This window comes from Phodopus roborovskii, unplaced genomic scaffold, assembly GCF_943737965.1.
Source record: "Phodopus roborovskii unplaced genomic scaffold, PHOROB, whole genome shotgun sequence".
NCBI lineage: Eukaryota > Metazoa > Chordata > Mammalia > Rodentia > Cricetidae > Phodopus > Phodopus roborovskii.
Window position 1 is genome coordinate 21,415,289 of NW_026126517.1, and position 223,225 is coordinate 21,638,513.

At 46.2% G+C, this 223,225-nt stretch overlaps 10 protein-coding genes across 23 annotated transcripts; 5 read left to right on the top strand and 5 right to left on the bottom strand.

The window, feature by feature from the left end:
* Positions 1 to 12,470: 12,470 nt before the first annotated feature.
* On the top strand, positions 12,471 to 41,390 carry Usp2 (ubiquitin specific peptidase 2). Of its 5 annotated transcripts, none has more exons than XM_051197198.1 (13): positions 12,471 to 12,717; positions 20,763 to 21,616; positions 34,768 to 34,818; positions 35,576 to 35,699; positions 36,683 to 36,794; positions 36,896 to 37,006; positions 37,488 to 37,552; positions 37,741 to 37,844; positions 37,929 to 38,009; positions 38,096 to 38,174; positions 38,367 to 38,474; positions 38,840 to 38,960; positions 39,509 to 41,390. In XM_051197198.1, exons 2-13 carry the CDS (start codon positions 20,804 to 20,806, stop codon positions 39,594 to 39,596), a joined length of 1,857 nt encoding a protein of 618 aa, XP_051053155.1. In that variant the 5' UTR covers positions 12,471 to 12,717; positions 20,763 to 20,803; the 3' UTR covers positions 39,597 to 41,390. The 5 variants fall into 5 exon arrangements, with proteins under 5 accessions (XP_051053155.1, XP_051053152.1, XP_051053156.1 ...); XM_051197195.1 differs by having other exon boundaries at positions 12,472 to 12,721; XM_051197199.1 differs by lacking the exon at positions 12,471 to 12,717 and adding an exon at positions 13,720 to 13,812.
* A 7,301-nt stretch (positions 41,391 to 48,691) lies between these two features.
* Mfrp (membrane frizzled-related protein) lies at positions 48,692 to 53,808 on the top strand. Its single transcript, XM_051197365.1, has 13 exons — positions 48,692 to 48,975; positions 49,067 to 49,193; positions 49,279 to 49,392; positions 49,496 to 49,669; positions 49,803 to 50,016; positions 50,536 to 50,666; positions 50,779 to 50,904; positions 51,026 to 51,102; positions 51,955 to 52,103; positions 52,467 to 52,597; positions 52,721 to 52,852; positions 53,371 to 53,498; positions 53,584 to 53,808. Exons 1-13 carry the CDS (start codon positions 48,922 to 48,924, stop codon positions 53,806 to 53,808), a joined length of 1,782 nt encoding a protein of 593 aa, XP_051053322.1. The 5' UTR covers positions 48,692 to 48,921.
* Positions 53,809 to 54,389: 581 nt separating this feature from the next.
* On the top strand, positions 54,390 to 56,435 carry C1qtnf5 (C1q and TNF related 5). 2 transcript variants are annotated; one of them, XM_051197211.1, is made up of 3 exons: positions 54,390 to 54,636; positions 54,992 to 55,252; positions 55,535 to 56,435. In XM_051197211.1, the coding sequence occupies exons 1-3, from the start codon at positions 54,405 to 54,407 to the stop codon at positions 56,050 to 56,052; spliced, it is 1,011 nt and encodes a 336-aa protein (XP_051053168.1). In that variant the 5' UTR covers positions 54,390 to 54,404; the 3' UTR covers positions 56,053 to 56,435. The 2 variants fall into 2 exon arrangements, with proteins under 2 accessions (XP_051053168.1, XP_051053170.1); XM_051197213.1 differs by having other exon boundaries at positions 54,574 to 54,720.
* A 1,668-nt stretch (positions 56,436 to 58,103) lies between these two features.
* On the bottom strand, positions 58,104 to 60,603 carry Rnf26 (ring finger protein 26). The gene has a single exon (XM_051197214.1). It carries the CDS (start codon positions 60,524 to 60,526, stop codon positions 58,958 to 58,960), a length of 1,569 nt encoding a protein of 522 aa, XP_051053171.1. The 5' UTR covers positions 60,527 to 60,603; the 3' UTR covers positions 58,104 to 58,957.
* A 19,320-nt stretch (positions 60,604 to 79,923) lies between these two features.
* Mcam (melanoma cell adhesion molecule) lies at positions 79,924 to 88,258 on the top strand. 2 transcript variants are annotated; one of them, XM_051197216.1, is made up of 16 exons: positions 79,924 to 80,084; positions 81,942 to 82,072; positions 82,160 to 82,370; positions 82,460 to 82,530; positions 82,625 to 82,712; positions 84,327 to 84,506; positions 84,626 to 84,747; positions 84,862 to 85,024; positions 85,109 to 85,227; positions 85,298 to 85,439; positions 85,596 to 85,717; positions 85,822 to 85,963; positions 86,055 to 86,150; positions 86,285 to 86,432; positions 86,700 to 86,817; positions 87,234 to 88,258. In XM_051197216.1, the coding sequence occupies exons 1-16, from the start codon at positions 80,018 to 80,020 to the stop codon at positions 87,261 to 87,263; spliced, it is 1,950 nt and encodes a 649-aa protein (XP_051053173.1). In that variant the 5' UTR covers positions 79,924 to 80,017; the 3' UTR covers positions 87,264 to 88,258. The 2 variants fall into 2 exon arrangements, with proteins under 2 accessions (XP_051053173.1, XP_051053174.1); XM_051197217.1 differs by lacking the exon at positions 86,700 to 86,817.
* Positions 88,259 to 88,508: 250 nt separating this feature from the next.
* Cbl (Cbl proto-oncogene) lies at positions 88,509 to 164,886 on the bottom strand. The gene is made up of 16 exons (XM_051197218.1): positions 164,592 to 164,886; positions 143,886 to 144,133; positions 113,623 to 113,769; positions 111,278 to 111,434; positions 109,996 to 110,117; positions 109,228 to 109,365; positions 107,351 to 107,438; positions 106,688 to 106,819; positions 106,027 to 106,230; positions 104,526 to 104,657; positions 104,061 to 104,438; positions 101,827 to 101,921; positions 99,890 to 100,030; positions 99,428 to 99,525; positions 98,453 to 98,632; positions 88,509 to 97,386 (listed from the first exon to the last, which is right to left on the bottom strand). The coding sequence occupies exons 1-16, from the start codon at positions 164,781 to 164,783 to the stop codon at positions 97,094 to 97,096; spliced, it is 2,745 nt and encodes a 914-aa protein (XP_051053175.1). The 5' UTR covers positions 164,784 to 164,886; the 3' UTR covers positions 88,509 to 97,093.
* Positions 164,887 to 172,719: 7,833 nt separating this feature from the next.
* On the top strand, positions 172,720 to 177,948 carry Ccdc153 (coiled-coil domain containing 153). Of its 2 annotated transcripts, XM_051196884.1 has the most exons (6): positions 172,908 to 173,010; positions 173,540 to 173,605; positions 174,441 to 174,560; positions 174,987 to 175,079; positions 176,810 to 176,940; positions 177,774 to 177,948. In XM_051196884.1, the coding sequence occupies exons 1-6, from the start codon at positions 172,941 to 172,943 to the stop codon at positions 177,900 to 177,902; spliced, it is 609 nt and encodes a 202-aa protein (XP_051052841.1). In that variant the 5' UTR covers positions 172,908 to 172,940; the 3' UTR covers positions 177,903 to 177,948. The 2 variants fall into 2 exon arrangements, with proteins under 2 accessions (XP_051052842.1, XP_051052841.1); XM_051196885.1 differs by lacking the exon at positions 174,987 to 175,079 and having other exon boundaries at positions 172,720 to 173,010.
* Positions 177,949 to 178,757: 809 nt separating this feature from the next.
* Positions 178,758 to 182,497, bottom strand: Nherf4 (NHERF family PDZ scaffold protein 4). Its single transcript, XM_051197219.1, has 10 exons — positions 182,108 to 182,497; positions 181,897 to 181,970; positions 181,358 to 181,569; positions 180,897 to 181,086; positions 180,665 to 180,801; positions 180,278 to 180,482; positions 179,878 to 180,074; positions 179,587 to 179,793; positions 179,272 to 179,472; positions 178,758 to 179,057 (listed from the first exon to the last, which is right to left on the bottom strand). Exons 1-10 carry the CDS (start codon positions 182,245 to 182,247, stop codon positions 179,028 to 179,030), a joined length of 1,593 nt encoding a protein of 530 aa, XP_051053176.1. The 5' UTR covers positions 182,248 to 182,497; the 3' UTR covers positions 178,758 to 179,027.
* A 1,462-nt stretch (positions 182,498 to 183,959) lies between these two features.
* On the bottom strand, positions 183,960 to 198,699 carry Nlrx1 (NLR family member X1). 6 transcript variants are annotated; one of them, XM_051197223.1, is made up of 10 exons: positions 198,641 to 198,699; positions 195,946 to 196,067; positions 195,366 to 195,435; positions 194,913 to 195,001; positions 193,793 to 194,412; positions 192,408 to 193,229; positions 187,803 to 188,398; positions 186,643 to 186,729; positions 185,238 to 185,489; positions 183,960 to 184,801 (listed from the first exon to the last, which is right to left on the bottom strand). In XM_051197223.1, exons 2-10 carry the CDS (start codon positions 196,013 to 196,015, stop codon positions 184,471 to 184,473), a joined length of 2,937 nt encoding a protein of 978 aa, XP_051053180.1. In that variant the 5' UTR covers positions 196,016 to 196,067; positions 198,641 to 198,699; the 3' UTR covers positions 183,960 to 184,470. The 6 variants fall into 6 exon arrangements, with proteins under 6 accessions (XP_051053180.1, XP_051053181.1, XP_051053179.1 ...); XM_051197224.1 differs by lacking the exon at positions 198,641 to 198,699 and adding an exon at positions 198,385 to 198,513; XM_051197222.1 differs by lacking the exon at positions 198,641 to 198,699 and adding an exon at positions 198,320 to 198,510.
* A 5,740-nt stretch (positions 198,700 to 204,439) lies between these two features.
* Positions 204,440 to 217,857, bottom strand: Abcg4 (ATP binding cassette subfamily G member 4). 2 transcript variants are annotated; one of them, XM_051197227.1, is made up of 15 exons: positions 217,498 to 217,857; positions 216,716 to 216,965; positions 212,499 to 212,616; positions 212,254 to 212,386; positions 212,108 to 212,158; positions 211,801 to 211,946; positions 210,328 to 210,451; positions 210,100 to 210,214; positions 209,767 to 209,909; positions 208,978 to 209,076; positions 208,575 to 208,743; positions 208,385 to 208,485; positions 205,701 to 205,859; positions 205,486 to 205,604; positions 204,440 to 205,301 (listed from the first exon to the last, which is right to left on the bottom strand). In XM_051197227.1, exons 2-15 carry the CDS (start codon positions 216,954 to 216,956, stop codon positions 205,076 to 205,078), a joined length of 1,944 nt encoding a protein of 647 aa, XP_051053184.1. In that variant the 5' UTR covers positions 216,957 to 216,965; positions 217,498 to 217,857; the 3' UTR covers positions 204,440 to 205,075. The 2 variants fall into 2 exon arrangements, with proteins under 2 accessions (XP_051053184.1, XP_051053185.1); XM_051197228.1 differs by lacking the exon at positions 217,498 to 217,857 and adding an exon at positions 217,103 to 217,172.
* Positions 217,858 to 223,225: the final 5,368 nt, after the last annotated feature.

Sequence of the window (223,225 nt, forward strand, 5' to 3'; positions counted from 1 at the left end):
AGGTAGAAGCCAGTGGATCAGTTTAAAGTCATCTTCAACTACATAGCAAGTTTAAAGAAAGGAAGAAGGTAAAGAAGGAGGGGAGGAGGGAGGGAGGAGGAGGGAAGGGGAGGGAGGGGCAGAAGGAGGGAGAGAAGGAGGAAGGAAGGAAGGAAGGAAGGAAAGAAAAGGCTAGGTATAGTGTTGCTGTTTCAAGCCAGCTTGGGCTACATAGTGAGACCTTACTCAAAATAAATAAATAAATAAATAAATAAATAAATAAAGTAATATTAGGACCAGGTTGTTGGTGACTAGGGTAGCAATTATTCAACAATAGCTCCTAAATCACCTTGGCTTGTTACTTCAGTTGCATTTGTCATAGTCTGATGTCTCACCTACAGTGTCATACTGCATGCCTTCCAAAGCTGGATCACAAGATGCTTGCAACTCTAGCTGGTTCTCCAGGAATGCTAGCTCCAGGGACATTCCCTCTTGAACACAGTTTCCATTCTGAGAAGCCCAGTCACACAGATGTGCAGACACGCTGGTCATCAGCACCAGCTAAATGAAGCTCCAGCCAGGAGCCACTATCACCTGCCAGCCATTCCTGGGAGTCACCTAGACATCTGGCTCATGAAGGCCCAGCTTCCAAAAACTTGACAGTTTGGCAATCTCCCACCTTGGGAGCTATGGTGGTAGCATCCAGCTTGAAGTCAGTAAGCAAAAGCAGATTGGAGACTGTGCACTTGTTTTCCAGGGAGTGTTTCTGTGACTGCAGTCGGAGGTGGAGTCTGGGGGTCTGGTGTGTTTTAAAGACAGGCAACATGGACCTGGAGAGATGGCTAAATGATTTAGAGTACTCGTTGCTATAGGAGAGGAACACAAATAGTGTCTCATAACCATCTGTAAATCCAGTTCCAGAGGATCAAATGCCCACTTCTCACCTCTGCAAGCACCACCACGTACAGGCATGATACACACACAAATATGCAGCCAGAACACTTACACATAAAATAAAATAAAATAAAATAAAATAAAGCTAATCTTTAAAAAGCAGGCAGTACTACTGGGTGGTGGTGATGCCACCTTGGGAGGCAAAGAAAGACAGATCTCTATGAGTTCAAGGCCATCTTGGTCTACAGGGAGAATACCAAGACATTCGAGGCCACACATACAGAGAAACTCTGACTCAAAATACAAAAGGGAGGGCAATACTACATCATGGTTGTCTATTAATATTCTTGTTCCTGAAGACAGGGAAGACTGAAGAAGAGAAAGTTAAAAAAAAAATGGAGTCTTTGGGAAGGCAAGAGAGGAGGGGAGAAATCTAGAACTACAAATAAAGACAAGGAAGATAGTTATGGGCTGGGTGTGGTCTACATACAATTCCAATACTTGGGATATGGAGGCAGAAAGACGAAGGTGAAGAGTTCAAGAGTCTCATGTAGCCATAGTTAGTTTGGGGACAACCTGGGCTACATGAGACTCAGTCACACACACAAAAGATGGTGCACAAGCATGGGTTTGTGAATTTGAAGGGCCATAACACAATGATTTGAAAATGACCTTCAAAAGTTCATATATTGGAAACAAAATCTCCAAATTCATAAAATTTGGAGGTGAGACCTCTAATGATTAGTTTTAATTATTAACTTGTCACAATCTAGTATCATCTAGGCAAGGAGTCCTGGTGAGGGTCTGTCTAGGTTAGATTAGATTGGTTTGTGAACATGTTCATGCTCATTATCTTCATTGCATTAATTGAGGTAGGAAGACACACCCATTATGGGCAACACCATTCCCTAGGCTTAGGGTCCTGGATGAGAAATAGAAAGCGACTGAGCACTAAGCATGCAGACATCACTCTTCCTCTGTTGTGAACTGTGTATATGATCAGCTGCTTCGAGTTCTTGCTGCCTTGACCTCCAAGTGATGGGCTATAATCTGGAATTGTGTGTTCAAATAAACTTTTCCTCCCCTCCGCTGCTTTTGTCAAGGTACATTGTCCCTAAGACTATACCAAAACTAAGACTGGGCCCCTGTGAGCTAATTAAAGTTAGAGAAGGCCATGAGGATGAGGTTCCCATGATGGCATTGATGCCTTTATTAGAAGAGAAGGGATAAGGTATGTACCAGTGGTAAAGCCCTGGTCTAGCATGCACCAGACCCTGGATTCCATCTCCAGCATCATAAAAAGAAATTAAAAACATGGCAAAGAGACTCTAGCTGGCACATTTGCTCTGTCCTGTCATTAGAGCCTTTTGCCTCATTATGATACAAGAAGGAGGTCCTAGACAAGCATGGTGGCTCATATCTTTAATTCCAGCAGTCATAAGGCAGAGGCAGGCAAATCTCTATGAGTTCGAGGACAGCCTAATCAACAGAGTGAGTTACAGGACATCCAGAGCTACACAATGAGACCCTACCAAAAAAACAAAAACAAAAAAAAAAAAAAAAAACTCCTCACCACCAGATACTGAGTAAATGTCAAGCAGATGCCAATGGTATACTCTTACAGAATTCAGGCTTTAGAACCTTGAACCAGTAAGTTTTCTTTATAAATTGCCCAGCCTCAGAGACTCAATTATAACAACAATGGGGCTTTTCATGCAAGAGGTCTTCTCAAATACAAGGTGTGGTCAATCTGATGAATGCCAAGTAAGTGTGCAGAAGATTTCAGTTCAGTTCCCATCACCTACATCAGATGCTTCACAACTACATATAACTCCAAATCCAGAGGCTCCCACTGGTTCTTCTGACCTTTGAGGGCACCCACACTCACATATTACAGACAGAGAGAGAGACAGAGACAGACAGACAGAGAGAGGCATAGATACAAATAAAAAAAAATAAATAAAACCAGCCAGGTGCCTTTTAATCCCAGCACTAAGGAGTTAGAGGCAGCCAGATCTCTGTGAGTTCAAGGCCAGTCTGGTCTAAAAGTCAAGTTCCAGGACAGCCAAGACAAAACAGAGAAATCCCTGTCTCACAAAAAGGAGGAGGAGGAGGAGGAGAAGAAGGAGAAGCTAAAGCCAAGCATGACAGCTCATGTGTTCAATTCCAGCCCTTGGTGGGCAGATGCAGGCCTGTCTCTGTGAATCTGAGCCTGGTCTACATAGTTATTTCTAGGCTATACTGGGTTATATTCTGAGATCTTGTCAGAAGGAGGGAAGAGGAGGAAGAAAGGAAGTAGGGGTGGGGGTGAGGGAAATGTTAAAAGTTCAGTTGTGGTGCTGGAGAGGTGGCTCAGTTAAAAGCACTGGCTGCTCTTCCAGAGGACCTAGGTTCAATTCCCAGCACCCACATGGCAGCTCACAACTGTCTGTAACTCCTGTTCCAGGGCCTCTGATGCCAGTGTACATAAAGTAAAGTACATAAAGTAAAAAAAAAAAAAAAAAAAAAAAAAAACAGGCAGGGGAGTTCTTAAGAAGTGCAATTGCTCAGTCATACCAGCTACACTCAGGAAAGCAGAAACCATTGCCACCCTGGAGGAGAGTTCCATGGGATGAAGCTGAACTAGACTGTAGATGTGGGTTGTTTGACCTATAGTCCTTACACTAATCCCCAAACTCTGCAAGAGGAGCTAGAATAAGGGGGCTTCCAGAAACCTCTCGGCCCAGCTGCCAGAGGCTGAGATCAGTACCTTCAGCCTAGGAATGCTACAGATCCTCCACCCCAGAGCCCTGAGGCTCTTCCTTGTGCCAGACCGAGGCCCACCACACAGTTCTTGTTTTCCTCCTCAGCACAACTGAGAGTGAAAATGTTCTCGGAGCGCTTCCTGGGATCATAGCTGAGCACAACATAGAGCAGTGAAGCCCCTGACCCTAACAAGCCACCACAACAAGCCCAGGACTCTCCTCTCAGTCTCAGCCCGCCGCATGGGGCCCCAGTCAGCTGGAAGGTGTCTGTCTCCTACCCACTTCCTTCTCTCTGTCAGTTCCTGGATGCAGCAGTCTCCTCTTTCCTAGTCCTTCCTGCTGTTCTTCTTAGTCTCCTGTCTTCCATCTCAGCTGCTATCAGCGCCTGCTGGGCCAAGATTTCTTTTTACATAGTACTGAAAACCCCAAAGAAATGCCTTTTTTCCCATTGCTGTCTAAAAACAAGAAGCTGCAAAAGGATTCCATCCAAACATATTCAACACCATCTCTGGGACCAGGGAGATGACTCAGCAGTGAAGAGCACTTGCTGCTTTCCCAAAGGCTCCAAGTTCAGTTCCCAGCACCTATGCTGAATGGCTCACAACCACCTGAAACCCCACCTCCAAGGGAGCTGATGCTTTCTTCTGGTCTCTGCCGGTGCACGCCTACACACACACACACACACACACACACACAGATAAATAAAATAATAAAAATAAAGCATTCTTGTGGTTAGGATGCAATATGTGAGAGAAGAATAAAAAGAGAGAGAAGTGAAAATAAGAGTGAACCCTGACTCTAAACTTGATGGGACTGTGATATGTCAAAGCAGATGCATTAATGTACCATGGTGGGGTCACCAATAATGGGGAAGTTAGACATGCATGAGACGAGAGACAGATTTTACCTTCTATTTTTCTGTGAATCTAAAATTACTCTTTTAAAAGTTGTTCTTTTTTGTTTGTTTTGTTTTTGCTTCTTGAGACAGGGTTTCTCTGTGTAACAGCTCTGGCTGTCCTGGAACTCATTTTTAAATGGAGGCAAACAATTTGAGTGAGACATTTTTCTGAAGGAGATACACAGTGAGCCAGCTCATGGAAGGATGCTCAGCATCACTAGTCATTGTAGAACTGTCAATCAAAACCACAATGAGATAAGACTTCACACCCTATAGGATGATTATAATCAAAAAGGTAATGCTGACTGGCAAGCAAAGAAGTTGCAGCCCTCATAACTGTTGATGGCGTTGAAAGCACTTCAGCTACTTTGCAAGTAGGTTAGCCGCTCTTAAAACACAAGCTGGTCATGGTGGCTGTAGTCCCAGAAGGTGGAAAAAGAGGCAAGGATCCCTTAAAATTCAAGAACGGACATCCTGAACAATACACCAAAGAGTGGGGGGTGGTCAGGCCAGCAAGGGGTGCATAACAAGATCCTACTTCAAAACACAAAAGCCCAGAAAGGTTAAACAGAATTCTCATGCAACAAATTAAAAACCATAGGATAGGTCCACACTAAACTGTATAGTTGAGAAGTGGAAAAGTTATAGTTTGAATGTGAAAGGTCCTTCCTGAACTCATGACCTGGGGGCTCGGTTGGGAATTAAGAAAAAGAAAAACAAAAGTATTCCTCTCGTGGCAATGCCTTGTACTTAGGAAATAAAAAGCCAGTGCAAAAATTTCCTAAATCACAGAATCAGTATTCCCAAAGTGAATGGAAGTCTCCCTTTCTAGGCACAAATCTACTTGCAGCATTTTTTAAATGTTTTTTATTTTATTTTGTGAGTGTTTTGCTTGCATGTTATGTGTGTATACCACACATGTGCAGTGCCCATAAAGGCCAGAAGAGGGCTTCGGATGCCCTGGAACTGTAGTTGCAGATGGTCACCATATCGGTGCTGGGAAACTGAACTTGGGTTGCCTGGAAGAGTAGTGAGCATTCTTAACCTCTGAATCATCTTTCCAGCCCCATTTGCTACTTTTGTTTTTGTTTTTGTTTTTGTTTTTCAAGTCAGGGTCTCTTTATGTAGCTCTGGCTGTCCTGGAACTCACTCTGTAGACCAGGCTGGCCTCAGACTCACAGAGATCCACCTGCCTCTGTCTCCCGAGTGCTAGGATTAAAGGTGTGCACCACCACTATCTGGCTTCTTTTACTGCTTTTAAGTGATCATTTTTTTTCCTGCTTCCTTTTTCAAGATTTCCAGACCAGAAGGATGAAGCCAGGTTCCTTAAAGCCCATGTCAAGTGCCAGGATGGAGCAATGGAAGGAAATGGCAAATAGAAACTCTGCAATCAGGAAGACAGGCTGGGGATTTGGCTTGGTGGTAAAACATTTGCCTAGAATACACAAGACCCTGGGTTCAATCCCCAGTATAGCCAAAGAATAGGGTGGGGGCCTGCCATAAGGGAACATGAAGCTATCATATGTATCAAAGCAAGCCAGATTCATTGGGCAGGAGAGATGGAGCAGAAGGTGAAAATGGCTGCCAAGCAAGCCTAAAACCTGAGTTTAATTCCCAGAACCCTCTGTGGAAAGAGGGCTGATTCCTGTATGTTGTCCTTTAATTTCCACCCACATTGTAGGAGAGAATCAACTCTGGGAAGTTTCCCTCTGGCTTCTAACATGCTGTGCCAACGTGCACACGTCAGTCACACATACACATCATGCTCACATACAATAAAAAATGTTTGCAAAGATATAGGACTCCAGATCTGCATAACAAGTGAGAACATGAATCAGAGACACCTGAGTCACAACCTGCTGTTCACAATGCCTTTTCATAACCTGCTCCCTGTCCTAGGACAGCCCCAAAATACTCAGACAGCTGACCCCAAGCCAGCAGGTGCTGCAGTAGCCACAAATTCATTGAAAATGCAAACACTCAAGGCCATCTTAGACTCCTGAAGAGAGAGGGTTCTGGTTCAAGATGGAGAACCACTGATCTACATAACTATCTTTAAAAAAGAAACAACAACAACTGGTGTTTGAACCCAGGGCCCCAAGCAAGCACTCTACCACTGAGGTGTATCTCTAGCCCGTTGATATGTACTTTATATTCTTGAGACAATGTCTCACTAGGTTGCCCAGTCTAACCTTGACCTCACTCTGTAGCCTAGGGAAGTCTTAAACTTGCAATCCTCTAGCCTCAGATTCCTGGATATCTGGAATTACAGGTTTGCATCATCACTTCCAACCTAATAATTATTTTCTTCTCACTTCTCTTAATTCAGCAAATGCCTACCTTTCCTCAGCCAGCATCACTGGCTGGCCTCACTTTCTAATTTACTGAAAAAAGGGGCCCTCCAGAATCTCCTCCACAGCCGTCCACAGCCTGTGCCTGTCCCTGGGTTCTATGCCTCTCCCCTCACTTTGGGCGATTCATGCCCCTCATCAAAGCCAGTCCTGCTACCAAACTCAACCTCATTCCTTCATATAATTGGGACACTCTAAATAGTGAATTCAAGGCTAGGTAAGGCTGTATCATGAGATCTTGTCTCAAAAAAAAAAATAAATAGATAAATAAAAGGAGGACCAGACCAGGTGGTGGTGGCCCACACCTTTAGTCCCAGCACTGGGGAGGTAGAGGCATGTGGTGGATCTCTGTGAGTTTGAGGCCAGCCTGGTCTACAAAGTGAGTTCCAGGACAGCCAGGACTTTACAGAGAAACCCTGTCTCATAAAACAAACAAAACAAAAAAATTCATCAGGGGAGCCAAAGAGATGGGGCAATGGGTAAACACACTTGCTGCACAAGCCCAACAGCCGGAGTCCATATCCCTAGAACCAAGTCAGAAGTGGAGGCCACAGGGTTTCAACAGCAAAATAGAAATTGGGCCAGCTGGCTGAGCATGTGCTGAATCAGCAGAAACAAGCAACTCTGCCTCCACACAAGGTGCAAGGGGAGAATTAATTCTCCAAAGTTGTCCTCTGGCCTCCACATAAGCACAGCACATGTGTGGGCCCATATGCCTTTTCATATAACACACATACACAGGCACACACACACAAATATACACACATGTGCACACATACACACACCCTGAAAAGTGACTGCATTTCCATCCCTTAACTCCCACTCCTTGCTGAACTTATCCAAACTCAAATTTTCACCTGACCTCTCTACCAAACTCCACCAAATATGTTCTGGCCAAAGTCATCAATCTTCTAAATGGGTTCTGAAACTCATCTCATTTAACCTATTGACCTTTGACACTTTTGCTCTTCCCCTCCTCCCTCAGCATCCAATAGACTGGTCACTCCAGTTCCACCCATCAGAGAAGCTACTTAACATTGGAAAACTCCAGAATTCAGACCTCACACACTTCTCTGCCTACATCTGCCAGTCTCCTTTCATACCATGGTGTTAAATAACCTGAGGAAGTTTGGTGTTATTACCCCCAGGCCAGATCACACTAGACTGTTCCGGAGAACTCATCAGATACCCAACAGTCACCTCAATGTATGATATAATACCAGGCTAACCTACCTGCTCCTCCCCACCAAAGCCTGCCCCTTCTACAGCTTCCGTATCTCGAGTTCAGAAAAAAATAACTCCTGCCTTTCCCTCTTGCTTCCTAACCCATCACAAACCCCTGTTCATGCTGCAATCAAAGCCTGCACAGGTTACAACCACCTCTCATCAATGCTCTAGCTTCCCCCAAAACCAGTGGGTGCTCCTGTCATTTCTCCCCAGGTGAAATCGCTAACCTTGCTCTGCTCTGGCTCTCCTCCATTTGTTCTCCATTCAGAAATCGGATCCATGTTGCTCTACCCAAAACCTTCCAGGACTCCTGTCTCAGTGTACGGAGACCAACAGAAGGTGGTCCTGGACAGGAGCAAGAGCAAGTGGATCCCCACAGTTTGAGCCAAAAAGAGGGGCATATCATTGGGTCAGGACACATGCTGATTTTCCTGATTTCCCTAAAGGTAATAGCATAGGGAGGCGCACCTCTGGCTGGAGCCAGAGTCTGACTATAAAGCCCCACTTATGACTCTAATGGTTTTATCTTTTTATGGTTTTCTGTGTATTGCTGTGATAAAACACCATGACCTAAAGCAACTTAGGAAGGAAAGGGTTTATTTGGCTTACACTTCCAGATCACTGTTCATCACTGAAGAAAGTCAAGACAGGAACAAAAACAGGGCAGGAACCTGGAGGCAGGAGCTGATGCAGAGGCCATGGAGGAGTGCTGCTTACTGGATTGTTCCTCATTGATCGTTCAACCTGCTTTCTTATAGAGCCCAGTGCCACTGTCCCAGGAATGGCCCCACTCAGAGTGGCCTGGGCCCTCCCCGCATCAATCACTAATTAAGAAACTGCCCTACAGCCAGATCTTATGAAGGCATTTTCTTAATTGAGGTTCCCTCCTTTCAGATAACTCTAGCTTGTGTCAAGTTGAGAAAATTAGCCAGTACACCAAGAGAGTATATAGGAAAAATCAGCTAGACAATTCAGGAAATCACAGTGGCTATGAACCAAGATGACTACAGGCATGGCAAGCTGTATCCATATTCCATTCCAACCACACCCTTCTAGTTTTCCTCAAAAGTAGCAAAGGCTCCAGACCTCAGGATCTTGGCATTTATTGCCCCTTCTGCCTAGAACATTCTTTCCCTACACATGCACACGGCTCACTTCCTGCTACTTGCAGATCACTTGTGTGTTATCTCCTCTTTGGTCATCTCAGAACACAAGTTGCACACTCCCCACCACCCCAGATAACTGGCTCCCGTCACTCCAGGACCACCTCACACACTCTATTTTACACTTTTTGATTATTGTCCCTCCTAAAATGTGAGCCCCTTAAAGAGGGATTGCACCTCCTTTATTCACTGCCCTATCTCCAACATCTAAGTGTCTGATATATCCCACGCCTACCTGTTAAATGAAGTGATGGGGTGAGGGTTGGTAAAAATGTAAGTGTTAGTATTCAGGCATCTGTACTGGCCTGTCCTTAGGGCTCTGACAGGACAAACCCTCAGCTGCAGCCACTAAGAGCATCACCTATGCACATTCACTATGTTCCCTTTAAAAGGGCCCTGACCACCTCCCATCCCTCCCCCCTTCTGTTCCTCTCTCTATCCCTCTTTCCTCTCTCCTGCTGATCCTGTCTCCAGAGGCCTGTCTCCCTGCTCTCCTTTCCCCCTTTTATGATCCCTTTCCCTAATTAAAAAAAAAAAAAAACCCAAAACCCTCTGCTTGAACCCTGTTACATGGCGTCTTTCTCTCCTTCTCTCCAGCATGGCTTTGTTTTTTGTTTTGTTTTGTTTTGTTTTGTTTTTTGGTTTTTAGAGACAGGGTTTCTCTGTGGTTTTGGAGGCTGTCCTGGAACTCACTCTTGTAGACCAGGCTGGTCTCAAAGAACTCACAGAGATCTGCCTGCCTCTGCCTCCTGAGTGCTGAGACTAAAGGCAGGCACCACCTGGCTCAGCACTGCTTTCCTTAAATTGCAACATTAAGTATCCCGCTTCTGGTTGTATCTCAATTCTTTGGGAAATAAAAGAGAATGAGGAACTGGAGACCCAGAGTGGTAATAGTGTGGAAAATGGGAGGAGGAGCCTAGGGCACCTGAAAGAATTAATGATCCAGGCAAAGCTGAAGTCTTGGACATACCTTGGCACCACTCTGCTTAGTTGGGCAGTTTGTAATAACCCGACTTTGGGGAGGGAGGGCTGCAGTTGGATCCAGCCAACTTGTCCAGTTTGTACCCGAGAGGGGGAGTGTGGATTGAAGAATGGTATGCAGGTAGGGATACTAAGGAAAAGATAGAGACTCAGTATGGAGTTGGGAGGGCAATCCAGTGACTACACCATGCCCCAAGTGTTTTTTGTTTGTTTGGTTGGTTTGGTTTGGTTTTTGGTTTTCGAGACAGGACTTCTCTGTATTAATTTGTCGCCTGGCCTGGGAATCGCTCTATAGACCAGGAACTCACAGAGATCTGCCTACCTCTGCCTCCTAAGTGCTGGGATTAAAGATGTGAGCCACCAACGCCTGGCCCCAAGTTTATTCTTTAACATTCTTATATACCCCAACCAAAAAGGGGGAAATGGCAAAAGACAAGGAACAGACTTTCTCCCTTAATTCTCCAAACATTTAGTAACCATGCCTTAGACTAAATCGCTCATCTGGCCTTGAGGGTTAAGAGTAACCACACCTTAGATCAAATCTCTTATCTGGGTTGAGACATTCACACTTCAGACCAAACATCTTTCAGTAGCCACACTTTAGACCTTTAGGTCTTATGACTTTAACCTTAGAAGAGTAAGGATGGTTTTGAGCTCTCTGACTTAGTTAAGATGAAGCAGAAACATTTTTATGGGCCCCAAAAGCAGTTTTCTTCATCAGTTGTAGAAGAAGAGGGGCAATAAAAACCAAGAGGGAGAGCTGGAGAGATGGCTCAGAGGTTAAGAGCACTGGCTGCTCTTCCAGAGGACCTGAGTTCAATCCTTAGTAACCACATGATAGTTCACAACCATCTGTAATGAGATCTGGTGTTCTCTTCTGGCCTATAGGCTTACAAGCAGGCAGAGCACTATGTACATAATAAATAAATAAATCTTTTTAAAAAATCAAGAGGGAGGAAAAATTCAAGATTTGCTTTAGACTTTTCTTCTTTTCTTTAAGAAGAAGCCCAACAAGGTTAGCATTTCATTTTTATTTTGTTTTTACATTTATTTGCTTATGTGTTTGTGTGTCAGAGGACAAATCCATGTGAGTTAGTTCTCTCCTTCCACCTCATGAACTCTGGGAAGCAAACTGAGGTTGTCAGCTTTGGTGGCAATTGCTTTAATCTACTAGCCTTCCTTTATGGCCAGCTTCTGCTTTTCCTTAAGAGTTCAGAAAATTCTTTCCTCTGACTTGATTACCCACTCCAGTCATCATTCACCACTAGCCCTACACAAATAAAAACAACAAGGTGCCTTTAAGAGTGACTGATTAGTTAAGAATGTTATTCAACTAACCAATAAGTAAATAACTTTAAGAAGTCAATTTTCCTGGCCTCTCTTTTTTATTCTAATGCCTCTATTTTTTATTCTAATTTTATTCATAAAATTTATTTATCCTAATTTTATTTATAAAACAGCTATCCTTTCTTGGGGTGAGTCACCTAAATGAACCACCATACAGTGTTTGTAGAAATGCAATGGGCCCTTGACATTTACTACCTCATAACACTGAATCTAGGCTTCAGCTACATCATGCAGCAGATGGCTATAATAGTAGTTCTCATTTTACAGACCACTAAAAAGATTAAATGAGAAAAGAAACACATGCAAAGTATTTAACACAGTGTCTAATAAAGTAATGTACCAAATAAATAGCCCATAGGATGAGTTGTTTGTATAGAAACGTGATAGTATCATGTTGAACAGACATAAACTTCCTTATCTGTTTTTTTATTATTATTGATTTATCTTCTTGATTATTATAATCATTATCTGCTTGATTGGGCTCCGTAAATATTGCTATGAGATGTACTTGGTTGTTCGTTTAAATAAGTGCATTTTTAAATATAAATAAATAAGATAAAAGGGTAGTTGGAAAGAAAAAAGACTGTTGATTAGATCATTCCCGGCCCGGTTGGAAAGCGTAGAGAAACATTAAGCCTTCCCTTAAAATCTGAAAGCTGATAAGCCGCCTTCTTCCGTGACGTGACCGTCTGTCTCAGTTCTTCCAGCTGCCCGGACCTGTTACATTCCAGTCCACTTCTTTTCTTGCGCCATCGGCTCCAAACAGGCGTGCTTTTGCTGCACGTGGTTCTCTGTATATAGTGGTTGCCTGGGAGACCCACGCAGGGCGGGGCTCTATTGACGCCACAATAGGAACAAGCCAATAGCCGTGACGCATATCAGTGATGCGAACGCGGGGTGTGGCTTTCCCGGCCCGGGCGCAATGAGGCGGCTGCCCGCTGGGTGGCGCCGATTTCCCGGGGAGGTCCTTTCTGGGCCCCCGGCGGAGGTGGGGGAGAGGCGGGCAGGCACCGAGCGAGGCCAGGGAGCCCTCTGCGTCAGCCACTGCTCGCTGCGCCGCGCCAGTACCAGCCAGGACTCATCCGCAGCTCCATGCTTGTACCGGGTTCGACTCGTCCATCCTCCGAGAAGAGGCAGGTACGTGCCATCTGTCTCAGATCGGGGAAGGGGAAAGCCGGGGTCGGTGCCAGCTTAGAGGTTCGGAAAGTAGGGTGTCAACGACAGCCTGAGCAGTCTGGACATGAGAAATGTGGGGCGAGGGCCAGCTGTGCGGGGGAACTCCAGCTGTGGGTGCCAGTGTGTGAGAGGGGCTGACAGCTGACAGCTCAGGGTGCCAGAAAGAGCCATCTGTGTGCTGATCAATGTGTTCTGAGGAAACAGTTACCGCGGGTACAGGTCTCCATGCCCTGTGTGGTGTGTGGCCTGAGAATGACGCCGGGACCCTGACACCTCCTCTCCCCAGGCGTTCATGCAGCTAGCTACCTCTCTCACTGTTGTCAAATCTCCTAGGGCTGTCTCTGGTCAGTTTTCCAGAGCGGGGGAAGGGGGTTTAGGGGGAAGCCAGCAGTTAAGCGGAAGGGAAAATTTTCCACCAATCCCAAATCAGAAAGAGGCAACTTTAAAATCCTCACCAATCCCAAAGCAAAAGCAGCCATGCAGTGTTCCAAGACAAGCAGCTTGACAAGCAGAGTCCTGGCCAACCCCCTTCTGAGGAGAGAGAACTCTTAGCTCTTGACCCCAGTGCTTTTGAGAATGAGGTTGCATTGAAGATCTCCGATGGGGGCTGCTTATCGCTCCAAATGTAGGCATAAGCACACACACACACACACACACACACACACACATACACACATACACACACACACACACACACACACACACACACACACACACACTGGTCCGCCCACAAAACAAGAGGCATGGTAGATGAGCTAGGGTGGGGGGTGTCCCCTACTCTTTGATGCTGTAAGTGCCTGCCACTCTGGAATGAGGATTGGAATGAGGGCGTCCTCTGAAGTGCATCGTCAGGACCCAGTCTGAGTCAGTACCCTGTGCTGAGACAGGGTGGAGGCCCCAGCCCCGGGGCCTTCCAGTCTCCAGGGAGAGCCGTCAAGAAACAGAAGAATCATCTTGGGAGCAGACAGGTGCACCAAGACCAGAGAGTCCCTCCTCTAGTAATCCTTGTCCAGCCTGCCTTTGCCGCCCTGGAACCCTGAGCCCTCCAACAGGTAGACTGGAACTGCCCCTCTGGGGCTAAGCATTTTCCTGGCAGCCCAGGCAAGCTGCACTTGCTTTTATTTTTTTTTTTTTTTTTTTTATTTTTTTTCCTGAGCAAAGGGGAAAAGAGCACAAGTAGACTTGGCCTTTTGCCTTGAGAAGGTGGCAAGATTGGTCTGCCCTTTCCATTTTGAGGACTGGACCAGTTCAGAAAACCACAAGGCTGGTCTCTGGCATCAGAGCAATCCCCTGAGGGGGTGCCCTGAGGCCTTTTTCTTCTAGGAAGGGTCACCTTCTAGGAAAGGTGCTACTTCCCTGCTACTACTAATGTTAGTAGTAGTTAGATAAGAATGGAAGTAATAACATTGTCATTTATTGAACTCTTACTATGTTCAAAGAAGTTTAAAACCATGATTTGTCCTTATCACTGTGAGGCATGCCATAATCATTACTGTTGTTATTATTTATGGGGTTTTGTTTGTTTGTGCATTCATTTGGGTTTTTGTTTGGTTGGTTTTTGGTTTTTCAAGACAGGGTTTTCCTGGGTATCCTTGGCTGTCTGCTTGCTTAGTAGGCTGGTTGTCCTTAAAATTCACAGATTCTCCTGCCTCTGCCTCCCACTGGGATTAAAGACCTCTGTGCCATCAACCCTGGCTCTATTGTTCAGGTTTTTACAAATTGCATATCTAAGATTGAGAGAGCTATCTTAGAGCCAATAAAGGGAAGAATGGGAATTCAACCTGAGTGCTGGTCCCAAGCACATCCTTGCCCATGTGTTCTGGAGACAGATCCTCCCCATCTAAGAATCCCTGCATCTGGACTAGAAGTTTGGCCTGTTCCTGTTGGTTCAATCTGTGACTGACAGCTCTAGAGAATCCACCTTCCCCATATTTGGGACTCCAATTCAACCCCAGCCCTCTGCTCTATTCCCTCTTGGTCCTTCCTGTTTTAGTTCCAAATATCCCCTCCCAGGATTCTAGCTAGTGCTCTTCAGCTCTAACACTGGCCATCAGGTGGAAGGTGGGCATGTCACTGCCCCTTTAATTCTCCTGGGGCTTGGAATGCAAGTGAGTTGCCATCTCCGTGAGGTCAGATAAGATACTATATATATCTAGCTAGTAACCTGAGCTCCGGATTACCCAGCCCCAGTTAGACTCCAGCTTCTGGACTCTACACTGCGGCCCCATCCCTGCTGGGGAAGAAGCCCCCAGCTCCCATCCAGTGCTCCTGGACACAGGTCAGTACCTCTCTCTTTGGTCTCTGAGTTTCAAGGGCAACTAAGTGACCCAAGTAAGCCCTGAGTGAGTTTGGAGGAGCATGGCTGATGCCACCCACTGGCCTGGTGAGTGTGAGTGCTGTAACCAAGCCCAAATGCTCAAGACTTGGGAACAGAGGACAGCTGATGCCCTAATGGGAGAGAGATGGCATTCTCTCCAGAGAAGGGGGCACTGAGGGGGTACCTGAGCATAGGAGGATGAGAAAGAGAATTGAAAGGTATCTCTGCTTCCAGGAAACCTCTTTCTTTGCCTTTTCTTAGACTTACAGAGATAGTCACCCTTCCCAACTGCAAATCCAAAAACACCCTATAGCAATGCCCCTGGGCCTATGCACTTCTCCACAAGTCAGGGTGGCTGTTGTCATCTCTTCCATCTCTGATCTCTATCTTACCTCCTCCTCTCCCATACCCCCTCCCACTTTGAGGTACCTCCTAAAATCAGAAATAGAGACTGACACAAATTCCTTTGCATGACCCCCCAAAAGGCAAAAGGATCCTGTGATAAGAGGGTGGGCTGCTAACAACAGGTCAGAGGTCAGAGGTCAGCTGGGGCTCAAGGGGCTGAGAGGAACAGATGGTATAACGAGTAAAGGTATGCCACCCCCATCTTCCTGCTGTTTCCTCACATCTGCCCGAGTGGACACTTGTGGCCCAAAAGAGCAGCCAAGGATTCAGGCTGCCAGGAAGGTCACAGACGATGACAGGGCCCCTGTCACCTATCTTACCCCTCAGGTCAGCACATTCTGATGTAGTTAGCAAGCAGCTTTGGGAAGCTCTGAGGTCACCATTGTGGAGGTTCCCAAGCACCTAGTGAGATGGACTAGGACTCCCCACTGACCTGCCCTGAACATCTGGGTAGGAGGAAAGGAACTCAGTGCTGTCTGGGTATGTCTGTGAAGTTTGTCTTGTGGAGAATAGGAGGCTTCTGTCAGACAGTAGCAAAGCCACAGATGTGGCTATGCCTTTTCCTCAGAAAGATGAGCACATGCAGACAAAGGGACATGGAGTCTGTTGCCATATGGGGCATCACCCACCCCTGCCTCCAGGGCCAGGAGTGCCTGGGATTCTTGAGGTTTAAGCCCCTCCCCTAGCTGGGCAGGTTAGGGAGCCCTTCACGTGAGCTACAGGAAATGACAGAGACTGATGACAGTGACTTGATGCCAGGAGCTTGGCTGCCTCAAGGGAACAGGGTTCGTTTTAACCCCTGACTCACCTAGTGTGGGTACCATGGGAGCAGGCTAAGCAGCAGCCAGGGGAGGAAAGCTCAAGGCTGGGACCCAGGAACCCCAGCATGGGGTAGATAACAGTACCAGGGGACACACAGAGCTTGGCACAGCAGGTGAAATGGAGGCCTCTCTCACCATCTCATGGCCGATCAGTATTGTGCTGCAGCTCAGGTTACACCAGGCTTCACTTTCATTCACCTACTGAGGAAAATCCAGGAGCTGCTCCTTCAGGAAGAAGTCTCTCCTAGCTAGATAAATGGATATCTACATCCTGGAGGGGTCCTCTCTCGACTCCATGGGCCCACAGTTCTGCTTCAGGGACTGGGGATAGCTTCAGAGTGTAGAGGACAGCATGGTCCCATCCAGCTCCAGTAGTTCGGAAACTCATTGGGAGAAACAATTATTTCCTTGTCTGCAAGTAGACATATTGTTAGCATCCAGTACTTAAGGTTGCCAGGAGAACTGAGTTAATACACTATAGCCCAAGTCAATGCAGTTTTAAATATTAAAACCTCTAGAAATATGAATGATAAAAACTTCATATGAGTGTTGGTCAGTGGTGGTGCGTGTCTTTAACCCCAGCAGATATCTGAGTTTGAAGCCAACCTGATCTACAGAGTGAGTTCTAAGACAGGCTCCAAAACTAAAGAGAAACCTTGTCTCAAAACAAATAAAACAACTTCATTTGAAAGTTTCACTATTAGGTGGGTATGGTGGCTCATATTCATAATCCCAGCACTTGAGACATGAGACAAGATAAAAAGTTTGAGGCCTGCCTAGGCTACAAAGTAAGACCTGTCCCAAAAATTCACTATTTAAATTTTTTGTCCATTCAAAATTATGGATATCCTTTTCATTTTAATTTAATGTAAGCAATATAACCTTTGTGATTATGTTTATAAGCCTGAGTATGTACTTATCTGAAAAAGTTCAAACTTGCATCTATACGGAGACTTTTAGGATTCCACATCTGAGCACACTGCCAAGAAGGCTAGGGAGGGCCATGTGCATATGGTATGAGGCTGCCCGGCAGATAAAATCAGAAGCTGCATATAAGATCCTCAGTCAGGTTGGTGCCTGGTCTATAGGTGGGTAGGACCTGGGAGCTACAGCTGCAAAACTCCTGTGTCCCCACAGGAAGCTGAATGCATCTATGCAAACAATGCCAGCATGCCAATTTCTGAGGGAATTTTTGCAAAATCTCAGAAGGGAGGCAGCAACAGCTCTGTAAAGATGGCATGAAGGAGCATGGGTTGGGACTACTCCCGTTGTCCAAGGTGGCAGGCACCTGGGGATACACAGCCAGGAGCCACATGCCTGAACTTGCCAGTTGTGGATAAACAGTGAAAGGAGCCAGGCAGCAGGGGCCCCACACTGGACAGGGAGGAGTATGGGGGATCCCAGCCAATAGGCTGGCCTCCCAGTGCCCCATGAAAGAGCCATTCAGTCCCCAGCCGTTCCTGTGGCAACAGGGAGACTCGAAGCTATGTGAGTGCTGCCCTTCCTGTCCCTGTCTTGCGCAGCAAGGCCACAGCCAGATCCCCAACTGAAGCTCCTGCCCATGGTGCATTCTGTAGCCTCCAGGGACAGCAGTACCAGGTAATGCCAAGAGATACCAACTTAAACTGTCTCTCACCTAGAAGGTGTTGGGACTCCTCCCTTCCCCCCACCCCTTAGGAGTAGGGTTGTGGGGCAGCAGGGGGAGATGTGCAAGGGAACCCTCTTAGACCGAACCCTGGGAACTGTGAGGCAGACATCAGAGCTGAGTGACAATTTCCGGGACTGTGATGGAGTAACTAGTAGGTCTGGGGGAAGGGGAGAAGAGAGGCTTGGCAGTTCCCTGCCAGATTGGAGCAGACAAGAGAGCTGGGATTGGGGAGACTTTTCCAGGGCCCTGAGAGCTAGAAAATGTGGTTCCAGGTCCAGGGCCTTAACCGTGCCAACACTGTCTGTCCCTGTGGCTGTTTCGTGTTTAGCCTGGGCACCTGTGCGTCATCCTTAGGGCTAAGAGAGGTCACAGGCTTGGGGCACTGCCCGCAGAATACCAATTCCCTAGGAGCCTCAGTCTGGGAGAAGGGAGGGAGAGTCATGGGGAGGAGCCATGAGCTCATGCAGGCCAATCTGATTGGCTGCTGTATGTCCCAGAGCCCAGCTCCTGAGACCTGTAGTCTCTTTGACTTTGCATTATTGATGGAGTTCTCCAAAGTGAAATAGAGTAGGACAGGTCTCCTACCCCCACCTCTAAGCCTCTGCCTGTCCTCCCCATCCCATGGTTTCCCTCTATCCCTCTTCAGATCCTCCCCCAGTTACTATTTCCCTGAGCAGTGTGGAAGTTGCTTGGGAGGAGGGAACATAATGGACAAGGAAGTGTACACACAGGGCTTCGGGGTCCCTGGAGCCAGGCAAGAAAAGGACAGACAGTAGAGATAGACAGCCTTTCTGATGCCAGCCAGGATTGAACATTGCTGGAGGGCTGTGGCACAGTTAAGGACCACTGTCCTGTGGCCACATGCTTACCTCCCAACTCTACATCTATCCCAAGCCTAGAGCAGCTTGAGCTTCTATAGCCTTCTGCCAAGCTCTCAGCATTTGGGGCTTGGCACACACCCCTCTCTGCCCTAAGAAGCTGGGCTGGGGGCCTAGGAGAGCTGTGGGCTGCTTGAGCTGTGTCTGCTGAATGGCTAGATTTCTACTCACTGCCCACTTAACTCACTGGGGGTGGCAGGGGGGAAGCCTGGCGCCCAAGCTGAGGTTGAGCCAGCCAAGCCAGAAGATGACCAGCCCTGCCATTATTATAGACTACAAAGGGAGGAGCCGGGCCGCCTGGCTGGGGTTACGGAGGAGATAATAACTACTCATTGTTAAGTGCTTTCACGTGTTATTATCTCACTTATTCCTCACAAAAACAAGATAGGAATCCTGATCATTATTATACTCATTTACACAGGAGGAAATTGGGGCTCAAAGAAGTTAAATAACTAGTGTAATTTTGCTCAGCTAGTCTGTCACAGGGAAGCCAAAACCAACCCTGGGACCAGAGAGATGGCTCAGCAAGTAAAAAAGCACTTGTCATCATACTTGACGACCCACATTGGAACCCCAAAACTACATGGTGGAAAGATAGAACTGACTCCCACAAGTTGCCCTCTGACTTTCATGTATGCTACATACAAAAGCACACACAAACGGGAGTGAGGGAGAGAAAGAAAAGGGGGAGGGTTTAAATCAGACGCCACTCTGCGAGCCCCCGACTCGAGTCCCTGAAGTAAGGAGCCTAATGCTCCTTGCTCCTTTCGGAAAGCACCTTCTCTACTCCTACCCAGACCAGTCTAACTGTGATGAGGAACAATAAAAGCAAGGCTGAGGGGAAGGAGTCCTGGCCCACAACCCGGGTTCCAAGCCTGACTCTGGATAGCGTGTGAATTTAGGCAAACGGGCACCACTTTTCCTATCTGTACCATAGAGAGGTTAAAAATGCCTGACCCTTAGGGCTGTCCAACCTCCACATTCAGGGATCAATCCTAAAAATCCTTCAATCTGGGAGACTCTGCAGTGCAGGGTCTTGTCTCTAGGGGGCACCTCTTGCACAAGTAAATAACTCCAGGTGCAGTTTGGCACCTGCATCGATAAGGAAACCTCGTAGGAGGCCACTTAGACTAGGCCGGACTCCGGGAAGACAATAGATAGGTTCCATGTCGCCAGCGTTCCCCTCAATGTGTGACCAAACAGGTGCCTGTGTCCAAGGAAGAGACTGAGGTAGGTCTGGTCCAGCCCCTCTGCTGGACACTCCCTCTCCACCTCCCTAGCTCACGTCCTCTCCCGAGAGCTTTTTCCTCATGAGGACTCTGTCCTTATAGCTGTCAGGACATTTCCAGGGGCAGTCTATGCCTGAAGGAGTATTGCTTGTCAAAGGTAGGGAAGCAGTTATAACTCAAAATGCTCCTTGTCGGCCAGGCGGTGGTAGCACAGGCCTTTAGTCCCAGCACTCAGAGGCAGGCGGATCTCTGTGAGTTTGAGGCCAACCTGGTCTACAGGACAGGCTCCAAAGCTACACAGAGAAACCCTGTTTCAAAAAAATAACACAAATGCCCCTTGTCCTCAGTCCATGCAATGAGGGTGGTGGGGTCCCCCCAACCCCCCACCAGCTCTGAAGTTCCTGCCAAGACTTACAAGAAGATCTAGAAATTCTCTGTGACATAGAGGTCTGGGGAATAGGAGAAGCTAGGCCTCTTGCATGTTTGGGTCTTGGAAGACTCAAATGATGCTAATTTTTCCTGTGTGTTCATGGGTACACGTACATACCTGTCTGCATGTGTGTTGCTCTGAAGCTAAGCAGCCTCTTGTGGGCAGGCCTAGAGTGGCCCCTGTTGGACCTTAAGGTCTAGGCCACAAGAGCAAACACAGAGTGGGTCTAGTACCTTGCAGGACCCTTTTGACAACTGTTTTCCTTGTCTTTCAGCCCATGAGGCTCCCAGTACCCACTGAGTGCCACCCTGAAGGATGTCCCAGCTCTCCTCCACCCTGAAGCGCTATACAGAATCGTCCCGCTACACAGATGCCCCTTATGCCAAATCGGGCTATGGCACCTACACCCCCTCTTCCTATGGGGCCAACCTGGCCGCCTCCTTCCTGGAGAAGGAAAAACTTGGTTTCAAGCCGGTCTCCCCCACCAGTTTCCTCCCACGACCCCGAACCTATGGCCCCTCCTCCATCCTGGACTATGACAGGGGCCGCCCCCTGCTGAGACCTGACATCATTGGGGGTAGTAAGCGGGCTGAGAGCCAGACCCGGGGCAACGAAAGGCCTTCAGGCAGTGGACTCAACGGAGGCAGTGGATTCCCATATGGAGTGACCAGCAACTCACTCAGCTACCTGCCCATGAATGCCCGAGACCAGGGGGTGACCCTGAGCCAGAAGAAATCGAACAGCCAATCAGACCTGGCCCGGGATTTCTCCAGCCTCCGGACCTCAGATAGCTACCGGACTTCAGATGGCTACCGGACCTCAGATGGCTACCGGATAGACCCTGGGAACTTGGGCCGCAGCCCCATGCTGGCCCGCACTCGTAAAGAGCTCTGTGCCCTGCAGGGCCTCTACCAAGCAGCCAGCCGCTCTGAGTACCTAACTGACTACCTGGAGAACTATGGTCGCAAGGGCAGTGCGCCACAGGTGCTCACACAAGCCCCTCCCTCCCGAGTCCCTGAAGTCCTCAGTCCCACCTACCGACCAAGTGGCCGCTATACACTGTGGGAGAAGGGCAAGGGCCAGGCTTCTGGGCCCAGCCGCTCCAGTTCCCCAGGGCGAGACACCATGGTGAGTTTACTCTTGGGGATCCTATAATGAATGGGCTGGGGAGACAACCAGTGTTATAAAGGGCCAGGCTAGGAACAGAACTCTCAACCTGACTGATGATCGATAGCAGCACTATTACTAGTGCTAGAAAAGCAAGAGAGGTCATCCCTGCAGGACTGGTGGCCCCATGGCTCATAGCTGAGGGGAAGGGCTGAGCCGTGCTCCAAATATTCTCACTTGGGAATGGTGCAAAGATGCTCTAGAATGTTTGGACACCCCTATCTGCATTGCTCTACTTGCCCTGTACTTTCCCATCGAAAATGTCAGGGTTCCGTGTAGGTCCTGGTCCATCCACAGCTGGATGCCAGAGTGGCAGTGACCACAGTGCTCTCTGTGTGAAGAGAGCCATCCTCCCACCCATCCCTGCTCTGGATGTTTCTCCTCCTGTCCAGGCATGAGCTATCAAGAGTAATAAGACTCTTGCCCTGATGACGGCAGCTCACATCCAGGGTATCTGGATAGTATCTTTGGAGAAAATAGTGCAGAGTCTTTTGTCTGGGAATAGAGATGATCTAATACCTCAGTACTCCAGCCCTGACTGGGTTGGAATGAGGGAAGAGGTTCTGCTGGAGAATGACCAAGGGCTGGCATCGCCTCCCTCACATTTAATCCCCAAACACACCTCCCCTCCGGCAATGACTACATTCCACCTTTCCTGTAGTTGCTGGTGCGTCCATTAGATGGCGAGCGCTCAGAGATTTAAAGCGATCCTATCTCTACCTCCCTCCCCAGGGCCTCTGGCAACTCAGAGCTCAGCTGACCTGCTGATTGCATGGATGGATGGATGAGTGACTAGACTGGAGGGAGGGAGAGCTGGGGGAAGGCAGCGAGGTGTGGGTAGTTGGATTAGTGGGCAGAAGAACGCATAAGCAGGCAAGCATGTGGACAAGAGGGTTGGGTGCTGTGTTCTCTGTTTCCTTATGGACCCCTCCTCATTGAACATATGTCCTTTGTAAAAGAGCTATGCCACAGCCAGAAATGATGCTTCAGAGGATTTTGTTCAGGCAAACAGAGGAGGTATTCTGGACGTGGGGTCATAGTTGGATCATAAACTATAAAGTGTGTCATGATGAAAGGTCTTGGGGCAACTTGGTAATCGTCCTTAAAGTGTTTCAGCCTTGCTGGGCCATCTGGGAAGTACGGTAGATCCAAAATCTGTGTCTCCCAGGACATTCCCACTCCAACAGTTAGGGTTGCCTATAGGCATGGGATGGAGTAGAATCCCCTTGGAACATGTCCAGCATTGTCCACCGGGGCAAGGGGCAATGAAAACACTCCTCTCGGTGGAGGGAGCCTCTGCTGGCTTTCCCTTGGTTCAAAAGAAAGGAACTTTTCGGGTATATGCATGTTTCTCCATGGGGTCTGCTGGTAACTTGCATCAGAATCCTTTAACAGTTCACCAGACCCCCTGAAGCGAACACTCTCAGTATAGTGCCTCAAAATCTGCCCTGTCAGAAGCTTTTCGGGTTGTATAAGCACACCAAGGCTGAAGCCTTCATGGCCAAAGGCTGAACTACAGACTCCCACCATCTGCTGTCATGAGAGTGTGGTCTGGTTTCTGGGAGTCAGATCCCTCACCACCTAAGTACAACTCCTCCTGGAGTCTGCTGCCCCCTTTCCCACTGCTCTCCCGGGAACACTTGGCCCTACCTCACTCCAGGGCCAGAGAGAGTTGTTTTCAGAAAGGACCCCAAAGGTGTAACACATGCCCTGAGCAAGCTCAGTTCCTGGCCTCTCCATCCCTCCCACCCAGTACTGTGAGGTGGTCAAGAATGTCCTAAAGCTGAGCTAGCACTTCATCCTGATACCACGAGCCAGGAGAGACCTCCAAGAGCTCCCTGATCTATGATCAGCACTTAACCTCAGCCTGCTTGTGTTCCCTTCCTCACCCTGAGGAGTGAGAGCAAATGCCTTGACATCTGCCCCATCACACGCTTTGCAGTAACCTCTGTTCCTCAAAGCTGACTTCTTTCTAAAACAAGGCTTTGTCACAGCGTTCTGCTTTCTAGCTCTGTACTCTGCACCCAGCCCTGAGTACTCTGGGCCTAGCACTGAGGTCTCTGCATCTGGCACTTGGCTTTCTCAGGCAATTTCCTTCACTTCAAAGCTTGTTTGCTCTTCTGTAAAATGGAAAGCACTCAGTTCCCATTACACAAAATACCGTGAAAGAGCCCAACCAACACATAGTAGGTGCTCAGAAAAGGTCAGTCATGCTGTGCTGTGGTGATGCACAACTCTAGTCCCAGCAGTCAGGAGGCAGGAGTATCTCTGTGAGTTCAAGGCCAGCCTTGTCTACATAGTGAGTTCCAGGATCCTGTCTCAAACAGAAAAAGTCAGTCATCTTTGCCAGGGGTTTTAGGAGACGAGAATGTACGAGCCAGTTCAGTTCACTTCAGGAAATCCATTCTTACCTGATTACAACAGGAGACAGGCTTGAGTGTTTGTGTCATCAGCAGCAGAGAAGAAAGAGGTCATCTGAGGACAAACCAGACTGTCAGAGACCTCTGAAAGACACAGTCTGACCCTTTAACCTTGGATGCCTATCTGCTCAGATGTATTTCCTCCTCTATAAAAGAATGATCACACCTACCCTGCCCCCCTCATAAGGATGCCACAGGGCTCAAAGCAAACAGTGAGTGTGGAGACATCTCAAGCCACTAAAACAGTAAATGGCCAACCTGAACTTGGAGCATCACAGGCTCCAACGAGTAGAGAACTGTGTGAGGAGGGATGTAGGCACCGTCAACATGCCAGTAAGTGAAGATGCAGCTCAGCCCTGGGACTGTGAGGGTCTCCCCTGAGGTTCCATTTTCACTAAACAGGCAGAATGATAAGCCAGGAGCCACCAAGGTATGAGGAATAAGCTCACTGTCCCAGTGACGGTGGCGATTGCAAGCCAGCCCAGGTGGTTCAGCCCTGCTGCATCTAGAGCCAGAGAGCACCAACCCGTCAGTCCCCCTCCGCCCCACCTCTTCTGTTCCCGGGGCCTATGGAAGGACAAGCTGTTCCCTCTGAGCACTGCCAGGCCTGTGCTTTAACCCCTACAATCCTTTCTAATCCTCCTATGATCCACCCCCCCAGCTGCTCCCTGGCCAGCCCTGGCACCGTGCCTGCTGGCCTTGGGCCTTGCACTTGCCCCGCCCAGGCCTCACCTCCTCTCCCCAAGAAGGGCCAGGGTTGGCCCAGAGCCCTTTCCAAGCACAGTCAGCAGGCTAGGTACCTGCCTCCTCCACACAGAACAAGGAACTGAGGGGCCCAGGTCTGGCCTAGGCTGTCCTCTGACACGCACAATCTGCATGCCCCCTTCTCTCCCTGCTCAGGAACCTGTTTCTAGAAGTGATGGAATCTGAGTCTCCTGGTCCTGTTTGACACTGGGGCTGCTGACTCATCTTCTGAAGTCTTGGGTTCCAGCTGTTCAGTGACAGGCAGATTATATAAGCCAGGGTCATGTGACCCACCTCTCTGGTGGGACTCTGAACTATAATGGTGCCCCACAGTGAGAACAAGTGGAGGATGGCAGTGATAGCCCAAGAACTCCAGGATAAAAAGTGGACCTTCCTCCTGTCTCCTGCCCTCTCTGTTGACTCAGCCACACTGGACCGTACCTGGGCTCACTCTTTTTGTCCAGCTGGGCAGCCTGAGACCCTAGGGCCTGTCCTCGCCTGGCCCACCCCAGCCAGGCTCAGACACCCTGAGGAGGCCCAGCTTCCTGAGGGTGTCAGTCTGTGCTGAGTGAGAAGGTCACTCAGAGGAGACATTAAGTAAGAGCCCCCAAGGCCAGGACAAGTCCTATCTACTTAACAGGAAGGGCAGCAGGTTTGGGGTTGACTATTAAAATCAGTGCTAATGTCTCCATCCCACTAAGACTTGCTACGGGCTATGATCTGGTACCACTCTCGGCACTACTTTAACCAGCTCCATTTCTCAACCAGTGTCCAGAACCCTCCATCCATCCTGCCTTCCCTTGAACACCGCCTCCCCACACACACACAACACACACACAAACTCCAGGATGTCGCCATAAGTTAATACAGTGCTGGGGTGGGGTAAAGCAACACAAGTTAATCCAAGCCTAGCAAAATGTTCCCTGCCCCTGGGGGACCCGCTCCACTGACCATCAGCCTCAGAAACAAACATCATGTTCAGAGCTCAGAGCTGCACACGTGGTCCCTTGTCCCTTCTTACCTCAATGGATACATAAAACTGGCACCCGAGACAGAACTATAAGCAAGAGAAGGAAGTGTGTGGGCTTCCAGAATTTGGCTGGTTCAAGCCAGATTTCCTGGGCCTTGAAGGAGCACAGAACATTTGACCTGTGGGGGTCTAATTCGTACAAGGAAGTAGAGTTTCCTGCAGCTGATGGGAAGGGTAAACTGACCCAAGGTACACTGCGGGCTGGAAGTCCAGCCCCTCCCCAAAGCTCAGGGCCCCTGCTTTTTCATGACCCAGTCAAGCCTGCTGTCTGTTTCTGTGACAACGACCGACACTCGCAATGATTGGGGCCACTAGCCTTGAAATATCTTCCAAGCCCAGGCAGTGTCACCTGGACAGAGCTGCCCACTTGGATGTGAGAGCAGCAGCATGGTTTCAGTCCCTGACCTTGTAGAGCTAACCCTGACTGAGGTAAAGAAAATGGCCTGCCCTGCACCAGAGAAATGGCAGTCTTGGGGCTGCAGGACTAGCCCGCATGGCTCTGAATATTTCAGACTCAAGAGTCACTGAGCCTCAGCCAGATTTAGACCCCCAAAGGACTACCTCCTTTTTACCCAACCACTTCAGGAAATGGCTCTGAAGAGAAGGGGGTCTCCCAGAAATTTGGCTAGTTGAGAAGTAAGCTATAGATCTTTGTTGGCTGCATTTTGCAGCAGCCAGACCTGCCGGACAAGACTGGACACTGTGTGAATCTGTTTCCCTCACCCTAGATTTCTCAAAATACTCCCATGCAACAGCTTTCCCCATCTGTCCCTCCCTGCTCCCAGAAACACCCACACCTCCCCTGCAACCTCCTGCATCCCAGGAAAGAGGGAGAGCATGCTGGCACAGCACCAAGATGGGAGTGCACATGTAATTAAGTCTAAGTCCTGGGGGCAGAGGCCGAATGCTCCAGTGGGTGAGCATCTCTTGGCAGCACCCCCACCCACAGCACACTTGCTTGGCATGGAAGACTGGACACACCCCTTCCCCTTAAGGAAAACTGCAACTTGTAGGGTTCCCAGAAGAGCTTGGTCTGGCCCTCTTCATTAAGAGCTCATTAAGGGGCCTCCAACCTTGCCCTAGAGGAGGTTCCAGGGTGCTGCAGCAACCAAAAACAGCCACACACCATCTGAGTCCATTTGCAAGTTGTACAGTTATAAAACAAAGATAAACATATTCAGATACATTAACAGCGTGCAAATTGAGGGGATGAAGTAATGAGTACTTAGAACTGGGTGGAATTAATTTGGGAAGGCTTTATAGAAGGCTCAAGGTTGCTGTTTTGTTTGCTGCAGTTCTGGAGGTCAAGTTCAAGGCCTAACTCTACCAATGAACTATATCTCCCTCCCCCACAAACCCAAGCAATTGATTTGCTCTGGTTTTCATGGTCCAAGGAATCAAACCCAGGAGCTTCCATCTGCTCAGAGAACTGGTTGATTGATTGGTTAGTTTGTTTTTGAAGACATGGTCTTACTATGTAACCCAGACTGGCTTCAAATTTACAATCCTCCTGCCTCTGCATCCCAAGTGCTGGGATCACAGATGTGCACCACCACACCTGTCAAAACTGGAGATTTTAGAATTTAAATGTAGGCAGAGAAAAGGAGACCATCCTAGAGTTTCTAAGTACTTGTTGAAAGTGTGAGTTTGGCTGTAAGACTGCCTGGGTTCAAAGCCCTGCACAGTCTTTTATTAGCTTTGCATCCTATTAAGCACTGACTGGCCCCTCTGGGCAATAAGGTCCTTCATCTATAAACTGGAAGTGATAGTTACAGCTTCATGGTGTGATTATGGAAAGTAACTAGGGTAATATATATAAACCCATAGACCAGTGCTTGGTCTTTCAAGGGACTTAGTAGCAGCAGCTTTGGAGTGTGTGTGTATGTGTGTGTGTGTTAGGCCTTTTCCTCAACTAGTTATATAGCTAAGGATAACCTGGAACTTCTCATATATATATATATATATATATATATATATGTGTGTGTGTGTGTGTGTGTGTGTGTGTGTGTGTGTGTTTATGCAGTGGTGGGGATTGAATCCAGGGCTTTGTGCATGCTAGGCAAACACTCTAACATGAACTGCATCCCATCGTGAGTGTTTTTATTCATTCGTTTATTTATTGTGTGTGGTCACATCCTGGTTTCAGCAGATGGGTGGAAGGCAGAGTGTAAGTTACCAAATTCACTTCTCTCCTTATACCACATGGAACCTAGCACTGAAACTCAGGTTGCCAGGCTTGGTGGCAATCACCTATACCAGATGAGCTACCTTACTATATGTTTTCTGTTAACATATGTAATTATGCACATTAATGGATACATCTTAACATATTTTGATCATACTCCCTAATCCCCCCATGTCCCTCTCATCACTTCTGCTGACCTCCTTCATCTTCCCAAGCAGCCCCTCTTCAACTACTCCCCCTTTTTTTGGTGACCCATTAAGTTTCCTTAGAGTTGCTTATAGAAACATGGATAAAAGGTCACTTCCAGGAATATGGTACCTTACCAACTATACTGCTGGAGAAAATATTAAAATTGAATCTTGATAAGGAGCCCAAGCTGGCCTTAAACTAGCAATCCTCCTGCCTCAGCCTTCTAAATGCTAGAATTATAGGGTGCCATGCTCAGCTAGTTCTGTTGTGGGATTTGTTGTTGTTTTCTCATTTGTTTGGTTGGGTTTTGTTTGTTTGGTTAGTTGGTTGGTTGGTTAGTTGATTGATTGGTTTTTTGTTTGGTTGGTTGGTTGTTTCTTTGTTGCTTTTGAGACAAGGTTTTCTGTGTAGCCCTGGCTGTCCTGGAACTCATTCTGTAGACCAGGCTGGCCTCAGAGATCCACCTGCCTCTGGTTCCTGAGTGCTGGGATTAAAGACAAGTGCCACCATCTGGCCTAGTAGTGTGTGTGAGTTTGTGTGTGTGTGTGTGCGCGCGCGCGTGTGTGTTTTGTTGTTGTTTTGTTTTGTTTTTTTAAGGCATGGTAGTGCATGCCTTCAGTCACATTCAGGAGCCAGAGGCAGTAGAATCTCTATGAGGCTACATAGCAAGTTCCTGGCCAGTCAGGGCTACCTAGTTAGACCCTGTCACAAAATAAAATTATTGTATTTATTTTGTAAGCCTAGAGGTTAGAGAACAACTTGTTGGATGGTGGTTCTCTTTGCCCATGAGATTCCTGGGAATCAAACTCAGGTAATCAGTCTTGGAGGCAAGCACGTTTACCCACACTGGGCCATCTGTGCAGCCCTAGCCCTGTTTCTTAAGAGCAGAACAGGAGCAAGGTAGTTGGTGGCAGGAATCAGAGAACCACGAGGGTGATGATCATGGAAAGAGGCTACAGGCGACAGCTTTACAGCCTCCTGGACCACGTGCACGATGCTCTAGTTATCTCACAGCAGTGCTGTGATCAAATGCGTGCATTATGCACCCAGGGTAGGACCTGCCCCCTGGAAAAGGGTGTAGCTGAAAAGACTGAAGCTTGGAGGAAAGGGCTGTTGCAGAGCGTTCAGGGTCCAGATTGGGTCAAAGTCTGAAACCATGCCTCCAACCGTGACCGCCCAGTGACTCCTGCTCCCGCCTCCTTCACTGATGAGGACATGATGGTGAGAGACTTGTCCGAACCCCCCACCTATTGGCACCAAATTCCTATTTTGTGGGTGACCTAGGGTACAACCCACACATGCATCTCGGACGCAATCCCCATGTGGCTGTGGTCGTGTGCGCGGTACGCGTGTACATGTGGGGATGCGCATGCCAGGAGGAACAGAAGCAGCCCACAGATGAGTAACAGCGCACACTGCTGCCTCTCCGAGTATTTTTAAACGCTAAAAATACTGGCTAAAAATAGCCTGCAAGCTCCAAACAAGATACTTTCTCTTGGCAGATTCCTGCGCTTCCCTGTTAGGTGAGGGGGCGGAGCATCAGAAACAAACCCATCTCCCTAGACCCCTTGTCTTTAATCATTGCCCACGTTGAGGCCAGAGACCACCTCCACATGAGACCACCCCCAACACGCATGACGAGAGTCTTCATCTCATCCTCTTATAAAAGTTAAATTTGAGATTCTAGAAGAAATGGAGTTGGGTAATAGGTTAGGATGTTCAGAAATTATTCTTTCCTGGAGCCAAAAGGGCAAGTGACCTATTGTACCTTATAAAATGAGCACCGCCTCTCGATAATGGGCTAGGCTATGTCTAAAGGAGGAGCGGAAAGCCTTCCTAGCCTGGGTTCCTCAACCCCTGCTGACTATGAGGAGGCTGGACATCACGAAGTCCTAGATTCCCCGCACGATGGGTGAAAGTGTGCGCCTATGCATTTTGCTCTGAAAAATAGTGAACCGTCGCTAGGGTCTCAAAGGGGTCTGCAACTCCTAAGTTAACAACTGTCTGCTGCGTGGGCGGAGGCGCGCCAAGCTGACACTTGATCTTAAGGGGACGTTCCCCAAATACCCCAAAAATTGTACAGTTCAACTCCTAGGCCTGCCAGTGACAGCGTGCCCCCACTTTGCCCCGATAGAATTCCACGTATCTGTGGCTTGGGGTCAGCGGCTTTGGGGAGGGCCCTGCAACCTCGCCGGAATCCGCGTGCGGGCTCCCGGGGCGGGGCGGGGCGGGGTGGAGGCGGGGCGGGGCGTGGTCCTGGGCTCGGCCCCGCCCCGGCGCTGACGTCGCGCGGCTGGAGGCTCGGCGGATCGGCCAGTCCGCCGGAGCGCGAGCGCCGGGCCCGGTCGGTCGGTTGGCTGCGCGCGGTGGGGAGGTTGAGGCGGAGGAGCGCGTGCTGGGCCCTGCAGTAGCGGTTACTGCTCCGCGTCACCGGCGGGGTCCTGTGGGATCTCCCGCTGGCTTCGGTGTCCCGGTTGTGGCACGACGCGGGGACTCCCCGTAACCCCGTGGTCAGCCGCTTCGGTTTGGGGGCATAGCCCACCGCCCATCCCGCAGCATGCGTACCTCCTACACCGTGACCCTGCCCGAGGAGCCCCCCGCCGCCCCCTTTCCCTCCCTCGCCAAGGAGCTGCGGCCGCGCTCCCCTCTGTCCCCGTCCCTGCTGCTCTCCACCTTCGTGGGGCTTCTGCTCAACAAAGCCAAGGTACGCGGGGACCTTTTCTGGGACCTCCCATGCCGAAGGTCTGGGGTCCTGCTTGCTCCCGGGACCGACCCCAGCCCACCACGAGTCCCTAAACCCCAGGACGTTCTTTCCCCTCTTTTCCGAGGGTCTCCTGGCAAGGGATGCTCCCTTCCTGGAAATCGCAGGCTTGCTCTGGACTCTTCCTGTCTTGATATCCAAGCCCCTAAGGCCCGCAGACCCCCTCCCTGGGTGACCCGGGCACCTGGTGGCTCTTTGCCTCTTTATTCCAGTCACCTATCAAGACAGGTGCAGGCGAGAGTAACCTTGACTAGGGCTGGTGTGTGACTAGAGGGAACAAAACAGCACGCCGGACTTGGGAGTGACTCCTCCTAGGCCAAACTCCAACAAGGAAGGTGGATCAAAGGGGTGCCTCCCTTTCTGTGTTCCCAAACAGGCGCTCTCCCAGGGGTCAGTTGCCAGGGTGCTTTGACCCTGTGAAGGGCAGAGATTGTAGTCAGGTGAGAGAATGATCTCTTCTCTTCCTGGCCCTCTTCGGTTGTGTGGAGTGGGCAGTGGATTCCTTGATTGAAGCAGCTCGTGGAGATTGTTGGGGCTAAAGCTGGGCACTGTCCCTTTGGGAAAGAGAAGGGGCCTGAGCTTGACAGGTCTTATGTAACAGGCACCAGCTCCCGTGTTGGCAGTGCGTGCCCTGCCCCGTGCCAGGGCTACTCCGGGCTTCTTGGCTTCAGCCAGGACACATGGCTGACCCTCACCATGCAGATAAAGCAAGAATGCCCCTTAGATGGGGTCTCCAGTGTGAAGTCACAATCTCAGTCCACCTTTCTTCCAGGCACATCCCCAGATGCCAGCCCTCATTACCCAGTGGCAAGCGGTTTGAACCCCTGCTCCTGCCCTAGCAGAGGAGTGCTGTTTACTATGGAAGTGGCATCGGCTCTGTAGAACAGTGCTTGCTATTGAGTCAAAGCTAGGTTTGCTGATGGCTGCGTGTAAGGAAGCGCCTAAGGAAGCACCAGGTCCAAACTTTCTGCACGCTGCACCTGAGCCCCAGCTGGAATCATTTCCTTGTGCTGTCATTGTGAGAAGCTGGCTCCGCAGGGTGTCTGTCCCACCTTTTCAGTGCTAGCCTCTCTTTCCCTGCCAGCCCTGAGGTAGGATTGTTTGCCCTGTGAGAAAGGTCACTCGCTCCTGGGACATTTTGTTCCTTTCTGGAATGGAAAGTCCTGACTTTCCCTGGAGCTCCTGATTTCCTATTCATGGCAGAAGAGTATCTGGCCTGGCGTAGAGCAGCCCTGCTCCCCCATCCACTCCCAAGCCCTGTAAACCCCCACCTTCTACACAGAGCACTCAGAAGTTGGCAAGTGGAGTCAGGCATGGTGGTGAATGCCTATAATCTCATCCCTTGGGAGGCAGAGGCAGGAGGATAGCTTTGAGTTTGAGACCAATCTGGTCTACATAGTGAATTTCAGTCCAGCCAGTGCTATATAATGAGACCCTGTGTCTAAGAAAGGGAAAAAGAACTTTGCTCGAGTGTTTGGGGTTTCAGGAAACCCCACACATACACACACACACAAATTAGTCATAGGGTTCTAATGGTGATTTAGGGGAGCCTCTCCCTTCCCACCCCCAAGCCAAGAGAAGCGTTGGGGCCCAGAATACTAACCATGGAGGACGAAATGCGATTCTCACCTTCCAGCTGTCCTGGGGAGCCTGAAAACAGGTGTGCTGCTATGGACTGGTGACGCCAACCTCCCTTTCCACACCCTCACTAGTGCTGGGGTAGGTGCCTCAGCTGAGAGCCCGCCTTGTAGATGTGGACATGGTCACCAGGGATAGGATGCTTTGCATCTCTACAGCCTGTTTAGACCGATGTCGTCTCAGGCACAGGGGGTAAGGACAAGTAGAGAGCTACCAAAAGCAGATGTGAGTGGGCATCACGTGTGGGCACTCCTCGGTGGGTGCCTCCAAGCAGGCAACATGGAGATCGCAGCCACGCTTTCTTGTTGGGCTCTGGGGAAGAGGGAGTTGTGTTTTAACCACTTTATCCTAAGCTCTGATAAGATCTTTGTCTGCAGGGATTGTCTCTGTGGTAGCCCGCTTACAGGGCCCACTGCTGTCAGCAAGCCAGAATTCCCATTTTGCCACCTCCAGGGGTTGAACCTAGGATCTTACAAATGCGAGGCAAGCCCAGTCAACCACGACACCCAGTGGTGGGATTCACATTTTATTTGGGGGCACCTAGGGTTAGCACTACAGTCCAAGGCAGTCAGTAGAGGATGCTATACACCCTACCTGCTGCCAGCAGGCGGTTCCTTCAGCTGAAGGTTTAAGCCATGTCTCCCTTCTGGGTGTACTTTCTTCTCTACCTGCTAGGGCTGGACCTGACAACTGACCGCGGGAGGGATCCTCCTACTTGTAGGATGGACCTGGTGTGTGCTCCTTGAGAAAAGCCCTCCCTTGGCCTGCTCCTCCCTCCCCCCTTTCAAGCTGACAGTCTCATGGGCTTTGAGCCGCTGACAGCCTCCTAGGCTGTCAGCACACAGCATGAGTAATTTTAGCTGAGTTATTTCAGGCTCCTGTTCTGATGAGGGTTGAGCTGGCCCCACGCATGCCCCAGCCAGTGTTGCTCCAGAGTTGCCTGCTCCAAGGCCCCTTCCTAAGAGAGGGGGTGGCAGACTCATCCACAAACTCATCCACTGTTTTTTTAACCCTTTGAGCCTGAAGGTTTTCTGAGTCCCAGGTGGTGTGCCCAGGGTTAGCTCAGAGACCTTGACAAATAGCGCTCAGAGCCTGCAATCTCGCACCTGTTCTCTCTCCTGCCCCTCACCAGCCTCCACAGCAGAGACTAGAGTGGCACCTTCAGCCAGCACTTCCTCGGTATGGCGGCACATGCCGTGGCAAGTGCTTCCAGCCAGTGGCTAGTTGGGATATCGAAACCTGAGGCGGGCGGGCGGGCGGGGAGGATCCTCCTACCTTGGCTCAGCCCTTAGAAGCTGAGTTCAGCTGGAAGGAATTCCACCTGTCTCTGGCAACTCGGAATGGCAGGCAGCTTGAGTTTTTCCCAGCTGAAGATCGAAACTCAATTAGAATGGTTTGTCGTTTAACCTTTCTCAACCCCCTTAAAGTGCCAATTATGATGATTCCTTCGTACTTTGAACGTCTAGTACAAATATAGGTCATATGAAGTAGAACCTGGATTTGAGATATGAAACCTCTTCTTGTTGTTTCATATAGCTCAGACTAGAATCCCTAATCCTCCTGCCTCCACTTACCGAGTGCTGGAATTGCAGGCATTCCCCACCATGCCTGACCTATACTTTCAGTTTCTCACAGCAAGAAATTTATATCCCTAGATTTATGAATACCTAGCCTCTAGTTTTAATATCTAGTCTCCACTGTAGCAGAGTAAAGAGAAGCCAGGTGTAGTAGCTCACACCTGCAATTCCAGCACTCAGGAGCTGAGCAGGAGGGTTGCCACAGTTCACTATGCTACCCAGTGAGACCATAAAAAAGCAAAGCCCTGAAGAATAGTTTGTGTGTTGAAAGTAGATATTCCTCCATCCTCTTTTCTCCAAGATGCATAGACCAAGGTTGGAAAGAGAATAGTCTACCAGGCAGTGGTGGCACACCTTTAATTCCAGCACTCAGGAGCCAGAGGCAGGAGGATCTCTGTGAGTTCAAGGCCAGCCTGGTCTACAGAGTGAGTTTCCAGGACAGCCAGAGCTACATAGAGAAACCCTGTCTCAAAGAAGAAGAAAAGAGCACTCCAGTGGTGAGGAGAAGGGTGTTGAATAGACATCAGACTCTGAGCCTCTTCATATGACACATATTCTTTGCTTACAGAATTCAAAGAGTGCCCAGGGTCTGGCTGGTCTTCGAAACCTTGGGAACACGGTAAGTTCCTCCCAACTCACTTTTTTTTCCAGGAGAATAGGGGCTATGCCTTACTCTCCTGGTTGGGATAATCCAATAGAGTCCCCTTCTGGCTGCAGCTAACCTATCCTATAGAGCAGTCAGCACCTGCCTTCCTGGCTAGTGTTTGAGTGAATTGCTGGGCTCTGTCTCACCCACCCCCAGCAGGAAGCACTAAAAGGAAGTTGCCCTTGTCACTGCCAGCCTGCTGCTCTCCTGGACCTTCCTCCTGGTTCCCATCATTTCCCACCCACTTTCTGACCAGTGCGCCCACACCCATTTGTGTACACCTCAATAGGAAATAACCAATTATATGGCCTTTCCCCATAGTGGGGACTTGCCTCGCTCCTCCCTGCCTCCACTCAGGAAAGAGGAACTTTTTTGAGTAGATGAAACAGAGAGCCTCTGATTGCAAGTAACAGAAGTGTTGGGTAAGGTTCTTAACTCTATTACCATGTTAGTCAGCTTTCTGTCCCTATGACAGATACACCAGATAAATCAACTTAAAATGACAGTAAGTTTATTGGGCTGTTTTAGTTCATGGCTGACTCACTGGCTTTGTTGCTTTGGGCTTGTGACAAGGTAGTACATGTAAAACCATTCACTTCATGGCCAGGATACCTGAAGGTCTCCCACTGGATCCCATCTCTTCAAGTTGCTACCATTAGCTGGGAATGCACAGCTTGTAGAAAAGTTAGAACTACGAACATCCACTGATTGCCCAGATTGTCTCTTGTAGTGCTTCATGAACTCAATTCTTCAGTGCCTGAGCAACACCCGAGAGTTGAGAGATTACTGCCTTCAAAGGCTATACATGCGGGACCTGGGCCACACCAGCAGTGCACACACAGCCCTCATGGAAGGTGAGGAGTCCCGTGTGAGTGTGACCATGCGTCCATTCCCAGCTCTGTTCTGTTCTACTATGCTGGACTGAGAACTGTGTTTTGGATACACTCCACTCCTCTGTTTTTCTTTCTTTGCCTGTTGTTCATTGGGATTCTTTCCAGAATCTATTCTTTGAGACATGGCCGTGCTCTGTAACCCTGGTTGGACCCAAGCACTTGATTCTCCTTCAGCCTCCCAAGTGTTGGGATTACAGGTGTACAATGCCATGCCTCATTCCAGTTTCAGGATTCCATCTTGTTTGTTCATCGGTTGGTTGATCCACGGGTTGGCTGGATGGTTGTCTTGTGTTTTTGTGACAAGGTCTCATGTAGCCCAAGGTGGCCTTGAACTCCTTATCCTTCTACCTTAACTTGGGATCATGGGTATACACTACCACACCTAGCTCAAAGTTTTACACACACACACACACACACACACACACACATACATACCTGGGTCTGGAAAGATGGATTGGTGATTGAGATAGCCATCTGCTCTTCAGAGAACCAGATTTGGTTCCCGGAACCCATGTCTAGCAGCTCACAACAACCTTTAACTCTTAGTTTCAGGGGATCCAACACCTTCTTCTGGCCTACATGGGGCATTCACAAGCATACACACACACACACACACACTTTAAAATAAAATCACTTTTTACAAAAGAAAATATCTCAGGCTGAAGAGATGGCTCAGTGGTTAAGAGCACTGACTGCTCTTCCAAAGGACCAGGGTTCAGTTCCCAGCACCCACAAGGCAGCTCACAACTGTCTGTAACTCCAGTTCTGGGGGACCTGACTGATACCTTTACACAGGTATACATGCAGGCAAAACACTAATGCACATAAAATAAAAATAAATGAATTATTTATTAATAAATGAATTATTTATTAATAAATGAATTTATTTATTAATAAATGTCTCACCTTTCCTCCACCCTCTCTCTGGTTGTTCCTTTCAACAGAATTTGCAAAACTAATCCAGACCATATGGACATCATCCCCCAATGATGTGGTGAGCCCATCTGAGTTCAAGACCCAGATTCAGAGATATGCACCACGCTTTGTTGGCTATAAGTAAGGGCCTCGAATGCATGTCCTCCCTCAAAGGGGAGGCAGGGGGCATGGCACAAGCAGGGTATTGGTAGATGCTGCTCACTCACTTTCTTTGGGTTCAGTCAGCAGGATGCTCAAGAGTTCCTTCGGTTCCTTCTGGACGGGCTCCACAATGAGGTGAACCGGGTGACTGTGAGGCCCAAGCCCAACCCTGAGAACCTTGATCACCTCCCGTAAGTGAAAGGAGAACGATGCTGAGAAGTGATGTCTTTGTGAACTTGAGATTCATACCACTTCTTTGAGAGTAATGATCTGGGCAGAATCAAATTTGCTTTGTTGTTTTTAAACAGGAGCTTTTTTTTATTTTGGTGACAGTAGTGTGTGTGTGTGTGTGTGTGTGTGTGTGTGTTACTGGAGATTGTACCTAGGGCCTTGTTAGTGATGGGCAAGCACTCTGCCACTAAGATTAAAAGGTTGAAGCCAGGCATGGTGATACACACTAGATTTCAAAAGGCTGAGGTAGGAGACCAGCCTGGGCTAACCATGGCTTAGGAGGTAAAGCTCAGTGGGCTGTTTAAAGATCATGATCAAGGCCTGGGGTTCTATGCCCAGCACCACAAAAAACATAATGCATATAAATACATTCTAGTCAATAGCACCTAAGCACCAGGGTTTGAACTCTAACCCAGCTGTCTTCCTGTCTGTGGTTCCCAGTGATGATGAAAAAGGGCGACAGATGTGGAGGAAGTATCTAGAGAGGGAAGACAGTCGGATTGGGGGTAAGTATACAGACAAGAAAATACCTGTTCTGCTGCTGTCCCCCTACTTTGCTTGAGAAGCCCTGAGGATCATTTTTCCCAGGGAACCCTGCTTCTGCCTGTGGCTCTCAAAACCAAGGCAAGAGCAGGGAGAAAAGGAAGAAAAGGTACTCAGTATGTTCACCACACCCTGGCTTTCTCGTCCCCAGATCTCTTCGTTGGGCAGCTAAAGAGCTCCCTGACGTGCACCGACTGTGGCTATTGCTCTACTGTCTTCGATCCCTTCTGGGACCTCTCGTTGCCCATTGCAAAGGTATGTGCCTGCTGTGGCCCGGTGTCAGCTTCCCTCGGGCTTTGCAAGGTTGTGAACAGCTGATCTGGACTTTTTTCTCTCCAGAGAGGCTATCCTGAGGTAACATTAATGGATTGCATGAGGCTCTTCACCAAAGAGGATGTGCTGGATGGGGACGAAAAGCCAGTAAGTACTCCTCAGTGACAGAAGCTGTCCACAGTGGATTATTGGGAAGGACTGCCTGGGTCTAGCCCCTGTTGTCTGTCTTTCAGACATGCTGCCGCTGCCGAGCCAGAAAACGATGTATAAAGAAATTCTCCGTGCAGAGGTTCCCAAAGATCTTGGTGCTCCGTATCCTTAACAACCCCCCAGGGTTGAGACCTGACTTTTTGGGGTGACTAATGACAAGGGACCAGAAGGGGAGGGAAGCAGAGTAGGGGATAAAACAGTGTAGGTTTCTGTGTTTGCCCTCTGTTTCCTGAGATGAGCCACTCCTTCAAGGACTCTTCTGGCTTTGTGTCCTTGACTCAATGACAATCACAGACCTGAAGCGGTTCTCAGAATCCAGGATACGAACCAGCAAGCTCACAACATTTGTGAATTTTCCACTAAGAGACCTGGACTTGAGAGAATTTGCTTCAGAAAACACCAGTGAGTATATACTTCAACAGGATGAAACCTGAAGCTGAGAGGCAGAGGTGGGAAGAAGCTAGTGAAGTAGGAAAAGACTCTGGGAAGTAAGGAGCCTGTGAGATACAGGTAAAAGTGCTGATGACCTAACCCTGGCCCCCAAAACCACACAGAAGGAGCCAATTGAATATTGACTCCTTCAAAGTTTTCCCTCTGACCTACATAACACACAATGAGTAACTGAAATTAATTTCAACTTTTTTTTTTTAAGTAGAAGCTATGGTTTCTTTAAGGGAAAAAAAAAGATAGGGAAATAAAATGGAGGTAGGGAAGGAACATGGAGGCAGGAATGCCTCCAGAGCTTTACACCTGTGTTTCCTCCTCAGACCATGCTGTTTACAACCTTTACGCTGTGTCCAATCACTCCGGAACCACCATGGGAGGCCATTATACAGCCTACTGTCGAAGTCCAGTAACGGGCGAATGGCACACTTTCAATGACTCCAGGTGAGAGATGGGCTTCAGACAGGGCTCCTGGACAGCAGGCCACCTCATATGGCTTTCATCTTGAATGGACAAAGTGGAGGCCAAGTCTACATCATACACAAAAGGCTATGGTCCCCTTTCTGGAGCTGTCCAAAATGGTCATGGTGGCTTACAACTGTAACCAAACATCTGAGAGGTAAAGGCAAGGTGATCAGGATTTAAGGTCATCCTCAGCTACATAGCGAGTTTGAAGTCAGCCTGGGCTGTGTGAGACCCTGTCTCCAAAAAAGTGGTGAAAATGAAGAAATAGCTCAGTGGTTAAGAGCTGTCACTGCTATTGCTGAGGACAAGAGTTTATTGCCATTAGCCATGACGGGCAAGTACACTCAGCAAGTACCCACACACATACCACATAAACATATTTAAAACAAAAAACCAAAAACTCTCTAAGGACAGAGGCAGAGCTTAGGTTGTCAGAAGTTTGAGACATTTGTCCAACCTCAGCCACTCAGCTGTGTCTCAGGTGGCCTTCCTTGACAGGCTCTGACTTTAACCTGATCTTTCCACAGTGTCACACCCATGTCCTCCAGCCAAGTGCGCACCAGCGACGCCTATTTGCTCTTCTATGAACTGGCCAGTCCACCCTCCCGTATGTAGCATTGAGGAGCTACAGCCCTTCCCTCTTCCCTGTGGCAGCCCCGCGTCCTAAGTTTTTTAAAAATTCAGAAAAAAAACACAAAAAAAAAAAACAACAAAATCCTGACAAGTAAGAGAAAAATAAAGTAAAATAAAGCTGCCGAGCAGAAGTTGAAACGGCCTGGTCGGGGTCTGGAGCAAGGAGCCCGGTGCCCCTGAGCCACGGCCCGTCAGGGGAGACGGACTGATGCAGAGACAAGTCAGCAGCGTTCCTCAGCTCCTCGGCTTCTCTTGTTTGCATTTTTAAGCTTGTGGTTTTTCCTGTGTGTAATAAACAACAGTGGTCCGTGGGGAGAAGATAGATCCTCAGTCCACCTGCTGCCCTCTCCTGCCCTACACCTTCTGGGAGGACAGCGCCCTCTGGAGCCTGCTGGGAGCATCGCTACTGGATGGAGCTAGGGAGGAGCCTGCACGGAGTCCCCCACCCTGGACCTGCTCACCAGCCCAGAAAGGAAACACCCATGAGCCAAGAGCCCTCTTAAAGCTGCTAAGTCCAGGGGTACAGATGAGGGGGACATCTTTGAAAAAAGCTGGTTTGGGTTTTCAAAAGCCCACTTTTTTTAAAAAAAATTAACTGTAACGAACATGTTCCGACTGGAGATGCTGTCCTTCACACCTCTTCTCAGCTGGGACATTGGGCTGGCCCTCTGGTTTTTTTTTTTTGTTTTGTTTTGTTTTTTTTGTTTTTGTTTTTTTTTTTTTGTTTTTGTTTTTGTTTTGTTTTGTTTTTGAGTTTGTTTTCTCTCTCCCTCCCCCCCCTCCAAATACAATTTCCCTAATGGAACACCACATTTCCCTGTGGTGTTAGGTGTCGGCCAGGCCCAAGAATAGTCACAGTAGACCTGAGATCTAAATAAGTTTTCTGTTTTGAAGGTTTTTTTTTTTTAATTACTTTCTTTTTTCTTTTTCTTTTTTAATGTTTTGGATGGAATCTAGTTGCCTCCAAGAATTGTGCCTTAATAGCATTTGGGGACCAGGGGGTAACTTCCCCTTCCTGAGATATCCCTCACCTGTTTCCCTTTATCCCAATGCCATGTTCAAAGCCTCCTGGGGAAATGAGGTGCTGCCTTTAGCCCCTGGCTAGTTGTGCATTGCAGTGGGGTTAAGAGGGAAGTGGATAAAGGATGTTTAAGATAGTGTATCAAGTTCTTCCTGTCGTCCTCTCTCCTACCCTTGGTCTACTCCCCAGCTGTTTGAAGGACAGCACAGGCCCCTTGTCCCTAGAGCTTCGCCTTTAATTTATTCTCTTCCTAATGCCCCTGTACCCCAAGCTTCCTGCCACCTGTCCCTTTCTCAGAGTCTCCTGGACAAAGGCCCTCTGGACTGAGCTTCTCAGGGACACCCATGCCACCCTTTACCCCTCTTGGCATCAGTCTTTGGTCCTGCCCTGGGAGCTTGAGCCTGGATGTCTGGGGATGTCTTGTATGATTCTTTCCCATGGACTTGATTTGGCCCTCAGTCATTAGGCAAAACTCCATGCTGTCCCAAGAGCCAAGCTATTCAGCACTAAGGCATTTTGCACACCCCCACAGGTGGGCCTGGCTTATGCCCTCAGAACCTGGAGTGCTTGAGTGTTCCCAGGATGAGGCACTGGAGAAAGACACCCTGAGTTTACCTGGCCTGATACCCTTCTCTGGGGAAGACTGTGAACCTGAGCCCAAGGGCTGGTGTACACTTGTTTACTATGTAAGCAAGAGTAGAATGTCTAATTACAGTGGAGCCTTGTACAGAATAAATAGTAGCTTTGAGAAAGAAGCTGCTGGTGTGACAGTCTTGATTTGGGAGGGGCTTAAATCTGGGGAGTGCTCCAGACAGTGAGGGCCACACACACAGTTCACCACTTCCATGTCTGTGAGCACTGCATTCTAGAAACTTACCCACCTGTTTCTCTCTTTCTCTTTGGTTTTTAGAGACATGATTTCTCTGTATAGCTCTGGCCATCCTGGAACTAGATGGCATGGAACTCAAGAGATTATCCTGCTTCTGCCTCCGGAGTGCTGGGATTAAAGGCGTGTGCTACCACCACCCAGCATTCAATTCTTTTTTTTTTTCTTTAAGTTTAAATAGTATGTATTTCAGATGTCATATTCCACATCTGGATTCCCAAACTGTTTGTCCTTGTGTTTATATGTATTTTATTTTGACTAAAATGTTTATGATGACATCAGTATCATCTTTCCAAGGACATCATCCTGTAGGACACTATCTAAACACCTGGGAGAGCAGACACATCTGATGGGTTTGCTTTTGCAAGACAGGGTTTCTCTGTGTAGCTCTGTAGATCAGGCTGGCCTTGAAGTCACAGAGATCCACTTGCCTCTGCCTCCTGGGTGCTGGGACTAAAGTCAGGTGCCACTTAGTGTGTGGAGGGTGCATACCTGTGGGAGTCAGAGAAAAACATGCAAGGGTCAGTTCTCTTCTACCATGTGGGTCCCAGAGGTCAGAACAGCCACCAGGTTTGGTACAAGTGCTTTTACGTGCTAAGCCACTTTGACAAACAACCCACACACACACCCTTTAAAATAGAGGAGCTCTGTAGCCCAGGCTGGCCTTGAACTCACAATAGTCCTTCTGCTCTAACCTACAAAGTATCAAGATTAGAGACATGAGCTGCCACACCTGGCTCACATTTCTGTTTAAAAAAAAAGAAAAAAAAAACTGATCTGTGTAGACCAGGCCCCTGCTACGGGCCTCCCCAACAGATGCTAGACACAGTGTCACTTGTCTTAGAGAAAACCGTCATAACTAGGACCCTCCTCCACTCCCACTAAGACTTAGAAATGGCTACCTCTGTATTAAAGTGTTATCCCCTGTCTTAGGGCTTTCCGTTCTGTGAAGACACACCATGGCCACAGCAACTCTTATAAAGAAAAGCATTTAATTGGGGCTGGGTTACAGTTCAGTCCATTATGATCACAGTGGGAAGCATGTCGGCATGGGGACAAGACACAGTACTGGAGAGGTAGCTGAGAGTTCTACATCCCAGCCCGAAGGCAGCAGGAAGAGAGTGACCCTGGGCTTGGCCTCAGCATCTGAGACCTCACATCCAACCCCAGTGACACACTTCAACAAAGCCACACCTACTCCAACAAGGCCACACTTCCAAATAGTGCCGCTCCCAGTGGGCTTGTGGCCCACATATCCCGTAAGGAGGCTTAGCTTTGTTTGTTGTAGGGTGTTGGGGATTAAACACAGGGCCTGTGCATGTTAAACAGGTGTTACACTAAGTATACTGAGTTACACTCCCACTTCTAAAGAACTTCCATCAAAATTTGAGAGGCAGATGTAGCGGCACAAGCCTCTAACGCCAGTCCTTGGAGGAGCAGGGCTAGAAGTGAGAAGTTTAAAGTCATACCCAGATACATAGCAACCTGAAGGTCAGCCTGTGCTAGATAAGAGCTCCTGTTTCAAAAAGAAGAGGGACTGGGGAGATGGCTCAATGATTAAAGATACTGGCTGCTCTTCCAGAAGACCTCAGTTCAATTCCTAGAGAAAACAAATCAGTCCACAACTGCAGTCTGTGACTCCGGCCCTCTTCTGACCTAGGGGGCACTGTATGCACATAGTGCACATACATGCATTCAGGAAAACACCCATACACACTTAAAAAAAGGCCAGGTGTGGGGGCATTCCTTTAATGCCAGCACTTGGGAGGCAGAGGCAGGTGGATCTCTGAGTCTGAGGCCAGCCTGGTCCATAAGTGAACTCTAGGACAGTCAAACCTACATAGTAAGACCCTGTCTTTAAAAAAAAAAAAAAAAAAAAAAAAAAAAGAGCTCTTTAGGGCTTCAGGGCACACAGTGGCATTGTCTTTGAGGGGGAGGGGTATCACATCACTGTATTGCTTGCCTTTTCCATTTCTTCAGCTACTTCGCACTGAAGCTCTTCCCACTCCCATTAGGCTTCTTTCTTTGCTCTAGACACTAGGGGGGGAAGTCTGTCCAGACATCTCTGCTGTGGCACAGGTACCTGTTGTCACTTGGGACCAGTGTACTATTGTGTGTACCTCATGAAGGAAGACAGCTTGTTTGTTTTGGTTTTGGAGACAGGGTTCCCTGTGTAACAGCCCTGGCTGTCCTGAACCTCACTCTGTAGACCAGGCTGGCCTCGAGCTCACACAGATCTGCATGCCTCTGCCTCCTGAGTGCTGAGAATAATGGGAATAAAGGTGTGTGCCACCAGGCCCAACTCAAAAGACAGCTTTCTAATCTGGGAATTTCACAGCAGTGAGAAAAAGTTTTGACTTTTATTCTGAGACAAGCTCTCATATAGCCCAGGTGGCTCTTGGGCCGCCTATGTCTGGCCCATCCAGCTTCTACTTCTGCATGGGCTAGAATTCCATTACAGGCCTGTGTGCCTTCATCATCCCATTTTAGTTGATATTAGGAATTGAACCCAAGGTTTTTGGTACGCTAGGCTGGAGCTCTAGCCAACCCCCCCCCAACCACACTAGCCGCATAAAGAAGGTTTAAATAAACTTTGTTGCTTCTTTCTGAGGGACTTAGACGTCCCTATCCCCCCAGGAAGGTCAGGACCCAGGATGACATGTGTAAAATCAATGCTTCTCCTAGTCAGCCACAGGTAAACAGTGTTCACAGAAAGTGGCTCCCAGCCAAGTGACTGTGCCTGGTTTCTCAGGGGTGGTAGAAGCTGCCCTGTGCATTGTGTTCTCCACAGGACAGACCAAAACAAAGTAGGGACTCAAGCTCTTGCCCTTGCTCCCAGCTTTCCTTCTCAGCAGCCTGTGGTGCCATCTCATCCCCATGGCAACAGTCCCTAGGACTGCACCAAACTCCAAACACAAGCAGGTCTGTCACTGCATTTCTTTGTGATCTGCTTTGCCTCCTAGCAACTTGGATTATTTCTCTCATTCTTGACCAGTGTTCCTGTAGGCCCTGACTGAGAGGAGGTGCTGCCTCTGCAGTTGCTTTTGTGACCTTGATCAAGACCCTCCCCCTCTGTAGGCCTCCAAGTCTCATGGGAATGGAAGGTCTCTGCTGAGGGGTTTTCATGCTAAGTCACATTTCCTCCAAATACACACTTAAATTGGGACTTATACACCCAAGGTTCCCTGGCCCAGTTTATAAGTTTGCTTGCTTGCCTTACATTTACCTATTCTAAGAGGACAGCTTGTGCATACCGTGGCATATGTATGGAACTTTGAAGAGTCAGTCGTCTTCTTCCACCATGTCAGTTTCGGGGATCAAATTCAAGCCAGCAGGTTTTGCAGCAAGTGCCCTTACCAAAGCAGACAACAAGGAAACACAGGGGCTTGTTCTGGTATTGTCATTTCTCCAGCCCCAGAGTGAATTTTTGATTGCTCAATGCTCAACCCAATTCATATTTTATGGGTCTTTAGAGTTGGGAAACTTAGAAGTCACCTGACATTTTGACAGTGTACTAGGGGCTCAAGACCTGTCAAAGGCCACACCACCTGGCCATGACAGAAGCAAGCTGGAGCTCACCTAGTTCTTGCTCCGCCTGAAGCCTTTTGGTTGCATCGGGGACAGCATTTGCCAGGACTCTCAGCGGAATTTTCCTACCTTATTAGGAAGTGAACTGAACAGCCATGTAGCATGCACATGTACCCAGCAGCAAAGCCAGCATGAGCTAGATGAGCCCTGCTCGGTCTGTTTGAGCTGGACACTTCTAAGGGTCCCTACACTTGAACTCTCATGGGCACAAACAACCACCTGTGTGGGTTGCAGAGGGCAGGAAGAAGTGGCCAGCAATCATAGCCCAAGATGACATAACCTCTCTGAGCCCGGTTTCTTCATCTATAAGCTGAGTATGGTAATACCAACAGACTTATGAGGCTGATTAGAAAAAGCATGGCACACTGTAGGCACTCAATGCAGGGAGCAATCTTCTCATCACTACAACCAAACACCTAAGAAGAAGCAACTTATGGCCAGAGAGCTACCCAGTGGGTCCCGAAAAGCACTTACCACATGAGCTATGGACCTGAGTTCAAGCCCCACAGTGGAAGCCTGTGAGTTAGTTCTGAGTGAGCTGGCTCCCCAAAGTTGACCCATGACCTCCACATTCATACCCGTATGGGTACTCATGTGCAGAGACACAGACATCTTTTACTAGATAACATTACTACAGAATTATGCGTTATTAGATAATTGCAGTCTTTTATTAGAACTGGGTTGGCAAGATAGTTCAGTAAGTAAAGACCCATGCCATCAAGCCTGGTAACTTAAATTCAATCCCTGGAACTCATGTGGTAGAAGGAGAGAGTCACTCCTGACCTCTGTAGACATCAGCATACATGTGGTACAGGCATACACACATATACATAAATAAAAATAAATCTTGGGAGCAAAAAAAAAAAAAAAATGTCTCAAGCTGGGCGGTGGTGGCACATTCCTTTAATCCCAGCACTCAGGAGGCATAGGCAGGCAAATCTCTATGAGTTCGAGACCAGCCTGTTCTATAAGAGCTAGTTCCAGGACAGCCTCCAAAGCCACAGAGAAATCCTGTCTTGAAAAACAAAACAAAATAAAACAAAACAAAACAAAACAAAAACATGATGCAATGGCTGGGTAGCAGCCTGAGTTGCCCTCAGAACCTTGAAGATGATTTTCTGGTGGTCTTCATGCCTCATGGCAATGCTGTCCCTAACCTGGGCTCCAGGCAGGTATGTGGATGCCTTTGGGAAGCCCACAGCAGTGGCCAGGGTTCACATTGGCCATATCATTTTACCAACCCACATTAATCTGTAGAAAAAACACCGAGTTACTGAGCCCCTGTATAGAGATATGTTTAACTCCCCTGGCTGCCAGAAGGTTCATACCCTCAAGAAGTGGGGCTTCAGTAAGTGGCAGCTGAGACATGGCTCATCCCTGATGGCTGTGGGGACAAGCGATGAGCTCAGTACACAGAGGTTTCCCACTGTGCTGGAGCTCTGTTGGTGGAGTGCTGACCCAGAGTGCACAAAGGTTCAACACACCCCTGCCCCTTCCCCCCACCATGTGGTGGGACACACACAGCCCTGGGGAACAAAGACAGGAGGCTCAGAAGCTCCAGGTCCTTTTGAGGAAATGGTTAGCAGGTAAAGCACCTGCCACTCACGGAAAGGCTGTGAGAGCCAGTGAGGCACAGTAACCCTGTCTGTGATTCCTGGATAGTCTGGCTGACTAGACAAGCAGAATCAAGCAAGCTCTGGGTTCAAGTGAGAGACATTGCCTCTCTAGATAATCTCATATAAGTGTGTGTGTGTGTGTGTGTGTGTGTGTGTGTGTGTGTGTGATCAAGGAAGACACTGATATCAACTTCTAGCCTCCATACACACATGCATGAGCATAACTAACACACACACACACACCAAAAAGTGTTCACAATTATCCTTACCTACATAAAGAGTTTAAAGCCAACCCAGGCAATATGAGACCACCTCACAAGTGTCTTGAAGGTAACCTTTGGCCACAAGTGTTTGCTCATTCTGGTTGGACCACACTGAGCCATATCCCTAGCCACAGAAAGAGTTTGGAATAGCCAAGTATGGTGGCTCATACCTTTAATCCCAGCATGCAGGAGGTGGTGCATGCTTTTAGTCCCAGCCCTTGAGGGTGGGGATGGGTGATAGAGGAAGGCAGATCTCTGAGTTTGAGGTCAATCTAGTCTACAGCAAGAGTTCCAGGACAGCCAGGATTATTTTAAAAAAAAGGGGGGGGGGGACTGGAGAGAGGGCTCCGTGGTAAAGAGCACTAGCTGCTCTTCCAGAATTTCTGAGTTCAATTCCCAGCAACCACATGACGGCTCACAACCATTCATAGTGAGATCTGGTGCCCTCTTCTGGCCTTCAGGCATACATTCAGGCAGAGCACTGTATCTATAATAAACAAATAAATGTTTTTTTCTAAAAAAAAAAAAAAGAAGGACTGGAGAGATGGCTCAGTGGTTTAAGATCACTGGCTGCTCTTCCAGAGGTCCTGAGTTCAATTCCCAGCCACCACATAATGGCTCACAACCATCCATAATGAGATCTGGTGCCCTCTTCTGACCTGCAGGTGTACATGCAGACAGAACACTGTATACATAATAAATAAATCTTTATAAAGGTGGGGAGGGGAACCAGAAAGACAAATAGCCCACAGAATCAGCTGATCCGAGCTAGTGAGAGATCACTGGACTCAAGTCAGACAAAGGGGGAATCTGCATAAGAACAATGGTGTGATTGGGACAATACATGAGGCCACTGGCAGTGGGTCCAAGACCTAACACTAATGCACAGACTGACTTAGAGGAGCCCATTCTATATGGAGACATACCTTGCTCAGCCTAGACACAGGAGTGTGGGGGGTGGAGAGGTGCCTTGGTCCTGCCTCAATGAGATGATGGGACAGACTTAGCAGATTTCCTAGGGGAGGCCTTACCCTCTCCAAGGAGTAGATGGGAGTTGGGGGATCGGGAGGAGAAAAGGGAGGGGAACTGGGATTGGAATGTCAAAAAATAAATTAATGAAAATAAAAGAAATACCAAAAGGGGGCTGGAGAGATGGCTCAGTGATGGCTCATCACTGACTGCTCTTCCACAGGACCTGGGTTCAGTTCCCAGCACCCACATGTTAACTGTATGTATGAAGGGATCTGACACCTTCATACCAATGCACATGAAATAAAGTTAAATACTTTTTTTTGAAAAGAAAGACAAAAAGTTGGGGTGGAAGAACAGCTTCTTCCAAAGGCTCAGGGTTAGCCAGTAACTCTGCCACTCAGATGGGGCAAAGTAGTGGGTTGCTGGCTTTGTCTGTGACCCTTAGAAGGCTGCCCACCTCTACCCCAGGGATTGCTTCCTGTCTCTGTCTCTCTTTACCTAGGGCTCCCATGCTTACATGGCAGTCATGTTCTCCAGCCCCCAGCTCCCTGGGAGTTTCCACAACACCCTGGGGGAGGGGAGGGGCCTGGTGACTCCCCTAGTCACATCCCACAGAATACCCAGCTTTCTCTGTTGGTGTTCACAACCACTGCGCCTTTAAGGCCTGCTGCTCAGTGCCAGGGTCTTGACCCCAGCATCCTCAGCTGAGTTGGATTAAGGACCATTCCGTGCCTTTGGTGAATTCCTTCTCGCATCAGTTCCCTCCCCCACATGAAGACAGAGTAGCCTGGAGCCCTAACCATTCTGCCAAAGGCAACCAGAGAACTGGTCTCTCCTGACAGCCTGGTCCCTCCCAGAGTAAAAGTTGCTTCTTTGGTAGGTGGCTTGTGACCAGGGAGTGGATCCTCAGGGGTCTTGGGCTATCACAGGATCTCCAGAACGCCATGCAGAATCTTAAGCCATGAAGGACTATTCCGATGTCATCCTCTGTCCAGAGGAAACTGAGTTGAGCAAGGTAAGACTCACATTAAAAACCCCCTCCCAATATCCCATGTCCCCAGTGAACATGCCTGTCCCAGCCCATAAGCCTCTGCCTTCCATTTCAGACAGAGTTCTGCAATCCTGCTTTCGATCCTGAAGCAGGGCCTTCTTGCCCCCCACCAGCCTTACAGAAAGATGCCAGCAGCAGCCTCAAATCTCCCTGGCATGGTAGCTATCCCAGGGCTTGCTCAGGTACAGAAGAGAGCCCAAAAACTAAGGTGTGAGGGATATCTTGTATAGAGGTGCCTCTACACAGCCCACTGTGTCCTCCCCTCAGCCCAGCATCTCCGAAGGCTACAACCAGACTGCCGTTTCTCTTGGCTCTGTATCCTGCTGCTCAGTGGCCTTCTGGTCCTGCTGCTGGGGCTACTGGTGGCTATCATCCTGGCTCGTAAGTACTTGGGAGGGCTTTATATGGAGAGTTCATGAACTGTTCTATCAGCCTCCAGACACCTGCTCCTCTAAATAACACTCTTCCATCCTCCTGCCCCAAGAATTGCAGGCTACATCCCTCCCCAGGACAACCCAGAGCCCACTGCCCACCCGAGGCCTCCCCACCAAGGGCGGCATTCCTAGCTCCACCCCTAACACCAGCACTACCACCACCAGCACCTCTCCAGCAGCCACAGGGCAGCAGGAGGTAGCCATGAGCCCTACACATCAGAGCAGTGAGTTCTAAGGGTTTTCTTCTGGAGAAGGCCTAAGGTGGCAGCCGGGAGGAAAAGCCTGGAAGTGGAACCTTGGCGGTGGGGGAGACCTCTCTCCTATTGACCTCTGAATCCTATCCTCCATCATCTGCAGACTGCGGAGGCCTCCTTCCTGGTCCAAGGGGTTTCTTCAGCAGCCCCAACTACCCAGACCTTTACCCACCCCACAGCCACTGTGTCTGGCATATCCAGGTAGCCACAGGCCAAACAATACAGCTCAAGATTCAAGCCCTCAGCATAGAAGGTGTGCTCGCCTGTGTTTTTGATCGCTTGGAAATTGTCCCAGAGCCTTCAGGCCCTCTTCTCAGGTGGGTCCCTTTGCTCCCAGGGGATCCCAGTTGTCTGAAGGGTGGAGAAAGAGAAAGCTCTAGATGGAAATCATCAGAACTGATCTCTGGCCCCTTCCTGCCAGCACCCTGTTGTCCTGTGGCCTAGGGAAAGTCACTCCCCCTCTCTGATTCCTCTGATTCCTTCTTCTTTTCTTTTCTTTCTTTCTTTCTTTTTTTTTTTTTTTTTTTTTTTTTTTTTTTTTTTTTTTGGGAGGGAGGGGGTGGGGGAAATGTCCGAGACAAGGTTTCTCTATGCAACAGTCCTGGCTGTCCTACAACTCACTTTGTAGACCAGGCTGGCCTTGAATGCACTAAGATTCACCTGCCTCTGCCTCTGCCTCTGCCTCTGCCTCTGCCTCTGCCTCTGCCTCTGCCTCTGCCTCTGCCTCTGCCTCCCCAGTGCTGGGATTAAAGGTGTGCACCACCACCACTAGACTCTAATCCATTTCTTACCTGAGTTCAGAGCCTGCATCACTCCCAACCTGGCTTTTTTTACAGGGTGTGTGGTAAGACACCTCCTGCCACACTAAACACCAATACCAGCCACCTCCGTGTATCCTTTGTCTCTGATGACGATGTGGAAGGGTCTGGTTTCCAGGCCTGGTACCAAGCTGTGGCCCCTGGGCATTGTGAGTGACTTCCCATCTTGTCCCCAGCACCTCCCTGTCAGCTTTCCCAGCATTGGCAAAGGGACGAAACTCTGGGGGACTGTGACTCCAGACGGTTTGTGTCCTTCTCCAGGGAGCTGTGCCCATAATGAGTTCCGCTGTGACGAGCTCCTCTGTCTGAAGCATGACTTAGTATGTGATGGCATTACCAACTGTGCCGACGGCAGAGATGAGGCCAACTGCAGTGCCAAGACTTTGGGTACGAGCCCAGCCAGGAACAGGGCAGGCACATCTTCAGGCTTCTGTCCCAGGCTGAGCTCCCCTGCTCTGACCCAGAATTTTCTTGCTGGCCACTCATGTGCCATTTGGCTTCTTTCCAGGGTGTGGAGGGAATCTGACTGGGCTCCATGGGCTGTTCTCTACTCCCAACTACCCACAGCACTACCCTCACCAACAGGTAAGTGCAGTGCCCTTCGGGAACTGGCATAGCACTCAAGAGACACCACGGTTCCTAGGTTTGTGTGCCTAGGAACAATATGCCTCGGTAAAATCAGTTCGTGCTCATCAGAAGAAAACATTGTTAAGCACCAACTGTATACCCAGATATTTCCATGCTGGGTAAACATATCTATCTCTGAGATCAGACGATTTGAAGGAGCATTTACTTATCTAAAGACAAGGTCTCACTCTGTAACTCATGCTGATTTTGTAACTGGTGAGAATCCTCCTACCCCAGCCCTCCCAAGTGTTTGGATTATAGGTATGAGCCACCATGCCAGGCCTGGCATTTTGTTTGTTTTGAGACAGGATCTCACTATGTAGCCCTGGCTAGGCTGGAACCCACAGAGATCCACCTGCCTCTACGTGGCAATAATGATGTACACACACACACACACACACACACACACACACACGTGCCTCCACCCCCCCACCCCCCACACCTACTGGATTGTTTTTTGTTTTTCCATGCTGAGGAGCAACCCCAGGATCTTGTGCGTGCCAGACAAGTTCTTTACCACTGAGCTATATCCCTGTTCCTTGGCTTTTTGAGACACTCTCTGTATGAGCTTAGGAGGCTGCTTTGGAACTTGACATATAGCTGGGGCTGGCCTTGAACTCTGCTCCCAAGCACTGGAGTTATAGGTGTAAGCCACCATGTCTGATTGGCTGCCTATTTTAAGAGGCACCAATGATGGAATGTGAGGTGGACAACAGTCACTCACACCCGCCTAGTCTGCTCTGGACATAGAAGACTGGACTTAGGCAGGAGGAGGTTCCTGTGACTTATCTCACGTGTACCCTCCCCCAGCTTTGCACCTGGTACATCTCAGTGCCCGTGGGGTATGGCATAGGACTACAATTCCACAACTTCAGCCTGGAAGCACAGGCTGAGTGCAAGTTTGACTACGTGGAGGTGTATGAGGCCAGCAGTTCCAGGGCCTTCAGTTTCCTGGGCAGGTACCAATCAGGGCAACCCAGGCCCCATCTGGCAGGCTGGGCTCCCTACAGGAGGCTCAAGTGAGTCCCCAGCTTCGCTGGCTATAAACTAAAGGTCTCTTTACCGGCACCCCGAAACAGCCTGTGCTCTCCTGAGAAGGCCTTCACTTCAGTAGTCACTTAGCCCTACTCACCTCCCCTATCTCGCCTGACTCTCCCCATCTCATACTTTCTATAACAAATAGTGTGTCTCCTTCCCCAGACCCTAAGCTCCATTAATCAGCAATCTTGTTCCCCATCACCCCTGGCATGGCCAAGCGCCCAGCTCAGAACCCCCAGGGCTGGCCGGTGGCCTGTGCCAGGATGTGTTTCTGCTCTGGGCAGGTTCTGTGGTGCTGAGCTGCCAGCCCCCCTCATCTCCTCACAGCACCAGCTGGCTGTAATCTTTAAGACAGATCTTGGTATCAGCAGCGGGGGCTTCTTAGCCACCTACCAGGCCATCAATACTACAGGGAGTAAGTGCCCCTGGGCAGGTGGGTGTGGGCAACAGAGGCTTGTCCACGGAACAGCAAAGGGTGCCCTGGAGGGCAGTGGATACAGGCATGTCCTAGGGCACTATCATACCCCTATGCCCACAGACCCTTGTGGGCCCAGAGAGTTCTGCCAGGACAGAGGATGTAGAGATCTGCAATGGATGTGTGACTTATGGAAAGACTGTGCAAATGACAGCAACAACAACAATTGCAGTGGTCACCTGTTCCCACAACAAGGTAAGGAGCCTTACCCTGAGCAAGCCCTGCTGCCCACAGCAGGCTGGGTACCTACCATACCCTCCTCGCTTCCCTTTCCTTCCCCCTTGATAAGTTCATGCCTGGGCCCCTTTCTCCTCACCCTGGGACTGCTTTACAGAGTCTTCGTGGGACTCTCGGCCCGTGTTGGCATTGTACACTATGTCACCTGAAAGGGACATGGGAATGTAGGAGTCAGAGGTGGGGTGTTGAGACTAATTTACCTTGTCACTCACAGTCCCTCTCCACAGCCTGATTCACAGATCACATGACAGAAGTGGGTACCCCACATTCCCTCAGAACAGAGGAGCCTACGTGATGTACAGGCTGGCAAGTGCAGGCTCTGGAAAACAGAAGGGCTTGTTGGAGTGTGTGAAACAGCTCTGTGGTGCCCCTTGAGATATCCAGCAGAAGTCCATATATATGACCCATGTGGGAATAAGGGCCCAGAACCAAGCAACATGTCGTTCCCCACAGTGACCCAGCCCTCCCCTTTACAGAGCTGGCCTGTGAACCTGTCCAAGTGGAGATGTGCCTTGAACTAAGCTACAACACCACAGCTTTCCCCAACATCTGGGTGGGCCTGGGCACCCAGTCGGAGGTGGTAGACATCCTCAGAGGCTACAAGGTGCTGGGACACAGAGGAGGGAGGTCATAGGAAGGGGTGGACACATGGGGACTGCACATCTGAGGTCTGTCTCTCCCTCCCACAGAGTCTGACAAGTCTACCCTGCTACCAGAATTTCCGGAGGTTTCTTTGCGGGTTGCTTGTACCTCACTGTACCCCACTGGGCACTGTCCTACCCCCTTGCCGCTCTATCTGCCAGGAGGCAGAGCAACAGTGCCAATCGAGTCTGGCACTGCTGGGCACCCCCTGGCCCTTCAACTGCAACAGGCTGCCTGAGGCAGCTAGCCTGGAAGCTTGTTCCCAACCATGACCTGAAGCCAGTCCCTACCTCTGCGTGCCCACCCTCCTCTATCTCTATGGGTGGGCAGGGCAGGCAGAAAACAAGGGAAGTGACCTGGGCATGGAACTCTACCCGTCCTCTCTGGTGCTCCCCAAGGAGAACTAGTTCCAATGCTAATCCAGCCCAGGACTAACCCATCTTCCCTGTGCCTTCCTGCACTCTTATTTACCACAATAGCCCTAGGCAGTGGCCAGGCCCCAAATAGTGCCATTGGACAGCCCAGAGATTTCCTATCCAAGTCTCTGACCCTAACTCCCTATATTCTGCCTCCCTACTTTCCATTTGAGTATTTAAGATCACCAGACCTTCAGCTTTTCCATTTAGTCAACGAAACTGTACTGAGTGTCTACTGGTGTGGTGGGACCCTATTCTATGTCTGGGGGTCCCACTGGCTCTCTACTTTTGGAATCCTTCACCCTGGGCTCTACTGATCCAGTTCTCCACCCCACAACCACACCCACACACTAGTCTTGACTTTGGCCTCTGTCACTACCCGGTTCCTCCCTCCCTCCAGCTCTTGGGAACTGGAGCTGCATCTGTCTGTCTGACAGTTCAACCTCTGTGTAATGCAGGCTCAAGACTCTCTCCTCCTCCCTTCTCCACACCCCCTACACCCCCACAACTTTGGCCGGCTGCCGGGCGACACCACGAGTTATTTCCCTGCTATTTCCCAGCCCCGGAGCTCTTGGCCCCTGAACAACTGGTTTCCTCTAGGAGTTTGGGAGGAGCGCTGTGGAGCCGGCAAGGAGCAACCAGAAGCTGGGATCAGTCAGCAAGGGCAAGGGCTGCCTGGTTGGGGTAGGAGTGGGAGCAGGGCCAGCTGGAGGGTCTGAGGAAGCCTTTCAGAGAGAGCTGCTGGGGGAGCTGGAGAGCGGGGAGGGGGTGAGTCTGGCAGAGGAGGAGGGTGGGTGGGGGAAGGGATTGTGGGAAAGCCTGGGCGCCAGCTAGGGGACTGGGTAGGGAGGGCTCGTCTTTCCTTTCCTTTCCTATGCCCTCCCAGTTCTTGGTCTGGGGCACCCTCCTCTGCATCCATGCCATCACACTATGCTCAGCCCCAAAGGCTTGTTTATGGAGCGGGGACCTGCTGGGTTCCACCTGGGTGGGGCGTGAGGTGGGTCCCAAGATTCTGGGTTCCGACTCTCGTCCTGCCCAGCCCACAGACTACAAGAGGATCCTGGCTTCTGGGCCTCTGGGGTCACCATGAGGCCACTTCTTGCCCTGCTGCTTCTGAGGCTGGTGTCAGGCTCTCCTCCACTGGATGACAACAAGATCCCCAGCCTGTGTCCCGGGCAGCCTGGCCTTCCAGGCACACCAGGTCACCACGGCAGCCAAGGCCTGCCTGGCCGCGACGGCCGTGATGGCCGCGACGGTGCGCCCGGAGCTCCGGGCGAGAAAGGCGAGGGCGGGAGGCCGGGTAAGAAGTCGTCTTCATCGCAGCCCACAGGGACATGTCTCGTGGATCCTCTGGGGTCCAAGGGTCCCTCCAGGGGGCGCTACTCCCCCTCCATTTTCGCCGGCTCGGGTGGGGCGAGGTGGGCTGTGGTTGGAGGGGGTGAGTCAACCCCAGGGAGTCAGAAATCCTAGATTCCCTCTGCTCAGCATCTGCCCCCTGCAGGAGACAATAGCCAGGAAGGCTGGGAGCCTCCTGTGCTCCTCTGCGGCTCCTAATTTCTCCCCTTCGCCCCTCCACCCCCAGGACTGCCTGGGCCGCGTGGGGAGCCCGGGCCGCGTGGAGAAGCAGGTCCCATGGGGGCTACCGGACCTGCTGGGGAGTGCTCCGTGCCCCCGCGATCAGCCTTCAGTGCCAAGCGCTCCGAGAGCCGAGTGCCTCCACCAGCAGATGCACCCCTACCCTTCGACCGCGTGCTGCTGAATGAGCAGGGACACTACGATGCCACTACGGGCAAGTTCACCTGCCAAGTGCCTGGTGTATACTACTTCGCTGTCCACGCCACCGTCTACCGAGCCAGCTTGCAGTTTGATCTTGTCAAAAATGGCGAGTCAATCGCCTCTTTCTTTCAGTTTTTCGGGGGGTGGCCCAAGCCAGCCTCACTCTCGGGGGGTGCTATGGTAAGGCTGGAACCTGAGGACCAGGTGTGGGTGCAGGTGGGTGTGGGTGATTACATTGGCATCTATGCCAGCATCAAGACAGACAGCACCTTCTCTGGATTTCTCGTCTATTCTGACTGGCACAGCTCCCCAGTCTTTGCCTAATGTACAGTGAACCAGGAGCTGGCACTCGCACCTAGAGGAGGGTGTGACGCTCACAGGCGCATACCAGGAGGGCTGGCCCCCTGGAATATTGTGAATGACTAGGGAAGAGAGCCACCTCCTATCCCATTGCTGGCAAGGAATGGAGACAGAGGCTGTCTGAGGTCAAGACAGACATCCTGGAACAGTGGCTGGGTTACTGCCCAGGACTTTAGAGTTGTGCTGTGCTGTGCTGGCAACGGTGGGTCCTGGTTGCCCTAGCCCAGGACTCCAAGGTGGGATGCTCCTTCCTAGCCCTGTGCCCCCTCTAGGTCCTTGATGCCATCTCTCCTGCTCCTAGAGCTGGCCTTTTTCTCAGAGGTCACTCAATAAACCTCAAAAACCTCCCACTGGCTTCTGCCTTTCTTCAGAGATCCACAGCAGGAAGGCTTCCTGAGTGAAATGGAGCCATGAGGCAGAGATACAGCAAGCAGACCTAGAATAATCAACTCCACAGAGCTGCCACCTAGTTATGTAGATGGTGAATGGGATTGCCTGACCAGGGGATTGCCCACCTGATTTGGGCTATGGCCACCCAAGAAAAGGAACACATTTTTCTAATTCAGACATGCCAAACCAAGTGGGAGCTGCCACTGTCTGGTTTAAAAATAAAAACTCGGGGACTTTCAATCACTGATGCGCTTGCTGTGAGCCAGATAACGGTAAAGATACCAGCTTTCTTGGTTAACTGAAAAGCTATTGCTGTCACCTCCACCCAGGGATAAGTAGTTTCTGGGATGACCACAAGGGGGCAACCAAGCACCAGACTGCAACAATGATCTAAGGTTTAGACTTCTAAGGTAGTTTGGGGGAAAAAAAGGGTACTAAGGTCTGCAGAAAGAATTTCAGATGGGGGTGAAAGAAAAGGAGGCCCTTGCCCCCCCCCAGCTCAGGAAGTTTATCTTCCCTAATAAAATGTTTATCCTCCACATTAAACAGAGACTGGAAGGAGCCAGGCTTCTCATTGCTCAGCAGGGGGTGAGGGGAAGCTAGAGGGGGATGCATAGGGGGAGGGGCAGTTCAAGCCCTGCCACAGGCCTTCAGTTCAGGGGTGGAGATGGAGAACTGTCTCCACTGCGCTGGGCACAGCCTGGGTGGGCCAAGCCATTAAATTGAAGCTGGCCACAGGCCCCCTGAGGGCTCACCTCCTGTGACAGTTTAACTAGGCTCAGCCTAATGACTAGTAAAGATCCAGGGTTTGCTAATCCCAATTGCTCAACCTCTCCTTGCAGAGTAGAGGGACCCAGCATCTCCCCCACTTCAGAAGACATTGTGCTTCTAGAGTAACACAAAATTACAGGGGAGTGTCCCTAATTGCCTGCTGGCCCTGGGAGGGCAGCTGTAGCAAAGAGCCCTAAGTTTCCTATGTCTTCCAGACAGGCCTGTAGGCCTCTGGGCCCCAACTCACACCTCTAAGCAAAAAACCCCACACTCAAAACTCATCACACTACCAGGCCCTGTACCAAGACACAAAAAAGACAAGCACCATACTGGGCATGGTGGCACACGCCTGTAATCCCAGCACTCAGGATCTCTGAGTTCAAGGCCAGCCTAGTCTACACAGTGAATTCCAGGACAGCCAGGGCTACACAGAAAAACCCTGTCCTGAAAAACAAAACAAACAAAACAGATAAGCAGCAGCTCCTCCAAGAATTGGAGGGAGGACTGGCCTCCAGGTAGCACTGTGCCCTCCCAGAAAGAGTGGCCCCACCAGGCGCACAGGAAGGGCAGGATACAAAGGCAATGAGTTCACAAGTTCACTCACAAGGACTTAATGCAGTACAAAGGAAGGCTGTTCCAGAGCTGCACGTGGCAGGTCAGTCAGATCGGAAGGGGTAAACATGAAGCAGCCATGCTTGGTGTGGGCTTTCCCCTTGACACAACCCTGCCACCCTATCTCCTTGTCCCCGCCCCCAAGCTGGGCAATCCAGATGCTCACTTCTTACTCTAGCCAGCCTGAGAGACCAGGGGCTACACTGGCTGACCACCGGCTGGCAGCTGCAAGGACCACACTGTTAGAGCTGTCAACAGAACTTTATTCATAGAAACTGTGTGGGCAGACCTAATGGAGCTGCGAGCCCCGAGGCCTCGCCCCTTGTTTGGACCCTAGTGAAATGTGCAGAATGCCCTCCCCAACGCCAGAGAGACCAGGAGGAATGACATGTTCTACGACACATGGGGCGTGAGAGGAATGAGCAGAAATCTAGTTATTCCTTCTGAGGCTCCTCCTGGAGCTGGGATGCCTGAGAGTAAATGGTCCCAAAGCCAAGTTTAGCTGCACTCCTGTACCCAGGGATAAACTCCTGACCCCAGGTTCTGAGTCAAGTTGGGAGTCTTTAAAAGACAATGACAGGCAGAAGTGGCTCTAAGGGCACCTACGGGATTCTACTCCCAGACCCATCAGGGCAGAGGCTCTGGCTGAGTATAAAGATTCAAGATCATTCCAAAACAAGAAAAACCAAAAAAATAGAAAAATTAAGATCACTCCAAGGCCCAAGAGTTGCCAAAATCCTCACATGACACTGATGTGTGGCCTTAGGGGAAAAGGACTGAAAACCCCAACAGAAAAGCCAGAAGCAATGAAGGTATCTAGATGGGCCCTGGGCAGGACTGAGGAAGACCCACCATAGTCTCAGGGCCCTTGCATAGTGACATACTCACCACCCTCGACAACATAGGGCCCCCATGCAGGGTTCAGAGAAATTGTTACCCTGCCCCACCCAGAATATTCCAGCTACATGTCCTGGGTATATGGCTTGAGGCTTGACAGAGTCGCCATCATGTTGGGGCAAAGAAGACTCGTGCCAAAACCCAGAGGCAAAATGTTGATGCTGTCCTAATCTGTGGAGCACAGGCAGGGAGGGGGTCATCAGAGGTAAACATTGAGGGTCTGCAAGATGCCTCGGCGGCAGAGTGGGCAGTTGCGGTGGTAGACAGGGTGGCGCATGAGGATCTCAGTGCAGGCCTGGCACAGGCACAGGTGCCGGCAGGGCAGAAGCAGGACAGTCTTGCTTTGGTCCTGGCAAATAACACACTTCTTCCTCTCCTCTTGTTCCTTCAGCAACTTCCATGGGTCTTGCCCAGCTGTGGGCTCATCCTCATTGAGTCTCTCTCGGCCTCTAGCAGGGGCTGCTCTGGTGGGCCTAGCATCCTCCTCTTCTGCTTCAGGAAGAGTGTCTTGTCCCTGGATCCTGGCTGAGAACAACCTCCTGGGGCCACCTTGGGGAGCTCCTGGTGCTGCTCCCCGATTTGGCCAGCTGGCCAGCTGTAGACTTCGGCTCCAGACTCTGCGCCAGGCCTCCAGACCCAGTGCAAGACGAGATACCCGCACAACATCCTCTCGAAGTCGGTGGTAGGACTGCCGGGCATGGAGCTGACGGAGGGCTCGGGCGGCCAGCCTCAAGGTAAAGTCTGGGTGCAACACAGCCAAGGTCACTGCCAGCACACAGGCCAACAACACCAAACCAGTGAGGTGGAAGAGAACAAAGCTGGCCAGGAAGCGGACAGCTGAGGCCAGCAGCTCCAGTACTAGTTGACAGGGGGTCCACAGGAGAATGGCCATGGCCACTGCACTGCTGGAAATGTGAGCAAGGAAAGCAGCCAGCACGTCTGTCATCCTCCACAGAGGTCCCACCACGGCATCCCATAGGGCCAACACCAGGGAGAAGAGGTTCTGAGTGCCAATGAGGCAGATGTTGACCAGACTGTTGATCACATAGGCCACCAGGCTCATGGCGATGGCACAGATGTCACAGGCCTGGCGCAGCAAAGCATGGCCATTGGAGACCATGTTCAGGATGCCCCTGTTCAGTAGTTCCCGGCTCCTCAGAGCTCCATGAGAGGCCAAGTGCCCTAGTAGTTTTAAGCTCTCCAAGCCAGAGTAGCAGCTATAAAGGAAAGTACACACGGCCTGCAATCCCCCAAAGGTAAATCGGACCAACGCTTCAACCAAGGCCAACAAAGAAAGCAGCACTCCTCTACCCAAGTGCAGAAGACTAGTCAGTACCGTGTGTGGCAGGTTGTAGATGAAGGCCAAAAGCCAGGCCAAGGTAGCCAAGAGGGAAGACACCAGCAGGAAGTTGAGATCCAACATCAAGATCAGCAAGTCCAGCACCAGGCCCACTGCGTTCACCACCAGGAACACAGCCTCCATGATAGGGCTGTGGAGTTCGGGATAAAAGGAGGGCTGGCTCTTCAGGGAAGGCGGTGCGAAGGTTGCCAATATTAGGAAAGTCGGGGTTAATTTGGAAGGGATGTGAACGCCTAACCAAGGGAGAACCAAGGTCTGAAGTGGGTTGGAGGGAAGACTCTGGGTAGAGGGGAAGGAGTCGCACTTTGGAAGGTGGGCTGTTCGGGAGCGAGGAAGCAGAACATCTCTAAAGTGACAGTGAGCCGGGACTGGAGGGAATCCTTCAGCTTTGGAAGCTTGGAGCTGCATACAAGGCCAGGCAACCGGTCAGACCGGGAGGAGACCCGCAAGGATGGGACGAGATCAGGAAGGTCCGGGCCGGGGCCGGGTGGGACGGCGCAGGCTGGGCGCGGGCTCGCAGTCCAGCCATGCAGGTGCCCCTGTCCCCGCCCGGCCCCTATCCCCGCTCGCGGCGACTGGCACCCGAAGGGAGAGAGGGAACGGGAGTCAGACGCGGCAAAGCCCAAGCGCGGCCTCCACTCCACTGGGCGCCGCCATCTTGTGTGCGAAGGGGAGGGGCAAGAGGGAAGGCGGGGCGGTGGCCTATGGCCAATCAGTGAGGGGCAATGGCAGGAATGTCGACAAATCATTGGTCTTTTCGAACGGCGCCCAGAGGACTTAGTTTCCAAGAAGAGGGGTGGAAAAACATGTATAAAGCCCCTCCTCTTTGAAGCAGTGATTGGCCCGTTCGCACGTCGGTGTAACCTCCCTCTCCCGCCTCTAAAAGAGCCAGAGCCAGACTTTGTTGAGGCCTCCTTTGAGAGTTATCACCCTGCCCCTCCCCCCAAGCCCACTCCCGGTCCTGGAGCGTGCGCTGTTTAAGCTCTGGGCTGGACTCTGGGCTAATACCGCCTCCGTGTCCCGCTGGGACCCGCTGCTTTTTTCATCTTCTCATTCATCATTTTTTTTTTTTTATCATTTATTAAGCACCTACCATGCTTTGAAACAAAACCCTTTTTAAGACACCGTCTGTTCTCAAACTATTCACAAAAAGAAAAAGATTGTTACAGGAGTCTCCCAAACTGCTCTTCCACACACCTCAGCAGATTTTTGCAGCATCCTGAGGAGACAGTTCTTTGTCATTGAGAAAAGGAGCTACAGACTGAAGGAGCTCGGCTTCCTACCTTGGCCCCCACTTTAGCTTGCAGGTCATCTGTGCCCCACACAACATTTTAGCTTGTAGGTCATCTGTGCCCCACACATCAAGAGTCCTGGTGTTTTCTACTTACTCGGAAATCTCTTGGGTGACTATCGTCCTTGTTAGTCTTAATTGTCAATTTTGCAAAGCCCTGGAATCATCTGAAAGAAACCTCAATTTAAGGACTTGCCTAGGTCGGGTGGCAACGTTGGGGTGGGGGCGGGCTGTCCTGGACTGTATAAAAAAAATTGGCTGAGAGCGAACCAGTGACTGAACCAGCTAGCAAGCAGCATCCCCTATGGTTCCTACTGTTCTTCCAGCGCTCTGAGTGAATTCCAAGGTTGGAGGTAATATGATTGCCTTAAGGCTCCTGCCTTGACTTTTTGTCCCGACTTCCCTCGAAGATGGACTGTGTGACCTGGCAGTGCAAGATAAACCTTTTCCTCTCCTAAGTTGCTTTTGGTCAGAGTGTTTTTATCACGGTGACAGAAAGTAAACAAGGACACTCACCCTTTCCCCTGGTCACCACTGTTTGTTTTAATTTCCTACTTGTTTTGAATTCAAACTCTCTGTTTCAGCTCAGATCCGACCCTGAACACTACCTACCTAAGCCCTTCATTTTCTCCGGGCACCAGCCGTGAAGGAGATATAGCATAGTCAGCGAGTGCTCACCTAGCATGCCTGAAGTCCTTCCTGCATAAATCCCAGCATTACATAAAGGAGGCTTTGTGGGGCACTTGAGAGGTGCAGACAGGAAGGTCAGCTTCTGTGATAGAGTGGGTTTAAAGACAGACAGTCTTGCTTACATAAAATCCTATCTTTAAAACCAAATAAACAAAGCACAGCTAGTTAGCTCATACCTTTAACCTCAGCATCCAGGAGGCAGAGGCAGGCAGATCTGTGAATTGGAAGTCAGCCTGGGCTATATGTCAAGTTTCAAGGCCAGAGCTCCACAGAGACCCTGACTTAGGAAGGAAGGAAGGAAGGAAGGAGGGAGGGAGGGAGGGAGGGAGGAGGGAGGGAGGGAGGGAAGGAAGGAAAAAAGGAAGGAAGGAAAAAGGGAAGGAAGGAAGAAGGAGAAAATGACCAGAGAGATGGCTGAGCAGGTTGTCAGGTCCAAAATAGCTGGTGACACTCTCCTAAACCTGTGGTTCTTAACCTTCCTAATGCTGTGATCCTTTAATACAGTTCCTCGTGTCCATGTCATGGTGACCCCCAACCATAAAATTATTTCATTGCTACTTTATAACTGTAATTTTACTACTATTATGAATCATAATATCTGATATGCAGGATATTTAATATGTAATCCCAAAGAGGTCAAGCCTCACAGGCTAAGAACCACTGTCCTAAACAGGACTCTGGCTGGGTTAACAGAAAGATTGTTACTTCGTAAACAAGCCTAAAGGTTTCTATTTATAGACAAATCTCTCTTGGAACATGCCTTTACTCCCAGAATTTGGGAGGCAGAGGCAGGCTGATCTTTGAGTTTGAGGCCAGCCTGGTCTACAAAATGAGTTCCAGGACAGCCAGTACTGTTATGCAGAGAAACCCTGTCTCAGAAAAAGAGACAGGGAGAGCAAGAATCTGTGTGTTTTGTTTCTTGAGACAGGGTCTCTCTCTCTCCCCGTGTAGCTCTAGCTGTCCTGGAACTCTCTCTGTAGACCAGACTGGCCTCCAACACAGAGATCAGCTTGTCTCTAGGATTAAAGGCACATGCCACCACTTCCTGGCTGGAAATCAGATCTCTGAAAATGGTTTCTGCTCACCAGGAAATTCTCTTAAAGTCCCTGAGATCAACTCCCTCTGCTAAGGGCACCTAGTTCTAGTTCAGATCAATCTGATACAGGCCTGTGTCAGCTGGGATGCCCAACCCCTGCTGGCTGTCACATACAATCTGCTTGCTTTTCCACCATTTTGCATGTCTCTCTGCCCTCCCCACCGCACACACATTGAGAGATAGTCTTGGCAGTTTGATCCCCAATAAAATCTATCTGTTCAGGGAGCAATCTAAGTCAGTGGTTTCCCTGCACCATCACCTACACTGGTAAAAGCACTTGCTGTGACCTGAACCCAACCCCCAACCCCACCCCACCCCCCACCCCATGTAGAGACCCGATTCCACAGATACATGCATGGGCATACATTTGGAGGCCAGAGGAGGATGCTGGGTGTCTTCTATTCCTTTTCCACCTTACTTTGTTTTATTTTGACTGGGTTCTCTGGCCACTAAGTGAGTTCCAGGGATCTCTCTATCTCTGTATACTCCAATTACAGGGGTATTCACCCACGCCGAGCTTTCTGTTGGGGCTGGAGATTCAAACTCGGCTCTTCTTGCTGGCACATATAATAAGTTCTCTGGGCCATCTCCCCAGGCCTATCATGCTGCGCCTGCTGCTGCTTTTTAAATCTGTCTTCAGCTTGCAGAGTTAGACAGTCCCTGGGACCCACACAAGAGGAACGAATTGGCTCTCCCAAAAGTTGTCCTTTGACTTCTGTGCACAAATTGGAACACACACACCACCACCACCCCAAATAATAACACAACAAAGCACCCAGCTTCCCACAGCCAGAAGTGAGGGAAGCCTTCTCAGAGCTGCCATAGTCCCTGAAGGCAGTTCCTGTTTGCCTGATGTGAGGCCTGCTACTCCAAAGCCAATTTTGGGTTGCCCCCCCCCTTTGGTTGGTTGGTTTGTTTATTTTTCAAGACAAGGTTTCTCCGGTAACAGCTCTGACTGTCCTGGAACTCTGTAGACCAAACTGGCCTTGAACTAACAGAGATCCTCCTGCCTCTGCTTCCCACAAGTGCTGGGGTAAAAGGTGTGAGCCACAGCCCTTGATCCAAGAATCCCAACTGTGGACAATGGCAAAGGCTCAGCCAATTTGGTGGAGGAAATTTAAGTTGTTTTCCATACAATATGGGGGGAGGGTATGACCCAGCTCTGAAGAAAACTGCATGCCTAGAGGCTCTGTCCTTGCAGAACTGGTAAGAGAAAATGCTAAGGAGGAACTGAAACCCTCCAGGGCTACTCTAGCAGCCAAGGGTGTCTTCCCTGGTGGGAGCCAGCTTTTCTTCTGCTTGGTAAGAGAAAGCCCAGCAGGACAAGAGCTCAGAGGTAACAGGGAGTTTGTGGCTGGGGGTTAAGGGACTGAATGAGAGACCAAGAGAGTGTCCAATTCTGGAGATAGTTCTGTGTGCTCCTTCATCTCCTTCACAAACGTTCAGTAAAATATAGGTTGAGCTGGTAATGGTGGTGGTGGTGGCAGTGACCCATCCCTTTAATCTCAGCACTTCAGAGGAAGAGGCAGCTAGATCATTGTGAGTTCATGGCCAGCCTGGTCTACAGAGTTAGTTCCAGGAGTTAAAGAGACCCTATCCCCCCTCCAAAAAAAAAAAACAAAACCAAATGAACAAGCAAGATATAGGTTACTTGTCAAGTTTTTTTAGAGTTGAAGGTTTTCTTTTCAATTTATTTAATTTTATTTTTAAATTATGCAAATTTAGGTTAGGGTGTAGCTCAGTGGTAGAGCATTTGCCTGGCATGGGCAAAGCCTTAGGTGTTGTGGGGCGGGGGTGCTCTCAAACACAAGGAAATTATTTAGAGGGTCTCAAAGTCAAAACTATATTAAAATGGGGCTGGGGATAACTCAGGGGTAGAGCACTTTCCTGGCTTGTACAAAGCCCCAATTCAATCACCTGCACTAGGTAGGGGACAACTATATGAAAAGGTAGATTCTGAACCAAGCTTGTTGGGTCATACCTACAATCCCAGCACTTGGGAAGCTAAGGCAGAAAGATCAACATGGATCTGAGGCTAGCCTGGTGTCTCAAATATAGAAAAATAAAGAAAAAGGTCCATTCACTGAGGACCTGCTTCTCACTTCTGTCCTTTCCACTCAGGTCCGCCTTCCAGCAGCATACAGGGTTTAGAGGTCACACATACGATGTAAAAGAACTCAGGAGAGGATGAGGCCACTTGTCCCTTCACAGCTGCACTCAGCCCACTGAGGAGCTGTCATGAGCAAGGCCCACTTTCCCAAGCTGAATTTATGCACAAGAAGTTATGGGTGAGGGCTAGAGAGACAGCTCAGTGGTTAAGAGCACTGGCTGCTCTTTTAGAGGTCCCAGGTTCAATTCCCTGCACCCACATGGCAGCTCACAACTGTCTGTAACTCTAGTTCCAGGAGATCCAACATTCTCACACAGCTATACATGCAAGCAAAAGTACCAATAAAATAAATACTTTTTAAAAGGAAGTTATGGTTGAATCGAGTGATGGCAGACACATCCGTGGAACAGTGCCAGCTGCCATCCCTTTGTGACTTCTGCTATGGATGAGGATGAAGAGGGATCAGGTGCTGGGCAACAGAACAACACTGAGGACATGTTCACACAAAGGACATGTCTCACTGTGTCATAAAGTTGGGTCATATAGGGCTGGTGAGATGGCTCCATGGTTAAGAGCACTGGCTACTCTGCCAGAAGGCTGGTTCTTTCTGTTCCCAACCCCCACTTGGCAGCTCACAGACACTGGGTCACTCCAGTTCTAGGGATTCCATATTCTCCTCTGGTTTCCAAAGGACACAGCACATGAGTAGTGCCCAGACGTACATGAAGGCAAAACACTCATATATAAAAAATAATCAACTAAAAACTGTTTTAAATCATGTCATCTGCATTCTAATTTGAGTTTTTTAAAGATTTATTTATTTGTTTGTTTGTTTATTTTATGTGCATAGGTCCTTTGTCCGAATGTGTGTATATGCTCCATGTGCTTGCCTGGCACCCAGGGAAGCCACAAACATGGATTTGATTCCCTAGGACTGGAGTTACAGACAGTTGTTAGCTATATCACAGCTGCCATGTGGGTCTTTTGCAAAAGCAGCCAGTGCTTTTAACCACTGAGCCATCTCTCCAGACTCCTGAAGTTTTTTGACAAAGTTTTAGTTTTGTAAAACTAAAACAAAAAATTGCTTGGATACATGTTAATTCCTCTTTCAACCAGGTAGAACCATTAACCCTAACATCCTCTCTGGAAATAGCAGGCTCCTGGACCAGAGAACTATTCCTATTGCTGGAACTGGGGGTCCTACTACCTCTTTAAAACCTTTTCTATGTTATATGTGTGTGTTTCCCTGAAAGATGTCTTTGTACCACATGCATGCAGTTCCCAAGGCGGCCAGAAGATGGCATCAGGTCCCATGGGACTGGAGTTAACAAATGGCAGTGAGCAGCCCTGTGGGTGCAGGGAATTGAACCTAGGGTCCTCTAGAAGAGGAGCCAGGACTCTTAACTGCTGAGCCATCTCATCAGCCCCTCTACAACTTCTTTATTTCCTGAAACAGGGAGGAAGCTGGGAGTGGCGGTGCACACCTCTAACCTAAGCACAGGGGAAGCTGAGGGAGAGGACCAGGAACTCTAGGACAGCCTGGGGTACATAAAATCCTGAGTCAAAGAAACAAGAGCAAAACATAAAATTTGAAACTGGCTTTGCCCTTGAACTCAAGGCAAACCCCTGCCTCAGTTCCCCACTGTGTGCATGCTTGATTGAGGAGACGCTCTTTATGCTAGTCTGGGTCTCAGGAAAATGATCTAAACTGTCGCAAAACCTCATTTTCAAAACAGCAAGAAAGAGCCCTCGGGGTTTTTAAGTATGGTGGGTGAAAATCTGAGCAGAATAGTCTTGCACTGGGGAATGATATGGGTTTTTTTTTGTATGTGTGTGCCTTTTTTTTTTTTTTTTTAAGATAAGCCCAATTTTGCAAACATAAAAGAGGTTACTAGGATGGGGAGGGTCATCTATGTCTTGTTTTTGGAGACAGGGTTTCACTGTGTAGCCCAGGCTGTCCTGGAACTCACTCTGTAGACCAGACTGGCCTCTGTGTGAAAAGCAGATGGAGTGTGACAGATTAGAGGAAGGGAGTGTAGGAAGATGACAGGTCTGTTTAAGATGTGGCAGGTCAAAGCCCTCTCAACAGGAAGCCGAACTGTTTTCCTTCGGGGCAGGCAGTTTGTGGCTGGCTTCACATCCCCTGGCCTGCCTAAGGGTTAGCTGAACACCACCATAAACTCCTGTTCTCCATCCCTCTACCTGGTGTTGAGTCTTAGAACCCACATCCTCAAAAAATGAAGTCACTGTATACAAAAGCCATAAGGTCTGTGTTTGTGGGCCGGAGAGAAACACTAGGATGCTCAAGCCATTTTCGTTGGCAGTTCCAGAGGTACAAGAAGCAGAGTGCCAATAAGCCCATATAGGAAATGACTACCTAAACCGGGCCAGCAATCTGAGAAGAAAGGGTTAACATCTTAGAGAGCAAGCCAGAAGATTAGGACACCCTTCACCCCAGTACTGGAGAGGCAGAGGCAAGCAGATTGGGGGCCAAACTGTGGTCAGTATGTAAAATAAATGGGGAAAAAAAGTTATTTAAATAAAAGAAAAGGGAAGAAAAAAAATGTAGTGATTCGCCTTCGCTCTCATCTCCAGCTAGCAAATGTTAGAGGATATGAGAACAAAGTCAGTATCTCATGGTTTAGTCTCCCCTCCAGGTCTCCAGGTCAGGTGCCAGCTGGTCTCTGAGGTTGGAAGTGTTGACAGTTCTCATCCTGCCTCTCTCTCCCAGTGCACCTGGGTGTGCACACACCCAAGGGGGCTGGAGCTGGGACTCCTTCTCCTGCACCTTCACATGGTCTAGAGGATAGCTCAAGGCTTAACAGGTAAATCATTGTTGGTGTCCCCATTGAGCCATTTGCAAAGTGTACCTGCAGATACTGTTCTACAATGGGAAATATGAATGTGCCCTCAAAGAATATGAAAGTGTCCCCATCTGTCCTTCTTGCCCCCTCTCAGAAGCATTCACTCTGGAGCCTGAGGCAGGAATTTTGGTGCCAGCCTGGTTATACACATACATGTGTACACACACACACACACAAATGAAGATGTGTATTTTTTTTTTCTTTTTAAAATGTACTTTCAGATTTTTAATTGTATTTTCCTTTTAAGAGAGGGTCTCACTGTGTAGCCCTGGCTGACCTGGCACTATGGAGCTTCCTGGCCTGGCCTCTTGAGTGTTGGGATTACTGATCCCTTACTCTGCCTAGAACAATATACAAACTTTAAGAGAAATATGTATTGATGTTACAAATTGTCCCTCAGACATCACTGAAAACACTACTGGTTTTTGGGCATTTTGTCCTTGTGACAGGGTATCACTCTGTAACCCAGACTGGCTTCACATTTGAGGCAATCCTCCTGCTGTAGCCCCCCAAGTAAGTACTTCTGATAGGGTATTGGTGCCTCTCTCTACCCATGAAGCCATTTTGCTAGCCCTCAAAAAACTCTTATGGGGCAGAGGTGGCACACACCTTTGATCCCAGCACTCCGGAGGCAGAAGCAGGAGGATCTCTGTGAGTTCAAGACCACCCTGGTCTACAGAGTGAGTTCCAGAACAGCCAGTACTGTTACACAGAGAAACCCTGTCTCAAAGCTACAGAGAGACTTCTAAGACATTTAGGGCTACACAAAGAAACTCTGTCTTGAAACACCATCACTGCCCACCCCCCAATCTTAAACTTGGCTTGGTGGCACTTGCCTATAATCTCAGCACTCAGGAGATGGAAGCTGGAGACCATAGGGTTCATCCTTGACTACATGAGAAGGTTAACACCTGTCTCAAACAATAAAGGGCACCTATATGCTCACAACCATCTGTAACTCCAGTGCCAAGGGATCCAACACCCTCTTCTGACCTCTTCAGGCACCAGGCATGAAGATGGTACATACATATCCATGCAGGTAAAGCACACAGTGAGTGCTGGGACAACCAGAGCTACATAGTGAGACCCTGTCTCAAGATAATAACAATAAACACATTCTAAAAAATATTTTAAAGGCTGGGCATTGGTGGTGCACGACTTTAGTTCCAGCACTCGGGAGGCAGAGTTCCAGGACAGGCTCCAAAGCTACAGAGAAACCCTGTCAAAAAACCAAATATGTGTGTGTGTGTGTGTATGCATATATATATGATATATGTATATATATATATTAAAGGCCATAAAAAAGCAAAACAAACTCTTAAGTTCTGTTAAACTTATATGTTAATATTCATTATTACTAAAAGAGACCCATAATTTACATTGGGATTTATCCATTCATCCAATCCCATTGTGTCATACATTCTAAAGGTCTTGATAATTCCTATTGACATTTAACACTGGCACTTACCTCTTTCTGGGGCAACAAGCAGGTGGTGAAGTCTAAATCTGTTAAAAGTCACCATTAGTGTTAATAAATTCTTTCTGTTTATATTGTGAACACCCCCACTCATATCATTTCCCTGTAAATAAGCAAAGACATCAGGCTTGTGACAGTTTGCATAACTAGCAGCTCACTGACTCTCCCCGACTCCCCTGAGTGAAAGGACTGCACAGCGGATCCCACACAGCGGATCCCACAGCGGATCAGCCTATTCCGGGCCAGCATCAGTAGTCCAGAGCCCTCCACAGACACCTTGAGATAACTACGCAGACTGCAGCTAATTTTGACACAGCTCCTGAAGGTACCAGAATTCTCACTATACCAAGCCTTGATGAACTCTAGGTGACCCTGTGACTGTTTCCACCTTAGTCTGGAGGAAAGACTTCTGGTGGTGGTTTAGCAGAGGGATTCCATCATGCTAAGGAGCAAGGCTGTGAATGGTCCAAACACTGAGCTCATACACAGGCTGACTCGCCCACTCTGAGTTGACTGAGATGGGCTTGTGTCTCCCTACAAGTTGTCAGAGGACAGCTTTTGGGAGTTGGTTCTCTCCTTCTACCATGTGGGTTCTGGAGACTGAATTCAAGTCTTCCTGCTTGGCAGCAAGTGCCCTAACCTACTACACTATCTCCCCAGCCCTATAACCACCTTTGTAATAGAAAACTATATTCTAGGCCAGGCATGGTGGCACAAGCTTGTAATTCTAGAATTTAGGAGGCCAGGCCAGAAGCATCTTCATGGACTACATAGCAAGTTCCAGGTGAGTACAGACTACACAAAGAGGAAGAAAAAAGGCAAGAAAGGAAGGAGGAGAGGAGAAGAAAAATGAAGATAAAAAGTGCAGGGAGAAGGGAGAGAAGTCTATTTTGTCTATGGCTGTAGTGAACTTGCTCTTTAACAGCTGCCTTGTCCTCCCCTCCATGGAATAACACTGCTCTTTAAGGCCTTGGCCAAGGGTTGTATCTTCCTATTTGGATGTGGGAAGCAGAAGAGGCTGCCAAGAAAAACTCAGTCCCATGTAGGGGACAAATGGCTAAAATAAGACCACACCCTATATGTTGTTGGAGACTGCCTCCTTAGGGGGGAAAATTAGATATTTCCAGTCTCCACCATCTAAGGGAGACAAGGGACTTTGAAAGGAAATGGAATCTTGGAAAGCAAGGCCTTCTTTGGTTCTGGCCCTCTGGGGCCTGAACTTATTTAATGGATTTAAAGTAGTTTGGGATTGTTGCCTTCCTTAAAACCATGGTGTACACCCTGCTGCTGTTAATAATTTATCACAATTTACAAATCGTCTGTAATCTAGCCTCATCCTCAGTAGCCTCCCTCCTCCTTCGCAGGATGCAGAGGGCCAAGAGTTCCTTGCACAGAGTGTGCCTCCCCACCCTCTAGACACCAGCACACCCCACATCCAATCACCTGGTACCCTAGATCTCGACCCTCAGAATGAGGCTAGGTGGCACTGTTCCAGGAAGCTGCCCTTGACACACACAGCTGTCATCAGCAGCTGTTCCATGCATGTGTTTGTTTCCCAGTGCTTGGCACATTTTATTATAACTGCTCGTATGCTTGCCTACTTCATTATGAACCCACGCTTCCAAAATACAGGGACTTTGTCTTTGGGTCACCCACTCAGCTTAGTTGCACCCTAATGGACTCCATTCCAAAGACACAGGTGTTAGAATAGGGAGAGAAGGGGGAATTGTCACTCCCTCTCCTTACCCAGGGCCTTCTCTGCTACTTCATTTTTCCAAGGTGCTTTGTCATCTCTCAGAATAAAAAGGAATCAGGCATGGGAAGACTGCATTTCTGTAACTCTGAAATCTTGCAATTCCAGGCCTGAATCCTCACACCTACTTGGTAAAACGAGGGAACAATACAAGTGAAAAACACCAGGGGGCGCTCTTGGGCCAAGAAGACATCAAGAAACCAATGTAAAGTCAAATTCCTGTTTCATCACATCATTCTGCCATCGCTCTGTGGTGGCTTCCCATTGCCTAACTTATCTTGAAATCCAAGATGTTTCCCCATAACCTAATCCTGCCTCATCTGAATATATCCTCTACCCTGGTGAATTTTTAGTTAGCCCTGTAACACACTCTTTACTAAATACCTGTTCACCAAGGCTTGGTAGTATAGCCCAAAGTTTCTCCTGAAGTAAACATGTAGTGGGGATGATTATAGGCCTGCTATGAAAATATAACCACAAGACAGGTCACCAAGACCTCTCACCTGCTTTCTAGCCAGATAGTTGCCTGGAAACTTTGTATCAGAACCCCAGACCTTAGTAGACCCCCAGACCTTAACACAACTGATTCCACTATGGAAGTACCATTCAGGCTGTAAAATTCAGCATGTAGACAGCACCACCTGCCATAAATAAGAATAATGACCTAACCCATCAAAGTCCACAGTTCTGGGAAAGTCTCTAAATGTACTAACCTTGCTTGTTGGGTTCTGTAGTTCTGCCTCTGGCTAACTGTTCTTGTTAACTGGACATGGATTTTGTGCTTTAAAAGCTCACCCTGAGAAAGGCTTGGGGCTAAACTGAGTGTTCAGGATCCAAGTGTAGCCATCAGCTGGCTAGTAAATACTTTCTGTTGGCTTAAACCCATGTCTGGTCAGTGTTCCCTGGTGACTACCCCACGACAAACTTCCTATACAGAACTGCAGCTGGCACTCAATGTGGCTTCTCCCTGCCCCTCCCTTTCTCTCTCTTGAATTTTTGTTTGTTTGGTTGTTTGGTTGGTTTTTAAGACAAGAGTCTCACTATGTTCTCTGACTGGCCTACAACTCAGAGATCCACCTGCTTCTGCCTACGTTCTGGGATTAAAGACAGGCGTGCACCATGCCAGGCCATATTGTTTTTTTGAGACAGGTTTTCATGTAGCCTAGGGTAGACTTGAAACCCTGATCTTTCTGCCTCTGCTTCTTAAGTGTTGAGGGATTACAAGTGTGTATAATCCTGCCTGGCTTCCTCTCCCTTCCCCCTCCCTCTCTTTGTTGGTGCCATTTCCCCTGCCTGGAATGGCCAGCTCCCCCCTCTCCCGCTTTTTTTTTTTTTAGACAGGATCTTGTTATATAGACTAGGCTGGCTTCCAACTTGCAACAGCAACACAGCAATCCTCCTGCTTCTGTCCTCAAGTATTAAGGATGCACATCACCACACCCCACTGACCTTGCTCCCTTCTGTAGTTGGTCTTTCACTAGCACATCTAGATTTCCAGAAAGACTTTCCCGGCTGGCAGAGGCCCAAGGACAAGGCTCTGACATGCCCTGTTCTAAATACTTGTTCCATCTCCTTTTAGTTTCACAGGGTTCAGCCTTTAATTCAGGTCTCCTCCTTACTGCTGGGGTTCAGAGGTCGAGGAGCTAGATAAATCTTCCTTCAACTCCTCACTGCTTACTGGGAATGTAGCTCATCGGTAGAGTGCTGGCCCAGCATGCACGAAATCCTGGGTTTGATCAAACAGGGCATTGTATCAAACAGGCAAGGTGGCACATGCCTATAATACCAGGGTATCAGGGCTGGAAGACCAGAAGTTCAAAGTCATCCTTGGCTACATAGAGAGTTCAAAGTCAGCCTAGAATACACCAAGGCCCTATCTGAGAAACAAACAAACAACACAAACCAGTTGGTGGTGGCACCTTTGATCTCAGCACTCCAGAGGCAGAGGCAGGAAGATCTCTGAGTTTGAGGCCAGCCTGGTCTTCAAAGCTACACAGAGAAACCCTGTCTCAAAAAACCAAACAAGCAAGCAAAACTTTTTTCAGTTTCTTAGGCTAATTTAAAAGTTCTAACAGATAACAAAAGTATTGCGATTGTGGCTGAAGAAATGCCACTGTCCCCCTCCATGTGTTGTCCCTCGCCATCTTTAGATCTGTACCCTTTTCCTCCTGGATGACAGGACTGGTTGCTAAGTAACTTTATGACAAGGGAACAAAACTACTTCAAGCGGTGGTGGGCTTCCCAGGGAATGTCACCTCCATCCCAAGAAAACCAAAGCCTGTGACGGCGAGGTTATACCCCCAGGACAAGCAACCACCTCATGGGACCCAGACTGCTCCCTTTGATCAACTGTGAGATGCCAACTTCTCCTAACCCCACCCCCACCCTCACGCCCACTGAAGCAGCACTCAGATCATAACCTACCAAGCCCCACTGGCCTAATGAAGACCACCTGGACAGACAGCCATCTACCCATGGGCTATTATTGTATTTTCCTAAAAAAAAAAAAAAAACCTCAAAGTTCTCCATCAGTCTTTTGAGACATGCGATACTCTCAGATGTGGCTACCTTGACTAAAATCTTTCTCTTTGTCTTTCCCACTCTCATTTTCTCTTCTTTTAGTGTTTTACTATGTAGCCCAGACTTACCCCTAATGTGAAATCATCCTCCTGCCTCAGTATCCCAAGTGTGGGGATTGCAGACATGTACCACCACACCCAGCTCCGCTCATCACTTTAGTTGGTGTTCTACTATTCCCAGAGTGGGGCTTTTGCCAGAAAACTCTTGTAACACTGAAATATTCACTTTTAAATGCCTAAATAACTTTATATTATGTGCTTTTTTGTTGTTGTTGTTGTGTTTTGTTTTTGAGACAGGGACTTGGTATCCCAGCTGATTTCAAATTCAGCTTCTGGCTGAGGATGGTCTTAAACTTCCTGCTCCTCTTGTGTCTGCCTTCTAAGTTCTGGGATCACACATAGGAGCTTTTATTACATTATATGCATTTTAACAGAGTTTAAAAACTGATTCCATCAGTCACCAGCTATGTCACTTTAGGTCATGTTACTCTCGTTGTTTGAGTTGAGACAGGGTCGTGAAATCTTGCCCAAGCTAGCCTCAGTCCGCCATCTCAGCCTCCCAAGTAACAGGAAAGCATATGCTTCCTCTGGAAGCTTTTTTTTTTTTTTTTTTTCTGAGACAGGGTTTCTCTCTGCAGTCCTTGCTGTTCTGGAACTCTCTATCTGTAGACCAGGATGGCCCCTGCCTCTGCCTCCCTAGTGCTGGGATTAAAGGTGTGAGCCATCACTGCCAGGCCTAAAGCTATTATTCTAAGGCCTCACTAAATAAATACAGGCTGACCTCAAACTCAGGATCCTCTTATCTCCACTTCCTAAATGCTGGGGCTACAAGTCTGTTCAAGCAACCATGCATCCACCTTTTGTCATTTTCTGTAGTAAAGATCAAGATAAACACGGGCCACCACAGTGGCCCTGAAGTGAAAGTCCTAAGCTGTAAAGTCCCGTGTAAATAGAGGTAGCACAGCGTTTCCTTCCCTCAGAGTCCTGTCTTCTCTCCTTGTTGAAGGAGAGAAGACAGGACTAAATAGATAGGAAACTGGTCTCAAGGCCACCAGTTCCTTTGCAGTGAGACCTCACTGTTTCCAGGGCGACAGGCACACGCAGGAAAAGCGGCACCTTCTGAACTAGTTTGGATCCAAATCCCGTGATCTCTACTTTTGGAGTTCCCTTGATGGCCCAAGCCGGCAGGGTGTGTGGTCTGGACCTTTCTTCTCAGGCCTGCTACCTTAAGATCCCAGTCCTGTGCCATCCCTGTCTGGGAGCTGACTGAAAGCCTTAAGGAGGGTGTACCCGTGTCCTTCCGAGAACACAGTGGCCAGTAGACCCAGAACGTGATGCAACCCTATTTTCCGTAAGCTCCCCAACAGTGGACCAGCTGGTCTTTGCCTCCGGGACAACGCATTCAAACTTGAGCAGCCCTCTGGGGTCATTCCTCCCCCTGGGTGGTAGTGTTTGGGAGAGCGGATGTGAAACTCCCTGAGAGGGTAGGTGTAAATTCCCAGCATCCGGCTTGGGCCCCAGTATTCTTTTTTCCCCAGATCTTTGCTGGGGACAGGGAAGTGGGATGAAGACGTGAGCCCAGAAGCCGCGGACCTAGGACTCCACCGGCGACCAGACGCAGAGCTGCAGAGCGCTCACCACTGGGACACGGGTACATGGGCCGAATCCTCGGCCCTGGACCCTAGGGCACAGCCGCACCGCACCTCCGTTCTCCCCTGAGATCTGCCCCTGCAGAGGGGTGACCGGACCGACTGAATCACTGCCGAGGGCCGCTCTGGGAAAGATTCTGAGACCGGATTCGGGGTTTCCGGAGTGTTCCATGGTCCCCCTCCCAACTCGACCGAGCCGCCTGAGCATTTTTGGTAATGTTTGGGTTGATGAGCACGGCCGGATGCCCCGCCTTCCCCTCGGCATCCCCTGGGCAGGAACGCTGAGCCCCCAGCTGCTGCAGCGCCTTCCCGCCTCAGCTGCTTCTGTGAGAGTAAAGACCTAGGTGCGGCGAAGCGGGCAGGTAGACTGTTCCACGAGGACAGACCCCCTAGGGTCAGGGGCGACAAGAGGGTCAGTCTATGGTCTAAATATTCACAAGGGCAGGGAGCAAGGATGGAAGGCCATGACCTCTGTCAAAAAACCCCATTCACTACAGCCTTGTTGGTTTTAAGGGTTCCTAGTCTATAGGGAGTATCCTAATTCGTTCACATTCACGCCATCCCCACCCCCAGCTCTACCGCACGGAAGGGGCCAAGAGAAGAGGCCCAAAGCTCCCAGGGGAGTCTTGGAATGTTGGGATCCTGGGAACAGACCCAGCCGTCCATGGGAAAGCCAGGCGGTGGGGATCCCACCATCCAGCCCCCTCCCCAGGATGAACCACCGGATACTGCAGACCCCAGTTCCCCAACAGCGGGGTTTATGCCTATGGAAGTCCCCACCCTAGCCTTAGTCTGGAGCAACCCTAAGGTTCAGTAGGCCAGCTGTGACGCCAACGCCCCTCCTCCACCCTGTTCCAACATAATCCTCCCCTTTGTGTCACTCCCCCCCTTCCCTGGCTCCCCCTTCTCCGACCCCTGCACAATAGAGCCTTTGCTGCCTCCAGGGTGGAGATGAACTCACGGTTTTTCCAAGTTTAAAAATAGCTCCTCCCATCCCCCCAAAGCCACCCTCCCCCTCTCCCGTGTTACTACTGCTCATGTGCACCCCAAAACAGTCTGCAGCACCTCCCTCCTCCTGTCCTGGGTCAGGTGCGAAGGACATGAATGAGACTTCGTGTCCGGCCTGCGTAGAGACTGCTTCCCTCCATTCAATTTCTTCCCCCACATCTTCCACCCACCCGCTAGTATCCGGTTTCCTGGTTTGATAATGTCCTCCACAGCAATTGACCCCCATCTCCACCCTGGTTTTCACTCTGTGGTGCCCTCCCAGAGCAGATCCCCCTACTCTGCAATCCTGCCACCCCTCCAGGATTCAGTTTTCTGGCCAGGTCAGGGAGGGGTTCCCCAGCCTCTATAGATGCCAAGATGCCCACCCCCAATCTCCTCATCACAGCTGCAAGCACGTCTTTATCCATTTCCTTCCTCGGCCCAGCCCACCCTTCCCAGCAACGAGGTGGGGCATCCTTGTCTTATTACCTCCAACTCTACTGACTTCCCCAACTTTTCTTACTTTTTCAACTACTTGCTTTTCTGTATCTCTCCCCCACTTTAACAAGGAATGGAAAGCCCCAAACACAAGGAAGACTGTAGCTGACAGGACATAGGATGGGGACCACGACCCCATCCAGCCTCTGCCCACTGTAAGATACTCACCTCCCTGTTCCACTGTCATCTGCTGGTTTCACTCCTGTTTACTGGAAGGCCTGATGATGTGGGTGGGAACTGTTCTCTGGTGTCTCAGATGAGCTGAAGGCCCTACATCCACCCACACGAGGCTCTCTACTCTCCCTTCTGGTTCATAGTTCTCTGAGTCCTCTCCAGGGTCCTGACCCGTCTTTGCTTTAGAATTTCAAAATGCCCCTTCCTAAAAACCATCACTAAGCTTTGTGTCCCCTGATCTTTCCCTATCAGCTTGTGGTTACTGGTGGCTTCTTCTCCTTTTCTTTCTCCTTCTCTCCCATTTTAAAAAGAATTATTATTCTTTTTCTTCTCTTTTAATCTTTAAAAAAATATCTTATTGGGCTCATTTTGATAAAACCAGGTGCTTTAAGGCAATATATGTGTTGAGTAAATGTCTTGTGGGTTGGAAGTGGGGTGTGCTCTCCCAATGTTGTTCAAATCACTCTTGAACTCTGGCTGAGTCTGGGGGTAACTGACTGCAGCTCAGGTACCCACCAGCCAGGTATCTACCAGCCAGGTTTTCTCCTTTTTGTTTTTTCTTACAAGCTGACAGCTGCTGGCATCCCTGCCACCTGAGAACTAAAATTCTCAGGACCTGCCAAACTTTGGATAGAGGTCATCCTTTGTGGCTCCCAAATTCACAGCAAGCAGGAAAAGGGCTTTCTACCCTGGACAGACAGAGGATGAAAGTGTAGGCACACCCTAGCTAGGCACTGCGATTCTACCATAGGCTTCCCATCCTCAGGTTAGTGCAGGGTCCAGGAGAAGGGATGCCTGTCCCTGCATGGTCTTCAGAGCTCACCTTTGCACCAGTGGGTGTCTTCAAACCCCTCACAGTAAACGAGACACAGAAACAATGCTGAGAGCTCTGGACCACTAATCTCTCAGAACCTAAGTTAGTGCCTAGTCTGGCCACAGGGGCCAGGCTTCTTAAAGTGCAGTCTGTTTGTTTGTGTTGGTCTTGTACACCCAGGAGGGACAGGGTGTCACCCTGGGCTCTAATCTTATTTCTCTTTCACTGCAGAAAAGACTCCTTCAACCCCCACCTGGCATCAATCATCAAGGAAGTATTCAGAATTGACTGTCCTTGGTGGTTAGCTGGCTTTGTTTCCAGGCTGCCAGAAAAGAAAATGATAAGTTAATGGTGTTAAATGAAGATAATAGGGCGGGTGGGGGGGCAGCACTTGCCCTGCCTAACAAAACGACATCCTTTAACCATTTCTGCAGAGAAAGGTGCTTATCTTCCTGTTTTGCTCTGGGCCAGGGGCCAGTGCCCATCACTTCACTCTGGAGGGTAGAGGAGGCAGGACCCTTATTCTCTCCCCTTAAAGACCTAAGCCAACAGCCTGGCACGCTCCCAGTGGCTCTGGCTGGACACTAATGGACAGGGAGGAGGGGTCAATGAGGATCTGAAAGATGAGGTTGATGTGGTTTGCCAGTCATCTCTGAGTCATCAGAAAGCAACCTAGAGCATTCTCCCAAGTCACCTGGCCATCTCTGGTGCTTTCTGTCTCGCTCTCCTCTCTCAGGCAGCTGCAGAAAGGCTGCTGCCTGTAGGGGGACAGACCACTGCCCTAAATCCAGACCCCTCTAACTCTCCCGGCGGAGAATCTCAGCCAGTGTGAAACCCTTCCTGAAGCTATGGTCCTGGGGTCTTTTTTGAGTCAGTTCTAGAGTCCAGAAGACCCAGGTAGAAGTTGGGGTTTGGAAAGGGGAGAATAGAGTTCCTGACAGTGTGGGAGACTGTGATCAGGATCTGCAGCTGATCCATGTGGCTTTGACTCATCTGCCAGTGAGCCAGGACCAGCAGTGTGAGAGCTGAGGGATGCGTACAGCAGTGGAGCTGGGGTAGCTTTCAAGCATTAGGAGGCGCAATAGTTCCCAGGGCTCAATCCGGGGGAGTCCACATCCATCAATACTAACCTTCCCTCATTTGGGTGAGGGGACACTGAGCCAGAGACCAGGAAAGCCTAAAGAGTGTTGGAACAGAATTATCTGGGCCTGGGGGTGTGGGCCGCGGGCTTGTGAATTCCCTTGCTCCCTTCTCTAGTGTAAGAGAGACTTTGCAGGAAGTTGAATATCAAAGGACGAACTTAAAAGGCACCGTTTCCAACTCCCCTACCCCTTTGACGGCACCTCTAGGTCTGTGGGACCTGGCACGTTCTTCCCCAGGGCTGCCAAACAGCGGAGACTCTGGGGCTGTGCCAAGCCGGCAGCCGCTGCAGTGAAGCAGTCGTTCCAGGAGGCGACCAGGGCCAGCTCCGTGCGTCCAAAGCAAGACAGAGGAGTCTTATTGGGAGGCCCCCATTAGGGATACCGCTCTCCGGTTTCTCTGCTTTAGGGTTTGACCCTCTAGCTGATAGTGGTCAAACCTGAGTGAGTGCTGCTATTGCGTCCAGGGCGGCTCTAAGGCGACCGGACCAGCTTCTTCTGCCGCCTTGGCCAGTCATTTGAGCCCAAGGACACCTGTCATTGCTCTCTCAACCTTTGTAAGCCAGGACGCTGGGAAGCAGGAGTTGGCTTCCAGGCCGGGAACGGGGCGCAGCTCCCAGCCGGCGTGTCGGGCCCGCCCCCTAGGGCGCGGGGCGGGGGCGGGGGGCTGCGCGGGGCGGGGCCGGGCGGCGCCCGGGGTCCCCTCCCCCGCCCCCCTGACGTCAGCCCCGGACAGCCGCGAGCTCCTCACTTAGCTCTCTCCCTCCGTCGGAGAAGTATGGGGCTACCCAGGCTCGTCTGCGCCTTCTTGTTCGCCGCCTGCTGCTGTTGTCGCCGCGCCATGGGTGAGTTGTGTGTGTGTGTGTGTGTGTGTGTGTGTGTGTGTGTGTGTGTGTGTGTGTGTGTGTAGGGGGTAAGGGGGCGAACCGACGTGTGTGTGTGTGTGTGTGTGTGTGTGTGTGTGTGTGTGTGTGTGTATAGGGGAGAGGGGGGCGAACCGACGTGCGTCCCGCAGGGCCCAGGCGTTGGGAGTTGGGGGATGTCTTCGACGGAGCCGGAATGTGCTGGAAATCAGAGCTGGCAGCAAAGCAGAGGCCAGGTCTCTGCACCCAAGCAGGCGCTTCTAGTCAGAGTCCCCGATTCCCAGGCGCTCCGCGTGCGTGCAAGTTCTTTGCAGTGGGTTTACAGCTTAGGTTCTAGGATATTCTGGTAACGGACCCAGCCAGGAGACTGCCGCGGCGAGCGGGAAGGGGTGGGGCTGAGCTTCTGCAGGACTGTGGGGCTGGCCTCCTGCAGGTGCTTGCTCTGGGTGCGGGCGGCTGGAGCCGTGACAGAGGCGTGGCTGGGGCGCATCCCCAACCCGTGCATCCCGTGCCCTCCTGTTGCTGGAAAAAGCTGTTTCCCTTGTTGGAGGGGGGGGGCGCCGACCCCTCCCCCTCCTCCTGGGCCTCACGCCAGCTTGGAGGTGAGCGAGGGAGGAGGGACGGTGGCTTCTGCTCGCTTCTGCTCGGCTGGGCGTTGGCAAGGGCAGCAGCGGGTGGTGTGGTTCGCTTCGCACCTTTCCGTGTGATGGGATCACGGAACAGACGATGAATGAAGAAGTTCTAAAATGTAAATGGCTTATTTTAGGGACTAGAGTCCAATGGAGAGCGCCTGGGCACCTCGGAGTTTTTCCTTGAGCCATCCTGGGTCCCGGCTTCCCTTGCATGGCCTGCAGCAGTGTTGCGTGTTATTCTTGGCTCCTTATCCTGTCCCAGCTACTGGTCGGGCTGGGGAAGGGAAGGACTGGGCATTACCCACATCGCTGGCCTCTTGCCCAGTGCCAGCCTCGTCCCTGGGGTACTCCAGTCTAGTGCCTCCCAGACTGACCATATTTCTGGGGAAAGGGCTAAGCCAGCTAGGCAGCCCCAGTGTAGCAAACTCAGCCTCACTCTGCCCTGCTCTTCCGGCTCTTAGAAAACAGCCAGAGACCCAAGATTCCTGTCTTGGTTAAAGACCACCCCACCTGCCCTCCAGTCTGGAAGCCACACAATCCAGGCATCCCAGTGTCCAGCCAGATTGTGTCCAGTGACATCAGCTTCTCAAAGGGCTGGCAGCATGCTGGCAGCACTGATGTCACGCCTGTCACTCTTTGATCCTTGACTTAACCCCTGGGGGAGATTCTGACCCCTCTATACTTGGATAGGGTCTTCAGATTGTATTGCAGTGTTCCTTAACATGCTGCTTCTGGAGTATGAATTATAGCCTCTGGTCAGAGTTGCCCCACTGTGTCTTCTAGAGGATTTGGGGGGCAGAGGGTAGAACAGTGACGTCTTCCCCGTCTTCCCCGGGGAGGTGGGGACACAAAGGGGCCTGTTGTGCCCCAGCCTGGCACATGCCTTGCATTCTCATAGTCTGAGCTCATCAGGACTAGGAAGGGGCCCAGGAGCAAAGGGGCCTTCCTCTTGGCCCAGAGCCCATGTTCCCCTTATCTGTGTCCTCACCAGTTTCTCTTAAGGGATATCCAGTCTATGTTTCAGTCCATATTCCACTGACTCAGGTTGGGGTGTGGGCATGGTGAAGTTAAGGGTAAAGAGAGGACAGGGCCCTCTCCAGACCCTTAGAGTAGACAGCTGCAGTGAGACACCAGTGGAGAGGGGACAGGACAGGAGGAGCAGCTGGAGCTGACACAGCTGCCTGGGCATGCTCCTCCGCTTCCCCAGGTGTGCCGGGAGAGGAGAAACAGCCTGCACCCACCCCAGACCTGGTGGAGGCGGAAGTGGGCAGCACAGCCCTTCTGAAGTGTGGCTCCTCACATTCGTCCCTCAACTTCAGCCATGTGGACTGGTTTTTGGTGAGTGCCTGGGCTTTGGAGGACAGTAGTTGGTGGGAAGCCCTGTCCCTCGGGTAGATAGCTCATCTCTCTGCTCCTTGCCCTCAGATTCACAAGGAGAAGCAGATACCCATTTTCCGTGTGCGCCAGGGCCAAGGCCAGAATGAACCTGGGGAATATGAACACCGTCTTAGACTCCAGGGGGGGTTGGGAGGTACTCTGGCCCTGAGTCAAGTCACTCCCCATGATGAGCGAGTGTTCCTGTGTAAGAGCAAGCGGCCACGGCTCCAGGATCACTACATTGAGCTTCAAGTCTACAGTGAGTGCCCCCTCCTTCCTGCCTTCAGGGTAGTGTGGACCATGTAAAGATGGGTTTCCATATCTCTGCTCATTTCCCTTCTGTTGTAGAAGCTCCAGAAGAGCCAACCATCCAGGCCAATGTCGTGGGCATCCATGTGGACAGGCAAGAGCTTAGGGAGGTGAGATATAGTAGGTCAAGTGATGGTGAACAGGGGCTAAGCTGGGCAGAGGGGCTTGTCAGAAGCAAGGAGACTCCCATCCTATCCTCTTTAGGTTGCTACCTGTGTGGGGAGGAATGGGTACCCCATTCCTCAAGTCATCTGGTACAAGAATGGTCGGCCCCTGCAAGAGGAGGAGAACCGTGAGTAGTCCCTTACTGCATAGGCTCTGGAGGACCATTTAGTGTGTGCTTTTAGAAATTTTACTGAAACAAACCAAAATAACATGCAGGTGATGTTGAATAATTCACACTGGAGAGTTGGCTTAGTTAAGAACACTGGTTGTTATTACAAAGGACCTAGGTCTCAGAACCATCCACAACTCCAGTTCAGGGGACCGATGCCTTCTTTTGACTTCCAAGGGCAGAAGACATGCATGTGGTACATGTATACACATTCAGGCAAAACATTCATACACATGAAAAATCGTTCCATAAAGGTATTTACTTTTTTATTTATTTACTTATGTTTTATCTCTACATGCATACCTGTATGCTAGAAGAAGGCATCAATCAGATCCTATTATAGATGTGAGCTACCATGTGGTTGCTGGGACTCTAACTCAGGACCTCTGGAAGAGCAGCCAGTGCTCTTAAACCCTGAGCCATCTCTTCAGCCCCACAAAAATTTTTTTAAAGGAAAAATTTGGGCTTTAAAAAAGTTAGAAATTCCTTTCTGGTGGACTCCTCTCAGAAGTCACTTCTGCTATCGACTGTTATTTTCTTTCATTCCTCTTTCTGTGTCTGTCACAAGCAAATGCTTGTTGCAGAGTAGAGATTTGTGTGTGATGTTTTGAGACAGGAACTCATGCGACTCAGGCTGGCTTTTAATTGCTCATTCTCTGCCTGTCACTCAAGTGCTGGGATCCATGCATGTACCACCTCTCCTGGTTCAAGGCTTATATTTTGTATTAGTTTGGTTTTTCAAGACAGGGTTTCTCTGTGTAGCCCTGACTGCCCTGACACTCTTTGTAGACCAGGCTGGCCTTGATTTTTAGAGATCTGCTTGCTTCTGCATCCTGAGTGATGGAATTAAAGGTGTGCACCACCACCACCCGGCAAGGCTTGTGTTTTTTTACTGTTTCAACTAGGGGTGATTTTGCAAGCATACCAGCCTGGGGGGATACTTGGCAGTGTCTGGGGGCATTAGGTGTTGTCACAAACACAGAGACCGCTATTGGCATCTGGTAGGTAGAGGTCAAAAATGTAGCTCAGCATCCTACAATGTACAAGGTGGCCCCACCACAATGAATTAATTCTGGTCCAAAACATCAATAGTGCTGAACTTGAGAAGCCCTGTCTAAGTGGTAACGTGGGCACACATCCCTTTTTGTAATGTTTCCAAGTTAGTTTGTTCAGATACACCTGTTTTGCCTCCCGTTGTCATACTGAATATGATGTGGTTGTTACGATTCTCCTTTTAGCACTTAATGTCTCCGTTTTTCATCACTTTGTTCTTTTGTTTTGGATTCTGATGATTGAACCTAAGGTCTTACACATGCTGAGAACATGCTCTACCACTAAGCCTTTCACCTAACTCCTTCTCCCCTTGTCTCTGGGGCAATCCTGGCACATACCCTTGCATATGTGCTAAGGTGTAAATGTCTTTTTAGGGTAGTTACCAAGCAATAATGGTTGAAGGGTTACCAGTTTGTATTTGACATGGGCCTTTCCCTTAGATTTCTCCCTGCTAATTCCCAGGAGAAGCAGGGGTTGGGGAGTGCTGAGGCCACGCTTTGCTTCCCTCCTTCTGCCCAGGTGTTCAAATTCAATCATCACAGATTGTGGAGTCCAATGGCTTATATACGTTGCAGAGTATTCTGAACGCACGGCTAGTTAAGGAGGACAAAGATGCCCAGTTTTACTGTGAACTCAGCTACCGGCTACCCAGTGGGTACCGCATGAAGGAATCTAGGGAGGTCACTGTCCCTGTTTTCTGTGAGTGTTGACTTGCTCCTCAGTTTTGGGGGTTGGCCTGGTGGGAACTTCTGGTAGACCCTCTGCATTGAATTCAGGGCCAATTCTTGGGCTGAGAGACTCCCCCTTTGCTCATGCAGACCCTGCAGAAAAAGTATGGGTGGAGGTAGAGCCTGTGGGGCTGCTGAAGGAAGGGGATCATGTGAAAATCAGATGTCAGACTGACGGCAACCCTCAACCCCACTTCATTATCAACAAGCAGGTTCGGAGGGCTCCATGCTGGGTGTATGGACGGGGATGCACAAGAGTACAGGCAAGGAGGCAGACAGCAGCTGGAGGGGTGTCAGCTCACCCTCACTCTTTTGTATTCTCCCAGAACTCCAGCACTGGGGAGATGGAGGAGAAGGCCACTGATGAAAATGGGATTCTGTTCTTGGAGCCTGCACAGAAGCAACATAGTGGGCTGTACCAATGTCAGACTTTGGACTTGGAAACTATGACCACACTGTCAAGTGACCGCCAGGAGCTGCTAGTGAACTGTGAGGCACTAGGACAGAGGTTCAGCCTGAGGCAAGAGGGAGCTGGCTGTCCTGCCCAGGCTGACACTTTTGTTATGCCTCTAGATGTGTCTGATGTTCAAGTGAACCCAGCCGCTCCTGAAGCCCAGGAAGGCGATAGCCTTACACTGACCTGTGAGGCAGAGAGCAACCAGGACCTTGAGCTCAAGTGGCTGAGAGACAAGGTACCCAGATGGGACTATGGGTGAGAGCCTGCTCCTTCTCAGAACCCCCTGACCCATATCTCACCCCTAGACAGGCCAGCTGCTGGGAAAGGGGCCTGTCCTCCAGCTAAACAACTTGAAACGGGAAGCAGGGGGACGATATCTCTGCATGGCATCAGTTCCTAATGTTCCTGGCTTGAACCGTACACAGCTGGTCAGCGTGGGCATTTTTGGTGAGGCCCTTTGTACAGTGATTGGGTCACCAGAGTTGGGTAGTGTTGAGCTGTTGAAGGTCAAAAATGTCAGCCGGCACCCTGAGAGATGTGGTGGGAAGTAGAAGGTGGCTATCGGGGGTGGGGTGGGGGTGTCTAATGCTTCCTTCCCTCAAGGGTCACCGTGGATGGCACTAAAGGAGAGGAAGATGTGGGTACAAGAGAATGCCATGCTGAATCTGTCTTGCGAGGCTTCAGGACATCCTCAGCCCACCATCTCCTGGAATGTCAATGGCTCAGTGAGAAGGCTTCATTTATCTTCCCCGTTCTCTTAATCCCTGCCTCGGCTTTGAGGCCATGGCCGGAGGTCCACCCACTCTTTGAGTTGCTCATTTACTTTTAGGTTACTGAATGGAACCCAGATCCACAGACAGTAGTGAGCACCCTGAATGTCCTTGTGACCCCGGAGCTGCTGGAGACAGGTGCAGAATGTACAGCCACCAACTCCCTGGGCTCAAACACCACCATCATCCTCCTAAAGCTGGGTGAGCTGCCTCCCTGCAGAGCATGGCAGGGGCATGCCCAGGCACAGGCATTAACGTGCGCTTCTACTAACCCCCTCCCTCTGCCTCCTAGTCACTTTAACCACCCTCACACCTGACTTCAGCCAAACCACTGGCCTCAGCACCTCCACAGTCAGCCCTCACATCAGAGCCAACAGCACCTCCACAGGTAAGCCAGGGCCTGGCAAAGAACAGGCCTGTGCCAGGGTGCCCATATGTCACCCTGGGCTGGATAGGGTGGGGCAGCAACAGCAATGTGGCAGGCCAGGGCAAGGAGTGACTAGAAGTGTCTTTGTCTGACAGAGAAAAAACTGCGGCAGCCAGAGAGCAAAGGTGTGGTCATTGTGGCTGTGATTGTGTGTATCTTGGTCCTTGCTGTACTGGGTGCTACCCTCTATTTCTTCTACAAGAAGGGCAAACTACCATGTGGACGCTCAGGAAAACAAGAGATGTAAGCCAGGCTCATGGCCTTCATTCCCTCCCCATTTTCAGCTGCCCAGCTTGCTACCTCATAAGGGACCTACCTCCCTTGCCTACCCAGTGCCCACTTAGCCCCTGTGAGCAGAAATTTGGACTTTCTTTTTAACTGCCTAACTTCTATCAACCACACTTCCCTGAAGTCTCCCTTCCTGAGCTGGCCCAAAAGACCAGAGTCCATAGAGTATCCATCCCCTTCCCTTGCCCCCCAGTTGCCAACCTCTCACCTCCCTCCTCCCAGCACGATGCCCCCGACTCGTAAGAGTGACTTTGTAGTTGAAGTTAAGTCAGATAAGCTCCCAGAAGAGATGGCTCTCCTACAGGGCAGCAACGGAGACAAGAGGGCTCCAGGAGACCAGGTAGGAGGCAGTTCCCGAGGCCAGGGTCTGACCCCCACCCCTCTTCAGGAACTTGGGGCAGTGGGCTAATGGTACTTGTTCCTGAACACTAACTCTTTCTGTTCTTCCTCCTTGGTTGGAGACGGGGAGCAGTCCATCCTGCCTTACATTACTAGCCATGGCAGGGCAAGGCAAGTGGTGGCGGGACCCTGGAAACAGCAGAGCCCTACCCCACCTTCTGCTAAAAATGTAGCCCCTTCCCCCACTGCAGAGACTTAGCTGGGGGACTTGTATCTTTTCTTGTCTCCTTCCCCCATTTCTGCTGCTTGTCTCAAGGCTACCTCAAATTCATCAGCTTCTGCTTCAGTCCCCTTTTGGTGCTCATGCTGTGAACCCTGCTAGCTCTTCATGTTTTGGTTACTTTTCTCTCTCTCCAGGGAGAGAAATACATCGATCTGAGGAATTAGTCGACTCACCAATGTTCCCAGCTCCCTGCTCAGTCTTCACCCCAAGTGAAAGCCTCCAGATGGACAGCAGGGAAGACCCCCCCACTCAGGTTTCCTACAGACCAGGTCCAGAGAGCCAAGAGCTAGAACAAGAGCCATTTGAGGACCTATCTCACTTGGCTATGGAGGCCTGGTTTTAGATACCAAGTCCTGTGTGTCCATTGAGTGACACTTATCCCAAGTGACTGGGGCCTCAGTCTCCCAGGAATGTGGAGGGTTTTTTTTTTTTTTTTTCCTTACACAGCCCATGGTTGCAAATCCATCTCCTGCCATCAGCTGAGTGGGCTTGCCCCTCTGAGCAAGTGTTCTCCCCTCACAGGCTATCTTCGTGCTAGTTGTATCACATAAGGGACCTGGGCATGTGGTCACATACACTGTTCACACTGGTCCTTGAGACAACCCCATAGCCCAGAGGCAGCTGCTTCTGGATCTTCCTGCCTGCTGCTCTTTCAGGGTCTTTTGGGATGTTTCCCCTTTAGGCAGAAGTCAGGGACTGGTGGTAATCCTTTAGATACATCCCTGAGTAAGGAAGCCAAGCTGTTCTGTCTGTCTCTTTTGGAGTGAAGGCTACTGAGCCTGCACTTCCTGCATTCCCTCAGTGGATAATGGGAGACTGAAAGAGAAGAGATGGGACAGAGAGGATGTCTACTGTTCATGGGGATTAAGCTTATATGTATGTGTGTGTTAGCACCACATTTCTACATGTGAGCTTATAGGCCCAGATCCCAAGAGAGTCCAAGTGGGAGAATGGTACTTAGAGATGAAAACTTGGCCTGGCAAGAGGTTTTGGGGTATGTGTGCATCTGTGAGTGTGTATGTGTAACACATACATACATAATACACACACACACACACACACACACACACATATATATATGGTTTTTCTGTAAATTTGCAAATTGTTTCCTTTTATATATTATGTGTTAGAAAAATAAAGTGTTATTGTCCCAAAAACATGATGCCACTTTCCATTCATCATGGATGATCGACCTGGAGTTTCCAGAATCATTAAGTGTCCTCACAGAAGGGACAGGCTCCCAGAAGATTGTTCCTTTACCTCTACAGCATCCAGAGCCGAGCAGCATGCTACATGCTAACTGCTGCTATGGCCCCTCCTGTGTACCCCTACTGCCTGCACCACTGCCATTAGTCTCAAGGCTACCCTGTGTATTACCCCTCAGCCCCAGATGAGCCAGAACTCAAATGTGCTACAACAAAAGAAATTTTATTTAAAAATATTTTTTTACAGACATGGGTGCTTGAAAAAGCTCTTTAGTTAACTGTATGGAAATGAAAAAAATTAATAAATAACATTAGTATAACAGACCTCTAATTAGTATAACAGACCTCTACACATAAGTACACTGGCAAAACAACATGGACTTGAGAGATCGAGTCTTAAAGCTCTGCTACTCTGCAGGAGTATTTACCTCTGTCTGCTCTTTATAGGAGAGTGATTAAATACTGCTAATAGAAATCTTTTTATATTAATGACATTTAAAAAATAGTCCACAAGAATCTCACCTAAGTGTGTTTTGTTTTCTTAACACTGATATACAAATTGGGACTCTATTCTGGGGAAAATATCAAGTTCTCTCTTGCCCCACCCAAGTCAAGAATTTTAAAATCTTGAATGAGGAGGGCTTTTAAAAGAACTATTTCTACCCCCTCCCCCATACTCTTTGTTAGCTACAGGCAGGGGAGAAACAGGAAAAGGGAGGGTAAGAAAACTTGTGGTTGAAACCTATGACAGTGTGAGTGACAGGCTTCTGGGTTCTACTGCCCTTGCCAGGGTGCAAGCAGACCCTGTGGAGGGTACCAGCCACTTAATGCTTTAAGGTTGAAGCCTTCAAATGAAAGGAAAACCAAGTCTGAGGAGAGGCAGGAGGTTGAAGCTGGTTCAAGATCCAGCAAAACGGAAAGACAACAAAAAATCATCTGTCCCCTTCCTAGGAGAGTTACACTATAGCCCCACTGGGCAGGGCACTGCTACCCAGAGGCTGCACGAGTGGGGCATTAGAGCAGTGGAACACTAACCCTGCCTGGAACAACTAATGGATGCCAGGATAAAATGCTGCTCTTTTCCAATGAAGTCTCATGGCACAGAAAGGAGACTATAGGCACCTATGTGCCACCTCTCCAGCCAGACATCCTTGTCCCCCAGACTCTAGGGCTAAAGATATTCAAGGTAGAGGAGCTCAGACTCTGGTATTTCCATATTAAGTCCTAAAATGCAGCCTGGGTTACAGCGCTGCCTTAGAAAGGCACAAAACATTTGGCTTTTTTTTTTTCAGTGTGCTAAAAATTGTTTTGTTTTGAATAAAGGAAAAAGATATATAAGGTTAAAAATCCCAAGTCACCACAGCCAGAAAGCAGATGTAGGAGGTACCTCACAGCTGCCATGCCCAGCATGTCTCAGCAGAGGTCAGACTTCCCACTTAAGGGTGTTGACGAGGAGGCCAGGAGGCGGTGGTTTCTCTTGTGTGTGCACTGCAGGGAGGGCTCAACTAGCCCAGAGAGCAGGGGAGAGGCTCTTACCACTTCAAGCCAGCCAAAACATGATCACCCTCTCCACTACTGGGCAAGAGGTAGTGGGGAAGGAGCAACACAGGCACCACACACCCCAATTCTGGGCCCATGTGGGGAGCCAATGTGAGCCTGAGGAGCTGTACACTGCATGCACTGAGCAATCCCCTCCTCTGGCCTCCATTCTGTTTTAGAGGGCAGGAAAATTGGACACAATGTGGAGGTCTGCCTCTCACATTCAGTTGTGGGACTCAATCAGGACTGCAGGGCAAGGTGATCACAACTCTTGGTTGATTTGATTTGTTTAGCTGCCAGATCAGTAGATGTGAGGCTGGCGCTCAGCCTGGGCTCTGTACAACACAAGGAATGGTCAGCTACATTTTTCTCAAGCACTAAAACAGGGACGAGGCTACAAGATCTCCAAGCAGCTGTTGGTAGGCAACTGGCCCCTCCCCATGGTGCTCTTCATCAGGCACAAAACCATGCATAGGGCCCTCCCTGCCTCCTTTTCTCCATCTCTTAAGTCTTGTGCTACTTACTAGAACCAAGAAATACTGGTACTTTCCCTTGCAACCAACCAGATTTCCTGGGACACTGAAGGCACATGGCACTACTGTCCCTCTGCTCCTTCATTCAGAAGCCTAGGTGAGACATCAAATGCAAAATCTGATGACCAGCTCTTGTCCTTCCTATGTGCCTCAATGTGTATCTTTGGATTAGTAGGTTACTCCTGTGTATACCAAATGACTGAAATATTTATTTATAAGTTAAAAGCAGGGTAGTATGTATGATATGCCTTAAAATGCAGGGCAGGCTCTAAGATGGGATACCAAAGATCCAGGCAAGCAGAAGCATAGTTTTACTTTCCCCACCTCCACCCCTAAAAAAAAAAAAAGACAAAACAACAAACAAAACAAAACAAACAAACAAAAACCACCACACTTATTACAGAACTAGAGAAGAACCAAGGAGATAGGGAAGATAAAGGTAGCTTGTCTAAGGAGCTTACAGAAAAAGCTCTATTCAACACTGAAAATACCTGTATCCTGGTAAAAATCCAATGGTGCCTGTTAAGCAGAACTAAGAACATTATTGTAGGTTCCCTCACAGAAAGGCAAATGAAGAGGATGGGGATGCAGGAAACTGGTCAAGAGCCCACAGAATGCACAGGTGTTCAGCATTAAAACCAGAAGACAGTCCAGCCTAAAGGTAGTAGTTACAGTTGAAACTAGGATCTACACTCTAAGCAACATTCAGGGAGACCCAAAGTTGAACGGAGGCTAAGAAATGCCACTCAAGAACAGACTAGAGGGCTTCATGAGTGGAGAAAGCAATCGTGGGTGCCAAGACTCTAAGGAGAACACAGGAAGAAACGAAGAAGCAAAGACGATAGTGATGCTGAGTAAGTTAGGGATTTCCAGTCAGGCAGTGGTGATGCACGCCTTTAATCCCAGCACTCAGGAGGCAGAGGCAGGCATATGTATGGATATCTGTGAGTTCAAGGTCAGCCTGATCACCAGAGCAAGTTCTAGGACATCTAAGGGCTACACAGAGAAACCCTGAACTACAACAGAGAAAAAAAAAAAAAAAAAAAAAAAAAAAAAAAGGATTTCTTCAACTTCCCAGATGAATAGGAATAGCAGAACAGCAACTATGCTTCCAGCATGGAAGTCCCTTTGCATATCTGCATATCTCTCCTTGAAAGCTCTCAACCTGCCACAATCTGTTCTCTCTGTAAGGCCCAGTGGGGGTATGAACCCTCAAATCAATATTCTCGCTCTGAGTGTACTCTTTCTTAAGAATATAACCTAAGTGTCATTGTCTTCTGCTCCTTGACTGCTGGCACAATGTGACTAGACTAGCTACCTCATGTTCCTGCCTACACAACTTTTCCACAATGAAAGACTGCACCTTCAACCATCAGACATAAAGGAAACTACAGCGAAGAACCAAAGGCCCACTGGAGGTGAAGCTACTCCATCAGCAATTCACATTTAAAGAGAGCATCTCCACTCATGCACCAAACGTTAATGCTGCTTTCCCTGTTGCTGGAAATGAAGAGAAGAAAATAGTCTCCATGAACATGCAAGACATTCATAGAGCCCAGTCTGGTCTTCACCTTGCAATTAATGTATCTAAGGCTGGCCTAAAATTCCTAATTCTCCTACTTCTACCTCCCAAGAGCTGAAAGACAGGCGTGCTCCATGAGTTCCAGCTTGGTGAACAGATCCCCTCAAGAGATATAGCCCAGCAAAGACTCCCTCACAGGGTGCCTGGTCTGGCCCATATAATCAGTAGACAGGTTTGATAGTCTCCTGTTCTTTCCAAGAATTATTGAGTTTTTCTAAAGAATCCCATTCATTTTAAGAAGATCAAGTGAACTCAAGGACAAGGGTACCTGTTTTGGAGTCATGTATATTAATCCACTCTGAAGTAGGAGGAGGGACCAAGTCTAAAGTTTCCAGTCCAGTAATATACCAGAACCAAGCCTCTCATGCATTAAATAGCTTTGTGCATTCCAACAGAAGGACTGCCCATGTGTGACTGAGATCACAGTTGAATCCAGATGCTCTGTGTAGTGCCTGAGTACTTCAGTTGAATTTTGAAGCTTCAAGTGCCAGATGATAACGTTGGCAGGAAGGCTCTGGTACTTCTAATAAGCTGCCTGCTTTGGGAAGGCTACTGTGGACAGAATCCAGCCTCAGTTCCTGACCAGCTCCTACAAGGCCAGACTGAGAATCGGGTCCTCACCCTTTCTCCTTTCCACCTCTCTTAAGACAGAATTAGCTACAAAGTTTGTTGGAGAATGGAAAAAGAGAAACTTCAAGTTGTAAGGTGACAGGTGCCATAAGGGTAAAACAAAACCTTTCCAACAAGGAGGACAGGGGGCAAAAGCAGCTCAGTAAAAAGATAAAGAAGGCACTGGATTGGAAAGCAGACTGCAGCAAAAGCTTTGCTTAAACATTTAGTGCTCTACTGTACAACTCGCACTCAGTGGACCCACAACCCACTGAAGAGATTATGAAATTTGAAGCAAAATAGGATAATCTATGAGGTATACACAACAGAATCTCCCAAATATTATCAAGCTACAGGAAGATAACAGGGGTTAATGGGAAAGTCTTGGGCCAATTTTAAACAGAACAGCTCTATAAGGAAAGGTTATTCTGTATAAAAGAGTTGTGAATAAACATATATATGGTCAAAAGCACAGAGTTAAGGACAGCCCATGCTTAACTTTCCAACACCAGTAAACCACCATGAGGTGGCAGGGAAAAATACATAGTAATCACTCCAATATTTGCAGAAATTAGCAAACTGTTATAGCCAGGACAGTGGTTAGAATACTCTATTCAGTGGAGTGGTCATTCTAGAGTCAGAAAGGCCAACAGAAAGAAGGAAAGTCTGAAAAGGCCAATAGCCTTCTGATTCTCATGATGTGAGGTAGGAGAACATTCAGCATCAACACCATTGCTGATCATCACAGAAAGGCTAAATCCTGTTAATAGTGCCATAAAAGGAATACACAGCTGGTCCCTGGTTTGGTCTGCAAGCAAGTTATATTACAAAAATTAACTGGACCATAAAACTCATTTTCTTTCCCACAGGAAATAAATATTTTAAATATGAAGAAGTGACTCCTACCTATCCCAGACCCCTTCCCCAGTTTTAAAAATAAAAACAAAACCAACAGAACAGCTGTACTACTATCACATACTATGGTCCAGTGGTAGGTCTGAGAATTGAAAGAGAAAGACAAAAGGGCAGAGTATGCAGGGAGGGGCTGGAAGAGGAAGAGGGGAGTAAGTTAAGGAAAATGGTCAGCCAGGGTCAATTCACTGCTTAAATAAATACTAACATACAAAGGCTGAGGTCATGAGCTGCCCAGTCTGTTAACTAGGAGGTATAGGTCAGAACCTGCAGGTTTTAAAAAACATTTTAAGAACTTTTCACTTTAAAAGGACAGTGGGAGGGCAGCTAGAGAAGTCTAATCCTAGGACTGGACTAGAAAAATCTTGCCTTGAGTCTTGGCAAGATAGTGACCCATCAAAAAGGTGGCATGTAAAGCAACCTACAAAGACACAGAAAGAGCAGTGGACTCTGTTGAATAAAACCAGCCTAATGAACTTGAGGAAAAGGAAAATGTTAAAGCTGTTTTCTTAATTGTAACACAGAGCAGGGAAAAGGGATGGGCTTGCCAAAAAAAGAGCAAAACTCAAAGCTTCTTTATGAAAGGGCAATTTTAGGTAAACTCAGAGGAAGAGCCAAGGAATAAAATTTACCATACAAATGGAAAATGAAGAATGGATTACTGGTGCCTTCAAAGGAAAAAGAAATTCAAATTTGGAGACTATCTTCAAAATGAGTGGCATGAAATCTCCTAAGGTTGCCTAAGAATATCAGGCACGGGCCCCAGCAAGTCCTGGAAGCAAAGGAAAGGCCTACACACAATAATCTTAAACCATGATGCCTGCAGATTTACATCTGATAAACCAACACCCAAACTAATCAAAGATGTGCCTGTCCAACATAGGGACTGAACACCTCACCCCCGACCACTTCAGAGCTCACATGGGTACTCAACAGAAGACAGGACAAAACTGTCATTTCCCTAGATAGTAAGGGCAGTAATTGCCACAGATTTGGTTTTTGTTTTCTTTTGGAGGCAGGGTCTCATGTAGCCCAGGCTAGCTTCAAACTTGCTACGTAGGCAAGAGTGGCTTTGAGCTTCGAATACCTGTCTCTGCCTCCTGAGTACTAGTAATTAGAGATGTGCCTCAGCACAATTTGTTCTACAGAGTGTGGGATTGAACCATGGCTTTGTGAATGCTAGACAAGCACTCTACCAACTGAACTATATCCTTAGCCCTCTACAGAAGACTTGGATACACAGAAAAGGCAAAACTAATGTAGCCAATGATTTATTTTCTTGATAGATCTCCAGACAGTGGATAATGTCTGTAGGGAAAGAAAACACTGCAATATAGACAAAATAAGCCTATAGCCTTTTCCTAGTTCTCTGTCTTCAATTTTTTGTTTTGTTTTTTTATACTTTTTTTTAACATTTATTTAATTTTATGTATATGAATGTTCAGTCTGCGTATATATGTATGTATGCATACCAGGAGTGTGCCCGGTGCCCACAGAGGTCAGAAGAGGGCATCAGATCCCTCTATATCTGTAGTTACAGATGGTCATGAGCTGCCATGTGGACGCTAGGAACCAAACCTGGGTCCTCTGCAGGAACAATCATTCTTAACAGAAGAGCCATCTCTTCAACCCCTGTTGCTTGTTCTGAGACAAAAGTTGAGCTAACACTGAACTTCTCATCTTCTTGCAACCTTCTCCCAAGTGCTGAGATTACAGGGACATGTCACCAAGATTGGCTAAGGTTTTCAATATTCAAAGGAACACAAAATTGGATGTCGAAAGCTTTTTGAGGTGGGTAAGCTATTGTTTCCTACTCACTGCTACATTAGAAGAGACACTAGGTAACCATGGCAAGTCAATATAAAATACTGTAATGCCTGCCCCGGGAACAGAAACAGTTCTGAGGCAAGAGGAGAAAATCTGAAGACCTTGAAGCATCCAGAAACCAAGGGAGTTTAAAAGGTTTTAGTTGCAAAGATGTTAAGACTGGAAAGAAAGTGTAACTTTAGTGGGTCACTTCTGTCTGGACTTAAAGAATCGAGTGGAATCATTTGAAAACCAGTTTACATGTGACAAGAGAAAGGGCAATGCTACCGAGGGGGGGGGGGTGCAGCAAGTCCCCAGTCAGAGAACTAACTGAACCCAAGGGGTCATAACAGGGACTGAGAAGCAGATCTCCAAACTGACTCCAAATCTTGATGAACTTGTGAATACAAACTATACACTGTCCCAAGTTGTCTTTGACTAAAAGATTTCAATGAATGCTGGAATACTGTGTATAATGCAGTGATTATATCCAGAACCTAATAAAGGGACAAGGAAGGAGAAAGAGAAACCATTCCCAAAGCCCTAGGCACATGAGCAACCAAGTCACTGGGTGGCACCAAAGCAGGAAAGGCGCTAGTCATCAGCAAATGCTGTAAGGTAGTTAGGGTTATCCCTAAAGAGATCATTTTTGAAAGGTTAACCTTGCTCCTATTCAAGGGAGAAATCCCTAAGCTGAAATTAACCACTGGCAAGAAAGACTGAATAGGTAAATCCTTACTGGTTTATTTTGTAAATCTAAGTAGTATGTGACTGAAGCTTCCTAAAAACTCCATGGTAATTGGCCTGGAAAGCCACCTTGGAAGCAAATGTTCTTCTTACTGTTCCTATTAGGTAGAAAGACTCATGATCTATATCAGAAACACATACCTGACACCAAGGCAACAGACTCCCACAGACTAATTCCTGGGGAAGACACGGAATGCACATAAAGGCCTCTATCTCAAACCAGTCATTAGGTAATTAGGAGAATTCAAACATCTTATTTTAACAAATTCAACATTCCTATAGAAATAGCACTTTGGAGTGACCAGTGTTAGCTGTTAGCATCAATCATAACTAAACCACAGAACTGTACTTTCCTTCCCACCTATTCTACCAAACAAACTAACACCATCAGACACCACAAAGAACATCCTGTAAGCTGCCTGGCTTCAGATCACTGTAAGCCTACAGACACCAATGAGGAGGGGTAGAGTTAGGAGTCTCCAGGGGAAAGGGAAGAAGGTATTCGGACACTAAAAGACTTAGCTAAGCTCATGATAATCTAAGCCAAAGGGGAGTGTTGAGGTTATAACATCCAGCAGGGTTAGGTGCAATACCACAGTAGATGGGAGTCTTCAGAGATTCCTTCCTGAAGCTCTTGTGCTAACTCCCTGCCTGGATTCACACACAGCAGGATAATCTTATAATCATAGGACACACAGACAGACAGACAGACAGACACACCCTTAACAGGAAAGTCTTAAGTCCTTAGCTAGGGCTACAGCACAGCACTTCTACTGCTTCCTGTGCTATTCCAGGGGTAGGTTACCATTTAATAAAAACCCATTCTCTCCTAATGGGGACCGAAGAACAACAAACACACTCAAGACCAATACAACAGTGAACACACTAGCTGCTCCATTTTCATTCCACTGCTTTGAAATCTTGGAACCATGGGTGTCGATACCCACAGAAAAGGCAGGACCTCACTGTGACGCCCCAAAAGAAGCCACTGCTTTCCTAGGTGCTCCTTAAGTAAAAGCCGGGCTCATGGGTCCTCCGAAGCCATGGCAGGAAGAGATGTGCTAGGTAGCTACGTGGGCAGGAGAAGAAATAGAAACAAATTCCCGGAGGATGTTTTTGGCCATTTCAATGTTGTTGTGGGCAATGACCAAAGCTTTTTGAATGTCCTGGTAGGAGTAGCCCTGACTCATGAGACGCTCAATCTCACTCGAGAGCTGTGGTGAGGGGGTGCTGGCAGCAGGGTTAGCAGTGGCACCTCCACCTTGCTGACAACTACTTGCTTTTCGTTCAGAGTTGATTCTCCGAGGGAATGGTTTAGGGGGCCGCTCAGGAACTTGGGAATTCTCATTGAAGTCTAAAAGAGAAAGGGAAGAGAATATTTGTAAATCTCGGGAAGCTCAAATTTTGGCAATAATAGTAACAATGTGCTAATAATGTGCTCTCCTGTCACAGCCTACAGAGTTCTGATTTTTGTTTTAAACAGTAGTTCATGCTATAGCCCAGACTGGACTCGGACTCACAGCTGTGCTCCCACTTCAGTCTCCCGAGTGTTGAGATTACAACTGTGAGCTACCATATCTGGCACAAGTCTGGGTTTATTTATCTGCAGTGCTGGCCTGAACCCAGAGCTACATACATGGTAGGTAAAGTGTTCTGCTGCTGAGCTAGATCAAAAAGCTAGGCTTTAGATCTTATCACAGAGTGAAGAACCTTCTAAATATACCACACACCCATTCTGGTAACAGTAATTGTGGCTTTGAGAAGCACATATAATACCTACACTGTGTTATACTTAGCAACAAGTATACACAAATCTCAACCTCTTACAAAGAAGGTGACAATACAGCCTAAACTGCAAAGAAGCAGTAAGTCAGATTGGGTGGGGATCCTACTCAGATGGGCAACTAGATACTAGATCTCTTCCATCAGCTGTTCTGAAAATTGTCTTCAATTTCCAAAGTGACAGCTATTCTGGCTGCTTCCTTACCAGGTGGCCACAGGTGCAAATAGCAGTCCTGGATACCAGAGACCAATGAGTATGTGTGTGGGGGGGGAGCACACAGTGGCATAAAATATGTGCTTGAGAGCAGCACACTTCTTCCCAGTGGGACAGGACTTAGGAAAAAAAAAAAAAAAAAACTCACTTCCATCAAGCCTAATTCCCAAAATTATACAAATACTTACAAGAGCTAGAAGCCCTGCCCTCCCTCCTCTACAGGAGGACCTGTGGCTTAAGTACCAGCTGCCGAGTTTCACTTCCTAATGTAGGACATAGGACCAGCTTTCCAACATTTAGATAACAGTGCACAGTCTGCTATGACCACTCCACTGACTTACTGCCACCAGAAGGTCATGACTTTCCGTTATAAATCAGAGGTCAGACAGCAATACAGGACAGGCAAGGCAGCCTGCAGACTCACTTGTAGGATCACCATCCAGAGATAACCAGCCAAAGGAGGAGCTGGCATTAGAGATGTCAGACAGAGTTCGGCGAGCCAGTACAGCTGGCACAGGAGGCTTAGGTACATCATAGCCATCATCCTCATTTTCTGATTCCTCAGGGCCAGTATTGGTGTGGGCTGTAGCCAAATTCCCTTCCCCTGTAAGAAAGTTGGTAAAAGTTATTGTCCTCTCCTGACATACTTCATTTGCTGACAAACTTCTATCAAGAGGTATCCATTCATTCACCCATGAGTACAACCATTTATTTCATTCAACAGTGATTCAAATGCCTACTGTGGGCAAATACCATCTGAGGAAATGGAGATAAAATAAACCTGCACCAGCTTTCTTGTTGAACATGTCAACAGTCACTCTTGCAAGGTTAATAGCTACAGATGACCACAGACTCACATGCTATTTGAGAGCCTTCTATCTGCATTTCACCTGCGAAAAACAGCCAACGGGCTGTGTGTGCAGACTTCTTGAACTTTCACCTTGATAAACTGTTTAACATGGAAATTGACTATTTACCCCCCCCCACACACACACACACAAGAATTCCATCAATGTAATGGGAATAAGAGAGCTACTAGTACTGAGATCCAGGCCATGTAACACAGATGTCTCCAGGCCTGGGAGGAAGAGAAACAGTTAGGATCTAGGGTTTAAAGAGTAAATAAAAGGTAAGTGGGATCCATTCTGTACATAAACCAAACAATTTTTGCAAAGAGTACTGAGAATCATTTTCTCTTTGGGTAAGCTACCTAAGCCAAATGTTACAGAGTCTCCTTAGGGCTTTCTTTTCTTCTTATTCTTGAGACAGGGTCTCAGCTATGGAGGTATACTGGCCTCAAACTTGAAATCCTTTGCCTCAGACTCCCAAGCATTAAAATTACAGACAGGTGCTGCCCCACATGACCTATCAATTTTTAAGTAGAAGACAGGCTACTCACCAAAGGTACTGTTTTCTGTTACAGACAGTGCTTGGGACTGAATGTTATACATTGCTTCATATGTGCAGCTGTCAATCTGCTGGTCACAGTCACATGCTCTGAACCACAAACAAAATTCTGTTATTTGCAAACTTAAGAAGACTAAGCTGTTTCTAACTGTCCTAGACCCTAATTCTTTCAAAACAACCCATACTCTTTATACCAGTATCATTAATAAATACCATGCGGCTGACTCATGGTAAGCTAAGGGTGTACATGTTCTGGAGGTCACTGTGCCACCATGGAACCAATGCAACTGCTTATCAATATTAGAGATGTAAACCTGAGGATCTAGATTTCCCTTTCTGCTTTACTTCTCACTAGATAATGGTATGTGCAATAAGAAAGTGAGCAGGTAAAAGATAGCAAATGAATTATCCAAGTAAATACAACAGGCTCCAACTGGGATTATTGTGAACATACCGTGAACTCTGGGTTGCCTCTAAAGTCCATTTGGGCTCTGGCTTCTGAGCCCCTACAGGCCTAGATGTGGGAGTCATATACTCTGTGTCCTCTTCACTCTCCCCTTGCTCCCCAGGTGGCAGTTTTGGCACAGGAAGAGGCCTGGAAAAATTTTAAAAAAGAAAAAAAAGTTGGAAAACTTTCAAGTATGAAATACATTTAGAACTGATACAACTCAATTTGATAAAACAAAATATATAGTACCTAGGGAATGATCATTTCCACTGACCATGGCAAGTACTTAGGAAAACATGCCCCAACTACAAATTTTACTTTCAGTTGATCCAAATGATAAGCTGGGATGGGCAGTTAGTTCCAGTTATCCTCAACTCACAAGTACATTTTGTTACAGTAATCCTGTTAGCATTCTTTTTCTTTTACAAGGCATAAAATAAGAAACAGCAGGTGGCTTTGTAACAGAATGCTAGAAGTATACAGCTATCTATGATAGTAAGATTATATAGCTTGTCAAAAGTATTACTCGAAAACATTATCACTTTTTCTCTTCAATAATTCCTACCAGAAAAATCTAAAATAAGTAACCTGGTCATTAACTTCCTAGATTAGGTCCTAGATTTCTGACTCTTGACCATCTCTCTCTCTTCTTTTGGCAGTGCAGGTATCAAACACAGGACCTTGCACATGCTAGACTGACTACATCACTATGCCTTTAATTCAGAGATCTTGCTTGCTATTCCAGCATATACTACGTAATTCTCACTCAGCTTTCTGCAATACAACTTCTCAGGGGCTAGAGAGATGGCTCAGTAGTTAAGAGCACTGGCTATTCTTCCAGAGGTTCAGAGTCCTATTCCCAGCATCCACACCTTTGCATATCTCCTATGTTTGCACATAGGGCACAGGCATATACATTCAGGCATCCACATAAAATAAAAAAAAACTTAAAAAGAAACAAAAACTTCTGCTGTCCCACCTTATTAAAGGAGATGAAGACAAAATAACAGTTCGGAAGAAACATGACCTCATCTCATGCTTCTTGGAATAATTATAACCAACAAGAAACACTTGCATTTATTTGCCTCTCAGTATTTACATAATGTTTTCCTGATTATAAAAGTAGTACACATTTTTGCTTGTTTGTTGTTTTGTTTTTTGTTTGTTTTTCGAGACAAGGTCTCTCTGTAACCCTGGCTGTCCTGGAACTCACACTATATACCAGGCTGTCCTCAAACTCAGAGATCTGCCTGCTTCTGTCTCCAGAGTGCTGAAATTAAGGGCATCTGTCACCACACCTGGCCAAAGCACACATTTAAAAATCATGCCACAGAAACATAACAAAACCAAATTAATTCTTTAAAAAGGTTAATAAAAATGACAAGACTCAGTAAGATGACCTACACACATGTGCAAAAAAAAAAAAAAAAGAATGAAAAGAAAAGTATTTCAAAACACAAAAATCACAGCACTCAAAGAAAGGGCTAGAAGACTTATGAGATGACTTTTTGTCTAAGATCATCTTTATTCCTTTTAGTAATAATAAAACATGAAACACCTGAGTGTCTACAAATGGGCAGGAGGGCAGGTGCCCAAGGAGGACAAAGGCACTGGATCCCCTGGAGGCAAAGTTATAGATGGTTGTGAGCCTCCATGTGGGTGCTGGGAATTTAATTCAGGTCCTCTGGAAGAGCAGCAAGTATCTGAATAACTGAGTCACTGTCTAGACACTTGTGTGTTTTGAGAAGGAGTTTTGCTAGCTTGTAAACTTGTAGCAATTTTACTGCCTTAGCATCTCAAGTGCAGGATACCTGCATGTACCAACCACACCATCTTAGGATTCTGAGTTTGAGGCCATCATTGTCTAACTAGGGAGACCTTGTCTCATGAAAAAGAAAGAAATATCCACTGCATGGAATGAAATACAGATTTAATATGCTTACCTGGCAGCCAGAGAGTAAATGGCGTTGGCAGATGAAGAAGGCTTGATTTTTGGGTGCTCACTCTCTGGACCTGCTATCGGGCTGCTATTCATATTCTGCAAAGTAAGAAAAGGTCTGAAAAGAACCTCTCTTTCCCAATTACAGCTAAGTATCTCATCTTATTGAACCTACTTGGGGGGGTGGGTGGGAATAAATCACAAGAGTATTAACAAAGACACAGACCTCACAAAACCCAAGGGTTATCACATCTGACAAAAAACAAAACAAAACAAAAAGCTTATGGATTCTGATTCTGAAAGAATGTCAAATTTATTTATTCTAATTCTAAAAATAAAGTTAGTTGTCTACAGAAATATCACTTCTAAAATAATTAAGTCTACATCTAAACTCAAAATGGTCAGCCTCCTTGATACTACTCCACAGTGCCACATTTGGTGCCGCTCCAAATGTTAATCTTTTCTGTGAAACCAAGAAACGGTCATCCGAGTGTCATTACAGTACTCAACTGTATTCTTCCCATTCTACCTCCTCCTTAGATTTCCAACATTCTTTTCAATTCACCTATTAAAGTTCATTACAAATATGATGTCTGTTGGTCAGGGTCAAATCATCAGTTTACAAGAGAATTCATATCTTTCGTCTTTTCACCTACTGACAGCTTCCAAGCCTTTGTAAATTCTTTTCATGAACTCTAAAGGGTCCACCTAATCCAACTATTCCCTTTTGGTAAAACACTCCCAGTCGGTCACTGGCATCCACTACACCTCCCTCCCTCTCCCCCCCCCCTCATTTTTGTTTCTTTGAGACAGGGTTTCTCTATATAACAGCCCTGGATGTCCTGGAACTCTATAAACCAGGCTGTCTTCAAACTCACAAAGATTCATCTGCCTCTGCCTCCCAAGTGCTGGAATCAAAGGCATGTACCACCACCACCAGTGTATGTGGTGTGTGTGTATTTTTTCTGAAGACTTTAATAATGTGTTTGAGTGTTTTGCTTATGTGTGTGTGTGTATGTGAGAACCACATGTGCTTTGTCCCCTTAGGAGTCAGAAAACAGCATTAGATCTACTAGAACTGGTTATAGTAATTTGTAGGGTACCATGTGGGTTCTTGGAATTGAACCCAGGTCCTCTGCAGGAGCAGCAAGTATTCTTACATGCTGTCCTTCTCTCTAGCCCCCTTGTTTCTTTAAAACTTAAAAAAAAAAAAAAAAAAAAAAAAAAACAAACAAAAAACAAAACAAAACATTTATTTATGGCCGGGTCGTAGTGGTGCATGTCTTTGATCCCAGCACTTGGGAGGCAGAGGCAGGCAGATCTATGAATTTGAGGCCAGTCTGGTCTACAGACTGAGTTTAAGGATAGCCAGGGCTGTTACACAAAGCAGCCTTGTTTTAAAACAAAACAAACACAACAAACAAACAAAAAAAATCCACATTTATTTTGTGTGTGTTAAAGTCACAAGATAATTTTCAGGTTCTCTTCTCCCCTTTTATTACATGTGTCCCAGGGATCACATTTGGGTCATCAGGCTTACCAACAAGTGTCTTTACCTACTGAGTCATAGTATCAGCTCTTGGGTCTTTCTCTTCTTTCTTTGAGACAGAGTCTAATTGTGTAATCCTAACTGGTCTAGAATTTATTATGTAGACCAGGCTGGTCTTGAACTCAAAAGATCTAACCCCAGGGTCACAGGTGTGTGCCTGGTTCCTCAGGTATTTCTTAAGCAGACTCCTTTCCAAATTCACCTCTTTCTACTTCATTCTAGGGATCAAACTCAGATTGGAAGTGTCTTTATGCTGAACCATGTCATCAGCCCTTGGTTTACATACTTCTCATAATTAGGAATTACACTATCTCTGAATTCTATTCAAAATCGATCAACTTTAACCTAAAAATTAGGTACAGTTGTACATATTTGTAAACTCAGCTACTTAGGAAGCTGAGGCAAAAAGAATTTGAGGCCAGACTGGAATACAAACCAAAACTATGTCAACAAAACAAAATGCCCCCTGCCCCTAGTCTCTCTATGTAGCCCTGGTTGTCCTGGAATTTGCTCTGTAGACCAGGCTGGAATTGAACTCAGAGGTTAAAATGCCTCTGCCTCCCAAGTGCTGGGATCAAAGGTATTTGCCACCATACCTAGTTTAAAAAAAAAAAAAAAAATTTTTTTTTGACCATAAAATGCCACCCACAGATTATATTAGGTTAAATGGTTTAAAATATAGGACTCACCATGGAAGTATCCAGACTAAATGTGCTTCCAAGCCTAGGAACATCTACTCTGGGTTCTATTTGTGAGGGCAATGAAAATGGAAGTGAGTGTCGATTGGTCAGTTCTCTTCCATTCCAAGGATCATTAGGGCTTGGGGTAGCTACTGGTACTTTAGGGATTGGCCGAGGCAACCATGAGTCCCCTGGGCGGCTAGAGGGGACAGGGGGTAGTTTGTCTCTAGATGGACAATCGCCTGGTGTACAAGGCAGGGGGCGTCTCTGAGGCCGTGTTTCTGTCCCAACAGAGTAAGGCCGGTCTGGAGGAGGTGGTGGTGGAAGATCTCGAAGTGTGGGAGGTATTGGTAATGGTTTGTCTTTATGAAGAGAGCTAGAAGCAGCCTATGAAAATAAGATGGAAACAAATCAATCAAAACCACTTTTATACAAGAAAGGCCCAGCAAGATATAGAAATGGATAATGCTTTGCCTTAGAAGTCGTCCCCAGAACTGAAGAGCCAGCAGGGACAGATGCTCGCTGTTGTAGAAGATCAAGTCTTGGTGGCACTGGAGGAAGGGAAGCTTGTGGAGCCATGGAGAATGGAGAGGAAGGCCTTTCCACCTAGGACAGATGAGATATTAACAGGTTACTCTTGTTTAGGGAACAGCATCTTTCAATCCTAAAGCTACAGACAGAAGATACCGTGATCATAGAAGAATAGCATATGCTCTAAACCATTGAGCCACCTCTCCAGGATCCCAGAAAGGTATTTTAAGGGCATACTTCCCTCAAAAAAGGAAAAAGAAAGCATCAGATGCAAGAAATAAGCCTGTGAACAGAGGAGAGGCACTCATGTCCCATGGGAGGAAAGGAAAGGCCTCAGGATGACAGGAACGCAGTACACTTAGAGAATGAGACACCAGATGGAGGGAGCACAGATGACCCTGAGTATCACAACACTGTATTATATGTTATCTACTACACTGTACAACTTGCTGATAGCATTTATTTCCTTTTTTTGAGACAGGGTTTCCCTGTGTAGTCTTGGATGTCCTAGAACTCCCTGTGAAGACCAGGCTGGCCTCGAACTCACAGAGATTTACCAGCCTCTGCCTCTCAAATGCTGGGATTAAAGATGTGCATCACTACTGCCTGGCTTAGCATTTATTTCTTAATGCAGCCTCCTAGATGCTTGAGAACATGGTTTATTTGGTAGTGACAGATGCAAACTGAAAACTAGAGAAATAATTATTTCAGGGAAAAAAAACCCCAGGAATTTAGGTTAAAAAAAAATCACTTTATACAACACACACACAGACACACACACCTCAGATCAATGATGTGGGTCAGTGGTAGTAGTCAAGTGCCTATAGCTCAAGTTCAAGGTACAGGTCAGAGAAAGAAACAAAACATGCAACAAGCTGGGGAGTGGTTGGTGTACTTTTAATTCCAGCACTCCAAGAGACAAAGACAGGCAGATCCCACTGAGTTCGAGGCCAGTCTGGTCTACAAAGCAAGTTCTAGGACAGCCTCCAAAGCTACACAGAGAAATCCTGCCTCAAAAAACAAAACAAACAAAAAATACAACAACAAATGACAGCTACATGGGTGTAAAGAACCAGGCAATCTTCCATTTTCATACACCTTTATGGTTGGGGGGGGGCAAATTTTAAAAGTTAAAATATAATAAACCGAAAGTTATAAAGAATAAGAAAATACTACTCATCTGCCATTCAGTGAAGAAATGAAATAATACTATTTTTACAGAATTCTCATGCATCCCCCTTCCCTTAATCCTTAGTTCTAACATATGTCTTGTTTGTTTTTAAAGAAAGGCTTCCCTGATGATGAACTACAAGCTATAGACCCTTTCCTCCCAAATTGCTTTTGGTCATTATTTTATCATTATTTTATCATGGTAACAGAAACGCTGACCAAGACACCTGTCTAACACCAGCTATATCTTCAAGCCCCAAAATTCCAGTCTTACCTTGGCACCTGCCAACTCCTTCATCATGAAGAGAGAATCATCAGCTCGTTCATCATCGTCATCATCATAATTTGGGGAAGGAGCTCCTTCTGCTCCTTGTCTTAACAGACTGCCACTGCCTCTGGGGTCAAATGGATCCACCACGATAGGCTCAGTACCTTTGATTTCACATCGGCAAAAAGGACAGCCCTGACCTTCTGATTCCTGCAAAAGCAGATAAGAGTAACAGATACTCTCAAAGAATTTTACATATTCATCTACTAGTAAATATACTTCCTAGAGATAGAATTAATGAAGAATATAACTCAGAGGCAGTGTGTGCTTAGCAGGCCATGGAATCATTCCTCAGTGCCCAAAAGAAGACAGAGAAAAGGAGAAAAGTTAGGCATTGTAGCCCACCCTTGTAATGCCAATATTTGGGAGGTTAAAGCAGAAGGCCCAGGAATTTGAAGTCACCTTCCAAAATTGATTTGGAGGCCAGCACTGGTTAAATGAGGCCTTACCTTAAACATCCTAAAGGGGGGGGGGGGGAAGCAAGCAAGTAAGAGGGAGAAGGAGATTTAAAAATTAAACTTACCCCATTCTTTCCATGTATAAATCACATATAATACATGATTCTCAGAGTAATCACATAGAAAAAACAGAGTTTGGATATCCATACCTGCCATGATGTAAGGCAGGATGTGCACATGAGGTGACCACAGGGCTCAATCTTTACATCCTTATCATTTTCAGCGCATATTTTACATAGTTGAAATGTGGAGCCCATCTCACAGTATAATTCATATTGTTCCTGAGATGAAAAAAATTGAGAGATGTGTTGAATGAAAGACACTAAATATTAGCAACATGAAAACCAAAAGACTGTCAAGTAATAAAATAGATATGTCACAACAGGTTGCTGAGGAAATGGCTGTCAGGCATGAGGACCTGAGTGCAGATCCCCAGGACTACTAGAGCCAGATGTGGTGATCCACATCTGTAACCCTAGTGCTAAGGGACAGAGACAGAGGGATCCAGGGGCTCGATGCCCAGCCACCCAAGCCAATCAGTCAGCTCCAGGTTCAACAAGAAACTGTTTCAAAAAACCAGAATGAAGAGTGGCTAAAAGATCCCAGTGTTGACACTGGTTAGGCCTCCAAATGCACATGCACCACAACACCACACACACACACACACACACACACACACACACACACACACACACACTCTGTAATCAAAGGTCTAAAATCTAACTGTTACAATACCTAGACTATATATTGAGTTCTGAGAGCACATCTGAAAGCTTGGCTTCAGTGATATATACTTATAAAACAAAACTTACCTGGGTTACTTTGATATGATCTTGTGGAGTTGGTTCACATAAACCTGTCAGGTCGGGATTTTGATTTCGTCCATCAGGAAATAAATAGCTAAAAGGAGATTAATAATCCTTGGGGTTTCACCTAGGTCAATTTATCAGTGCAAACTAAAACAGACAAATGAGATCTACCACATCTTAAAAACAAGTAACAACAGGCTGGAGAGATGGCTCTTTCTAATATTAAGAGCACTGACTACTCTTCTGGAGGATCCAGGGTTTTTTTTGTTGTGTTTTGTTTTTATTTTGAGACAGGGTCTCTCTATGTAGCCCTTGCTGTCCTGGAACTCACTATGTAGATCAGGCTGTCCTTGAACTCAAGAGACCAAACTTCCTCTGCCTCCACAGTATTGGGATTAAAGGTCTGCACCACCACAGCCAAGAGGATCCAGGTTTTATTACTAGCACCCACTTGGAGGCTCACACCATCTGTAACTCTAGTTCCAGGATTATGATGCCCTATTCTGGTCTCATGTAACAGGCATGCAAGTGGTGCCTACAGAGGCATGCACACAGGCAAAACACCCATACACATTAAAACAAGTAACAAGCCATGTGTGGTGGTGGTGGTGCATACCTTTAATTCCAGCACTTGGGAAGCAGAGACAGCAGGATTCTGTGAATTGGAGGCAAGCCTGGCTGACAAAATGAGTTTTAGGCCAGCTAGCCAGTGCTACCTAGTGAGACTCTATCTCAAAAAATCAAAACAAGGCCAAGTGGTGGTAGCAAACTCCTTTAATCCCAGCACTCAAGAGGCATAGACAAATGGATCTCTGTGAGTTCAAGGCCAATCTGATCTACAGAGTGAGTTTCAGGACAGGCTCCAAAAGCTACACAGAGAAACCCTGTCTCTAAAACAAACAACACTTCCCCCCCCCCCAAAAAAAAAAAAACAAATCCCCAAACAACCACCACCTTGGTCTGCAGGCTGTATCCCTATCTTCAATGAATGGCCAGGAGGGATAAATATTGTTTTCTTTTGTTTTTGATTGTTGAGGGAGGGCTTTGTTATATAGCTTAGGCTGGCCTCAAACTCATGATTCTTGGTCCAGTTCTTGGAGTGCTGGGGTTATGGGTGCATGCCCTACATTTGCTTTTGACTAGACTTTAAATAGACTCCCCCCCCACTCCAATGAGCCACTGAGATCATCTACCAGTGGCTTCTAGAACCAGACTGCTCAGATGTTAGGAGAAGCACCTCTTCTTGCCTCAATACTAATGCAAAGATGATACATAATTGAACAAGGTATTTTCCTAGTAACTTTAGAACACAGTCGCTATTCTGATATGCACTCAACAGTATCTTCAATGTTTACTGACTGGAAATGAACTTAAATCCCAAAGGAATGGTAATTCAGGAGTAAGAATTTAGCCATAAATATTAGCATACATCACAAAAGCTCAAGGTCTGAAGAAGAAAAAAAAAAAAACTGCTGAATCAGACTAAAACTAGGCTGAAAGTCACTGAGGTCTGTTGTCATTGGAACATCTAATCACCCTCACAATGACTAGTTAAATAAGCAGCAGACTGTCCTCATCCTTGCACAGCTTTTTATTCTAATTTGGCTTTAAAACTAAGTTATTTGGAAAAAGAGATAAAGTTATTTGTGGTAATAACTAAAACAAACAAACAAACAAACCAACAACAAAGAAAGCCAGTCTCACTTAGGAAACCCTTAAGAGCAAAGTTGCTCCAACCTCAAGGTAGGACAAGGCGACAAGTTAACAATTCCTGAAATTTTAGTCTGCAGAGAAAATATGCAATAGAAGCCATTAATGAAGAGGCACTGGTGTTTGAAGCTCCTAGATGCTAAGAGACAACAGAAAGCTGTGATACTCACAAGCCTTCCCTGAAGCCATCAATCAGTGCTTGGAAGAGCGGTTTATTGTGTGGGATTGTCTGCAGAATGTTCCCATCAGCAGTTACGTAGCCAATAGCCCACTGACCCAGACGAGTACAGCTCAGCCGGAATATGTAACTGAGGACAGAGATTATCAGAAGTTTCAATATACATGCTGGTATCAGATAGAAGGCCAAAATAAGAGACAAAATATAATAACATCAACAAAACCATTAAGAATAACTTCTTTAGGAAGAAAGGATGAATATGAATAAAAACAAAGTATATATGAAAAAGTAAATAATAGAACTAATTTTTTTTTGTATGCTTACTTGAATTTAAAGTAATTTTTTCAAGGGACAGGGACATAGCTTAGGGGAAGAATGAATACTTAGTGTGCCTGCAGGCCAGCCTGGTTCAATTTCCAACTTAAAAAACAAAAACAAAAAAACTCCTCTAATGATTCCAGAACAGAAGCAAAATACATCTAGACTTCATTGCACTATTTATTGGAGATAGGGTTTTGCTATATTTTTCAGACTGGTTTCAAACCATCCTCCTGCTTTAGCTTTCCAAGCTCCTGCGTACTAGGACTCCAAGCACCCAGCATAAACTTCATTCTAAATTGGCTTTAAAACATTTACTAAATCACAGGAGTTGATGTCAATCCTATCCCCAAATCTGGGCCACCAGGGATCCAATAAAAGATAATGTTCCTTCAACTCTAACAAAAATTACAAGAAAGTGAAACTGCTTTAATATACTCACCTGCCAGGTTTGTGAATGAACTTCTGGAGCCGTGCTTTCACTTCATCATATGTCAAGAAAGCCATGTAACCAGGGTGAGTTACAGCAAGGCTGTTCCAATTTCTGAGCAAAGAGGACCAAGGCTAAAGAAATGAAAATCAATCACAGACCATTTGGTTCAGACATACAAGCCTCACAACAATGAAGAACAAAAGAAAAAACTTCAACTCTCAGCTATAAATTCTGGCTTGTCACAAACTCTCTATTGTCATTCTTTGGAAAGACAGGTTATGTTTGGGAAAGTAGAAATTTTGAGAGCTAAGAATTATGAGCTGCCTTGTATAGGGAAACAACTACATATACAAAATTTGCTCAGCAGCTCTTACCAGTATTAAGGACAAACAATGACAAGACCCAGAAAAACAGAATAGGGCCTATATGTGCAATTATTAAGCTCTTAATGGATGTTTATTCAAGGTGGCACATGCACATATTGAAGTACCAATGCATTTTAGATTGAAGCCAGGTATGGTGGCACATACTATAACCCCAGTGCTTTGGAGGTAGAAGAAACAGGTGGATCAGGAGTTCAAGGCTAGCCTTGGGCTACATAAGATTTTGTTTTCAAAATAACGGACAAAGAATTGAACAACAAAGGAATAAGAAATGAACTTAGGACCTTTCCTAACTCCTAATCATGGGAATGCCTTTCCCTGTCTCTCTTAATAAACTGTCTCTATTTCTCTCACTTCCATAATTCTAAAATTAATAATAATATTAGAGTTCATTTCGATCTTTCTTTTGCTTACAAGTTTCTAAAATGAATCAAAATACTTTTAGATTGTATTTTTCATCTTATGCGTAGGAATATTTTGCTTGCAAGTATGTATGCACCTTATATGCATATTGTATGATGCCCACAGAAGTCAGGATTAGATCACCTAGAACTAGGGTTACAGATAGTTGCAAGTCACCATGAGAATTGAACCAGGGTCACCTGAAAGAGCAGAAAGTGCTGTAAACTGTTGAGCCATCTCTCCAGCCCTTAATCAGAATACTTTTATGATAGACAAAATCCTTAATGCTACTTTTCTTTTTTCCTAGCTGAGACACAGCTAGGCCATGCTTGCCGCTAACTCACTCTGTGGCCCAGGCTGGCCTTGAACTCCGCAATCATCCTGCCTCAACACCCTAAGTGGTAGGATTATAATCGCAAGCCACTATTCTCAGCTTTATCTTTTTTAAAAAGAGTTTTCTCTTCAGAAAAACAGCACCAGGTTAGTCAATGACTTTAGAATCCTACCTGAAACAGTCGTGTAAAGATATCAAATTCAAAAACAGATATATAATCATTGCAAGTCAGATCAATAGTGGACTTCAGAGCCATGGCCTCCAGGCCAGAACTGATAGGGTGCACTTCATGAAGGGCCTGTCGGAAGCTCTTCCAAGGAACTATTGTCCTGGGATGAAGTGGGATGAGAGAAGACACAATGAGATAACAGGCAACTACAGACACTACTATCACTGAGGAAAGGCAAGCAAGCCACATTAAGCTCCCAATATTAAAAGCAATTCTCTCACAGAAGCCAAGTTATATTCAGAATAAGAACAGAAAGAAGGAAAGGGAGGGAGAGGGAGAGGGAGAAGGAGGGAGGAAAAAGGAAAATCACAACCAGCCCATATTTTATGTAATATAATTTTATTTTTATTTTTGTGATGCTTGGAATTAAACCAAGGCCTTAACATGTCAGATAAGCAGTATAATCTCCATAATTCTAGCTCAAACATTAATGGTTTTTGTTTATTGGGGGTTTTTGTTTGCTTGTTTTTTGTTTTGTTTTGTTTTTTTTTTTGAGAAAAAAACAAAACTTGGGGTAGGAACCTTTGTATTACTGCCTGGCCTCAAAGTCTTGCTTCTGTCTCCCAAGCGCTGGAATTATAGGTGTGCACCACCACACCTTGAGAAGCATTAGCATTTTTTATTAGTATACTTTCACTTCAAGAAGTTGAAAACAGGACTTGGATCATTCTAAGCAATTGCTGTATTGCATTATAACTCAAACCCTGGAACTCTTACTAGCACTCAGAAGGCAGAGGCAGAGAGATCTCTTGAGTTCAAGGCCAGTTTGGTCTACCAAGAGCATTCCAGAACAGCCAGGGTTACACAAAGAAATCCTATCTCAAAAAACAACAATAAATAAATAAGAAAGAATGCAACCCATACAAACCATTTTTGAAAGCAATTAGGCAATACTCAGTAGAGGGGAAAAAAAGTGAAACTCCGTGACTTACCAGTAACATTCTTAGCTATGTAATTGAGAAATTCTAGTTTATGAAAATAACTATGACACCATTCACTTAAACACTGTTTGAAACAGCAAATAATTTGAAATGTGGGGCTGAAGAGGTGGCTCAGTGTTAACATTAGGTATCACTCTTCCACAAGACCCAAGTTCAATTATAGCACCACGTCCAACAGCTCACAACTACTATAACTTCAGCTCCAGATGTGACACCCTCTTCTGGCTTCTATACTGCATTCACATGTATAAATACATACATATATACAGTTTTAAAAAACTTAAACCAATAATCTGAAATGTAAATGCCCACTAGCAGAACAGACAGGGAGAAAAGAGGAAGAATATTCATTCAATCAAAGAATACAGACTTCATCTAAGTTTTATTTCTTTAAAGATTAGAAAAAGCTGGGAGTAGTGGCAAATGCCTTTAATCCCAGCACTCAGGAGGTAGAGGCAAAGGCAGGCAGATTTTTGAGTTAGAGGCCAGTCTGGTAACAGAGTGAGTTCCAGGACAGCCAGGGCTACACAGAGAAAACCCTGTCTCAAAAAGATGGGAGAAAAAATGTTTCTAGCAAAGCTAGCAAAGCTAGGAAGTAGGCACATGATTATTTTCCCAAAGTTTGTCTGAGTTTTGTTCTTTGAGACAGGGTTCCTCTATGTAGTCTTGACTAGCTGTCCTCAAACTCTCTGTAGATCAGCTGGCCTCAAATTTAGAGATCTGCCCTACCTCCCAAATGCTGGGATTAAAGTGTGCACCAGCAGCTTTTCAGTAACCTAAATATTTTGTTTTCTGAGAGGGTGTCATGTTGCCCAGGCTAGTCCATGCTCATCTTCCTGCTTTCATCTCTCTAGCACTGGAATTATAGCCACAAATCACCATTCCTGATTAAAAAAAAAAAAAAATTAGCAGGGTGTGGGTGTGCATGTCCTTAATCCCAGCACTTGACAGGCAGAGGCAAGTAGATCTCTGAGTTCCAGGATAGCAAAGGCTGTCACACAGAGAAGTCTTGTCTTTAAAAACCAAACTAATAGTAATACTAATAACAATTAAACAAAAAAATTTTTTTTAAAAAAATGTTATTGTTATTGGTGGTTGTGTACGTTTCTATGTGAGCGCAGAGTGCCATGGTGCACATGTAAAAATCAGAGGAAAACTGTGGAGTCAGTCCTCTCCTTCCATCTTTACATAGGTTCCAGGGATCAAACTCAGAGTGTCAGGTTTGTGTGTCAGGTACTTAACCTGCTGAGCCATCTTGCTGACCCACTCTGTTTTAAAAATCTAAACAAATATCTCCTAACATAAGCTTTAGTTTTTCATAGTTAGGTTCATCATTTAGAGACTTACTTTTCCCCAAAAGCTTTTCTCCAAAATTCTGCAGCGTCTGCTTTAGTAATCCGAAAAGTGTCTCCTTGGAAGAGTCCACTTGGAAAGATACCTTTCAGTTCTGCCAGCATGTGGCTGAAGATCAGGGATAGTTTGGTTAGGTTTCGCCTACAAAGACCAAAGTACAACAATTAAAACATAAATTACTGATTTTCTGTTGTTTTGTTGAGACAGGGTTTCTCTGTGTAGCTCTGGCCATCCTGGAACTCTCTCTCTAAAGACAGGCATGCCTCTAACTCTTGCCTCCCAATAGCTAGGATTAAAAGCATACACCACCACCCAGCAAATGACTGACATTTTAAGTGTACTGAATTCACCATACAAAGTAGTTTAACATGAACATGAAAAGAAGTTTATAGTTTCTGATCAATAATACTAAAAAGCATGGCAAACTATGAGAGGAAGGAATGTGTGACAATAGCTACGACTTCAGGAATTATTTTGCTCTACCAACAAAGGAAAACCAAAATCTAACGTATCCCATCTCTCTCCCTACTCAAATAAATGTCGTATAGTAAATAAGAAAAAGACCCAAAGTCAAATATTTGAGCTTAATTAAGCTAACAGGAACAAATTTACTTTATAATGACAAAGAACACATCAAACAAATCCAAAAACTTTTCACATTTCACAGCCAGAGCCACACAATCATAAAAGAAAGGCAGCGGCAAAATGTTGGATTTACTGTTCTTCAGAAACCTTCTTTAAAATAAAAAAAAAAAAAAAAAAAAAGCATATATGGTAATATATATGGTAATTCATCCAAGAAGATACCAATAATAACTATTGAAATGTCCAGGCCTAACAAATATTTTCACTAAGTCAGACTTGGTAAAAACTGTATTAAAATTCCTAAATTGTAGTAAACCACTATTTCTTTTTACAAAAAAATGAAATGTTAACATTCAAAGCAAATATGTACATATACTACCACTGATCTTAACAATCAATCAACTTTATCCTAGTATCCTATACTTAATGGATGTGATTTGCCAGGAAGTACCAATTTAACCCAGGTGATGCCTCTAATTTGATCAGACTGTCCTCATTATCTTTAAAATCAGTACCACACAGAACAGGACATAGATGTTTTAGATACTATTAAATATCAAACCAACTACCAATTCGACATATTTCCCTTATCCTAATAATATTCTATTTATGTATTCAAAACTCTATATTATTGCTGACTGACTACAAAATCTCAAACCATGATCAATCAATTATTGATGTCCTATAAAAAGCATCTTTAAAAGACATTTTCGCTGGCCGTTGGTGGCACACGCCTTTAGTTCCAGGACTTGGGAGGCAAAGGCAGGTGGATCACTGTGAGTTTGAGGCTAGCCTGGCCTACAAAGCAAGTCCCAGGACAGGTTCCAAAGATACAAAGAGAAACCCTGTCTTGGGGGAAAAAAAAAAAAAAAGACATTTTCATCTGTTATATTAGAGTGCCACCATCAGGTGCCTTTTGTCTTTCCAAAGCAAAATAAATGAAGCACAAATCAACTCTGACTTTTGCAAACTGCTGCTGGGACATTTCTAATCAGCTTTTCAACATATAAGCTTCTTTTTACCCTGAAGTGTTCTTCCTTGCACTATGAGATCATCTGATTATTCCTGTTTAGGTCTTTTACTGTTGACGAAAATAGAACCTAATCCAAGATTAAGAACTCATCATACCTAGCCACATAACCTTCAATCTACAATTTGTTCTGCCTACAAGATATGCTGGAATAAAGGTGGTGCAGAAATTATGGGAATGGCCAACCCCCGAGTCCCATGCCACAAGAGGAAATCCACCACTGATACTACCTCAACCACCAGGACCTAGAGGCTAGATAGCACAGAGATCTAGGAAAGAACCAAACACAACTGGGGGAAAAAAAAAGGAATGGTGCCTAATGATATTGTGCTAATATTGTGCTATACTCATAGATTGATGCCTGACCCAACTGTCATCAGAGAGCCTTCATCCAGCAACCAATAGAAACAGATGCAGAGATGCAAGGCCAAGCATTAGGCAGAGCTGTGAAGAAGGGGAGGAAGGGTTGTAGGAGCCGCATCAATCAAGGACACCACAAGAAAACCCACAGAATCAACTAACGTGGAATTTTAGGGGCTCACAGAGACTAAACTGACATCTAGGGAACCTGCATGGGACTGACCTAGGCTCTCTGCATATTTGTTACAGTTATGTCTACTAATGGGACTCCTAATAGTGGGAGGAGATGCCTTTGACATTTTTATGTGTGTGTTTCAAGGAAGGGTTTCACTGTGTAGACTACCTGTCTAGGAACTCACAGAGAGGTCTACTTGTCTCTGCCACCCAAGTGCTAGGATTAAGAGTGTGTACCATCATCTCTCAGATCTTTCTCTGACTCTGTTGCTGGCTTTTGGGACCTAGACTTCATGCAGTCTTAATGAGGGGAGATGCCTAGTTAATTCCTTTATTAGCTTTAAAAAACAAACAAACAAACGTTTTATTTTATGTGCACTGGTAAAGGTGTCGGATCCCCTGAAACTGGAATTACAGACAGTTGTGAGCTGCCATGTGAGTGCTGGAAACTGAATCTGGGTACTCTGGAAGAGCAGCCAGTGATCTTACCAATGAGTTATCTCCCCCCTCCCCCCTGAAGAGCTTAGTCATACAGCAACTTGATATGCCATGTTTGGTTGATACCCATGGGAGGGCCACCTTTTTCTGAACAGAAATGGAGGAGGAGGAGGGAGGGCACATGGGAGGTTGAGGGGAGGGAATGGGAGGAGAGGAGGGAGAGCAAACTGTGGTAGGGTTTTAAAGTAATAATAATATTTTTTTTTAAAGAACTCATCAGGGGCGGGAGAGATGGCTCAGAGGTTTAGAGTACTGACTGCTCTTCCAGAAGTCCTGAGTTCAATTTCCAGAAACCACATGGTGGCTTATAACCATCTGTAATGAGCTCTGGTGCCCTCCTCTGGCCTACAGGCATGCATGCAGGCAGAACACTGTATACATAATAAATAAATCTTAAAAAAAAAGAAGAAGAAGAAGAAGAAGAAGAAGAAGAAGGAAGAAGAAGAAGAAGGAAGAAGGAAGAAGAAGAAGAAGAAGAAGAAGAAGAAGAAGAAGAAGAAGAAGAAGAAGAAGAAGAAGAAGAAGAAGAAGAAGGAAGAAGAAGAAGAAGAAGAAGAAGAAGAAGAAGAAGAAGAAGAAGAAGAAGAAGAAGAAGAAGAAGAAGAAGAAGAAGAAGAAAGAACCTCATCATAGGGCTGGCTATCACTCACTAGTACAAAACTGCCTCAACTAGAAACCCCAGGTTCAATTCAGGGTCGGTAGGAGATTATATTCTAAGTAGTATATGAAGCAGAACTTTTAGTAGAACACTAAACTGCCTAACAGGAACCAAGTATTATAGAACATTATGCTAAATGTTAACTTGTGAAGGCAGGGAGAGTCTATGATTCCCTAAGATATACCAAACTATTGGAAACTTAGGATGTGTAAAGGACACTGCTACAGGACCAGTGACAAGACATTTGAGAGTAAAAATAATTGCTGCCAAGCCTGATACCGAGTTCCACATTCCAGAGCCCACGTGGTAGAAAGGCACAATGATTCCCACAAGCTGTCCTATGACATCCATACATGTGCAGTGACAAATTTTTAAACAAAAACTGTGTTAAAAAGAGAGATAGGTGGTCCTAGAGAGATGACTCAGTGGTCAAAACACTGGCTTCAAGTTTTAGGCCAGTCATTAGTTGTCCACTCATACAAGTTCTGAGCCACCATTGTCCCCTACACATCTTGAATGCAGGATAGGTTGTAGGTAGAAGGTTTGGCTGAGTTGGTAGCCCATGACCACCACTGGTCTAACTTGATGCCCACACCACAAGAGGGAGCCTATGTCCTACTGCCTGCATAGCCCGAGACCTAGGGTAGAACCAAATACAACTGCCCCCGCCCCAAAGTCAATGAAATGATTCTGCTATACACATAGATTGGAGCCTAGCCCAATAGTCATCAGAGAGGCTTTCTCTGGCAGCTGATGGGAACAGATGCAGAAACTGAGAGCCAAACATTAGGCAGAGCTCAGGGAATCCCACAGAAGAGGGGAGCCAGTGGAGTCGAGGACACCATGAGAACATAGCACACAGAAATCAACTAAGCAGAGCTTATAGGGGCTCACAGAGACAGAAACTGCAACCACAGAACCTGCAAGGGTCTGCACTAGGTTCTCTGCAGATGTTATGGTTGTTTAGCTTGGGATTTTTGTGGGACTCCTGGGAGAGGGTGTGTCTCTGACTCTTTTGCCTGCTCCTGGAACCCTTTTCTTACTACTGGGTTGCCCCGTCCAAGCCTTGATAAGGGTTTATGCCTAGTCTTAATTGCATCTTGTTATGCTATGTTCAGTTGATATTCCTGGGAGGTGTACTCTTTTCTGAAGGGAAACAGAGAGCAGTTGATCTGAGGGAGATGGGAGGTGTGTGGGGAGGAACTAAGAGGAATGGAGGGAGGGGAAACTGTGGTTGAGCTATATTGTAAGAAAGAAAACCCAGGTTCAGCACCTAAACATGACAGCTAACAACTGTCTTAATTTTAGGGGATGTTATATCCTCTTCTGATTTCCATGGGTGCCAGGCACACATGTGGTGCATACTTATTCATGCAGGCAAAACATTTACACACATTTAAAAAAAAAGTATAATTGTGTTTTAAAAAGTATACAGTAGAGGGCTGGAGAGATGGCTCAGAGGTTAAGAGTGCTGACTGCTCTTCCAGAGGTCGTGAGTTCAATTCCCAACAACCACATGGTGGTTCACAACTATCTATCATGAGATCTAGTGCCCTCTTTCAGTGTGCAGGCAGATATGCAAACAGAATACTGTATATGTAATAAAAATAAGAAAATAAAAAACAAAAAACATTGTTTAAAAAAGTACACAGTAGTACACAAGTAGGTCATGTGCAAATCTTTGGCCATCCTATGCATCTCACTTCTTTCTGAAAACAAACCTTGATTCTCCAATATTTGTTCCTGTTCTTTAGCATTTGTTCCAAACCCTTTGAGATATTTCCCAAGTATTTGCTCTTTGCTGTTTTCCATTCTTTTTAGTTCTTCTCTTCCTTTGTAATACCAGGACTTTAAAAACTACCCTGAATAAAGCTGGAGAGATGGCTAAGCACTTAAGAACACATACTGCTCACATACAGAACAGAAGCTTGGATCCCAACACCCACACCAGGCAGCTTACAACCACCTGTATGTAATTCTTCTTAAAGGAAATCCTCTAGCAAATCCATGCCTGTAGCCTCCACAGGCACTGGCTCTCATGTATATACACACACATGCATGCACATGAACACCCCACACACTACATATCCCTTATCTTGGGCTTCTATAGCTTTCTAACTGTTCACCTTACTTCTCCATCAACAGGAGCACTTGAAAACAATACCATTAGAATTAACATTTGTTCTCAAATCTGCTTTCTTCATAACTCTACTCTATATTAATGATGGCATCTCTTATTTTCCACAAACTCAAAATTTTTGACTTTTTCAATTTCCCTTATTTTCATATTTGATTTGTCAAGTCTGAAGACAATGTGTTATCGGTTCTCCTTTGAATTATATTATTATTCTAATACAAATTCCCTACTACTTTAGTCCTATGCAGGTCCAATCTTACCTTTCTAAAACATTTCATTTTTATTTAATTTAAACAAAAAAATGTGTGTGTGTGTGTGTGGTTTTCAAGACAGGGTTTCTCTGTGTAGCTCTGGCAGTCCTACAACTTGCTCTGTAGTTCAGGGTGGCCTCAGAGATCTGCCTGCCCCTAATTCCAGAGTGCTGGGATCAAACACATGTGCTACATAATGACGAATTCATTATATTTTATTTAATTATATGTAGGCTGTTCAACAAAGATGGTCTCAAAGGCCTCTTTAAATGGTGACCTTTAAACTGAACCTGAAGGAAGATAAAAAGACTCATGTTGATATCTTCTACTCATCAAATATTTTTCCACTAAAAATCTAGCAGGTATAGTGCTGTGTGGAATAAAAACCAAAAATGCATGCCAAAATAATAATGGACAGAAGAAAGCTTTTATAAATCTATGAAGTAAGAGCCACACAAGAAAGGAAAGCTATTGACCGCAAAGATGTAATGGCACTGGCTACCTAAGATGAGTTGGAAGTGCTGACTGAAATAGTTACTGAAAAATCAATTTAACACATTTTCCATCTCGAAGAAACAGCTCCTCTCCCCTAAGCCAGCAGACATTTCTTAAAACCACCAGATGTGCACCACAACCACACTTCTCAAGAGGAAAAGAGTAAGTCTCTAAAAACCCATAGGTCAGAGTTTTCTAAGAGATCTGAGTTGGAACTTTGCCCAGTACCACTTCAAGGCTTTGGACATGGTTCAGTGTCTGCAGTGTTATTAGCAGAATCTGTCATAACATGGAAACAGCCAATGAAGCATGATGGCTTATTTGGGTGTATGGCTAGGTAGGTAGTACTTGTCAAAGCAGTTATCAGTTCTCACACTCTAGCATCCTCCAAGGACCAATGGAGAACACAACCACTCCATCTTTTGCAATGTGCTGAAGACAGAACTTTTCTCTACAAACTCCCAATAGCTGCAAGTACAATTTTTTCCATAACTATTAGAAGAAGGTCATTCTGTACTTCTTTTAGCTCTAACCACCCACATCTAAGGAACTGCAAACTGACTTTATAGCCTTTAACTTCTCCTTCCCTTCTTACAACTTCCCCATGATCAACTGCTGATTCTATGTGCAAAGTCAGATTTGTGTTTTCAGTGCTAGGAATCAAACCCCAGGGCCTTGTTTCTCTTGGGAAGCACCCTGCTGCTGAACTACATGCCCAACACATTGTCAGTACTTTTTGCAGGGTGGTTGTGAGACAAGGTCTTGGCTGTCTGGTCAGGTATTCACTATGTATGTAGTACAAGCTGGTCCTTTGTGTGTTTTTTGTTTTGTTTTGCTTTTTGAGACAGGGACTCTCTACATAACCCTGGCTGTCCTGGAATGCAGAGATCCACTTGGGATTAAAGGCAGCCATGTACCACTACCCAGGCAGATCTTAAATGCAGCCTCCCAAATGCTGTGATTACAGACCTGCCATGCCAGCTTCAGTCTTCTTTAAAAAGTCAAGATTAATTTGTCTCAGCACTAGGAGGCAGTTCTCTATGAGTTGGAGGCAAAAGTATGATCTGCACAGCAAGTTCCAGGCCAGGCAAGGCTACACAATAAGAACCAGTCTCAAAACAAACCAAAATTAAAAACAAATAAAACAACAACTACAAAAAACCCCCACCATGATTATTTGATTATTCCTATTCTGCCTACATTAAGTTTGAAGTAACAATTAGACTGTGTATAATTTCATCTAAGATTTGTACATTGCTAATAAATACAAAAATACATTAAAAGATTATTAGATGGGTAATTATTGTTCTTGTTTTATCTTTGAAAGTAAAAACATAGGGCTAGGGAGATGGTTCAGGAGGTTAAGAGCACTTGTCTTGCAAGCATGAAGACCTGAGTTCAAATCCCCTGATCCCATGTAAAACTGAACATGACAGTACACAGGTCTAACACTAGCACTGTGGGACAGAGCAGAGATAGGAAGTTTGCTGGCCACCAGTCTCGTTTAAGCTCAGTGAGAAGTCTGTCTCAAGGGAGTGGGGTACAGAGTGCTAAGAGTAGGCACTCCTCAAAGAGTGTGTTGGGCTGGCATAGTGGTATGTGCCTTTAATCCCAGCACTCAGGACACAAAGGCAAGTGGATCTCTGACTTTGAGGCCAGCCAGATCTGTAAGGGGTTCCAGGCCAGCCACTGCTACACTGAGAAACTCTATCCTGAAAAGTAAAAAAAAAAATAAAAAATAAAAAAGTAAAATATGAAAATAAAAATAAATAAGTAGTAAACAGGCAAAAGCAGGTAGATCTCTGTAAGCTCAAGACCTGCCTCCCCCCAAAAATGAGTAATAACACTCTTTTTTGTGTTAGTGAGAATGCCTTATCCCTCTGAAATTGTATTATGTTCAAGAAGAAAGACAGATGGCTGTAAGGTAAGCATTAAGAGAGGGAGATCCTGGGCAGTGGTGGCTCACACCTTTAATCCCAGCACTTGGGAGGCAGAGGCAGGTGGATTGATGTTGAGTTCAAGGCCAGCCTGGTCTACAGAGCAAGTTCCAGAACAGCTGGAGCTGATACACAAAACCCTGTCTCAAAAAACAAAACAAAAAGAGAGATAGAGATCCACCACAGAAAGCAATGTGATGAAATCTAAGATGTGAAAGCAGGACAGTCATGTGGAGAGTAAAGGGTACAGTTCTATGAAACTCCTTTGGTAATGATAAAGTTTAGACTGACAAGACCTCATTTATATTAACAGTCAAGAAGAAGCCCAGGATCAAACTGTATTTTCTGTCCTATCAACATGCAATGTACTTGGCAGTTATTTAATCTCTGTGGGCCTCTACCATATCCAATGTGCCCCATCTATAAAACAGTATGGATTTATGCTATTCCATTCATGTTCAAAGTGGGAAAGAAATCTGAACTTTAGCAGTTTTAATTTCCTAAGACTGGAGAGAAAACAAAAAGATCACCAGTGCTTATATGTCTGAGGACTAGAAGCTACATCAAGAAATAATGATGTAGGGTTGGGAAGATGTGTAAAGGATAAAGCACTTTCTGTGTAAGAGTAAGGAACTGAGGTTTTAACCCACAAAACCCTGAGCTGAGCACTGTCATACTTATTTGTAATCTCATTGCTCCTACACAAGATTGGGGGTGGGGCAGGAGAATTGGGGTGGGGCAGGAGAATTCCTAGAGACTCCAGGCCAGCAGTGGCAAACAAGAAAGACCCTGTTTTAAACAAATGGAAGGTAAGGACAGATCTCCATGCCACCCACCCACCCACCCACCCACACACACACACACACACACACACACACACACACACCATTTATTATTTGTAAAAGTGTATTTCCTTTCTGCCTGTCAACAATGCAAATGAACTAATATCTTGTGCTGTTTATATAAATAATCAGTTACATGGAGCCTACCCAAGCCAGAAAAATGGATTTAATTTTTTAAAGTACTGTTATCTATACTAGGGATTTGCTAAATCCAAGAACTAAGAAGTAGCATTCATAAAAAATTTTACAGTTGCGCACTGGTGGCACATACCTTTGATCCCAGCACTTGGGAGGCAGAGGCAGGAAGATCTCTGTGAGTTTGAGGTCAGCCTGGTCTACAGAGCTACAGAGAAACCCTGTTTAAAAACAAAACAAAACAAAAAACAAACAAACGGAAGGAGGGAGAGAAAGAAGGGAATTTCTAAAGAAATAACAGACATTAAAAAAAAAGTCACCTTAGTTATTTCAAATTAAACTCATCCTAAATGGTTAAAAAATTTAAAGAGGTTTAATTTTTTTTTAAGAAAAAAACTTATTTTCAAAAGCAGTAGTTTGGGCTGGTAAGCTAGCTCAGTAGGTAAAGGAAAGTATTCCCCTCCAAGTGTGATGAACTGAGTTCCATCTCTGGGACCCACATAGTGGAGGGATGGAAGGTTGTCCTTTGACCTAACATCATGGCTCTAGCAACCACATGTAAAGTAAATAAGTAAAATGTAGTTTAAAAAATTAAAGTATGGGCCAGATGTGGTAATATACACCTACAATCCTAATATTCAGAAAGCAGAGTAGAGGATCATGAATTCAAGGCCAGCAGCCTGGACCGTATAGCAAGACCCTATCTCAAAATTTGTTTTTTTTTAGTGTAGTTAGAAAACACAAAATATCTCAAGAATCATGATGAGCCAGCTGCTAATTGGCTCATTAGTCCTTGTACTGTCATTAGTCTCTTAAGGAGTCCAGGACTTATCTGCGGCTGAGAACCTATTAGCCCACAGTATCAGTATTTTCCTGTACTAGCTCCTATAAACTAGCAGCAACAAGTCTCTAAAACCTATCATAACTTTGTTCAACAAGGGACAAACAAGGAAGTATCTTTTAAGGCTACTAATGGTAAACACTTAAAAATAAAATAAAAAAATTACACTGAACAGGAGACAGTTCTAATATAATCTAATCCAGTTATGATTATTTAGCTCTGAGTACATAACACATTAAACATCAATTTCTATTTAAATGCATGGTTTCCCTGAACAAATACATAATTAACTACTGCTACCAAGTTTTGCTGTTCTCAAAGATTGGGAAACTATGAAAATTTTTTACATCAGTCTAAATTTATCAATATGAATCAAAGTGAAGGAATTTTCATCATCAAGGCCATCTCGTCAATTTAGAGTAATGGACCATACAGACTCAAACGAATGGATGGGATTTCTACATACAGTATAGGAAAGGAGTCTAAATGAAGCAAATACTCCATATTTCAGCAGACCACGGAGGACTGGGTAGCATAATCATGGCAGCATATTAAAACTGAAAACTAAAAGAGTAAAGGATTTTACAAATGTAACAGGGTGTTATTAATGGTTGGGAACTGGGAAGATCTGCTTTAAGGGTATAAATGGCAGCCATTTGCAAGATAAAGAGATTACAAAAGCAGAGAGATGACTTGGTAGAGTACTGCCAAAGAAAGATATGGCATCCTGGTCATAAAAGAAACAGGAGCTATACAGTAAGACACTGCAGAAACCAAGATATGACCCTAAAACTGAGCCTGTGCAACTGAAGAGGGTATCCCTAATAACAATTAGAACTACTCCATCTTTTTTCCCCAGGTCAGGGATCACAGACATAGCTTCTTGGCATGCTAGACAAGTATTCTACCACTATGCTACCTACCCAGGCAAAAACTGATTATTTTTAAGATTTATTTTAAAGAGTATGTGTGTGAGAGTATAGGCCATGTGTGTTCAGGTGCTCACAGGGATGAGAATATGAAGTAGTTGTGATCAGCCAGAGAAGGGTGCTGGGGACAGAGCTCAGGTCCTCTGGAAGGGTTGGAAGCACTAACAGCTAATACTTTTTAAGGGCTTATTAGGTTCCAAAAACTTACACTGGATTTTTATTGCCTTATTATAGATTAAAAAAAGAAAAGGCCAGTGTTAGTGACACACACCTTTAATCTCAGCACTAGGATAGGGGTGGGGGGCAGAGGCAGGTGGATCTCTGTGAGTTCAAGGCGAGCCTGGTCTACAGAGCAAGTTCCAGGACAGACTCTCAAGCAATATAGAGAAACCCTGTCTCGAAAAACCAAAAACCAACCAACCAACCAACCAACCAACCAACCAAACAAACAAACAAGCCCAAACAATAACAACAAAAAACAGGCAAAAAGAAGTTCAAAGCAAGAGTCAACTTCAACAGATCATTACCACTGCATTACACTAACACAATTAAGGAAGGAATAGTATGTCCATAGGAATTAGTGTGCAAATAGAGGAGACCCTATATCCAAAGGTGCTGACTGTCAAAGATTTCAAATGTGTCAACATGGCAATAAACCACATGAAAACTTGGAATGAGTTAACAGGGAGAAAAACAAATTTATGAATGATGTGTTTAAGATTATGGTACTGATAGGAATAGTCTGGTCAGTCCATCTGCTAGTTCTCTCACATAAGACAAACTGAAATGGGTGTTTCTCCTTTTGTGAGGAATACCAGAGTAGGTGAGATGGGATAAGAAATTAGAAAAGAACAGTATGGGGCTAGGGAGGATGGCTCAGTTGGTAAATTGCTTCATATGAAAGCATTAAGACTTGAGTTTGGGAACCCTAGCATCCTTGTAAAAAGCCTTTAAACTCCAAATAAATCAATGACCACTAAATATAGTTACTAAAACCCATTTACCATCCTTCATACACAGCTTCATATATGTGTGTGTGCAAGCACAAACATCACTATTGACAGGTTTTATTTATTTATTTGTTTTGGGACACAGTTTCTCTATATAGTCCTGGCTATCCTGGAACTCAAACTCAGAGATTCCCCCTCTGCCTCCCAAGTGTTGGGATTAAAGGCGTTAGTTACAAAAGTATTTTTATTGGATGTTCCTTGCAAAACCTTATTTTAATTTTTAAATTTTATACCCATGGGTGTTTTCCTGCATATATATCTGCATATCATGTGCATGCTAGGTGCTTGAGGAATCCAGAAAAGGGTGTCAGATCTTCTGAAACTAGAGTTACAATATAGGTGTTTGTGAGCCACAATATTCATGCTGAAAATTGAACCCAGTTCTTCTGGAAGAGCAGCCAGTGTTCTTAATTGCTGAGCCATCTCTCCAGCCCCCACAAGCTTATTTTTATCTTGCATAAAATTTATTCACAAACACAAAATTTCATTGTATTACTTACACAGCATAATCAGACAAAGTATATGAAATAAAAACATTTTTTTCAGGGGCTAGTGGGATAGCTCAGTGGTTAAGAGCCCTGGCTACTCTTCCAGAGGACCTGGGTTCAGTTTACACACACACACACACACACACACACACACACACACACACACACACACACACACACCAGCTCGTAACGGTCTGTAATTCCAGGTCCAGGGGATCAAAATCTGTCTTCTGGCCCGTTTTCACTGTATGTGCATGGTGCACTTATATACATGTAGGAAAGATACTCATTTACATAAAAAAGATTTAAATGCCATAAGGAAAACTAATTCTTTGAAAGGTAATAAAACACATTTCTTAAAATGTTATTTTCATCTATACATAAAACTTTTTAAAAATTTCTAAATGATTATAGGCACTGTGGAGGTAGTATGGAAGTAGAGCAGTTGTCTAGCATGTATGAGGCTTTAGGTTAGATCCCTAGCACTGCCTAAAACCCTAGAAAATCTAAATGACTATTAATCACTAAACTAGTTAAGTAGTAAAATATACATATTTTTTATGTGTGAATGTGCTTGTATGAAGGCCAGAGGTCAACCACAAGTGTTGTTCCTCAGGGGCTGTTCATCTGTTTGAGACAGGGTTTTTCATTGGGACCTTATGCTTACCAATTCTGGCTTAGGCTAGTATCCTCAGTACTGTGATACAAACATAAGCTACCACACTGGCTTTTTATGTGCGTGCTAGATCAAACTCTGATCCTCACTGCTTATGTGCCAAGTAATCTACTGACTACTTTCTCTAGTATGAACACATGTACACATGCATGTCACAAATACACACACATCACATACATACACGCCAATATCACAAGATATATAATTATAAGCTAGGGTTATGCAACAAGTTTTTTTTTTTTTAGGTTTATGTGTAATTTAATTTATTTCTATATTAAGATAGCCTGAAACTTCCTATGTAGCAAAAGATGATCTTGAACTCTGATCAGATAAGTACCTTTCCATACTTGTTTTTGTTTTCAGATCATCAAACCTAGGGCTTTATGTATGCTACCTAGGCATTGCACCACTAAGCTATAACCCAGCCCCCCGGACATTGTAGCTTTACAAACCTACTAAGGTAATTTGCTGCAACAACAAACTATAGCAGAAACGATGATCATCTCTTGGTACAACATCTTCATCTTAGTCCATTATTAACCTGGTATAGCTCACCACAATCTATCTCTTTTTGATTTCTAAATCTGATGAAATGATCTTGTGATTTCTATGTTGCTTGGCAATAAGTTACCTGGGACCCAGGATATCCCAGATGCCCCCTCCCACATACACACCAGAAGGAAGAATTCCTCCTCAATACCTTCCCAAAGATCCCCACAGACTCTAGGTACATGGTAGAGGACTCCTGGGCAATCCAGCTTCACTGATCTTACTTTACACTGCCTTTTACTCTTTCTAATCTGTCACTGTGACCCTGAGTAAAAAGTACTGAAACTATGAAACGGGGCCTACCAGGAAGACAAATCTACAAACTCTTGACTGACTAAAAATTAAATAGTTATTATAGTTATAAAGGCCAAAGGTTAATGACAAGAGAACTAAGGCTACCGTTACCAAAAACAATGGAAGGCTCTCTTTCGTAAGGGGCTATTCAATGACGCTCACTGAAGTTAAGAGTAGAAGAGGAACCGCATCATTATTATCCAGTCCAACTTACAGAGAAAATAGAAAACTTAACTATTTTCTATGTAAATAATCAGAGAAAATATCATTAAAAATTAACTATGATACAAGCTAAGGAACACAGGTCCAAATACTGACATTTCAACCAGGAAGATACATTTTTGTCAGGCTGGATGACTGTTTTGCATATCAAAAGAATGGAGCAAAGTTTACCAAAAGAGGAAAGAAAAAACACCAATGAAAGCTTTTTATTCAATTTCTTTAACAGTTTAATACACTGGCTTAAACTTTCTGGAAAAATTTCAAATTCTGTGCACAGCATATAGAAGTGAAAAGGTAGGAGGCAATGCCGCTAACTTCTCTACTATTAGTAGGCACCCCCACTTTGTATACCTCCTGGCTGGCAAGGACATCCTGTGGCCAGCTTCTGAGCTGGTTCTTTAAGACTCATTTAAATGCAGTTGTAGACCTCACAGGCATTATGGTTTTGGAGCAACTCTTAGCTGGCACTAGTAGAGCAAAACGATCAGAGAAGCCTTTGCATATTCAACTTGGCATTCGCCACTTGCTTCTCTATAACACTCTGGCTTTATAAAGTATCACTGGTGCTTGGGGGAACAGAACATAGTGTCTTCACAGTCTGTCTTTCTACATGCATTATCAAGTCTATATTCTAACCAGAAGTACCTCAACTGGAAATGCTATGTGACTGTACATTCCTGTGGTAAATCACACTGCTGAATATACTTATGCTCAGCAGACATGCCTAAAAACAGTCTATTAAAGCACGTTTTAACTTCTCTCTGTTTGTGTAGTCTTAGTATTTAATCAAACAAATGCTTCAAAGATGTGGCCTTGCTGAAGGTGGCAGGTGCCTTTCATCTCCGCATTCAGGAGAGAGAGGCAGGCAGAACTCTCAAGTTTGAAAGGAGTCTGGTCTGGTCTATATAGCAAGTTCCAGGTTACATAGAGAAATCCTGTCTCAAAAAAAAAAAAAAAAAGAGAGAGGGGGGGGAAAGGAAAAATGAATTAAAAAGAGAAACGGTTATCTGATATCAAAATGAACATGGCGGTTCTGGCATTAACTGGCTACAATGACTTGGGTAAACTGGTTCAGCGTCTACATTTGAAAAGTAGTGCCTTCTACAGACTACAGCTAGGATATCTGAATTTTCTTTGAATCCCCCAAGACAGCGCCCCTTACCAGCAGGAAGTAGTTTGGAAAGAACGACACCCAAATTCCCAAATATTGTGTATAAATGTTTGTTTTCATTTAATTGGACTTTGTTATATAAAATTAAATAAAAAAATTATATATATATAAAAAAAGAAAAGTACTGCCTTTACATAAAGGCAAAATGAATATAATATGCTAGCTACAGACAAAGTGCTTCACTGCTACATGAAGACTGGAGACCACAGTGAGTTTTAAATATATGCACTAAGCAAGCACTAGCTAACCATTCATTGTATCTGAACTTGGAAATGTCCCAAATTAAGTTTTATGTTGACTTCTGCTTTCATAGTAACTGTAGGGACTGGATTTACACCTCCACCCAAGAAAGAACTTAAACACTGGATCAAATATATGGAACAATAATTTTTAGATATGGTATAACAGAGGAAGAGACTATTGAAGAGGGACAAGTGAAAGCTCTAAGAGCCCAGGCAACCTTGGATTCTGTAGACACAGAGAAAAGACTGAGTCTAAGGAAGCAAAAGAAATGAATGGTATGCACAAGGCAGAGTATCAGAGAGGCCAGAGCTCTATACAAATCAAATGCATTACCCACTGTACCCAGAACCAGGTAAGAGAGATTATACATACTGACAGGCACAGAAAAGTATCAGAGGCTGAAGAAGGATCACACTTGAAAAGAAAATAAATACCAGCCCCTAGTTCTCATGGAAAATCTTGTTAATTCAATAGGCATGGAGGAACTGTCGTAAATTAAAAGGCTGTTTTGGTACTGCCTAAGAAATGTTAAATGAATCAAAGTACTCAAGTTACAGCACTATTCTAGAACAAGGCTATAGACTATTTATAAAAAATACAAAAGTATCTATTCTCCCACAAGGAAAAATTAACAGTCCAGCATCCAATCAAAAGTTACCAAGCAAAGCCAAGTATGGTGGCACCAACCTTTAATCCCAGCACTTGGGAGGCAGATTTCTGTGAATCTGAGGCCAGCCTGGTCTACATAGGGAGTTCCAGGATGGCCAGGGCTGTTACACAGAAAAATTATGTCTTGAAAACCACCGCTCCCACCCCACCCCCCAAAAAGTTAGCAAACATACAATGAAGCAGGGAAATAGGACTCAGCCAGGATAAAAACAAATGAATAGATTTAATTCCATGAGTGACACAAAAGACAGAATTAACAGATGAAGATATAAAAATAGTCATTCTAACTATATTCCTTGTATAAAAAGTTAGGGCAAGGCCCAATATGGTGACACATGATTTTAATCCCTGTGCTTGGGAGGCAGAAACAAATGGATCCTTGTGAGTTCCAGGACAGCTTAGTGTATATACTAAGTTCCAGGAGAGCTAAGGCTATGTAGAAAGACCTCAAAAAGAAAGGGGGAAAAAAAGCCTGGCAGAGGTAGTGTACACCTTTAGTCCCAGTACTCGGGAGGTGGATCTCTGAGTTGGCCAACCTGGTCTAGAGAGTTTCAGGAGAGCCAGGCAGGGTTACACAGAGAAACTTTGTCTCGAATACAAAACAAAAACAAACACACACAAACACACACACACACACACACACACACACACACACACACACAAAAGGGAGCTGGAAAGATGGCTCAGTGGTTAAAAGCACTGTCTGCTCTTCCAGAGGACCCAGGTTTAATTCCCAGCACCCATGTAGCAGTTCACAGCTGTCTCTATCTCCAGTTACAAGGGATCTGATATCCTCACAAAGACATGAATGCAGGCAAACACCAATGCACATAAAATAAAGAGTCAAATCCAGGGCCTGGAAACATGGCTCAGCAGGGAAAGACATTGCTGTGAAAGCCTGGCAACCTGAATTCAATCTTGTTTAACAGTGGAAGGGAAAAAGCAAGTCCACAAAGTTGTCCCCTAAACTCTCACTAGTGTCAAAGCAAGACCTTCATACTGTGCACATGCAGTAATAATAATAAATACAAATTTAAAAAAATCTAAAATCATCTTCAAGAGTTGAATTTTTGTTGTAGGATTTCTATCATCACATTTATGTTATTTTTCTCATGAGAAGACACTAAAATTTATTATTTATTTTAATGTGTATGGGTATTTTGCCTACATGTACTTACATGAACCACGTATATACCTGGTACCCACAGAGGTCAGAAGAAGGTGTCAGATCCTCTGAGGCTGGAGTTATAGGCAGTTGTAAGCTTCTATATGGGTGCTGGGAATTGAACCCATGTCCTCTGGAAGAACAGCCACTGAACACTTTTATTCATTTATTATTTTATGTGTATGGATGTTTAGACTGAATGTATGTCTGTCACTGTATGCACAACTCGTCCCCCTCAGAGGCCAGAAGAATGCATTGGATTCCCTGGAATTAGTGTTGCAGACAGTTGTGGGCCACCATGTGTGTACTGGGAACCAAATCCAGGCCCTCTAAGAGCTGTGCTTTTAAATCATTAAGCCATGTCTCCAGCCCCAGAAATTAAAATTTCAATAACAGGATTAACAGCTGATACTTTAGATCAGTAATTCTCAACCATCCTAATGCTGCGACCCTTTAAAACAATTCCTCATGTTCTGGTGATCCCCAACCATAACATTATTTTGTTGCTACTTCATAACAGTAATTTTGCTACTGTTATGAATTGTAATGTAAATATCTAGTATGTAGGATATCTGAAATTTGACCATTATGAAAGCGTCAAAAACCACAAGTTGAGAACTGCTGTTTTAGAAGAAAAGTAACAATAAGCTAAATAGAGTAAAAGAAACTTTCCAAAACAAAATAGTGGGAAGAGGATGAACACTAAGCAGCCAAATATTCATACAGGCAATCTCCTGATGAAGAAATGGGAGAGACAGAGAAAACAGCTTTCCCAATATAATCTGCACTTTAAGCAGCTACCACGGAACATTAACACTATTAAAAAAAAAAAATCTATGCTTGTGGGAAATCACTGGGTAATATAGCACTTGCCACCAAGCCTAACCAACTTAGACCCACATGCTGGGAGGACAAAACTGACTCCTTCAAACTGCCCCTCTCACTTTCATGTGTGCCATGACATGCATATGCATACATACAATAAATAAATTCAGTTTTTAGAAGTATATGAATATATTAGTTCTCAAGATCCTTTCAGATAATCTGAAATATTAAAATTAACCCCATATTAATGTTATACATCACATGACTGGCCTTTTCTACTGTAGTGACATTTGCATTCATAGCACCCAGAAAACAAAAGATAAGACTGCTAGTTCCAGAGACTGAACTGAGACAAAAGCACCAAACTATGTATGCAATCAGCAGCTGTGTTCTTTACGATGACTTACAATTAAACCAAGTATTTCTTGCTTGCACTAAGAATTTCTTTAACAGGAAAGATAATAACAAGATGGCTCAGTGCTTGTCTCAAACCTTGATAACTGGAGTTCAATCCCATGAACCATGGCACATGTACTACACACACACACACACACACACACACACACACACACACACACACAGTTTTAAAATTTCCTCAGTGTAGAAGCCCTTAATAATTCTCTTATTAAATATACAATGTGACACAATATTCTATGTGACAAAATAAGAACGGGAAGTACTTTTGTTGCAATATGGTTGACCTTAGGAAAAGCACTTATGCAATGATAACATTAATGCAAGCTTTTTTCATAAGCTACTTTTTCTTTAAAACCATTTAAGCCATTTCCAGTGTACAATTCAAAAACACATCAACAATGTCATATAACCATCACCACTATCCATTTCCAGATTTGTTTGTTTCCCTTCCTCCCTTTGTCCCTTTTTCTTTTATAGTGTTTATTCTTTGATAATTTTATACATGTATATATGCATTTGTTCTTCCTTACCATTATATTTTTTAGATAGAACACTATGTAATTATGAATCCCAGACCAGCCTAAAATTTGCTATTTAGCAGGGAATGACCTTCAATTTCTCTGGTCCTACTAGACTGCAGATGGGTGCTACCATGCTGGTAATAATTTGTTTGTTAAGACAGGTCCTAGCCTTGCATTACATACTGACTTTGAACTTTCAATGATATTCTTGCTTCAGTATACTAAGTGCTAGAATTTAAGGAAATGTGCCTCCATACCCCCATTTCCAGAACTTTTCACTTATCCTAACTCTATAACTATTAAGCAGTAATCATTATTTTCCCTCCTTTCATTTCCCAGTAACTCTATGTACCTGTCTTTATAAATTTGCATATTCTAAATATCCTTTTGTGTCTGTCTTATTTCAATCAGCAAAATGTCTTCATGGTTAACCTGTGTTGTAGCTTGTATAAAAAGTCCACTCCTTTCTGTGGGTGAGCATTTGAACTTTCTAGGCCAATGAGATGGTGTGGAAAGAGGTGCATGTGCATAAGACCTGAGTTTGATCTCAGGTCTCTGGATCCCACAAAGTGACAACATAAAACCAACTGCTGAGTAGTGTGTGTGTGTTTGCACACACACAGAGTAACACAAATTTAAATTTTCTTAAAGTTCTATATAGTATGTTAAACAGCCAGGTGGTGATGGCACACACCTTTAACCTTTAAAAAAAAAAAAAAAAAAAAACATGATAAGCAAAGCCCCCTAATCATTCCTCATTTCCCTCCCCACACTAGTAGTTCCCACCATTCCCCTAGATAGTCTCACTTCTTCCTTTCTTTTTTTTTTTTTTTTCCCCTGGTTTTTCGAGACAGGGTTTCTCTGTGTAGCTTTGGAGACTGTCCTGGAACTAGCTCTGTAGACCAGGTTGGACTCACAGAGATCCACCTGCCTCTGCTTCCCATGTGCTGGGACTAAAGGCATGCGCCACCAACACCCGGCCTCACTTCTTTCATTTAATATCTACATATACAACTTTATGTGACTGTAGAAAATCTAGGAACTACAAATGAGAGAAAACAATCATATTTTGGATTTCTACGATATGCTTAACTCACCTATTAATATTGTCTCTAGTTGCATCCATTTTTCTTGAAATGACATAGCTTCATTCTTTATAGCTGAAAATGTTCCACTGTGCAAATGGTGCATTTTCGTTATTTCCTGTTGTAGGACACCTAGGCTGACTCCATAACTTAGCTATAGTATACTACTGCAGTGAAGACTATGCTCAAGAATCTGTGACATGCCTACCTCAGAAGTCTTTGGGTAAACACCCAAGAATAGAGTAACTTGTACACCAACATTTCAATTGTCCATTTATCTGTTGGTAAAAGTTGGACTGTTCCCACCTTTGCTTGCCATGAGTACTGCTATAATGAACACAGATGTACAAATCCCTGACCAAGTTCCTACTTTCAATTCTTAGAAGTGTATGTCTCAACTTTTTGAGGAAATGCCAAACTTTTCTATACGATCGCTTGGTTTTTCATACCCATTAGTGAAGCATGATTCCATCCTCTACATCCTCACCAATATTTACTACTTTACTTTTCGATGATATCCTAATAGTTGTGAAGTGAGACCTTACTAGGTTTTGATTTACATTTCCCTAATGTTGATTATAACATCTATCTTTTCATGAGCTTACTGGCCATATCTTTGAATATAGGTATATATAATATATATTCTTGTGTGTGTGTGTGTGTGTGTGTGTGTGGAGACAAGGTCTCACTATGTAGCCCAGGCTAGTCTCCAACTCACAGAGATCTTCTGCCTCATGAATTTGTGATTAAAGTTACCCAACACCAGGCCCATCCAGCTCACCAGGCTCTGAATGGCTCCACTTTGCCAGCCCTAGAATTTTTTTCATGGCCTTACCCATAGGTAATGAGGACTGAACTTGACCAAGTTCAATCCTCAGAAGATACTTACTCCCATGGCTTTGTTTTGTGTATTAAGATTTATTTATTTTATGTATGAGTGCTCATACATCTTTATGTTAGAAGAAGTGTGAGTGACCATGTGGTGGCTGGGAATTGAACTCAGGACCTGTGAAAGAGCAGCTAGTACTCATAACCACTGGGCCATCATCTCTCCAGTCCCATACTCCCAGGACTTTAAAGACCACCCTGAACCCAATTTTTTTCTCTATTCTAAATCTCCCCACTCTGAGCCCCAACTCCCAATCAGATTGCCAACTGCTCACTAACTTTTCTTTAAAGGCTCATAATTTCAAATTTGACCCAGTGTGATAGTGCACATCTTTAATCCCAGCTCCTAGGAAGCAAAGGCAAGATCTTTGTGAATTCCAGGCCAGCTAATACTACACAGTGAGACTATGCCTCACAAATAAACTTGAAACTCACACATCCCAAATGAAACTCTTGCTTCTTCCCATATTTATAGCCTAAATTCACTGCTATAATAAATATGACACCATCAGCAGAGTAACAAAACTAGAAACCATTCTCAATTTTCTGTCATATTTTTGTACACTGCACTTGTCTAATCTGCCAACAAGTCTTAACTAATTTTAGCTCTTAATCCACTTCTTACCTATTTTTCTTTCAACTTCCTCCTCCCTTGTCTATTTCCATTATTACTGCCACAAGCTTTTATCTCTTTTACAGACAGCAACTTTTACAACCAGGTAAAATACCAACCAGGTCACATGTCTTGCCCCTGTTTAAAACCTTTCAGTAGCTTCCCACTGTCCTATCAACTTGTTCTAACTTAGAAATCTATCCAATACACTAGCCCTGGTGTGCTACCTTTAAAACAACAGATTTTGCCCACTTACTTGTTACTATCTCTCACCCACTAAAAGCTGGTCATAATCACCTCTCTCTGAGGTTGAAAAGAAACAGGCACATGTTTGCACCCCCTTTCCAAAAATGCAAGAAAAATACTCCCAATCTAATTAGAAATCATTTCCCATCAAACCCAAACTTTTAAACACAGAGATAGTTGTTGTTCATTATCTATCAGCAGCATTTAGCACATGTTCTGAAGGGTGCTAGGAAAGGACTATAAGTATACAAACACTGTTCAGTTTGTGAAATACCACAATTCCTCTGGAGGAAAATGTCAAGGGTGGAATAAGGAATATTCTTTGAGCCAGGTGTGGTGGCACACTCCTTTAATCCCAACACTCAGAGGCAAATCTCTGTGAGTTCCAGGCCATTTAAGGGGGAGGGACTTAAAGTTAACAAGCTTCTTGAGGGAAGGGCCTTTATGTTGCTCCCTGCTCTATCTTGTTCCTGGAGCAGCTCTTACTACAAAGCACTCAATACTACTGAGTACTTAGCAGGTGAGTGTTTAGTTAGGTCTGAATTTTTCCAAATTATAAAAGGTAAGCAAAATTTTAATAACTTATGTGTAACTAAAAAGGTAGGATAATTTAAAAGTATAATCTGCAATGAATATGAGCTAGTTTAAAAAAATTCAATTTCACTCTATAGCCAGCCCCTTTCAACTTTTATTCAAGCATAATCAATTATTCTATACTTCACCAAAATCAAAACCATACGGGTGCTGCTGACACAGCACGATGAGAAAGCACTTCTCTGGAAAAGCAAACCGCTCAAGCAGCAGCTCTAAAGAAAGAGAATTCAGGTTTTCTGCAATGTGGATCTAACTAATTTGCACTGAGGGAGTGGAAGTCACACAAAGAAAGTTCTGGCTAAGAGATGAGGCCCTGGCAACATTCCAGTCCTGCAGTTAGCTGTACACAAGGTTTACACCTTTCCAAGACTCTACAAGGAAACAAATTCCTACCTTGGTGTAAATTATTCAAACTAGTTTTTTAAATTATAATTCTTTTATAGCATTTCACTTAACTAGAACTCTCCTACCCCTTAAAGAAAACCAAGGAAGGATATTAAAACAAAACAAACTAACAACAGCAACAAAAACAAAAAACAAAAAAACCTCAACAAACCAGATGCAGAGGAAAACTTCCCCAACCTAATAAAAATCATCTCCAAGAATCCAGTGTATTACGTAACTGGTGAAAAACTACAGAGGTGCCTCCAAAAACCAGGAACAAGTCTTGCTACTTCTACTCAACACAGGTTCCAGCTGACATAAATCCTGCCAGCATAATTAGGCAAGAAAAATAAATAAACTATGCAAGGAAAAAGAAGTAAAACTATCTGTTTGCACATGGCATGATCTCTTTTGCTAAGAAAGCCCAAGAAACCCATTGTATAACTGCTAGCTCTTCAATGTTGCACAGCACAAGAATCATGTATAAGCACCAGTTTCACTTCCATGTATGAGTAATGAACTGTCTAAAACTGGAGTCATCAATGAATTGAACCAAGGTTAAAAGATGTGACAACTGTTAGTATTTAGATGAGAGACTGCCTGGGAATACCCAGTATGTAAGATTAAAAAACCAGCCAACAAACACAAAAAATAGATTTGATGTGAACAATGAAAACTACAGAAACACCACTGGAGAAAGAGATATAAGCAAAAGGTACAGTACCCACAAACTAAGCTACACATTATATACAACACCTATCACACTTCTATATATCTTTTCATTACAAATCTGATGGCCTCATCCTAGATTACAGATGAAGTCCATGTTCTTTGAATATTCTTCCTTTTCTCTCCCTATCTATTCTGTTAATAGGCATTTACAATTCAAATTATTGGCTTAAAATATTTTAACTATGTGTATATGGATATGTTCACACATGTGAGTGCTCAGTCCAGAAAGGCGTCAGATACCCTGAATCTGGAGTTAGAAGTAGTGGTGAGCCACCCAACATGGGTGCTGGGAACCTAACCCTGGTCCTTTTGAAGAGCAATATGGGCTCTATCAGCTGAGTCATCTTTCCAGCCACAACTCACATTTGGTGATTTCAAACTCCTACAAAGGCACAATAACATATAAGCTACTGTCACACCAGCATCAGGACAAGTAATATGGTTACAGAATTCAAAGTCTAGACATAAAGCCTTACATTTTGGTCAATTTTCTTTTGACAAGAACATTCCAACAAATGGCATTTTGATAAAGGAGTGTGTATATATATATATATGTGTGTGTGTGTGTATGTATGTATGTATGTATGTATCTATGTCAAGGAATGAATCTGGACCTTTACTTCATAGAGGAAAACATACAATAAATAAATAAACTCATAAACAAAGAACTAAACACAAGAGCTAAAATATATGGGAAAAAACCAACCAATATGGGGAAAAGGGAGTTTGGAGACAGCCTGTAGCCCAGGTGGTCCTAGAATTTACCATGCAGTCCAGTTTGGTCTTGAATTCACGCAAACCCCATTAAGGCTTCCAGAATGCTGGGGTTAGAAGCATGAAACCATTACATTTGCTTGGCTTACACCATGGTTTCTTAAAAGTACAGTCTGGCAATGGTGTGTCTGGGACAATATATGAGGCCAATGGAGTAGGTCCAAGATCTAACACTAATGTACAAACTGACTTAGTGGAGCCCATTCTACTTGGAGAGATTCCTTGCTCAGCCTAGACAAAGAGATGTGGGGGGTGGAGAGATGCCTTGGTCTTGCCTCAACTAGATTTAGCAAACTTCCTAAGGGAGGCCTTACCTTCTCTATGGAGCAGTTGGGAGGAGGTGGGGAGTGAAGGGAGTAAGAGGAGGGAGGGGGAACTAGGATTAGAATGTAAAAAATAAAAGTACAAAGTACTAGTAGAGTTCATCAAAGTTTAAATCTTTCATTTCAAAAAATATTATTAAAGTGAAAAGACATACAGAATGGGAGTAATTTTACAAATCATTTTTTCCATCATATGTGATATGATACTAGTTTAGTAGCCAGACTCTACGTGAAGAATTTTTACAATTCAATAGTAAAATGAGAACACATTTTAAAATGAGCAAAAGGAGTAAGAACTATGGAGTCTCCAGTACTGCAAAAAGTAAAAACAAAAAGGCAAGGTCAAGCATGTGGTAGCTCACATCTTTATAACAGTACTCAGTCCAGCCTCGCCTACATAAGAGCCAGAAACTTTTTTTTTTTTTTTTTTTTTTTTTTTTTTGGAGGGCAAAATGGTGCATGCCTCTAACTGTAGAACCTGGGAGGTAGAGGCAGGAAGATGGGTAGTTCAAGATCATCTTCAGCTACATAGCAAGTTCTAGGGATATCGCAAAAAACGCACAACAAAAACAGGGAGCAGGACAGCTCCTTGGTTAAGGGTACTTTTTGTTCCTCTGGAGAACCTGAGTTTGGCCAGCCATATCAAGGTGGCTCACAACTACTTGTAACTCTAGCTCTAGGGGATAAATAAAAACAAAATAAAACTTAAATTTTAAAAAAGAGCAAAGGATTTAAACAGACATATCTTCAAAGAAGATACACAGGTACATGAAGACTATTCACTAGGGAAGTGTATTTGAAAACTTCCCAGATACTGCTTCACACCCTGCAGGATGGCTACAAGTACCAAGTGCTGGTGAGAAGTTAGGACCTTATTCCAATGCTAGAGAGTGTAGAACACTTTGTAAACAGTCTGGAGCTTCCTCAAAAAGTAAAAAAGCAATTGCTCTACAACTTAGCAATTCCCCTCCTACTATGTTCACAGCAATATTACTTATAATAACTAAAAAGTATAAACTCAAATATCTATAAACAAGATGTTTCAAACACAGAGAAATCAACTATCAAAAAGAATGAAATAGCTGGGAAGTGGTAAAGAATGCTTTTAATCCCAGCACACAGGAGGCAGAGGCAGGTGGATCTTCTCTGTGTCTCCAAAACAAAACAAACAAACAAACAAAAAGATATAGTGGGTATAGTGGTTCACACCTGTAGTCCCACCACTCAAGAGGCTGGGACTTGAGCATTCAAGGCCAATCTGAGTTACATGTCGCAATCTGGGACAGCCTAGGCTACAGTGTGCACCTCTCTCCGCTAGTTTCTCCCCTCCTAAGAATAAATGTATGGATACATGCTATAAATATGGACAAATAGTAAAATCATGCTAAATTAAAGAAAACAGACACTAAGTAAAGGTAATACATATTATATGGCTCCACTTATATGAAATGCATGCTATATAAAATGTTCTGATCAGGCAAACCTACAGATATAGAAAGTAAATATAAAAATAAAGTAAAATAGAAAGCTTGACAAAGTGGTTGCTAATGGCTATAGGAATTCCTGTTGGAGAAATGAAAATGTTCCAAAATTGAGTTGTGGCAACTTCGTAAATACAGCAAAATGGAAATGTATACTTTAAAAGAGTTTGTCCTGGTTTGCTTTCTACTGTTGGGAAGATAAAAAAGGAAATGAAAAAAAAAGCAGGCATAACAGCAAACACCTCTGATATCAGCATGAAGAGGCAGAAACAGGAGCCTGTGGAGGAAAGTATTTATTTCACCTTATAGTCAACCCGTGGGTCTCCACCCTTTTGGCAAGCCTCTATCTACAAAAATATTTAATTACTATTCATAATTGTAGCAAAATTATAGTTATGAGGTAGCAACCAAAGAATTTTATGGCCGGGGGTCACAACAACATGAAGAACTCTAATAAAGGGCTGCAGCATTAGTAAGGTTGAAAACAACAGGAACTCAAGGCAGGAACTGCAAGACAATGGCAGAGTACAGCTTAATGGCTTGCTCAGCTTGCTTTTTTATTTGTTTGTTTTTCAAGACAGGGTTTCTCTGTGTGGCCGTGGCTGTCCTGGAACTTGACCTATAGACCAGGCTGGCCTTGGAAGAGATTCACCTGCCTGTGTCTCCTGAGTGCTGGAACTAAAGGCATGCACCATAAACAACCAGCTTAAGCTTGCTTTTCTATACAATTCAGGACCATCTACCAAGGGTGGGACTGACCATAGTAGTCTGGGCCTTCCCACATCAACCATTAATCAAGAAAATGCCCCAGAGACTTTCCTACAGCCAGCCAATCTGATACAGACATTTTCCCAACTGAGGTTTCCTCATTCCAGATGACTTTAGCTTGTGTCAGTCAGGTTGATTAAAAATTAACCAACACAGAGCCCTGTAGTATATGAATCAATTTTAAAAAAGAAAAATTTCGGGGGCTAGAGATAGCTTAGAAGTTAAGAGCATTGGCAGCTTTTCCAGAGGCCATGGGTCCAATTCCCAGCACCCAAATGGTGGCTTTCAATTATAGCTCTAGTTCCAGAGGGGGGGTCCAACATCCTCTTCTGGTCTCTGTGGGCACTGTATGCCTACGGTGTATAGATATATATGCAGATAAAACACCATACACATAAAGTAAAAAATAAAAACAACCCCCAAAAAGCCTGTAAGCAACCAAAATGTAAGCCAGAAATCCATTCTTCATATTTAGGAAGTAAAATTGAGAGAGACAGGAATTGATAGAATCAGTGAAGTTTAAAACAGAGGCAAAGGTACTTACTTATAAAAATAGTCTAATTTTGGTATGAACAAATTACATATTTTGTTATATATAGTATATAATTACATTTAGTCATTGTGAATGCATATGAAAAGTACTTATTTTAGCCAGGTCAAATTACATGATTGATGTGGTGCTGTACATTAACGATATACAATCTGCTATAATATCTATGTTTACTACACAATAAAAACCCAATTAAGATAATAAAAGCTGGGGCTGAGCATGTAGATCCTTGGTAGAGTGCTTGCCCAGCATGCACAAAGCCCTTAGCTAAATCCTCAGCATCACATTAACTTGGCATGCCTGCGATCCCAGAACTCAGGAGGTGGAGACAGAAGGATCAGAGAATTTCAAGTTCATTCTCCAATATGTGGTGAGTTTAAGGATGCAAGGGACCCTTCTCCAAAATGAAGAAGAACACAACTCCCAACAACCCAAAACGAAAGCATAATTATATCATTTTTCTGAATGAGGAAATAAAGATCACATAGTTAAAAAAAAAAAAAAAAAGGCTAAGAAAAGATTAAAACCTTCAAGTTAGCTTCAGAATTTATCTACTTAGCCAGTGTACTATAATGGCCTTCAGGGATAAACCTTCAATCATTAAAAGAAGCACATCAAATGCTGTTCAGTATGCTCTAAGAAGATAGGAAGAGTTTCCATTTCACTATGAAAATGTTCTTAGGATTGACAAGACTGCATGCTTGCTGTTTAGCCTGATAACCTGAGTTCAATCCCTGGAACCCATGTGGTAAAGGAGAGAGCCTTCCCTCTCCCTCTCTCTCTGCCATGTCTGTTTGCATGTGCACCTGCACACACAAAAATAATTTTTAAAATTTACTAAAGTGAATACAGAAGCATGCTACTATTTTCAGTTTCTAGGGGAGGGGAAACAGAAGGACCCCTTGAGCCCCAGAGTTTGGAGCAGTCTGAACAATATAGCAAGAACCTACCTCTGAGATAATACCAACCCCCAAATATAAAAAATATTTTAATGCTCTTTTAAAAAAGAAATTGTTCTAGACAACTGATTATCTGGAAGAGACAGTCTAGAGTCATAACCAATCCTTACAGCCTGACTCCAACTGGACTTCCACTCATCCAACTCTAGTAATTCTAGACAAACCAGACTTCCCACATTCCTTAAACATAGTCCACAGGTTCTTGCTACTGTGTTAAAGGCTGACTTCTCTACCTAGAAACAACCTTCCTAATACTGCAACAGCTTGAATACAGTTTCTCATGTTGTGGTGACCCCCCAACCATAAAATTATCTCATTGCTACTTCTTAACTGTAATTTTACTATGTTATGAGTCATAAAATAAATATCTGATATATAGGATATCTGATATGTGCCCCTGTGAAGGAGTCATTTGATCCCAGAGTTGTGATCCACAGGTTGAGAACCACTGGCCTATACTATTCTATTCATCCTTCAGAATCTAGTTCAGCTCAAACATTTCTTGTGTCACCTTTGATACCATCTGATAGGCAAAACTGCATTCTCACAGCAATGTGTATATAGCTCTATTAAATCCTTGACAGATTACATATTTCAATATCTCTTCTCATCCCTAAAATTAGAGAGAACCTTGCTTATAATAACTGGCAAGTGCATTTTAAAGTTTTGTTCCTTATTGACTTAAATTGTTTAATAAAAGCAAATTGCAATATTTTAATCCCTCATATGTCAAAAACAAATAAAAAACAATATAAAATGATTAATTTGAGATTGGACCCAAAGCCTTGTGCATGCTATGAGTGTTCTACCACTCAAGTCTCTTTTTTTTTTTTTTATGTGTGTGCACATTATATCCATGTGTGTTCAGGCCTGTTCACTAGTGTGTGTGTCTCAGGTTCTGTCTCTGAATCTGGAGCTCACCACCTTTAAACTGGACAGGCTATGAGCTCCTAAATTCTCTCTACCCCCACCACCCTTTAGCACTAAAGATTTTACCCAACTCCAGGGGAAGGCAGGTATTATACATTTGTCTCTATTTATTCTAGCTAAAACTTGCTCTTATACATAAAGAAAATTCCAGTACAACTTGCTTTATTAAAAAAAAAAAAAAAAAAAAAAAAAAAGTTGAAGGAATGGTTCAGCAGGTAAAAGTGTTTGCTGACAAGTGATCTGCGTTCAATACCCAAAAATTCACATGGTGGAGGGTGAGAAAGAACCCTTACCTATACATTGTAAAAGGTATTTTTAAAAATTAAAAAATGCTGGATGTAGTGGCCCACACCTTTAATCCCAGCACTAGAGAGGCAGAGGCAGGCAGATCTCAGCCTGGTCTACAGAATGAGTTCCAGGACAGCCAGGACTATAGAGAAAACCCCTGTCTCAAAAGATTAAATACATAAAATTGAAATAAAAAACAAAAACCAATTTCAAGCACTATCTTCTTTGCCCTTATCTGACTGTGATTTATCAATCTGCTTCAGCTTCTGCTAACCTCAGCTCAACCTCAACCCTCTTTCAAACTCTGATCTACACACAAATGTCTGCATCTCCAAGAATCCAAAGGCTCTACTGCCTGCAACCTTTTTCTTTCATAGATAAATCTATTTCACCCAACAATGACCAAATGCTTACCATTTACATCAAATGTGAGCTTTCTACTCCCATTAAAATAAAATTCAAAGCAATCATCTGGCAGTCACAGACCTGAATTAATATTTGTGCAGTATTTCTCCATTACCTAGGCTGAGAATTCTCCTCATACATTCTTTCTTTTCCCTCCTTGAAGAGGCTTATAGTCTGCTTAGTTTTCTTCATCAAATTCTCCATGAACACCCTAAAATATTCATTTTCTCCAAGTGTCTCCATCTTCCCCTCGTATCTCGACAAGACAGTGCGGAGATGCTGGTAGGTGTCAGGTAGCAGGTCTAAGATATAAGGTGGGCTGTTCTTGAGTGCCAGCTTTGGGTTTTGACACAACCGCACCACCTGCAACAAAGGGAAAAAAAGGGCTATTACTCAGAGGACCTTAAAGGACAGCTTTCCTTTTTAAGTTACAAGCTATGAAGTATGTGCTTTGCATAAATATGAAAGATACATGAGGATAATAAATTATGTGTAACCCAATGCCATAGACAACCACTCTATACTAATGACCCTCCTACACAAATAGGTTTTTTTCTGAATTACGTAAGTTACATCTTTGTGTGTACATGTATTGGGGCATGTGCATGTGAGTGCAGGTACCATAGAATCCAAAAGAAAATCAGATCCCTTGGAACTAGAGTAACAAGCACTTAGTTATAAGCCACCATGCTAAACCAAATTTAGGTCTTCTGCAAGAGCAGTATGCGATCTTAACCCCCTAAGCCATCTGTCCAGCCCCAAGACATCTCTTCAAACTATGTGAGCTCAGTGGCAGAGCGCTGCCTACCATATACATACTTGGGGTCAAACCAGAACCTGGGGCAATAGAAGACTCTGAAAGACTAATAGTATAGACAACACAAGCAGGGATGGGGGTGGAATCTCCCACAAATGCCTGAAAATATGAAAGATGAAATAAAATATCAAGCAAGGCATGGTAACATACACTTTAATCCCAGCACTAGGGAGACAGAGGCAGGTAAATCTCTGTGAGTTCAAGACCAGACTGGTCTACATAGAGTGTTCCAAGCCAAACAAGGCTACATAGTGACTGTCTTTAAAAAAAAAAAAGCTCCAGACAGTTAATCCCAGCACTTGGGAGGCAGAGGCAAGCAGATCTCTGTGAGTATGAGGCCAGCCTGGTACACAGAAAGAGTTCCAGGACAGCCAGGGCTACACAAAGAAACCCTGTCACGAAAAACAAAACAAAAAAGCAAGAGCTGGACATGGTGGCACACAAATTAATCTCAGCACTTGGAGGCAGAGGCAGGCAGATTTGTTTAAGACAAAAGAAAATCCCCAGAAGTCCAGGGGCAGATAGAAAGAACATGACCATCCTGGAAGACAAATCTAAAATCTCTGCTCTGGTCCAGTATGTTGCCTGCACATATGCCTGCAGCGCAGGCCTGAAGAGGGCCCTGAAGTGAATTATAGATGGTTGTGGGCCACCATGTGGTTGCTGGGACCTCTGGAAAAAGCAACCAGTGCTCTTAACCTCTGAGCCATCTTTCCAGTGCCCTCCCCCCATCATCTATTTATTACAAAAACTGGTAATTTGTATTTATTCCTATTGTCTAATTTGTGCTATTTACAGTAATTACTCCTATGTTGGGACAAGACATTACTAGACAAAAAGTCCAGAAACAAACCACACAGACACAGATCTTGTATTTGTGGCAAGGAAGTGGTATTTCTCAAAAAAAAAAAAAAAAGTTAGAATAACTGAGTATCCATAGTGGGATTAAAAAAGAACTAAACCATCATATTAGTCTATGCATACATTCTCTGTGGATTACAGACCTAAATGTGGAAGGCAAGTCTAGAGAGCTTTATATTACACAAAAACTGCATCACTTCATAAACAGTACTATGAAAATGACAAACCATAACAGAAAACACTATTTAAATTCTACTACTGAAAAAGTAGGGAGAAGCAAAGAAAAATAAATAAGAAATAACTTCTGTTTAACAAGATATCATAAAAAGCCAGAACATGGTAGTACATGTCTGTAAACCCCAGCACCTAGGGGTTTTATTAGTATAGAAGACTTACAAGCTCAAGGCAGCCTGGGCTCCATAGGAAGACCCTATCTAAAAAAATAAAAATTAAAAGCAAAAGAAACACAACAGTCAAACAGTAACAACATTTACAAGTCAGAAGACACCAGCAGCATATTCCTATCTAGAGCATATGTCCAAACAAATATATGCAGGATGCATAAACAACACCTATAAGTCACTAAGAAAGATAAACTGTCAAGACTTAACAGGATCCTTACAAAAGATGGTGCCCAACCTCATTACTCCATTCTAGACTGAAAACCCTACAAAATCACAACCAGACAAATAACAAATTGGCCACACCAACCAATGGCAAGGAAATGAAGCAAAAGCACATTCAAATACTGCCGAAAACAACCAAAACTGACACAACCAACTTGTAAACAGATCAACAATACTGTCTGGTTAAAAATCTATACTCCGTGAACTGGGCGTGGTTGGGCACTTTAATCCCATCACCTAGGAGGGAGAGGCGGGTAGACCTCTCTGAGTTCAGGGCAGCCTGGTTTACATACTGGGTTCCAGAACAGCCAAGGAAAGACCCTGCCTCAAAAAAAGGTCAAAATTAAAAAAAAAAAAAAAAAAAAAAAAAAAAAAAAAAAAATTTGCCAGGCAGTGGTGGTTGCACGCCTCTATTCCCAACACTTGGGAGGCAGAGGCAGGCAAGTCTCTGTGAGTTTGAGGCCAGCCTAATCTACAAAGAGTGTTCCAGACAGTCTCTAAAACCTACAGAGAAAAAAACCCTGTCTTGGGTGGGGGGGAGGGAAGGAAGAAAAGAAAGAAAAAAAAAACAATTTTTTTCCTGCCTATTCTTTCTCAGAACTCTTCTAGAATTGAATTATGAATACTTATGACTATATTCAATCTTTTTGTCTGAACATCTCAGTATGGAATTTTCCTCTAGCATTCTACTTCACTAATTCTTTCTTCAGCCTAATTTATGCTCTAAAATCTACCCCTACATAAACCAATCTATTTCTGTTTCATTCTTATTCCTAAAACTCTGGGCTTGTGGAAGTCAACCCAACTGTTTCCCAGGGCCCCTTTCCTGTGTTTTGTCCTTCTTCACATGAATAATTTGGCTGTCATCCAAAACTAGTAATTTTAAAGTTTGAGACTACCTCAAACGTCAGTCAGTTCTTAAAGCTTGATTCATCTTTCAAAACCTGACCTCAAAATGTCTCACTGCCTAGAACAGTAGTGCTCCACCTTCTTCATGTTGTTGTGACCTCCAACCATAAAATTATTTCATTGCTACTTCATAACTGTAATTTTGCTACTGTTATGAAAAATGTGACCCCAAAAAGGCATTACCCATAGGGTGAGAACCACTGGCCTATATAAATGCTCTGTGTCCTCTAACTTTGTTAACTATTGGTGTCTTTGGTTAGAAACAGACAAGTTAAGCTAAGTATGGCAGTAGGGTATATCTTTAATTTCAGAGCAGGAATCTGTTGCAGGAGTGCCTCAAGCTCAAGGACCACCTGGATTAGAAAGCATAGTTTTAAGAAAAAAAAAAAAATCCAAAAATCAAAGAGATGGGGACTTCAGATATGCACAAAGATACCAGACTCCACAAAGCTGTCTGGACCAGAAGGAATGATAATGTCCCATCCTGTCTCCAAATGTGGTTGTCCAAAAAACATAATGAGGATGAAGATTTACTCAGCAAGATCTATATACCTGGTTAACCTACATTCCTGTTACCACTAAAACACAAAACAACAACAATAAAACAAACTACAATCAGTACAGAGAACAAACTACAGGATGTCGAAACTATAAAATGCAAAAGGAAAATTTTAAATAGTAAGTAACTGGATTAGCTGGGTATAGTGGCACACTCCTGTAAATCCAGTACTCAAAAAGTAGAGGTAGGTAGATCAGAGTTCAAGGCCAGTCTAGGATATACCAAGAAACAAAAAGAAAGGGGAAAAGAAGAATAAGGAATAAAGAAAGAAGGGAAGAAAATAAAGCACCAAGCAAAGGCATAGTTTAAGATTACTAGCAGATGGGGCTGGAGAGATGGCTCAGCAGTTAAAGGTACTGACTGCTATTCCAGGGGACCTGGGTTCAAATCCCAGCACCCACATGCAACTCAACACTGTAACTCCAAGATCTGACACTCTTCACACAAACCTAACTACAGGTAAAACACCAATGCATTTAAAATAAAAAGCAAGTAAGTGTTTTAAAAATTACTGTCAGAGTACTTGCAGATAGACCTTCTTATATCCCCAAAAGCATATTATAAACTCTTTTGTGATGTCTAAATTACTCATTCAATAAATATATCTTAGCTATCTTTCCTTACTATTTGAATTATGCTGTTTTCAACTCTTCATGAAGAATATCATGGTGAGTGAGACACATGCTTAGGCATGTTTACTTAAATGGATCCCAGCTGCCAGGTGTGAAGGCACACACCTATAATATTCCCAATATAATGTCAATACTCAGAGGCAGGAGCAAGTAGATCTATGCCAGCAACTAACCATTTTATTCTCGGCAGATCATTTTTGGTACACTTGGAAAATAGCCCTAGGTAAGGCTAGCAAATAAAGACAAGTTACCTAATCAAAAATACTTGATGTATAAATATTTTAGCATTACTTTAGGAAGCTACTCATTCCATGAAGTACTAAGAAAGGAACAACTTAACCAAGAAGAAAGGCACCATTCAGAAGACCATTATATTCTAAACTGGACAGTTAAAACTTTATATTAATAAAACAAATGGTTCTCAATTTGCATTACATTCCAAATCTCATTGTAATTTGATGCCACAGCTCAGAAGAAGAATGATAATGAACTCCTGGTAAAACAATAGGAAATGAAACTTGAAATGCAGGTCAGAAGGACCACACCAACTAAATAGACTCCTAAAACTAGAAGAAAGGGGACCAAAATGGGTTTAGACAGCAACAAATACATAGATAAGGAGGAGGCAGTTAAATGAAGCCTCATGACTTCATTCTTTCTCATTATACATGTCAATTGCTAGGAAATAAAGTGAAAAGACAAGGTCCCTGAATTTGACAGAGGTTATCAAGCAAAAAAAAAAAAAAAAAAAAAAAGGAAGAAATCAACAAAGAAAGGAAGTATCAGTCTCAGTCTCTGCAGAGAAAGTAGGATAATAAAAAAGTGCTGGGTGACTGCTTTAAAACAACAGACAGGTTTCTATGAGGTGGTATTTACACTAAGAGCTGAAATCACAGAAAGAGTCCAGAGAGTCCAGTCTGTACAAATAGTGTAAGAGGAGCCACAAGACACCTACCTCAGCGGTCCTAAGGTGCCACAGTGTTGAGTTTAACCTGAGGACTATGAAGGATGCAAAGGTCAATTAGACTAAAGTGCAGCCACCAAGGCACTAAATGTGACTAAGAGATTTAAGGGTCAGTTAAGAGATACTACAAATATCAAATTTAAGTTTTCAATTAACATTTAAAAGAACTAAATCATACTTTAATATTTGTAAGACTGTACCAACCAAATATAAAAATGTTCAGCCTCAGTCATTTACCTTAAAAAAAACTTAACCTGAGCCTCAATACACTTACCTATAGAGATAAAATCTATCTCATAAAATGTGGGTAAAAGGGCCAATGAAGTAGTCATCCAATATATATAGTCCCCTCCCATTTCCATACAACTTGATCAGCAGAATTGAGAGGAAGAAATAATGATAGCTATGGCATCAATCTGCAGGTCCAGTGGTACACATCCAGAAAAGCAAGAGAATCAGGAGTTCAAGGCCAGCTTAGGCTATATAACTAGATCCTGTCTCAAAACAAAATAAGAATAACACACATGCACACACACTCCCATGTCCTTACTTCTCTGCTGATCAGCATTAAAACTGCACCAGTGAACTGAGGCTGCATTCCAAGTTAAGTAACATACTAAAACCTTTTAGTCTCTACTTGGGGCACATTTCTGAGTTTGCATGTACTCAAGAGTTTAACAGTTTGTGCATCAAAATAAAAATACAGGAGAGAACAGAATGGTAGACCTCACATTACCTTTTGCTGACTCCCAGAAGCCAGTAATATTCCTACCACCCTGGGCCATGCCAGTTTCTTTCCCAGTCCTATAGTAGTCAGAAATCAAGAAAGAGGTAAAATGCAGCAAGTAAAAAAAGAATAGAAAAATCAATCCCCCACAATAGTTTTTACCCCTTCAAAGACAGAAGCCAAAATATGCAAGGTGGCTAATGGCTTTAATTCCAGAGACAGGCAGATCTTCATGAGTTCGAGGTCACCCTGATATACACGGCAAGTTCCAAGATAGTCAGGGCTAAAAAGTGAGACCGTCCATCTCTCAAAAAACCAGAAGAGCCAGGCAGTGGTGGCATACACCTTTAATCCCAGCAGCACTTGGGAGACAGAAGCAGACAGATCTCTAAATTTGAGGCCTGGTTTACAGAGGGAGGTCCAGGACAGCCAAGTCTACACTGAGAAACCTTGTCTTGAAAAACCAAAGCCAGACCCATGCAATGTACTTCTCACAAATGGTATTTGTACTTTGTTAAAACATGATCTTATAATCCCAACACCCAAAAGGCAGAGGCAGGCACATCTCTGTGAATTTGAGGCTATGCTGGTCTGTAGAGAGAATTCCAGGGCAGCTGTGCTACACAGAGAAACCCTGCCTCAAAAAAAAAAAAAAAAAAAAAAAAAAAAAGCAAAATCAAAGGCTTAAAAGAGATTAAATGTCTGCTTTTTCCAAAAGATTTTTTCAAATGAATCACTGCACCAACAGGGAAATCAGCATTCCACTAACTCCAAGTCCTCACCTATGGAACATTAACACTGACCATAAAGAAAATACAGAGGTAAGTGTACTCTTAATATTAATATATTCTCTAAGGAAGAATTCTCTAAGGCTTAAGCATTTGTAGCCTTTTAAAAGGCATTCCAAAGGGCCCTCTGCGAATAATTCAAGTGAAGAGTTAACACACATCAAAAACCATTATGATTTAGAGATTTTTACACTGGCAGCCAGTTAATCTCCTAGGCATAAATGCATACTGCTGAACTTTAAAATCAAGCCCAACATGGTGGCCTTAAATCCCAGCACTCAGGAGACAGAGGCAGGAGGATCTGAGATCAGCCTACTCTACATAGCAAGTTCCAAGACAGTAAGAACTATAGAGACCCTATCTCTAGATAGATAGATAGATAGATAGATAGATAGATAGATAGACAGACAGACAGATAATTCATCAAAAAGTTTCAGAAATAAAAAGAATTTTGTTTTTTCCAAAAGCACTGGGTGTTGGTGGTACATTCCTGTAAACCCAGAACATGAGAGGCTGAAGAAGGACAATTCTGGTAAGTTTGAGGCCAGCTTGAGCTACATAGTGAGTACCAAGTAAGTCAAGGATAAATAGCAAGACCCTGTCTTAAAAAAAAAAAAAAAAAAAAAAAAAAAAGGAAAGAAAAGAAAAAGAAAACTAAACTTAAAGGATAAAAAACTGTTCTTAGTCTTATCCTCTAGTTTGGCAAACTTTATTTTATATGTCTTTCAAAAGTGGCTGCTTTTTATTTATTTCTAGCTATATATTTACAGAATCCCTCAGAACAATGTCAAAAAGACATGTGCTTAGCTCTGGGAAACTAACAGTGTCCTTGTACAGCTGCCACATGTCCATTCGTGATAGTTTCTCACTGGCTTGACTTCTCCCTTTGCTTCTGCCAAGGCTCACTGGTCAATAGACAAAAAGAAAAGCAAAAGACACAAAAACCCAAGATTGGAAACTGCTATGTTCACAATGAAGAGAAGTAAAACCATGTTTAAATACTGCTACACTGGGGGGGGGGGGGGACAGTGATATGGCTTAACTGGGAAAGAAACTTGACTCCAGACCTGACAACCTTGGTTTACTTTCAGAACCCATATGGAGGGAGAAGCTGTCACCTGACCTCCACATGTCTATCATAGTATGCATGTACATACACAACACACATACACACACACACACACACACACAGAGAGTTTAAAAAAAAATCACTGAATTTTTATAAAGTGAAAACCACAGAAATCAGTGTCTAGACCTACTTCTGTTCAAAATACAGATTTTTTTTCAACCAGTCAGGAATTTGCATATCCAAATAGGCAGAAAAGGTATATCTAAGCCTGTTTTCTAAGGGCAAGAACTTGTCTCTGGTCTCAGAACAAAAATGTAGCACTCAATAAATAATCTGCAAATATTCTGTGTCATGACACTTAATTTTTTAAATAAATGCTTTTGTCTCCAGAGTTCAGCCTATCCGTAGCAGTGTTTTTTAACTTAAGCATGATATATGTGCATGCCCATGTGGGGTCTGGACAACCTCAGGTGCCGTCATTCTTTGAGACGGTCTCTCACTCACTAGCATGGCTCTCAACAAGTAAGCAGGGCTGGCTGGCAATGCATTTCAGAGATCCTCCTGTCCTCACCCCAGCCAGTACTGGCATCACAAGCATGACATTGCCCAGTTTCTGACATAGTGCCGGGACTCAGATTCTGGTTCTCACGCTAGTGAGCAAAGCACTTCACCACTGAACCATCTCCTCAGCTCCCAATGACACACACTCTTCATTTTACACATTGTTCTTTACAAGGAATAAAAATTGCAGGCCAGAAAAATGCCTCAGCAGATAAAATTGCTAGTCACACATGTGGGACAACCTGAGTTCCATCCCTAGAACCAACGTGAAAGGCTAGGCCCACTGCTGCACATCTGTAATCCTACTGTTCTTATAGCAAGCAAGATGGGAAGTGGAGGACTGCCCAAAGCTCCAGAGCCAGCTGGTCTGGAGTTCACAGCACAGCAGAAATGGGAGGAGAGTCTGTCTCACAGGGAAGAAACCCAAACCCAACTCCCAAAAGCAGCCCTGACCTCCATTGCATGAACAAACATAACACATCCACACACACCCTCAAAACCCTCTCAAAACACACACACACACACACACACACACACAACACACACACACACACACTTTAAAGAAACAAATTGCTACGCTACTAAAACTAACATTTGCCAAGTGGAGCTATACATAAAAGAGAATGTAAAACTTGACTACAATTTTGAAACCAGAAATATTGTTCACAAGCATAGGAAACATAGTAGGAAAGGTCAGAGACCCAGGGTCTGGGTCTACTCTGGTGGCTTTAGACATTAACTACATAATCATGAGTATGGGCAATTACTCATTTTTCTGAACTTCAATTTTGTCTGTAAATTTAAGCATCAGGTCAATTTCTTTCTAAAGCATCTTAAAATTTCAGGGTTAGCCAGGCTGGGTTGCACACACTTGACCTGTAATCCCAGCACTTGAAGAGGTAAAGGAAGATGGAGATTTCAAGGCTGCCTGAGCCTCAAGATACTGTCTCACAAATAAAGAAGGAAGGGAGGGAGGGAGGGAGGGAGGGAGGGAGGGAGGGAGGAAGGGTTATGAGTAGTTTTCCCTGCCATTCAGATCCCACCGCCATGCCAGCCCTAAATAACACACACAGACGCTGCTGTAGGCCAGTTACTTGTTTCTTATTGGCTAGCTCTCTCTTAAATATTAACCCATTTCTATTAATCTAAGTACTTCCACGTGGTCTTATCTTACCGGAGAGAGGGGCTGGCATTCTACCCTGTAGTCCTCCATCCTGGATCTCCCTCCTACTTCCTCTCTCCTCCTAGTTTCCTAGCCCTGCCTCTCTTGCTTTCCTATTGGCCAACAGTGCTTTATTCATTAACCAATATAAGAAACATATTTACAGAATGACATCTCCCATCAAAAAAGGAAGGGAGAAAGGAAGAAAGAAAGAACGAACGAATGAAAGAAAGAGCGAGCCAGGGAGCTGTCTCAGTGGTGAAGAGCTCTTACTGTTTTTGTAGAGGACAGGAGTTCAATTCCAAGCATCCATATTAGATGGCTCACAACTACCTGTAACTTCGTTGCATGGGAATCCTACTCACCTGTACTTGCATACATGTAACTAAAAATACATCTCTTTTTTTTTTTTTTTTTAACCAAAATAAATAAATAAATAAATCCCGCAGAAACTTCAGATGAAACTCCAAGCTTGGTGTGAAGGAGCACAACCTATGATCCTAGCACTAGGCAGGTAAGAAGAGGCTTACAGTGTGTTTGGACCTGTCTCAAAATCCCAACTCCACCATCTCAGAACCTAAAGACAGCTAATGGTTTTGCAAGTGTAATACTCAGGGAAACTTTTAAACAAAAAGAAGTGATAACTGTTTTCCACAAACAAATCTGCAACCTATACTTTTCAAAGAAACTTACTGTCACTAATAATTTAGGGCCCAAAGGAAAAAGCCTCTTTCTTCTAACTACTCTCCAATATTGATTTATCAAAACTCCATTCAGGTTCTTGAATTATACTGTTATGAAGTGCTACCCAACAGCATGTCACAAATACAATGCCACTTAAAACTCATTACCAATCTCATTACTTTCATTTATCACACCAGTTGAAAAACAAAATACATTCAATATAAAATGACATGTTCTGACAACCATTCTTCATGGTTAAGCTTTTATACATACTCTATTTCTAAAGAGAAAAACATAACTATCTAGAATTAATCAGTTTAACTTCAAACCAAATGGTAACATGAATGAGAAACATTAGAAAAAACTTGTGGATGCCATCACACTACAATTTCAGATTAAGGCATTACAGAAGTTCCTGCTTAAGCAAAAGTCCCTCCCTTTTCCCAATCCTTAAATCTCCTCGTGGGATTAATCAGCAGCCTGGCTCAAAATCTCTAAGAAAGTCCTCAGAGCCCTTTCTATACTTACAATGTATCACAGATTGTGGGTTTTGTTTCTTGGGTTTCTCTGCCTAGCTTTGGAGCCTGTCCTGGAACATTCTTTGTAGACTAGGTTGGCCTTGAACTAGCAGAGACCCACCTGCCTCTGCCTCACAAGTGCTGGGATTAAAGGAATGTGCTACCACCGCCCTGCCAAATTTTTTAAAGCAAAAAAATTCTCACTCCCCCCCCACACACCTGAGACAGTTTCTCTATGTAACTTTAGCTGTCATGGAACATGCTCTGTAGACCATGCTGACCTTGAACTCACAAAGATCTGCCTGCCTCTGACTCCCAAGGGCTAGAATTAAAGGCATGTGATACCAAAGCCCAGAAGAAGAAAAAAAAAAAAATCTCACTGAGCTGGGCACTGGTGGCTCATACTTTTAATCCCAGCACTTGGGAGGCAGAGGCAAGTTGATCTTCGTAAATTTGAGGTCAGCCTGCCTACAAAGGGAGTTCTAAGACTGGTAGGACTACACAAGAAACACTTAGTCTAAAAAAGAAAGAAAGAAAGAAAGAAAGAAAGAAAGAAAGAAAGAAAGAAAGAAAGGAAGGAAGGAAGAAAGAAAGAAAAAAAGAAGGAAGAAAGAAAGCAAGCTCACTGTATATTTTAAGAATGTATTACTTCCACCTGGCCCACACCTTTAGTCCCAGCACTTGGGAGGCAGAGGCAGATGGATTTCAGTGAGTTCCAGACTAGCCTGGTCTACAAGAGCTAGTTCCAGGACAGGCTCCAAAGCTACACAGGGAAACCCTGTCTTGAAAAACCATACACACACCAAAAAAAGTACTACTTTCATAATTTAAGATACTACATAGCCATTTCTTTAACAGAAAAGTCCAGCTTTTCTAAATAATAGCAACTGTGGTATATTGCCTTGCTATATCAAGTGTGCTCCTAAGACCAGGTGGACTATCTCCTGGATGATGGTCAGGAATGCAGAGTCCTAGGCCCCACCCCAGACCTACCAGTTTCTCACATTCAACAGGCCCTCCCTCCAGGTGATCTGAACTCATGTTAAACTTTAAGGATCACTAGTTCACCAGTTCAAGAGCCACTTGAAGAAAGGGAAGGAGATGAAAAAACAGCTCAGTTGAAAAAGCATTTATCTTGCAAGCATGAAGACCTGAATTCAACCCCCAAAATCACATTGACAGCATCAAATAACAACAAAAACAGGTGTAGTGTCACTTAGGTCCCAGCACTGGGCAGGGAGAAACAGGCAAATCCCTGGGGCTAGCTGGGATTATGTAATGTAGCTAGCCTGGCCTACTAGCCAGTTCCAAAATGAAAAGGTGGAAGGTGTCTTGAGGAATGACAAGCACGCACGCGCGCACGCACGCGCACACACACAGTAACTTGTAAATTTTTCTTAATGTACATTAAGACATTAAATACAGTATTTTGAGATTTCTTGAGCTATAAAGAGATGTGAAATTATAAACTGTTCCAAGATATAAAGAATGACTAATTACTGATCCTTGGTTATGTTGGTCTGGAGTAAATGTTTAGCTAGACAGGATTTAAACAGTATTCTCAAGAGTTTCACCTACAGTACCAGAAGAGGGGAGAAAAGTAAAAGAGACCAATGCTAAAAACTTAACAACCTACTAGTCAATAATGCAGTAAATGACTCAAAAATAATGCTCTCCATTCCATTCTTAACCTCTGAGCTATCACTCCAGCCCCTCCCTCTCCATTCCATTCTTACAGCCACTCAGGAAATGGGACATGGGGTGGAGGAAGGGACTCTAGATACTTCTGGAGAGGGTATTCATTTGGAGTATGAGAGTAAACGTGGACTTCTACATTGTCCTACATATTTTATGATTTTTTTTTTCTTTCTCTCAACAAAGTGCTACAAATCCATACAGCTCTTCAAAACAGATCTAAAGAAAAATGGGGTCTTGAGAATGGTACCTGGATGCCTATGACCCTAACACTTAAGAGGCTAAAAAAGAGGACTTCAAAAAAAAAAAAAAAAAAAAAGTTCAGCTTGGGCTACACAGTAAGGTCCTATCTACAAAACAAAACAAAACTACTCTAAACTATCTAATGAAGCACCAAAGAATTCACCAGAAAGGTAGCATGCAAGCAGTCAGTAGTAAGTTAAGGTACTGTGGCATCAGACTTAACTAAGCACTTCTTACCCACTACTCATTCCAAAAGATACAGAGAAAAAAGATCGAGTCATTACTGAGTCCCTGTGTCATCAGTGCTGTCATGTCCTGTCCTCACCCCACCACCGCAGTCCCTCGTGGACCCCAGAACCTTTTGCACAGCTAACAAGCACACTGCCACTGAGCTACAGTCCCAGCACATCATTGTGGATTTCTGATGGCTATGGTTATGTCTAAGTAGTGAACCATTTCTTTCACCAGTACCTGGATCTCCAGGGACATGTACCACCAATGTCATTATTAGAACCCTTTCCCCCTTCTGGAAGCTATTGTAGGAAGGCACATTGTGGGGGACAGCACAAGGCTGCTTTCCAGTACTGACTACTCCCACCTGTTTCCTTCCAGCACAAAATGTGCTAAACACAAAAACACTTACAATGGCTTGCTTGTTACAATCCCCCTTATTACAAACCTAATGTATATCAGAATTAGCAAGTCCTTTGTAAACTGTGATTAAAATTTAGGCTGTTTTCAAACTAAAACTTACTCCACTTTTTTTTAATGTTCCAGGTTAATCATTACAGAAATGATTTTTTTCACAGTATTATATATGTTTGCATACAGCATGAATTCTACTAAGAGGGAAGAATCAGAGACCAATTTGATCAATTATCAGTTTTATTATGTGTAAACTACGAGCTAATAAGAGCAAACAAAAAGTTTAGCCTTGATTTAATCCTACCTTAAAAATATTTTTTATTGCTGGGCAGTAGTGGTACTTGCCTTTAGTCACAGCACTTGGGAGGAAGAGGCAGCCAGATTCTGAGTTCTGAGTTCACGGCCAACCTGGTCTACGGAGCAAGTTCCAGGATAGCCAGGGCTACACCGAGAAACCTTGACTGAAAATACTAAATAAATAAATAGAAAAACAGACAAATTTTTTGTGAGTACAAACATTTTGCCTGCATGTTCACCAGTGTACTGTGTCCATCCCTGGTGCCATGGTAGCCATAAGAGGACATCAGATCCCTTAGAACTAGAGGTAAAAAAGGCTATGAGTTGCCGGGAGGTGGTGGCACACGCCTTTAATCCCTGCACTCGGGAGGCAGAGGCAGGTGAATCTCTGTAAGTTCCAGATCAGCCTGGTCTACAAGAGCTAGTTCCAAAAACCACAGAGAAACCCTGTCTCAAGGGGAAAAAAAGAAAAAGGAAAAAGAAAAAGAAAAAAAAAGTGGCTATGAGCTGCCATGTGTGTAATGGGAACCCCTGTCCTCTAGGCCCTTAATCCTATTTTTAACCTTTCAACCTTGAACACTGGTCACACAAAACAGTTAATTGCCTCAAATTTCACACATATGGAGTTAATTAAGAATTTTATATCCTCTGGGGGAGTCCAAAAATACACAAAACAACACATTTTCCAGGCATACTGGTAAATACCCAAAACCCCAGCACTTGAGAGGCAAAAGCACGAAGATTAGAAGGTTCAAGGCCAATCTGAGCTACAGTAGAACCTCTCTTAAAAAACCAAAAATATCAAAGACAAAAGTTATATGCCAAGCATGGTAGTGCTCCCAGATCTCTGGAGGCCGAAGCAGCCAGATCTCTGAGTTTGAAGTCAGCCTGATAGAGAAAGCAAGTTCTAGGACAGACAGAGGTACACAGAGAAACCTTTCCTCTAAAAACAAAACCAATTAAAAAAGTAAAAGTAAAAATGGTAAAAGTGCTGGGTGGGGTTGTATTGTGATCCTAGTACCTGGAAAGGGGCAGGAGGTAGTTTGATGAAAAAGACCACTGATTTCAGTGTCAGTCTAGGAAGCAGAGTCTTTGTCTCGTCTCTTCCCCAAATGCCAACTTAGACAACATTAATTAAAATAAGAAAATAACGTGTACACTCATCCATGTTCACCACACAAAATAACCAATACATATAATTTGAAGAACCACTAACTCAGAAGTCAGGCATAGTAGCACATGCCTGCAATCCTAGCACTTGGGAGGCTAAGATTAAGAGGATTGAATGTTCAAGGTCAGCCTCAACTACAATGAGTTCCAGACCAGCCAAAGTAATAGAATGAGCCTGTCCTGGGGAGGAGTAGCCAACAATCATTTCACTGAATGGTACTAGTTAAACATTACCTTAATACCATTTGAGACAATGATGGTGTCACACCAAACAAATGAGGGTAAGAAAGAATCACACTGAGAACCTACATAGGCCACTCTCTACAATCATTGATCCTCTTAGAAATACATCTTTAGGCAATTACCACTCTTTGAACATCACAGTGTACTTACACAAATACGGATGACATAGTTAGTCATGATGCTCACTCTGTATTACAGTAAAAGCTGCTGTAAATAGATATCTAAAATGCTGCTTCCAGCTTAACACTGCATACTATATTCATATTTCATACTACAACATTTCAGTGTTGACTTTTTACTAGAACACATACACTAAAATGAAAAAGTATAATCTAATAAACGTTATACATAAACTACTAACAGCCGTTTGTCATCATTACCAAGTATTACATACTGTAGTAATTGCATGAGCCATAACTGTGACTGGCCTCACAGAGGAATTTATACCAGCACCATCAAATATGACAACAGTGTGTTGTCCTATGAAGTTTAGTAAGGGCTCCATTATTATCTTGTGAGACCAGCATCATCTATGTGGTCTGTGAAATATCCATTTCAAAACTACTGTGAATGGCTTCTGTAACTGAGACTTTGTTGTACACCTGAGAAGGAAGTACATAGAATAACTTATGAAGCCTGAGGAAGTAGGTTAATCCTGGATTCCAAGTCAGAAAATTACTTAACCTCTGATCCTAACTACTTTCACCTATAAAACAAGGATGATACCAATAAATAGCTACAGCAAGAAATAAATTTGTGGCTAAATTAAATTCTTCCACAACAAATCAGAAACAGTAAGTTAGCTAATTAATTTCCACCCACACACCTTTTCCTTCCAGCTAATTTCTTTGGGGCACATAAGCAATTTAATTTAGCAAAACACCTATATACTACCTACTATTGTATAGGATTCCTGAATGGACAGTATAACAGACAAGTAGCTTACATAGCTTACAGCTGCTTTCCTTATGGAGTTTACAAACTTTAGAGGTTGTCTGGAATGGTGCCCTATGGCTATACACCAACAGTCAAGAGGCTGACCTTGGAGAATCACAGAAAGTTGGAGGCCAATCCAGTATACAAACAAAAAAGTCCATGGTGGGGTTCAAGAGAAGAAACAACAAGAAAAGGCTAGGTGTGGTGGTACTTCTTTAATTCCAGTACTTGGTAAACAGAGACAGGCAGATCTATATGAGTTCCAGGTCACAGTGAGAGCCCATCTAAGAGAAAAAGAGAGAGAGAGAGAGAGAGAGAGAGAGAGAGAGAGAGAGAGAGAGAGTGTGTGTGTGTGTGTGTGTGTGTGTGTTGGGGGGGTGCGGGGGGGGGGGGAACGACAAGCAGGAGAGGTTAAGATAAACCCAGAACAAGTATGTCTTGTGTTTAAACCTAAAAGATCCCAGAATACTTTGGACATACTTCAGTAGTCACTTATCATTACAAATCACATATCTCCTAGAGTGTATGAACTTAACACCTAGCATGTGCCTGGAACACAGTATACAAATCAAATGTTAAGAAAGAAAACTTTAAGGAAAGAGGAAAGTAGGAAAGAGCCAGAAGTTCAATGAAACATATGAGCTTAAAATCCAACTAAAGACATTTTACTTTCAAAACAAACTAATTTACCCAATGTTTTTGGGGAGCAGGTATGACCAAAGAAAGATAACCTAAAAAAAGAAAATAATCACATTTTTCTTAACTTTCATTAATTTATTTAGTGTGTGCACACGTGTGCCTGTATACGTCCCATGTTTAGAGGACAACTTGCAGAACTTGGTTCTCTCCTTCCACTTCGTGGGTCCTGAGGCTCAAAACTAAGGTTATCAGACTAACTTGGCAGCAAGTATCTTTACCTGCTAAGCCATCTCACTGGCCCAAAATAATCTGTTCATGAAAATACTTCTTTTAAACTCAAAAACTGAAAGCTTGTGTGGTGATGACTGCCTATAATCCAGGAGGATTGCTATTAGTTCAAGGCCAGATTAAGCTACATAATGGGTTCTAAGACAACCTAGACTATAGTGATCCTACCAACTCTACCACTTCAAAGGAAGAAAATTATGGCCTGCAAGACTATATATCCCCCAGAATCTGAAAGCTAAGAATAATTTTTATAGTTTTAAAACATTAAATGGGATTAAGCATGTAACCAGAAAGACCAAAACATTTACTATCCTTCCCTTTACCAGAAATAATTGCCAACCCCTGCTGTACTTTATAAAGGCATTTTACATCTCACTAAATTAAATATCTTACTGATTTAAAATTTACATGAAGCCAGGTGGTGGTGGTTCACACCTTTAATCCTAGCACTTGGGATGAAGAAGCAGGAAGATCTCTAAATTTGAGGCTAGCTTGGTCTACAGAGTGAGTTCCAGGACAGCCAAGGCTACACTGAAAAACCTTATCTCAAACAACTCCCCAACCACCAAAAAATGTACACGTTAAGGCCACTTATGAGATTTTCCATATCTCTTCCCTGCCTAGTCTTTAACATACTAGCAAGTTTCTTTACAGAGAAATAATTGTGTAAATATTACAATATCCTGGTAAGACAAAAAAATTGGTTACGTTACGTCTATTTTAAAGGTTAAATGTTCTAACACGAGCATTTTTTTCTAACAAGCTTAAATCCCACATGGCCGAGCAAACTGAGCCTATGTTAAGCAAAGGCCACAACTTACATCAGCTGGAAAGAGACCAGCAATACCTAGGGCTAACTTGGTAAACTCACTAGTAGCAGGCTGGACTAACACACATCTAACTTTTACAAGAGCAAAACAGGTATGAAATGATGACTCAGGACTCACTACTTAATTTCACATATCTGAAAGATGCAGTGAGGAGCTGGAGACCTGGATCAATGGTTAAGAGCACTGCTGCCCTTGCAGAAGACTAAGGTTCAATTCCCCAAACCTGCATGGAAGTTCACAACAGTCTGTTACTCCATTTCCAGGTGATCAGACTCCTTCTTCTGGCCCTCTCACAAGGACCAGGCATACATGGAATAAAAATACACTCATACATATAAAATACACTCATACATATAAAATAAAAATAAAATGGTATAATGACCCCATTTAAAGACTTCAAAAGGGGGAACAGCAAGATGGTAAAGATACACTGGGACTCATTTGATGGAAGGAGCAAACCAACTCCCACACGTCTTTCTCTGATCTCCACACTTGAGCTATGGCATGCATAAAAACATCCAAACATATACACACAAAGCAAATAATGTATATTTTTTAAAAAGACCTTTAAAAAATGAAGTAAAAAGAAACCCCAAAACTCCAAGGGCAAAGGAGATGGTACAACCTAGCAAGTATTAGATAAGTACTAAGTAATAACTTAATGCAGGAAAAACTGAGAAAATCTGCAAGTCTGAGAGGTGGCACAAACCTGCAGGCCTAACACAGAAAGGACCAAGCTTTCACTTTGCCACAATTAGTAGCATGTCACGGGACACAATGCCAAAACTATCTTCAGAGACAATCAGTAAACAACAAAACACCCTGCCTTCCTCAACTGAAATGCAAAAGCTGGAAGCTGACTGTACTTGAAATGACCAAAACTTAAACGTAGTTTCACTCAAAACTGTAAGAGACTGTAAGTAATTAAATGTATCTAGAAAAAACTCAGAATCTAATACTCTCAAGTGATGAAAGCGGAAGACATCATAAAATAAAGGAGGGTTTGCATAGATCACCATGGAGAATATTACTAGCTATAATCTATCTTTCACTGGCAGAAACACCATTTCAAAAACTTCATCATTTTAAGGAAGTCACTCCCACTTCCTATATGGGAAACTAACTAGAAATGAAAACTATTTTTCTATACCATGAGTTCCCAACAGTTAAGTTCCCAAAATATAAACCTATAAACTTCAGATTGTAAAGACATTCAATATTTTTTAAATTGTCAACACATGGATCTAGGCAGCACTTGACAGGCTGAGGCAGAAGGATTGCTGTGAGTTCCAGACTGGCATGAGATACAGTGAAAGCTTGACCCAAGAAACAAACAAGGATTCATTAATTCCCCAGCATCTCCAGACAGCCACAGTTATATTGGGGCTGGAGAGTTGGTGCAGTGGCTAAGAGCAGTTGTTCATACAGAAGACCCAGGTTCAATTTCCAAAACCCATATGGTGGCTCACAAGCATCCATAACTCTAGTTCCAGGAGAGTTATGGCCTCAAGGGCACTGGATGCATGGTGCACAGCCATATATGCACACAACATATCCATACACAAAATAAAAATCTAAGTTAAAAAAAGAAACAAAATTTCAGCACATCCCTGTAGTGGTTTTATAATTTCCAATAATAAAGTTAGTTCCATATCAAAATAATCACCACACAAGTACTTATATCATTAATTACAATGCCAGTTGAGACAGGAGAGGGAGGCTCCCACAACTCAAATTACTTAAGGTAGGGAAAAATCAGCCCTGGAAAAGTGGCTCTGAAACCACTGGTATGCACTGCATGAGTGTTAATTCTCACACAGGACTTGTTAAGCATTTATATAGCAGTTACATTTGCCAAGTGCTTCATAATAATTTTATTGGCTGTTTCTAGTCCAAAACAACCCATGGAGAACTTTACAGAAGAGGAACCCGGGCCCAGAGAGGAACCAAAGCAAACAAAGTTTACCCTGGAGGAAATAACACCATTTGCTTACACGCCAGATCCTCCTAATCACATTTATCTGCAATAGGGATTTTGAAAAACTAATGAATATGATAAGAATCAAAGAAACAGCTCGTTGACTTTGAACAAAATGTTGAGATTGCGTGTACACTTTTAAGTAGTTGAGCCAACTGCAAGACTACATTATACAGACACAACTATAAGGAAGTAAGAGTCTCCCGAATGACAGGCTTAAAGAGCTAAACATAAAGTGTTAACCCCACCCTGTAACTGATTTTAAAATGGCTATCAAAGGGGTTCACGAAACAAGCTCAAAGTCAGGTTCTGAAAAAAATGGGGAGATAGGCCCGTTACAAAAATCAAACACTACAGCCCAGCTAAAAGCACTGCGTGCAAGAGGAAGTTCTGTACAAGTCTGACTGCAATTTGGCACGCTCAGTCAGTCCACCTTTCGAAAGATAATGGCTCTAACCAAAACTTGTGGTTTAACCAGTGCCTATCTCAGCCCCAGCAATGGATTACATCCAGCACTTCGCAAGACAACAACAACAAAAAAAAACTTAAGCCATCCTTAGCAGTGAAGGGAAGTTCCTTCCCTGGCCCCATTTAAACCCACCTCGTTCTTTGATCTTCGTGTTACATCTTAATGAGAAAAAAACTATAACCTCACCCAGACCGCAGTCAGCCCTGCCGTCCCGTCCCCTGACCCAGGACGACTCCTCTTCCAAGCTCTCAAATCCAACACTCATGCCTCAGGCCCACCTCCCAGGGCCCACTCGGCGACCCACATCCCCAAGCTCCGCACCCCCATCGCACTTCCGCCCGGGTGGCGCGGTGACCAGCCCTCCCCCAGCCCCCACCCCATCTTTGTCTGGCTCCCCCACACCTCAACGTTCGCAACTGCCAACGGCAGCCCTCCCTCCCTCCCTCCCCACCGCCCACGCCCACCCGGCGCGGCGCGCGCCCGCCCGCCCGCCGGCCCGCAGGCCGCTCACCTTGTCCATGAGCTTCCAGCACTTCTCCACCATCTTCTTGTCCACCGTGCCGGGAGGGTGCGGGCTGAGGTGGTGGTGGTGGTGGTGGTGCGGCTGGAAGGCGTCCTTCATGAGCCCGATGAGGCCGCCGGCTCCCGAGCCCCCCGAGCCGCTGCCGCCGGCTCCCGAGCTCTTCTTCACGTTGCCGGCCATGGCCAGCGAAGGGTCGGGAGCCCGCTCGGCCGCGAGCGAGAGAAATGAGCGGGCCGAGAAGGAGGGGCCTCTCCTCCGGCAGCCACCGCCGGCGCTCGCAGCCCAGGGAGTGAGAGGGAGGCGCCCGCCCGGAGGCGCGCCCCTGTGCGAGCGCGAGCACAGCCTGCGCCGCGGGGGCGCGCGCCGCAGACCGGCCAGCCGCGGACGCCGCAGCGACCCCCAACTCGCGCGCGAGCTCACGAGCACCCGCGTGCCCAGCAGCTCCCGGAAAGCCTTGACCAAGTTTCCGCGCCCACGGCTCCCTCCCCTTACCCTCAGGGATGGGGCGGGGCGGGGCCACCCGGGGCGGGGCCCAGAGGAGACTCGGTGCCTGCGCCCCCTGCTGGAGAAGCGAGGAATGGAAGGAAAGAGGTGGGGTCCAAGGTAGAACCTGCGCACTAGGCAGAAGCCTTGCCGTCCATGTTCTTTGTGGACTGGGCTAGGTGCCTCCGGGAGTGAGTCATAGCTATGATCCGAGTAAGACAGGTAGGGATGCAAGGAGTCTTAACGTCAAGTCTTTTACCCACTCCCGACAAATGTGGAGGTTGACTTTAGAGTTATGTATTCATCTTGTAGGAAAATGGAGAAGACCAAAAGTTCTTTCTCCACTCGCTTGGAATTGAACCTGTCACCTAACACATCCTAGACAAGCATCCCACCCACCTTGAGCTATATCTCTACTCCACCATCTTGTTTCACCGTGTATCCCTGGCTGCCTTGGAATTTGTGTTGTAGACCAGGGAGGCCTCGAACTCACAGAGATTCACAAGTCTCTACCTCCTGAGTGCTGGGTATTTATAACCGGCAGCGAATGGGAATTAGGATACTGCAGCTTTTTGCGGACTGGTTAAGCCCCAGAAAAGGCTTGGGACACTTAAATCTCAAGCTCTTTCAGGCCCTTTTTTTTTTTTTTTTTTTTTTTTTTTTTTTTTACAAGTAACTTTCTTTTAAGTAACTTTTAAGTTTTTAAGTAAACTTTCTTTCTGTAGAGCAGTTCCGTTTCTGGGAACTGAATATGTATTTAAAGATTCTACTGCTCAGCGGAATGCACTGCCAACACGAGGCCCCGCCCACAAAGCCTCTGAGGCAGCTGAGAGCGCTGGTCAGAGGGGTTCTTGTATACAGGGAACAGAAATTCAGCTCCCAGTCGCTTCCGCTTCCTTAATCTTAAGGCTTCATTGGAAGAACTTTGAAAATAGGAACTTCTTTTCCAAAGACAGAAGTGCCCTGCCTTGATTTGCCAATCAATTTTTTTTTTTTTTAGCTTCAAAGGACTTACTTGCCATTAAGTACTCAGCTCCTCCCTTCCACCAAGCCCTTGACTAGCTTGTTGAGCTTATCCAGCACTTCAAGAGAGGAAAATGTCTATGAGCTCCAGAGCTATTCAGTCTCACAACTTTGGTTTGCAAATCACTCTTTTCTTCCTTCCTTCCTCTCTTTGTTGTTTATTTGTTTTTGTTTGTTTTGAGTTTGGGGGGTTGTTGTCGTTTTTTGTTTTTTCCAAGACAAGGTCTCACTCTGTAGCTCTGGCTCTCCTGGAACTCACTATGTAGACCAGGCTAACCTCCAACTCACAGAGATCCTCCTGCCTCTGCCTCCCTGATGCTGGGATTAAAGGCATAAAGCCTTTTAACATTTTCTACCTAGAAAAAAAAAATAGACGAATCTATCAAAGAAAAATCTAGGCAATGCCCTAAAATTATTGTCACAACTTTGTAAGGCCTGTGCCCCAACCTAGTTGCTGACCTTCCTTTTGACTCTCTGTAATGTTAAAACCTTCCTCACTAACACTGTCAGTTCATCTTGTCACTGACAGAAGCACACACACTCACAAACTAAACTTTTAAACCCTCCCCGTTGTTGCATCTGTAATGAAATTAGGAGTCACAATCTTAAAGTTGTATACTACTCCAAGATACACTGATCCTATCCTGGATAGCTCTCCAAGTCACAAAACACAATAGTTACATTTTTGTCACCATCACTGAGTGTATTCTCTCTGCTTAGAGTGTGCATCTAAGATCCAAATCAGTTGGGCAGGGCAAGCTGGTGCAAGCCTGCAGTCTGGGAACTTGGGAGGCTGAAGTTTAGACAGAAGAGAGGAGATCCTATCTCAAAACAAAGGGAAGACACTAGCTCAAGCGTCACACAGAGAAAGCTAGTTCTTCACATTTCTAATTGCCTCTTGTTTCTTCTGGGGATTGAAACCCAGGCCTCATATATACTAGGCAGGTACCAGTCCACTAAGCTGTATCACCTGCCCCATTTGTCTGGCTTTGTGAGAGAGTGTCACTGTGCATCCCAGGCAGACCTCATCTCATTACAGAAATCCTCTTGCCTCAGCCTCCTGAGTACTAGGATTACAAGTATGTACCAGTGTGCCTGGCTAATACTTCTCTCATTAGTCATATCATGACATGCTATAAACTATCTTGCCAATATAGGATCTGCTATAGTACTTGGCATTATATGGGTACACCAGGGTATTTTTCAGTCCCAGATTCAATGCAGTACACAATATTTACCTATGGAATTCTCTCTCTCTCTCTCTCTCTCTCTCTCTCTCTCTCTCTCTCTGTGTGTGTGTGTGTGTGTGTGTGTGTGTGTGTGTGTGTGTGTGTGTGTGTCCATGTCCTATGGGCTCACGAGCTTTTCTAAATGTAAAATCCATATCTCCAGATTTGTTAAGATTTCCAATCTAGAGAGGGTGGTTTTGCCTTTAATCCCAGCACTGCGGAGGCAGAGGCAGGCATATCTCTGTGAATTTAAGGCCAGCCTGGTCTACAGAGTAAGTTTTAGGCCAGCCAGGGGTACACAGAGAAACCCTGCCTTGAAAATAATGAAAGAATAATAATAATATTTTCTGTCTGAAGCTGGGAATAGTGATATAGTCCTTTAATCCCAGTTCTTGGGTGGCAGATGCTCTAAGTTCAAAATGCTCTATATAGTGAGTTCCAGGACAGGCAGGGTTACAGGGAGACCTTTTCTCAAAGAAAAAAAAACATTTCTGGGGCTGAAGAGGCTGGAGAGATGGCTCAGCAGTTAAGAGCACTACTGGCTGCTCTTCCAGAGGACCTGAGTTCAATTCCCAGCACCCACATAAAAGCTCACAACTGTCTGTAACTCCAGTTCCAGGGGATCTGGCACCCTCACACAGACACACGTGCAGGCAAAACACCAATGCACATAAAAATAAATCTTTTTAAAAAAAGGTGGAAAACAATTGAAGATATTTGATGTTGATCTCCACACACCCACATGCATGCATTCCTGAATGCACATTTGCACACACCCCCACACACAGAAGACCACATACACACACACACACACACAAACGACCACACACACACAAGACCACATATACACACCACACACACACACAAGACCACATATACACACCACATACACACATATACACAAGACCACGTATACACACTACACACACACATGACCACATACACACACATACACACAAGACCACATACACACACCACACACATACACAAGACCACACATACACACAAGACCACATACATACACACATACACACAAGACACACATACACACCACACACACACACAAGACCACGTACACACCCACACACCCACACATACACACAAGATTTCCAATCTGTATTGTCCTCAGAAAGACTACATGGCATGGAATTATATAGCATACAGTTTGTTTCTGCTGCAACAGGCCACATTTCTTTCTTTTTGGTTTGTTTGCTGTATTTCATACAACAGTGTTAGAGTTCATTGATACTGAAGCTACAGCACTGAATCATTAGGAGGACACAATTTTTGAAATTCTAGCAAAACTCTGATTTGTGTTTGATACATGCTTGTTAGAATTTCCTGTATGCACAGTGTCACCAAGGGCTGCATTTGACCTCCATGCTCTGTCTGCCCCATATGTACAGTATCACCAAGAGCTACATTTGACCCCTATGGTCTATCTGTCCTAGAACTGTCACTGCTGGCTTATATGAAAGCTGCCAACTTTCCCCGAACCATGGGAAAGGTGGAGAATTTGCCAGAAACCTGAGTATCCATCATGATACTGTGACCTTGACCCTTCCTGCCAATTTTCTGGTAAAAGCATAGTAGCTATCACAGGAACAAAAGACAGTGACCCAACACTGGATGCCTATACCATCCCCCAGGGTTAGCAGTGACATCCTTGTCTTCAGAGCCGGATACTGCTAACCTCTCGTGTGTCTATCAGAGAAGTGGCCAAGAGCCCAGGAGCTCTTCCCCCAGAGGGAAGCAGAGAGAGGAAATGAAAAACCATACTATGTTTTACACTTTTTAATAGCTCGAAATCCAGCCCAGATAAGATGGACACAATTTTCTAGTTTTAGAGATTGGAAAGCCATACACCTCCAGGCCTTTGCAAAATTGTCTACCATGTCCAGAAGAACGCACACACCATCCCTCCCTCCCACCCCAACCCCCACCCCTGCCCACTCTCTCCGATGCCCAAATTCCTACCTGCTCCTACTAACCCTACCAGACCAATTCCTCTCAGCCAGCAAGTCCTTCAAGTTTATCAGTCACCCTTCTTGACCCTTCTAGGCATCAGGAATAGGCAGGCTCTCCACTTCCTGGTGGTAGCTGCCTTGCCCTGGATTGCAAGTAGCTTTTGCTGCCCTCCTAAACTTACCTAGGAGATAAGCCTCAGACCAGGTCCTGGAGTCTCACACATACTTGTTTAATCATATAAAAATCAAAAAAAGGATGCATGGGTCACATCCAAACAGATTTTCTCCCGTGTTAGTTGTGATGCTCTTTCTGTGCAGAGACATCTGCACTGCAACCAAGAAAAATGTTTATTATCCCTCCATCCTAAGCAACTGTTGCTTTCTTTTTCCCTCCCCCACCCCTGTTTTGTCCTTTTGGTGACAGGTCTCATTTTGTTTCCCAGGCTGATACTGAATACCTGGGCCAAAGAGTCCTCCCAGGTAGCTAGGACTATACAAGTGTGTCATTCTGCCCAGCTCACAGTTCCTGTAGGCAAGTGGCTCTCAACTTGTGGGTGAAGACCTCTCTGGGGGTTGAAGGACCCTTTCCAAGGGGGTCTCCTAAGACCATCTGAAAATATAGATATTTATATTACAAGTTATAACAGTAGCAAAATTACAGGTATGAAGTAGTAACGAAAATGATTTTATGGTTGAAGGTTACCATAACATGAAGAATTGCATTCAAGGGTCTCAGCATTAGGAAGGGTAGGAAAAAACTGCTGTGGACCAAGGCCATTGGGTCTCTGATCAAGCCATATTTCTTTTAATATATAAATAACCAATCTATATTTAAGAAAAACAAGTGACCTTCCTCTCTATCATCTCCTCAAAGCTCTTGTCTAGATCAGGATGTAGTGGTGCCTTCCTTTAATTCCAACCCTCAAGAGGCAGAGGTAGTTTGAGGCCAACCTAATGTACATAGTGAGCTCCAGACCAGCCAGGCTAAACAGTAAGCTTGCCTTTAGTTCCAGCACTTGGGAGGCAGAGGCAGGGAGATCTCTATAAGTTTAAGGCCAGCCTGGTTTACAGAGGGAATTCCAGGACAGGCTCCAAAGCAATACAGAGAAACCTGTCTCAAAAAACAAAAATATTTGTGTTTATTAATTTAAATAATCTGCCTAAGTGTGTGCACATGAGTGAGTCTCCTGGAAGAGCAGCTAGTGTCCTTAAATTCTGAGCCATCTCTCCAGTTCCCACAAAAATTTTAACAGAAAAGAGATAGGTCTACTAAAATTATCTTTCTATTTCTTGATTCTATGCTGAAGTCAATAAAAAAAGGAGGACCTTTTACTCACAGTTTTATTTGTAAATATTTATTTTTATTTTATTTATTTTCTGAATATGTTCTAGCAATGGGGGTGGAATGCTGAACACAATGCCATCCCTATTCTGGGTTACGTTGGGGCCAGTTCATCACATGACAGGTGGCACTCTCTTTTACTTCACTTCACCTTGACCTCAAACCACATCCTGACTCTGCACCTGAAAGTCAGTTGACTGAACATATCTGTAAGACAAATGCTCTCGTAAAGCCTGAGGTATTGCTTGTACTCCGTCACTTCTGTCCTCAATGTGTCGTTCCAATCACCAACATGAGTGACACAGTGACCCAGTGGAAGAAGTCCCAAACACACTCCTGAAGCAAAGGGAAGGGCAGGAGCTCCCATGCATGCTAGCACAGGGAGAGGAATAAATGAAAACATGGTGGGAAATGAGAAGAAAGAGTCCGGGAAGGAAGTGTGCACAAGGCTCACCAGCCCCAAGTTCCATGGGTTGCAATCACCACAGAGACCAGTCTGACCCCTCTCTTTCCTCTATGAAATGTGCAGTGATGTCTGGAGACGTGGTTCCATGTGAAGAGCAAGTACTGCTCATGCAGAGCCCCTCAGTTTGGTTCCTAGCACCAACCACACTGATGGGCTGCCCACAAGAGCCTAACTCCAACTCTAGGCTCTCCAATGCTCTCTTCTAGCTTCTTTGGGTACTGCACTCACATGCACAAACCCACACAAATATAGCATAGTTAAAAATTAAAAATCTTTTCTAAGATATCTGCCATGGGGTTACATAGACCTTCTGCTTGTTCCTCACGGGTGAGACATTTTCCTCCCACATCTTGTACCTGTTTCTGCAGATTTGCTTCCAATAATATGCAGTTGACCAAAATTTAAGGGACTAGAATAGACAGAAGTGCCTAAAAGGAGTCTGTAGATCCTACGGGGAGGAAGGCTTGCTGTTTCATTCTATGTATGGTGCCCTTGTGATGCCCAGTGATGGCATGGTTCCAAGATGGAGCCCTCCCAGATGGAGGAGGCAATAGCAAGCTACCCATCATACTCTATGCCCACAATCAATTTTTTAAAATCACACACAAGATGCTAGAAAGCATCCCCCAAAGAGAATCTTCCCCAATATTGTTTAAGAAATAATAAACTGCAAAATTTAGGAGACTCCGGTCAAAGCAAGTCCACTAGAGGGAGTGCTAACCAACTCTATGCTTCAGGGACTTGGGGGGCCTCTAAACACCTGTCTGCAGATTAACCCCATAAAGAAATGGGGGAGTGAGACAATAGTTAACTGGGAGAGAAAGAAGACCTGGGAACACACCACCGAGGTCTAGGGCTTTCAGGAACTACAAAACTTATACACCAAGAAATCCAAGCTGAGCAAAATCAAATACTTCAATTCCTGACTCTGCCTTATGTGTGGCTCCACCTCTTTCTTCTCTGTTCTCATTTCTCTTAAGTGGAAAACTCTCTCAACTACCTGTGCCAGCATGAGTTTCCTACACAAAGCCACAGATAGCCTTTCTGAAGCAGATCTCAAGTTCCAAAGTAAATCATGTCACTGTGTCCATGAGACAATGGGATGTAAAGTGCCTGTGATGGCTACTCTCCCTGCCTTTCCTCTACATCTGGGAAGCACTAGATTTCTAGGCTGCAAAGTATCCAGATGATAGGCAGGGCCTGTGTAGACATGAATAATAGCTATGCAGCTCCAAGGCCTTTTCTTTAGGGTCTTTTCTTTGGGGGTAAGAGGAGAATCTACCTAAAGGAACTTTGTGTGAGCCAGTTTGGCCTATCCTACCTGCCTATGAACACAGTGTTTCATGGTTGCCTGGACAGCAGGCAGTCTCCAGAAATCCATCATCCCAGTTCTTGCTCCTGCCTCTTGGGGAAGCTTCTCCACCCTCGATTGGCTCTCAGGACCCAGGCTCCTCCCTAGGTTCAGTCTGCTTGGGACACTCTTTACCTTCCCCCATGGAGTGTCATTCCCCAGGGAGACAGCACACAAGCAAGAGAAGGTCCTCCAGGTAGGAAAGGGAGAGTAAGCATGCTGGGGAGAGAGAAGGGACCAGGTCTAGAGATTTATGTTCTCTAAGAGGGCTGACACTGCTGCCCATAGAATTGTTCTACCTCCCAGCCCTGCCTGGGGTTCCCAGGAGACCAAGAACCAAAGCTTCTATAAAGTGTGAGATCACTGGGAGATTAGCATTCTGACTGTCCTGAGACTCCTACCTCTGTCAGGAGCCAGGAGAGCATCTCTGTATGCAGACCTGCACAGAAAGTCTTCCCTCCCCCAGGACAGCAAGGATGCCGCCTAAAACCAAAGGAAAGGGGAGGAAAACTGGGGCACAAAAGAAGAAAAAAAATTCCAGTCCTGGTGAGTCACGGGGTGTACCTGAGACATAAAGGTCCTCGGAAGGAACCCAGCCCTCTGGGCAACAACATGGAGTGGATTTGTTTTGGTTTTGTCTTTTGTTCTTTTGACACAGGGTCACTATGGGACCCAGGCTGGCCTCAAACATATCCTCTGCCCCAGTCTTCTTAGTGACGGGATTACAGGCGTTGCCACCACACTTGGCTAGGGTGAAGTGTCCTTGCCCTTCTCTTCAGAGCCTTGAGACCAGATTCCATGGGGCCTAGGAAATGGGGAATGCCTCTCTCCCAAATTCCCCCTGGAGCCCCATCTAGCTCTTTGCCCTCGACATACTTTTCATCCTTATTTTGAGCACCCACCATTCACATGGCAGTGAAGACTCAGCCACTCAACTGTAAATTTACCAGATTTGCCATTGGGCATCCCTCATCCAGCGACCTTCCTCCATGACGCAAGAAGAAGTGCAGGTGGTAGGAACACTGGGGTGGGACCAAGATAAGGATAACCTAAGACTATCATCTTGCCAGGACAGATGCAGAGTCTGAGGCCAAGCATAGGCTGGTCCTGCTGGAGAAGGAGCTGCTTCAGGACCACTTAGGTAAGAAGTTTGAAGCCTCAGGAGACCGCAGAGATAAAATGTTCTTGTTAGGGTTGTCGTTACTGTGATGAAACATCATGACCAAATCAACTTGGGGAGGAAAGGGTTTATTTGGCTTATGCTTTCAAATCACTGTTTATTATTGAAGTCAGGATAGGAATCAAACAGGGCAGGAACTTGGAAGCAAGAACTGATGCAGTGGTCATGGAGGATGCTGCTTACTGGCTTGCTCAGCCTGCTTTCTTATAGAATGCAGGACCACCAGCTCAGGGGTGGCACCATCCACAGTGGGCAGGCCCTCCCCATTAATCACTAATTAAGAAAATGCCGTAAAGGCTTGCCTACAGCCCGATTTTATGGAGACATTTTCTCAGTTGAGGCTCCCTCTTCTCTGATGGCTCTAGCTTATGTCAAGTTGACAATAAACTAGCCACCCAATGGATGGCACATAGGACCTTTCTGGGTTCTTGGGGAACTGGAAGTTTGAACTGTGTGCAGGGCTAAATCGAGCTAGCCATTGCCTGTTCACAAGATTGTGAGGAAGGGCTAGGCAGTGAAGATCAATGAAAGAAGCTATCCTCCCCTCCACCTCCAGCATTGGGAGTGGAATCACAACTTGGGAAAGCCATTGTCTTTTAGTGGCCAGAACAAAGAGGAAATAGTGAGTTAGGAATGAAAACCCTATGGGTTTTGGATAGGGCAACTAATAAAGAGTATAAGAAATTGACACCTGTCACTAAGTTCCCAGAGGTAAGCATAGCTCACAGAGGCTACAGTGATTGGTTCTGTGGGACCCACAGTCCAGACCTGAGCATGGCTCTGACACTGCCCACAGCTCTCCAGAGGGATGAGACCCGCAGAGCCAAGGCTTCTGAAGACAGGCTGAAGCAGAGGTTGCAAGGGCTGGAAGCTGAACTGGAACGGGCCCAAAGCGAAGGGAAGGCTGTATATGCAGGTATGATTTGTCTGGCCCTGTGGGCAGGACACAGGGGCATAGAAGAGGGCAACCAAGGAAGTTGGGCAATTCAAGGAAGAGAAATGAAGAGGAATTCTAACTGCCATACCCTACTCCGCTGTCCCTGAATAGGCAGGGTCCTGAGAACCAAAGACAGATCCCTGGTAGAATGCGGATTACCACATTCTAGAGTGTCTAATGCTGCATGCTTGCTATCTGTGTGAAACATAATGCAGCCACTGCCCTTTATCTTTATTTTTGGGAGTGAGTGCTGGTGTGGAGGGTAGGGGGGAAGGGTGTGGTTTCCGATCTCCCAAACCTTAAGGTCTCCCAAGTTTCTTAGTTCTGTTCCTTGAGTGAGACTCTCCCCCACATTCAACCTCATTTCCTTTCTTCATGCCTCCATCCCTATGGCTCATACCTCAGAGATGAGCCGCCAGCGTCGGGCCCTGCAAGAGGAGTTGAGGACCCAAAGCAAGCAGCTGGAGGAGAAAGTGAGAGGCCTACAGGAACAGCTAGGTAGTCCCCGTTGCTCACCCCTTTTCCCCAGGCTCATGAACAATCATGGAAGAGTGGACTTGGGAGGTCCTTCACTAGATGTCTACAATTACAATCTTCTGGTTGAATTTTAACTAGGGTCACCTTCACCCTAGCCTTCCTCTGAACTTAGAGTTCAGTGGCACAAACCCCTATGCCAGGGGCTGGACTTGGCTTCTCAGGGAGTTGGCTCAGCAGTTAAGAGCACTTGTTCTTACAGAGAACCTGAGCCAGCACCCTCATAGTGGCTCACAAACCATCTGTAACCCAATCCCTAGGAGATCTAATGCTCTTTTCTGATCTCCACAGACATCCACATGGTGCAGGCAAAGCACTCATACACATAAAATAACAAAATAAATAACTCTTCAAAAAAAATTTTTAAAAAGCCATCTAAGATAGAAGTAAAGAAAAGGTAGGACTATCATCCCCTTCCCCCCTTTGCACATCAGTTACCCCTTCACTGACTTGTCTGTCTTAAACAAAACACATTTCTTATTAGTTTAGCTGACTTTTGCAACCAAACTACAGAAAGCAGTAGACTTAATTTACTTCAGTATCTTTAAAGCTGGGCACCTGGTAGAAGGCCTTAAATTACTACTTGTTAAATCGGTGAATAGGCCATTCATATAGGAAGACAGGTCAGAAGAGGGCATCAGATCCCCTGGAACTGGAGTTAAGGATGATTCTGAGTCACTGGGAACGAAAACTGGGTCCTCTGCAAGAGCTGCCGCCAGAGCTCTTAACAACTGAGCATTGCTCCTGCCGCCTCCTGAAGTCTTCTTCCTCAAAAAGCCCAAGGTAGACTTGAACTCACAGTGATCCTCCAGCCTCAGTCTCCTGAGTTGTGGGATTACAGGTGTGAGCTATCACATCCAAAATATCTTCAGTTTTTCTATAAATATTCATGAGCTGCTTATACAGGCCAGGGCTTCATCTCTAACCCAACTCTAGCCTTCTTTCAGACTAAAACTCAACATTTACTGCACCCCCGCCACATTAGGTGCTATGTCATCCATTTTCACATTTTAGGGTCACAGCAAACAAGAGGAGCCTAAATCACTTTCTCTCCAAAGGTAAAGCAGGGAGGGGCTAGAGAAGGTTTAACCATTACAAACACTGGCTGCCCTTCCTGAGTGTCTGGCTTTGATTCCCAGCACCCACATGGTGACTCAGAACCGTTATAATTCCAGTTTCTGAGGATCCGATATAATTCCCTCTTCTGCTCTCCACAGGCACCTGCATACAGGTACACACATAGACACATGGGGGGACGTGGATAAAATTATTTTTCAGAGATTTATTTATTTATTATGTATGGAGTTCTGCCCATGTATGCCTGCACACCAGAAGAGGGCACCAGATCTCATTATAGATGGTTGTGAACCACCATGACGTTGCTAGGAGTTGATCTCAGGACCTTTGGAAAAGTAGTCAGTGTTCTGAGACATCTCTCCAGCCCAATAAAGTTATTTTTAAAACCCAGATATAAAATTAAATAAAAAGATGTATAGAGAAACTGCACCATGTTAGTTGGCACAAGTCTATAATCTTAACCCTGGGAGATAGAGAAGATCTGTCTTGCAATGTTTTATAGAGACTTTGGAAAGTTGGTGACCCTGGAAGTCTGTAACGACCCTGCCAAAGTTGGTTAGTGCTCCTAGTGTAGAGACACCATCCTGTCTTCTTTATCACTCTGCCCTGCTCCCTAGAAACATGCCAAAGGGAGGCTAAGGCAGCAAGGGAAGAGACTGAGCAAGCCCTCAGAGAGCAAGATGAAACCCTGGCTCAGCTTCGTGCCCACGTGGCAAACATGGAGGCCGAATATGAGGAAATCTTGCATGTAAGCACTACTCCCTGGAAGCCATCTTCTCAGAATCCCATAACCCTCCACCCCTATGCTCCCAACTAGTGTGATGACCCACAACCTAAGGGAGCCATGTTCTATTCTAAGTGTAAAAGGAAGATGCAACCATTGACAGAGCCAGTGACTTACCCAGTACTTTGGTGGCTAAGGCAGGAAGATTTTGAGTTCAAGGTCAACATTGGCCACAATGTACTTCGTAGCTGTTGCGTAGTGAGAATCAGATCAAAATAATCAGGGGCTGTAGGGATAGGGCAATAGTAGAGCTCTAGCCTAGTATGCATGGGTTCAACCACCCCAACAAAGGTTGGGGGGACAGGAAGAGGAGTGCGGAGAAGAAGGAGCAGGGAAAGAAAGGAATGGCACAAGTTTGCAATGGTACTATTCAGGAAGCTGAGACAGGAGGATCATAGGTCCAAGGCCAAGCTAGGTACAGAGTTCAAGGCCAGCAAAGGCAGTATAGTAAAAGACTCTGCCTCAAAATAAAAGGTAAAAAGAGGGATTGATGAACAGCTCAGTGGACAGGGTGCTTGTCTAGCATGTGTGAGGCCTTAGTTACATCCTGAGTGCTGAAGAGAGAGAGAACAATGGGAAGCCAGGAATGGTTGCAATTCAGCACTTGGGAAGCTAAAGCAGGAGATCTGAGTACAAAGCCAGCCAGGACTACAAAGCAAGGGTGCCTTACAGAAGAAAGGAAGGAAGAAAAGAAAAGGAGGCCATTGTCAAATAACTATTCCTAACCAAGCTGGGCAACCTAATGCAACATTGGCCCTTCCCTCTTTTCCTGGGAGCTGAGAGTTTTGTGTTCACAGGGCAGCCTGGACTGTCTCTTGGCCAAGCTGAGAGCCACCAAGCCTCAGTGGGATGCAGCTGTGCTGAGACTTCACACCAGGCACAAGGAGCAGCTACGTCAATTTGCCCTCAACCCCCTGGAACTTTGAGGCCATTGCCCTCTAATCTCTGAGGCCTAGCAATAAAGCAACTTGGTGTAGAATTCAACAGAAGTGTGGGTTGTGTCCTTTGGCAATGAGGAATGGCTCTCGTGGGGACATCTATATTGTGGGTTAACCCATTGTCTTAGTGTCCTAAACACTGAACAATAAGAAATAGACAAGGTTCTAATCCCTCTCCTACAGAAACTAGATCCCATCCCCTTAAGCCTGGAGCACCTTTGGTTCCTTTAAACTACCATGGCTTATCCTCACCAACAAAAACACAAAGCCAGATGTCTATGGAAAGACTATATTTACTTATTTATTTGGACAGTGGCATACTAAGTTGTTCATATAGAGGCTAGAGGACAACTTCCAGGAATTGGTTCTCTTCTTCTACTACAGGGTTCTGAGGATTGAACTAAGATTGTCAGGCTTAGCAGCAAGCACCTTTACCACCTGAGCCATCTCACTGGCCCACTGGGAAAGGTTATAATGGGACATTACAGTGGCCTGGAACCAGCTCCCAACTTTCCCAACTTTCTTTCTTCCTTCCTCTTTCCTTTCTTTTTGGTTTTATAAATCAGGGTTTTTCTGTAGCTTTGGAGCCTGTCCTAGAACTTGCTCTTGTAGACCAGGCTGACCTTGAAGTCACAAAGATCCACTTGCCTCTGCCTCCCGAGTGGTAGGATTAAAGGCATGTTTCACCAACGCCCAGCTCCAAGTTTCTAAGGTGTCCACAGAAGGGAAATATGGCTGATCTCCAAATCCTCATGCCATAAAATTCTGGAATCACAGTTAGCTTAAGTTCTCAATGGCTTCAATCCTAAATATCTCCACAGCATCACCTCTTTGGGCAGAAGAAATTCATCTTTGTAACACAGGTCCTCAGAACGTCTACAGAACATCCTGTGTAGACTTGGGGTCCCTCATGGGGCCTCTGTCCTCACCCCTCTGCTGGAGGTAGGCTTGTGAGAAGGGAAGAAGGTCCCTGGCAGTCATGTGGTCATTGGTGTCTGAATCTTCCAGCTCCCACTTCCAGTTTGGAGACACCATTCCTAGCTCCCTCCACCTCAGGGTGCAGGAGCAAGGGCAGGAAAACCACTAGGCAAGTCTGTGCCAAACAGGTGTATCCTATAGCAACTCTGAGGCCAGGGTCCAGCCCTACACGGAGAGAAGGACAGAGTCAGTTTGGAACCAGAAGATTTCATTTTCCTGCTCCAACATGTTCTGACTGCCCAGGAATGGGACTTGTTTGATGGGTCCTCCGTCCCCACCTCCTATGACCTACAGTTCCCCCATACACATCCCACACAGCTCTACCCAACAACCCTCCTCTCTGTCCTTTTCATAACTCCATCTATTTGTTTGACTTCACCTTTCCAGACTCCGAGGAAATCCAGGCTTCTAAGCCCTGTGGATTCCTAGCTGCCAGCTTCAAGCAGAGGGGTGGCTCGGCCTCAGCCAGCTGCTGAAGCCTGTTCAGGTCAGTGTCACCACCCACAGGATATCCGTTCACCTCCAAAACTGCATCTCCCATTTGTAGCCCTGCTCGGGCAGCTGAGCCTCCTGGGGTCACCTGGCAGTACAGGGAAGACACACAGAAACACTGGTCAAATGTTCTAAGGCTGGTGGGCAGTGGAAGGTAGGGATAAATGATGGAAAGAAGCCAAGGTGTGTGGGCATCAGTCACCTGGGAGATGAAGAGACGAGGCTCACTGGCCACACAACAGAGTCTGAATCCATAGCCACCTCCGGGCCCAGGGTACAAGAAGCATTGGCGGGAGTCAACAGTGCCAGAAGGTTCAATTGCATCTTCAACTGGAAGATCCTTGGTTTCTGCCAGAGGGGAGGCAGCCATCTCTGTGTTCTCCAAGAATAGGAGGGGAGACAGCCGTACCTGGGTGTGGGGCAGAGAGAGCAAAGCTGAGGCACCTGAGCCCTGCTCCATTCCTACCCCTCCCTAACCCTGTCACTTGCGCACCATGCTGAAGAAGCGGTCAGCCTCAGGATCGACGACAATGAGGGAGACGAAAGAGCCCTGTGCTCGGATCCTGGACACGGTTTCCTCATGGCCCAACCCGTCCACGCTCTCCCCAGCCACAGCCACCAGGCGGTCCCCAGCCTTCATCCCAGCCTTGTCAGCTGGCAGTCCTGGATCCACTTCCCACAAGAACTGCCCTGGGACATAGACACATTTACTTCTCCTCCCTGACTTACCCCCATGCTCTCCCAGGGACTAACCCTGCAGTACATGGGGGGATGCTCAAGAGCTGTAGCTCAGACTGGAGCACCTCCCATGGACACTGAGAAGCATGCAACTGGATGTGTATGACCATCCTAAGGCCCACTTCCTACCCCTGCCCTCTGGGGCTGCCACTCACCAAGGCGACCATCCAAGCCCTTCTCCTCCCGGAGCAGGAACCCAAAGCCTTGAGGCCCTTTCTCTATGTTTAGACAGCGGGGCTTGGCAGGCAGTGCCCAGCCCTCTGCCAGGGGTGCAGCAAGAGGCATTCCCAGTTGATGACACTGTTCCTCTACCTCCGGCCCTGCCACCAGCAGAGTCACCTGATCTCCACTCTGCAAAAGCTGTGGGGACCCAGCAAGTATATAAGCATGAACCATCCATGTGGGGATGGAGAGGCAGATATCTCCTCAATACCTCCCCCCAGGCCCACACAAACTGTAGAGAATAAAAAAGAAGGGTGACATACACAGACCCTCAGATCCGGAGGCAGGGTTCACATAGCAGCCACCACAGGAAGCCTTACCTTCCTACTGAGCTGGCTGGAAGTGAACTTCTCCACACAGACCCCATTCACTTCTAGCAGCCGGGCCCCAGGGGGCACCCCTGCCCTCTCAGCAGCTCCTCCAGCACTGAGCACAAGCCAGAAAGGACCCCGATTTCCTAAAGGCAGACAAAGTAACTCCCAGTCTGCTCCTTGCCTAGAACAGAGGCTGAGTCCCCATCCCTGACCACCCCACCTCAGGCCCTAAGCTCACCATGGGTGATGCTGAAACCAAAGCCACCTTCGTCTTTCACTACGTGGCACAACCGGGGCCTGACCTCAGAGCCTAGGGACGGACAACAGAGGACATCGCTCCCCTGCTGAGCACGCACCACATCATGCACTTGTTGTGCTAGGACAGTCAGCAACACCCGGGGGCCGCTGGCCCGGATGTAGCGCACTACCTATAAAAGGATGGGGGGGAAGCAAAAGAGGTTGGCCTCCTGGTGGAGTCCCAGGACCCCTTATAACTTGCATTGTCACTGTAGAAACCAGTTCTATAGGTGCCTTTATCAAGTCACTCTCTAGCTGGGTACCTCCAAATCATGGGTTCTAGGGAGAGTGAGGCATGGCCGATGCATCAGAGTGCCTAGGCTAGTTAGTGTTGGCTCCTCTTCCTATGGAAGTGCTATGGGATGTTCCTTTTGTATACAAGGAGTCCCAGCTCAGCCTCACCATTGCATAGTCCTCATGTTCCACATTGTTATTGTTCACCGCTAGGATCCGGTCTCCTACCCGGAGACCATGGCGCTGGGCAGAAGTGCCTGGATCTACCCTGCACACCACATAGTCAGCCTTGCCCAGCTGCTGCTGCAGATGGAACCCAAAACTCGTTTTCTCCTCTTTGCTCAGCAGACAGAAGCGAGGCCGCTGCAGGTTCCAGGGATCTGGAGGAGAAGATAGTTCGGAAAAAAAAAAAAAAAAAAAAAAAAAGAGGGGCACACAGTCCAAGTATGGGACCATCAGATGACTGGTAGCCCCACCTCCTGTCAGAGCACTGGGCAGCTTCCAACCAGTGAGAAGGTGGGCTTTAGAGCCAAATGGATACTTCATGGACCGGGTGGCTAACACAAAGGGTGAGCTGCCTCCCTCTACCTCTGCTTAGTTACTGATATCAGAGGGAGGCAGTTAGTGGTTACCAAGGTGATAGGAGGCTGTGTGGTGCTGTACTATCTCTAGGGAAAGGTAATGGTTGCCAGGGGTGAGGGGGTTACCAGATTGGTCCTGGTCTTCAGCCAGGGAGAGAACGGGATTGTCAATGCCCAGCCTTGGATTAAACTTAAACTTCCTGTAAGGAGGCAGCAGAGAGAGGCAAGTAAGAGAAGTATGTAGCTAGACTGGGGGTCCCAGGTCCTACTTGAGGTGCTGATGAGAGCTGAGAGCTCCACCCCCAACCTTCGATCTTCTTCAACCCTCATAACTTACAGAGTTAACGAGGCTGTGTCTCGAGTATCTGCTGGACAAGAGAGAGTTAGAATAGAGACGCACTCCTCCCCGAGATGGGACTTCCATAGTAAAAACCTGAAAGGGCTCAGGAACCCTAGACCCCTCCCATTCTGCTCCATTATCTTCACACGCAGGAATGTTGACTCCCCTTTATTTCCCTTCCCCAGTTCTGTGGCACATAAATCTGAGACTATCCGCGCAGGGTGTGGACCAGGAAGATAGGCGCACACACTCACCTCACTCCCGTTTAGCGCTATCTATTGCCTCAGACCTACAAGCCCTAATATCAAGTGTGTTCTAGACCCAAAGATTCCAAATCTGTCCCCTCTGCTGCTGCCCAAAGTCCCCTTTCAAGGATATCTCCCCACCTCCTACCTGCAGTTGCCTCCATAGTTGGATCAGTGACCCAGGACTTAGAGTAGGGACAAGGTTCATTATAACCAGCTGACCCTCCCACCTGCCCCCTCCCGAGTCACGCCTCCTTGAAAACCTGCAAGGAAGCAATAGGGTAATGGTTAACAGCAATGGGACTTATTCTCTGGAAAGTGTATGTCTATGTTCCCTCTGCTCTAAATCCTGGGCCCTATCTTTCTCAAGAGAGCCTCTAATGATCCCAACTGTTCTTGTGCCCAGAAAAAAGTAGATCACTGGTCATTGGAATTCCAAGCTGGGGACAGTAAGTATGAAAAGGGGGACAGGAATTCTAAGGCCCAGCATGGACAACCTCATCCCAGGGTCTTACATGCAGCCCCTCCAGCAACAAAATTATCTAAAGATATTTGTGCCTCTCCCTTTGGCTATCAGACTATTCAAACAATGAATCCCAAAGAATCGGAATTTCTCCAGGAATCTTAAACTGAAAAACAGAAAAAAGATAAAGCTCTCCTTGGTGCCAGCCAGAATTTGTCTTCTAAGAAGAGATGTCACAGAGTTCTGATAATTTGTCAGATCACTTCAAGGGACAGACTGGAACAGAGTCAATGAACATTGGTTCGAGACCACACCGTGACAGGACTGCTTAGTAGGCATACCTCTTACCTTCTACTCTATTTAAATCTAACCCCAGGTCAGGACCCTGAAAGATGAGCTGGGGGTGAGGGGTCACTGGACCTCTCCCTGATGAGCCACCTCAGACAAATCTCCTTTCTCCACTTTGCTAAGTTAAAAAAAATTATTCATTTATAGCCTGGAGGTGGTGGTACACACCTTTAATCCCAGCACTTGGGAGACAGAGGCAGGCAGATTTCTGTGGGTTTGAGACCAGCCTGGTCTACAGAGCAAGTGCCAGGACAGTCAGGGTTAAATTTTTTTTTTTTTTTTTTTTTTGAAGGTCAGGGAATGGAGAGAGTGAGAGAGGAAAGTGTGTGTGTGTGTGTGTGTGTGTGTGTGTGTGTGTGTGTGTGTGTGTGAGTCACCCACAGAGGCCAGGAGAGGATGCTGAATCCCCTGGAGCTGGAGTTACAAGTGGTTGTGAGTTCCCCCACCATGTGGTTGCTGGGAATTCAACTCCTGTCCTCTGGAAGAGCAGCGAGAGTTCTGAACCTGTTTGCTGAACCATCTCTCCAGCCTTTCTCTGCGTTTGCATTATTCTTTTTAAATAGCTTATCGAGGATTAGTGAGTGACAGAGCTCAGCTTGTTAGGGCTGCCAGAGCCCAGGCATAGAGGTACTAGAACTCCAGCAATACTGCTGCCTCTGAGTCTAGTGGCCAGGAGCTATCCTCAATAGAAGGTAAACCAGACTAACCCTCTCTTGGGATCACCAAGCAAGGAAGAAGAGACCACAGGGAGTGGAAGATGCATAGCTTTTTAATAGCAGCAAGGTGGGCACACTTGTCCTTAGTGGCTTGAGCCATTGATACTTGTGTAGTTGAGGGGACATGAGGCTAGGGAAAGCACCACTGGGAAGACATTTTGCATTCAGAGGTAAGCATAAGGCAGGAATGGGAAGCCATCCAGTACAGCTGCTAGATGGCAGAACCCCCAGCATGGCAAACATGAGAGGTGTGCCACTTGGTAACACATTCAGAGGAGGGAGAGGCAAGAGCGATGGTTAGGCCACAAGGCAATTTGACCACTCATGTGTCATATCCTTAGTACTTCTAGACAAAAAAAAAAAAAAAAGGTGACATGCTCAGTATCCAAGTTCAAGCATCAATTCATCATATTCGACCTTGTGAAGTCTAGCTTGAGGTCCCAGCTGGACTTGTGGGTTGGGGCAGCACAGTTATGGGCATTGCTTTGCCTGCAGATCTTTCTGAAAGGAGTTGTGAATACCAGGAAACCATAGAGGGAAAGGTTTGGGGACAAATGATCCCACAGCTAGGTTGCAGCTGTCACTGTCTCAGCATCCAGAGCCTCCCAGCTGCTCCAGAAGGGTCTTGACCTCGCTCTCCACTCGAAGCAGCTGAGCCTTGCGCCAAGGATTAAGGGTGGCGCCTCGGCTATCTTCCAGATCCCGAAGCAACAGCTTGAGATGGCTCTGGACCCGGGCCGGGTCCCAGCTGTTGAGGTTGCGCTGAACTTCACTAAGGATCACTGACCAGTACTCAGAGACTGCTGTTCCTTCTGTCAGCGAGGCCACAACCCGTGCACCACCTTCGCCAGAGTCGCCAGAGTCCCCCAAGTCCCGCAGGACCTGGCGGCCCTCTGAACTCAGCTCATTGAAGTAGAGGCTGGCAGGGAAGAGATGGAAGGATGTTATTCACTGGAGTTTTGAGAAGGCCCAAGGTGGATAGACAGCCCTTCAGGCTGCTGAGTGGGAGGGACCAAGCTTCTGAAATAAGAGCTGGAGATGTAGCTCGGGTACTAGAGTGCTTAGTACACACAGAGCCCTAGATTCACTCCCTAGCATCACAAAAAGAATCTGCAATAAGGCAGGGACAGAGGTAGAAGCCGATGGAAACATTTAGAAATGGTGGCAGGGAATTGGAGCAGGTTAAGGGACAATCACAGCGGACTTGGGTGAGCTCAGCTCTGTGTAAACCAGGTTAAGAAAGGGAACATAGACAGCAGGCTCAAGTCCAGAGCAACCCCTCGGTAGGAAGAACATAGTGAAGAGAGGGAAAAGCCAGGGTTGGGCATGGGGCATGAGACCAGCCCAGGACTTACTGCAGCAGCTCCAGAGAAGGGTGCTCCCGAGCAGCCTTAGCCAAGGCCAGGGCTGCTGCATCACCAGCACCATTGTAGGCCACGTTCAGTTCCTGCAACTGCTTGTTGCGGTCCAGCTGGGCAGCCAGCAGCTCCAGCCCCTTGTCTCCAAGGTCAGTGTGCAGCAAGGACAGGTGTGTCAGCGAGGTGTTTCCTGCCAGCCCCTCCATCAGTAAGGCAACTCCTGCTGCTGTCAGTGGGTTGTTGGACAGCCTAAGGGCCATAAGCAAGGCAAGGGTCGGGGGCATTACAGATGTCCAAGCTGGGTGTTAGGATTTTGGCCAAAGGGGGCACACCTGGGTTGGAGGCCAGCCTGGACCCAGAATTGAGGTCCAGGAGAAGGGACAGTGAAATGAGAGCGGTTCCTGCCCAGGAGGGGAGTGAGGGAAAGCAGTGTCTCCTCATCTCCTTTCCATTTCTCTTGCTTCCTGACCCCCCACCCCGTTTCTCATTAGTCCCCTTCTTACACCTTCCTTTACTGCCTCCCCAGTCTCTGGTCCTCCATGCTCTCTAATTCCACCACCTTTCTGCGCCCTGCCCCCACCCCCGTTTTTATTAAAAAAAAGAAAATTACTTATTTTGTGCATGTGTGCCTGTAGTTGTGAGGTGAGGGAAGAGGCTATGGAGATCAGAGGACAACTTGTGAGAATCAGTCTTTCCTTCCAACTAACTTGTAGGTTCTGGGGATCAAACTCAGTTTGTCAGGCTTGGCAGCAACCCCCTTTACCTTCTGAGCCACCTCACCAGGAGCCCCCTCCAGCCCTCCTTTCTTCTTCCTCATTCAACTTTCCTGATTCTCATCAGAAACCAGGACCCCCAGGCATCTGGGTTCCTAGGAAATCAGCCAACATCTTGTGAGCAGCTAGAGAGTATCCAGCATGATGGTGAGTCTGCAGGGAACAGTGACTCTGTTGCCAGGCAACTGGCCCAGGAATTACTGCAGCTTTCCTGTCCCCCAGGCTAATATTAGCCAGGAGAAAGGCTTTCTTATCACCCACCCCTGGTGTCTTCCTTGCTACTTTCTTTATATTTGTTTGTTTGTTTGGGTGAAACAGAGTTTGTCTGTGTAGCCCCGACTGTCCTGTAGATCCTGCAGAAAATGCTCCATAGACCAAGCTAGCCTTGAACTCAGAGATCTGCCTGTCTGCCTCCTGAGTGCTGGGGTTAAGGACATGGGCCAACAGTACCTTGTTCCTTTCTGATGCTTGTAATAGACCTGGACAGGGAGCTAGCCAGGACCCAGACCACCCATTTTCTGGAGCCAGGGTAGGCCTGTGCCAGCCATGTTGTAAGGCAGGGTGCTCTCCATGTCCGAGGCCAACAGAAGAGCCAGACCCTCCCATCAGGCCCCTGCTAGGACGCTCACCGCAGAGTGGTGATCTGGCACTGGCTGTGTAGCAACAGGTCTCGAAGGTTCCTGCAGGCCTCAGGGCCCAGGCTGTTGAGTTGCAACCTGGAAGAGAAGGTAGCCAGAGGAGAGGCAAGAGAACGAGAATGCCATTTAGCACGGGGTCCTCCTAAGGACTGTGCCCATCCCTCGCCAGCCTGCTTCCTGCCATCAATACTTGTCTTCCCTCATGCTGCTCCTGTCACCTCTGCCCACACCGTCTCTATCCCACCCTGCTGGGGTCTGCTAAGTCAAGGGACATGAGTTGGAGGTTGGTGGTTGTATTGAAGGAAGGAAGAGCCTTGAGAGAGGGAGCCTGTTCTGAGGAGCAGGAAGGGGATCTGCTCTTGGAGTGGATTAGCCACACTTGGAGGGTGCTGGTTCCCATCACAGAGGGTTGTTGTCCAGCAAGCCTTCTCCGTGTGCCTGGCCTTATCTACACACAGCTGTTTCCTTCTCTGTTCCTCTGCCATGTTGAAATGCAGCCTCAGGCGTCTTTACCAGAAGATGAACCCATGCATAGCCTTTCAGCCTCCAAAACTATAAACTCCTCTCTCCTTCTCCTTCTTGAGACAAAGTCTTTTTATTTTAAAGATTTATTTATTTATTTTATGTATATATGAGTGCTCTGTCTTCACATATGCCTTTATGCCTGAAGAGGACCACCACCATGTGGGTGCTGGGAACTGAACTCAGGACCTCTAGAGCCTTTATGTCTGAAGAGGACCACCATGTGGGTGCTGGGAACTGAACTCAGGACCTCTAGAGCCTTTATGTCTGAAGAGGACCACCATGTGGGTGCTGGGAACTGAACTCAGGACCTCTAGAAGAGCAGTCAGTGCTCTTAACTACTGAGTCATCTCTCCAGCTCCAAGAGACAGGGTCTTATGTAGACCTGGCTGGCCTGGAACTCACAGTGTAGCTCAAGCTGAACTCAAACTCACAGCACTCCTCCTGTCCCAGTTTTTTGAATGCCAGGGCTTAGGCCTAGCTTTAGGTACTCTTATAGCAACAGAAAGCAGATTCATACACATCCCCTGCCCTTCTTCATTCCTTTGGCCTCCCTAGCACCTAGGCTTCCCGGCTTCCTATCCAAGCTCCTCTTCCCTTCCTTCCTGTACTTGAGGATTAGTCCTCACCCCAGTTTCCGAGCACGCAGGAAGACAGGCATGAGAGTGTGTAGCCCAGCAGGATCCAGCTGGCAGGAAGCCAAGTTCACCTCATCCAGAGGGTGCTTTCCGCTTCCTAGTACGGTGGCCACCACTGTGCACTTGAGGGGTGTCATGCGCACACCTGCTAAATTGAGCTGGCGCAGGGAGCGGAGCACCTCGGCCGAGAAGCGCTGGTTCTGGAACTCATAGTGGAAGAAAAGATGGTCAAGAAGCTCTGAAGGGGGCAGCACCTGCCGACCCAGCTTTCCCAGTTTCTTCTTGATAGCCTGGGCATTCTCGAGGGCATCCAGGTTCTTGATGGGGCAGCCAAGCTGAGCCAGCACTGCCCGGTTGTGGGCCGAGAGAAGTCCCCCCATGAACATGGGGAAGAGCTCAAAGACCTCATCCTCAGGGGGTTCATCTGGGTGGCGCCGGGGGCCCTCCACACCCAGGATGCTGGCACCCATCTGATCCAGAACATCGTCATTGTAGTAGTCCTCCTCCCGGAACATCTCCAGCACCATGGCCTGGGCAACTGCCTCGCGACTCTTACTCACCATGCGCCCAAACACCCGGGGAACCACCTGGAAGAGAAGCATGGGAGGGGCACAGCCTTCTACACATCCAATCAGCCTTCAAGGCTCACTTCAAGATAGACACGCTCCCTCCAACTGTTCTAACCTTGGGATCTCCCCTTGAACCCACACACCATTGGCCAGATCACACTACTCCTCCTTGATGTGACACCCCCACGGCTACCCACTGCTTGCGAGGCAAACTCCAAAGATTTATCCTGAAATAGGAAACTTGCCATAATCTGGCCCTAACTTGACTTTTCTAGGGTCACCTCTCAAACACTTGTTTCATGCACTCCAGACGTTAGAGACCTGTTTCTTTTCCCCAAGTGACCATTCATTTCCCAGTCCAGGAGGTGGTGGAGAAGAAGGAAGACATACAGTTATCCCTCCACAGGGGGTCAGGTCTGGATCCCTTGTGGATATCGAACATGCCTGGATGCTCAAGTCCTTTATGTAAAATGAGTATTTGTATATAGTCTATGCACTCCTTACTGTATATTAAATAATCTCTGGACTACTTAAAAATTTAGTACTAATGTAACACTTAATATAAACAGTTATATGGTAATTATTTATGCTAGATAAACAGGACTATATTGTGTTGAAAAAGACCTATATATGTTTAATACAGATACTTTTGTGTGGGCAGTGCTGAGGGTTGAGCCCAAGGCTTCACACATGTTAAGCATGTGCTTAATTATGAAGCCATACCCTCCAGCTGCATTTTTTAAATTATTTTATTTTTTATTTTATGTGCATTAGTGTTTTGTCTGCAGGTATGTATGTGCACCATGTGCATGTATGATGCCCGTGGAGGTCAGAAAAGGACATTGAATCCTCTGAAACTAGAGTTATGGATGGTTGTGAGGTACCATGCAGGTGCTGGAAATAGACCCAGGTCCTCTGCAAGAACAAGGCTCTTAACCACTGAGCCATCTGCTATCCCCTTGCATTTCTTTTGAAGATTTGTTTTATTTTTAAATATATATACATATGCATAATACATACATACACACATACACACATACATACATACATACATATATATGCATGTAGGTATGTGCACATGGATGCAGGTACCTGAAGAGGCAAGAAAGGGTTGGGCCTCCCCAGAAATGGAGTTACAGATGGTTGTGAGCCACTAAACATGGGTGCTGGGAACTGAACTCAGGTCCTCTGCAGGGGTAAAAGGATCTCTTAACTCCTGAGTCATCTCTCTAGGTCTCTACAATCTTTCTTCAAATGTTTTCCTTATCTTCTTTTTTTTTTTTTTTAAGACAGGCTCTTGCCAGGTGGTGGTGGCACATACCTTTAATCCCAGCACTCAGAAAACAGAGGCAGGCAGACCTCTGAGTTGAGGCCAGTCTGGTCTACAGAGTAAGTTCCAGGAGAGTCAGGACTACATAGAGAAATACTGCCTCAAAACAAAACAGAAATCAAAACAGGCTTATTATTGGAGTCCACATAGCCTAGACTTCAAGGTCTTCCTACTTTAGATTCCAGAGTACTGGGATTAGAAGAAGGTGCCACTGGGCCCTGGTAGTCAAATATGTTCTTGCTCTTTTCCCTCCTCTTCCTCGTCTTCTTGACTTCTTCTTGAAATGGGGTCTGTGTCCCAGGCTTGACCTGGAATGTCTAGATAGCTGGAGATGACATTGAATTCCTGATCCTCCTGTCTCTGCCTCCCAAGCACTGGGATTACAAACACATGCCACTGTATCTGGTTCAAACATTTGAAGTCTACAGTAGGATGCATGTTCAGACAGCAGATGCAAGAGTCTGACTTTCAGCCACTCGGTTGGAAACCAGGCTGGGTGTTATAAATATATCAACACTTTCATCATCCTGGTCATCCCAGCTACCACAATTGATGTGGCTCCTGCTGCTTCAAGGTGCTGCGTGATAGGCCCTGCCAACCTCAGTGCCCTCATCCCAAGCCTACACCCCTGCTCCCCATATTTCCTTCCTTTCAACTTTCCTTGCCTTCCTTGGGGCTGAGGCTTCCCCCTTTTTCAGAGCCTACATACTGATGCCACCCCAACTGTCCTCTTGGCTAATCCTTCAGAAATCAGTTTAAATGTTCTTCCATGAGGCTTTCCTGACTGCTCAAACCCAGGTACGTATATCTCTCTTAGAACATCAGAACTTTTCTTACAGGCATTTATCATTTTTCATTGTGTAGGTATGTTGACTTTTGTGTTTGGTCTGTAAAATCAGAAAAGGCAGGAACCTGCAGACATTAATTGGTTTCTCCCACAAACCTAACACATTGCCCAGTGCACAAGAAGTACTGAAATATTTGACAGAGAATGAGTTACAGGCGGGGAGGTTTGCTAGGTCACCTCCCATCCTTGCAAAGAAACAAGAGGTTGTTTTATAGCACCTCCTCTGATGCCTCCATTATTGTTCATGTTCCTTTCTCTCCTTTCTTTCTCTCTTTTCTTTTCTTTTCTTTTCTTTTCAGGGTTTCCCTGTGTAGTCCTGGCTCTCCTGGAACTTGCTTTATAGACCAGGCTGACCTCAAACTCAGAGATCTGCCTGCCTCTGCCTCCCAAGTGCTGTGATTAAAGGTGCATGCTACCACTGGCCAGCTTATTGTTCATTTTTCAAATGTGAGGTTCTTGCCACAGAAATGATAGTACTCAATATTAATCTGGGGAAAAGACCAGAAAATAAAATTTGTGACAATGAGTTAATATGATTATCATGAAGGCTAAGGATGTAGGGATATAGCTGAGTGGCAGAGTGTTGCCAGACATGTGTAGGACCCTGGACCCAATTCCCAGGTCAGAAAGAAGAGGAGCAGTGTGAGGGTGCATGTGTGTGTGTGTGTATGTGGATACCCTAGACTGATCCCAGGAGTCGTCCTCAATGACCCTTTCATCTTATTCTTTGGGCAGGGTCTGTCAATCAGATGAGAGCTCACTATCCAGCTTGCTCAAGGAATCCTATGTCTTAGCCTTTTGAGGTGAATTATTCAGCATTTTCATGGGTTCTGGAGATCCAAGCCAAATCCTCCTGCTCGCGCTGCAAGCATTCTAACCATTGAACCATTTTCTTCAAGATATGAAAAGAGATTGGAGCAGTAATTCATCTCCAGAGCTCGGCTCATTTGCAAACAAAGGAAGATGCAGTGCAGCATCTGGCAGACATCAGCAAGACTGGCCCCTCCATCCCCCAGGAACATCCCATATCCTCCTGGCCTGCCCAGGCCTGTTGGGTGGTTTCTAGAGTGGACCTGCACCCAGGATGGACTGTCCTAAACCAATTACCTATGTCATTCATCCTCCCAGAAAAGATGAATAAATGGCATCTGCTTTATAAACCTGTCTCCAGTGATTGAGTTAGGATGAATCATTGCTCCTGAGGCCCAGACTCCTCTAAAGGAGCAGACACAATTGAGTTTCTGGGCCTGGGGTTACTGGGGATATAGCTCAGAGGCAGAACATTTGCCTAGCAGGTACAAAGCCCTGGGTTCAATCTCCAGCACCACAAAAAGAAAATGAAAAAAAGTTTCTGGGCCTGCAAACTAGACTGCACTGCAATGACCCAGTCTATCTCCCAGCAGCAGAAAAGAAAAGAGAAAGAGAGAGAGGGAGAAAGAGGAAGAGAGACAGTGAGAGAGAGAGAGAGAGAGAGAGAGAGAGAGAGAGAGAGAGAGAGAGGGAGGGAGGGAGGGAGGGAGGGAGGGAGGGAGGGAGGAAAAGAAATCCTTGTTAGGAATCCATTTGGAATTGTTTTAAAAGTCCCTGAAACCTCAATTTCCCTTTTATCCCCCAAGCCTCCCTGTGGATTCCTTCTCTCCATTCCTCAGACCTCAATTCCACTAAAAGCCAAATTTCTAGATTTCCATGCATGCAAGAAGCAGTCTCTCCCCACTGGGAGAAGACAAGAAATGCATACAGATTATGAGGCAGTCTGGAATCCTGGGAAGAAGGAACACGGAGTGTGTGTATGTGTGTGTGTGTGAGTATGTGTGTGTATGTGTGTGTGTATTAGGGGCAGGGGTCTTTACCTTGAGCAAGTTGAAAAGGAGAGGCAGAATCCGCAGGGGCAGCAGCTTGGCCACGATGCTCAGTACCAGGCTGACATCCTCCCCAACACGGCCCACAAACTCAACCACGTCTTTACCCACTCGCTGCAGGGCTGTCTTGCGTAAACCCAGAACAATGTAGAGGGCAGCCAGGTATTCCTGCATAGCAGGCACGGTGAATACAAAAGTACCCAGGTGTCCTGATTCCACACACGGGGCCAGGAAAAACCTCAGGGCATCCCGTCGGAAGATTTGCAGTAGCTGAAATTCTTCCTCTGTCTTGATGCCAGCTTCCAGGCAGCCACGGACATCCTCTTCAGAGAAATAGGTCTTGCGGGATGACACCCCCTCATAGGCCAGCTTGCCCATGGTTCGGGCTGCATAGGCCATCAGAGATAAATTGGAGGGATGGGTGCTATCCAGTGTTTCACCGCTAAAGTTCAGGCGCAGGAAGCTGGTATAGATGCTTGTGAGGGTCTGGCCAGCAGGGGTAGGAGCATGCAGGAAGTGCAAGGTAGCACAGACAAGCCAGCAATAGGAGGGCAGGAAGCAGGCAGCAGCAATCTGATGGTGCCCCTCCAGGTTTCGGGACAGCATCTGAATCAGGTTGTCCCGCTGAGCTGGTGTGGCTGAGACACCTGAACCCCCTGCACCGTATCCACAGTCAGGCTGGTTAAGGCGGAGCTGGAAGTAGAGCTTCTGCAGGTTGGTATCAGAGAAGCCACATATCTCACCATAGCGACCCACATACTTGCTAGGGATACAGCCAATGGCAGAGGGCCGGGTGGTTACCAGAATGCTGGCCTGGGAAGGATATGGTTAAAGGTTAAGAGAAAAACTTCTGTGTCTCAAGAAACCTGTCTCAAGCCCCTAAAGATGTGGGGGGAGGTGGTCCAAGAATGAAGGGAACCATGGTTATCAACATTATCACTAACAGCACTGTGCATGGCAGCACATGCCTTTGATCCCAGCACTCAGGAGGCAGAAACAGGTAGATCTCAGTAAGTTCACAGTCAGCTTGGTATAGATAGTGAGCTCCAGGACAGCCTGAAATACACAGTGAGAACCTTTCCAAAAAAATTATCAACATCAATTACTGATTATCTACTAGGGCCTTGGCATAGAGCTAAGCACTTTACATATGGTATCTCACTTAACCCATACAGAACAAGGACAGAAGGACGAAAAAGTTTGAGAAGGTAAATAAATGGCTTGCTCAGGGTCACACATTTAGGAAGTGGAGGGGACAGGGATTGAACTAACCTAGGTACTGGCCTGCACAGCAACCACGCAGGCCAAGAACATAATATTCCCGATGGAGCAGGTTAAGGGGCAGCAGTGGCAGGGTGTAGAAAAGAGCAACCCACCTCAGGAAGCATGTATTTGCGTAGCAGGTTGACCATGATGGCAGCTGGTGCCCTGGGTTCCTCTGGGTCACTGCAAAGCCCCGTCCCTGCCAGCTGGAAGTCAAGGTTGAGACGCTCCAAGCCATGGAGCACAAAGAGCAGGCGAGATCCGGCAGCAGTCATCAGGGGCAACACCTCCTTCAGGGGTGTGTAACGCTGGGTCACAAGTTGGCACAAGGAAGCCGGGGTAGAGCCCAGGGATGACAAGTCCTCACAGGAGAAGGGGATGAGCAGCTCAAAGGCGGGCAGCCTCCCGTAACACCAGTCCAGGACCATCTTGCGTACCAAGGTGCTCTTGCCAGTACCCACGGTCCCATACAGCACCACTGTCTGCACGCGGCGCCCACAGGCATCTGGGTCAAAGAGCTGAGACAGAGCCAATGGGGGCAGCCCAGCATGGGTTCGCTGATGCCCTGTGGCCAGCTCTGTGGATGGGCGAAGCAGCTCATCTGGCGTGCTCTCGCGGATCACAGGATCAACATGGACTGTGTCTAGAGCAAAGGTTGGTCCAAACTGACGTTCCTCTCTAGGCAGCCGGCTAAACCACTCTGTGAGGTTCCGGCGATGCCTTTGGATGGCTTCTGGATGAGAAAGCAAAAAGCAAAAAACAAGGATCAAGGCAAGGGACTAGAGATGCTTGCTCTTCCGGCCAGCCAGGGTGGCTGTAGGTCAAGGTAGGGAGTCAACACAGAGAACTCAAAGATACAGGAACCCATTGCAGTGTGGGCACATAGAATTCCCTTTAACCAACAGATTACTCGTTAGGTTTAGAAGCCCTCTGACAGAATACAGCCAGAATATCTATGAACAAAACCTGGGCTGACTGGTTTCCTGACTTTCTATATGTATAGTCTTAACTAGTATTAACCTAGCTACTGGAAGGTTGGCTGAAGGTAGGGAGAGACTGTCTCCATTAGTGCTTTGTGTATGTTCCGTGTGCACAGCACCAGTAATGCAAGGATGATGCGAGGAAGAGAGACAGGGAAGAAGGACCACTAGTAGATGACAGCAGTGATTCTCTATGCCTCCCTCATCCTTCCTCTCCTTCCAGGCCCCTCTCCTTTCCATACCCCTCCTTTACCAGTAGCAGAGATGCTCCTGAACAGCTGTCCATGCCTCCCTGGTCGGGGATCACTGTCTGCTGAGTTTCCATGGTGACGGATAAAGGCCCTGTGAGAAAAGACACAGGATGATCTGGGGTTTAGAACAGAACTTAACCCTGGCACAGGCTCAGTCTAATCCAGTCTGTACTTTCTAAGATGAGACCCAAACTCCTACCCTTCCCAAGGATCGAGGGCAGGCCCCTCCAGTCCTAATTACTGCCCGCCTGGGTCTCAGACTGGCCTCTGCCCAATCTGTCCCACTCCCCATCATCATGTGTACCTACATGATCTAAGCCAGCTTCCTCTAGATTCCAGGAAGTTGTCTCTGTACCCATCCTCACAAGTCTCCCAGGGGATCATGATAGCACATTCTGACCATCTCCTGAGCTTTGTTTATCTATGGTCTGAGTCATGACACACCCAGGTCTCACCTAGGGGACCCAAGGGGAGGCACCCCTTTAAATGGCCAACTCCGGTGGGTCAGGAAGGAGATATGCTCATCTACAGAGAGAAGAAAGAGGCAACATCTGTAGATCCCATTCACATCTCCCCATCAATGCACATCCCAACACTGATATCAAATCCCCCTCCTATTTGCACTTATAGTAGCATGTGCTGTTCCTAAATAGCAGTTATTACATAAGCTTCTATTTGTCCATATGATTATTTGATTATCATCCATTTCCCCTCCATGAGTGCAGGGCTCACATCTGGTTTTATTCACAATTACATATCAAGAACCCAACCCACGATCTGGTACACAGCCAACACACAGCTAATGTCTTGGATGAAAAATCAGATTGATACTGCTAGAAGGAGCTTGCTCAGCTCCCTTGTCTGAAGATGGGAAAAGGCTCTGGGAGGTGAGGTGGCATGCCCAAGGACACCAGCTATATACCACACAGCTGGGACTAGTGCACCTCCTGTCTGGATCCCTGCTTTTCTAGAAGCACCATTTGGACTCTAAAAGCAGAAAGGAGGGGTCAAAACAAACCCAAGCTTCCTGCTTACCTGATGATTGGGGTGTTCTTCCTACACCCGAGCCCCAAGAGGTCCTGGGCAAATGGCAGCCCCACCTCATCCTAGGAAAGTCAGAGCCTGCAACAATTAGGACCCCCTTCTTTCTTGTTCCCCTGCAAAAAGAATAGTGTGAATGGGGCTGACAGGATGGTTCATGAGTAAAGTTTCCCACTACCAAGCCTGGAACCTGAGTTCAATTCCAGGAACCCGCTGGCTAGAAAGAGAGAACTATTCCCACAATAAACAAACAAATAAATTTATAAAAGAAAAACTTGCCAGGCCGTGGTGGCACATGCCTTTAATCCTAGCACTAGGGAAGCAGAAGCAGGAGGATCTCTGTCTACCACCTGCTTTACAGAGTGAGTTCCAGGACAGCCAGATTTACACAGAGACACCCAGTCTTGAAAAACCAAAAGGAAGGGGGGTGGAGAAAAGAAGAAAGAAAGGTTTAAAAAGGCTTAAAAAATGTAATTGAAAAACAAACGATAGTATGAATATATGGCCCTTCAAACATCCCACATCTCTCTCTCACCTCACACACATACACACACACACACACACACACACACACACACACACACACACTTCTCCAACCCTTACTCCTAGCATCCAAGGAGGGACCATCTCCCAAGGGAGGCTGAGCCAGTCCTCAGACTTCAGATGTCAGCCTGTTTGAAGCACTGGCCTGGCTTATAGCTCTGCTCAGCAAGGATAATCCCAGCCTCAATGATTCCATCTTATCTCCTACCAATGCCTGCCTCCCCGCTGGGTTTCACAGCTGCCTTTGTGTAGAGTTCCAGCCCAATCATCTGCTTTTAGATTTTATTTTGCTTGACTGCTAGCAAGCTCAGCCACTTCCAGTGCCTTTTCTGAGCCTAGATATTCCCTCAATCCAGTCTTCATTATTATTCATTATTGTGTCCCAGCCATGAGATCCTTTTAGTTGAGTTTTAATAGTTTTATCACTTTATCTTCTGACTTTTATGTAAGCTACCTTTAAAGCTGGCATAAATAATACATGAATGTGTGAATGAACTTCCTGCTTGACATAGGATATGCTGCCTCTGCCTCACACTTCACCCAGGGCCAGCCTGGCCTCATCAGCGCCCCTCCCCACATCCCAAAATCTGGTTACTTTACTAAAGAACTGTTCCAAACCCTGGATTCACGCTGTATTTCTTGGCTTTTTTTTTTTTTTTTTTTAATCCTTCTTTCCCTTTAGATAGTGAAGACAGTCCTACAGATCCCTCCCTACTGCTGTGTGCCAACCCTTTCAAAACTTGATCATCTGAGAACTTGTTCAGATCCCTCCAGACCTCACAGGACCCCACTTCCTTGGGTTCTCTGTGCCTTCACCCTTGGCCTATTCCAATTCCTCATCCCCTGTAGAGATCAACTCCCTAAAGTTACACTACTTAACAGCTACAAGCCCCACGTCCACACAAGCTATTTTTCTAGGTTTGCCCCAGCCCACTCCTCTTCCTTCAAGACTGCTGGATTGTGGCTCTCACCTTCCTAACTTAGTTCATACACTTTGCTTAGCATCTGCTTTATCAGAATCCCAGACACTCTTCAAAGAGTCTGCTCAAGGTACACTCTCCCGAGTTTTGCTGGCCCCCTCTGCTCCTTGGCATGCCTGTGCCCCTGTATTGCCATGGCCTCCCTCACTGACACTGGCCCTAAAAGAGGGGCAAACTTGGGGAGTGCTTTAGCAGTGCAGCCAGAGCAGGAGCTGGCAAGGGTGTTGACTAGGCTGGGAACAGAAGTCCCAGGGGCTAGAGAATGGTCCTGAAAACCTGGCAAAACTCAGAATTGGCATGAGCTCCAGGTCCACTGAGTCAAGATAAGACACACAGAGTTTAGGATAATTCTCTAATCAAATAGTTGTCATGGCACTAATCAAAAGAAGGGGTGCAGCAAGAATGTGCAGGGCACTAATCAAAAGAAGGGGTGCAGCAAGAATGTGCAGAGCTCCCCTACCAACAGCTCTCCCACTTCCACTTGGCTTCAGGGAGCAAAGTGAATCTGCCAGCAGGCCCACAATCAGCGCCCAAGCTCCAGCAGAACTCCCAACGCCACTTGCCCGCTCCCGCCACCCAGCAGCCTGACTCTTGCTTCCAGGGCTCATCGCAGCCGTCCAGCCGGGGACCGGAGGAGCGATCGAGCCAGCTAGGCCTTTACCCAGGCTGCCCAGGCCCTGGTGCCCGTCGCTGCGGCCTGGAGGGGTGGAAGCCGGCGCCTCTCGCTGGCTCCCAGCATCCCCGGCTCGCTCGGCACAGCGCGTCTAGCACGCCTCCACCAGTCAGGCAGCGCGCGGCCCGGCCCACTCTGGCACCCCGCCCGGCCTGGGCACCAAAGCGCTCACAGAGCGGAGACCGGCTGAAGGGGGCCCGATGAGTCCGCGGCGCGGGATTAGGACTTCAGCCCCACCCGGCCCTCCTAGGACCCGGGTTCCGGTACTGCCCCCTGCAGGTTCCCAAGCGTCAGGCCCAGCCGATGACCTCATGTGCGCCTCCCAGTCTGGATTTGTTGATAACGCCCATTTTACAGATGAAAATTCAGATGAAGCGCAGAAGCATGAAATGACTGGCTCAGGTTGCCCCAACTGGAAGCAGATGAGAAAGAGCAAAAGCGCCAGGTTTAAACCTTTCTCAGACTGAGATAGTCATCCCCAGGGCCTACTGACCTCTCTTCCTGGTCCTCCTGTTCCTTCTTGGTCCTCCAGGGACAAGACTAAGCCCTTCTGTGTCATTCAGCCCCAAAACCTCTAGGGGGGCCTCTGTTCACTTTGGCCAGGAAGGAAGACTGGGGACTGATTAACAGTTCCTTCTCCAACCTGCTCTTCCTGTCTGACATCCAGTCATGGTTTAGCCCTGGGACTTCCGGGTCCTAAAAACCCCCACCCTTATTCCTTCCATTGAAGGAACACCCAAGGTTCACGTAACTGGGATGGCAGAGCCACCCATCCCCTTTAGCCAAGGAACGCCTCCACATGCAAACATGGGTGTGCGATGTTCAGGGAACAGACATGAAATACAGAATTCAAGAGAGAGGCTCCTCGGGGCAGGGCTGGGAAGAGACTTCTGTGGTCTGTCCTCCATTGGAACAGAAGACAATGGGGATTATCTCATCTAGGCGAATGTCCATTCATTCCATGTATGGTGTTGGGCCAGTTCTGGACACTCATCCTGGGCTGCCAACCAGACAACCAGAACAAGTCGTGCAGGGACCCATCATGTTGACAGTGAATGCTCTTCAAAGGCAGAAAGCCTACCTGCTTCTAGCAGAGACTGTGACATTTGAACTGGACGATAAAAAGTCAGTCAGAAAGGCATGCTGGGCAGCATGGAAAATGGCATATTTGCATTTGAAAAGCAGTCCATCAAGGTTGGAGAGATGGCTCAACAGTTAAGAGCACTGACTGCTCTTACAGCGGACCTGGGTTCAATTCCCATCAACTACAAGGCAGCTCAAACAGGCTTTAACTCCAGTCTCAATGGGTCTGATGCCCTCTTTTGGCCTCTTTGAGCACTGCATGTTTGTGGTACACAGATATACATACAAACAAAACACTCACACACATATTTAATATTAAAAAATAAATAAAAGAAGTTCTTCCAGAGGAGTTGAATGAGGATGAAGCTTCTTCATGGTTATAGCCTCAGGGGCAACATTTAGGGTCTAAGAGCCTCCTCTAGTTTTACTCTACTTACCTAGCCATGGGAAGCCAACTGTCACCTGGCCACAATTATTGGGCATTGCTTAGAACAAGCCATTCCCCTCCCCTCTGTGACAACTGTGGGTTTTATTAATAACATATAATTCAACTGGCTTCTGCAGACAGAAGGCCTGTGAGTCATGCTGTGGGCATGTCCTCTGTTGTCTGGCCTCCAAGAGCCATGGCACAGATGACCATCTGATCACCTCTGTCCTCTAGCCCTTTGCACAGGCCCTGCCACAGAGAGGTCGAATGGGGAGAACACAGTCGGAGCCCTAGCAGGCGGGCACAGCAGAGAGGACCCATTTCCAGACATACCTGGATGGGCAGGTTGCTGGAAGTAGGGGGAGACAGAACAGGTGGGTGACAGTGTCTGGAGAGCTTGTCTGTAGCTTCAGCCTGCTTCATGTTCCTTTGCTGAAGACAGAGGTGGCTGCACTGCTCTTAACCCCATCTTGGGGTTACTGTTGGAATCAAACGAACTCTCTTTGTGAATTTGTGAACCATTCTACAAATATTCTCAGTGCCTGGCAGGTGATGCGGCTTCAGAAGGGCTGTTTGCCCTCTCTGGTCTCTGTGGAACTGCAAATCAAAGGTGTTTAATTATTTCAGAACTATTTGCATTTGGGGCTGGGAGTGTTAGCTCAGTAAGAGTGAGTATGTTTAGTATGGGATGGAAGAAGGGTCTACTTTTTTTTTTTTTTTTTTTTTTTTTTTTTTTTCCTTTTGGTTTTTCAAGACAGAATTCCCCTGGCTGTTCTGGAACTCACTCTGTAGACCAGGTTGGCCTCAGACTCACAGAGATCCACCTGCCTCTGCCTTCTGAGTGCTGGTGTTAAAGGGGTACACCACCACCACTGTTGTGAGATATGTGTATATTGTTCCAGGATGTATTTGCTATGATTGGTGTAATAAAAAGCTGAAGGCCCAATAGAGAGGCAGGAGGCATAGGCAGAATTTCCAGGAAGAGAAAGGAAGAGGAGGAGGACTCAAGGAACACAAGAGAAGTCAGGAGAAACATAGAGGAAACAGAAGGTGCAAGATGGAAGAGAGGTAAGGCCATGTGATAGAACATAAATGGGATAGTTTAAGTTATAAGAGAGCTACAGGCTGAGGTTTCATAATCAATAACAAGTCTCCGTGTCATTATTCAGGAGCTGGCTGGCTGAACAAAAAAAGACTCCTCACACAGCACCTGGTGAAGAGTTTACATTTGGAGGCCAAGGCCTGTAATTGCAGCTATTTAGGAGGCTGAGAAAGGAGAGCTAAAATCTGAGGCTACAGACTAAGTTTAAAGCCAACCTAGGTAAAGTGAGAATTTGTCTAAAAGTTTAAAACAATTTAAAAAGGCTTGGGGATGTGCAGGATCTTAGATTCAACCTGCAGCTGAATAACTAAACAAATAAAAAAAAAATAAAGCAGTAAAGGAAGAATCTGGAAAAAAAAAAAAAAACTGGTGGCAGCTCATTCCTGTAATTCCAGCACTTAGGAGGCTGAGGGCAACAGAGTTGCTTTGATCTCAAGGGAAACCTGGGCTACATGGTTAGGAAGGAGCTGGGAGATGTAGCCAGATTGGTACACTGCTTGCCTAGTACACATGAAGCCCAGGGCTTGATTTGCAACACAATGCATGAAATAGATGTACATGCCTGTAAGTGTAGTATTTGAGAGGTAGAGGCAAGAGATCAGAAATTCTAGGCCAGCTCTGAAGTGCCATAGTAAGTTCAAGGCCAGCCTGGGCTACAAGAGACTCTGTAGAAAAATAAACAAATTGGGCTGGAGAGAGGTTCAGTGGTTAAGAGCACTGGCTGCTCTTCCAGAGACCTAGGTTCAATTCCCAGCACCCACATGACTCCTCACAACTGTCTATAACTCCAGATCTGGTTCCCTCTTCCAGTCTCTGTGAGACACATACACATATATAAACATAAGTTTTTTAAAAAGGATAAGTAGATAAATTAGTAAGCCTGCCAAGATATATAGGTAATGGAAGTTAATATTAGAGAAAAATAAAAACAGCTGTGTATGGTGGCATGCATCTCTAATCCTAGTAGTAGTACTCAGGAGGCCAAAATAGGCAGATCCCTGAGTTTGAAGCCAGCCTGGTCTACATAGCAAGCCAGGATTACATAGTGATCCCCTGTCTCAAAGATATAAGCAAAGAAAAGAAAAGACCCAGGTGCTGGGTCCCAGCATTCAGGAGGCAGAGGCAGGTGGATGGATGTCTATGAGTTTGAAGCCAGCCTGATCTACAGAGTGAGTTCCAGGACAGAGAAACCCTGACTTAAAAGGAAAGAAGGAAGGAAAGGTAGGAGGGAGGAAGAGAGGGAGGGAAGGAAGAAGGGAGGGAGGGGAAGGAAGGAAGGAGGAAGAGAGGCAGGAAAACTACCTGATAGAGGAACTTGTGAGGAACCATTTATCAGCATCACCCCAAGATGAAAAAGGTCCCTAAACACCCCCTAAAACAACCCAGAAGTCAGATTCTCCCTACCTCTCCCTCTCACTCCAAATGTTCATAAGAAGCAAAGTTCATCTGTCTACAGTTGAGTGCCTAACCAGTCATATCTGGACCCTAGTCCAGACCAGGACACTTCCTCTATCTGTGGCACAAATGTGTTATCCCAGACAGCCAACAGGGCTGGTGTCAGTCCCTTCCTTCAATCACCAAGCCTCAGGCCCAAAAGAGAAGAGGATAAATCAACACACAGCTTCTTGGGCCATCTGCCACCAGCCCTCAGGACCCTCAGAACACTTGTCCACTATGGTGCTGACTGCTGATGGCTCGGCCCCAGTATATGTGGTTCAGTAGGAAAGAAGAGGGAAAGGAAAAGAGAAAAATAGAGTTAAGTCCAATGAGGCCCCTGCTTCTTGCCACCCCCATCCTGGAGGCAGGTAAGGCTCTAAGGCAGTGGTTCTCAACCTGTGGGTTACGACCCCTTTGGGATTGCATATCAGATATTAACATTACTGTGTATAACAGTAGCAAAATTACAGTTATGAGGTAGCAAGGAAATAAGTCTATGGTTGGGGTCACCAGAGCATGAGGAACTGTATTACAGAGTTACAGCATTAGGACCTTTGAGACCCACTTGGTTAGGGTCTCTTTTTTCTGTTTTCACTGCCCTTGCTGAAAGCCACTGACTGGCATTCCCCCTCCCCTCTGTGCACTATCAGGGCTCCCTGAGCCCTGGAAAGAGTCGTGGGTCATTTTGGCAATAGATCTATGCAACAGGCATGAGTTCCCACACACACACACCTTGTAGACCCAACTGTGATCAAGAGCCCTGACCAATGCCGAGAATGGAGTCTCCAGGTTCCACTCCTCACCCCATTCCCCTTTAGGAAGGGTCTCGTGTTGCCCAGGCTGGCCTTGAACTTCCTAGGTAACTGAGAATGACTCTGAACTTCCAATCCTGCAATGTCCATCTCCCAAGTGCTAGGATAACATGTGACTTGTATGCCACTACATCTGGATAATGCAGTGCTGGGGACTGGACCTAGTCTTCATGCGTGCTAGGCAAGCACTCTATCAACTGAGCTACACCCCCATCCCTCAAGGTTCCATTTCTACTGTTTTTTCCTACTATTTAAGGGCCCAACACACCTTTTTCTCAACTGAAAAAAATGGGCTGCGTGGGGTTGCCACTGAAGTTTTGGTCAGGTAGGAAGCATGACACAAATAATTAACAAGCTATACATTCATGCTGGGCATTGGTAGCACATGCCTTTAGTCCCAGCACTTAGGAGGCAGAGGCAGACAGAGCTAGTTTCAGGACAGGCTCCAAAGCAATACAGAGAAACCCTGTCTCAAAAAAACAAAAACAAGAGATATACATTCACTATTTGACACATGTCTGAGACTTAACACCCCTGTCACAGGACCCCCGAAGCTGGCAGACATCTTGCCAAGTGATTTGAAGACTCCCTCACACATCCTGTGGTAGTACGTGGCAGACCCTTATTCACACACAGCATACTGTATAAATATAGGTTTTATTAATAATGATGGAAATCCCACAAATACAACTGGCATCTGTGTAATGAGAAGAACCTGGGGCAAGTACAGAGGAGTGAGCGAAGGGACTGGGGAAAGGGTTCTGGGGTAGGGGAAATCAGATGTAGGAAGATCCTAGACCCACCAAGAAAACAGACATGTTCCAGGTGTGTCTGCCACCTTGGCGTCCAGGCCCTGCTGCTCTGATGTCCAGGGACCAGCTGACTAGAAGAGGGAGATATGTGAACAGAAGTTTGAATGAGCAGCAGGCAGCTGGAGAAGGGGCAGAAGGGTGAGTGTCACCTTAGAGCACAAAAGGAGGGCCTTGGGGGAGCAGCGGCTGAAGCCAGCTATGCCCATTCTTGTGCTTGTTGGGCCCTGACCTCCAGGAGGCAGATCCTCAGTGCCACCCCGGCTCAGGATGGAGGGAAGGCTGGGATAGAGAAACCTGAAGAGCCCAGAGCCATGCTGGGTCACACCAGCCTCATTCTTAGCCTCCAAAGCAGGATTTCCTCCTGCCACCACCATCACTCTTCCTCCAAGCTGTCAGGGGTGGCGCATGTGTGGGGCTGAGATGGCCTGATTGTTCATGTGCCTGTGACTCTGGAGAGGAAAGGAGCCTGTGGAACTGAGCCTCGGGAGGATCGAGGCTTCCCCGGCTCTCCCCCCAGAATAAAGTGCATTCTCCAGTTCCAGTGGCAGGTGGGCAAATGACACAGACATTATTGCAGAGGTGCCATTGAGACCTACCCTGACTGAAGGTTTAGGGAAGGGAGTAGGACATCCCATAGTCTCATAGTCTCTCCAATCTCCAGGATTGGGAGTGGTGACCCAGACAGAAAACCCAGCTTCTGTCCCAACAGATTGTCCAAATTAGCCAAAGTGGGTGTGAGGAGGAAGGGGGAGGAGGAGGAAGAGACTTCCAGAGTCCCTCCTTGCTCCATCCAATGTCCATGATGGGACTCCCTGGAGACCCCACAGGGCCCAGCCCCGGAACTTCAACCTTATAGCAACCCAGTTTATGAACACTAGTGTGGTGGGGACCCCCAGAAGGGGCACTTTGATCACTTGTAAGTCAAAGCCTAGAGAACATGGGGCTCCCCAGGCAAACAGCATAGGAGGGTGCTTTGGGCAGAGAGGAGGGTGGCAACCTCCCAATGGTCTTTGCATGCAGACATTGGACAGAGTAGGGAGGAAGCTACAAACTGCATCAATTTGGGAAGACTCCTGGGCTTAATAGGGAGGGCTGAGCCCTACCTCCAGGGCTTAGGCTGGGAGCCAGCCTGTGGAGCAGCTGAGGGAGAGGAGGGCGGCTGCACCAGCAACCAATGCCCAAGTCTACACATTTAAAACAGTCCCAAAGGGCTGGAGCTGGGGACTTCCTGCCCAAAAGAGATGGGAGCAAGGCTCTATCTCTCAGACTTGACCCGGTACCGGAGCACAAGGTATGCTAGCAGTCGCAGGGCAAGGAAGAAAACACCCAAGACCAGGAAGTCCATGTACAGTTTAGCCTCCTCCACATCCAGCTCTTGCAAGATGATCTGTGGATCCTGGAATGGGCATTTTTTATCTGCGCAGTCCAGGTGTCCTCGCTCCATGCCATAAATGGTCAGGATCAGACCCTCAAAGCCATACCTAGACAAATAGTGGCATCAGAGCAAGACACAGAGCACAGGACCCCTGTCCCTCAGCAAATCCCCAGAGCCCAGCCACAGTGATCTCATACTCAGGTGCCAGAAAGGATGCAGGGGCAGACATCAGACATGGCATATCTCTCTTTAGTGCTGACAGGCCACCAAGGGGAGGGAGACACACTGACCTGACATAGGAAAGGTAGGAGCTCCACTGCAGGTAAGTGGGGATGGTCTTGAAACTGACAAAGAAGCCAGAGAACAAGAGGACAGGGATGGCAGTGACTGGGCCCACAAAGGTGGCCACCTGGAGAAGAGGGGAGATGGTGTCAAAGGGTGACCACAGTTCCACCCACCCCTTGATGGCTCCCATGAGATCCCACCTGTGCGACAACTTTCCCACCTGCAGGGAGTTGGAGGCAGCGCCAATCAACAGTCCCAAGGACTGGGCTACTAAGGCGGTGGCTATGGCCAAGGCTGAGAAGAGCAGAAAGCGGCCAGTCTCAGCTGGCTGGCCTGTCATCCAGTACACGATGCTGCAGTATGCAACTGGGCATACCACCTGGGGAGCAGCCACAGAAGAGGTTAGGGACTCTCAAGCCAAGGGCAAGGGATCTAATTCCTCCCACCACTTCACTGGAGAATGAGTATTCCAAAGGCTCCTTGGTTCTACACTGCTCCACACTTGTCCATGCTGCTCTTAGACTGACATATGTCCCCTTCCTCCAGACCACATTTTTTTTTTTTTCTTTTTTTGAGACAGGGTTTCTCTGTGTAGCGATGCTGTCCTGGAACTTGCTCTGTAGACCAGAGTAGCCTCAAATACATTGAGCTCCGCCTGCCTCTGCCTCTCAAGTACTAGGATTAAAAACCACCACCACCACCTTTGGGCAACTATATTTTACATAACTTTGTTTTGATGCTCTGACAGGTTCAGGCTCAGGCATGGTGACTCCTTCCACCTCTAAGTACCTATAGTCCTTCCCATCAAAACTAGGGTGTGTGTGTGTTAAGCTGTCTGATATGGGTGCTGGTAACTGAACTGAAGCCTTCTGCAAAAGCAACAAATACCTCTAACCACTGAGCCATCTCTACAGCCATATACATACACATATAATGTGTGTATGAATATCACATATATATTTAAGACTTGCTTTTATTTATGTGTATATGTGCGTGTCTCTTTATATGTATGCCATGGAGGCCAGAAGAGGGTGTTGTATGTCCCCTGCAGCTGAGGTTACAGGTAGGTAGTGAGTGCTTGATGTAGGTGTTGGAAGAGCAGCAAGCACGTTTTAACCTTTAATCGCTGAGTCAGCTCTCTGGTCTCCTTATAGTATTAAACAATTAACTCTCAGTAGGGGAGAGCTCTGGCTCCCTTGAGGCTGCCACCTTTTGGCTACAAAGAAGCAGACTGGGGGCTGGGCAAATCTAGAGATCTGAAGTACACCACAGAGAATCTAGTTACACACACACACACACACACACACACACGATGCTCTTGTCAAAAATTAAGATGATGGGTTTATTAATTTGCTTCATTTTGCTTACTATACCTAACCCTTAAAATCAGTTGTAAACCTCAATAGAAGTGATAAAGTTCTTAGCACTTGGGAGGTTGAGACAGGGGAATTGCCACAAGTTCAAGGTCAACCTGGTCTAGATAGTCTGTTCCAGTACAGCCTGGACTTATAGATTGAGGCCCCATTTCTGAAACCCTAAATAAATAGAATAAAATAAATGGTATTTTTCCTCGGTGGTGCTGGGAATGGAACCCCAGCCATCATGCATGAATGGCAAGTGCTCTAGTCCCATCCTTCCATCCCCTGTGCTACCAAGTGAGAGCTTGTCTCATAACAAAACACAAACCCACCCCAACCCCAGCACACACACTTCCCAAACAAGCCCTTGGGAAGTAGGGACTTCGCTCACTAGTTATAGTTGTACAGGTTGTTTCCTGTACAAAGGCTCCCAGCTCCCAGACAGAGACAACCAGAGACCAAGATCTAGCTTGTATTTCTCTCATTAAACTCTGCACACAGCACATGACAGAGTCTACCTCCTCTTTTGCTGTTTGTTTGTTTGTTTGTTTGAAACAGATGTCTCATGTAATTCATTCTGACCTCAAGCTGTGGATGACCTTGAATTCCTAATCATCCTTCCACGTGATTACATTGTGTGCCTGACCACACCTTAGCTAAGAGACACTTTTCTGTAATTTGCACAAAGGTACTCTATGGATTATTTGTGGCCCTGAAGCTTAGAACAAGGTGGTAATGGGATTAACAAATGCCATCTGGTATTTTTGGGGCATTTAGAATGTGTTAGCAAGATGGCTCAGTTGGTAAAGGTACTTGCATGCCAAGCCTGACAGAGTTCAGTCTCTAGAAGCTACATATTGTAGGAAGAGAGCGGCATCCTGTAAGCTGTCCTGTGACCTCCCCACATATACTGCACACAGAAGATAAATAAATAGATGTGAAAATAATGCTGGGCACAGTGGCAAACGCCTTTAATCCCAGCACTCGGGAGGCAGAGGCAGGCGGATCTCTGTGAGTTTAAGGCCAGCCTGGTCTACGCAGTAAATTCTGGGACAGCCAGAGCTATGTAGAGAGATCCTGTCTTTAAAAATTAAACTTTATATACATTCACTCACTTAATTCCAAAGCATGGCTCTGAGAAAGACGCTGTTGTCATTCTATTCTACGGGTGGGGGCACTACTAACACAAAGAGAAACCGGGAGGTTGCACAGTGTCTTACAGCTTGAAAGTAAGTAAGGGCCCAGAACCTATGAGCTCTCTGCTGCCTATAAAAGACAGAGACCTTTGATATTCTGCTATTATGGTCACCTTTTATTTATTTATTAATTTTGGGATAGGGAGCCACACTGCAGCTCTGGGTGGACTTGAATTCATGGCGATTCTCCCGCCTCAGCCTCCCTCCACCACTGCCAAGTGTTAGAATGAGGTGACCCATTCCACCTGGCTATGGTTTCCATTCCTAGCTTGTCAGTTTTCCCATTAGACCACACATTCCATGACATCACCTATGAATCTGCTCGAGGCAAGGGTCAGGAAAAGACTCACCTGAAAGGGCACATCAGCCATTGTCTTGGCCAGGTAATAGGCTTTGAGACTGTACCAATAGTTCAAGTGCTCCCTCATGAAGACCGCCATCTCTAAGGGAACTGAGGGGGGCATGAGTAGGTCAGGCCAAGCCTTGGCCCCTGCCTGGTGCCCAGCACTCCCGCCCCACCCGCCAGGGAGATTAGCTCACAAGTGAGCACCGTTGGCATGAGAGCTGCGAACATGATGAATAGCATGGAGAAGAAGAGGAAGCCGGTGTTGTTGAAAACCTTGTTGGCGTCATTGCCGATGTGCAGGTAGAGGAGGCCAATGAGCACGCCAATCAACACATGTGACATAAACCGCAAGTGGGTCAGGACCTACGGCACAGGTCATCAAGAGAAGAGGTATGTGTTCCAGGACAAGGGAGTGGGGGTGGGGGACAAAGGGAAGGCCATGCTAGAATAGGGACTCGGGGTGCCCTGCAGGTACATCCAAGGTACATCACAGGGGAGGGCAGTGTACCAGTTTCCATCCCAGATGCTGAGAGTATATAGCCCAAGAGGCTATATCCAGCCTACACCTCCTGCCCCTCCCTCAGCTTGACATCTCACCGTGTCCCTGAGGATGGACAAGAAAGTCCTCCTGAAGAGGATGCAGAACTGGGTGAGGGTGCTGGTGGCAAAAGTGTGGCTTTCAATAGGATCCACTTCCTAGAGAGAAGAATTGGGACCTGGTGAGTGTACCCTACCCACCCACTGCCATCCAGCTCAGTAGATGGGAGAGTCCCAAGCTCTTCCCAGGACAAGGTCTAGGCCTGCAGAAAGAGGAGCCTTTGCCCCTGAGCTGTTCATCCTGAAGCTGCTTTACAGGTGAAAACCTCAGGGAGACCGAGGAAGGAAGAGAAGCTGATAAAGGTACTTGGGTGGCAGGAGACAAGAAGGCATCAAGGATCCCTCTTGGTCATCTGGCTCCTTCTTCACTTCATTACCACTAACTCAAAGGCCATAATTGTGTCATCAGGCCACTGGATCTCCCATTGATTCACAATGATGACAGTGATAATAGCCAAGCCTCTCGCTTTCAGGAATGATGGCATCTCACCTAAGGAAGGGATCTGGCACTGGGTGGACCCTGGCTGCCCCAGTGGCCCTGCTCAGAGCCTGTGTGATTTGCTAACTAGTGTGGTCACCTCTGGGTAAGAGATAACATCAGACCATCCTGGCCCCAAGGTCAACAATTGCATTTGCCGTGCTTTCCAGATGGTCCCTAAGCAGGCGCTGAGGGCAGCGCACCAGTGATGCTCATAGGAGCTCTAGAGGAATGAGTGGATGAGGATGGGCAAGGTCATTGGCTACGGTCCCATCTCCCCTCCCCCATTCTGCCCTCTCCACTCCACTCACCGGAGGGCAAGTGGGGCAGTGGGCAGGGACCTCGTTCTTCTCGGGGCTGCTCTTCTTCTCGGCCATGGTGCAAAGGCCATTCTGCACAGCCCTGAACAGCATGGGGTTCAGGTCTCCATACTCGCCAGAGGCCACCTCAATGACTAAGGGGACACAGAGCAGAATGTGCTCAGCTGGGCTTCACCCTCAGTTCCCAAGGGCAGGTCAGTCCCTCTTTGGTATATGAGGAAAGCAAGTGGCAATGAGCTATCTGTCCCCAAGAGGCCTCCATGACCCAAACCCAAAGTTTGGCCCTCTTCTGTCTCCCACCTCTTCACAGGAGCCCCCACTTACTGAAGTCAGCAGGGTTGTGGTAGGTGGGGCAGTGCAAGCCAAGCCCCTTCAGATAGGGAATCAGGTTGGTGACCACACCCTTGAAGATGCATTGTCCTTGGCTCAGGATGTAGAGCTGAGGCGGAAAGCAACACATGAGGAAAATATGACCAGTGGACTGGGGGAGCCCACGGACACTTCTGCCCCTCTCTCACAGGCCATTCTTCTTGGAGACTCGGGGGTACTGACCTTGTCAAACATTTCAAAGAGCTTGGCACTGGGCTGGTGGATGGTACAGATGACAGTTCGGCCCCCGTGGGCCAGGGACTTCATGAGGGACACCACTTGGAAACAAGAAGCGCTGTCTAGACCGCTGTCCAGAGAGAGGCCACCAGGAACCAGTGAGGTGGGTGGGGCTAAGGGGTGGTGAGTAAGGTGGGGCAGTTTCTGTGAACCGGGTGGGTCTAGTGGAAAGGCAACCTCTGGCCACCCCTGGCTGGTTAGATTTTGTCAGTTGACACAAACTGGAGTCATTTGGGAAGAGGGGACATTCATAGAGAAGATGCCTCCATCAGAGTGGCCTGTGGGGACATTTTCCTGATTAGTGATTGATGTGGGAGGGCGTGGTCCGGTATGTGTGGTGCCACTCCATCAGGTGAGCTTAGAAAACAAGCTAGTAAACAGCATTCCTCCGTGAGACCTGCCTGGCCCCTGCTTGAATTCCTGCCCTCAGGTGCCTCAGTGACATGAGGGCCAAAGAAACCCTTTCCTTCCCATGTTGCTTTTGGCTATGGCCCTTATTACAGCAACAGAAAGCAAACTCCCAGATCCTGCACACCTTGTATGGCTCAGAGATTTGCAAGCCCAGAGCACTGCTCAGTTTGAAAAACCATATGCCAAGCACCTTTTGCATAAAAGGCACTGAAATGACAGGAGCTTATGTTGGACTGGTCTACTGAGAGCTCATTGTTGACTTGAGGAGATGTGGAAAGCGTAATAGCAACACAAGTGAAAGACTGGCAGGGGGTCAGCCATGCCATAAACTTAGCAGGGGGTGGAGGATGGCTAGGGAAGGTTCCTGAGTCTAGAAGAGGAAGAAGAGCTTGTGAAAGAACAAAAAGCGAGCCATGATGAAGGGCACGCCATGCAGAAGACACAGCAAGCATCATGCTGAGGGGCATGGAACACAGGGTTTGATGGGAATTGCAGGCAGCTCAGCATTATTAGAACATAAGATATGAAAGATGGGAGAAGAAGCCACCTGACTATTTTGATGGCAAATGCAACTCATTGTGTGGTCTGAAGCAGGAGAGTGGAACTTTCTAGACCTGTTTAGAAAGACCATTCTGGCCACAGGTTCGAGAAAGGTGCCTGGGAGCCTGAAGGCAGGGAGATCAGTCTTGATGATGTCCTGAGCTCAAGCACTAGGGATGGGGCTGGGCAAATGTGGGAGCTACCCAACGGAGGATCTGATGACTAATGCTGCTGGGGAGAGAAGAAGGAGATGTCAATCAGGGAGGGGTAGGAGGGTACATCCAGATCTCTACCTGGATGAAAGACAGGGTAACTTGGCTCCAACTGGATTAGCAAGGATGGAGTTCCCAGAAGGCTGCGAGCAGCAGATCTGGTCTCCAGCCAGGGAGCCATGAACCAGAAACCACATCCAGACCTGGCTTAGGGCTGAAAAGAGGAAAACCCAGGTCAGGATTAGCAGGGAGATACCTGGTAGGCTCATCAAAGAACATGACAGGTGGATTGTTGACCAGTTCCAGGGCAATGGCCAGGCGCTTCCTCTGCCCTCCAGAGAGCAGGGCTGTCCTCGTGTGAGAGCAGGACATCAGACCCAGGGCTGTCAGGATCTCTGTCACCTGCGGACACCCCACCCAGCCCCAGTCAGCCTTAGTAGCTCCGCTTCCCCTAAGCAGCACCCCACTTTCACAAAGTGTGGCCCTTGTTCCCCACCCAACTTGGGACCTAAAACTCATAACCCTCAGAATGGCTCCATCCCTTACACCCCTACCCCACTCACCAGTTCCTTCTTCACCTCTTGCTTCTCGCTCAGTTTCAGGTTGGCAGAGACCTAAAAAAATGATAAACAAGTAAGGGAGGCATGTGTGTCAGGCCCTGCCCAGCCCCTTCAGCTGGTGGAGGAGGGCAAGGCCACCCTCTCCTCACCATCATGGCTTCCAGCACTGTGAGGTGTGGCAGAAGCATGTCGTCCTGCATGATGTAACAGGACATCTTGCGGAAGGTCCTCAGATCTCGTGGCCTCCCATTAACCAGGATCTGCCCCTTCATCCCAGACTCCCTGCAGGGAGAATGGTTGGTGATGAGCACCAAAGCCTCTTTAGAACACCTTCCGCACTCCCTCAAGAGGTCCCCCTTGTGAGTTCTGCCCTGCTTCCCTTCTTCATGCTCACCTATACCCTGCCAAGATGTTCATGAGCGTGGACTTGCCAGCCCCGGAGGGGCCCATGATGCCAATCAGGTCTCGGCGGCAGAACTTACCAGACAGGCACTTGAGGAGGGTCTTGTAACCTGCAGCAAGGACAGGAGTAGTCACTGGTGAGGGCTAATGATCAGAGGCATCCTCAAAACTCTTAAAGAGGGGAGCCTGGGGAGACAGCTCAGTCAGTGAAATGTTTGCCACACAAGTACAAGGAAGGACCCTAGTTCCATCCCCAGAACTCACTTAAAGTGCCTGGCTCAACTTGTGCATAGTAATTCCTACCTATAACCCCAGGGCTTGGGAAGCTGGGACAAGGAGATTGTTGTGAATTCAAAGCCAGTCTGGACTAGAGTCTGAAACCCTGTCTAGAACAAAACAAATAAACAAACAAGCAAAAGGGCAGGAGATATGGCAGGAGTTAAGAGTGAGCACGGCTCACACAGAGGACCTGAGCTCTGTGCCCGGCACCCACTCTCAGTGGCTCACAGCCACCTATAACTCAGGCTCCAGGGGATATGATGCCCTCTTCTGGACTCTGCAGGCCCCTACACTCACATACTAGCACCCTAACACACTCGCACGCGCGCACTCACACACAAGCACTCATGGTTTTGTGGAAGAGCATGCTCTTCTTAGAAGAAGGTTAATCATAGGTGAGATAGCTGTTGCTGAGTGGAATTGGTAGGGTGGGCACGCAGCCCTCTTGTCCTGTCCCCCTAGGAATGACTGCCACCAGGGTTAGAACGCAAGGCCGTGGGAAAGCTGATGCCTCTTCTGAGTGGCTGTAGCAAGAGGACTGAGGTCCTGGGAAGCCAGGCTCTCTCTCCTCAGCATAGTGCTTGCCGTCTCGCATACTCCGAGGACACCCCACCAGGCCACCCACGCTGGCTGCCTGTCCTGTGTTCCTGCAGCATTTTTCAGCCGCCAGCCAGCACGTTTGTGCCTGTGCTCATGCCCTTCCCCCAACCTCTTAGTCAGGGAACATCTTGGGGGAAGGGTCTGTGTTTTATTCATCTTTCTTGTCTCTCTGGAATGTCATAGATGCTCAGTAAGTGTGTTTTCACAGAGCTTTTGCTCTATTCTGGGGAGAAAAAAAAAATGCCTTCCTTCTTTGTGTCTTCTCTGCCCTACAAGATTGTCTCTCCAGCCCCAAACACAGCCAGTGAAATCTCACCTGCCATTCACTGTTGAAAAGCAACATGTGCATAAAGTACAGCCATATGGAATCAGGTGGATCTGGTTCAAACTCTGGACCCACATTACCAGCTGTGTGACCTGAGGCAAGTGACTTAACCTCTCTGAGCTCCAGGTTCCTCGTCTGTAAAATGAGGATGATGGTGCCTACCTCATAGGGCTGTTGTAAAAAGTCAATGAGCTAACATATGTAAAGCATATGGCTCAATGGTTGGCACATGCAGTGCATTTCACAAGGCATATTGCATTACAATTCTATTTGACAAATGCTTATTAAGATCTACTGTGTACTAAGCTCTGTACCAGCAGGAGGCAAAAAAAGAAAATGAGGAAGGCCATGGTTTCTGCATTCAAATAAGTCACAGACTAGGTAAGATAAATGGACAAAAAAAAAAAAGAAAAACACCTCTGGTGTGAATGGAAGAGAGAAGAGCAGTCAGCGGGCATGGGGCTACAGCTATTCACCCTCAGAGGGTAGAAATCAAGGGTGACTTCATGGAAGAGGTGGCACCGACCCTAAGGAGGAGCAACAGAAGCCCCAGGCTTTAGGAGAGAAGACACACTGTAGCACAATCCAGGGATCAGAGACTGTACTGAAGCAGCTGATGAGCAGGCAGGGTGGAGATGGGGTGGAGTGGGGTGGGGTGGAGGTGGGGTGAGGCCAAGGGCCAGGGCCTTGCCCGCTAAGCTTGCAGACCTGCTGTGGTGAGGAGAACTCAAGCCTTCATCCCTCACCTAGTCCACAACCTACTCCTCAGCAGAGACAAGGAAAGTTTAGCTCATGTAACAGCTGTCCATGCCACCCAGGACCATGCCCACTGTCAGACTGGACCACACCAACTGCCTGCTCAGAGCCTATTCCCTCTCAGCTGTTCCTCCTAAGGCCACACAGCCAGGTAGGCAGGGAGGTGCTGGGTCTTAGACCTCCTCTAGCCTCTCCTCATGGTCAATCAGAAAGGCCCTGGCAGCACTCTCCAGTGTACATTCTACAGAGCCGCTCATAGGAAGGACCTTCCCCTTGTCTGATGCCAGAGCCGATGCCAGTCAAAGGCAAGGCCTAGCACAAATATCATCTTACACTCGCTTGCCTTTCACAAGGCACTTTCAAGATACCAACTCAGCTGAGTTCCCCAAGATGCCCATGAGGAAACTCAGGCCAAGAAAGGACACTCGGCCTTCCAAGGCCACACAGCTTTCCCTAGGCTGAAAACATTTGTCTCCTAACTCCCCTTCATCACTACTGTTTGGCGCATGAGGGACCTGCAGACCTCCCACTGGGGAGACATCAATGCTTTAGTCTTGCTTCAGTCAATAGCTCTGTAATTTTTTCAAATCATTAAATCTTTTAATTTATTTATTTAGGTTTCTGGAGATGAGGTCTTCCTATGTACTCCAGGCTAGTCTTGAACTTACAACCATCCTGCCTCAACTTTCACTGTTCTGAGATTATAGGTGTATGCCATTATGACTGCCAAGTCACTTAATCATTAGGGTTTGCGATTCCTCATCTATAAAAGAACAAGAGTTGGCTGGCATGTAGCTCAGTGGTACAATGCTCGCCGAGCATAAGGAAAGCCCTGGCTTCCATTCCCAACACCATTAAGAAAAAGACAGTGGTATTCCCTCCCAAAGACTTAATGGTGTTCTTATGTTTTTAAGTGGGATCACTAATAATTAATTGAATGTGTTTGAAAAAATAAATGTCACATACAGTCAGAGGAGACTGGTGACAGATCCTCACCCAGGGAAGGCCGGGTTCTCCTCCAGATCCCTTACACTTCCCCTCTCTGCCACCCTTAGTCGTGTTCTGTCCTCTCTAGAGAGGAGAAGGAGCCAAAGAACAAAGAAGCCAGGCAAAGGAGGGCAGAGGGCAGAAAGGGGGCCAGCACTAGGAGAGAGCAAAATGGAAAAGAGGGTAGATGAGGCTGGCAAGGTCAAAAGGGAGGAGTTCCTAGCCGGGGCACCCACCACCCTGATAAGGAGAAGTACCTAATCTAGCCACATTTCTTTTTACCATAAAGTTCTGAAGGCCAAGGAAATAACATTTCATCCAGGGTGGTCTGAGAACTGAAGAGACTGCTTAGTGCTAGGATATTGAATAGGGAGTCCAGACACCTCAGGGTCCCATGACCTTTTGGTCACCTATGGAAGTGAGCAAACATGTAAAGACAGCTCACACTGAGCCCTGTTCTGAAGCACCCCAAAGCCATTACACTGTCTCAGCTCCACCCCTAGCCCACACCCAGCTCTGGGAAACAAACCCAGACTCTAGGTTCCCAGCCCAGCTAGGACAGGCCAGGGCTCTGGGAACCCTGTCCTGATGGGGAGGAGAGAGGTGGAACTGTGGTGCTAGGCTTTGGGCCATGCCCTGCTTCTTACTAACAGGGGGACACTGGTCAGGTTATTCAACATCCCCAAGCCTCCATTCCCTTATCGGTAACATCTCATCTGTCTAACCTCCACCCTTCCTGCTTTCAGGGACTTTGGCAAGATGTGAATGGAGTAAGATGGCAGGAATGAGACCATCTTAAAAATAGGTGTAAGGATACTGTTGGACATTGAAGAGAGCCTCCACAGACCAAGCATGCCCCTTCCCCAAACCAAACTTCTTAGGTACAGGTACGAATACAGAGAGGGAAAGACACACACACACACACACACACACACACACACACACACACACAGAGAGAGAGAGAGAGAGAGAGAGAGAGAGAGAGAGAGAGAGAGAGAGGGAAGGAGAGAGAGACTTAAAGAGACTGACAGACTAACTCAAGGACCAGAGAGGTCTATTTAGAGGGGAAAACTTCAGTAGCCAATTGGAACTTAGCTTTCTAGTGCTGCAGATGTGGGGAGCAAGGATCTTGTACCCCAACTGCATGCAGTGAGTGAGGGTCAGGGCCTACAAAGCTCACAGAGTGGGATACCCCCAGGCTGTGTGCTACTGAAGAGGCAACTCAGGGAGAATCCTTTGATCCCCACGGGGCTACCACGTACCCCGTTTTCGCCAGCAGGGCCCCTCCCGCACGGAGTAGGACAGTTCCACAAACTCGATGTCCACAGAAGAGCGCTTGGGCAGGTGAGAGAAGCGCTGTGCTTCTGTAATATGGTTCTCCACCTTCTTTAGATGCGTGGTCAGCACAGGGGGATCTGCCCCGTCCTCCAGAGCCACAGCCATGGCCGCAGCCCCGGGCCCCAGTCCACAGCCCACGGCCTCCAGTGCCTTCTCCGCCATCATATAGCAGGCCTGCAGGAAGAGGGCCTGCTTAGCTCCGGGCAGACCCTCTAGCCCTTGCTCCAAGAGCCATAGCTTTCCAATGCTGCCCCGCCTCCACTCCACCTAACCGTGCTTCCTTCTTAGGGCAGATCCCCAGATGTCAGCACCTCTCTTCCTGCCGGGTCTTTTGCACACTCCCAGGGCAGTGACACTAAGTCGCGACCTCTCCTCGGTCCTGGGCAGTTCCAGCCTGGCCTTGTCTTGCCCGCTCCTCCCTCCCCGTTGCGGCCTTAATCTCCTTACCCCGCAGGCCAGCAGTCCCTGGGGGACGGGCGAGGCGGCCACTCGCTCGGAGGTCGGGGCAGTGGGACTGCCTGCACAGGGTGGGCCCGGGAAGGTTCTGGCCTTGGCTCCAAGCCCCAACTCTGCACGGACTGGCGCCACTCCTCGGCCGGCCTCCCCATCCCGCGCTGGAGGCCATGCGCCCCGGGACTGTCCCCAGAGACAGCCACAGACCCCAGACCCTCCACGCCAACCCTCTGTCCCCTACTCGCCTGGTCACCTTGACGCGCCTCCGGCCTGCGAGACGCAAGGATGCACAGCAGAGATGCTTAACCGAGATGCTCGACTCGGATGCTCAGCGCTGCAGCGCGAGAGGTGGACACTCCCGGCCCTCCTCACCTGCCTCCGAGGCTGCACCGGTGCCCGGGCTCCCTGTCCGGGTGGCCCGGGCCGGGCCGGGGCGGGGCCAGGCCGGGGCGGGCAGTAGAGAAAGGCCGGGCTCGGGTCAGAAAGGATGACACAGTGGCAAGAGGAATAGTTGAGATGTGGCCCCGACTTCACTTGGATGAACCCACCAGGTTCTCGTAGTCTAGTCCCAAGCGCTTGTCCTCTGGAGCTAGTCTGGCGACAGCGTTCTCTTCCAAGCTTCTGCTCGCCAATGCTGCTGTTCTTAAAGGGCCCGTGCCTCCCCACACCCGGCGGGTGGTAAGGATGGGGGTGTCAAGAGCAACGCCTGCAGCGTGGGGGCCAGAAGGGGCGCTTTTATGAACCCAGGACCGAGAGTTAGCGGCATAAGGTCAACCCCGAGGTAGCTAAGGGAAGGAGACTTGAGGGGCAGATCCTTGGGCAATAGGGTGCAGGTTCCATCGTGCCCAGTGGGTTGGGAAGCTGTCAGTCTATCTCCACACACAAACCCCTCATTGCTTATCTCCTCCAGTTCAGCTTTGAAGCTCAACCCCACCCAGCCCTAAAGTACAAAGGACTTCACTGTGTAATTTTGAGGGTATAATTCTTGGGACTTTGAGACAGCCTTTTCCACACCTATTCTAAGGGCTCAAGAGGACGCTAGTTATGAAGGGAATAGTAGTTATGACAAAACTTGCAGGCAGCTCCAAGGTTACCCTGGGACCGAGTCACAGCCTACTTTGACCGTAAAAAACCTTTATTCTACCATCCAGATACAGGTCTCTAGGAGCACGCATAGGGCTCTTCAGACACTGCCTTGGACGTCTGTTTATGCGCATGTATGTACCTTCTTTCTCTCATCATACAAGCTTGGGCTCTGAGTCCTCCGAGAGTGCTTACACAGACACCCCACCACCACCACCACCACACACACACACACACACACACACACACACACACACACACACACCTTATTTTGGCCCTTTCTCAAACAATTACCCTTAGCCCCTGCCTGTCCTATCCTCTGTGTCTTCCAGGGGTAAGTAGGCTAGCCAGTCAAGACACGTGACTTGAGCTTTTTAGTTCCCACCTGTCATATTGAGTGACCCATAGGAGGGAGGCTGCTTAGACTGCTGCCACTGCTGAGGCTTCTACTGAAGCAGCAGGGAGGTTACTAGCAGTCAAACACCTGTCCCCTCCCCCCCCATCCTAAGCCTCTCTGCAGCCTGGAAAACTAGCGACCTCTACAGGGCATGCCCATGCGCCACCCTGTAACTAAGAGGTTCATGGGGTGAGGGGTTGGAATTCAGTCTTTCCTAACTTCCCTTCATCCCCTATGTATGCCTTTGCTTGGGATCAACCTTTCCATTTTCCAGATAGACCCTCCACACTTCAAATTAATCTCCAATTGCTCATGACAGACTCAATTCCCCAATGATTGCAATGTGTGTGTGTCTCTCTGTGTGAGATAGGGTCTCACAAGTGTGTGTGTGTGTGTGTGTATGTACGTGTGTGTGTGTTTATGTACGTGTGTGTGTTTGAGATAGGGTTTCAGGCTGTTGCTAAGGCTGGCTTTGACCAGTCCTTATGCCACCACCCCTTGAATGCAGTTATTACACACATATGTCACCAGGTTTAACAATTACATTTACTGAACAACTACGATTAACCAGACATTCTTCTTGGTTAATTTTTTTGTTTGTTTGTTTTGATTTTTTTTTTGAGACAGGGTTTCCTTGTGTAGCTTTGGAGCCTATCGTGGAACTAGCTCTTGTAGACCAGGCTGGTCTCAAACTCAGAGTTTTACCTGCCTCTGCCTCCCAAGTGCTTGGATCAAAGGCATTCGCCACCACCACTGGTCCTTGGTTAATCTTAATATCTCTATGAGGCATGGTTTTTGTTTTGTTGAGACAGGGTCTCTCTATGTAGCTTTGGCCAGACTGGAACTTGCTACATAGACCAGGCTGGCCTGGAACTTCTAGGGGATCTGCTTTTGGAGCAGGTTTTACAATCTTTCTTTGGAGAAAAGAAACTGAGAAACAGAAAGATTAAACAATATGACCAAGGGACAAGCATAGCAAATCCAAAAGTACATGCTTAGAATCCAAAGTCCCTGCTTTTACCTACTCTGTTAATTGGTCATCTCAGAATCTTATTCTCAAATGGACTTCAGGGTCCCACATAGCCCAAGTTAGTCTTGAACTCACTATATAGCCCAAGATGCCTTGAATTCCTGATCTTCTTGCCTCTACCTCCCAAGTGTTAGGGTTACAGCAGGATGGAGACCAGGCCTTGGAGCCTCTTGGGCAATTACACTATCAGCTCAACTCTACCATCTTCAGCCCTCTTATTAATTCTATAGTATTCTTTTTTCATGTCTTAAAAAAATTAATTAACTGAGGGCTGGAGAGATGGCTTAGAGGTTAAGAGCACTGGCTGCTTTTCTAGAGGTCCTAAGTTCAATTCCCAGCAACCACATGATGGCCTAAATGCAGACAGAACATTGTATACATAATAACTAAACTTTAGAAAATAATGAACACATAATATTTGCCATATTTTAATTTTTATTTTGTTTATTATTGTTGTATGAGTGTAAGCATGTGCCAAGGAGCTCATGTAGTGGTCAGAGGACAACATTTAGGAGTCATTTTTTTCCACTATGGGTTCCAAGGATCAGATCAGATACACAACAAACACTTTTACCCATGGAGCCATCTCACCAGTCCAGTATTCCAAAACATTTATGTAATTAATGTATGATGATCTTACAAGATGTCTTAGTCATTCTTCTAGTGCTGTGAAGAGACACTGACCAAGGCAACTCTTACAACATAAAGCATTTAACTGGAGCTGGCTTACAGTTTCCCATTTGGAAGACCCTCCCAGAAAATATACTCCTAGGATAGACCTTGTGACAGTGGTTGACACTTCAGTGTCCACCTCAAATCTTCTGGAGGGTTTGACTTCAGTGCTGCTTCCACTCCCAGGGTTTCTGATTTAGTATCTAGAGCTGGTCTTTGCTTAATGTGGACCTCATCATCCTTAGAATAAAGTCATCTACTAAGTTTCCATAGTATCTGAATGGATCACCTCATGTCCCCAAATACATATCTGCCTATTCCCTAAGATTTATCTTTGTGCTCCACCCCCAATCAAGCAGTTTACTCCCAGAGCAGGTTTCCTAGGGCCAGACGTGGAAGGGTTGATAATTCCCACCTGAGCATAGTGCTAGGCATTCATCTGTAACAGGCCACTCTTGCACAAGGGTTTGTGTGAGAAGCAGCTGATAAGCTTTATGGAGGGAAAGGAGTGTGGTGGACTCTAGTGGGACCCAGAAAAGCCTGCACACTTGGGAACTGGTCCAGTTGTTCCCAGCACCCAGATTTTTGTCCACCTTGACCTCTTGCCCACCAACTGGCTTAGCCCAGGACTTTTAAATGTGTTTGTCAGGGAGAGGACCCTCTGCTGGCCACTTGGGGAGGTGCTGCTCAGAACAGAAAGGGAGGGGCTAAAAAGGAGAGAGCTTCCTCCCTCCCACAGCAGTGTCTCCCTAACAGTCAAGGAAGTGGTGGCCATGGAGGGTGCCTACTACTACCTTTCTTGGACCCTGGCATGATGGTCTTCAGAGATAAGGTCTTCCTTTTGGAGTTACTTGTCCCTGTCCAGCTCCCCCTGCCAGCACAGATGAGCCATTCCCCTTCACTATTCTTATGATGCATGTCTCACCACAGGCCCAGAAAACAATTCAGGTGGCAGACATGGCCCGAAACCTCTAAAAATGAGCAAAAATAAACCTTTTCTGCCATGTATACCTTGTAGGTTTTTTACTTGCTTATCATAGCAACAGGAACTAACATACAACATTTTGGTTTTGGAGACAGGGTTTTTATTTAACAGCCCTGACTATTCTGGAACTCATTTTATAGATCAGAAGGGCCTTGAACTCAAGAGATCCACCTGCCTCTGCCTCGGGAGTGTTGGGATTAAAGGTGTGTGATACCATGCCTGGCTGCAACATAGAAATTGAACTGAAGTGCTTAAATGAGTATTCTACAATTCTACATTCATGCCCTGGAGCAGCATTTCTTACTCTCCTGTTATATACTATTTCCTTGGATAGGAAAGAAATGAGGGGTTCTCTAAGGCTGCAGGATGTAGTCTTAGAGATTTTTATTTATTATATAGTATCCTGCCTGCATATATGCCTGCAGGCCAGAAGAAGGCGCCAGACCTCATTACATATGGTTGTGAGCCACCATGTAGTTACTGGGAATTAACTCAGGACCTTCAGAAGAGCAGCCAATGCTCTTAAACCTCTGAGCCATCTCTCCAACTCCAATTTTTATGTGTATGGGCATTTTGTCTGCATGCATATCTGTGCACCATATGCATGTTTGGTGATCACAGAGGCCAGAAGAGAGTATCAGACAGATCTCCTGGAATTGGAGTTTTAAGATGGGTGGGTGCTCAGACTTGAACCCGAATCCTCAGGAAGAACAGCAAGTGTGCTTTACCACTGAGCCCTCTCTCTCTCTCTCTCTCTCTCTCTCTCTCTCTCTCTCTCTCTCTATATATATATATATATATATATATATATACATACATACATACATACATACATATATATATATATATATATATAGTGTGTGTGTGTGTGTTAGTTTTGTTTTCTATTGTTGTGACAAAATATCCTTCTAAAAAAAGCTCCTCAGGGGCCAGGTGGTGGTAGTACATGCCTTTAATCCCAGCACTTGGGAGGCAGAAGCAGGTAGATCTCTGTAAATTCAAGGCCAGCCTGGTCTACATAGTGAGTTCCAGGATAGCTAGGGCTGTTACCCAGAGAAACCTTGTCTCAAAAACAAATAGGAACCTTGTCTCAAAAACAAACAAACAAAAAGCACAAGCCTTTAATCCCAGAGACAGGTGGATCTCTGTGAGTTCAAGGCCAGCCTGGTCTACTGAAGAAATGTCAGGACAGGCTCCAAAACCACAGAGAAACGTCTCTAACCCCTGCTCCCAAAAGGAAAGCACCTAAGACAACAAAGGGTTTATTTGTCTCGTAATTCAAAGTTACATTCCAAGCATTTTAGGAAACTGGGGTAGCAGGAACTTGTACACATCCAGTCAGGAGCAAAGAACGAATGCTTGCTAGTGCTCAGCTCTTTCTCTACAGGACAGACGCAGAAGAGCACTTCAATAGTAATAAATGAATAAAGTGCTCAGGACTGAGAAAAAATGAAGAGCATGGTCCTTCCATGAATTGTAGCACAGAGTATTTCCTTTATCCAAGCTGGTAGTCAACAAAAGGGAAATATTTCTGAGGGATGGCTGGACGGGGTTAGGGGGATGGTTCAGTCAGTAAGTGCTTGCCCTCTCTGAGGATCTGAGTCCAGATCCCCAGCATTCATGTAAAAGCCATAAACAGGATGGCATGTCAGTAACCTAGTACCAGAGCAGAGGCAGAGACATTCAAATCCCCAGAGTTCACCGGACAACCAGTCTAATAGGTGAGTTTGGGGTTCAGTGAAACTTTCAAAAACTAAAGTGAGCATCAGCCAACACTGATCTCTGACCTCCATGCACATGCTCACATATACACT

Bases quoted from the DNA above. Each gene is read 5' to 3' on its own strand.
- Usp2 (XM_051197198.1), top strand. From the start codon at position 20,804: ATGTCCCAGCTCTCCTCCACCCTGAAGCGCTATACAGAATCGTCCCGC. The intron at 21,617-34,767 runs GTGAGTTTACTC...CTTTGCTTACAG, and splicing joins CCCCAGGGCGAGACACCATG to AATTCAAAGAGTGCCCAGGG. The intron at 35,700-36,682 runs GTGAGGAGTCCC...TCCTTTCAACAG, and splicing joins ACACACAGCCCTCATGGAAG to AATTTGCAAAACTAATCCAG.
- Mfrp (XM_051197365.1), top strand. From the start codon at position 48,922: ATGAAGGACTATTCCGATGTCATCCTCTGTCCAGAGGAAACTGAGTTG. The intron at 49,194-49,278 runs GTACAGAAGAGA...TCCTCCCCTCAG, and splicing joins CTATCCCAGGGCTTGCTCAG to CCCAGCATCTCCGAAGGCTA. The intron at 52,104-52,466 runs GTACCAATCAGG...TGCTCTGGGCAG, and splicing joins GCCTTCAGTTTCCTGGGCAG to GTTCTGTGGTGCTGAGCTGC.
- C1qtnf5 (XM_051197211.1), top strand. From the start codon at position 54,405: ATGCAGGCTCAAGACTCTCTCCTCCTCCCTTCTCCACACCCCCTACAC. The intron at 54,637-54,991 runs GTAGGAGTGGGA...CGTCCTGCCCAG, and splicing joins GCAAGGGCTGCCTGGTTGGG to CCCACAGACTACAAGAGGAT. The intron at 55,253-55,534 runs GTAAGAAGTCGT...CTCCACCCCCAG, and splicing joins AGGCGAGGGCGGGAGGCCGG to GACTGCCTGGGCCGCGTGGG.
- Rnf26 (XM_051197214.1), bottom strand. From the start codon at position 60,526: ATGCAGCTCCAAGCTTCCAAAGCTGAAGGATTCCCTCCAGTCCCGGCT.
- Mcam (XM_051197216.1), top strand. From the start codon at position 80,018: ATGGGGCTACCCAGGCTCGTCTGCGCCTTCTTGTTCGCCGCCTGCTGC. The intron at 82,073-82,159 runs GTGAGTGCCTGG...CCTTGCCCTCAG, and splicing joins GCCATGTGGACTGGTTTTTG to ATTCACAAGGAGAAGCAGAT. The intron at 84,748-84,861 runs GTTCGGAGGGCT...GTATTCTCCCAG, and splicing joins ACTTCATTATCAACAAGCAG to AACTCCAGCACTGGGGAGAT.
- Cbl (XM_051197218.1), bottom strand. From the start codon at position 164,783: ATGGCCGGCAACGTGAAGAAGAGCTCGGGAGCCGGCGGCAGCGGCTCG. The intron at 106,820-107,350 runs GTAAGTTTTGTT...TTTTCATCTCAG, and splicing joins ATCATATCAAAGTAACCCAG to GAACAATATGAATTATACTG. The intron at 100,031-101,826 runs GTAAGCATATTA...AAATTTTTCCAG, and splicing joins ATTTACTCTCTGGCTGCCAG to GCCTCTTCCTGTGCCAAAAC.
- Ccdc153 (XM_051196884.1), top strand. From the start codon at position 172,941: ATGCCGCCTAAAACCAAAGGAAAGGGGAGGAAAACTGGGGCACAAAAG. The intron at 173,606-174,440 runs GTAAGAAGTTTG...CACTGCCCACAG, and splicing joins GCTGCTTCAGGACCACTTAG to CTCTCCAGAGGGATGAGACC. The intron at 175,080-176,809 runs GTAGTCCCCGTT...CCTGCTCCCTAG, and splicing joins AGGCCTACAGGAACAGCTAG to AAACATGCCAAAGGGAGGCT.
- Nherf4 (XM_051197219.1), bottom strand. From the start codon at position 182,247: ATGGAGCAGAATGGGAGGGGTCTAGGGTTCCTGAGCCCTTTCAGGTTT. The intron at 181,971-182,107 runs GTAAGTTATGAG...GCCTCCTTACAG, and splicing joins GACACAGCCTCGTTAACTCT to GAAGTTTAAGTTTAATCCAA. The intron at 180,483-180,664 runs GTAAGGCTTCCT...GGGTCCCCACAG, and splicing joins CCAGCCAGCTCAGTAGGAAG to CTTTTGCAGAGTGGAGATCA.
- Nlrx1 (XM_051197223.1), bottom strand. From the start codon at position 196,015: ATGAGGTGGGGCTGCCATTTGCCCAGGACCTCTTGGGGCTCGGGTGTA. The intron at 185,490-186,642 runs GTGAGCGTCCTA...TATGGCCCTTAG, and splicing joins TGCCAGATCACCACTCTGCG to GCTGTCCAACAACCCACTGA. The intron at 184,802-185,237 runs GTAAGTCCTGGG...CTTCCCTGCCAG, and splicing joins CCTTCTCTGGAGCTGCTGCA to CCTCTACTTCAATGAGCTGA.
- Abcg4 (XM_051197227.1), bottom strand. From the start codon at position 216,956: ATGATGGCGGAGAAGGCACTGGAGGCCGTGGGCTGTGGACTGGGGCCC. The intron at 212,159-212,253 runs GTGAGGAGAGGG...TCATTTTTTTAG, and splicing joins CAGTGCTGGAAGCCATGATG to GTCTCTGCCAACCTGAAACT. The intron at 208,744-208,977 runs GTGAGATGTCAA...CCTGTGCCGTAG, and splicing joins TGTCCATCCTCAGGGACACG to GTCCTGACCCACTTGCGGTT.